Source organism: Ochlerotatus camptorhynchus, unplaced genomic scaffold (genome assembly GCF_037179485.1).
Source record: "Ochlerotatus camptorhynchus isolate MF236.1 unplaced genomic scaffold, CSIRO-AGI_Acam_v1.1 ptg000308l, whole genome shotgun sequence".
NCBI classification, from domain to species: Eukaryota; Metazoa; Arthropoda; class Insecta; order Diptera; family Culicidae; genus Ochlerotatus; species Ochlerotatus camptorhynchus.
In genome coordinates this window covers 786,060-1,013,592 of record NW_027040796.1, presented here as the reverse complement: position 1 = coordinate 1,013,592, position 227,533 = coordinate 786,060, and the positions used below count along the sequence as shown (strand labels likewise).

The 227,533-nt window shown below is 40.0% G+C and overlaps 7 protein-coding genes and 1 non-coding gene across 11 annotated transcripts; 2 read left to right on the top strand and 6 right to left on the bottom strand.

The window, feature by feature from the left end:
- Nucleotides 1-15,514: 15,514 nt before the first annotated feature.
- Nucleotides 15,515-27,290, bottom strand: LOC135707366 (E3 ubiquitin-protein ligase TRIM37-like). Its single transcript, XM_065229182.1, has 3 exons — nt 26,344-27,290; nt 26,171-26,272; nt 15,515-16,143 (listed from the first exon to the last, which is right to left on the bottom strand). The coding sequence occupies exons 1-3, from the start codon at nt 27,141-27,143 to the stop codon at nt 15,678-15,680; spliced, it is 1,368 nt and encodes a 455-aa protein (XP_065085254.1). The 5' UTR covers nt 27,144-27,290; the 3' UTR covers nt 15,515-15,677.
- Nucleotides 27,291-36,996: 9,706 nt separating this feature from the next.
- Uba1 (ubiquitin-like activating enzyme 1) lies at nt 36,997-69,981 on the bottom strand. Its single transcript, XM_065229138.1, has 7 exons — nt 69,916-69,981; nt 61,906-63,066; nt 46,905-47,954; nt 46,429-46,680; nt 46,064-46,372; nt 38,823-39,193; nt 36,997-38,749 (listed from the first exon to the last, which is right to left on the bottom strand). Exons 2-7 carry the CDS (start codon nt 62,767-62,769, stop codon nt 38,335-38,337), a joined length of 3,261 nt encoding a protein of 1,086 aa, XP_065085210.1. The 5' UTR covers nt 62,770-63,066; nt 69,916-69,981; the 3' UTR covers nt 36,997-38,334.
- Nucleotides 69,738-102,215, top strand: LOC135707333 (zinc finger protein 25-like). Of its 2 annotated transcripts, none has more exons than XM_065229144.1 (3): nt 69,738-69,827; nt 100,100-100,376; nt 100,442-102,215. In XM_065229144.1, the coding sequence occupies exons 2-3, from the start codon at nt 100,123-100,125 to the stop codon at nt 102,192-102,194; spliced, it is 2,007 nt and encodes a 668-aa protein (XP_065085216.1). In that variant the 5' UTR covers nt 69,738-69,827; nt 100,100-100,122; the 3' UTR covers nt 102,195-102,215. The 2 variants fall into 2 exon arrangements, with proteins under 2 accessions (XP_065085216.1, XP_065085217.1); XM_065229145.1 differs by lacking the exon at nt 69,738-69,827 and adding an exon at nt 99,966-99,987.
- Nucleotides 76,238-123,471, bottom strand: Klp54D (Kinesin-like protein at 54D). Of its 2 annotated transcripts, XM_065229141.1 has the most exons (12): nt 122,999-123,471; nt 91,961-92,141; nt 91,681-91,902; nt 91,480-91,620; nt 79,655-79,796; nt 79,340-79,576; nt 79,160-79,278; nt 78,635-79,098; nt 77,575-77,820; nt 76,898-77,050; nt 76,477-76,760; nt 76,238-76,270 (listed from the first exon to the last, which is right to left on the bottom strand). In XM_065229141.1, the coding sequence occupies exons 1-11, from the start codon at nt 123,469-123,471 to the stop codon at nt 76,499-76,501; spliced, it is 2,640 nt and encodes an 879-aa protein (XP_065085213.1). In that variant the 3' UTR covers nt 76,238-76,270; nt 76,477-76,498. The 2 variants fall into 2 exon arrangements, with proteins under 2 accessions (XP_065085213.1, XP_065085212.1); XM_065229140.1 differs by lacking the exon at nt 76,238-76,270 and having other exon boundaries at nt 76,363-76,760.
- A 24,997-nt stretch (nt 123,472-148,468) lies between these two features.
- Nucleotides 148,469-149,510, bottom strand: Nup62 (Nucleoporin 62kD). The gene has a single exon (XM_065229181.1). It carries the CDS (start codon nt 149,406-149,408, stop codon nt 148,470-148,472), a length of 939 nt encoding a protein of 312 aa, XP_065085253.1. The 5' UTR covers nt 149,409-149,510; the 3' UTR covers nt 148,469.
- Nucleotides 149,511-152,745: 3,235 nt separating this feature from the next.
- Nucleotides 152,746-178,462, top strand: LOC135707327 (zinc finger protein 845-like). 2 transcript variants are annotated; one of them, XM_065229137.1, is made up of 6 exons: nt 152,746-155,261; nt 164,666-165,393; nt 165,467-166,359; nt 166,425-166,559; nt 166,632-166,713; nt 177,226-178,462. In XM_065229137.1, exons 1-6 carry the CDS (start codon nt 152,973-152,975, stop codon nt 177,269-177,271), a joined length of 4,173 nt encoding a protein of 1,390 aa, XP_065085209.1. In that variant the 5' UTR covers nt 152,746-152,972; the 3' UTR covers nt 177,272-178,462. The 2 variants fall into 2 exon arrangements, with proteins under 2 accessions (XP_065085209.1, XP_065085208.1); XM_065229136.1 differs by having other exon boundaries at nt 152,747-155,261; nt 166,626-166,713.
- On the bottom strand, nt 159,350-159,544 carry LOC135707370 (U2 spliceosomal RNA). Its single transcript, XR_010518225.1, has one exon. It is a non-coding gene; the product is annotated as a U2 spliceosomal RNA (small nuclear RNA).
- A 7,834-nt stretch (nt 178,463-186,296) lies between the features above and the next one.
- LOC135707363 (organic cation transporter protein) lies at nt 186,297-202,751 on the bottom strand. The gene is made up of 10 exons (XM_065229180.1): nt 202,242-202,751; nt 202,006-202,160; nt 188,025-188,155; nt 187,847-187,959; nt 187,653-187,778; nt 187,418-187,586; nt 187,027-187,352; nt 186,834-186,968; nt 186,619-186,776; nt 186,297-186,545 (listed from the first exon to the last, which is right to left on the bottom strand). The coding sequence occupies exons 1-10, from the start codon at nt 202,378-202,380 to the stop codon at nt 186,315-186,317; spliced, it is 1,683 nt and encodes a 560-aa protein (XP_065085252.1). The 5' UTR covers nt 202,381-202,751; the 3' UTR covers nt 186,297-186,314.
- Between the last annotated feature and the right edge of the window lie 24,782 nt (nt 202,752-227,533).

The following is a 227,533-nucleotide window of genomic DNA, read 5'->3' as shown; positions in this document are numbered from 1 at the left end:
GATAAAATTGTTTTCCAGCTATGAGCAACGGCAATGATCGCGTGCTTCGTGTGTCACCAAACATCGATATCTCCCCCTTTCCCGTTTGGCTATGAAAAATGCTTACTACGTCAATTATTTTCCGTCTATCCATTGCAGCAAGACCCCTTCGAAAGCGATACGGAGAATCTCGCGTAACATTTGAATAGGGCCTATGATCAAAATGTAAACAAACCGATTTTTGATACCATTCTGTAGCACTGGTAATTAGCTACCAGTCGTATAGGAATGTTCCGCATTATCGATAAAAATCATTAAAAATAACTTGATTTTAAAAACGGCCGATCCACGAAATTTTTCCAATCATTCATGCTAAAACGGCCTAACCTCGGGCCTAACATATATTTTTTTCGTTCGATGAGGTTCCATTCATAAGCCTAGCGACGTAGAAGGGCCGATGATTGAAAAATTTCAAATCAAAGCTAGGCCCTACTGCTGAGGCAGGGCCGATGATTTATTTGACGTTAAGAAAAGGCTTAGCAAAGGGCCTACAATTTATGATGACAAGCACAACGGCTTAACAAAAAAGGCCTAACCAATTAAAGATTCACAAAAAGGCTTATTACTGTGATATTAAATTTTTATCGATTTTCATGTATTTTTGAAAACCTTTCGCATGTTTTGGATGTTGTGTACTGAGATATAGTTACTATTGTTATTGTGAACAATATAAATGCCTAAAATACTTCAATTTATTTATATAGGAATTAAATACTGGCGGAAAAATTTACAATTCATTTTCTGGATTGTTTACATTTTGGACATAGGCCCTTTTCAAATGTTACGCGAGAGATGATTGTTTACGTTACTACAATTTGAGCATGACCGTTAAATTTTATTTCTTTTGATTCATGCTTGGGTTCATGAGAATGATTGGTTAGACTGAAATCCAATGGTTCTATCTTCGCTTATCACAACAAAACTGAAAGTAGAGTAAGTTCGCCAGTTATGGCACAAAATACGCAATATGCGCCAGTGGTACCAATTTTTGGCCTTACCTATTTAAATCACGTAGGCTAGCACACTTCAAAATTGGGTTCTTTAATTTTCAAAAATATATCGATATCTGAGCACAACGATATTAATTTACGATCCCATTTACTTGCATCTCGATTTTTAAATCTAAATTTAAAGAAAAATAACCCCTTTACTGTTTGGCACAAAACTAACAAATTGGATTCCTTAATTTTGAAAAATTTATCAATTTTACACAATCTGAAAGATTTTCGTTTTCTGAGCACAACGAAATTTTTTTTTTCGAACCCATAGACTTTCATCTCGATTTTTAAATCAAGATTTAAAGCAAAATAATTATTTCACTGTTTGACACTAAACTATCACATTGACTGCTCGTTCCCATACAAAGTCCCACCGTAGAGGTCCCGAAGAAACGTGCCCCACTTTTTGGCTCAGCTCTGGTACTATCTGCGGTCCCAAGCTAATCGATGCACCTCTCGAAACATAGGAAAATCCACGAACCCCTCATTTTATCTGTCAAACTTTCATAGCGAATCAAAACAAACATAACGTAGTAATAGAATATCGACTAGAATGGGGTACGCTTATAGATGTACTTGGGACCAATAGGCTAGTCAAGTAGTGAGCCAGCTTCCACCCGTTGATCCCACCGAGCGGTGCTAAGATGGTGATATTTGTAAATGTAATCACACTTATGGGTCCACCACCTGTGGTCGATGTCACCGATTTGAGCCAAACTTGGCCAAAATGCTTATTTTGGAATTCTGAACAAATGCCTTTTTTGATTTTGCTCTAATGTGCCTAGATCCTTCTGGGCTACAACCCTGGATTTTCGAGATTTTTAAAAATTTCAACTTTCAGAAGAGATTACTCCACAACCAAATAAGCTATTCGTGATCTTAGAACGTCAACTTGAAGGTTTTTTTAATGTAGATTCTTATATGTGTAAAAACATTTTGTTTTTGTTATAGTACAAAACATGTCCCAATCCATTTTTTCAGGCTGGCGGGTATGAAAATCTTTGAATCGATTTATCTCCGTCAATACGGCTCTAATCGAGATTTGGAGCGTTTTCAGGAGTTAAAAAAAATTTCCTCAAAGCTATGTCCCAACCCATTTTTTAGGCTGGCGGGTATGAAATTTTTTAAATCGATTTATCTCCGTTAATACGGCTCTAATCAAGATTTGGAGCGTTTTCAGGAGTAAAAAAATTTTTTTCTCAAAAAAAATTTCCCAATCCATTTTTTCAGGCTGGCGGGTATGAAAATCTTTAAATCGATTTATCTCCGTTAATACTGCTCAAATCGAGATTTGGAGCGTTCTCAGGAGTAAAAAAAAATTCTCAAAAAAAATTTCCCAACCCATTTTTTCAGGCTGGCGAGTATGAAAATCTTTAAATCGATTTATCTCCGTTAATACTGCTCAAATCAAGATTTGGAGCGTTTCTAGGAGTAATAAAAAAATTCTCAAAAAAAATTCCCAACCCATTTTTCAGGCTGGCGGGTATGAAAATCGATTTATCTCCGTTAATACTCGAGATTTTGAGAGTTTTTAGGAGTAAAAAAATAATCGAGATTTTGAGAGTTTTTAGGAGTAAAAAAAAATTTCCTCTAAAAATATGTCCCAACCCATTGTTTTCAGGCTGGCGGGTATGAAAATCTTTAAATCGATTTATCTCCGTTAATACGGCTCAAATCAAGATTTGGAGCGTTTTTAGGAGTCAAAAAAAAATTCCTTAAAAAAAAATTTCCAACCCATTTTTTCAGGGTTGTAGCCCAGAAGGATCTAGGCACATTAGAGCAAAATCAAAAAAGGCGTTTGTTCAGAATTCCAAAATAAGCATTTTGGCCAAGTTTGGCTCAAATCGGTGACATCGACCACAACTTTTTTAAATTCTGTACCCACTTGAGTTGGAATGACCCTTATTTAAAATAGTTTAGCGGTTCCATACTAATTCGCCAATCCATTTATTCTTATATTTTTTAATTTGGATGAAAATTTGCCGAAACGTTCCTTTTGCCCAGAGTGATGTGGAGTCGATCACTTTCAATTATCAAGTTATTTTGCTTAAAACATATTAATTTCCTTGCCTTTGTTTGCATCCTCTCAAACCCGCTCACAATCCAGAGACTCGTTCGGTACTTTCTCATTATTTGTTTATCATTGCTTGCTTGAGCCAATATTTTTTAAAGTTCGGAATAAGCTTTAAAATGGTAATCAAGTAAGAAACTGATCAATATCAAGTCAAATGGTCGAATATGCTTGTGTTGATTTCCCTCAGACTCGTTTATTTTGATGTATAAGTTATCTTTGTTGAGGATGTTTACAATCATTAATTTAATTTAAGGACAACATTTTGAGCGTTGATCCTAATATTTTATCATTCGAACGAATCTAATTAAGGGACGTAAGCCTTGGTTTTGTTCTGATCGTTGATTATTTTTTTGCAGCTCCTGGATCTTTTTTTTTTTCGACCATATAGAAAACATTAAGCATATATTCGGAAAACTGTTACTCGAAAATGGTTTTTCCGATCGGTTTGGTGCCTTCAGAAATGAGGTAGGTAATAGCTGGGACTATTGAAAAATATGTACACTCAAAAAAAATTCGCCATATGTAAATAAAAGCTAAAAAATGATTTTTTTTCTCAAAAACATTTATTTTTTTAATTTTTTTTTATATGTTCTAGGTGATAATAAATGTAATTCAGTACAGATCGTGATGTAAAAATTATGAACAAAACAGTTACAATATTTGTTTCATTAAAAATGCTCATCGATATGATCAAAATAATCTAACCTATGTGTATGTTACTGAACAATCAGATTTCATTTCTTCCAAACCTCCACATCTCGAAAACGGTGCCACTTATAAATATTTTACACAGGTAGGGGAAATAGATGTAATGTCGGCCTAAATATCCCTAATTTGTGCGACCAAAAAAATCCATTAGTACCGTTCCAATGACGAGTTCATCTACATAAAATTTATAAATAGCAGAGTTTTAGCGATGGGCTCAATCTTAGATCCATTGGCCAACATTTGAGCCATATCCCCTACTTATTCATTGTAAATTTGATCTTCTTTCATTATACCAAGTCGTATAAGTTTTGTTCAACATTTTTCCATCATGACCTATAGTAAAAAAGTTGGCATTTTTTTATCCTCTAAAACATATCAAAAATAAGAAATATTCGTTTTAGAGAAACATAATTTTTAATCTTTTATTTTTATGTGTCGCGTTTTTGTTTCAGATTTTAAATTTTTTTAATAGGCCCTGCCATTACCTACAACATTGCCTAAGGCACCAAACCAATCAAACAAACCATTTTCTAGTAACAGTTCTATTTTTTTTTTAATTTTTATTGATTTTCTAAATATAACGAAGTTGTATATTTCTTAGAACTATAATGATTTATTTGGGTTCTACGCATATTTTTTGAGAAATTTGGTCATATAAACGTATTTCCCAAGTCCAACCGTTCTCAAGTTAATGCGAATTTAAAAAAATATTAATTACGAATTTTCAACATTTTATATCATTTTCAAATGTTATTCGCGATGTCCAGTAATGTTGCAATGTTCAGCAACAACGGGGGAGTTTGGTAAAGGAGATGATCAACTCAATTCGTGCCTTCCTCAAAATTGACCTTTGCTCGCTTTCTACTCTCTGTATAAAATTTTCACACTATAAAGAGAGAGAGAGAAGGATTAGTAATTTTCATTTAATTCCACTACCTTATTTGCTTATTCAACGGAACTATCAATTCTATACTTTCATCGCCTCATCTATCGTATAAAATTACCACTTTAAGTCAGATATTTGACGTTAAGCTCCTCTAACTAAACAAAATGTGTTTTCCATTAAACAATCATTCGCAGATATGGTGGCTGTCAGACATGCCTGTTTCCAGGGCCCAACAAAGTCACTTTCAATCGCAAATCGTCAAGCGACGACGAAGCTGTCAACCATCACTTTCAATTGAAAGTCATTCTGTCTTCTCTTCGAGCTGATCCCCTTCAACATCAACAGCACTACTTTCGATCAGTTTTCATGCTGCTTAGAAAATTTCCCGTAAGAATAGTTACAGAAATTTCCAATATTAGCTATATGGAGAAGACAATGTACAAAAAGTTTGGTTTTCCCATAGTAATTTCCATATAAACTTCCAACAGTTTGTGCCAAGTTTCTTACCAAATGAGTTTAAATTTTGGGAGGCTAATCAGGACCTGAATTTTAACCGTTTGAGCACTGTGGAGCGAAAATTTCAAATTTTGCATCAGTCTAATATCCACCAATATAGGTATTTTTGGAATTGGGATGACATCTGGAGGATTAAAATCGATTTTCGACGCCATTTTTAAATCCAAGGTGATTGCTTCCGATTTCTGAAAAGTGGGAAATACTGTAAAATACCCATCAATATTGACACTTTTTCTGAAGCCTGATGGTCACCACCTTGGACTCCAAAATGGTGTCGAATATCGATTTTTCATCTACGTGTCATCTACGTTCCGAAAATACCTTAGGGAAAAGTGGGAAATACTGTTAAATACTAGGTAAAATACCCAACCATATTGACACTTTTCTGAAACCTAATGGCCACCAACGCGTTGGTCCCGTTCCGCAAATACCCATATGTAAGATATGGGTATTTGACACTTTTTTTTCTGAAAACGGATATCCACCATATTGGATTAAAAAATGGCGTCGAATATCGATTTTCGGCATCTATGCGTCGTTCCCGTTGTGAAAATACCCATATCTTAGGGTATTTAACACTTTTCTCAAACCCGATGGCCACCATCTTGGTTTCCAAAATGGCGTCGAATATCGATTTTCAGCATCTAGGCGCCGTCTAGGTTCCAAAAATACCCATATCTTAGGGTATTTTAAACTTTTTTTTTCTGAAAATCGATGGCCTCGATCTCCTCCATCTATCGTATAAAAATTAACACTTTAGTCTTTTATGCGAAATTAGCATCTTCAACTATGTCCAATATCGATTATCGGCATCTCGCGTCGTCTACGTTCCGAAAATACACATATCTTAGGGTATTTGTCTCGTTTTATGAAAACCGATATCCACCATCTTGAATTCCAAAATGGCGTCGAATATCGATCTTCGACATCTACGCGTCGTTCACGTTCTGAAAATACCCATTTGAGACTTTTTCTGAGCCAGATTGTCGCCATCTTAGATTCCAAAATAGCGTCGGACCTCGATTTTCGGCACCTTCGCGTCGACCCCGTTCCAAAAATACCCATTGAGATTAATGGCCGCCATCTTGGACTTCAAAATGGCCTCGTTAATTTAATTTTCGTGTAATATAAAATAACAATTTATTACTACAGATAATCCGGATGCCATCCCTATCGGCAACCGATATTGTGCGGATACTATATGTTGATGCCTGACGACGTGACGCGCGACAGGTCGAATGAGTCCCGAATTGAAGTGAAAGTGGAAGAAACAAAGGGAGCACTTTTCGAGTTAGTTGAAACAAGTCTTTGCTTCAAATGAAATGAACTTATGATCTTGACGAAGGAAACTCGATAACAAGAAATACAGTGACTTACACGAAAATGATATTACTCGAAATGAAGCGATTCTGCGGAAAGTTCATTTTCTTTTCTTTGTTTCGAAAATGCAGAACCCTGCCTGTTTCTATCTAGGTGCATCGGAGGAGAAACAAGTTTATAAGTAAATACTCTCCGATTTACCCAAATAATCAATAAACCCGCAAATGTGCCTTTTTCAGGCCTCTATTAGCGATATACATGGATTCTCCCCTTGTATATGTATGTGTATATCATAAGGAAGGCAACAAACATAAACAGGAAACTTGTCAGATGGAGTTATCGGAAAACTGAAATGTTTCGGTTGTATACGTTTGGATAATTCATTGAAAATTAAATTAGTAAAACATGCCGTTTAACGTTTGCCATCAAACAAAACACCTTCGAATTATGGAATGCAGAAAAATGTAGAACAACCTTCTACCAATGGTGTACGGTCAAAATTACATTTTGTTATGTTTCTACGAAAGAATACAAAAAGGCCGACAAGGAATTCGATCCGATTTGTAAGAGCAACCGTACCAGTCGTTGCCATTTGCGGCACTATTTTACTTACGAACAGCGATTCCATTTTGGCTTAATCACTCCTCTCCACACCGGTCGTTGCTATCAGAGTCATAATTTAAGTTACCGTTTTCCACACCGGCAAAACAAATTTTTGACGTTTATTCAAAATAGCAACCTTCTGATGTGTTGCTACCGGGTTGCTGAATTTATGAACTCACTACTTCCCAAGGTGCGGTGATCCCCCCCTCCCCCTGAATAGCAACCCCCGGTACGCAAGTAACGTTATGGTAGAGGTAGGTAAATGTGCCTTATTTACTCATTGGTACGGTTGCTCTAAAAAAGTAACGAAAATTGATAAATCCGGAGTGATTTGGGATTTGGGCGTAATTGCATTTGTAAATAAACACGTTAATCGCAGGTTTCTTGCGAATAAAAGTTCAATTTCTAAAACTAATATCACTATCACGTAGAGGAATGGTTCCTTTATCAGTTGGTATAGTTTGTTTACGAGATTGAGCTTTAATGCACGAGAAATTGGCGATTGACGTTTTTGTTTACAAAAGTGATTACGCCCAAATATCAATTTTCTCTGGAAATTTTTGTTTGAATTGGGGAAATTAAAAAGGCCTGTTTCCAAAACACTAAGGGGCAAAATGCTCATGCCGATGTCACGCCAGTGATGCGTACATTTAGGCTTTATCTTTACATACACGCATCCTTCTACCCTTGTAGATTCACGAATTGCATCGCTCTTTAAACACCGACAAACCGACGTGAAACTGAAACTTAACTCTTGAACGAGAATCCATAACGGCCGATTCAAATCTAAGAGAAGAGGTGACAATACGGGGGTGAAAATGAACCAATTTTCTGTCAAACGTGAAGCAGCTCCTGATTGGCCGATTTCATGTTCGTAAGATAGAGATAGAGATAGATAAAGATAGAGATAGAGATAGAAATAAAAGGGGAAGAAGCCAATTGTCACCTCTTCCTCTTAGATTCAAATTTGCAACTATCCCATCTGTCAAAACCATTGAAATGTTTTATCTAGATATAAATAATTTGTCCGAAATAGATTATACACGATCCAACTCATACATTGTATACGCGTGTTTGTGGCTAGGATAAATATTTTCCGCGAACACGGTGGCAGATGTCAGTTTTGTGCTTTGATCAGAAATTTCTTTGTAATTTGTATTATGATTCATGTCGGTTTGTCGGTGGTTTAAATATATTTATACTCGAATCTTTTCACAAATGCGGCAAATGCAACCCAGTAGACCTGGCCGTTTTGATGTTTGTATCATATCGCAGATAAGCTGCAAACATGAATGTTGACAAGAAAAATGATTAGACGTTATCTAACCTAATCATTTTCCAGGTACTCGTACTGGCTGCGTTTGTATTAGATTAGATAAGATTAGATTAGATAGTTGGAAATTCATATTCTCGGGCAATAGCAACAACTGGTTCAATGACTTATGTAAGAAGTCAACAGTATATTAAATTACTTCATCTCACACATTTATACAACTTTAAAAGCAAAAAGCAAAATGTCTCTTAAAACGGCAAAAAATGCTTCATGAGGCCAAAATCCATTTGAATACGCAAAGTATCTTTAAAACGGCCAAAAACCTTCCAAATAACTTTTAAAATGCCAAAATATTTCTCTTCTTGGGTTCCATCACAATGTCCCAGGAAATGAGATAACATTGTTAATTCCCGGAATTCCCGGATTTGCCAGGAAATTTGTAATTATTTAATGATTACTTCTGCTTAATCGGAACTTTATTTGCTCCGCTGATATCAATCATGAATGTCAGGTATTGTTTGTGATTGACGTGACGTGACATATCGCATTATTCATCATCAGTCATCACCTGCACTGTCCCTGGGGACACTCTGAACTTGCCTGGATGTTATCAAAGGAGTCCAGGGCATTCAGTACATGAGTGCCATTGTTCTTGACTTTGAAATCTAATTGAAATGTGCCGCATGCTGAGTTTTATTTTACATGTTCCGGCGATATCTCAGGAACCAGTTGACCGATTCCAAAAATATTAAATAGTATATATATGGTACCATAGCGCTTTTCATTTGGAGGTTATTGCATCCAATTGGGTTCTTTTAGGGTATTGAGGTAAATGCATATTCGTAATCTGCATTAAAAATGGAACCGAAATAGAAAATTTATTATTTTGCTTTAAATTTTGATTTAAAAATCGGCTTTAATTTGGGTTCGAATAAAATATCCTTGTACTCAGAAAACGAAGCACTTTAAGATAATAGGGGAAATGGCTTTAATGTTGGCCTATGGATCTAAGATTGGGCCCATCGCTAAAAATGATATTTATCAATTTTATCTAGATGAACGCGTCATTGAGACGGTACTAATGGATATTTTTGGTCGCTATTGAAAATTTAGTCGATTGCTGATATTTATGTATTAGGGGCATTTAGGCTGACATTACATCCATTTCCCCTACATTATTTTGTTACACACACATATTTTCTCGGAAACCACTGAACCGAATTGAACGCAACATCCACCAAATGAAATTTTAAATAGTCCCATAGAATGGTTTTTGGAATCGGAAAACTAGTCCGGAGGTATGGCAGGAACATGTTCCGGTTTTTTTTGGTCATGGTCATGGGTCATGAGATCCGACGAATAAAACCCATCATGTGTCACACCATCCCATGAGAATTAAAAACCCAGTTCAATTGTAGTCATTTGGAGTACCCAGGACCACACTGGCCACATCCGGATATGTTCCGGGTACCCCAGGGGAAGTGGCCAGTTTCTCACTAGGGTCAAAACCCATCATGCCAATCCTCAAATCACATGAGAATTCAAAAACTAGTTCAATCGAAGTCAGTTGGAGTGCCCAGAACCTCCGGGAAAGTAGCCAGTTTCTAACTAGGGTCAAAATCCATCATGCGATATCTCAAATCACATGAGAATTCAAAACCCAGTTCAATGATAGCCATTTGGAGAGCTCAGGTTCAAGCTGGGCACATCCTGCCGTATTCCGGGTATCCTCGGAACGGTTGAAAGGTTGAGTCGATTGGTTGAGCTGCCAATGAAAGTTTCAGTGGATTTTTCTGACATCGACGAAGGAGGTTCGATTCCGTTAGAGATTTTCGATGCTGGAAACCGAGCTGGAACCTGCTCCGCCGAGAATGCAGAAAATCCACCGTTGGTAGCATCAACGAATCTTTCGTTGGCAGCATCGAAAACCTCCATTCTATTTGAACCTGCTCCATCGAGAATTGAGAAAAATCCATCGGAACATTCACAGTGGATTTTCTGAATCCTCGACGAAGCAGGTTCTAGTCGATTCTGGTGGAGATTTCTAATGCAGCCAACGGAAGAGGTTCAGTCAATTCCGGTGAAGATGTTCGATGCTGCCAACGAAAGTTTCAGTGGATTTTTTTCTAACATCGACCGGAATCGACTGCTTGTCCGCCTGTTCCGTCAAGAATGCAGAATGGCAGCATCGAATACCTCCACTGGAATCGATTAGAACCTGCTCCGTCGAGAATTGAGAAAAATCCACCGGAACTTTAACTAGCAGCATCGACAATCTTTACCGAAATTGAATGGAATCTCCTCCGTTCATATGGTTAGAAAACTCCACCGAAATCCATTGACTTTTGTAGGTAGTATGGGAACGCCAACATACTCCTCTACATTGTATGGAACGTTTGAATCTGGGTATGTTGATTAACTCTGATGTCGGCATCAAAGCAGCCGGACATTAGTGATCGGGATTTAATCCAAGGATAACACCGGTTGGAGCTTACCACGAGCTACGTTTTTGATAAGTCTCCGTTAGTTGGGCTGTAACCCACCTTATTTAAAGCCCTACAGTAAAAGTATGGACGTCTGTCCAAAGTTGTTCCAATCGAACCGTCAAAATGCACCGCTTTGCTCGATTGGAATAGCTTTTTCAGTTTTGTGGTGACATTCGCCCATACTTTAACTAGAGGGCTTTAACCTAAATCGAAGTCAAACGTCATTTCTGACAGTGCTGATTCCTTTTCGAGAGGCTCATGGATGAACAATTTGGTAGGGGAAATGACGGCTTCGGCATGACAGACTATTTTCGGAAACCCAAATTGAAACACTATTTTCACTGGATTTTCTTACGAAAACACTTCGCTGAATGCATGCAAACGATTCTTTATGCTTTCAGCTTCAATTTGACTATATTTTTACCACTGAGAAAAAGCAATCTAGCAAGGTTTTCTTGAAATGCAACACACGCACTACAAATTGTAGCTGATTTAGAGTTGCCGATAATAGAACAGCAGATTTAAAGGGTGATACGGTCAAAATTTGGTCAATATCAACTTGACGTATTTCTTTCAATTTTGCATTTAAAAAACCTGAACACCCCTCATTTTGAAGGTGTGTGTGTAGAATGTTGCTCCTATTTTGATTTTGGAATTCACTCTTCAGTTGTCAAAATGCCGTCCAAGCAAGAAGAGCAGCGTATCAAAATTTTGCTCGCGCTTCGCGAAAATCCGAGCTACTCGCACGCAAAGTTGGCAAAATCGCTAAAAGTTGCCAAATCAACCGTTACGAATGTAATTAAAGTGATTGGGGAACGTTTGTCGACAGCCAGGAAGTCTGGATCGGGGGGAAATCGAAAACCGGAAGCCGCTGAGACGACAAAGAGAGTTGCCGGTAGTTTCAAGCGAAACCCTAACCTCTCTCTCCGAGATGCCGCAAATAAGCTGGGTGTATCGTCTACAACCGTGCATCGAACCAAAAAACGAGCCGGACTATCGACTTACAAGAAGGTAGTGACTCCAAATCGCGATGATAAACAAAATACGACGGCCAAAGCGCGATCCCGGAGGCTGTACACGACTATGCTGACGAAGTTTGACTGCGTGGTAATGGACGACGAAACCTACGTCAAAGCCGACTACAAGCAGCTTCCGGGACAGGAGTTTTATACGGCAAAAGGAAGGGGAAAGGTAGCAGATGTTTTCAAGCACATGAAACTGTCAAAGTTCGCAAAGAAATATCTGGTCTGGCAAGCCATCTGTACCTGTGGCTTGAAAAGCAGCATTTTCATAGCTTCCGGGACTGTCAACCAAGAAATTTACGTGAAAGAGTGTTTGAATAAACGTCTGCTGCCTTTCCTGAAGAAACACGGTTGTTCCGTACTGTTTTGGCTGGATTTGGCATCTTGCCATTACGGTAAAAAGGCCATGGAGTGGTACGCCGCCAACAACGTGCAGGTGGTTCCCAAGGACAAGAACCCTCCCAACACGCCAGAGCTCCGCCCAATTGAGAAATACTGGGCTATTGTCAAGCGGAACTCAAAGAAGACCAAAAAAACTGCTAAGGGCGAGCAGCAGTTCAAGGCAAACTGGCTTTCTGCGGCGAAGAAGGTGGACAAGGTGGCTGTACAAAATCTGATGGCAGGGGTCAAGCGTAAGGCCCGGCAATTCGGATTTGGAAAAGCGGAAGCCTAACTAAATATTTTTCCTGAATTTTATACTAATTGAACTTGAAAAAGAAATTTAATTTGATTTTTTAAATAAACGATTTCACCGATTTACACACGTTTTCCCTTGACCAAATTTTGACCGTATCACCCTTTACATGCAGTTCAAATGGAACGATTGCCGAAGAAAAACTGGTTGCCGACAATACTCGCTCTCACTAGAGAAGATTGGAGCTTTAATGCTTTAATAATCAACTCTATGCTTTCATCTACTCCATCTATCGTATAAAAATTACCACTACAGTCTGTTATTTGAAATTAGCATCTTCAACTATGTAAATCGTTGACTTCACGTAGAAGTAATACTAAAAACATATAGTCAAAGTACATAACTCTGGATGGGAGCATACCATCAATTACTGTCAATGGTCGAAAGGTACAGTAGCAGCACCTACCCCACCCGTGTCCCCTCGAGATCGTCAAGTCGACGATGACAGGAGCACATATCGTGGTAGGGGTAAACAATAGTTGCAATTTCCAAACCTACGACTGGATGCCTTCCTTCAAATAACAACTGAAGTGCGGTAAAAAATCGGTAGAACTGTTTCAAACACACAGTTGGTACATGCGGGTCGGTTTTCATCTCTTTTTGCCAGTGGTGGCGGGGGGGACACCCCTCACCATTCCTCTCCAAAGGGGGAGTTTGGTAAAGAGAGATGAAAAAACCGATTTGTACCTTCCTTAAAAGTTGTCCTAGCTCGCTTGTCTAATATCTATATACAATCTTCACACTGCCGTACTCTAACGGAACTATCAACTCTATGCTTTCATCTACTCCATCTATCGTATAAAAATTACCACTACAGTCTGTTATTTGAAATTAGCATCTTCAACTAAATAATTCTGTATTCACCATTAATATTATTGTCAATAATTCCCCTTCACGTCAATATATTGATACGTATGGGGTTCGCTTAAGGGTTTAGCCCGTTTACCCCACAGGACTGCAACGCCTGTAATCTACGAACAACTCGAGTGAAGCCATATTCCTCTGGTGCTCTATAGTGCTAAGTTGACACCTCCTCCTTTGCCTCTACGATTAAGCTTGATACATGTCACACTGCGTTGCGCACAAAAAAAAGAAAAGTTTTCTAGATAACGTTATATAGGAAAGTAAGGCTATGAACCATTTGCCGAGTTAAACTTAGCTCGTGGTTAAAAGTGACATTTCGAAAGTTATTTTCTATGTTCGAAAATCCCTGTGCTGTCGATCGACCGGTTTTCGAGAAGAACTTAGCCAAGGTTGTAAAAATTTAACTTCTTGTATGTCAGAAGTAACCACGCTCGGATAGCAGGGTTAATCGATAACTTTTCATCTGTCAAATTTTAACCAAAAGTGAAAAAAATCCACCAAATGGTTCAGAGCCTAAATATGATTCACACAAATTGTGGTCGAAAAAATTGTTTTAAAAATAGGATTAAAAACATAGCATAAGTTAAACTAGTCTGTACGACACTGTCGAAGACGAAGAACAAATAAACAAATAAACAAAACAACTAAATCAATTTTTACTTGACCATTGCGGGAAACGGTGGGAGTAGATAGAAAGAAGATTGATGACGATTCAGAAGATATCCTGCAAAAATACGATGCGCAATGCAAGTAGATGTGAGAAACGAAAGAAAATTTTTCGAAGATTGATTGGCTAGTGTGAGATTTGTTGGGCATCTAGAATTGAAATTTAGATGTGTCGCCCCCCTCGAGGCAGAGTTAGCTTATAGCAAAATTCAGTAACAATTTTTCCGTGCCAGTTCTCAAAATCAAACAACATTATTTTGCTGATATTCCGTCGCACTTGATGTGTATGTGTGCGTAGAAAAAAAGTGTTTATCCAATTATAAGATAAGAAATTGCACACGGTTTAATGTATATCAATCATGCCGTCATATTGGCCGTTCTCTTCATTCGAAAAAACCCTGTTTTCACTCCTTCGTCACTTGCCCAAAAGAAGTGAATTGTGCTCTGAAACAAATTATATTCTGCAACATTCTCGAAACCTTAATTTCTATTGAAAAAATGTGCTACGCATTTTGGTTCAATTTTGGCACCGAAAATAATCGGCTTCACGTGACACTACACAGGCCACACCACTAATTTTTCTGGGGTAGCACGAGAATTTTCAATCACCTTCAACTATAGTTGGAATGATTATGATAAGATTTAAACTTCGAGTATTCCTTTGCTCTGTGAATTTGACACAAGTTCAACTCCATCCGGGTCACAGTAGCTAATTTTCGCACACGCCACTCACTCCTAGCCTGTGGCCAACGGGACCAACTGCCAGACCGATACTGATTAGTTATGGCAAGGCGAAGCAAAACAAAAAAAAAACGCTAAATTTGACCGAAGAAGCATATCTTATCACTCTGGTTTGCAGATCTGCCAGATTTCGGCAGCGGCCATTATCTTATCGTTCCGAGAGGGACTTACATTCTGGCATGTTTGCCTTAACCTATAGACACACTCATTGACAGCGGGGAATTAAAAGAGACATCACTTTGAACGCTCTCTATCTCCGTCCGATGGGAAAATCTGTGCCTTGTGTAAAGTTTATTAACGTGTACGATAATCTTCAGGCTGGAACCTTAGGCGAAGTGATTTGAACTAATTATGGCTCTAATTGTGTGTTTTTGAACGGCCAAATGAAATCGGTGGCAATCGTGATAAGGTTGCAACGGTAGGCATGTTGGGGCTTATCAAACGACAACAGCCGTAACACACGTCAATGTAGGCACTCTGTGAACTCCCAATTTGCGTTACAAGCACCTGATAGCGAACGACAAGTCATCGAAATTTACCACTCCTGAAAGCTTATCACAGTTCCAATGCAGACTGTGATTTCAATCAGACATCGCTGTTTACAATTCTGTTACATTTATTCGATTTAGATTGATGGTTAATCCTATCTTGATGAATATATAGTCTAGTACAAGTGATACATACAATCATTAAATAAAAATCACAACGGTTATTACAATAAAGATACACTCAAAACCGAATCATACGGCAAATGGTCACGACCAGCGCGAACGCCTTACCATTACTATTAGTGCATTTTATGCATTTCTTCAAGCACCTCCCGCTTAACGCCGGTCAGCTTCTTAATGTACCAATCCTTATGGGCACACTTATCGTAGTACGTAGCCCACAAACTAAACTTCATCTGCATATGCAGCTCATCGGAGCGTGCCTCCAGGAAGCCACCCATCGAAGGAAAGTCGGGAAACTCTAGCACCGTGTTGTCTTCGCCCTTCCTCAGGTCCATGCGCCTGACCAGCGGTTCGCCTCCCTTGGTCGGGTAGCAGATCACCTTGATGTCGTTCACGTCGTAACCGTCGACGATGCGCAGCGAAAGCTTGATCACGTCCTCTTCCGAATCGTGGTGACCCTTCAGTTGCAGTAAGAAACCCTCGATGCACTCCGGGAGGGAGAAAACCGAACAGGACTGCAGGATCCGTTTCGAAAAGCTGCGCATGGAGAAGTGCAACTCCAGCGGGGGAGGCGATATGGGACTGAAATTGGAACGAAAGGGTTATATTATTAATCAAGAAGATTCTTTAAGTTGACTTATTATTACTTTTGTATCACCCTGTTTACATTGATCTGGCTTTCCCCGAATTTATAATAACCTAGTAGTACCCAGAGAGTAAAAGAACAGACAGTCAAATAAAGCTCATGGAAATAACTAGACGTGCGTTTGCTTGTTCTCTGATCAGAAAGCAAAACATGGTGTCAGAAGTTCTCGCGGATTAAATTCGTAAAAAAGTTTCGGATCGTGAAATCGTTTATGTTGAACTTGTGAGAACTTTCCCTCTCCGGGCGCGTTACGAGTGTACGCGGAAGCCCCACGACGTCATTTTGTTTTTTGTCGGTTCACCCGTTCACAGAAATGTGAGCTCACACTAGCTAGGTTATCCAAGCAAAATGGTTAAAATACCAATGCAATTTAAAAATCAGAACAAGCTATTCAGCGAGCTTGTGAAACAGATGAAGCAGCAACAATTGTAGCCCGGTGAGAAAGTTGCCGCAGTAGCACCAGAAGGTCCCGAAGAAACGTGCTCAACTTTTGACGTAGAACTACGTCTTTGTCGACTATACTGGAGTGCAAATCAAAAAATATGGGTGGTGAAATAGTGTTAGGTTTTGAACGCTGAAAATAAAATCCAAATAGGCCAATCGATAGGATATTACATTACGAATATGCTGAAATATTTTTTTTTTTATTTTCCACAAAAAACATTCGAAAACTGTACAAATGATAATTTTATCTCTGTTTTCATGAAATAAACGATTTTCCCTAACCCATTAGTCATAATCGAGTACCATTTGGTTGTACATCGTTCTGCTTGAACCTGAAAAGATATAAAACAGCGCTGCTGTCATGCCTCTGCTCATACTACCACTCGAACTTTGAAATAAAACATTATTTTGAGATTTTTTCTTCTAGAACCACGAGAAAAGTAGCCAACATTTGTGCGTTTCATAAAAAAATAGTCCAGTTTTGTGAAATCCCTGGTAGAAAGTCACGCCAAAACTGCTTGACAAAGTGGTCAAATTGTTTTCGCAAACGGAGTTCCATCTCCTTGATCCTGCACGCAGAAAAACTATCGCAAAAACAAAAATATTTGAGGTAAATTTAAACGTAAACTCAGTTTGTTCTTGCCACAAAAATAAATTAGTTTGATTTCAAACGTTCCCATGTTTGAAGTCATGTGAAATCAATGTTTAAACTAAAAATAATATTACTTCTCATGTTTTAAATAAACATTCATATTTTGAAATTATTTTAGTAGTCTGCACTAAATCAAAATAAAACTTATTGCAATGAAATGAAAAACAAAAAGATCTTCGGGCAGAGCATCTACATTCTTGCTCTTTTTCAGGAGTGATTAAGGGTGACCTGTGGGTATTGAGGTCCTGGTCCGGGGTGGGTGTCCGGGGGTTTCAGTTCAGTGGAACCGGTGAAAAATTGTGATATCAGCGTCGGTTTGCCGTTTCTGCCACTGGTCCTCATACTGGTTTCTTTCTAAGTTCGGTATCGGAGGAGGATCCGGAATGGATTCAGAATCCATTTCGGATTTTCGTTGTTCGTAAACATTCATATTTTGAATGTGTGTGTTACGTGTGGATAGGGTTGCCATATGGTATCCTAAAGGAGGACATGTCCTCCTTTTTCAACAATTTTTCTACATCCTCCATTTGCCCGAAAATGTCCTCCTTTTTATTAATTGCATTTTATCCAGTAACATATTTATAAAATTCCTTGAGCGTTGTTTGCAGAGAATATTTGTTTAATTATGTCGCAACCTCATCTTATATAGCAAATGCCATTCAATGGTGGGATCAGGAATACACTACAGCTGTCAACCCCCTACATTTGCTGAATTTCCACTTAAATTTGACAGATGATTTTTTTTAAATAAACCTGCTATTCTACCAGATTTATTTTTAACAGACCAGGGATCAATTTTGACAAATAATTCCTCGAAATTCGGATGATCAACAACAGAGAGATCTTCTAACATTTATAATTTATTTTCGAAGTGTCAAAAATTCACCAAATCTCGATTACGTTTCCGAAAGGACGAATCAGCTTTTGTGAACAATGCATTTGATCATCGATTTGACGTAACTGGTAGCTCGCCCACGCATACTAACAGTACCATCGAATAGGGGAAAATATCCTCTACCTGATAGTGGTGTTAGAGCCTTACACTGTGTTCCAATTGGGGAATTTTCATCTAATGTTGAAATTTCGAAAATATATTATACTCTTCGAAAATCCCCCCCCCCCCTTTTTCAAGAAGGTGTTTGTGAAAATGGGTTGCTAGTTTGTCAGAAATAAGTCTGATGAAAAACCTGGGTAACGGCGCCGGTGGTGTAGTGGTAAGCGTGATTACCTCTCACCCCAGCAGGCCCGGGTTCAATCCCAGTCGGCGCCGCCGGGATGTTCTGAGGCATAACATCTCTGATCACGCCTTCCTTCGGATGGGAAGTAAAGCCGTTGGTCCCCGGTTCATGAGTTGATGGGTCGATAGGTAGGGTCCAGGTGTGGGAGCTGCCTTCCTGGCACGTCGGTAGCATTGGGGCTCAGCACGGAAAACAAGATCGACGGAAAAAACAAACCAAAGGTAAAAAAAAAAGAAATACCTTTGTTATTTGAAAATTTTCCTTCTTTATAATTTAAGTGAAAATTCACCAAATGGAACACAGCAATCCAACATGTGTTCGATTTTGACGTTTTGGTTCTATGGGATTTTAGGTGTTGGTTTAGAGTCGTTTGCTGAATCAATGGTAAAATTAACAGGTTGCTTAGATTTTCATATCGGTTTCAATCAGCGATGGCATGTATCCGGATTTGTGTACATGATAAAAGTTGGGATGGTTTTAAGGCTGTAAAGCTGTTGTTTTCATGCAAAACAGCTAGACTAGATCATTTGCTTGTATTTAAAATAAATTATGAAGGCTACTTTGATGCATTTTTCATAAATCGAGCATATGAATTAAATTGATAACGACTACAAGTTATGAACAATCTCAATTGAACCTTTGAAAATCATGAATTTTGTGATAGCGTACATATTATTAAAACGTTTGATAAAAACTCATTGTCCTCCTTTAATGTTAAGAAAAGGAAACATTGTCCTCCTTTATCTCCAAACCTCAAATGAAATGTCCTCCTTTTCAAGTTTTTGATATGGTAACCCTACGTGTGGAGTAGGGTTACCATATCAAAAACTTGAAAAGGAGGACATTGCATTTGAGGTTTGGAAATTAGGGAGGACAATGATTCCTTTTCTTAACATTAAAGCTTAACATTGAGTTTCTATCAAAGGTTTTATTAATATGATTTGCAAAGGTTTAATTGAGATTGTCATAACTTGTAGTCGTTACCAATACAATTCATCTACTCGTTATACTTCTGAAAAATGCATCAAACTAGCCTTCATAATTCATTTTTGATACTTGTAAATGATCTAGTCTAGCTGATATGCATGAAAACTACAGCTTTACAGCCTTAAAACTATCCCAAATTTTAGCATGTACATACATTAGGATACATGTCATCGCTGATGGAAACCAACATGGAAACCAACAAGGGCGCTGCCATAGTGGGAGCAAAGAGGCGTGCTTAGCGTTCTATACAAAATAATTCATTTTATTTATATTATTCCTTACATTCGATTTTACGCTTGGCGTGCCTCTTCGCTCTCAGTATGACAGCGGCCTAAACAAATCAAGCGTAACTATTCAAATCGACGTATCTACTTTTGTAAACAATCTCTTTAATCGACGATTTGTCTTAACTGCTAACGCTTCTTCTTTCTTCCTCGCATTTCAAGCTTATTGCGTATGGCATATTAGCTTATTGAGTGCTCTCAACTTAGTGTTCTAGATGCACTTCCACAGTTCTTAAGTGAGAGCTTTCGATGCCTGTACCATTTTTGCATTAGTATAATTGTGTGGCAAGTACAATCATACTCTATACCCAGGGAAGTCGAGAAATTTTCCAACCCGAAAAATTCCTAGACTGGACCGGGAATCGAACCCAGCCACCTCCAGCATTTTCTTGCTTTTGCTTTACCGACTGAGCTAAGGGAGGTCTGCTAACGCACCTACGCAAATAAACACCTTTCGAAACTTTCGCCTACTAGCTGGTGTTGTAAGTTTCTGTGAGTGAACTTGCAGTTTCCACAAATCGCCGATTGAAGTGATTGTTTACAAAATCAGATACGTTGATTTGAATAGGGATGCTTGAAATATCTAAAATTCTACAGAACCAGAACGTCAAAATCGAACACATGTTGATTTCAATATGTGTGGCTGTGTTCCATTTGGTGAATTTAAATTTAATTTTGACAGATAGAAAATTTTCAAATAAACCTGCTATTGTACCAGACTTTATTCTGACAGACCAGGAATCAATTTTGACAAAAACCTCCAAAATCACACGATCAACAACAAAGAGATTTTCGAACATTATAAATATGTTTTGATGAATTTCCACAGACACACAGTGGGACGAAATCAAAAAAAAAAGAGGGGCATCCCAAGTAACATTGCATTTGAGCAATATTTGGATTTTTGGTGAGCAAATGAAAAGGATCGTTCCGTTTACCATACAAAATTTAAAATTCTCCTGCAAATCGAGATTATAACCAAATTCGTTCAAATTTTTCCTAGTTGTTGGGGACCAGAATAAGCATTGAAAGAGCAGCGGGAAACCCACTCTAATGTAAACACTTAGAAAAATGGTCATGAAAACAGCAAAACGTAACAAAACATTGAGGTACTTTATTAGAAAATTCATTAGGTATCCCCTTGGATTCCCCTGTGAATTGTATATGTAACAGTAGGGTATAAGTTGCTGAACGAAATAACGTTGAGCTCAGCTGCTAATACCTGCTAACCTGCAAGATACACCCCTTGAAGTTAGTGTTGAAAAATTATAAATACGTATGTAAATCCTTTACATGAAGAGATAGCGATTTGCTTCAACTGTAGTATACTCCTAGTCCCACCATCGAATGGCATTTGCTAGATAAGATGAGGTTGTGACATAATTAAACAAATAAGCTCTGCAAACAACGCACTTTGAAAACAATTTAATGAATATGTTACTGGAAAAAAATGCAAGGATTAAAAAGGAGGACATTTTCTGGCAAAAGGAGGATAAAGAAAAATTATTGAAAAAGGAGGACATGTCCTCCATTAGGATACTATATGGTAACCCTAGTGTGGAGGAGGATGATATAGAGATCGGCTTCAGAAAAGACGGAGTGAAGTTGATACTGTGGGGTTCCACCGGTTTTGTCGAGCTGGTTTCCGGATCCATCTTCGGTTTTGCCACTTTCAGGTCGTTTTCTGTTAAGTTGAGCAAAGCTGCACAGCAAAAAAAAATGTAATATCGATCAACGTAATTCAAGCTGATGTATGAAATAATGATGTAATAGCAAAAAGCAGATACAATATTACATCAATGGATGTAATTTTGTTCGCAAAATCGATGTACATCGTACAATGTGATATTACTAAACCGATGGATTGACCTGGTTGCAGCAGTTTCGATGTAATATTCAACAACTTTTTTTGCTGTGTGGGGCAACTTTTTCCGGATAAGGCATTTTACGAGACAGATCGAGTCAGCTGATTTTATTCTGTTTACTAATTTTGACATTTACTGGCGGGCCGAATATCTTCATTCGCAATACACGGCCATCAAAAGTGACTCACGGAGTGTGTTTAGCTTGCTTACTTTTGGGTAAATCCGTGGCAAGCCCATACACTCGTGAGTTACTTTTGTTGGCCGTGTAGAGAATCAAAACAAAAATTATCAGACGTAAACAATAACAATGCCACGAGCGGCCCGCCAGGAACTGTCATCAAAACGTCTCGTAAAATGGCTTATGTAACAAGAAGGAAATAAAAAGGCATGACACGCTAAAAACCATTTACCCAAATCCTATATATATTGTTGAAATAAACATGTTTTTGAATTTAATTCAAACGTAAATATTTTAGTTTAAAACATGCTTTCAATTTACTTTGAATAATTCATATGTATATACCCTAAATTCATATATATGTATATACCGTAAATACATTTATACTTTTGGTTTGATTTACGGTTTAGTGACTTTGCAGTAAATTTAATTGTTTATGAGAAAGTTTGAACATACTGAGAGGTAAGCACATATCATCGGTAAGAGACGTGTGTGTGAGAAAATTTGCGAAAAAATCTAAGGGCACCGGTGGGATTCGAACCCACAATTCCCATTCAGTACACGGGTGCATTGCCAATTATACAACGGTGGATCTATGGATTGTGGGTTCGAATCCCACCGGTGCCCTTAGATTTTTTCGCAAATTTTCTCACACACACGTCTCTTACCGATGATATGTGCTTACCTCTCAGTATGTTCAAACTTTCACATAAACATTTATATTTTTGTTTTAAATGAACAAAATTCGTATCCATGTGATAACGACTATGATAATAATAAAATCAGTTTCCAGTTGTTCTAGCCTCGGGAAGAAGTGCATGGGAATAAACGCACCGTCATTGCAGCATTGTCGATGAAACACCGGATTTTGGCTCACGATCCCCGTTCCAATCAGCTCTAACTGCTCCACGCTCAGTTTCAAAAATTCCAATACGCAAAAACACATGTTCGCAAGAAACTTCACAATTTGTTAAACACGGGAGCAACATTCAAACACGTCACTTCTTCAGCGCGACCTACTTCGATCACCAAAAAAGAGAACTCTCACGTACTAATGGGAAAAATTCATCATGCGAAATTTTTCTATCATAAATCCCGCCTTGTTGTGCGCCCACCTTTGCGAGAGAGTCTGCCTTCTCATGGCCTGCACTCTGAAAAATATTCACGTTCAATTGACGTAAAAACATAGGTGGTTTTCGTCCACCCTACACATTTAAAAAAAAACATGTGAATTTAGGTGCTCTCAGACTGACATATACGAGCGTCATTTTTGACATAAAATTGAGTCGTAATAGACGCAAAACTCAGCTCAATCAAACGTACTTTTCGTCGAGTACCGAACTTTTCAGTCTCGGAGCACTTAATTTTGTATGACATGTTTGTTTACGTCTCATCCTTTATGTCAAAGATGGATTCCGTCACGTGTAAAATTAGGTATTTCTAAGTGTGTATTTTTCACGTAACTTTTACCGGAATTGCACGTAGCCGATCGAAATTCAGCTTCAATTATCTACGTGATTAGTCAGGTAAATAAGACCTGATTTCCACGTACTGCTTACGTGAAATCGGGGTGAAAACTACTGGATATCTGGTAAGTTTTACGTGACATTCCGTTTTGTTTAAAATGCTTTTCATGTAATTTGTACGTGAATTTTTAATGAGAATAATGGGAAGTATATATAGAGGCAGTCAATATTATGCAATTTTATCGGGAAGATATAAATTTCACGTGTTTAAATTTATACTTATTCTACTCATAAAATTGTAAAATATTGACTAACTGATTATTTTAAGGTAGAAACGTGTATGAGTTTTTTTTTATTTCTGACAAAATATTAACACCTGTTTGCATCAGACTCAAAATGCTGATGCCACCGTCTGAAATTATAAATCTAGAAAAAAGTTACACTTAATCACAGACAAACAGACGTAACTCTTTGAATAAAATTATCTTAAAATCGTAGTACCACTAAACATAGGACTGCAGTAACGACATCTCGCGGGCTTCTCGCGGGCTTCTCGCGGGCTTCTCGCGGGCTTCTCGCGGGGTCCCGCGGGCTTCTCGCGGGGTCCCGCGGGCTTCTCGCGGAAAACAAGCATGCTCGCTGATTTGCAAACAATGTTGCATGCAAGAAAAACCGAATATAGAAATGTCAAAGCGATCCGATGCCAGCGCTGCGGCAAACCAGTCGTTAAATGCGCAAACGATGATCCAGAATGAAGAGTTACGTCTGTTTGTCTGTGATATAATCATAAATAACTTAATGTAAAAGAATCTAATTACCGTTCAACTGCTGAGAAATTTTGAATCTTTGAGGAGTTCTTCCACCACGCTCGGTAACGCCATATTGATTTTTTTGCGTACCTGAAAATCACGTAAATCTCGTTTCGCGGAAATATCGAAGTCCCAAACACACAAACGGACGTGAAGATTTTTTAGACTGCAGTGTTATACTGCCTATAATCGCATATCAGTCCCATATGGATAGGAAATCAAGCAATATATATATTCGGTTTTTCTTGCATGCAACATTGTTTACGAATCAGCGAGCATGCTTGTTTTCCGCGAGAAGCCCACAAGATGTCGTTACTGCAGTCCTATGTTTAGTGGTACTATGATTTTAAGATAATTTTATTCAAAGAGTTACGTCTGTTTGTCTGTGGTTTTAGTGTTATAGCGAATTCTTTTATTATCGAGGTTAACACCAGTTCCAACCCAGTGCGAAACCGAACTTTTTGTCAGTGTGAACCTCAACCTGAGCTAGGTTTTAAAATCAAACGAGCAAACTGATGTTTGTCAGAAAACGAGCAGACCCAATCTTGATACCCGATCCAGGTTGGAACTGAATAACTCTTCCTCTAATGAAGTCGACGCCATATTGAATAATTTTTTCATACATGTAAATCACGTAAACCCATTTCACGTAAGCACTTTCATCATCAGCTCCAGTGAACATTACACGGTATGTTTGTCAATTTCACTACTATCATGTAAAGATGGAAGTTGAAGTAATCGAAATGGCTACTTGATTTTTCACGTAGGTTGAACGTGTATACTTTGTAGAGTGTACTTGCTAATCACATTCCTTTTTACGTGAAATTCCCGTAGTATCTACCGACATGAAAATCACGTAAGTTTTATCAAAATTCCATTTGACTTTGATCTGCGGCACGTGAAAATGATTGAAGTGGGGTGTTTGAGGGGTTACGTGATTTTTCACGTAGCATCAACGTGAAGATTTTTTGGAGTGTGGGATTGAGCAATGTTAGAGGACCCATACAAAGGTTATCATAATATGATATTATATGATCTTTCGACCAGCAAACTCATCTGCTCCCTTACCTTTTAAAAGGAAATAAGATGATTACTTCCTGTTTTCATCGACCGAATAGCCTCAATCGAACTGAGACTATCCGAGAAGATGAAGTAATGGTCTATGGGCATGTCGGAAATTATGCGAAGTTGATTGCTGCCAGCTCAGCAACATAAACGGAACAAGGTTCCTGAACTGTCCGAAAGGATAAAGGGTCACAATCAGCGATTTTATGATCGCCGAGTGAGTGAATGAAAATTTATAAAACCACTGATTGCTAAATTGACAGGTTTTATGTGTTAAATATAGGGAAATGTGGGACAAGATGGGTCAGCTAGTACATTTATTAATTTATTTGTTAATCGCAACCCCAATGATGGTTTGCTATTTCCAACCAGCATTGGGGCTACTTTGAGCCAGTTGATATTGACAATCTGAAATATAAATAATTCAAGTAGATGGCTCACCTTCTTGATGTATCTTGTAATCTTACAAATAAAAAATATGGTCATAATACCTAATGATCTCATAATTCCAAAAATCCTTTTAGGGGTCGTCCATTAATTATGTCACACTTTTAGGGGGGATGGGGGGTTTTGGAAACTGTGACGAGTCATACAAAAAAAAATTAAGTTCCATACAAAATATGTGACAAAGGGGGGAGAGGGGGTTGAAAATGGACTAAATTTGCGTGACATAATTAATGGACCTTCCCTTAGCTGAAATTAGTATTTGCAACGATTCTGCGGAACAACATGTTGCATTTCTGTTTTTGTTTTTAAATTTAGGTTCTGGTGGTCCAGCTTCAAAAGATGCGAGTGTTAATACAATTGTGATGAGTAACAGAAAAAATGTTTCATTTTTACTCTTATAACTTATTCTATAGTTGAATTCAAATTTTGGGACGCAATCAATCAGGACCCGATTTTGAGCCGTTTGAACCCTATGCACCAGAGTCAGGCCAAGAAATGTAATTGTAAAACATGACAAAACCGACTTACTTGACAAACTCGGTATCAGGAAGCTGAAGCACGGGAAGCGGCTCGCTATGCATCTTCTTGATGGCATCGACCATCTGTAAGGTCTTCATTACCACATCTGGGCTGGAAAGATAAACTCAACTTGAATAACTGCCACATTCTACCGAGCACCACTGACTGTATTCAAACATTACCTCGTCTCCTCTGAAGCCAGTTCGAATGTTTTCTGTATGACCAGCTCCACATCCTTCTGCTGTCGCATTGTAACGACCTTAACCGGTGCCAAATGCTGTTTTATCCGTTCATCCTTGTCCTCTTGTATCTTTTCGAACATCGTGTCGATAGCACCGGTCAGGTCGTTCAGTAATGTCCCATGATCTAAGTGCATATCACTTTCCCGGGACGCTATTCTCGCCCCGGCCCTGCTCAGTGCAGCTAATCTATCGACCAGAAAGGTGTTCTCTTTGGTGATCACGGCTTTCAGCTTCTCGCGAGCATCATCCAGTTCCATTACCTCGTCAATATGCATGCGGTGCTGAGCATGCAGAATGCATTTTAAGCAAACACACTTACTGCATTTCTGACAAAACAATAGCAGTTCTTTGTTGTGCTCTTCGCAGACGCTCACAGGCTTGGTCAGCAGCTGGATCAATTGTTCCAGATTTTCTTGCAGTCTTTCGATTAGCTCGCGTACCTCCTGATAGACGCGACAGTAGGTGAATTGAGTGAACGTTACCTTCGCCTGGCAGCATGGGCAGCCTTTCAAGTAGATCGATGCCCGCGATCCACCGGTATTGAACCACCGATCGATACAATCGGCACAGAATAGCTTCGAACACTGCGGACAATGGATTGGATGATCCACGTTGATTGCATTATGGCAGATGGCACAGGCAAATAGCACATCCATGTCAATCTGATCGTTGAGCCACGCTTTGGCAAGTATTTTTCGCTGCTCCGTCGTCGAAAGGCACAAACTATCGTTCGATGCCATGGCTCTTAATATGAACGTAATATACAAGTCAGGAAATTAATTTAAGTAACAATCATACAATTTCACTATTGATTTTAGCCCACCAGATGGATGATCTCTTACGCTGCACTGATCTAGCACAAAATGGTCACACAAACACCCAAGTGGTTTCTCAATAGCCCTTTTGTGGTACTCAAGCGTATGTTTGTCATCTAATGATCATTGTAACTTTAGCGGTCTACTGGTGGGGAGATTTTAGTGAAATAATATTTACTCGCGATACCGATATGATTTTTTCCCAGGACACATTATAAATACGGTTTTACTTTTATCCGGTTATGGTGACCAGTGAACGATGAATCGGAAAAAAAACGGGAAAAAGCCGGGAATTTAGAAGGAATACTTTGACCTCTCATCGGAAAAAAAATAAGATTCTGGTCCTTGGAATCTCTTTCAGACCTTGGACTGGAATGGATTTTCAGGATTTTGTCAATTTTCAAGAATAAGAAGCATTTAAAAGAAATTGTTCAAGAAAAAGAAGCATTTAAAATAAGTTCTTAAGCTAATATTATGGTATTTCGGAATTAGAACCAAGGGAGTTTCTACTAAAGATAGGGGATTTACGTATTCTCGTTTACAAAGCTGAATTAATTAGTTGAGAAAAGTGATTCATGTGCACTATTATAAAGCCTCTACTCAGCGATCTTGACAAACCTTTGCTTCTAACAATTTTACGGATTTCCAGTTTGTTTAAATTTTCCGCAAATTGTCAACGATTAAGGATCTTATTTAGCGGAATTTTGATTACAACTTGATTTCAAATGATTACAAGATTTCATAAACAACGCTGGTTTAATAAGTCTTATTATTAGAAAGACTTTCTGCTGAAGTTCATCACACAAAAAATAATCGTTACTAAAATTAAAAATACCATGGGTAGAATTAAAAGTTTTCGTTGGTTCTTTTTGGTAGAAAGTTCGAAGCATGCATCATAAAAATGTGTTAACTGTCAAATCAAAAGTTTAAGTCCTCGTTAAATTCAAAAGTTGAAGCTTTTGAATCAAATTGTAGAACTGTCAAAAGGAAAACCAATGTTTTTAAAATGAAGTACGAACTGTTTCAATTCAAAAGGAGTCGTTTTTATCATGACAATATATGTTTTTATCTCAAATTTGAAATATTATCAGATTAATAGTTTTCCAGATTTAAAAAAGTACCCAAACTCATATTTGAATGATTTTTTTTAAATAATGTTTATTGATATATTTTCGAGTATATTTTATAAAAAAAAAAAACAAAACAAAACAATACATAGTTAAAATTACCATTGCAAATTTTGTCCTGTCCAAGGAATCAAAGGAAGGTATTCGGTCCAACCTCGGGTCGACGGCAATTTCGGAACTTTCCTCTTGCTTGCATCGTTCAAAACGGCATTCTTTACGAGGTCTTCCTGCTGGAGCTACATTGTTCTCCATGATCTGACAATATAGAATCTACAAAAACAAAAATACAGCCTTTGAAATACAACCATTGCATACCACAAAATTGGGACACTCACCATAGAAATATCCAGCAGAATGATGAAGACAGAAAATCCTTGTCATCAGCAAAGGAACGCCACCCACCACGGGAATTGACCACCACCCGGGAATTGACCACGTACCTACGATGTAAAAACAAATTTAATCGATCCCTCGTTTCCTGTTGCAGTGGCAGAACCACCATCGATTGCCACTTATCGTCACTGGAGGCAGCTTTCGAACACCGATTCCACCGTAAACTGCTTTTTTTTACCTCCGTCTCGTCCACTCATATTCAATTTTGGCGGAAAATGAAGTGGGGTTGAGAGATCGGTTCAGTGCTGCCAAAAACTTTACTATTAAGAGGTATTTGTGACAGCTGAACAACTTTTATATAAACATAATACACTTTTAAAATAACAAGTCAGAAGTGAAAGAAAAACTTTCAAACCAAAGATATAACTTTCATTTTGAAAATTTTCCTGTTAAAACTACGAAATTTGAGAAACTTTCATTTTGAAAATGCATTATTTTATAGCAACAATTTTTGTTTTTTGTGTGTAGGAACTCCCTAAAGTTCGTAGAACTTCCCTGAAGCGTTAAGGTCTTTCCTGAAGGGTTCATTGAAGTTTGTATTGCCTGAATTTCATGGAACTTCCCCGAAGTTCGAAGGACTTTTTTTAAGATCTTAGGACTTCCCCGAAGTTCGGAGTTTATTGAAATTCATAGGAATTTCTTAAATATCGTAGAAGTACCACGAGGTTCGTAGAAATTCTCAGAAGTTCGTAAGACTTTCTTCAAGTTCGAAGAACCGAAGAACTTTCTCGAAGATCTGAGGATTTTCCTGAAGTTTAAAGGCTTAACTGAATATATGAGGACCCTAAATTTAGAAGAGCTTCCCTGAAGTTCATAAGGCTTTAAATATCGAAGGGTTTTCCAAAAGTTTGTGGGTCTTTCCTTAATTTCTTGGAAATTCCCTGAAGTTTGGAGAGCTCCATGAATTTCGTAAGACTACCTGTAATTCAATTAACTTCTCGGAAGTTCTAGGAACTTTTTTGAGCTTTGAGAACTATGTCAAGTTCAGAGGACTTCCCAAGAGTATTGAAGACTTCTGTGAAGCTCGGAAAAATCCATAAGTGTCATAGGATTATTTTTAATTTTTTTTTTTTTTTTATATCTTTATTAAGGAGACTTTCAGCCGTTGGTCATAGGATTATCCTTAAGTTTTAAGCAATGCCTAAATGTCGTAGAAGTTTCATTAAATCTGTAGAAAATTCTGTAAAAATTCGTAGTTATTCCCCAAAGATTAAAGGACTTCCCTGAAGTTCGTAAGACTTCTCTGAAATTTGTAGAACTTCTCTGAAGGTTCGGAGAGATTTCCTGACCGTCGTAGGTCATCACTGTAGTTCACAAGGTTTTCCTGAAACTTGTAAAACTTTCCCGAATTTTGTAGAACTTGCATGAAGTTCGAAGGCCTCATCTGAAGTTTTTTACAAATAGAACTTTTTTATTGAACAGTAGTTACGCGTCGGCACTGCTTGAGTCTGATATCAATCAAGCACAAATCTAATATTTACTAAATTCTCAGGGTAAATTTTGTTCATCAATGTTTAGTTGTGTGAAAGATTTAGCTTGAACAAAATGGTTAGTCTTGACCTGATTGTAAAAAGAAACTTTTACATACATAAAATTTAAAACCTATTTACATTATACAAACAAGATTATTTTCCTGGTGGACTTTTAAAACTCCTGGTTTTTTCCCGGTTTTTCCTGGTGAAAATAAATTCCCGACTTTTTCCCGGTTTTCCTGGTTCACTTGCCACCATGCCGACTTGAAAACACGCCCTAACACTCCGAATACGATGCCTCCGAAAAACGTGTAACGGCAAGTTTACAATAGCATAACTTAGCCATGTCTAGATTAATTTCAAAAATTGTGGTACTTCTAGAATTCCTAGAGCGTGTCATTATTTTGATTGTAAAAAATATTAAAAATAGGGTCGTCTACTTTGATGAAAATCGAAAAGAGTCTTATATCACAGTTCCACGTGTTTTCGAAAAAATCGCGGAGCTCTAGGATCAGTTTCATGAAAGGACCACTTTTACGGATGTTTTGGATTTTCCGGAGGATGGCCCCATAGCCATCTGGGACCATGTTTATGTTACGACCCCTAATTATTTCTTATATCACAGTAAAACGTGTTTTCGAAAAAAAAACCGTGGATCTCATGAATCAGTGTTATGGATCGACCATTTTACGGACGTTTCAGTTCTTCTAGACGTCGATCCCAGGACCATGCAGGTACATGTTTATGCCATGACCCCAAATTCTTATATCACAGTTCCTAATGTTTTTGAAAAAAAAAACTGCGGAGCTATAGGATCAGTTTCATTGGTTGACCTCTTTTCGGGATGTTACAAACCTACCAGAGGACGGCCCCATGACCATCCGGGTCCAGGTTTATGTCATGACCCCAAATTCTTTATTATATCACAGTTTCAAATGCTTTCGAAAGAAACGTAGAACTCTAGGATCAGTTTTGTGGATTGACCACTTTTACGGATGTTCCGGATCTTTCGGAGGACAGTCTCATAGCTATCAGGGTCCATGTTTGTCAGGACCCCAAATTCATTCTAACATCACAGCTATTAGTGTTTTTCTAAAACTTCGGAGCTCTAGGATCAGTTTCATGAATTGACCACTTTTACGGATGTTTCGGATCTTCCGGAGGACGGTCCTATGGCCATACAGGTCTATTTTTATGCCATGACCCCAAATTCTTTCTTATATCACAGGTCCTAATGCTTTCGAAAAAAAAACGCGGAGTTCTAGGATCAGTTTCATAGATTCACCATTTTTAAAGATGTTCCAGATCTTCCGCAGGACGGTCCCATGGCCTTCTAGGTACGTGTTTATGTCATGACCCCTAATTAATTTATATATAACATTTCCAACTGTTTTCGAAAAAACCGTGGAGCTCTAGGATCAGTTTCATAGATTGAACACTTTTACGGATGTTCCGGATCTTTCGGAGGACGGTAAGATGGCCATCCGGGTCCATGTTTATGTCATAAACCCAAATTATTTCTTATATCACAGTTCCTAATGTTTTCGAAAAAAAACCCCGAAGTTCTAGGATCAGGGGTTTATGAATAGGTCTAAATCTCAAGTTTAGATGCTCAACAAATCTCACACTAGCGAATCAATCTTCGAAATATCTTCTTTCATTTGTCGCATCTACTTGCAGCGCTCATCATATTTTTGCAGGAAATCTTCAGAATCGTCATCAATCTTCTTTCTATCTACTCAGTGTGCGCGCAGCTAGCCACAGCAAAACACAATCTTTTTTGCATTTTAGATAGAGTCGTCCCCCTCGGAATAGACCACTTTTACGAATGTTCCGGATCTTTCGAGGATCGTTCCGTTATCTCCAGGTTCCATATATAAGAACCATGACTGTACCATAGAGGTAACTCTAAGACTAGAAGGTCCCGAAATAACGTGCTCAACTTTTTGGCTCAGCTCTGGTACTCTCTTCGGTCCCAAGCTAATCGAATCACCCCTCGAAACATAGGAAAAACCAATAACCCCTCATTTTATCTGTCAAACTTTCATAGCGAATCAAAACAAACATTGCGTAGTACTAGAATTTCGACTAGAATAGGGTACGTTAATCGTTTGCTTGGGACCAAGAGGCTACTAAAGTGGTGAGCCAATTTAAAATCGTTAGTTTCGTATTGATTGTTGACTGTACCCTGGCTAATTATGAACATTTGTGACCATTAATCTAAATTATGGATCTTAACCCACTTGCAAAACCCATAAACTTCTTCTTCTTCTTCTTCTTCGCATTTCAAGCTTATTGCTTATCGCATATTAGCTTATTGCGTGCTCTCAACTTAAGGCCGGCGCACAATAGATACGTTTTCAAGTTTTTTGACAGTTAGCCCATGCATTATCTGTCAAAAAACCCGAAAACGTATGCATTGTGCGCCGGCTTTTAGTGTTCTAGATGCACTTCCACAGTTGTTAATTGAGAGTTTCGATGCCTGTACCATTTTTGCATTGATATGATTGTGTGGCAAGTCCGATCATACTTCTATGCCAGTCGAGAAATTTTCCAACCCGAAAAATTCCTAGACCGAACCGGGAATCGAACCCAGCCACCTCCAGCATGGTCTTGCTTTGTAGTTGCGCCTTTACCGATTGAGCTAAGGAAGGCCCCATGAACACACACCTTATATCCCGTTCACATTACTGCGTATATCACGTGATATACGCTGTCTTGCAATGAGCACTCATACATCTAGTTTTCACTGGAAATCCTATGTATGAGTGCTCATTGCAAGACAGCCTATATTACGTGATATAGGCTGTAATGTGAACGGGGTATTAAAAAAACGTGTAACGACCCTATTTTCTATCTTTCTGCAATTACAATAATCTACAGAGCCTAGGAATTCTAGAGGTACCACAATTTTTGAAATTCATCAAGAAATGGCTAGGTTATGTCATTGCAAACTTGCCGTTACACGTTTTTCGGAGGCTTCGCAGTCGGCGTAAAGTATTTTACCCACCGTATTTGGAGTGTTAATAAATCCTTTGATAAGCCCCCTGTGCCCTAGAGCTAAAAGAGAATGGTCGCATTACCTTGACAACTAGCCTTTCCGGTCACTCTGTAACTCTTAACTCCTATGGTAAAATCCCATTAGCAAACGTCAGTCTGTTCGAGAAACATGTTAGACATTACCTTACCCTTTCACTCCAGTGAAACATCTCATAAGATCCTGTTAATCTGTGCATGAAGAGACGGTGGCTCGCTGGTACCATGAAGAAATAATACAAAATCCGCTAGACTTTGGGATTTTCCATAGGAGCAAAGAGTTAAAAAGCCACCGTCAACGTCAATACTTACACGTTATTTAAAAACTACTCAAATTTGGGTAGAATCCTCCCAGATCGGTCACAACCAGCGAATCCAAACACATAAAGCAACCAACGATGCAGACAAAACGGTTGCTACGACTACCATGACAAACTCGCTCTGTAACATAGCTCGATCCGAGTGGTAGAAGAATAATGATATATTGCTTGCCTGCCTTGTTGCAATATACACGGATGAGGACATAGCTTGATATGAATCGAGAAAAGACATAACAAAAAAATTTCCATTAACACACGTATCTTCGGCTTTACTTCGTGAAGCGGCTTGTCAACAATTTGCTCGTTTTCTTCTACCGCCCCGAGTGAGTTGTGTCACATGGGCTGCTTGTCATGAAAAAGAAGGAAGATTATATCATTATTGCTTTCCACTTCTGACATAGCGTTATTATTCGGTTCGTTGATCGCTTGTCATTTGGAGATATTTTTGATTCCTTGGTCACAACTGAACACACTCAAAATGGGTAAGCTATGTTGGGAGTGACAAGCTGACACATGAGCAACATTGACATGGATCCGACCGACTTTGTTCAATTGTTAACCTGTCACTCCCAACATAGTTTACCCATTTTTTGATAGATTCAGCTTTGACCGATCAGGGTGTATTTTACTCAAATTTGGGTAGTTTTCAAATAGCGTGTATAAGGGCCAATGTCACAAACGTAAACACTGACTTTTCCACGAATTTCTTGAGAATGAAAACTCGCTCAAGTAAGCCACCACGATGTTTGTGTATAGGGAAAGTCCCCATAGCTGATAGAATTGCTGGGAAGCCGACACCGGTGGTGTAGTGGTAAGCGTGACTGCTTTCTAACACCCCAATGGGTCTGGGTTCAATCCCCAGCCGAGGTCGGTGGGATTTTTCTGAGGCATAAAAATCTCTGGTCTTCCTTCGGAAGGGAAGTAAAGCCGTTGGTCCCGGCCCATGTGTGTTGGGATGTGAATGGGTGCGATATCCTACGCAGGTGTGGAAGCTGCCTTCCTGCACATTCGGTTGCTGTCAATCGATGGCAATCGATGTCCGTCGGTGATTGGCACTAGATTGCGGAACAGAGACCGACGTTAAATAAAGGAAAGGATGGATGGATGAAGAATTGCTGGGTTACATGGATTGACTTTGAATTACAAGATATTTACGGAAGAAGCCATTGCTTAAGTTTCCGACATTGGCCCATATAAAGACTCAGTGTCGAATCACGAAAATTTAATTTTGACATATCGATGTCTAACTATACCAGTTATACCACTGAGGAAACACAAAAAGGAGTCAACTTTTAGTCAGCAGTTTTGCATGAAGTTCCACATATGTTATGTGCAGGAGTGAATCCATTGTGAATATCATCCCATTGGCTACGTCTCTGTATGTGTATGCCATGTACCACCGATTACGACCAAGAGGCTGAGAAGTGCGTGTTATCCTCAACAGAAAACCAAAGAAATCATATATGGGGTTAAGCGACACATATTCGACCTTTCGAAAGATGATGACCAAGGAATCCTCAACGCCAAGGCTAAGGATTACGATGAAGTGATGAGCCAACTGAAGGAAAAATGCGCGGATCCGGAATTCATTCATTGGTCTGTACAAACAATCATGGATGAATTCAGTGTCAACAGATATAGGTACTGTAGCACAGGTAAGATTTATACAATTTTAAACACCATAAAGGAAAAATTAAAAGTAATTCCCATTTTCTTTCTTCACAGGTGAAAGATTTGGTCGAAGAAGATGGAATATTATGTTCCCCTCGTTCCACCAAAGCAGGCATGGACTGAGAGCAGAGTTAGTAGATACACTGCAAATAAACTTCACGTAATATTCACTGGAAAAGTTACATAGATATTTTCCATCGTACCTTTCAGGTGAATATTACGTGTTTTGGAAATGAAATCCCATTTAAGTGATACATATAAAAATCAAGTGATTTTCACGTAAATTTTATACCTACAGATGATATTCAAATTGGCAACACTTAAAAGCTACGTGAACTTTCAAGTAAGGTTCACAGGGTTTTATAGTTATATTTAAGTGAGTTTGTGGTAAATTTCAATTTATTTTTTCATGAAGTATATGAAGCCATTTAATTTAGTGACACATTTGTTTTTCAAATGTTTTATTAAAACAAAATTTGTAATTAATTGGTGGGCCACCTATTTCACGATTCCACTCGATCTACTGCCTGTTTTTTCCTCATCCTGGGCTGGAACTGCTTCTATAAGGACTCACGTTTTTTACTTTAGGAAAGGGCTTCAGTTTCTGGGAGCTCGATATTTTCATTAAGATCGCTGATTTCTGTATAAAAGAATGAAAAGCGGAAATTGATCATCGTTCTATTTTTTCAATGTAAACAGTTGATTCTTACCATTTATTTTAGCCAGATACTGATGATCTGGGAGCTTTAAAAAATCCCCCATTTGCAGGAATAATCATATAGCTCGCCAATTGAAATTATAAGTAGCCCAAATAATCTGATCCTGCATTCGCTATTTTATTTCTGGATTAATAAAAATGAAGATTATTTTCTGAATTCCAATGAAAGTTAAAAACTGGGCTGTCTGGCAATCCCAGATCTTCCAACAATGGGGAATGCCTATACTTCCTCTGTCACCATCTTGAACTTCGAGGTTACGCACAGAACATTTTCACACCATGAGATAACGTAAAATGTATGTGAATTTCACATAACCTTCACCAGCATGACACATGGACTCGACCAGTGAATCCAGTAAATTTCATCACTAAGTCGTTGAATTTTACGTATAGCATGTAAATCCTATTATATTCTTGGTTTTAAGAAGTCACCTGCATTTTCAGGTAATAGGCATAGGTTCAGTGTACAGTTGTGAAATTCAACGAATATGACGATATAAGCAGAGTTATGCCGGGCCAAAGAGATTATCACCCCTATTCTGTATTTCGTTTCGAACGAAATTCTCATACAAAAAAATATTTTTTTGAATGAGAATTTCGTTCGAAACGAAATACAGAATAGGGGTGTATGTGTCTGTAGTGACGGGTGGTGTTTCATTTGTTTGCTGAGATTCAGCTAAGCATTATCCGAGACTCAGCAATCAAATGTCACTTTTGCTGAGATCTCAGTGAAACTTATTTTTGCCGAGATTTGCACAACCGTGCTCGTTTTTCTACCTTTTTCTACTAAGTGTGCAGCATGGCATGCATATTTTTTTATTGTCTACATGCTTATCACTTAATTTTTACGTGAAATTCCCGTAGTATCAACCGACATGAAAATCATGTAAATTTTATCAAAATTCCGTTTGACCTGCGGCACGTGGAAATTATTGAAGAAAGATGTATCAGGGGTTTCGTGATTTTTCAACTAGCATCAACGTGATGATTTTTTAGAGTGTAGGAATATGTCATCAAACTAATAATAAGAAGTTGTTGCAGTAAATTACTAATTTCATGATCATAATTTATTTCTCAAATACAATTACTTCTGTTTTCTGTTCTGTTCTGCTCTTGACTCAAGATGTTCAGAATCGATCTTTTTTTATTTTTTTACCTTCAATTAGAAACTCATATAGATTAAAAATCAATGATCCTCCACGTCACTTGACAAAGTTATCCGCATTACATATTGTATGTCTTCCCATGCACGGCTACTAAATCTCTGTACTTCTTCTTCGTTTTCTTACCAATATAAGTCAATTAACCTCAAACTTTTCCACAACTCAAGGTGCGATGGAAAAACCTTTCCTAACGTTGTTTAAATTCAAGACTGATTAGTTTTTTCACGTTCTACCAAATGATATAACCTAAGTAAGCAAACGGCATTTGAAATGCTTTCACTCAATTTTGCAATTTAACACCGATTTCCTATGCTTTTCCCTCTAAAATCATTAAGTTTGGGATTTTGTTTGCCTTCATCGACACTGAGCGTGCAGCAATGCAATCACGGGTGTCAGTCAGTGCAGGTAAATTCTAGTTTCAATATTATCTAAACGGAAAAAAAAATCACGAAACACTTTCTAGTAGTACGATACAAGATGTTATTGTTGTTGTCATATTCTACGACGAAATTGAAGATCATTTGAAAGTTTTATTAAAGGATAGTAGGACAACGACAGACGACAGCAGCGATTGCAGTGAACGATGGTCGCACTATTTTTTTTTTTTTGTCGATTTGACGCTCCTAGACAAGACGACAATAATTTAACATAGAAAATATTTGTTTAATGGGTGTAGTTAATTAGGTTTAAAGAGCAACTTTATATCACGCTGAAAACTGATCAACCTTCATTCAGTCAAACTTAAGCTGTTGATTCCTGGTTGCTACGGTGCCTGGGAGGAGATAGTAAAATCAAGATAAATACCTACGTTCCTGTTGGATTTCCCCCGGAGGCCGGCCAAGATTAACAACGGGTTACGGGAATTATTTAAATTTTAAATTCTCACATTTCTGAAGCACATAACGCACTCGAAAGCATGTCCAACTAGTGAACCCACGTTGATGTTTTGTTTTACTATCCACTTCTATTTTAAATAGCTGATTCAATTACCTTCAAAAGTCTCACAATGTTAATAATATGCTCATGTGTGTTAGGTGTACGCGTGTTTGTGTCAGTGTTAGTTTTGTTTAAACGCTTTCTCTCTCGCTCTCTCAAAAGTATGCGTGTGAGTGAAGAGGTGTACAAGTGTATGTGTGTATGTGTGTGTGTGTTTGTCTGTATTTATTTCTGTTATCATTTTTCCCTAAGAAGTAAAGCTAGTCTACGGCTCGCGGCTCTAGGGTAAAACGTAACGCACGTAGGGAATTTCCACATCGTTTCCGTCGTCGTCGTTGCAGCAAATTTCGAACACGAGCGCACGGACATGCGGTTCGATGTTCTTCTTCGAGACGCGCCTCACTACTTCGGTCATGGTGAGGGCCAACCGTTCTGTCTTCTTGTCCTTGGCCATGAAGAAAGCGTATAGCATGCAAACGCCCTGCGAGAGCATCGTAATCTGCAGCTTGTGCTCACGCTCAAAGTAGTCCAGGAACTCCTTCAGGGTCAGCTCGCCACGCACCTCGAAGCGATCCCACAGTGTCCAGTCCTTGTCGTAGTAGGTCTGCTTCTTGGCCGGGATCGGCTCCGAGAAGGTGAAGAACGGCAAGGCCAAGTTGAGGAAACCATTCTTAAAGCGATCCAATGTGTTGAATCTGTTGAATAAGAAAAATCGACGTTGTATTTCCTGCACTTTTAGATATGTATCAAGATGATCAACCAACTCACCCTTGAGCAAGCTTGTACAGCTCCAGCGAAACGCAGCCGGCAACCAGCGAGGTGGTGGTGGCAATGGCTGGCATGATCTTGCCGGCAATCAGCTTGGACTTATGGCGATCGGCCGGTGGAATCTTGTAGTTGGCAGCACGCAGATTCGAGGCAGCCACGATGAAGTCCATGTGCAGATTGGAATCGTCGTCCTTTTCGAACTCCAGCGGAGTGATGGTGAAGTCCAGACGGCCCAACGAGGCAAGCTCCTTCTGTAGCCTGGTGATGCGGTCCTGATCGAGCTCTTCGCCGGACGCTCCATTGGCTTCCGCCTGCATGGCGGCATCCGTGACGGCAATCTTGACACCCGACCGCGGAACGAACTTTGGGACCTGGAGAACAACAATGGCATTGTTAGATGGTTTGAAGGGGTATAAACGACTTGTTACCCATAAAAGCATATCAGTCCCACGAGAAAAAAACAGCAAGCCGAGAAAAACCCTAATGAAAAGGTATTTATCCGTAGACCCTTATTGATGCACGACCAATGAGATCAACCCAAATTTGGGTAAAGTTTACTCATAATCGCGAATTTACTCATGTTTTCCCAGGAAAAAAATCCCGAATGAGGGAAAAGTAAAGATTGGATTCTATCAGTCTATTGGTACTACTTCTCTGCCGGTAATCGCAAGTCAGTCATATCTGCATTTTTATCAATTTTGAGTTAGCATCATTATTCAGTTTATCGTTCTATGTTTTTTGAGATATGCTATTGAAAAAAGGTGGTTTGTTCAAGAAAAACGAAAAACAATACCAAGTCAGATAGTCCCACAGCGAAAAGTAACCGCAAGTCAGTCCCATTAGAAAAAAACATGTTATAAATGTTGGACAACACATCGCATCATGAGATTTGTCTCGAGACAGATTTTGTCCACTTCTCCTATGGTATCTGAAACATGTCCGGATGTGGCCAATATAGTTCTTACGATACTCAGTTTGACAGTTTCTCATGTGATTTGATGTATCGCTTGATGGATTTTGATTTAAAAAGGATTTACCACTTCCCCGGGGATACCCGGCACATGTCCGGGTGTGGCCAACATGGTGCTGGTTACTCATCATGACTCTTATTGATCTTATTTTTGAATTCTCATGTGAATTGATTTATGGCATGGTGAGTTTGGCCTGTTTATGAAAAGCTCTGGTCTGATGAAGACCCATACTCACCAGAATATGTTCCGGCCATCAAATTCAGAAACATTCAATAACGTTCTATGGGACCATGGTATCTTTCTACTATTCAATACTGTGCTAAACTAATGCAGCATCGTCATGGAATCGTGACTGACTTGCGGTTATTTTTCTCATTGACGTTACATGTAATCGCAAGTCAGTCTCACTCAGATTTTGGCCATAAAATAAAAATTTCAGTTTCGTGATTATGAGTAAACTGAACTCAATTTTGGGTTGATGGCATTGGCCGTGTGAGATGACCAAGTTTTGGTATTTTTCACCATATTTTTTGAACAAAACATGTGACTTTTAGTGTATAGTGTAAAATACAGGTAGTTTACAATCGATTCTAATGGATAACCATTCCTGTTATAAATCCATATGGGACTGTTATGTTTTTATGGGCAGTGTACAACTCAGTAAATGGACTTCAGTCATTGACCTTCAACACGATTGTACTGCCCATAAAAGCATAACTGTCCCATATGAATAGGAAATCAAGCAAAAATGGGACAATTATGCGAGTATCGGCAGTGTACTTCTTGCTCAAAAATAGTGATTTTAGTAACTACGTTGAAGAACTAAGTGACCAAAGGCTTGTTCGCGACAAAATCTGAACATCCCTAATCTTCTGAAATATCTCATCAACGAGTAAAATATTTCGCTGAGTGGTGGACGTATGTCTGTTCTTTTTGAAAATTCAAGCTTATTCGAAAATGGCATCGAAAGAAGAGTAAGTCCGAAAAACAATTGTGTGCAACCGCAATGAAAATCCAGATATCTCGATCAGATAACTTGCCAAAAAGCTTGGTTTTTCTGCAAGCACTGTTCCCAGTATTTTAAAATCGTTCGATACACGTTTGACAGCAGCTAGGAAGACGGGAATCGGTACAAAAATGGATTTGAGGAACCCCCAGAAGGCCGTGAAGGTGAAACAAATATTACGGAGCAGGCCAGGGGTCACATTGCGAATCTCGAAACAAAAGAACTTTTGTACGAACGCTTGTATGAAAAAGTTGATCGTTTGGAGATGCGCAATGTGGCCCCAGATCTTTCGGTACATACTGTTGCTCGTAAAATAAAAATGTCACTGACTTTCGTGAATATTCCGAAGCATCGACAGGGAATGAAGTCATTCAAGATAAAACTGTGCCGAACCGTGATAAGCAAAATGTGACGGCTAAAACACGTGCTCGTAAGTTGTATCGCAAATTTTTGAAGAAATTTATTATTTGACTTAATGAACCGAATGGAGTCCATGTTTTACCGAAGGAGGCGAATCCACCTAACTGCCCGGAGTTACGTCCTATCAATCGATATTGGGCTCTCGTGAAGAGAGAGAGCTCTCGCATTGCAAACAACAACCAACAACTATGGAAAAACTCGACAATCTTGAACAACAGCAGCAAAACCGGTTGCAGAAAGGTCTGCACTGACCAAGGGGTAATCAACTCTGCACATTGTGCCGAAACACATCGTGGTACACTGATCGGCGGGTCATGGCACACGATGACAAGTATGACACAAAATATAATATAAAATGGCATCACTGTTTTGTGTTGACATTTTGCCAATCGTTGCTAAGGTTTACTTCTTCGTTTACTTCAAAGTAAGGGGGAAAGGGATTTTTGCAGTGCCATTTTCCAGCGAAATTGTCCCCAATCATGATAAGAGATTACATATTTCTAGATAAACATTTCAAAAGGTCCTATCTGCTTTGATCGATTCTCTTCGTCGACTTTTTCTTTTTGAAAACCACGGCTATGCAAACTGATTTCGGCTATGCAAACTGGGTTGAACATTCAGATCAGTTTGCCTCAGGATTCCCTCGCAATCTGTCCTTCCTTGCAGGATATCGGCCACGGTTAGGGCTCTGCTTGTGTCTCTTCTAGTCCGGAGAAGTTCTAGGTCGATATGTTGACAACGGCTTTCGTAAGTGGGTAATCGAAACGGATCATTCCAAGGCAATCTACGCAACGCAAAACGAAGAAAGCGACGTTGAACAGATTCAATTCTCTCGGCACCGTTATTGTAGTTTGGGTTCCAAAGCATCGATCGAACAAGCGAACAATAGAGAGATTTTAGACAGTAGATATCGGTGAAGTTTTTAGCTATCCTAAAAAGGAACCCTAAAGTTCTTGACGCCTTATCGACAACATATGCAATGTGTTTCTTGAATGAAAGCTGCGAATCCAAGATCACACCCAAGTCTTTCACCTGATTCACGCGTTCGATTGTCGAGCCAAGCAGGTCATAGCTAAATATTATCGGTTGTTGTTTTCGTAAGAACGTAATAGCGGAGCATTTAGCTGGGTTCACTACCATTCTGTTTAAACTACACCAACTAGCGATGGCATTCAGCTGATGTTAAAGAAAGTGACAGTCAGCAATGGAGCGGATTCGTAGGAAGGTTTTGAGGTCATCTGCATATGATAACCGAGGAGCTTCGATGACCAGATGCACGTCGTTGAAGTACAGTATAAAAATCAACGGTCCCATGTGGCTTCCCTGAGGTATACCTGAGGTGGCGAAGAAGCTAGCTGATCTGAAATCTCCTATGGCAACCTTTAGTTGGCGACCGGTAAGATATGATCGAAACCAACTCAGAAGATTACCGCATACACCGAGCCTGCCGAGTTTAGCAATCGCAATAGCATGGTTAAAATTTTCGAATGCTGCGGATAGGTCTGAATAAATAACGTCCGTTTGAACCCGATCCGAAATGCTTTCGGTTATATACGATGTGAGACACAGCAGATTGATGGTTGTAGAGTGGCCGACAGTAAACCCATGTTGATCAGCACTCAAATACTGCTTGCAATGGGACAGCAATGGTTCCATAATCACTAGCTCGAATAGCTTCGAAACGGCACTTAACGATGTAATTCCTCGATAGTTATCCACAGCTCGTTTCCTTCCTTTTTTGTGGACGGGAAACATGTTCGCAAATTTCCAGCAAGATGGAAATATGCCACCTGAGAGAGACATTCGGAACAACCGAAGAAGCGGAATTAACAAGCTAGCAATATCTCTCTTCAAAAATACAGATGGAACTCCATCAAGTCCAGGATTGAAGGATGACTTGAGCAGAGTCGCGGCCTTAGATATCATTTCTGCATTAACATCAATTGTACCCAGCGTTTGATCTTTACTGGAACGTTCCTGGCAGCCAGGTTAATATGGTCGTCAGTTAGTATCTCATTAGTGAATACACTGGCAAACTTTTCGGAAAAAAGGTGGCATATAACGGTGGCAGCAACTTCTCCATTGAATTCCATAGACGATGGGAGGCCGGATTCCTTGCGTTGCTCGTTCACGTAGTTCCAAAAGGATTTCGGGTGTAGCTTAAGTTTGCCCTGGATGCCTCGTTGGAAACTCGAAAAAGCATTCACGACTCACTCGCTGGTACATGTAATTCAGCCTCACATAATGTAGTTTCAGAGGAAGCGTGCGATACTTCGTCATCTGGATCAAGGATGTTCTCCCATACCATGCTAGACAATACATGTATGATGCTACCGTGGTCAGCTTTACGGAAGTCATAAGAAACCGTAGCAGGATAGTCGTCGAAATCACGCACGAGTTTGTCCTCAACAGCGACAATTAGAGGAGGGTGCGGAAATTGATGGAGCCCTGTCCTGTGTGCTCACAAAGCAGAGGTCCAAACTGCGACCATTTTCGTTAACTACATGGTTAATTTGAGAAAGCGTCGCTGCGCTGTAGTTGTCGAGAAGGCTAACAGCTCCTGCGTGAAATGTAGAGCTATCAGAATCTGGGTACAGGAATCCGCTATGAGATGGACTCCACGAAACGCCTGGCAGATTGAAGTCACCAAAAATGAATATCTCATCAACTGGAGCAGATAATTGACCCCTGGAAAATGCGAATTGGCAGCAGACCCCGGGCTTTTGGATTGTATCACTTAAGTGGCTTATTATCCGTGAAAATGATCGTATCGCGAGCTTCAATTACGTCTTTGAAGTGTTTAAAGCCAAGATAAACAGCAAGCAGGTCCAAGGTTGAAAACCAATCATAGGTGTTCCTCATGCTTCTTCTCGGGTGATGAAACAATAATCTGGATATCTAGATGCGGCGTTGTGACTTGGAACTCTGTAAACCAAAACGTACTGCCTGTCGCATAATGGGAGACCTCGATTCACTCCATCCAGTCGCGTTGTTTCCCGCCATCAATGTCGTTCTATTTACTACCATCAGAGTTGTGCTGGCCCTGTTCGGTTCGGTAGAGTTCGGTGGTGGGGTCTCCCAACCATCGGCTTCAGGCAAGTATGCATAGTTCACAGTCATTTGACTGATCAGCTTCCGTGTTCCAGTCCAATTCCTCAAGGAACCGATTCCACATTCTTCAAAGATATGCGTCAACCATTATCGTCGCTTGTAGAGACACGTCATCACCGTGTTGTAGCATATGCCGGCTGTTTCCAGTTGAGAAGTACTTAAACTGATAATGTTCAACATCCGCTTTACTGTTCGAATCATCTTAATTCATCTCCGGGACGCACAATAGACCTGTTTCCTCCAGGTCTGCGCGCTGAATTCTGCCAGCGCTCAGCATAGTCGTCCTGGACCTGTGGCAGGATTTTGGATCAGGAGTCTTGCAGCTTGCTTCTACAGACAGTTATAATCAACATATTGACCATTCACTGCCCGAGGTCGATCAGTAATCCGGATTGTGATGATCCCTCTGTAACTCCTAATCATGGGAACCCGGAACGCGCCATAGAAAGCCAATCCTCAGTCCTGCAATCAGCAGCCTTCGTTTGTCATAGTTGTTCCGGATCTGCTTCGGATGTGGAGAGGGGGTCTTCCAACCCACTCTATGACGAGTTTTCAGTCGGACTAGATGATGGCCAGCTATTGCCTGATGTATCTGTGATTTCCAGGGAGAACAATTGATCGATTCCTTGCTGTAAGCTGGACGTCGTGATTTTCTAACAAAACGCCGTTGGAATGAATTCTGATGTTGAAGAGCACCGTCTAGCTGTATCGGATCGTGACTACGTGTAATTGTCCTGTACGAAACGTGGCTTGATTCTCAAACGCTTTCCTGTCAAGTCTTCGGACCTGACTACGAGGTCTTTCGTTGCGATCGGAATCCTTCTTCTTCGCATTTCAAGCTTATTGCATATCGCATATTAGCTTATTGCGTGCTCTCAATTTAGTGTTCTAAATGCACTTCCAAAGTTATTAATTGAGAGCTTTCGATGACTGTACCATTTTTACATTGGTATAATTGTGAGGCAAGTCGAATCATACTTCTTCTATGCCCAGGGAAGTCGAGAAATTTTCCAACCCGAAAAATTCCTAGACCGGACCGGGAATTGAACCCAGCCACCTCCAGCATGGTCTTGCTTTGTAGCTGCGCCTTTACCGACTGAGCTAAGGGAGGCGATCGGAATCCTAACAACAGCCGTAAATCTACTGGTGGAGGTGTCCTTGTAGCTGTCCGCAGCGGGTTGGAGGCAAAGGCCATCGAGAACGATTCATGGAACTATGTGGAGCAGGTTTGGACAGCCATCAGTCTGGGTGATCGCACACTATTTCTATGCGCTCTGATCGAGTCCGCGACAATTAACTCATCGATACTCACTGTCGGTCAGTTTTCACATTTATCGAAAGTGCCACTCCAGTTGACGAGATATTCATTTTGGCGACTTCAATCTGCCAGGCGTTGCGTGGGGTCCATCTCATAGCAAATTTCTCTATCCAGATCCTGATAGCCCTACATTTCACACAGGAGCTATCACACACGCAGGACGTCGTTTGCCGGGTCAGCTAGTTACAAATAAAATGTACATCCAGGAATATAAACTAACTAACCTACAAACCAGATTTCTCGAGAGACGAGGATCCTGATTTTGGATCTTTTTTGAGAAAACTGTATTTATCGAAAAAGTTTTTCGGGAAAACGGTACACATTCGGGAAAACAGTACATTCGGAATTGAACTAAACTTCCCAAAAACAAACATCAGAACCAAAGACCAAAGCACATTATTTCATGGAATCTTACCTGAACCTTCTTCACCAGCGCGGCGACAGCGGTGCGGTCGCGCAGCTGTGGGATACCATACACCTCGGCACGCAAGTTTGCCGTTGCAAAGACGTAGTCAAAATGCAGCGGATTTTCCGCATCGAATGGGATCGCCTCCGGGCAACGCTTGGGACCGGACCAGAAGGGCTGTCCGGTGGAGGTTTGCTGATCCGGCGGGAAGTTGAACAGCAGCTGGCTGATCTGGTTGGAATACTGCTCCTGGAAATGGATCCGAGCCCATTTGACACAGTCCTCGATGCACTTCGGTCTCTCGTCGATCAGTGCCGTCTGCGGAAAAATCAAATTGTAGCACAATTCTCCCAACCTAGCTGCACCGTATTTACCTTAACCGATTCCAATACCTCCAACGGTTGCACACCCGGCAACTTGAGCGTACGATCGATGAATGTCGGATCGGAGACGTACTGAGCGGCGTTGGCGGCCGACTGTTTGAAGATACCTTCGAACATGTCGCGAGCCCACTGCAGGGTGTGCTCGATTGCGTTCGGGAAGTTCTTCAGCGTGCAAATGGGAATCGACTTCTCCGGGGGATCCTGCGACGAGCTGTAGGATTCCGTGAGAAACGGTGCGACGATCTGGAATGATAATTTCAATCGTTGATATTGTGTACGCATTCATTCAAAGTTCAGTTGTACTACACAAAGTAATTGCCACCCAGTATTGGAAAGGGTACCATTTCACCATATGGTAGATTTGCTATTCCTGCCTCGTTAGTTGACAATGGCTCTCAGAGCACGTCCATCATCCCTTGGATAGACAGGAAGTGTCTCGAAAGAAGAAGCAGAAGTCGATCACTCACCTGAATATTACCCATCGTACCGAGTGTACCCGATTCCAGCAGAGGCTTCCGGTAGTACACGCAGCGACGGTCCATATAGATACGGGCATCAATATTATCCAGCGCATTAGCCACACCATCCAACCGTTCGAAGAACTTGTCATCGTAGACCTTTTCCGTTTCGGGACCGACGCGATTTTCATGAGCGGTTACATTGATGTCGGCGTTCATGTACTTGACAGCCTTGGCCGCGACGCTTGCTTTGGGCTGCTGGACGTCATGCGGCCGGAACAGGAACTGACGGTTCAGATTACTCTTCTCGATCAGATCCATATCGGTGACGATGATTTCTCCCTCCTTCTTGGCGGCCACACCCATCATGGCAAAGTTTTTCAACAGTTCACATCCGATTGCACCAGCTCCCACAATAAAGTACTTCAACTTGCCGAGAACATCCTGGAACTTACGTCCAAAGACGGCAATCTGAGCATCATAACGAGATCCAATTGGTTGGCATTCCTCCTCGGGAACGCCACCATCCGGCAAGCATTCAACGGCGTCGAAGCAGAAGTACTGATAGAGCGGCGTAAACTTGCCCGTGCAAGCCTTCATCACTTCCTGCGCGGAAATGCCACCAATGGCTCCATTCATCGGACAGAGATCACCGGCACAGACCTTGGCAAATGTGATCAACATGGTCTCGTTAACTTCTTCAATCTTCAGCTCCTTGGCACGTTCCTTGCACAGTTCCACAAACTCAGTAGCATCGTCCGCATTCCATGGACGTGGCAAACGGCCGTGCTTGTCCTGGTATCGGCTCAGCACAGTGAATGCCAGTTGCGTATTCTGCGGATGGTCCCACTTGGCGTAGTCTGCCATGATGAATTCCGGGGCATTTTCCGCTTCGGCCAGGGGCTTGAAGGTCATCTGCTTGGGCATCTTGACCTGGGTGACGATTCCACCGCGCACGTATGGACTGAACTTGGTGGTGTCGCCCACGCTGAACGTGTACGGTCCCAGGACCTTGATCTTGATAGGATCGGATCCGTTGAGCTCGGTCATACCCTCGATCTGGCGGTTGTGGAAAGATGGAAAGAAGCAGAAAGGGATGTTCATTAGTAGATGTGGAGAGAAATGCAGGTATGTAAAAAATCGATTGCAGTAGATGCAGGTCAGTCACAATAATGTTGGGTGTGTGTGTCGTGGTGAATGAGAAAGTCTTTCCATTGACGATGGATTGAAATAGTGGAATAATACCTAATATATTCATTCTGCAACTGGTTAAAATGGGCTGAACTTCAAACGTTTTTATTTGATATCCTACGAGAATGAGCTTCATACTTGGCTTCATATATGTTTTGCATAGGACATAAATATTCAAGCAATTTCTGAAAAGTTCAGATAACTTCAGTCAGAGAACTTCAAACAAGTAATATTTGGGCAAATACTAGAAAAGCCATGTGTTTCCGTTTCCTTGATCCCCGTTGGGTAAAGTTGGTTTCCATGGTGTAGATACGGTTTGTAAAATCGTGATGTCCTCCGTCGACAACCAACTAGCGATTCTTAACAACGGCTCCCCTACTCGCATCGACCCGGCAATCGACCTGACGTTCTGCTCCGAGTATCCGAGAAACGTAGGTTCACTTGGCGAACGCCTTCGGACACTTTCAACAGTGACCACTTTTCGATAACGGTGTCCTTTCCCGGGTGGTCGTATTCGCGAACCATGCGACAAAAATGGCTCTACGATTAAGCTGGCTTGTCGTTATATGAAAGCATCACACCTGAAAGTATTCGATCAGATGTCGAGTGGGACGTCAACAGCGGTCGTGTTGGACCAAAAGCGGTACCATGGTGGTGCCCCCAAGTAAAGGTGACAATTCGACGGCGAAGAAAATGTTTACGATCCCTGCGACGTCTACAACTTTCCGACCCAGACCAACACGAAGCATTGGCTAGAGATTCCAGGAAGCCAGAGCAGCGGCACGACAGGCAATCGACCACGCGAAAACGAAATCGTAGGAAAACTTCGTTGCGAAAATCTTACCGACTAACACACGACCACCGATTTGTGGAGAACCGTAATGCTTAAGCTAGCAGATGGATTCACGGACAATCCCAAAGAAGTAGCGGAGGAATTAGCGAAATGCTATAGTAGAAGATCAGTAACCTATAAGCTACTCTCCATCTTTCCAGATGGTTGAGACAGCAGCCGAACGAGAATCCATAGATCTCTCATCAAACACCGACGATGTCTACAACATCGATATCACCCTTAACGAACTCCTGTGGGCCCTCGACAAAGAACGAGGTGCCTCGACAGGTCCCGACTTAATTGGGTATCCGTTACTCCAACGTTTGCCACTGTCCGCGAAAATGACGCTTCTTGAGCTTGAGAATCTAGGATGAGGATGTGTTTACCGTTAGCTGGCGGAATGCTGTCGTCGTCCCCATTCCAAAACTGCACTGAGTCCGGACCTGATGCCTTTCATCCAATCTCGCTCACCAGTTGCATGGCGAAGCTGTTCGAGCGGATTCTCAATCGTCGATTGACCACCGAACTAGAGTCAAGTGGACGGCTTGACAAACGTCAGCACGCTTTTTTGCCGAGTTAGAAAGATCGCTGCCAACCCACGATGACCACTGTCTGATAGCCTTCTTGGGTCTTCGAAGGCATACGATAGCACCTGGCGACACGGAGTTCTAAGCACACTAAAATCATGGCGATTACGTGGTCGGATGATGAACATGCTGCAAAGTTTCCTTTCGGAAAGGACGTTCCAAGTGTCCGGGTTCTGTCCTATCCAGTGACTCTATTTTTCGTTGCGATGCAGCCTATCTTTCGGGTAAAACCGAGATGAGTCGACACTCTTTTGTACGCGGACGACATCCTTCTCGTCGTACGAGGGGTAAAAAATAAAGGCCTACATCGCAAACTGCAGGTCGCCGTCAAAGCTGTCGACAAGTGGACGAAAAGCGTTGAATTCACCATATCGGCTACAAAGTCGTACATCGTTTATTGCAGTTCGAATGCACGTCAAGAACCTGGGCGTAACATCGTGATAGACCGAGTATTCATCCCGAAGACAAACCGTTTAAATGTCCCTCGACCGAACTCTGAGCTTCAAACCTCACTGTCAAATGGTGAATAAAGCGTTCGAACCTCCTTCAGATGATCGGTGCCAAACTTTCGCGTGGTGATCGAAAATTGCTACTGCAGATTGTCTCGGTCCTAGTGACGGCAAAATTGAAGCACGGAATTGGAGTAGTTAACCGAGGAGGACCGGTAACCCTGCAGAACCACGCCCCAGCCTACACTAAAATGGTACGGTTTGCTTCCGGAGCCTTCGTCACTAGCCCGATACAATCGATCATGACTGAAGCGCTTCCCGCTGTCGATCAACTTGTGCGGCAGACCGATCGTCCGTGGCACACACGAAAATCATCGATCCTGTGGGACGCCAAAAAATGCACGAGCCGGCGATTCGCCAGAGAAAGTCCGCCCGTTAGTGCAACAACTTCTGTCGACCTGCTTCCAACAATCAACGGTCATCCAAACACGACAGCACTGTATGTGCCGCATTCCATAGTAATGGTTTAGCAGGAAAGTACAGCCTCCCGAAGGAATGTACACTGATAGGCAAAATAAAGTGCCCACCCCATCATTTTTGAAATTTCTCTCATTTATTTGGTTCAAATTCAAATAAACACACCGTAGTCTGTTTCGATGTCTTACCTTTATTATTCTTTTAAAGTTACACCTATGGAATACTGAAAATATAAAGTTTTACTTGAAGTAAAAGAAAATCAATTTGGATTGAAAAAGAAAACAGTGACAAAAAAAAGTGCCCACTTCAAAAATCGGTATGTTTTCGATAAGTTTCCATCGGAAAACCCCTCGATTGTTTTTGTTTTGAAAGTTTGACATGTATTGAAGCAAACGGGTGGAACTGGTGCATTTGTACACGTGATCGCATTTGAATCAGTTGAAAAAAATGGAGGACGTAGTGATTTCGAAAGCAATTCCCGTGTGTATCCGAAAATTGGTTGTTCGTGATGTGCAAAACGGTGAATCGCACCGGTCTGTCGCTAGGAAGTACAATATCAGCAAAACAGCGGTCGGGAAAATTCTGCAGAAAATGAAATCGTTCGGATCAGTGGTGGATCGCCCTGGCAGAGGCAGGATGCGCAAAACGGATGCGAGAACGGACACCAAGATCATGCGTGAAGTGAAGAAGAACCCGAAGGTAACTGTCCGCGAGATCCAGGAGGCTCTTCAGCTAACAGTTTCCAGTCGAACTGTTCGTCGCCGTCTCGTAGCACAGGGGTTGAACAGCAAAGTTGCTCGGAAGCGCCCATTTATCAGCAAGGCAAACAAAGTCAAACGGCTTAAGTTTGCTAAGGAGCATGCTGATAAGCCCCTAGAGTTCTGGAAAACGGTTCTCTGGACGGACGAATCAAAATTCGAACTGTTCAACCGGAAGCGACGGGTTCGTGTGTGGTGTAGATCGGGTGAGGAGCTTCAGGAGCGCCACATACAAGGCACGGTGAAGCATGGAGGAGGAAATGTGATGGTCTGGGGGTGCTTTTCGTGGGGTGGAGTGGGAAGCCTGGTGAAAATCGACGGGATAATGACGGCAGATTCCTACATCGACATCCTGCGGGAAAATCTGGAAGTTTCGCTGATCCAGACGGGCCTTGAGGAGAAATTCGTATTCCAGCAGGACAACGATCCGAAGCATACTGCCAAGAAGACTAAGTCTTTCTTCCGGTCATGTCGAATTAAACCACTGGAATGGCCTCCACAAAGCCCGGACCTCAACCCCATCGAGAATTTGTGGGCGATTCTCGATGCCAGGGTTGACAAAACTGGTGTTACCAATAAAAATAACTATTTTGAAGCCCTGGAGCGCGCCTGGGAAGAACTAGATCCACAGCACCTGAAGAATCTAGTGGAGAGCATGCCGAAGCGCCTGCAGCTGGTCCTGAAGGCCAAAGGAGGACACATTAACTATTAGGCTGGTATTCTTTTACTTTATTTTATGTTTTCTGGAGTTAAAATGCAGTGGGCACTTTTTTTTGTCACTGTTCTTTTTTACACCCATTTTGATTTTTTTTTCTTCGAGTCAGTCTCTTCTTTTTATCTGGTATTCTATAAGTGAAACTTAAAAAGAATATAAAGAATAAGATATAAAAAATACTACAGTGTATTTACTTTAATTTGAACCAAATAAATGAGAGAAATTCAAAAAATGATGGGGTGGGCACTTTATTTTGCCTATCAGTGTAGGCTTTTCTCTGCGGAGGAGTACGCCATTAAGATGACTGTTTCAATTCCGAACATATCGAACGAATTAGTAATTCTTACGGACTCTGCAAGCTGTCTCCAGACCTTACAAGCGGGAACATCTAAGTACCCATGGATTCAGGAAGTGGAGCAAATAGCGCGAAACAAATCCGTCTGGACACTCCGGCATCCACGGAAACAACGAAGCTGATCGGTTGGCAAACATGGCGAGAACACAACTCCCATCGATGTACCAATCCCAGGCGATGATGCGTTGAGAATGGTGATGCAAAGAATACGGCAACGATGGTTCACGTCCAGAGACTCCAAGCTGAGAGAGGTCAAATACGACACAAATGGACGGAACGGGGAAGCACTTTCAACCAGCGTGTGCCAACACGGCTAACCCATACGTTCTTATTGAAGAAGGAAGCCCCGCCCAGTTGTTGTGGAACGGCCTTAGATATGCGACACGTGATTCTGCAGTGTAAAAACTACTAGAGTCAACGACAAGAGAACGACATTATCACAGCAAGCTTACGAGTTTTCTACATCAATCTGGACTGTACCGAAAAATTTAAAGGATGCAGAGAAAAGAAGAAGAAGAAGAAGCCGAAACCTGCTGTAGCGGCAAGAAGGTTAAGTAGTTAACAGAGCAAGGCAGGAAGAATGTGAAGAAGGAAAGCATGTAACAGGATGAAGATCAAAGAAGGTGAACTAAGCTGGAGAAAATTGATACGGTCATGTAATGAAGAACACAAAGCGGATAGCGGATGAAAGAATAAGGAGAAACAACGTGAATTGTGCATTGAAGTAGTAGAAAAACAAGAAGAAGAAGAATAGACGATTTTGTATGAAACGAAGCGGAACGGAAAACGAAGCGGAAGAAGATCAAGAAGATAAAGCTTAAATAGCGAAATAAAGAAGACGACACTGAAGGAAAATTGGAGAAACCGTGAGGACGTAGAAGAGGAAAACAAGGTAATGGAAATAAAGAAGGATGAAGAAAGAAAATGACAAGAAAATAAAGAAAATAAACAGAAGTATGGAGAGAAGAATATAGATTAAAAAGTGAATGAAGAAGAATACCAACAAGCAACAAAAGATCAAATAGCAGAAGAAGTGAAGAAGATATAAGAAGACGAAGCAACCGATTCAACCAAACACGCAGACGAAGGAGATCCGATTGATCACGGGAAGTAAAGCCGTTGGTCCCCGGTTCATGAGTTGATGGGTCGATAGGTAGGGTCCAGGTGTGGAAGCTGTCTCCCTGGCGTCGGTAGCATTGGTGCTCAACAAATCAAAGGAAAAAAAAGAAGGAGATCCGAGGATGTCAATAGAAGTGAATTTGTCATGTACCCTACACCGTGTTGTCAGATCTGAGTTATCCACATCCCTCAGGGCCCGAGGAAAACAACCCGCGATACCCGTTAGAAGATGTCTTGGCTAGCCGAGATTTCGACATTTTGAATTTAATTTATGTGTTTTTAAAACAGAAAGATCTGAGGATTTAGTAGTTAGTGTCATCTTGTGTTCTCCCAAGTTGTTAGCTGCCCATCGGTGTACCCCCATGTTTGTCTTTTTTCATCAGAGTGTCACTTAGTTCGAGATCAAGAGCACATTGCTCTCCAAATCTTGTGTTCTCAATCCCTAGCCTGCCATCCATTTGTTACAATGTGTTATCCCTAACCTCCAGATAGCCGCGAATAATCGGTCCCCGCTTTACTAACGTTAGTTTTAAGTAATTTTGTTATCTAAACAATGAATATCGGCTCCGCCAAGCTACAGCAAATGAGCCTGGAAAAATAAACGCTTTATTAAAAATAAAAAAGCACTCAAATGTGACACTACCATATTCGTTTTTGAAAGCACAAAAATTTTAATTTACTTTAAAACATTCTAAAATAGCATTTCAGCAGTAGTGTGAAGCTCCGCGAACTTTTGGGATGTTCGAAGAACTACATGCTTAAAATAAGGTTTGCAAACTTCAAAAATGTTATGAAGGTTTTGAAGAAGTTCAGAGAACTTCGAAGGTGTCTAACGAGCACCGGTTATTGGTAATTGATTTACAGGTAATTGATAAGGTCGTTTAAGTTCCTTGAGTGTTAAGGGATCTCACACAAGCGAACACATTCTGGGTACGACAGGAACATTCTAAAAACTTTTAGAGACCTTCGGAATAGTTCATCAAAAACTGCGATCCAAACAAATCAGAGTGATTTCTTTAAAACTTACTTCTTCATTCGTTCCCAAAACGTCATCTAAATTCCTCTGAGTTCTCATCCTGGGTGAATAACAAAATATTCTAAGTGTCTTTAACAACAAACCCCAATTAGCAATTTTCCAAGTTTTTTTTTTCGGGGTTCCTGGTTGTGCGATATACATTTAAATTAGGTATAAAACCAAATACAATTGATCGCTGGGGATCACTGGGTTATATGGGACATTACTAAGACAGCAGAGTGCCTATGTTTTAACGTAAGTTGAACATTCGCTAAAAACTTTATTCATGATTTCATTGGAATGTCCTCAAAAACTTCCTTTAGAATAATTTCCCTTCTCCACTACCCCATCATCATCTCGCTAGGGGATAATCCTCCAGAGACCTTAAGGCGACCCAGGTGGCTCTACGGTCAGGTCAAGCTGACTGGAAAATCTTCAACGATAATGTGACGCAGGCATACATCGACAACCATCATCGGATCATCACTGAGGCCGCCAATATCGCCATTCCGAAGACCAGCTCCAACCCCGGCCGAAAACCCCTACACTGGACTGGTGGTTTCCCGAAGCGAAAGCTGCAATCAAGGCCAGAAGGAAAGCTCTTCGTGCCGCGAAGCGTTTCCCTAAAGGCCACCCAGGCAAGGAACGAGCCACCGAGCTTTACCGCTCCAAGCGAAACGAGTGCCGGCCACACCGGAGCAGTAACAGAGAGATTCTACTAAAAGTGGCCAAAGCCACCGTAAACAGTAGATTATTCTACGGGATCGAAATGTTCTGCCTTCCAACGACTCTCTTACCACACGACTAGCCCCAACGTATAACCAGGCAATCAGAATCGTCGCAGGGCATCTGGCTTAAACACCGGCTGAATCGGCATGCGTCGAACTCGGTGTACTACCGTTTCAATACCAATCGCCGAAACGCTGAGCTGCAGAACGACCAGCTACCTGGAAAAGACCACCGGGAACCACGAGGTCTTTCTCCTCACAGGGAGGGGAACAGAGCTCTCGGAAACTTGGTCCATCAGGAGCTCCCACCCGTGCCCAGGGTACACTGGAACGGAGCCAGAGGATGGACAGAACCAACCATACGCGTTGACCTTTCAATTGCCAGGTGCTTCAAGGCTCAACTATGTAACTAGGGAAGCCCCCTTCTGGGGCTCCCGGAGATGAACCATCCTGCGGCTGAAAATCTCCTAAATAAAGAAAAATAAATTCCCTTCACAGGGTTCTACCAACAATCAATACGAAACTAACGATTTTAAATTGGCTCACTACTTGACTAGCCTATTGGTCCCAACCAAATTGACTAACTTACCCAGGGTGTCGACTCAAAGTCGAAAATAAAATTCCCTGACATTCCCTGACTTTCCAGTCGGTTTACAGAAATATTCCAGTCATCATAACTTCGTTATTTTAACCTAAGAAGCTACAACGTGATGTGCTTTATTATACGACCGTAGTGTAGCAGCAGGGTAAGTTTTCGAAGATATCAAGAATAGCATACTCATGGCATGTACTACAGAACTTGATACTAATACAATTTTTACAGAACATATGACCGACTACCTACGAAGGATGTGAATCGGCCTAGGGCTGTAAATACATATTATAATATAATAATAAATAACTACTGCTCACAACTAGGCTCACTATGCATTACTAAGTAATAATAGGAATATTTAATCAATGTCACCAAGCTCTCAATTTGTGTTCATAATTTCACAGCCAAATAAAAATCAACCCGTAGACGATCCTTTCTCTTAACATATGAATTATAGTAAAATAGCAGAGCAGTGATTATTCTTGCTTTGGCAACCGAACCTGAGGATGCACTGCTCATGCATTAGTCAGTTTCGTACTCTCTGGAACTCCATATGACAACCACAGACATGGCAAAATAATTTAAGTTTAATTATCATTAACATTTTTTTCTCTCAGTGAGTTCACATTACAACGAGAAATTGCAAGTTGAATATGTGTTGATTTTCATTGTCGGATTACTTTTAAAAATGTTAATCATTTGAGCAGAACAATTTTCTCCTGCAAACTCTCGGCTTCTTTTTGAGCATCTTGAGTTTTCGGAATCGAGAGCTTCTTTCATACGACGATCCTTGTCTACATGGAAAGCGAGTGCGATTTTTCGAACTCGCTGAATAAGTTTACTCAAAATTTGTAAGTTTTCCAACCCGCCTGCATGAGTAACACCATCATAGATCTGACGTCGCGCTACGACTGAAGGTCCAAACGCAATGTGGGCGGAAGCGGAACGGAAACGGAAAGTTTGACAATTGTCACAAATGACATCAAGTTGCCTAACCGCATTCGATTTGATTCTAACTAGTTTTCAATCCGACAAATAGGCTTACGCTGTCATTGCGCTTGGGCCTTGACTCTTCCCTCATGTTTTCAAAAAGATATTCTGCATTTACCGAAAAACCTCTCTCTGCATTGGCGTTGCCATGCGATAAGCAGCAAATCATTTTCACAACCAACAATAGTTCTGAATACGCCGACCAATAACCTGTGCCAAAAAACGTCCAGTCGTTGCTTTTTGCGATCTTATTGATCAAATGTGCATTTACCTGTGCAATATTGTTCAGATGATCAATATTAATGAACCTTTCCATAATGCCTCTAACCATTTGAGACATCGCGTTGCACAAAAAAGACACCATAGGGTTGTCCGTCTGAAATTCGCATTGAAATGGCTCAACTTCGACACCAACTGATTTGAAGAAACCTAGCTTAATACCACGTTCAGACAACTACAGAGTTATAACATGTTATAACGGTTGTCAAATAATTGCAACACAGAAACCACCATCAAGATAGTGCTATAACATGTTATAAATCTGTAATCTGAACTTACTATTAGCCATCAGCAGCGAGTCATTCAAACCGTTTTTAACATCTTGTTAGGAGCTGACGTTTTGTCTTTCTGGACGCCTTAAATAAATTTTCGTATTTGCGGAGTAATTTTGATTGCGATCACTGCTGTCAGAAATAGTGATTTTAGTAACCATGTCGAATAAATAAGTGACCAAATAGTGACTTAAAGTTGTAAAAATAGTGACTAAAAAGTGACCTAAGAGAAGATACATCAAATAAATGTTTGATGTTTTAGACTTATTAAATTATTATCTCATAAACACTTATGTACGATATGAACCTTTAAAGCGACATATTCAATAGAAACTTTATAACCAAACCCACAGTATTAGTCACGGTGTCTATTAATTTCAAAAATCTGGAAAACCGGGAATCTTCAAGACATTTTTTGTTTCCCTAAAATACCTGGAAGTCTCAAAGAATTTAAAAAATTTCTTGTTAAGGAAAATTTAATGAAAATAATGAATTTTAAAATACAACCATTTATTTTTTCTCGATATTTTCATTCACACTTTGAACTTTTAAGATTCACAGTGGATTAATCTTCAGTATAAAATAAATTAAAAAAAATAAATATATATATTTTTTTTGGTTTCTGAAGATCACTGTCTTTCTGTAACGTTTCCGAAATTTTTATAAATTTATGGAACTTTTGTGCTCCCGAAATTTTCATGGAATTAGAACGAAATAATTAATATATTTCTATGATTTTCACTGAAGTTCTCAAGATTTTTCTGAAGTTCATAAAACTTCCCTTAAATTATCGGCACTAATTTAAAACTTCTTCAATAGTCTAGACTTTCTTGGTGTCTAAACGATTATTGAATTTCTTTAAAGTTATCTAGACTACCCTGAATTTATCAGTATTTTTTAAGAACCCGCAACTTTACTGAAATTAATTAATGTGCCTTGTAGTTTCGACAATGTTCCTTAAGTATTATAACCATTATTAACACTCGCTTTTCGCTGAACTTATCGATGCTTGCCTGAAGTTCTCTAAATTCGTTTAATAATCCACCAAATTTTCTGATACATATTTATAATTCCCTGACGTTTTAGGATCAATCATAGAATTCTTGGAATACCCTATAATTCCACGGAACTCCTTGTAAGTTGCTGCAAATTTGCTGAAGTTAATGGGATTATTCTGAAGCTATCTGATCATCCTCGAAGTACTCGGAACTTCGCTGAATATCATTTAAATATCTAGAAATATCTAAATTTAGTTCTCTGGAATTTCTAGAATATATCACTGCTTGCTAAAAGTTCTCGCTTTTTTATTAATGGAACTTCGTTTATGTTCTCTAACCAACTAAGCTAAATTTTCACATTTTTTAAGTTCTTGAAATCTCCATGATATAACACCCTTAAAATATTCTCACGTTTTCCGGATGTTCATAAAATTCCCAGGAATTCTCTCGAAGCCTTGCTGAAGTTTTCGGAAATTCACTGAGCTTCTCGAAACTTTTTTAAGGTTTCTAATATTTCCTTGAAATTATTTGAACGGCCCTTTGATTCTCTGATCTGTCTTGATGTTCTCGAAGCTTGAATTTTTTTTTTTCCTTTGATTTGTTTTTTCCGTCGATCTTGTTTTCCGTGCTGAGCACCAATGCTACCGACGTGCCAGGAAGGCAGCTCCCACAACTGGACCCTACCTATCGACCCATCAACTCATGAACCGGGGACCAACGGCTTTACTTCCCATCCGAAGGAAGGCGTGATCAGAGATGTTATGCCTCAGAACATCCCGGCGGCGCCGACTGGGATTGAACCCAGGCCTGCTGGGGTGAGAGGTAATCACGCTTACCACTACACCACCGGCACCGTTAACGCTAAAAAAGTTGAAAATAGTTACTTATTACAAGAAAAGGTGACTTTAGTGACTTGGCCTTAAAAAAAGAGACTTTTTAGTTACTGTCTTGAAAAAAGTGACCAAGTCACTAAAAAGTGACTCGCTACCAGCCCTGCCTCTGAACAGCAGCACTATTTTCCAACCATCGGTGACCGCAAAACTTTAACTGGAAAATGGTAGATCCAGAATACATCGTGATAAACGCTCGTCTTGCTGGTACAGCTTTGAAGATATTGTAGATACCACGCAAATATTGGACAACATCCCAACTGATACTGCGAACACTATCCTTGAATGCATTATGCAAAATAAACAGCCCACAGCTTCTCAGATCTATCAGCTTCTCGCCACATTTTTTTACCTCTAGCTTCAATTCACATTGGGCCCATCCATGGATACTTGCAGTAACTGGCAAGGGCGTCCATAAACGCAGCGAGTATGCCCGGGACATTGACGTCATGCATTGATAAAATTTCAAAGATTGTTTTTATGAGTTCCACACATGATTTTTTGCAATGTGATCAACATAATTTTTTTCCCTGACCTACACTAAAATTCCCTGACTTTCCAGATCATAAATAGAATTCCCTGACATTCCCTGACTTTCCAGGTTTTTCCAGGTAGTCGACACCCTGCGCCATTCTAGTCGAAATTCTAGTACTACACTATGTTTGTTTTGATTTGCTATGAAAGTTGACAGATAAAATGAGGGGTTAGTGGATATTCTTATGTTTCGAGGGGTGAATCGATAAGCTTGGGACCGAAGATAGTACCAGAGTTGAGTCAAAAAGTTGAGCTCGTTTCTTCGGGACCTTCTGGTCTTAGAGTTACCTCTATGGTTCTACCACAGACAAACAGACGTACCTCTTTGAATAACTTTTTCTTGAAAACACTGTACCTCAAAACATAGGACATCTGTAACGGCATCCCTCGAGCTTCTCGCGGAAAACAAGCTTGCTCACAGAGTCGCTAGCAATGTTGCATGCAAGGTAAACAGAATATATAGAAACGTCAAAGTAATTCGATGAGCACTTCGGTGAGCACTTCGCGCACATGTTAATATTCAAATCAATCGTTAAATGCGTGAACAATGATCCAGAATGAAGAACTACGTCTGTTTGTCTGTGGTTCTACTCAGAATTCCCGTAAAATTAATGTAAGATTCTCTCTGGGATTCCCTTGAAAAATGTTTAAAACAGTCTGGAAATTCTATACAAAACACTCCAACAAATTCATGGCATTCATCCTAAGATTATCTTTGAATTTTAAATGCATCTTCCAATAATTCATCAAGTTTCATTCACAATTCTGTCAACTCTCCTTAGAATTATCTAGAAAGTCTCCTTGAGCTTCCCTAGCAATTATACTCGGAATTACTATTAAACTTTTCTAAGAACTGCTTTGTACCCTAACAAATGGATTCACTTGATATTTTTCGCGGATGCTGGAAACGCTTTCCCATCATAGAACTTCTTAAAAATTCCACTCTGAAATGACAACTTTATTATAATTTTTCCCAACACTTCCTTGGCAATTGTCTATGAAATACCTTGGTGTTGTGCTTAGAATTCATTCACAATCATCAACATTCTCTTACTAGTTGTTCAAAATGACTGCATCCTAAAAATCTAGTCCAATCCAAGGGTCTTGTTTTTTTTTTTAAAGGTCCAGAATCTTATTTTTTCCGAGAAGAGAACAATTTGTCATCGAAATCCACTGGCTTTTGCCGCTTATTTCTAATACACAGTTTTTTTCGATTTCCCGGATTACTAGTCATCCTGCTGTCGAAAAAAGGATAAGGAGGGCAGTTAGGAAGGATAGTATCGGAACAGAACATATTAAAATGGACCGAAAAATTTATTATGAATTTATGTAATCGTTCAGATTCATCAGATATGTTCAATATGTTGCAAAGTAGACGTATTAATTAATTAAAAATAAAATGTCAGGATTACCGGACTGTCCAGTATTCGGTGCATTTCCCAACAACCTAAGGCGCTAGAGCAGACAAGAACTTGGACAGACAATATTTTAAATGTGTTCAATGTTTGTATAAAAATGATGTTAACCTCAGGGTGACGATCTGCCCCGTCCTACCCCAATAGTCTCCAGTGTTTTCTATCACATATCACTATCTCTGTAATTCAAAATTACAAAATAAATACCACATTTCAAGCAACACAGATCCCCAACCCGAAAATTGACGATAAGTCGTTTATCCCTTTCTAGGACTTACAAATCAAAAATATCCACACACACCCCGCTTAACAGCAGAGAGTGGAAAATTCCACTGGAAAATAGCTATAATTTCCTTTCGATTTGTAGCCATTTTCGTTGCTATTTTTACACCCACAGCAAGAGGAAAGAAAGAAAAGAAAAAACCGATGACCAATGCATAAGAAACAACAACAAAATACCCTCAGACTGAGGTGATGGTAGATAGGTCCTCTCTATGGTTGGTATGCACGATGGGCACACTTCACCATTGCAATGGATTGGATTGATTTTTGCCTCGTTTTCCCCGCCATCGGTCATTATTTATTTTTTCTTCTGTGACGTCACAAAATACCCTGTTAAAAAAAAAAAGTTATACCTCGCTGCTGCTGCAGTTCGCGCAATCAACATTTTTTTCTTCGTTTGTCTTCCTATTTCATCACTACCATCGTCGTCGTTTCTCATCGTCGTAATTGGTCTTTGCAGGCGCGTATGAGTCACAATGCGAAAAAAAAAATGCGTATTTCTGTGGAAATTAGCCAAATTTGCACTTACCTCGGTGAAGGTAACGTAATCGCCATCCTCGAATCCGTGACGGTTCTCATCCAAACAGGTCACAATACTGTCCACATCGCTGGTAATGCTAGCGACCATGGCCGAGCCTGGGTTGGCTCCGGTCGGGTCGTACACGGTGAAATCCTTTCCAAAGTCACAGAAAATTTGCGAAAACAAGCCCCGGGTATCGGCCGTAATCAGGGCAATGTTGTTCCGATGGGTTATCTCCGCAATCCGATGCTGTTCCGCGGGGGGTGTCAAAGTTAGTACCACCACCCGGAACTTGCGAAGAAAGTCCTCGGTGAGTTCTTCCGTATACGCAGTGGTAGGCACATAGTTGTTCAGCTCGGCCAATTGGCGGCAGCTAACCTCGGCACGGTTCCGTCCAACATCTTCCGCCGTAAGGTAGAACTGCGATGACAGATCCGCCAGCGAGCAAAGCGCTTTGTCATGCAAAGTGACAGATTTCACACCACCGAGGATTACGTTTTTCGCAATTTCCACGCCCAATCCGCCGAGGCCCGAGATCAGCACATCGGACCGTGCCATCCGACGCATCGCATCGTGTCCCAGAACGTAGAGCTGCCGCGAATACAGGCCTTCGTCAATATCCTGGCCCGCAGAACCTTCGAACGGTGCCGATCCATTGTTGTTTGCCGTCGCCATTACAACTGCTACTGCTGAGTCTTCTTCTTCTAGTTTGTGTTGTTGTTGCTGCTTCTGCTGTTCGGCTGCTACTGCGGCTGCTGCTGCAGTGAGGGGAGTCGACAACGACGACGAAGACGAAGGCGATGAAGGCAGTTTCCGCTTTTTGGCGGCTGGGGGATCGACGGCGGAACTGTCACGAAATTCACCACTAGACATTAAGCCGCACTAAAAACCGGTGCGCCTCCGTGACGACCAGAGACCAGAGCACCCGCCAGAGAAAACCAAAATCAATTCCAACACCAACACCGAAACGATCACCGACAGGCAATAATTTCACCAACTAAAAGCACTAATTTCCGCAAATTCACTGCAAAAAACACCAATTTTCTGTCCCGGCTTGCAACGCCAAACGTTCACTCGCAGAAAAGCGGCTTCTTTTGTCTGCTTGCTTGTTTCACTCGTCGGATGATGATGGAGATGATGCCCGGTTAGAATTCGCGAGTCGACATCAAACTGCAAGAAGAAAGGGTGCGTTCACAAAACCGTTCCACTGAACTGGAACTTGACAGCAGACGTCAGGAGGAAAAGTTGCGTTTTTCAGGATGACGCAAACTTCTACGGTACGGTTGCCAGAATGCTGAAAATGCTGTGCAATTATTTGTTTTTTTGTATCGTAGTCTTATTTGGTACAAAATAGAAAGTTTCCCGCATAAAGCCTACCCGTAAAAAAATCCAATTAAAATACAATTGTCATTGTAACCAGTCAAAACATTCGACATTTTTGTTCATTACCATAAAATCACAATGAAACTCATGGTATTTGAGAAATTTACTGTAAGAAGGGAGGTTGTTAAGCATCTTAACAATAAAAAAAGTGATTTTTCTCGAACAAATTTGATCTCATCACACTAATTTTCGTTGTTTGAGAATTGTATCGTTAAAAATCGATTTTTTTTTTCTCCCTTACAATAACTTAACAATAAATTTTAATGTACTCAAAATTCAACAGTAAAAATCATTGTAATTTCGTTGTTTTATTATATATTTTTTTTTGTAGTATGCAGATCGAAGCGAAACGAAATTTGAAGCACCTGAAAAATCGGAAAATTTCACTTTCGAAAAAGGTTGTAAAAAAATGTTTGGAACATTTTCCAGTTTCCTTTTTTCGCAGTTTACAGTTCATGTGAAACGAAATCTCGCGTCACTTTTTCAAAAAGACCAATGTAACATATCCACCATTTTGAGAAAATCGAAGTTGAAGTTTGACAGATTATTGTTTTAACTGTTTAGAAACTATACATTTTGCGACTCTATTTGTAATGTAGTCAGTGAATAATTACGTTGAAAATTCAGTAGAAACGGTAAAATCACAATTTTACTTTGAATTTCATGCTACAATACATAAAAACACATAGGGGAGTGCAGTTTCGAACGCCCTTGGATATGGTTCGCGTTCGCGTTCATAGTTTTCGGCTGCATTTGCCGGATTAGCGCTGGCGCTCTGCCTCCCGGACGTTTATACGTGTGTCATTGGTAGTTTTATCGCTTTCCGGGAAGTTGTAGAATAGAGAAAGAAAACGTGATTCAACATGTTTGCAAGCATCAGAAGAGATGTCGAAATCTGCGTTATTTGATTTTCTCACGGATAATTTTTAATTTCAGTTTATTTCACGCTGCAAGGTGCGTGAAAGAGTTTGGCACAATCGGTGTTTTCGAAAGAAATTGATCGAAAGTGTACCAAAAGTGCTTCGTGTTTCGCAGTTGGGAGTGGTGTAATTCGTAAATTCGCGGTTTATGTTCAGTGAAAATTCCGTATCACAAAATTGTTCACCGAGTTCCCTTTTTTTGCCGTTCGACGACGACGGTCATGCGAGAGAAAAATAAGCATCGGGAATGTGCTTCCGGATGTATTGATTTGGTGAGTACGTTCCAGTTGAAGATTGTTCTTATACATATCTCGATTGCATTTTCGAGGGGACGTCCAGAGAGCTTTGAGATTTAGGCGTTGTTGCTTTTGCGGGCAGACGAGTTGGTCGCCGGTAAGGGCCAGTAAGTGCTACCAGCACTGAATGAATCAAGAGGTATTCGAAACAAAATTGGTAAGAAATGTCCATTCAAATCGATTTAATACAGTTGAACACATTTCAAAACTATATACGTGCCAGATTTGGAAATAATATTTTTTTAATCTGGAAGTGTGTTTATGATACCATTATCCATTTGATAAAGGTAGAGTGAACATGCGGGGCTTATTGTAAGTAAAAGTGACCTCGGAGTGGTCGTGAATTACCAGGCATTCTGAAATGGGTCACTGGAGCTGCAATAGAGCTAACACCTTCTAACTCCCGGACTAAACCTGCTTTAATTTAAGGGTAATAAAAAGCAGTTTTCTTCCATAATAACACTGCCGGACAGTGGGGGTTAGATTGTACACACACACACACATACATAAAAACACATAGGGCGTTTTAACTACTCAAGTTGTACATCGGACATGTTACATTGGACGATTTTTCTCAATGACATAATCAATGACTGCTACATTGGACGTTTTGTTCTACATTCTAGATTCCCTTTCACAGATTTCAGAGTAGAGTACCTAACTTTAGATTGGCCGCTTTAGAAAATGAGCATCATCATTTCAAACTGTACATTGGACAATTTTTGACCTATGGTTATCTTAAATAAATTAAAATAAATTTGGATGGCTGTTTTTATATCACATACACTGATAGAAGAGCATAGTTTGTATCGCTTAACTCGATTTGTTGAAATGTGTTACTTAGGACCTTTTGAAAAGTGACGCGAGAAATCCAACTGATCACTTGACATCCAGTGAAGTGAAAATCTGACAGATACGCTCTTTCTGGAAACGTGAACTTTTCGCTTAGCTGCTGCTCTTTTCGCGAGCGCTGCATGCGTGAAAAAAGTAAACGTAATAGTACGTTCAGACTATAGCTGATATCATGTAATATAGGCTATATTGCAATGAGCACTCATACATATAGGATTTCCAGTGAAAGCTAGATGTATGAGTGCTCATTGCAAGAAAGCCTTTATTACATGATATAAGCCATAGTCTGTACGGGGTATAAGAGAATAAGATGCGATCCACAGAGATTGCACTCAAAAAATTCCACACGTCATCATCATCATGTGTCTCACATTTAATTTTGCGCTTATTGTTAAACACATCCATTGCATGTGTGAATCTTATGCTATGAACCATGCCTGAACACTATGGATTAGAATGGATCAATGAAAATGCTGAGGTTTTGACAGAACTATGCTGTGGCTACCACAGTATTTTACATTTGATCGTCCATATACAGTGGCGCCAAAAGCATGCTGTGGTGGGTTCAAAACTTGACCATCTAAAATGATCAATTATTGTGACACACTTGTATTCTATGTGCCTCATATGGTGAAATTAATAGCTCTGCACATCATAGTTCAATGTTCTACAATATTCTACCACAAACGAAGTGACAGACGGAGCGGCTCGAAAACTTTGGTGACTAACCTGCTATTTAAATTTTTCAGTGTACCACATGGCAACACAACTTCTACTGGATTGTACCAAATGGCAACACTACTATGGATTGTACTAGCATTTTCACCAAATGTATTAGAATGTTTTGGTTCTATCTCTTTCACTCTACTCAAAACTGAAATGCATAAAAAAATGACAAAATGATACACTCTTTGCACACTGTCAAATAATCATTGTACACAAAATCAACTTTGTTCAAATCATAACCAAAAAACTAACCCATCTGGTGGCCGATGGCTTCCAAGAAAATTCTATTACAGTGAACCACATTATTTTAATGGATTTCTTCGCCAGTTAGTCGTCTGTCACTTCGTTTGTGATTCTACTTTACCGACTCTAAAAATTAATCGACAAATATATAAACAAAACTGCCAGAGCTTCACATATATTTAAATGGGTCTGATTTGGGATTCGATCATGGACTGTTGGGTTTGCTGCTGCCGGAGTCTTCGTTCAATCTCACTGTGCCACGGTTGTTCTCATATATGAGGCGGGTTGATAGGATAAAGTCTCAACTCTTGTTTTTGATGTTTACCATCCTGAGCAAGCAATTCACATCGCATTGAAATGCAAAACACTTTAAATCCATCTGTTTTGAACAGTAGTGTGATTAAATGTGCAATACACTTGAATAGATAGTGAAAGATTTGCAACATTTCATAGTTTGAAACACTAGAAATTAACGTGTAGAACACATTGAACCAAGGTGAAATACACTTAAATGTGATTGTGTATTTAAAAAATCAAGTGTTAAACACTTCGATGAAACGTGTGGAATTTTTTGAGTGTACATAGACTTCTCTGACGTTTGTGAATAAGGCTGTCCACGAGACAGTTGCGATCAACTGACTTTTTTATTTACCAAGAACTTTTGACAGGTCACAGTAGAACTGGCCGTAGTTTATTCTCATATGAATTTCTGCTTTGTTTATGTTTACATTCAGCACCATTAACACCAGATCATTCACACACTCTAGATTTCTAGGTGTCAATTCCACTAAGAAACGTCTCTACAGTAACAATTTGAATTCAGCCTAAAGGGTGATACGGTCAAAATTTGGTCAATATCAACTTGACGTATTTCTTTCAATTTTGCATTTAAAAAACCTGAACACCCCTCATTTTGAAGGTGTGTGTGTGCAGAATGTTGCTCCTATTTTGATTTTGGAATTCACTCTTCAGTTGTCAAAATGCCGTCCAAGCAAGAAGAGCAGCGTATCAAAATTTTGCTCGCGCATCGCGAAAATCCGAGCTACTCGCACGCAAAGTTGGCAAAATCGCTAAAAGTTGCCAAATCAACCGTTACAAATGTAATTAAAGTGTTTGGGGAACGTTTGTCGACAGCCAGGAAGTCTGGATCGGGGGGAAATCGAAAACCGGAAGCCGCTGAGACGACAAAGAGAGTTGCCGGTAGTTTCAAGCGAAACCCTAACCTCTCTCTCCGAGATACCGCAAATAAGCTGGGTGTATCGTCTACAACCGTGTATCGAGCCAAAAAACGAGCCGGACTATCGACCTACAAGAAGGTACACTAATAAAATTTCAAAGATTGTTTTTATGTGTCCCACACATGATTTTTTGCAATGTGATCAACAAATGATATCTATGTGTCGGACACATACTTAATATGTGTACACATAAAAGTCATGTGTAACCACACATACTATTCATTTGACTCATAAATTTCATGTGTGCTTCTGGGTGGATTCTGTTTATGTGTGGTCACATGAAAATCATGTGGAATTTTACATGGAAATTCGTCAATAAAAATGTGTGGAATTTTATTAGTGTAGTGACTCCAAATCGCGATGATAAACAAAATACGACGGCCAAAGCGCGATCCCGGAGGCTGTACACGACGATGCTGACGAAGTTTGACTGCGTGGTAATGGACGACGAAACCTACGTCAAAGCCGACTACAAGCAGCTTCCGGGACAGGAGTTTTATACGGCAATAGGAAGGGGAAAGGTAGCAGATGTTTTCAAGCACATGAAACTGTCAAAGTTCGCAAAGAAATATCTGCACAAAAAAAAAAGTTTTTGAATATTACATCCAAACTGCTGCAACCAGGTCAATCCATCGGTTGTGTAAAATAACGTTGTACGATGTACATCGATTTTGTGAACAAAATTACATCTATTGATGTAATATTGTATCTGCTCTTTGCTATTACAACATTATTTCAAACATCAGCTTGAATTACATTGATCGATATTACATTTTTTTTTTTGCTGTGTGGTTTGGCAAGCCATCTGTACCTGTGGCTTGAAAAGCAGCATTTTCATAGCTTCCGGGACTGTCAACCAAGAAATTTACGTGAAAGAGTGTTTGAATAAACGTCTGCTGCCTTTCCTGAAGAAACACGGTTGTTCCGTACTGTTTTGGCTGGATTTGGCATCTTGCCATTACGGTAAAAAGGCCATGGAGTGGTACGCCGCCAACAACGTGCAGGTGGTTCCCAAGGACAAGAACCCTCCCAACACGCCAGAGCTCCACCCAATTGAGAAATACTGGGCTATTGTCAAGCGGAACCTAAAGAAGACCAAAAAAACTGCTAAGGGCGAGCAGCAGTTCAAGGCAAACTGGCTTTCTGCGGCGAAGAAGGTGAACAAGGTGGCTGTACAAAATCTGATGGCAGGGGTCAAGCGTAAGGCCCGGCAATTCGGATTTGGAAAAGCGGAAGCCTAACTGAATATTTTTCCTGAATTTTATACTAATTGAACTTGAAAAAGAAATTTAATTTAATTTTTTAAATAAACGATTTCACCGATTTACACGCGTTTTCCCTTGACCAAATTTTGACCGTATCACCCTTTATGTCCAAAACGTAAACAAATCGGGTTTTGATACCATTCTTTAGCACCGCTTGATAGCCACTAATCGTGTAGGAAAATTCCGCATAATCGAGAAAAATCATTAAAAATAACTTGATTTTCGAAACAACCGTTCAACGAAATTTTTCGATCCATTAATAGGCCCGCACACTAAAACGGCCAACCATTCGTTTATTTCATTTCATTGATAAGCTTACACGGGAAAAAAAAAGTTGAATATTACATCCAAATAATTGTGTTGTGTAATATAACGTTGTACGATGTACATCGATTTTGCGAACAAAATTGTATCTACTTTTTGCTATTACATCATTATTTCATACATCAGATTGAATTACATTGATCGATATTACATTCTTTTTTGCTGTGTATGAGCAAATTTCGTATGGAAAGAAAATGCTCTGAGTCAATTGAATTCAGCCGCTGAGTTATTGGTCATATTATCCATAAATAATCTGGATGATACCACGAACACGTCTTTAAGCACTTTTATAGTCGTGAAGCACTCAATAATCCTACATGATTGAATTTCGTATTGCACACGAAATTGAACTTCTGATGTTCATTTTACACCATACTCTCCTAGAACACAAAACAGCAAATCTGGCAACCGTGAACAAAATGTCAAACACAAAAAAAAACCCTTCCCTCCCGTACTTCAACCCCTTCTGAAGTTTCGAACGGAACAAGCGGTGTTGCAACAGGAATTTTCCGTCGCGAACTTGAAACAACACGTAGTGTTTTATCAAATTTGACGATTTTCTATCCTTTCGCCACACAAATTAACAATTTTTCACTCGAACTTGTGGAACAATTAACTGGTAGTGCACGAAGCCGGCTTTTCTATTTCTTCATTAACCAACGAGCAGGACAGATTGCAAATCAGGTAAGTCGCCCTTGCTATTTCCAGACGCGCTAGCCCTTCGGGTGATTACTTTACACCACCGATACCGAACCAATCTTCTGAATGTGACCTTATTCGGGAAGCACACGCGATGGGCAACGTAAATAATGCACTTAAGATTGTAGATAATACGGGAAATTCGTGAAATTTGCTGATACACGCCTAGCTCACTGGAAAAAGTCCGCACGAACGAAAACCGTGTACAGTCAGTCGGCCACGACCACGATAATAAAACGACCAAGAACAAGAAGGAACATATTGCAAGAGTCATCCGTTGGTGCGAAAGAGACGGGGCGTATGTTATGTCGACTTTTGTGCTTTGTTTACGTGCAGTCGAACCCTTTGCTTCTTGTAGAAATTCTTAGTGCAAGAATGTCGTTCAAGGGGCTAGCCAATTTGTCGCAATAATGCAATAATTAACTTCCTAATGTGAGGCGTAAAGTTTATTTTTATATGGATTGTTATTGTAAAAACAATTGTTAAGCAATAGTGAACTATTGAAAATTGGCCAAATCAACCAATAACCAAGGTTGCAAAGACTCATTTCAGCTAAAATTATGTTTTTCGGAATAATAAAACCAAAAGATGGTATGATGGCATGTTTTACTTGTAACTTACAAGAAGAGGTTACAAAGTATGCGTTGGAAACATAAAACCTGTAAATGTTGCTTTCTATGAGTCACAATCAGCGATTTGCTGATCGCTGAGTGAGTCAGTGAGTGAGTGAGTGAGTTTGTGAAAAATCGCTGATTGTGTCATTCTGTCAAACACATTCTTTGCAACCTCTTCTTGTATCCTACCAATTCAAAATTTGATCATGGCATCTAATTATTTCATAATTTAGAAAAACATTGTTTTAGCTGAAATGAGTCTTTGCAACCTTGCCAATAACAACAAGGATTTTTTTTTAATATTGGAATTGTTAGTTATTGAATAATTCTGCACTTGTTATCCTTTTTGGCAGCCAATGGTCGGAACAAATCATATTATTTTTTACTTTTGTTATAATCTATAGACCACCCGCCCGCATAAACGCGAACCATAACTTGACTTTACCAAAAACGGTTAAAAATTGTTTATAATCCCTGCTAAACTTTAACTGAAATGGTTATGGAACTTTACATGAACGTTTTTGTGATAAAGGTTTAACCTTAACTATTTTGAATGGTAATGGTTCTTAACAACCCATTATTTGTAAGGTTCACTTCCAAAAACCAATAATACATAAGGTTAAAACGTTATCACAAAAACGTTCATGTAAAGTTCCATAACCATTTCAGTTAAAGTTTAGCAGGAATTATAAATAATTTTAAACCATTTTTTGGTAAGGTCAAGATATGGTTCGCGTTTATGCGGGTGTACCGGTTCGTACGAACTTCGTTCCAATCCAGGCTGCTAGATTGACAACTTTTTTTTTTGACTTTAAATGATCTACACTCAAAAAATAAATCACATTTCCAATGGAAAATAACCATTAGAATTTCACATAACTTTCATGTGATCTCATAATTGGGAATCGCACTACAAAATCACATGAACCTTATGTGTCCAATGGAGTTTATGTGATTTATCACATAGAATTCATCTGATCATATGAATGTTATGTAAATTTCAGATACAAATCATTAATTTTTTTATTGGAAAAATATCATTTAAGTTCCCTATGGAAACTATATGACAACTTTTTTGGTGTATATTTCTTGAATTTGTACATATTTGTATAAACTCAGGCTCTTTAGTTTACATGTATTACTTATCAAGTGACAGATGCGTCTTTTCAACTTTAGTTTCTTTGAAATTTCAATTATTATTAATTACAGTTCCTAGTCCTATCAGGCCTGTTTTAAGAATGACCACATTGGTGGGATTGTTTCTTTTTTTAATTTGAAAAAGGAGACTACTTATCACCACTATTTACAACTACAACTAACCTACAAGCTACAACTACTATATACAAATTGCTTATCAAAGCATGTTCTGATAAAATACATTTTTGTGTAAATTTAGTGCTAATTTCGTTAATTTTGGAATCTATTTTGGCAATGCCTGCCTCTTCGTGTAAATTTGTTATTCTAGTGTCGAAAGGACGATCAAGAACCATCCTCAGCACTCTATTCTGAGTGACCTGAATTCTGTTCCTGTGAGTCTGTGCACATGATTCCCACACCGGAGCTGCGTAGAGGATCGCAGGTGCTATTATTTGTTTGTAGACAGCCAGTTGGTTCACCCTTGAGAGGTGGGATCTGCGGCAAATCAGCGAATACAGACACCTAACCAAGGCAGACACTTGACTACTGTTTTCTCTACATGCGAACGGAAGAGGAGCTTTTCATCGAACAACATCCCGAGATAGGTTACTTCGGCAGACCACTCAACCCTTGTGCTATCCATGATTGCAGTACAAAATGGAGCCGGTTTCAGCTTTGGCGATTGCCGATGGAGGAACATGATCGCTTGTGTTTTTGAGGCATTGATTTTGATTTTCCACATGGTGGCATAATCAGCGAAGGCGTTAAGGCATCGTTGAAGTTTGTTTGTTATTTCGCGAGGGATTCTTCCTTTGACAGCTATTGCGGTATCATCTGCGAACAGGAAAAACACGCAACCGTCACCGAGGGAAGGAATGTCGGAAGTATAAATGCTGTAAAGCAAGGGGCCCAGCAGACTGCCTTGCGGGACTCCTGCTGGGATGGAAAACGTGTCTGAAAGACAACCATTCAACGATACCTTAAACGACCTTTGCTGGAGGGTGATTTTAACCAGATATAATGGGAAGTTGAAGTTACAAAGCTTGTACACAAGTCCGTCATGCCAAACATTGTCAAACACCTTTTCAACGTCTAACAAGGCCATGGCTGTGGACTTGGATACAGCTTAGTTACTTCGGATGTTGTTCATCACCCGTACTAGCCCCTTTCTGAACCCAAACTGTTCCGGAAGGAGAATGTTATTTTCCTCGACAAATTTGAGCAAACGATTGTGAATGAGTTTTCGAACAATTTGCTCAGCGCTGAAAGGAGGCTGATTGGTCTGTAGCTTGAAGACAATGTTGGACCCTTACCGGGTTTGCGGATTGGTATGATTTTTGCTACTTTCCACATGCTTGGAAAGTAGTGCAGTTCCAAACATCTGTTGAAGATAGCGTTTAGATTTACAACTTTAGCCTTTGCTATTTTATACCCCGTACAGACTATAGAGGCTTTCACGCCTGGTTGTATTGGTGCACTGTGTAAAATTGTGTAGTAAAAATCCGAGGAAAATACATAACAAATCGCTGTCAAACTCATTTTAACAGATCGAATTACATACATTTTGAGTCTAGCCCGACGAAAATAATAAACAACTTTATATGGCGATACACCCAACCCTCTGCAAAGCGATCCAGTTCTTGAAACTGCCGAAAACATCAGCAGCGCTGGTGATCCATAACATATTTAAGCTCCAACCATGTAACAAGGGGCCTCCCTTAGCTCAGTCGGTAAAGGCGCAACTACAAAGCAAGACCATACTGGAGGTGGCTGGGTTCGATTCCCGGTTCGGTCTAGGAATTTTTCGGGTTGGAAAATTTCTCGACTTCCCTGGGCATAGGAAGTATGATTGGACTTGCCACACAATCATATCAATGCAAAAATGGTACAGGCATCGAAAGCTCTCAATTAATAACTGTGGAAGTGCATCTAGAACACTATGTTGAGAGCACGCAATAAGCTAATAATGCCATACGCAATAAGCTTGAAATGCGAAGAAGAAGAAGAAGATGTAACATTAAATGCGGCAAACTGGCAATAAATGTAATGCCTTCAAAATCATCCTTACTTTCCTGCAATGGACAATTAAGCAATGATTTATTTGTTTTCGAATTGACAAGCACAATTTGCGTGAATCTTTGTTTGCTATAATGTTATCTAGAAAACTCTATTTTCCGCAACGCGGTGCAACATGTACCAAGCTTAATCATAGAATTAAGTTGAATTAGGAGTTGTCAAATTAGCACCAGAGCACCAGATAAATTTGGCTTCACTCGAGTTGTTCGCAGATGACAGGCGTTGCAGCCCCGTTAGTTACACTTGTATGACAAACTACGAACATGAATATTATTTGTATAATAAATTATGAGCACATCCATGGTCACACTTGCATAGTTGTCGTATAGTGCTCATAATTATTATACAAATAATGCTCATGCTCATAGTAGGTCATACACACTTAATTTTTTTTTTTCGCCGAGATTCCAACAGCCGAGTGATTCTGCAAATTATTTTGCTGAGATTCAGTAAAACAATTGCCGAGACTCAGCTAACAAATAACATTTTGCTGAGATATCAGCTAACAAACAGATATTTTGCAGATATCAGGAAAAGTAAATGCCGAGGTAATCGACTGTTGGAGATTTTACCGAGCTAGATTAAGTGTGTACAAGCATAGAGGTAACTCTAAGACCAGAAGGTCCCGAAGAAACGAGCTCAACTTTTTGGCTCAGCTCTGGTACTATGTTCGGTCCCAAGCTAATCGATTCACCCCTCGAAACATAGGAAAATCCACTAACCCCTCATTTTATCTGTCAAACTTTCATAGCGAATCAAAACAAACATAGTACTGGAATTTATTCTAGAATGGGGTACGTTAGTCGATTTGCTTGGGACCAATAGGCTAGTCAAGTAGTGAGCCAATTTTAAATCGTTAGTTTCGTACTGATTGTTGGTATTACTTAGGACCTAATGCAATGTTCAGTTTGATATTACATGATATCTCGATTACTTTTTGCTATTACATACATCATCAGGGGGAGAATCTTCCAGGATTGTGTCATAGCTCAGCTCTTGATCCTACGTCGTTAACCGACTTGGAATTTGTTGACGGCACCTAAAACAGCGTTGTTTGTAGTCGTCGCACCAAAATAATAGGGAAATCCTTCGACCGTCGTAACCGTCTGCTAGCTACTGCTACTACTCACTCGAGACCGTGCAGGAATACATCCAATGCAACAGTAATCGGTTCCCAATCGCTTCCAGTGGAACCGTTTTCGTAGCCAAAATCTGCACTCTGGGCGATTGTTATCTTTCTCGAGCTTGATCTGCCAATAGCTTTTCCAATTTTGCAGAAAACACTCCTTTTTTAAATTGTAATCACTTTAACACTCTTGGGCCATTCGTGACTTGTCCGGGTTAGATTTGAACTCGTGAGTTTGGCGTGAAAGGTATGGATGTTAACCATTACTTCGGGGTCGCCACCTGAAACCACTCCAATACCGAGAGCAAAATAAAAACTTGTGCTTCACTCGTGTCAAAGTGGTATGAAACAGTGGTTTGCCTGGTCCAAAATAAGTCGAAATTAAACCGAGACTTATAGTACGTTCTCTCATACCCCGTTCACATTACAACCTATATCACGTAATATAGGCTGTCTTGCAATGAGCACTCATACATAGGATTTCCAGTGAAAAGTAGATGTATGAGTGCTCATTGCAAGACAGCCTATATTACATGATATAAGCCATAGTCTGTACAGGGAATAAAACAAAATTTAGAAAACCGGTAGGGTAAAGAACTACTTCGGCCTAATCGCCCATTTTGGGCCTATCGAGCAGAAAACTTCAAATTAATCCATGATTTCAGAGTTAACAAGTCAATTATACGTTTGGTACGATACTTTAGTTAATAAGCTACCGAACGAAATCGATGAGAACGCGTGGTATGGAAGTTTGCACCCATTATTCCCAAAAACAAAAGAAGCGCTCCGACTGCATTAATTTTTATCTTCATCCGATAGGCCGAAGTGAATTCATTGGCGTTTCAATGCGTTAGGCCGAGTTTAGAATCCGTAGGCCGAGTTTGGCTTCAAGAAGCAGTGTTAGGCTTTTGACAATATCTCAACGATTGGTGTATCTTTATCAAATATTATGGTACGTACGGAAAGGTAAATAAATTTGGAAGCTATCAGTGATAATAACATTCCGTTTGGTGCTAAACTGTGCTAGATTAAGAAAGACTAAGTGCGGGTTGTGCTTAATAGGCCGGAAATGGGGTAGTTAACCCTACCAGGGCTCGGTCTGGATCTGTTCCAAACAATTGGGCCGCCGCTAATGATGCCCTAAGTTTTGGTTTCCCCAGCGTGTGGATTGGTTATCACCGTTCTAGATGAAAACGAAATTCTCTCCATTGAATACCTATGTAATCATTCAGTTCCATTTATTGATTTTCATGCTTTTTACATTAAAATTGTTTATGTGCGCATTCTTGCTGCTCCATAACGATATAGTTTTCCTATCCAACTTTGCAAAACAAATTCACATCATTTACTCTATCAATAACAATACGATATCACACACACACAAACACACCTATTCCTGTCGGTATCCCTGTTCGTTGTCCTTGATTGCACATTCTTGTTACAGGTACGTCCTGTTTCCATTCTAACTGATCATGCTGAAAAAAAAACATTAAAATGATTATTCAATTGTATGAGAATACACCATTTTGAAGCTTAGTGTATGAAATTGACAGTATGATACAAAAGCATAAATCTAACAATAGTGAATACACGCTGACATGCATCTGACTTTTTTTTTAAATCAGCTGAGACGGACACGGTTTCAAGTCTACTTCTATTGCTACATAAAAATTCTACGTACAAAAAAAATACTTAAGTCGCGCTCAAAGGAACGTCTTAGCACCAACGTCATCCCCGTTGAGCGATACCAGACTGCCAAAGATGTTCCGTTTCATTGGCAGCAGGCCTTCGTCCGTGGAACGACTTTTGCTCAGAAAATTATTCTGCTTACGCAGCAGCAGAGAGGACTGCCGGCTAAACGTATTGCTACTGATACTACTGGCCGGTCGTCTGGCCATTGGAGACCATGACGAACCGATGGCGACGACCCCCTCCGGTGAGTAGGGATATGAGCGAGCTTTCAAGCTGTAGAGTATGGGCGGCGATGCACAAAATTCAAAATTCAGTGTCCCAGATTAGGAGGATAAATTAACGATGGTGTAGTTAATGAAGATGAAGAGGTGATATACACTGCACGACAAGTTGAAAGGAGATGAACTTACTCAATGATTCTGGTTTGTGAAGTTCTCCGTTGGGACTGATCGGAGTGTCTGCTGTCTGCAGAACTTTTTCGTGACGCCAGCTTCACACCGTTCAGCGAACGGTTGTTTTCCCACGAATTGTGCCTCTTCAAGTTGTTGGCGATAGTTTGGATGCTGTGAATGGAACCTTTATAAGTCATCGGTATTCTTGTAACTTAATTTATTTAAATGGTGCACACATGGTCCGACACGTCGTAGGACCAACCGGTGAAAACTAACGATTTTAAATTGGCTCACTACTTGACTAGCCTATTGGTCCCAAGCAAACGATTAACGTACCCCATTCTAGTCGAAATTCTAGTACTAAACTATGTTTGTTTTGATTTGCTAAGAAATTTTAACAGATAAAATGAGGGGTTCGTGGATTTTCCTATGTTTCGAGGGGTGCATCGATTAGCTTGGGACCGAAGATAGTACCAGAGCTGAGCCAAAAAGTTGAGCTCGTTTCTTCGGGACCTTCTGGTCTTAGAGTTACCTCTATGGTAAAACACTCTTTCCATAAAGGTATCCATTTCATCATCCCAAAAAATATGAGAGACTACCTACTGAGTATTACATATCTCTAAGAAGTCAAATATTTGATCTATCTCGACTTAGTCAAACTACAAATCAGACCATGGTAACCCGCAAACATCTACCTATCACCGATTCTCCGCTTGTCCAGCTCCTTCTGCAAAAGCTCCGGAATTTTATTCTCATTAGCGGAAACCCGACCGTCCAGAGAATCCTGCTTGAATCGGCTGACGCTTCCCATACTGTCGCTACTGACGCTCATGGCGTTCTGCCAAACGACGTTGGACATGTCATCGCCGCTAGCCGACAAATTGAGCATTTCCGCCGAAAACGTAGGTCTTGCCGGAATGATCGGCGATCGACAGCAAACGCTGAAATTTGTACCAATGATTAGTCGCATACTTAAACCACCTATAGGCTCCGAACCAGTTGGCGGATGTTTTTAAACTTTTGGTTAAAATTTGACAGATGGAAATTTAACGATTAAACCTTATTTTTGACAGACAAGAAGTAAGATTTTGACAACAGTGGATGAGTTCTGCTCGAAAAACAGTCGATCGATGATACAGGGATTTTCGAACATGCGAAACCGAACTTTTTGTCAGTGCGAATCTCAACCTGAGGTAGATTTTAAAAACAAACGATCAAACTGACGTTTTTCAGCAAACAAGCAGACCCAATCTTGATACCCGATCCATTTTGGAACTGAATAATAAACGAATTCGTTGTTCAGTCGGTGTATAAGAGTTACGCCAAGAGTGAAGCCAAGTCTGCATATTGAACTGTTAAACCGAATACTTATCGTGCAAAGTAAGCAAACATTACGATGCTACGGAAGCTTCACGAAAGGCATTGCACTAAAATATAATCGAAGATGCTAATGATCAGTATTGAGAATTTGTAATATTTCTTGTTAAGATAATTCAACAAAATATATGATATAATGATTTGCTGCAGCCGCTAATTTGCGTTCTCGCTAGAAGTAATTTGAAGTTGTTTTTCTCTTGACGTGGCTATTATACGCAGACAGCCGATTTTCAATTAGGTGTTTATCAAAATTGATTTCTTATCTGTCAGAAATAAGTCTGATGAATAGCAGGTTTATTTGTAAAAAAAAAAATCATCTGTCAAATTTAAGTGAAACATCACCAAATCACCACAGCCTAAGCCTTTCCTAATACGTACGAATTCACATCCTCCAGCTTCTTCAACAGTCTTTCGTTCTCTCGACAGACCACCTCCTGATCGCGCATGATCATCTCCCGCGTGCTGTAGAGTTCGGAGTTTTCCTGTCGCAGCGCTTGGTTCTCCAGCATATAGACCTTGACCAGTTCCTTGAGATCGTTGCTCTCCATATCGGGCAGTTTGTCAAGATCGACTTTCTGAGGCGTCCGTACGACCTGCCGCCGCTCGAGGAAGTCTACCTGACTGTTGATCTCTTGCGATTCAGACTGGAGATTCAACGCCGTCCGGAGATGTTCGTTCTCCACCTGTAGAGCTCCGATTTCTCGCTTCAGGCTAAGAATCAGAGCTTCTCGTGGATCCATCACAATGATCGGTTTGGTGCGTATCTTCTTCGCCCGGGCTGCATAGCGAAGTGTGTTCAGCGTTTCCGTTATGTTTGACCGGGCCGGCGAAATGCACGCAATCTAGAAGAATATCTTATGAAAATCAATAATTTCTTAATGTTTCTGAAAAACCGAATAATACCATCAAAGTAACGCCATTCCCAGCCAAACTATCCGCAAGCAACTTGGTCAGCTTGCTATCCCGATAGGGTATGTGTCCGCTCCGTTTCTTCAAATCGCTCAACGATGCAATACAATATCCTGCAATCGAGAACAGAGCTCGTAACTTCAAGATCACTAACAACCCTGTGTATCATCTCACCCAAAACCATCAAACTCTTGTTGATGTTGTTGGCCTCCTCCAGCGTTTTACCTTCGCTGTGGGTCTTCTTGGTCATCTCGCTGCCGGCCAGATCGACAAAGTTGATTTTGCCCTGTTTCGATATGAACACACCGCCTTCAGCTTGCTGCTCCGAGGTTATGTGCACGGTCAGGATCGTATGACTCCGCGACGAGTAGTCATTCATCGAGTGGCAGCCAACGGAACGATTTCGCATACCTGGTTTGAAAACAAACAAAAAATTGAATTTCAAGTTTCATGAAACAGTTCAGGAAATTTATCGAGTGACATCATTACCTTCTTCCAGTACGGCCAGCAGGTCGTCCAGTTCTTCGCAGTCAACGGTGAAGAGGTTCTCGACAAAGAAGCCTCTCGATTTTTTGGACCATCGTACAGCCAGAGGCTTGCGAGCGGTTCCCGGGTTGAGTAGATCGATGACCTGTGATTTATGGATGGAATATGGAAATTAAACTTTATTCCTAACAGTTCTGTACACACGGTTGGTGCCGTTGAGTCGCAATTTACACGATACGTTTGTAACGATTTCTCGATAACGATTATCCGTTTCGAGCCATAGGTAATCGGCATACTTTAAAAAAATCACAATTTTAAGTCTTATTTTCAATTTGATATACGATTATGAAGGACACTCTTAGCTTTGAAATGAAACTGTTTTTTTAAGCGCATGACATTTCACTTAGTAATCGGCTGTAACACAATTTTAAACACTAAGCAATAGGGTAAAATTGCTTAATTTTGCCTCAAACTACCCGAAAATTACGAAGGCATTCGATTTATAGTAAAAAAGCTGACTTTTGATGCATAAATATCTCATCATTTCCAGCGGCATTTTGTGGTATAATTCAAAGCCTTTTTTTTGAAAAAAAAAGTAGAAGGGTCTGTGCATAGGGGCTCGAACGGAAGCTTAGCGTAGGACCGCTAGTGGACGGAACAAATGTGAAGAGCATTTAGGCTGTGTTCCATTTGGTGAATTTTCACTTAAATTTGACAGATGGAAAATTTTCAAATAAACCTGCTATTGTACCAGACTTATTTCTGACAGACGACGAATAAATTTTGACAAACACCTTCTCGAAAATCAGACGATCATCAACAGAGGGATTTTCGAACATCTTAATTTATTTTCGAAGTGTCAAATTTAAGTGAAAATTTTCCAAATGGAACACAGCCTTAGTTGTTTCAATTGATCGATCATCTTAACTCTTTCCGTTTTTTAATTGTAGGCGTACCAAATTTGTAGTAATTTTTTTCAAGAGAAAGTTGATGAAGAGAATCGACTAAAATCACATGCACGCCTGCTTCCAAGTTTGGTTACAAGATTACAACTGTGTGGTCGTTCGGGGCATGTGGTTCTGAATATGGATAAACAGCACAACTCTTTACTGTAATAAGCTTGTTGACCCTGAAAAGTGTCGTTTTGTTGCCAAAGTTGGTGATGTTTTAACCTCCAAAACCGTACAATGGCTGCTTACGCTTGACGTGTTCAGTGTAGTTGACAGCATCACGGATCACACTTGCCAGGAACACTTTCAACACATCTCGTAGATCAGACCGGAGATACGTTTGACACCGCCAAGGCGATCCAGACGACGCACAGTGGGAAAAAATCGTCATAAAAGGAGCAAAATTCATTATCTCTGCTCAGCACTTATTTAACCTTTGCAAATATAATCATTCTTATGGGAAAAATGCTCAGGAATCCAGTGGGAATAGGTTCGTCCTGTGCAGAATAGGGCAAGTTGGGGTTTTTGGAGCATTTTACTTCTTAAAATTTTGTAAAAATGACTTAAAAATACCTCATTGTGGTTGATATACGTTCTGAAATATCGTCACTCTTGTAGAAAAACATCTGGAGAATCCATTGAAAATGGTTTTATACGTCACCAGTCTGTGCAGACTATGCATTTTAGACAATTTTACCCCTATTACGTGTGGACGAACAATTGGGTTCTTCATGGGTATTGAGGTAATTGCATATTCGTAATCTGCATTACAAATGGAATCGAAATCCAAAATTTCATCAATTTTGGAGCACTGGAACTATTTTAAGTAAGTGTGCTTACATTAGCAAAAATCACCATCTTAGCGGCCCTCGATGGTGCTTCGTATGGGAACGAGCTGTCAGTTTGTTAGTTTTGTGTCAAACAGTGAAGTAATTATTTTGCTTTAAATCTTGATTTAAAAATTGAGATGGAAGTAAATAGGATCGAAAAAAATATCGCTGTGCTCAGAAAATGACGCCCTTTCAGATCATGTATGAAAACTGACATATTTTTCAAAATTAAAGAACCCAATTAGGACCATCGTATTTTCACACCCGCTTAAATTGTGTGGAGTGGATGATTCGGACAGCGGCAAAAAAATCGGTCCCAGGACACCCGGCCCTCACACGGACGTGAAATCTAAAGCCAGACAGATGGCGAACAAACTCGAAGGGCATTTCAAGATGCACGTAAATTGCCCGAAAATTGGAGGTAGCGGAAGTTCCAATAATTAAAACATGGCCAGAAGGCTATTCTCTGAGCCAGAAAAGTTAGCAGAACCCAATAAACATTGAAAGCTGAATAAGAGCTTATTCATACCAAAATATGCTTCTTCAGCTAAAAATTGGCTTATTCAGCTCATAATCAGTTCATATTGTTTGTTAGGAAGTTCTTAATGCGGATGCTGATGTGATGAGAAACCTGCGTTTGATAAGCTGTTTGGCCTTGTCAAACCAATTTTTGAACAAGGACAAGTTAACAGAGTTGTACAACATCTTAGAAGAGCAGGTATACACTGAGTTTCCGTTTATAAGAAATCTACCTCCATACAAACATTTAGCAGAATACGTAGATAAGTTGGTAAGATCATTGGTTACTAATCTACGCATTATAAACAAATTAATTTTATTTATTTTAAAGCCATTTTCATTGCATTTTGTTGATAAATAAGCTGGTGAATCTTGCCACAAAAATTATAAATATATTCGTCCCCATCTTGCTCGCAAAACTTCTCCAGAGGCCAATTTGTCAGATTTGATAAAGTCTGCATTGGCTCGTTCAGACCCCAAGATCGAGTTTTATATCAACTTCTTGCATCCTTACCCTGTCACTGTAAAACAGATAAACCGTCACGTCTTAACCTTGAGTAAGTCATGAATATATGATTTCACGTTACACGCATCGTAAACAGAATCGATTTGATCAGCAGGGTTAATTTTTTCCATTATTTTTCATCAAATCCAATATTTTTGTCAGTGTCTGTTTTTATCATTTACCATCACACACAAGGAATAGCGCTTCAACCCAGTGTAGATTAAATGCGTTTATTTTGAAAATCATCGCTGTTACGTACGAGCGAAATGAACAAATGAGTTCATTATACATCAACGAATACGCGTTTGTTGATATTCACCAGTGCTTGATTATCCAACCCAAAATTGTTAGAATCAGAAATGATCCTCAAAAGCAAAATAATTAAATTCATTTTGGACAAAGTGATTATTTTGAATATTGTTGACTCCAGAGCCCAAAACCAGGATTTTATCATCAATTCAGCATGAGACAATAATTTGCCATCGGTTTGTGTGTAAAAACTTGCATGACACGTTCTTCAGCGCAATATTTGTTTAAAATAATCATTATGCATTTGATCCTCAAAATCATCCCCGCCAAGATGAAGACGAATAATAATATTGACATCAATGGAGGCGATAATGAACATCCAGCCATGAATGAAGAAAAACAAATGTTGACTACGATACTCTGAAGTTGCTTTGATAAAGAAAGCTGTTATGTCAAAATTCAGATTCATGCAAGTAGTTGGTTAAGGTTGTCTTCATTTTCAGCTATTTTGAGTGTAGAATAAATGATTTTTATCACCACTGATCTTTGTATTTTCTATTTACTGGTTCATAGAAATGATCGTTTGGAGGGATATAGATAAAAAGATAAGCGGTAAGGAACATACTCTGTAAGGAATTACCCACTAGAATCAGTTGAAACGGAACTGAATTGGAAAGAAGCTGATATTTGGAAAGTTGATTGATTGTTGTTTGTTTCCTTACACACGAAACACGGATTGTGCAATTTATGAAATAATTAATTTTATGTGATACATAAAGTTATTGAATGATATTTCTACGGTATGTGAGGTTCACTTAAGATGGGATTATCACCATTAGATGTTTTCAGCAGGACAGTGCTTGAGGGTTTAATATGAATGTGTTGTATAATCGTATAATTGTACATTTTTCTTCAATAAAAGGGGAGAATCGGGCAAACTGTTTAATTATCTAAATATTGCGCAAGATGAGACAAGCATTTTTTGATGCTTTAAACATATTTACAATGATATAATAAACGAGTATTCGATATAACATGCGTGAAAAATGGATCCATACATCAGCTTACATTTCGATGTAATCTAAAACGTAATTTTTTGATCCCTAAGGTGTTTTCCTTCAAGAAGGGCTATCATTGGACAGCTTTTCTTATCACTGACTACTGTCTTTTAAAAATATCTAAAATAAGGTAATAGGGGTAAAATTGACTAAAATGCATAGTCTGCACAGACTGGTGATGTTTAAAACCATTTTTAATGGATTTTCCAGATGTTTTTGTACAAGAATGTATATTAACCACAATGAGGTATTTTTAAGTCATTTTTACAAAATTTAAAAAAATTTGAGTAAAATGCTCCAAAAACCCCAACTTGCTCTATTCTGCACAGGACGAATCTATTCCCACCGGATTCCTGAGAATTTTTCCCATAAGAATGATTATATTTGCAAAGGTTAAATCAGCGCTGATCAGAGATAATGAATTTTGCTCCTTTTATGTCGATTTTTTCCCACTGTGCGATGGTTGGCGGTTATCACGAAGAACCTTTCGATGACGATTAGCGCCTTTCTTTACCAAGACCTTTTTCTCCTTTGCCACGACCAGTCATTGTTGCTTGTTATGTAGAAGAGTGGACTACTTAACCTGCCACCACCTTCCTACTGCTGCTATTGCTACTTCTGCTGTCTGTTCACCACGCCGTCCGAAGCGAAAATGAGTTGAGGCCAAGGTTGCAAATACTCATTTCAGCTAAAATAATGTTTTTCGGAATAATAAAACCAAAAGATGGTATGATGACATGTTTTACTTGTAACTTACAAGAAGAGGTTACTAAGTATGCGTTTGAAACAAAAAACCTGTAAATTTTGCTTTTGATTGTGACTCATAGAATCAGCGATTTGCTGATCACTGAGTGAGTGAGTGAGTGAGTGTGTGAAAAATCGCTGATTGTGACTCTCATGAAGTGAAATAAACAGGTTTAATATGTCAAACACATTCTTTGCAACCTCTTCTTGTATCTTACCAATTTAAAATATGATGATAGCATCTAATTATTTCATAATTAAAAAACAAACATTGTTTTAGCTGAAATGAGTATTTGCCACCTTGGTTGAGGCTAGACAGCAGCGCTCTTTTATATCTTTTCATGTTAAAGCAGAATGATGTGCAAACTCGATTATGACGACTGGGTTTGGGAAGAACGTTTATTTCATGAAAACAGTGATAAAATTATCACTTTTTATTTGTACATTGGACAATGCTTGGCATTACCACTTTTTCAAAAGTTTCTTGTTGAAAATCGTCAGTCGGAAGCAATGCTATTGATGCATAGAAATATTTCTGATCGATTGGTGATAAAATTATTGAAATTGGTCCAGGGGCAGCTGAGTTATTAATGTTCAAAATCTTTCATAATTTTGTTACATGTTCTATTTTCGGTTTTCACAAAGTGTACCCCATATAAAAATCACAGACGTAGTCCTACGTCCAAAAAAATCCCACTGGTCCAATATTTAATCACAGACAAACAGACGTAACACTTCATTGTGTATCTTCGTTCAAGTATTTAACGGTTGATTTGAATATTATCAGTTCCGCGAACTACTCGCCGCAGCGCTGGCATCTGATCACGCGAGCAAGCTTGTTTTCTGCGAGAAGCCAGAGAGATGTCGTTACTGAGGACCTATGTTTTGAGATACTATGTTTTCAAGAAAAACTTTTTCAAAGTGTTACGTCTGTTTGTCTGTGGTTTAATAGTTTTATCCTTAATCTAAATGTATATCGCACATAAGAGAAATTGCTAATCGGAAAGTGCTGGTCGCCATGTAATAAAGAAAAATTAATGTTAACTCGATGTCATCGCCACGGCAACGACATTATCGGATCCCACATTTCGTCTGCATTTTCCCCTTGAAAATCCGTATTTAATTTTAAAGGCCGTTTACTCTCTTTCCCGATTTAAGATATCAATGAATTTAATCTCATTTGGTAAGAAACTGACTTGGCACAAACTATTTGAATTTGAAGTTTATATGGAAATTACTATGGTCAGACCGAACGCTTTGTTCATTGTCTTCCAGCCTTTTCCATATTGCATAGTTAAATATTTCTGTAGCTATTTTTTGGGAAATTTTCTCAGCTACAACATTGCAGAAAATCGTATTGAGCCTAACGTCAATTTAAATAGTTATTAATTGTTTAAGAGATTCATAATCTTATGACATGATTAAGCAGTTGTTTTGTGGACAACACTGTATTCTGCAGTGTGATATAGTAGCCATGATTGTTGTGTTCTATTCATACGCTAGAAACAACAATGTTGTCTGCTGAACAGATGATTGAGCATAATGATAACACTTAAGTAACTTGAATCATTAATAACTTTTGTTCCTTAAATCGAAAAGTTGTCTTCAACAAAGTTGTAGCTGAGAAAATTTCCCCTAGCACAACTATCATTTTTTAAAGCACAGTGAAATGGTGAATTTCGAAATATAAATGAGCAATAAATTTGGTTTTTCCATAGTAATTTCCATATAAACTTTAAATGGTTTGTGTCAAGTCAGTTTCTTACCAAATGAGTTTAAATTTTGGGAGGCTAATCAAGACCCAAATTGGAACCGGTTGAGCACTAGGGAGCGAAAATTTCAAATATTGCATCAGTCTAGTGGCCATGCAAAGAGTCTGTCAACTTAGGGCCTAATCAGTCCGCATCGTGCTCTCTTGCCGTGCGGATCTATTTGCTTTTTGCTTAAGGAAGTGTTACTACTACCTAAAGCTACAACAAATTTAAACAGCACTTTTCAGTGCTCAACCTGTAAAAAATTTCTACCTTGTTCAACTCCTCTTATTCCTCTTCGATCCTTGTTTGGACCCTACCCGAGGTAATCCTTCTTGGATATCGATTTGGAAAATTCCTCTTCGATCCTTCAGATTCTTATAGTAATCTGCTTGGAAGTCGATTTGGATAAAAAATCTACTGCCGCCATGGCGCCTAAACGCAAAAGAAAGGGGCAAACTCTTGACCCCCCTTCTGAAGAAATTAATTTGAGTAATCAATTTGATTTGCTCACGGATGATGAGAATGATCCATCATCCAAGAAAAATTCTAGTAAACTTTCCCGGCTTAATGCCAAGAAGGAAAAGATTCCCCCTATTGTGATAACCACTACCGATTTCCATGCTCTTCGCATGGAACTTTTGAATTTCGTGAAAGTTAAGTTTTCACTACAAATTGGACGTCGGGGTGAATGCCGTGTATTGGCTGAAACCTTGGACGGATTTAAATGTCTTCTCAAGTATCTTACTGAGAAGAAGCACAAATTTTTTACTTACGACACCAAAACTGAACGTGTGTTCAAGGTTGTCATGAAAGGACTGCCCAGTGGTGAATCCCTGGATCAGATCAAAGATGAACTGGCAAAATTACTTGGAGTTGTGCCACTCCAAGTAATCAAAATGAAAATGAAATCCCGTCCTGGCGATTCGCGCAACGGGATTTCTAATGATTTTTATTTAGTTCACTTCAAGTCTAGTGAACTAAACAACCTTAAGGCCTTAGAAAAAGCTAGCCTTATGCTCCATGTCCGAGTGAAGTGGGAACACTTCAGGAAGACTGGAGGAAATTTCCAAAACCTCACTCAGTGCCGTAAGTGCCAGGGATGGGGTCACGGAACTAAAAATTGCTACATGCCAGCTAAATGCATGAATTGTGGTGATTCCTCTCACGCAAAGGACGACTGTCCTGTGAAGGAAGATCCTAAGAATTTTAAATGTTCAAATTGTGGTGAAAACCACAAATCCAATTTTTGGGAATGTAAGACTCGCAAAGCGATCCTACAATCTCGTTCTAACCGTCAGGTAGGAAACGCTCCACGTTTCCGACCAGGTACAAATTCCTCTGCTGTTAACAACGGTCAGCGAGGAACAAATTCTACATTCGTACCCGTAGGTACAAATATCTCCCCTGCTTCAAATGTTTCATCTGTACCTACTCCCCTCGCTGCTAACAATGTTCAGCGAGTTAATGGAGCTACCTATGCTGCTATTGCAGCGGGTAGAAATCAAAATACTAACCAACGTTCTAACGGAAATTTTGACAATTTTGACTTAGGAAGCATTACTGCCCCCAAAATGGAATTTTTACAGAATTCATTAATTGACATGATTTCTGATATGCTTAAATCTAACTCCATGTTTGATGCTATTCAAACTGGAGTAAAATTTGCAAATAATATTGTCATGACTTTAAAATTCAGTAATGGATTTTAAAGCATTAAATATTGTAAATTGGAATGCTCGATCTCTTAAAGATAATGAAGACGAGCTATTTAACTTTTTAAGAGTTCATAACGTGCATATTGCCGTTATAACTGAAACGTTCCTTAAACCTGCCCATAAGGTTAAGAAGGACGCAAATTACTTGATTTATAGAAATGATCGTCTTGATGGACCCTGTGGTGGCGTTGCCATCATTATTCATAGACGAATCAAACATAAAATTCTTTCTTCATTTGAAACCAAAGTTTTTGAAACTTTGGGAGTTTCTGTTGAAACAAACTTTGGACAACTTACGTTTATAGCTGCCTATTTGCCATTCCAATGCGTAGGCCAGCAAAAGAATTTTCTCAAGGGTGACCTCCAGAAACTTACCCGTCATAGGTCTAAATTCTTCATTATTGGTGATTTTAATGCAAAACACCGCTCATGGAATAATGCTCAAAGCAATTCCAATGGTAATATTCTGTTTGATGATTGTTCTGCAGGTTATTACACTATTCAATATCCAAACAGCCCAACATGCTTTTCTTCTGCAAGAAATCCCTCCACTATTGATTTGGTATTAACTGATTCATGTCAACTTTGTAGCCAATTGGTTACCCATGCTGACTTCGGTTCTGATCACCTTCCAGTAACTTTTGAAATATCCCAAGAAATAATTTGTAATCCCAACAGCTCTACTTTCAATTACCATAGAGCTGATTGGGACCAGTATCGAACATTTATGGAATATAACTTCGATCCAAACATTCCTTTGCAAACCAAAGATGAAATTAATTATGCTCTTGAATCTCTGACTACTTCTATAGTTGAAGCAAGAGCTGCCTCAGTACCAAAATGCGAGGTTAAATTCGATTCAATTATAATAGACGACGATCTTCAGCACTTGATCCGTCTTAAAAATGTCCATAGGAGACAATATCAAAGAACACGCGATCCTGCCATGAAAGTTATCTGGCGGGATTTGCAAAAACAAATTAAAAAGCGATTCTCTGCCCTGAGGAACAAAACTTTTGAAAATAATATTTCTAAATTAGACCCGAGTTCCAAACCCTTTTGGAAACTCACAAAAATTTTGAAAAAACCTCAAAAGCCTATTCCAGCGCTTAAAGAAGGTGGTAAAATTTTGATCACAAATTTGGAAAAAGCTCAGAAACTTGCTAAGCAATTCGAGAGTTCCCATAATTTCAGTTTGGGTCTTACTAGTCCTATTGAGAATCAGGTTGCTCGGGATTTTCTGAATATTTTCTCTCGGGAAAATATTTTTGATGATTCCTGGGGGACTGATTTGGACGAAGTAAGGTCTATAACTAAAAATTTTCAAAATATGAAAGCTCCAGGTGATGATGGAATTTTCTATATCCTCATCAAAAAACTCCCAGAGAGTACCTTGTCTTTCTTGGTAAAATTATTTAACAGATGTTTCCATTTGGCATACTTTCCTGATAAATGGAAAAATGCAAAAGTTGTTCCAATTTTGAAGCCGGATAAAAATCCAGCTGAAGCTTCTAGCTACCGCCCAATAAGTTTGCTTTCTTCAATAAGTAAACTTTTTGAAAAGATAATTTTGAATAGAATGATGCTTCACATCAATACGAACTCAATTTTTGCAGATGAGCAGTTTGGATTTCGCCATGGGCATTCAACTACTCATCAACTCTTAAGAGTTACCAATTTAATTCGTTCAAACAAATCTGAAGGCCACTCAACTGGAGTTGCTCTTCTAGACATAGAAAAAGCATTCGACAGTGTTTGGCATGAAGGTTTGATTGCTAAATTGAAAAAGTTTAATTTTCCACTTTACATTATGAAATTAGTTCAAAATTATTTAACTGACAGAACTCTGCAGGTAAATTATCAAAATTCCAAATCTAATCGACTACCTGTTAGAGCAGGAGTTCCTCAGGGTAGCATTCTTGGGCCTATATTGTATAACATTTTCACTTCGGACCTCCCTGATTTGCCTCAGGGTTGCCACAAATCTTTGTTCGCTGATGACACAGGCATTTCCGCTAAAGGAAGAAGTCTTCGTGTTATTTGCAGCAGACTGCAGAAAAGTTTAGATATTTTCTCTTCTTATTTACAAAAATGGAAGATTTCTCCCAACGCTTCCAAAACTCAACTTATAATATTTCCACATAAGCCCAGGGCTTCCTTTTTGAAACCTAGTAGTAGTCACATAGTCACTATGAACGGAGTTCCAATTTCCTGGTCAAACCAAGTGAAATATCTTGGATTAATACTTGACCAAAAATTAACTTTTAAAGATCACATTGAGGGCATTCAAGCCAAATGTAACAAATATATAAAATGTTTGTATCCTCTTATTAACAGGAAATCCAAACTTTGCCTGACGAATAAACTTCTAATATTTAAACAAGTTTTTAGACCGGCCATGCTTTACGCTGTGCCAATATGGTCTAGTTGTTGCACTACCAGGAAAAAAGCACTTCAAAGGATTCAGAACAAAATTCTGAAGATGATTTTGAAGTTGCCTCCCTGGTACAGTACTACCGAAGTACATAGAATTTCGAATGTTGAGACTTTAGCACAAATGTCCAACAAAATAATTAATAATTTCCGGCAAAAATCGTTACAATCCTCAATTGCAACGATTAATTCCCTTTATACTTAGATAAGATTTAGTTTTAGTTATTTAGTTTTAAGCTATCAATTGTTATACTGACATGCAGGTTTAAAAAACCTGTTTAAAATACTGAATTGCCAAGACAGGAACAATGTAAAAACACTTAGATATATATCATAACAATTAAGGCTGGTAAGTTACTGTAGTAACTGGAGCACCTAGGTTAAAAATGAAATGTAATTTATTTTGAATTTGGAACAAATAAAGAGTTAAAAAAAAAAAAAACAAAAAAAAACTTAGGGCCTAATCCATTGTTCGGTTTGATGTCCATCTGTTGTCAGTAGTTGTTTTCTGACGAAAGCGTAATAACGCTTGAGCATTTTAAATGCTTCAATTCGATGATTCACTGGAAACACTTCCAATTACATGACCGTTTAAATTATTAAACTCCAATTAATTCACATTGCATTCAAGCAGCGCTTCGATCTAATCTGCATTTCTCATACCCAACCGTCAGTGTAGAATCATTCAAAGCGAATGTTCTTCCTGGCCAATGCACGGCGAATACGCCATGGGCTAGGTTGGATTGATTCTCAATTTTTAATCACATCACCTCACTCACGGCCCGCTTCAATCGGTCACGACATACATTCACCTGTCAGGAGCAGGAACACGGCACTCTGACCTTCATTTCCATCATGCAGAGCCCAGGCATGTGTTGCATCATATTAGATAATCTTCCATTCAAAACGACGCAATATTTCCTGTCGCGTGTGACGTCAGTGCGCGGTACGGTTGAAATGACTTCCATGTGCTTCCGATTCGTGTTTACACGAAGGAAATGATTGCACTAGCTAATATGTTTAACAATTCATAAAATATCCTAGATCTACGATTGTCCTCAACCCACTTACCTTTTCGTTGTAAATTTCCAGGAAGGAAGCTTTCAGCACAAAGTTCGTATCCTTCCGTTCCTGGAGTAATTTGAATAGATAGAGAAATGATCGAAATACCAGCCCGTGGTTTTCGTGCTGCGGATCGGGTTTTCCGAAGAACTGTTTAAAAAAAATCAAATTAAAACTTCGATAATTATTCAACCAGAACTGACACGTTACCAATTCCGGTGGTCCCGTGAGGGTATGTGTCTTCCCGGAACCCGTCTGCCCATAGCAGAACGCCGTACAGCTGAATCCTTCGATTGCCATTTCGATCAGCCGTTTAATGCCGGAATACTCCAGCACATCATCCTGCGTTGAACCCGGCTCGAAGACTACGTTGTAGGAAAACAGTTTCGCCTTCTGGCCGGCACTACCCGGTGCAGCTGGGATACCATCGCACTGCCGGAAGAAACGTATTTAGAACACCCATCAAAGAGGGAATCAACTTTGCACTTACCAGGATTTGACCGTTTCCGGGAAACTGAACCACCATATCGTCGGCATTGCGGACATTCTTCACGTTCAGTGGCCGTACCCGCACCACGACGTTTATGTTGTCTTCCGGTGTGCCCGGAGCCGAACTGCCGCTGCCATTCGAAGACTGTGTGATGTTGTCCAAGTTATCGATACTGCCGCGGCTGGAATGCGGGAAATGGGATGATTCAGGTTCATGTTATTTCAATTTGCAGTGGATGGATTTCCATTTATGGACAGAATCAATGTTATTGAAATTATTCATGTTATGGGATTTCATAGCTAAATGATTCAAAACATGTGACTCTTAAAGCCGAGTACCGTTTCTAAATATCCTGGAAATAACGATAGTTGTTTGGATATTTTAACAGCACTCATTTGTTTTAAGGTAAGGGTATACTCAAGACGCTAAAAATAGCCAAAAGAAAGTATTTTTTGTTCCTAATTCGGACTTCCAATTCGAATCTAAAAGCATTTTCATTGCTAGGTACTGATGATATCTGAAATCTGTGATAGGGATTACCATACCATACCACTATTTTTTCATATTATTGAGAATAACCCTAACTCGATTTAGAAAATTTTCTCTTAATCGGTCAATTCAAGAGATACAAAAAAGTTCCTTTTTACAAAGTTGCATGAAATTAGCACAGCTGTAACTTTGCCAAAAAATGTATACATTAGTTTCTTCAAACAAAAAAGTTAAATTTTTGATTTCAATGATAGTAAGAACCACCCTAGAATTCATTGGCATAAAAATGAGGGCCTAACTATAAGGAACCACTTTGTAGAAAATAGATTTTGTCTAAAATTTCAATTTCAGGCTAAAAACTTATCGTTCCACCTAAATCTATATTCCGGACCACCACCGGGCCAAAACATCATTTTCGTTCCCTACCTTACAACGTGCACATTTTAGCAAGGAAAATGATATATTTACGACTGGAAATGGTTGACTGAAATTAATATCTCTTTTTTTATAATGCGTTTATTTTTCCAGGCTCATTTGCTGTAGCTTTGCGGAGCCTACATTCATTGTTTAGATAACAAAATTACTTAAAACTAACGTTAGTAAAGCAGGAGCCGATTGCTCGTGGCTAGCTCGAGATTAGAGGTAACAAATTGTAACAAAAGGATGGCTGGGTAGGCATTGAGAACACAAGGTTTGGAGAGCAATGTGCTCTTGATCTAAAACTAAGCGACATACTGATGAAAAAGACAAACATGGGGGTACACCGATGGGCAGCTAACAACTTGGGAGAACACAAGATGATACTAACTACTAAATCCTCAGATCTATCTGTTTTAAAAACACATACATTAAATTCAAACATTCGAAATCTCGGCTAGCCAAGACATATCTAACGGGTATTGCGGGTAGTTCTCCTCGGGCCCTGAGGGATGTGGATAACTCAGATCACGGTGTAGGATATATGACCAAACAACATGCTCGATATCATGATAACCACTGCCACACGCACATAAATTGCTTCCTGAGAGCCCAATTCGATAGAAGTGCAAGTCTAACGAACAGTGATTGGACATAAGCCTTGACATAACGCGTATAAAGTCACGGCTCATGTCCAACCCTTTGAGCCATGGTTTATTTATTTATTTATTTGCAAAGAAAAACCTATACTAGTGGGCGCAAAACCTCATCATTTCAGTACAAACAGATAACATGGAATCCTACAGATACATTTGTTTGAACTAAGTCCTAAACATATAAAAAGATATTAATGATAACATAATTAACTTAATTTAAATACAGAAAACAGAATCGTGAAGAAGTTAAAAGTGTATTATAAAACAGAAACTTAAGACCCAAGCGCAATGACAGCGGAAGCGGAACGGCAGCGGCAGCGGAAAAGCCCGGTCTGAATAATCCAACTTGTCGGATTAAAAACTAGTTAGAACCAAATCGACTTCGGTTAGGCATCTTGATGTCATTTGTGACAACTGTCAAACTTTCCGTTTCCGTTCCGCTTCCGCCCACATTGCGTTTAAGCCTTTAAGCCTTACACGGGAGAAATTAAAATCAAAGCAGTTATAACATTTGTTGAAAATCTTGCACATTGCTAGTTAACGGCTCATTAGCGCCGTAGTTTGTGCGAGAATCCGGGATGTTGAAAAAATAATAAGAACGTAAATTTACGCGCCTGATATTGACATTCAACTGCTGCAGAAGTGAACCGCAATTAATGTCCGATCGTAGGAGCTCAGCGATAAAGGTAGCCTTAGAGACGCCTCGGCGAACACTAAGTAATTGTAGGGACATCAAATTACAGCGACTTTCGGAACAGTACTCTAATGTGGAGCGGACTAGCGAACAATAGAGTGTTTTTAAACAGAAAATGTCCCTAAAGCCTTTGGCGAAACGAAAAATGAAACCAAGTTGAGAAGATGCCTTAGCGGAAACATAAGCTACATGGTCCTTGAAGGTGAGTTGTGAATCAAGTAGAACGCCTAAGTCTTTAATGGTAGATTCACGGCTTAATATTTGCTCCTGCAGGCTTGTAAGCATAACAGATAGGTGATTTTTTCCTGGGAAACGTTATAATGGCACATTTGGAAGCATTTATAACCATGCTGTTCTTGTCACACCAAACAGTAAAAACGTCCAGCTGCTGCTGAAGAAACAATGCATCAGTATAGTTTGAAATCGTCAGCATAAGACAGCTTCAGGCAACGGATCGAAAAGTGAACGTCATTCAGATGCAATAAAAATATGAACGGTTCCAGATGACTGCCTTGAGGTACACCAGAAGAAAACAGCGAACGGTTGAGAAAAATTATCTCCAATCTTCACTGACATATGTCGACCGGTGAGGTATGAGCGAAGCCAATCAAGAAGGGAACCGTGAAAACCAAGTCGCTCTAGTTTGGCCACAGCAATCTCATGATTAATTTTATCAACAGCAGCAGAAAGATCGGTGTAGATAGCATCCACTTGATGACCTCTTTCCATCTCGCGTATGATTGATGATGTGTATTGAACGAGATTTGTAGCGGACGACATCTTCGGCATAAATCCGTGTTGTTCAGTCGCGTGTGTGTTTTAAATAATCTAGCACCACTAGTTCAAAAAGTTTTGAGGCTGCACATAAAGCAGCGATACCACGGTAGTTGGACACCGACTGCTTATTGCCTTTTTTGAAGACAGGGAAAACAAAAGGATCCTTCCAGCAGTCGGGAAAGATGCCAGAATCCAAAGAGAGGTTGAAGATGGATGCTAAAGGTGCGGCCAGCACTCCAATACAGTTCTTAATGACCATGGAAGAGATTCCATCAGGGCCAGTGCTGAAAGAATTTTCCAAACAAAGGCCTGCTCTACGAACATCATTAGTCGAGATAGGCGGATGCGACCCAACAGCAGAAAGTACGGGAACATCACTACGATGTGCTCGTTAGGTAAATTTTCTTTGACGAAGACACTGCTGAATTGTGACATGAACAGGTCAGCGATTCCCGTACATTGTAGAAGGTAAGCCCGATTCCTTCCGTTGATCGTTCACATGATTCCTGAAGCTCTTAAGATTTGCTTTGAGTTTAGTTTGTAGATGGCGCTGATGGGCTTGATAAAGCTGTTTGTTGAGCCGCTTATACTGTTTGTTAACGAGGTTGTACTTCCTCTTCGATGCATCCGTCCGAAGTTTACAAAATGTCTTCAAGGCAGCTCGTTTGGATGACTTCAGTCGCTTGAGTCGGTGGTTGGTCCAAGGAGGGTTACTAGATATGGGTGGAGTTGTCATGGGTACAAACTGGTCGATCGCATATACGACAATATGCGAGAAAATAGAAGGGGCAGCATTCGCTTCACGATCTCGGAGTTCATCGTCCCAGCTGATGTTTTTGAAAAAGGTTGCCATCCCCTCGAAGTCAGTCCTACGGTAGTTATACGATACGCTGTCCACGGTAACCCGAAAAGTGCAAGCACAGACAAACAGACGTAACACTTCATTGTGTATCTTCGTTCACGCATTTAACGGTTGATTTGAATATTATAAGTTCCGCGAACTACTCGCCGCAGCGCTGGCATCGGATCACTTTGACGTTTCTTTACATTCTATAGAACTTTTATGCAATATTGTTTGCGAGTTAACGAGCAAGCTTGTTTTCCGCGAGAAGCCCGAGAGATGTCGTTACTGAGGTCCTATGTTTTGAGATACTATGTTTTCAAGAAAAACTTTTTCGAAGAGTTACGTCTGTTTGTCTGTGGTGCAAGCCTGATATAAGTGTAATGATAACTGCAGAGGTGAATGGTGTCTACAACGTTTAACTAGTGGTTCGGGTGCCTCTTGAACCGAGCAATTAGAAGCGAGTATACGGCTAAGGAAACATAGATCAAGCAGTCTATGATTTTCATTGGAGATCCCGTTCCGTTGCAGAAGATCAGCAGTATTGTAGCAATCTAGGAGAGATGCTACTAGACGTGTAATGTATGATCCATTAGAACCCTGTTTCATTCGATGACGAGTTTACTGAAGCAAGTTTGAAATCACCAACAACAAGGATTTCGTCAGTCGCATTCATCTTGGATACAACCCAAAAAAGTGAATCAATGTGTTGATCGATCAACTCAGAATCGCCAAGTCGATCCGGGGGTAAATACAACACGTAAATGAAGACCACTTTCAACGGTAGGGTAACAGCCACCCACACCTGTTCGACACCTGAGCTATTAGGTGGATGATATAACCGAGAGTTAAAAGTAGAACGAACTGCTAGCAAGACACCACCGCCGGAAGCTTAGGAGCTAGTAGCTCGAGAACGATCAGTGCGATAGACCGTAAAATCCGAACTAAATGTTTGCTTAGAAAGTGTGTTGCTGTTCAACCAAGTTTCGGTGAAGGCGTACATATCGTAACAAGCATCTGAAGCAGGCCAATTTGTACTCAGCTACAGTTGTATTCATGCCTCCAAAGTTTTGGTAATACAGCAATATTTCAGCTCCCTGAATCCTGGATGCGTTACGGTTGTCATTAGAGTCATCATGGTGGGGAATGACTGAAATTGTCGAGGGACTATGTACGGATGTGTAGTGATCATTTCCCGCTTCGACAGGACATATACAATTTGCGCAATTACCTGAGAAAACAATCTCAGTAGCTGATTGCTTCTTCCGAAGGCGAGGCTCGAATGGGAGAATAGACCTGTGGGACCGACACCTGTGGGAGAATAGAATGTAACCATCTTCCCAAATCACCATCATTCCATTTTGGTTGCCAACTGATGAGGACTTGCTGAGACGAGCAATGGAGAAAAACTCGTTAAAGGCAATTTGTCGCTAAAAAATATCGCCTTCCATAGCGCCCACCTTAGCCAACGAGTCCGCTTTCTCATTACCCGGAATTGAGCAATAAGATGCGACCCAAGCTAAGGTTATAGTATAGGAGCAGTTGGATAAAGCACTCAGTTTAGATCGTATTTCAGGCAGGAAATACGAGAAGTGCTTCATCGACCTCATTGAACGAATAGCCTTCAATGAGCTAAGACTATCCGTAAAAATTTAATAAGGGTCAGAATGTAGTGAAGCAATTCGCAATATAGCTGCGAGTTCCGCAACGTATACGGAGCATGGTTTTTGCAGTTTATAGAAGGCGCTATGAAATTGATTAAATACACCAAATCCAGTAGAAGCATTTATGGTTGACCCATCTGTAAAAAAAAAACTTTATCGTTACTTACATGGTGGTACTTGATTGCAAAAATTGAGGGAACAACCATCGACCGATGGTGATCTGATTTTCCATGGATTTCTTGCATCATGGTCAGATCAAAATTTACAGAGGAACTATAAAAGGCTTGAAAGCAATCACGATTGGAGATTAATGAAGAAGGACCAACCTCTAGCGTCATGTACTCATAGTACAAACTCATGAATCTTGTTTGAGGATTTCGGTCGAGCAGCTTCTCAATGTTTTCTATTACCAAAGGATTCATTACTTCACAACGGATGAGAAACCGGAAAGACAGCTCAGCGAAACGATCTGTGAGTGGGAGAACACCCGCGAGTACTTCGAGGCTCATCGTATGAGTCGAGTGCATACAGCCTAGCGCAATACGAAGGCAACGGTATTGAATCCGTTGCAGCTTAAGGATGTGTGTTTTTGCTGCGGATTGTAAGCACACGGCGAATGAGAACGACTCAAATTTGAGTTTAGTTCACTCATAATCGCCAAAAGTGCAGGAACTCAGCGATAAGTTAATTTGCCTCATGTTTTCCCAGGTTTTTCCAGGATTTTCAAGGGAAAAATTCCCGAATTTGAGAAAAGTAAAGATTGGATTCACTCAGTGTATTGGTACTACTCCGAGGCTGAATAAAATTTTCGTCAATTTCCTCATTTTCCGGCATTTCCACAGGAAACCATGAGACAAATTTTACTCATCGCTGAGTTCCTGCACTTTTGGCGATTATGAGTGAACTAAACTCAAATTTGAGTCGTTCTCATTCGTCGTGCAAAAGCTGCCGTAGTCTAAAACCGAAAGGACGGTTGTTCGGTACATCTTCCGGGTGGGCTCCCCACCAAGTTCCGGTAATTGTACAAAGAAAATTAATCCTTTGCTGGCATTTTTTGTTTCAGATACGCAATATATTTCCCCCCCTGTGCAATTGGAATCGAACCACACATCAAAATACCTAAAAGAAATACTTTGAGTGATTGTTTTACACATTAGCTGAAGCTGTAACTGTGCAGGATGATGCTTCCTAGAAAAAACAACCAACTCAGTTTTCTCCGGAGAGAATTCGATACCCAGCTTCATTGCCCAAGTAGACAAATTGTCTAAGGTATCTTGCAATGGTCCTTGCAGGTCCGGTGCACTCGGCCCTATAACGGACACAACGCCGTCATCTGCAAGCTGCCTTAACGAGCAATTTTCATCAAGACAACCATCAATGTATTTTACATAAAAATTATAAAGAAGGGGGCTTAAACATGAGCCCTGGGGGAGACCCATGTAACTAATTCGTGAAGTTGTCGAGTTTCCATGAGAAAAGCTCATATATTTCTCAGACAACAAGTTGCTCAAATAGTTGTTCATAGTTGGTGAAAGCCCACTATTGTGGAGTTTATCCGAAAGGTCATCGATACAAACAGAAGCAAAAGCCCCCTTAATGTCCAAGAAAACTGAACCCATTTGCTGTTTTTGCGCATAAGCCAGTTGAAAGCAACGCAATACAGTCGCTCGTTCCTTTGCCTCATCGAAATCCAAATTGCGTATCTGAAAGTAGACCATTCGACTCGACCCATTTGTCTAGACGAAAAAGGATAATTTTCTCCAACAATTTCCGTATACAAGACAGCATCGCGATGGGACAGTACGAGTTATAATCCGTCGCGAGTTTACCGGGTTTTCGAATAGCGATCACTCTTACCTGCCTCCAGTCATCCGGAACAATGTTGTGCTCCAGAAAATGATTGAATAAGAATTCCACCATCGAAAACGGGGAATCTATTGCGTTACTACCCGACGAACGATCACGGACGTTGGTTTGCACCGACACCGCGCGAAGCTGAATATCCAACTGTCTTAAATTGATATCTCATTTTACTACAATTAAATATAAAATAGGCCATTGTAAAACTTATGTGGCGTGACATTGGGCCAACAGATATCAATATATCAGTGCCAACATTTCAAAGGGGCGTAATTGTATATGTAAACAATGGCTTTAGCCGTCGATTTCACACAAAGCGTGAAAGTGTGGAAGCCTTATTTTTGATGGTTGGTTGGTGTCTTTATTAAGGAGATTTTCAGCCAGACGCTGGTTCATCTCCGGCTTATTTTTGATTATTCTCATTTACACCTAGCAATTTCAAGAGCACAAATATCAACTCTCACGAAACATACAGCAAATAAGGAGTTCCAATTTCATGAGCGGTGTCGCAACAGTGTCCGAGATTTGGGCTCTAGAAAACATGAAGGGATAGGTCTAATCAGCCATCTTTGGACTCTTCAAGGAATCACCTTAAGCCTAATAAATTTGTGAAATTCTAATCAATGCGGGTATTTCCCATTATAAGCTGTTTATATGAAGTCGGATTATTGTTTTTTTGTATGGAGACGCTTCATACGTCTTGGTTAAACTATATTTAAAGATAATCTCTATCACTTCCAGACCTGACCACCACGCATTCGAAGATGACCAGCTCACAACCGGTTCAGCGATGCATCGTCCCGGGCTGCAAGAACTTCCTGCAGGAATGGTACGCCCCGTTCCCCACCAACCTCCATCTGATATCTCGCTGGAAGGAGTGCATCGAAGTCGGCACCGGTCAACTGTTGCCTACAATAAGTCGCATCCGTAAGAATCGCTCCGTAGTATGTAGTATGCATTTTCTTGGCTATGATCCGGACGATCCGCCGTGCTACCGGCAACCAATGCTGTATTTCAGGTACTTTAGACTATGGACAAATCCCAAGATTTAAATAAACGAAAAACTATTTATTTTCTTTGCAGAGACGACTTAGTCGTGGAAGTCGAACGTTGCTGCATGTGCAATCGTATGGACATCAAGGAGAACATGACGGAAAAGGATGCATCCATATCCGAATCTTACACCTTCGAACAGATCGCTACGCAGTATTTTGGATCCGGCTCCTTCGACGAAAACGCAACGGAGGAATACCTCTGCGAAGAGTGTGTCGTCAAATTGGACATAATGTTTAAAATTCAGCAGAGCACGTCCATTGCGAGGAAGGAACGGGATGCCTTGCGAGCTCGGATGACTAGAGAGAGAATCCTGTTCAAACAGAATAAACTTCAGCAAGGTATCATTATCTCTCAGAAGGATTTAGATGCAGTAGTTAATAGTGAACGAACAACTTTCGTCGACGAAGATGATTACTCAAGTGACGATGCAGCTTTAGCGCCGCTACTATCGGAGATAGTTAAGCCCAGAGGAAGATATGCGCTCAATCCGGAGTTAAGGGAAAAGTGGGAAAAATCACGTCTTACATGCTACCTCTGCAAAACAATCTACGAAAGTACGGACTTGCTGTTGAGTCACCTGATGCTGACACACGTGGATCAAGAGTCTCTGCACTGCCAAGAATGTAATATTAGCTTCAAGCGCTCACCGGAACTGAATGCGCACCTGGCAAAGCATGACCCTGAAGGGCGACCATTCAAGTGTAGTCACTGTCCGCTGAGATTTGCCCAGTTGTCCGGAAAAACTAAACACGAATCCGACCATCACGATCCTACCAAGATCAGGAAAGCTGCCAAGCCCAGACCGAAGAAGTTCGTGTGCTCCACCTGCGGTAAATTATTCCGCGACCGAAATGACTTGGGTCGTCATGAACAGTTCCAACATAAGGGAGAACCTGTTGTTCACTGCGAAACCTGTAAAAAGCCTTTTGCTTCCAGACGAAATCTCAAACGACACTTGATGCTGGTGCACCGCGGGGAACGACCATACGAATGTAAATATTGTAAAGTTACTTTCAAACAGTCTCAGGGACTGCTAGACCATGTCAACGAAAAGCATCGAGAAGAGAAAATAAGGGATAGTGAAAAAAAAACCTACGCTCCAGACTATACTTGCAGTGTGTGTACCGAAACGTTCGTGTCTCGCCGTCTATTGGCTCTTCACAAGAAGAAACATCTGCTTATCGAAAGTAATGGGTCTAGTTCCCTCATTAGACGCAATGCAGGCGAATTAGGAAAAGAGCTCGTTTGCAACCTATGTGAAGGTATATTTCCCAAGGGTACGCACATCATCACACACTTTCAAACGGAACATCCCGGTACTAAGTTGGATTACTATCCATGCAGCGTATGTGGGGAAATTTACTTCAACAAACAGCAGCACCTTATTCATTCCTACACACATACCGACAAATACGCCTGTGATGTGTGTGGCAAGCAGCATGGTAGTAACGATCGACTTCAGCTGCACCGGCACACAAATCACGGAATTCCCCTGGCGGAAGAGTTTCTCCGCGAGTGCCCCCATTGCAATAAGAAGTTTTACAAGGGCAGCTACTATTTCCGACATGTCAAAACGCACTCGGAAAATCAATGGGCTTGTGAGATTTGCAATAAAAGCTACTTGCAGAAATTCCAACTGACAATCCATATGCGCACCCACACGGGCGAGAAGCCGCTGGTTTGTCCCGGTTGTTTGAAGAACTTTGCAGATCCCACTACTATATGCAAGCACAAGAAGCAGTGTGATCTATTTCAAGAGCTAACCCAACGAAAGGATTGATTGTTGTAAGAAATCTCGATAATAAAGATACAAAAGAACATTTTTAGCGGTAAGATTTGAACAAATTACGTTCGGTTGTGTGTTTTTTTTCATTCGATGACATCTCTGTTCTATGTATAATGTCCTTGAACTTAAGATCAAATGATCTATTAGAACAACCACAAATGAGACAAGCAATGTTATTATTAACGAAACATTTTTTCCCTTGATTTGTTTTCCGTCGATCTTGTTTTCCGTGCTGAGCACGAATGCTACCGACGCCAGGGAGGTAGCTCCCACCCTGCCTATCGACCCATCAACTCATGAACCGGAGACCAACGGCTTTACTTCCCTTCCGAAGGAAGGCGTGATCAGAGTTGTTATTCCCCAGAACATCCCGGTGGCTCCGACTGGGATTGAACCCAGGCCTGCTGGGGTGAGAGGTTATCACGCTTACCACTACACCACCGGCGCCGCTATTATTAACGAAACATGTCCAAGTAGATTCATACAGTTATGCGCATCATTTACGATTTGTTTATATGTAAATCAGATGTTCTAGATTCAATGTCCGTCGTAGTGAAAAATAATCCGAGCAGATTCATAGAGTATGCACAACAATTTATCAAATTATCCTGGACTTTAGGACCAGATGATTCTCTAGATAAATCACGACTGGTACAATGCCCTTAGCAAACAGATGTAAGCAAACTACACATAGGTATCGTTTATGATCAATTTCCATGTTTTTAAGATGTTCTAGGTTATTCAAATCATCCTGGAGCTCAGATCAAATGGTGTACTAGACTACCAAGGACTAGTACTCTGTCCATTCCCGATCTGAAGGGCAGATTGCTTCCAGAATGGACTCACTCCGAAATGAAAGTCCAGAAGCTTGACGACCGATCTAGACCATTCTGGAAGGTAGCCAAGGTCCTGAAAACTCATCCCAAACCCGTTCCACCTCTCAGAAACGAATATGATGACGAGCATGTTGCTTCATCCGCAAAGTCCGCTCAAAGATCAGGTTGCGCAATGTGTTCAAAACCTAGATGCATCCACTTGTGTCGTGCGTCCGGCGGATATGATTCCAGAACAAAAGATTTGCTCAGCGCTGCAATGCACCAAGAACACCCGGGTTTGACGGTATATTCAACTTAGTCTTGAAGAAACTCAGCATGAAAGCTTTTGTGACCGCTATCTCCAACAGATACTTGGAGCTGCACTACTTTCCAACTGTCTAAAAGGTTGCAAAAATCATACCAATTCACAAACCCGGTAAGGATCCAGCATTGCATTGTCTTCAAGTTATAAACCAATCAGCCTCCTTTCAGCGGTGAGCAAATTGTTCGAGAAACATTCGCCTTCCGGAACAGTTAGGGTTCAGTAAGGGGCACTCCACCAATCATCAGCTAGTACGGGTGATGAATAACATTCGAAGTAACGGAGCTATATCCAAGTCTACAGCCACGGCATTGTTAGACGTCGAGAAAGCGTTTGACAATGTCTGGCACGATGGGCTTGTATACAAGCTTTGTAACTTCAAAAGCTCCTTTTCCGCTCGCATGTAGAGAAAACCGTAGTGTTCTGCCCTGGTTAGGTGTCTGTATCCGCTGATTTGCCGCAGTCTCTTTTTTCCAATTTCAAACAGGTCTGTTAGGACTAGGAACTGTAAATAATAATTAAAATTTCAAAAGAACTAAAGTTGGAAAAGACGCACTGTCCATAGCAACGAAACAAGTCCAAGCATCTTCAGAGGTTTATGGGCATCATTTAACATCCATTTCATAGTAAATTAGATGTTCTAGGTAGTGAAGTTTAATTCACTCGATCCACTAGATCAACCACGACTGGGACAATGTTCTTAGCAGCGAAGCATATTCACACGATTCCCAGAAATATGTCGGTTGCTTTGAGATGCAAAAATGTCTCTTTGAAAAAATGCTAGAACAAAAGATGTTCCATACAACCTAAAATTATCGAAACCATCAAAAAAAGGTTCTGTTCAAAATCAATAGGATGCTAATTGTATTTTTTTTTTCAATAGTTCCTTAGTAATCTCAAGAATACGAGAGTAACACCAACCGGTGGAAACTAACGATTTTAAATTGGCTCACTACTTGACTAGCCTATTGGTTCCATGTATAAGCTTACCCCATTCTAGTCGAAATTCTAGTACTACACTATGTTTGTTTTGGTTCGCTATGAAAATTTGACAGATTAAATGCGGGGTTCGTTGATTTTCCTATGTTTCGAGGGGTGCACCGATTAGCTTGGGACCGAAGATAGTACCAGAGCTGAGCCAAAAAGTTGAGCACGTTTGTTCGGGACCTGCTGGCCTTAGAGTTACCTCTATGGTTATTTCTATGGTAACATATTGTAGTACTAGAATTTCAACTAGAATGGGGTAAGTTAATCGATTTGCTTTAGACCAATAGGAATGTGATACTTTAATCGATTTGCTTGGGACCAATAGGCTAGTCAAGTAGTGAGCCAATTTAAAATCGTTAGTTTCCACCCGTGGGTTGATCCTTTGTGCTTCCTTATGAATGGCAAGAGATGCTTTTTAAGGCACTCTTCCGTGTAAATCGCACCGTTGATTGTTCCACATCCGCAAATAGCCTGCCAGATCAGGAACTTCTTTGCAAATTTCGATAATTTCTTCTTTCGAATAACCTCCGGAACATCGAACTTAGACTTGGCAACGAAATATTGGCTTTGACGTAAGTTTCGTGATCCATCACGATGAAACACGATTTGGTGAGCAACTTCGTGTAAAGTTTCCGGTTGCGGGTTTTCGCAGTGATTTTTTGCTTTTCATTCCGATTTGGGGCTTTTTGCACCTTGTAAACATGTAACCCAGCTCGCTTTATGGTTTTCTGCCCAAAACCGACTGACTCCTTGGACTTTTGAGCGACATCTCGAATTTACATGTTTGAACGGTTTTTGAACTGTTGCACCTTTTTCCTGGCCATTTTACCACAAACGAAGCTACAGGCGACTAATACCATAGAGGTAACTCTAAGACCAGTGGGTCCCGAAGAAAATCATTATTATTTTTGGCTCACTCAGTACCAGAACAACGGTCCCAAGCAGTCCCAAGCTATTTCACTCACCCCTGCATGTTCTGCATGAATCCACACACCCCTGATGTTATCTGTCAAACTTTCATAGCGAATCAAAACAAACATAGTGTAGTAATAGAATTTCAATTAGAATAGGGTACGTTAATCGTTTGCTTGGGACCAATAGGCTACTAAAGTGGTGAGCCAATTTAAAATCGTTAGTTTCGTATTGATTGTTGCTAATACCATAGAGGTAACTCTAAGACCAGTGGGTCCCGAAGAAAATCATTATTATTTTTGGCTCACTCAGTACCAGAACAACGGTCCCAAGCAGTCCCAAGCTATTTCACTCACCCCTGCATGTTCTGCATGAATCCACACACCCCTGATGTTATCTGTCAAACTTTCATAGCGAATCAAAACAAACATAGTGTAGTAATAGAATTTCAATTAGAATAGGGTACGTTAATCGTTTGCTTGGGACCAATAGGCTACTAAAGTGGTGAGCCAATTTAAAATCGTTAGTTTCGTATTGATTGTTGCTAATACCATAGAGGTAACTCTAAGACCACTGGGTCCCGAAGAAAATCATTATTATTTTTGGCTCACTCAGTACCAGAACAACGGTCCCAAGCAGTCCCAAGCTATTTCACTCACCCCTGCATGTTCTGCATGAATCCACACACCCCTGATGTTATCTGTCAAACTTTCATAGCGAATCAAAACAAACATAGTGTAGTAATAGAATTTCAACTAGAATAGGGTACGTTAATCGTTTGCTTGGGACCAATAGGCTACTAAAGTGGTGAGCCAATTTAAAATCGTTAGTTTCGTATTGATTGTTGCTAATACCCCGTTCACATTACAGCCTATATCACGTAATATACACAGCAAAAAAAGTTGTTGAATATTACATCGAAACCGCTGCAACCAGGTCAATCCATCGGTTGTGTAATATCACATTGTACGATGTACATCGATTTTGCGAACAAAATTACATCCATTGATGTAATATTGTATCTGCGTTTTGCTATTACATCATTATTTCATACATCAGCTTGAATTACGTTGATCGATATTACATTTTTTTTTTGCTGTGTAGGTTGTCTTGCAATGAGCACTCATAAATAGGATTTCCAGTGAAAACTAGATGTATGAGTGCTCATCTTAGAGGTAACTCTAAGACTAGAAGGTCCCGAAAGAATGTGCTCAACTTTTTGACTCATCTCTGGTACTCTCTTCGGTCCCAAGCCAATCGATTCACATTAGCTCAAAACATAGAAAGATAAACTGAATAATGATGCTAACTTAAAATTGAAAAAAATGCAGATGGGATTACCGGCAAGGTCCCGAAGAAACGAGCTCAACTTTTTGGCTCAGCTCTAGTTCTACTATCTTCGGTCCCAAGCTAATCGATTCACCCCTCGAAACATAGGAAAATCCACTAACCCCTCATTCTATCTGTCAAACTTTCATAGCGAATCAAAACAAACATAGTGTAGTACTAGAATTTCGACTAGTCAAGGCTAGTCAAGTAGTGAGCCAATTTAAAATCATTAGTTTCGTATTGATTGATGATAGAACCAAAAGATTCTTGTACATTTGGTGAAATTATGGTACGTAGACGATCAGAAGTGATGTTTTTGTGCTACAATTTATTAAAAAATGTAAAGATGCCATTTTGAAAAAAAAAATTACCAGATCTAAAATGGCCGAATTTTTGCAAAAATGTGAATGATTACCCATAACACACAATTATGCAAAGTTTCATAAAAATCGGAGAAGGTCAAGTCATTTTTTTATCCTGAAAATTGTGAAGTTTGATCGGGAGAATACTAGCCTAAATATAAAGGTTGAACACGAAAAAAACCGGACACATTGAAAACGCTGCCATTAAGGCATTTTTGAGCAATTTTTTTTTTCAAAATTTCGCTGAATCAAGCTAAGAGTTTATAGAATCACAGTAGGCATTGGTTGTCAGAAAAAGTTCATTTGTTTACGTCATGGCTTCACCGGAGCAAGCACGTCGCGATTTGATCCTGCACGCTCGAATAAAAAATCCCGGTCTATCCGCTCCTGGCAGTTTTCGATCAAATTCCTGGGCAGGAATTTTATACCTCGGTTGACCGGAAGAATGTAAAATCAAATCGAAATCGAAACTCCCCAAAAAGTTCTTTGTCTGGCAAACAATCTGCAGTTGTAGCAACAATCAATTCGAAACTAACGATTTTAAATTGGCACACTGCTTGACTAGCCTATTGGTCCAAAGCAAATCGATTGACGTACTCCATTCTAGTCGAAATTCCAGTACTACACTATGTTTGTTTTGATTCGCTATGAAAGTTTGACAGATAAAATGAGGGTTTCGTGGATTTTCCTATATTTCGAGGGGTGCATCGATTAGCTTGGGACCGAAGATAGTACCAGAGCTGAGCCAAAAAGTTGAGCTCGTTTCTTCGGGACCTTCTGGCCTTAGAGTTACCTCTATGGTTGTAGGCTGAAAAGCGAAACTTTCGCGTTACTTCTGGGACCATGAACCAGCAAATTTACCAGGAGGAGTGCCTACAGAAGAGACTACTGCCATTTCTGGAGCATCATGAGGTGGATTGCCTATTCTGGCCGGACTTGGCAAGCTGCCACTACTCAAATTCCATCAAACAGTGGCACAGCGAAAATGGCATCACAGTGGTTCCCAAGGAGATAAATCCGGCCTATTGAGGAATACTGGTCAATTGTGAAGCACATACTGAAGAAAAAGGGTGGAACTGTAATTGACCTGAAGGATTTCAAGCGGAAAAGAAATTAGGCAGCCAAACTATGGTAAAAAGGAAGACTGAAACAATGGTCTTATAATAAGCTTAATACCTACTAATGTATAGCTGTTACATTGAACTATGAAAAATAAAACGTATTTTTAAACCCCAACAAGATTTTCGTATTCAACCTCTATCTTTTAAAAGATGGATTTACTAAAAACTTAATTTGACTTAACGTTAGTTTTCTATATTAAAAATAATGACCGATGCTCCAAAGAGCGATGCAATTGTTGCAAGGCAATATTGACGAGATTTCCACCATTATTGGCAAACGTTTCTTTGTTGCAAAATGGCGAATTGATGTATTAAAATACTTCTAGGTAGGTAGGTATCGGCATGAACATCCAATACTCATATATGGAATTACGCCTCCTTCCGGAACGAATCGCATAGTGTGCCTCGATAGACAACAATGCCAGACTTCATATTGTGTCGGATGCGGAACGCGATGCCTGGTGCAAGTCCTGAAGCTAATGTACCGATAATTATCCCCATGTCCGTCCGTGTGGTATCATGTCGACGCGACTACAACATACATCAATTCCGACTATTAGATATGTACCGACTCAGAATGATATTGAAATGTATAATGGAGGTTATCGATTTTCATTGATGTTTTGCTCGGCATATGTACGTCAGCATGTATTATTCTAGGCATTTTGCTCTTCCGTGAGGTGCAGTGGGAGTGGTAGTGATTTATCAGTTTAACTAGTAAAATAATCACTGCTTCAAATAAGAATTGAATTTTGTTTAGCAACCTATGCGACATTAACAATAATGAGCTTGTGGACAGTTTTTCGGAGATTTAAGACCCACCCCAACAAATTTTCAAAAATCATCACTCACCAATCCTATTATTCGTATCTTCCTTCAAGGGAACATGCATAAATGACGTAGTATTTGAGAGGTATGAGGGGTCTAAAATGTATCAAAAATATGCTACGTCATTTTTGGATGGTTCCTAATCAAATAGATCATTAAAGATTTTAGTGCGCCTATGTGAGTTCGTCGGCATCTACTTCCGTAAAATGGTAAAAAAAAACAATTTTCCAGAAAACAAATGTCAACTCAGTATCAAGATTAGTACAACAACAAAACACATCCCTTGTACCTAAACGCGAGGGTGCAAAGTTGACTCCCCTGCTTTTTGGTATTATCAACAATCAATACGAAACTAACGATTTTAAATTGGCTCACCACTTGAGTAGCCTATTGGTCCCAAGCAAACGATTAACTACCCTATTCTAGTTGAAATTCTATTACTACACTATGTTTGTTTTGATTCGCTATGAAAGTTTGACAGATAACATCAGGGGTGTGTAGATTCATGCAGAACATGCAGGGGTGAGTGAAATAGCTTGGGACTGCTTGGGACCGTTGTTCTGGTACTGAGTGAGCCAAAAATAATAATGATTTTCTTCGGGACCCAGTGGTCTTAGAGTTACCTCTATGGTATTATTAGATAGGAACGGATGTGATTTTGATAATGTGTTCCATGTCGTATTCAAACTAACATCAATTACCGTACTCGTTTCGTAAATGGGTCATTTAGGTCAAGCACGTTACTCTTAATGGCTCGACACATTCCACTTCGAAGCCGATGGGGGAATTAGGCGAATTAGGCCAGTCACTGCAACATATGTCAAGTCAGTGACTGAGAACTACTTTGTTCAGTCATTCTCTTAAAAAATATACTTGAGATGTTAGTATAGTGAAAATAAAACATGGGAAATTAATGTACCTATACTAACAAAACCAAATCAAGAGTAATCAAATAAAACGTACTTCAATTAATTTAAGCAATGATAATATGGACCTTTTGTACAAATTTTCCATTCAATAAATCACCGAGTTTTGACACGTGTCACATTAATTTAATTCGGCAATCAACTAGCCACACTTTATCGCGTAATCAATCGGTGACGGTGAGTAAACAAAACCTACAATCAATCAAGTGTATTTCAAATTACTTCAATTTAAATAATTAAACATTCCTTGCATTGGCAGTTAATTTTCCTCACATGGCACAGCAGCCATTTCCTTCCACGATGGAAATTGCTACTCGTCCACCCCACACGTTTGCAGCCCTATTGACGAGTGCACGGATGGATTTGAGTTCACTCACTCGACAAAAAGTGACACAACAGCGGGGCCCTGTTTACTAAAAATGAACACATATGTGTTCATTTTTAGTAAACAGGGCCCCGCTGTTGTGTCACTTTTTGTCGAGTGAGTGAACTCAAATCCATCCGTGCACTCGTCAATAGCCCCTATGGAACTCGGTTCGTAACCATCCGTATTAATCATAGCCCGGTTATACCCACATGAACAAAGGTCAACAACGCGCGTGTCGCACAACAACAAGGAGCCAGACCAACCACCGTTCAACTTCTTTTGCACGGGGTCAATATACGCAGTAAAGTGGTCAAGCATGCTTTGCTTCGTTCACATTTTAAATCGCATTGTTGGCCCATATCGACGATTACAACTAAACGAGCGAAGACCAAGGATATTTTCAGTTTGGTTTCCGTTAGAAATCGTGTATTTATCAAAGTCACTTTTATGAGAAAACCCTTATCGATTGAAATGATGTTTGCTAATGACGATGCGCAAAAGTATTCCGGACGAATTTTTGCCCTTTTGGGGTGGGGATGTGGATATACGTCATCAAACCATCGTCACACGAAGCACGTCACCTATAGCACGAAGAAAGCTGTTAACCTCTCCGGCTGATTAGCATAATATCGTCCTTTCGTGAGATTATTTTTAAACAGTAGGAGGTATGGGGTTGGTTATGATGGGTTGCGGGCGTGGCACTGTCTGACTCGAGATTGTGGTTTATTTGTGTTAATTTATGGCAATACGATACAAAATTACAAAACATATCCCCACTGGTCATTGTGTTATTACTTACGAACAATTTACGAACTAGGATCAGTCTAATGCCTTGATCAGAATATAGAGTTATAAAATGTTACAAGGGTGTTACAAAAATCAATAATACAAACGTCACGAAGATAGTGAACATGTAACGTGTTATAACTCCATAGTGCGAACATAGCATATGCAACAATTCCAAGGAAATGTTCACGAGAGTTCTGAGAAGAATTTAAGTCCCTCTTAAATCGAAAGGGTATATCAAATGATTTTTTAGGAACACTCCAAAGTAATTTTAAAGTGAATTATGGAAAAATGCTAATTCTCGTGAGGATTATTAAGAATGTGCGAAAAAGAAATCGAATGATTTGCAAACAAATACATCTGGAGTGAATTTTTAAAATGTCATTTTACCATGCAACATTGCGGGAATTGCTGTATACTTATTTTAAAATTTACAGAGTTTTGAAAAAAAAATCAGAGGTATTCAGACTCCGATGCTTATACCTTCCAATTTCGTTAATTGACTCAGAGAAATGTTGGGGAAAGTACACCATTTGTGCACGATCTGTTTGCGCTGTTCCGGAGAGTACTTCGCATTGTCACAGAAATGCAAAGAACCGACACTTGCGATACACGAAACTGTTGGTCGAAACGTAAACAATGATTCAGCATGATAACACTAGTTTACAAAACAACATAAAAAGTGTGAACTTTAGTGGTTGACCAACGTTTCTAATGCAAAATCCTACGCTGAATTCAATGCCGTGGTCAGAAAAAATTAAAGTAGAGCCATTTTTGAGATATACAAAAAATTTGATTTTTTTAATTTTGGACAAAAGTACGATTACTAAAATGTCAATATCTTTGGAACTAGTGCACCAATTTTAAATCTTTTTTTATGAAAGTGAAGCTAAATAAATTTGCTATCGTTCACTAGAATATTATGTCTTAATTAAAAATTTAATTTTGAAGTCATTTAAAAATTTACAGCATTTTTTTTTTTATTTTTCCTGCGAATTTTCCATAAAAATCTTGTTTTAATCAACATTTTTAATGGGATAAAAAGATTCAAAAAATCATTCCATAATTTATTCTTAAAGTCCATTAAAAATTGGAGAAAATGAGCCTTTAATGGATGAAATCGGTTGGAAATTGTCGAAGTTATGAAATTTTTTGTAAAATCATGGAAATTTAATGTTCCAAGTTTGGCCGTTGTCCCGCTCCTAGGTTCATGCACCACTTCCAGTAAGCCTTTCTGCGGACGTGTACGCATACGGTGCATTTCACTAACACTACCAGCTGTCACGCAAAATTAAATGGGATATTTTCAACAATATAATTTACGCTAGTGTTTGTGAGACCGCTCGGCGAGAACCTAACGCAACCAACACAATTTGACAGCTTTCTTTCTTTAACATTGCTTAACGATGTATACGACAAAACGTGAATTCAAGTGTAAAAATGATCCTCGAAAGTTTTGTTACGCGTGTGGCAACTATATATTTACAAAATCGGTCAATTTCACTGCTTCGTTGCAAACTGCATACAGGCTTTATTTTAAAATTGATCCTGGAGACTTTGACGAACCGTGGATTCCAAAAGTATTATGTAGTTCGTGCAAAACGTGCTTGGCTAGGTGGATGTCAGGCGCAAGGTAAATTGATTTTTTGAATAACTTTCATATAAACAATTTATGTACAGCATGGTAGTGCTTTGTTCTTTCCTGATCGACATTATCTTACTTCATCTATTTTTGATAAGTGTTAATGTCTTACTTACTAACTCACTTATTTGTTATCTGTCAGTCGCTATTTGTCCTTTGACATGCCCACCATATGGCGTCGACCGTTTTGTCATGCAACGGATTGTTATTTCTGCTTGACAAAAGTTAAGCAACAAGGACGTCACAAAACAGTTGAGTATCCACAAGTGGCTTCTATGACAAAACCTGTTCCACATTCCTGTTTATCCAAAGCGGAAACGAGCGCCCTCTGTTGAATCGACCATTACAAAAAGTGAGGAGGAATTCAAGGAGGAATGCGAGGAAGACTTCGAGGTGGAATTGGAAAGAAACCCAAAACTGTTTACACAATCCGAATTTAATGATTTGGTGCGAGATCTCGACTTATCGAAGGAGAAATCCGAATTGCTGGCATCACGCTTGAAAGAACACAACATGCTGAGCAAGGAGGTCAAATTTTCTTGTCACAGGAATCGTCACAAGAAATTTGACAAATATTATTCTACAAAGGACAAGGCATGTTTTTGCCATGACGTAAACGACTTGTTTGAAGAGTTTGGTGAGCCATATGATCGAGCTGAATGGCGTTTATTCATCGATAGCAGCAAGTTGAGCTTGAAAGCCGTTTTACTGCATCAAGGGAATGAGAAACCTTCTATTCCATTAGCTCATGCCGTTAATATGAAGGAAACGTATGAATCAATGGCTCTATTGCTCAATTTGATAAATTACAATCAACACAATTGGAAAATTTGTTCCGATCTTAAAGTGGTTGCCATGTTGACTGGATTGCAACAGGGATACACAAAATATATGTGTTTTTTGTGAAAATGGGACAGTCGAGCTCATAAGGAACACTACGTCCGAAAAGATTGGCCAAAACGGGATAATTTCACAATTGGTAAAGACAACGTTAAAAATGATCCTCTTGTGGTAAAAGAACGCATAATACTTCCACCACTACATATAAAACTTGGGCAATTCAAAAATTTCGTCAAAGCGTTGCAAAAAGAAAGGCCGGCATTCCAGTACTTGAAATCAGTATTTCCAAATTTATCTGACGCAAAGATAAAGGAAGGTGTATTTGTTGGCCCACAGATAAAAAAAAACTGCTCAATGATTCCGCATTCAATACAGTTTTGACACCAGATGAGGAAGAAGCGTGGAAATCGTTCCAGCGTGTTGTCACAACCTTTTTAGGAAATTTCAGAAGCCCAGATTATGAGGAAGCCGTCGATTAATTGCTCAAAAATTATGAGAAAATAGGTATAAATAAAAAATATTGTGTTTGTTACATATAATTAATTTCAAATCCTTTTATTTCACTGAACACAGGTGTGAATATGTCTTTGAAGATACATTTCCTACATTCTCACATGGATTTTTTCCCGGAAAATCTTGGTGACGAGAGTGATGAGCACGGCGAACGTTTTCACCAACAAATGAAGATGATGGAACGTCGTTACCAAGGGTTTTGGGATGAAGCAATGATGGGTGACTATTGTTGGTTTCTGATTCGAGAAACAAGTTCAAAACATCGAAGACAAAGTCATTCGATTCTCAATCATTTTTAATAAAACCTAAATAAATTTCTTTTGTATCAACTCGGTTTTAAATCCTGATATGCCTTAATCAAATTGATATGTAGGGAAAAGAATCTCCCATGAAAACTTTACATGCGATTTGGATGCTTACAACGACACCTAGAAAAAGAACTATAAAGCTGTTGTATTTCAGCAACATTTTTAAGTGTTTTACAAAAATGCTCATAACTTCGACAATTTCCAACCGATTTCATCCATTAAAGGCTCATTTTCTCCGGTTTTGAATAGACTTTAAGAATAAATTATGGAATGATTTTTTGAATCTTTTTATCCCATTAAAAATGTTGATTAAAACAAGATTTTTATGGAAAATTCGCAGGAAAAATAAAAAAAATGCTGTAAATTTTTAAATGACTTCAAAATTAAATTTTTAATTAAGACATAATATTCTAATGAACGATAGCAAATTTATTTAGCTTCATTTTCATAAAAAAAAGATTTAAAATTGGTGCACTAGTTCCAAAGATATTGACATTTTAGTAATCGTACTTTTGTCCAAAATTCAAAAAATCAAATTTTTTGTATATCTCAAAAATGGCTCTACTTTAATTTTTTCTGACCACGGCATTGAATTCAGCGTAGGATTTTGCATTGGAAATGATCATCACCTTACCGAGTTCAAAAATGCTGTAAACTAGTGTAATCAGCTGTTTAAACGTCTTCTGAAACAAGCAGGGATGTTCCAAAGTCGTGCTTAGACATTCTGGGACACCCTTTAAACTAATTTTCAAGATCGCAGCCACAGGAAAAACAATTCAATCTTTGAAACAAACATTGTTTTACACTATACTTAGCACAATTTTCTCTGTTTTAGATTCTGATTCTGAGATTTAAAAATTTTTGCGAGAGATTTATTTTTTTTTTTGGGATTTGGGGGTTTTGGATTCTGGGATATGAAATTTGGGCTGTGTTCTGAAACTAACAGGAATATTTTACAGGCCGGAGTTTTGTTTTGAGATTGTGAACTTAAAACGGAATCCAATTTTAGAATTAATTAGGAATAGTAGAACAGTCCGCATCGTGCTTTCTTGCCGTGCGGATCTATTTGTTTTTTTTGCTAAAGGAAGTGTTACTACTATCTAAAGCTACAACAAATTTAAACAGCACTTTTCAGTGCTCAACCTGTAAAATTTCCGAAAATGTCTACCTTGTTCAACTCTTATTTCTCTTCGATCCTTGTTTGGACCCTACCCGAGGTAATCCTTCTTGGATATCGATTTGGGAAATTTCTCTTCGATCCTTCAGATAAAAATTTACTGCCGCCATGGTGCCTAAGCGCAAAAGAAAAGGGCAAACTCTTGATCCCCCTTCTGATGAAATTAATTTGAGCAATCAATTTGATTTGCTCACGGATGATGAGAATGATCCATCATCCAAGTAAAAATTATAGTAAACTTTCCCGGCTTAATGCCAAGAAGGAAAAGATTCCCCCTATTGTGATAACCACTTCCGAATTCTATGCTCTTCGCATGGAATGTTTGAACTTCGTGAAAGTTAAGTTTTCACTACAAATTGGACGTCGAGGTGAATGCCGTGTATTGGCTGAAACCTTGGACGGATTATCTTACTGAGAAGCAGCACAATTTTTATACTTACGACAACAAAACTGAACGTGTGCTCAAGGTTATCATGAAGGACTGCCCAGTAGTGAATCCCTAGATCAGATAAAAGATGAACTGGCAAAATTACACTCCAAGTAATCAAAATGAAAATGAAATCCCGTCCTGGCGATTCGCGCAACGGAATTTCTAATGATTTTCATTTAGTTCACTTCAAGTCTAGTGAACTAAACAACCTTGAGGCCTTAGAAAAAGCTAGCCTTATGCTCCATGTCCGAGTGAAGTGGGAACCCTTCAGGAAGACTGGAGGAAATTTCCAAAACCTCACCCAGTGCCATAAGTGCCAGGAATGGGGTCACGGAACAAAAAATTGCTACATGGCAGCTAAATGCATGAATTGTGGTGATTCCTCTCACGGAAAGGACGACTGTCCTGTGAAGGAAGATCCTAAGAAATTTAAATGTTTAAATGGTGGTGAAAACCACAAATCCAATTTTTGGGAATGTAAGACTCGCAAAGCGATCCTACAATCTCGTTCTAAGCGACAGGTTCGCTCCACGTTCCCAAGCAGGTACAAATTCCCCTGCTGTTAACAACGGCCAGCGAGGAACAAATTCTACATTCGTACCCGTAGGTTCAAATATCACCCCTGCTTCATAATGTTTCATCTATACCTACTCCCCTCACTGCTAACAATGTTCAGCGAGTTAATGGAGCTACCTATGCTGCTATTGCAGTGGGTAGAAAAAATTGAATTTTTACAGAAATCATTAATTGAATTGATTTCTGATATGCTTAAATCTAACTCCATGTTTAATGCTATTCAAACTGGAATAAAATTTGCGAACAATATTGTTATGACTTTGAAATTCAGCAATGGATTTTAAATTATTAAATATTTTAAATTGGAATGCTCGATCTCTTAAATATAATGAAGATGAGCTATTTAAATTTTTGAGAGTTCATAACGTGCATATTGCCGTTATAACTGAAACGTTCCTTAAACCTGACCATAAGGTTAAGAAGGACGCAAATTATTTCATTTATAGAAATGATCGTCTTGATGGACCCTGTGGAGACGTTGCCATCATTGTTCATAGACGAATCAAACATAAAATTCTTTCTTCATTTAAAATCAAAGTTTTTGAAACTGGGAGTTTCTGTTAAAACAAAATTTGGACAACTTACGTTGCCTTACCTGCCTATTTGCCATTTCAATGCGTTGGCAAGCAAAAGAATTTCCTTAAGGGTGACCTTCAGAAACTTACCCGTCATAGGTCTAAATTATTCATTATTGGTGATTTTAATGCAAAACACCGCTCATGGAATAATGCTCAAAGCAATTTCAATGGTAATATTCTGTTTGATGATTGTTCTGCAGGTTATCACACTCTTCAATATCCAAACAGCCCAACATGCTTTTCATCAGCAAGAAATCCCTCAACTATTGATTGGGTCTTAACTGATTCATGTCAACTTTGTAGCCAATTGGTTACCCATGCTGACTTCGGTTCTGATCACCTTCCAGTAACTTTTGAAATATCTCAAGAAATAATTTCTAATCCCAACAGCTCTACTTTCAATTACCATAGAGCTGATTGGGAGCAATATCGAACATTTATGGAATATAACTTCGATCAAAACATTCCTTTGCAAACCAAAGATGAAATTAATTATGTTCTTGAATCCCTGACTACTTCTATAGTTGAAGCAAGAGCTGCCTCAGTACCAAAATGCGAGGTTAAATTCGATTCAATTATAATAGACGATGATCTTCAGCTCTTGATCCGTCTTAAAAATGTCCGTAGGAGACAATTTCAAAGAACACGCGATCCTGCCATGAAAGTTATCTGGCGGGATCTGCAAAAACAAATTAAAAAGCGATTCTCTGCCCTGAGGAACAAAACTTTTGAAAATAATGTTTCTAAATTAGACCCGAGTTCCAAACCCTTTTGGAAACTCACAACAATTTTGAAAAAAAAAAACGTCAAAAGCCTATTCCAGCGCTTAAAGAAGGTGGTAAAATTTTGATCACAAATTCGGAAAAAGCTCGAGAGTTCCCATAACATCAGTTTGGGTCTTACTAGCTCTATTGAGAATCAGGTTGCTCGGGATTATCTGAATATTTTCTGTCGGGAAAATATTTTGGATGATTCCTGGGGAACTGATTTGAACGAAGTAAGATCTATAGCTAAAAAGTTTCATAATATCAGGCATAACATTTGATAACGGCACAAAAGCATTTGTAAACAAACTTTCTAGGGCTCTTTACACGTGAACCAAAGTACGCCCACGCAAACCAACACCACTTTCGGAAAGGTGATAGTTGCCCCTATCCGATGGTGTTGTTGGTTTGTGTGGGCATATTTTGGTTCGTATGTAAAGGGCCTTAGAAAGTTTGTTTACAAATGCTTTTGTGCCGTTATCAAATGTTATGCCTGATATGAAAGCTCCAGGTGATGATGGAATTTTCTATATCCTCATAAAAAAAAAACTCCCAGAAAGTACCTTGTCTTTCTTGGTAAAATTATTTAACATGTGTTTCCATTTGGCATAAGTTCCTGATAAATGGAAAAATCCAAAAGTTGTTCCAATTTCGAAGCCGGATAAAAATATAACTGAAGCTTCTAGCTACCGTCCAATTAGTTTGCTTTCTTCAATAAGTAAACTTTTTGAAAGGATAATTTTAAGTAGAATGATGCTTCACATCAATACGAACTCAATTTTTGCAGATGAGCAGTTTGAATTTCGCCATGGGCATTCAACTATTCATCAACTCTTAAGAGTTACCAATTTAATTCGTTCGAACAAATCTGAAGGCTACTCAACTGGAGTTGCTCTTCTAGACATAGAAAAAGCATTTGACAGTGTTTGGCATGAAAGATTATTTAACTGGCAGATCAGAATTCATCAGAATTATCAGAATTCCAAATCTAATCGACTGTTCGATTGCCGGGAGTCGACGATTTTTATTAATGTAATACCCAACAAACATTTTGAGCTGCAGACTAGCTTATACAGGCAAATATTAGATGTATAAGCCAATTTTTGGCTGTATAAGCTAATCTGCAGCTTAAATTGTTAGTTGGGTATGCAATCATGACAAATGTATTTTGTAGCTGGACGTCGGGACTAACATTTGAAAAAGGTCATACATAATGGTAATACATATACAATTGCCTACTTTTAAAATTCGCATAACATAAGAACCACTGAATCTAGGAAAAAATATTATATGAGCTAATTCATAGAATTTTGGTATTATTTTACTTATAATTGCAAAATTTGATTATGTTATAACATTTATTAAATGCAACAAATAATTAAAACAATACTTTAAAGCATTTCACCATTTTACATTTTACAGCAATTTTTCTCTCAGTGTATATTTTGTTTGAAAATATAATATTATTGTTCCTCACTCACTCATGTATCCTGCACACCCCTAGTGGTGCATAGGGTCAACCAGAGCCGATGTTATAATAAGAGTCCCGTCAAGAGAAAATGTTGCGAACAAGCAGCACTGTTTGTGATTTATTTTTCATCAGAGTAAACGACAACCAGATTTTTTGCGTTAGCATCGGATGACTTTCATTCAATAGGGAAAAATTTCATGTCAATAACGAAGCTTCTGGGAGACAAAATCAATTATAGAACCGGGAAAATGTTCAAACAAGTGCTTGGTATAACTTATAAATACCAAAATATACTAAATACAGCGAAGAAATGTTATCAGTAATGAATGCAATACTTGTAGTTCACTGGCTGTGGGAACAATAATGTTTATTTACTTTGCTCGATTGGTATCCCGGTTGACAGTTCGATTGGTACTTCTGGCTTCACTCTTGGCGGGACTCTTATTATAACATCGACTCTGGGGTCAACTAGTTACCTTATATAGACCTTTTTGACTTTTAATTGTCTTTCTCTATCTAGCACACATGGAGAACGGACGGTTTGTTTTCCCACTAATTTGTTTCCCTCTTATTCGCGCTCATTCGATTTAAATGGTGCAATATTGTGCGCTGATTAAACATCAAAAAGCTCTATATAGAGATTCGCGGAACTGGCCATTTTGAGCCAATCGATTAGCGAGAACTGTCAAAATATGAGCCAAACTCAATGAGCTGGATTACCGAGGTCAAGCAGTCGGTTAAGTTGTGTGAGTAAAACCCCTGTACGATACATGCAATTAGTGACGTCACTAATTGCGTTTACGTTGATTTTTTGGATTAGTAACTCAACCATATTTCACGATCTGCTTCACCTCTTTCTGTAGTTCATTGAGCCAAACGAGCATGTTTATCGTTTTCCTGAATGCTTCAATTGAAGAGTATTGTAATCGGGGTGAAATAAATTAAAATAGAAAAGATATATACCAGGTAAGTAGTAAAAACAGTTTTTGATATTGCTGGTCAAAAGCGATGTAAAATCACATAATGGTTTTCACACAACATGCATTTGGTGCTGATGAAAATCGCTCCAGGCAGCTTCAGAAGTTTCCCACTTTCTTAAGCAAAATACAATTACGTGTGCTCGAAGCAGTACATTTTAACTAGGTACCACCAAATAATTATCATTGTAACATACACAAACGCATAGAATCAACTAGGGAAAAATCCGACGGTAGTCCGCAAAACTCCAGCCATTTTTCGAAGCTCAGTGTTTTTCGGAAACCGGTAAATTCTCACTTTGTTAAACTTCGTTGCACTTCCACGACCGCGATTAGGGCAAAACATGGCAATGCACTTTATATTCCATAAATGTTATTTGAAATTTAAGGAAACATAGTTGACCAGTTCACTGACAATTCAAACAACGTAAACAAACTCGTAGCGTAGAGAATGATAAAGTCGCGCAGAAAGCTGACACAGTTTGCTCCGCGGCAAGTGTTTGCAGCTTTTGTAAACAAAACAAATCACGTTGCCAAATCGTCTGATAATATTTCCGCTTATCTCTGTATAAAGGATTACTAGGGTCAACGTGATAGATTTACATCCTGGGCGGCTGCTCGCTTTTGCCACCTGGGCCCAGCTCAGAAAACTAAAATTTCTTCTCAGACGTCATTTTGATCAAAAATGTAACGTTTCAAAGCTATGATTTTTTGAACAAAAAACGCTTGTTTACATTCACCTTAATAACAAATTAGATCAAAAAAAAAAAGTGAAATACCGAAAAATGCCACTTTGGGAAGCTACCAACATAATATGTGCAAAGTTTGATTCAAATCTGGTAAATGGCCTTATTTTTAGAGTTTTGGTCTGTAAATGGACAGTTCCAAAGGCCAAATGACGAATCAGTAAACTTCGGCCTTCTTAGATTTGCATGAAACTTTGCGTAATTGTTTGTTATGGGCAATCATTCATATTTTTGCTAAAATGCGGCCATTTTAAATCTTGTAATTATTTTTTCAAAATCGCATCTTTGACATTTTTCAATAAATTTTAGCAAAAAAAGCAAAATACTCAAATATTGGGGGTTCAATTTTCATATGTTTTTAAAAAGCTTATGTAAAACGCAAACTTTTGAATTACTGAAAACCGTGGACACTTGATATTCGACAAAATCGTAGCACAAGAACTTTTGGTAAATTTCTTAAACTTTTAGTTAAAAATGCGTGCTAACAAGAGATAAAAATTTGACCCAAACTTTTTAATCTACGATTTTTGTCAATTTGTCCATTGTTTACAATACTCAAAAAATTTGCATTTTTCATGAGTTTAAAAAACAAAGTTTAAAATTGAACAAGGACATTTTGAAATATTTGAGTATTTAGATACTTTTTTTTTAATTATTACTCAAAATTATTAGAAAAAAAAACATTTACCGTGTAGGGTTTTTGATCTAATTTCCATCCTACTAAGCACAACCCGTGCTTTACCTCTCTTACCGGGTTTGAACAAAAAATGAGATATTTCTGTCAAATATGACTTCTAAATTGATTCACCTTTCCATACGAACCGTTGGATTTGATAAAGAACCACAAATTGATGATATATTGTTCAAAATCTAATATGTACTACTTCTTGATTCTAAATTTGATCGTTTGAGCAATTTGCATATTATGTGGCATTCTGCCCAGAAAACATAACCAATTAGATTTCTCACACGTCATGTTCGTGGTTAAATCGAAAATAGAACCCACCACTTCCTGTTCCAGTATGGTCTTGCTTTACTGGTTAGGCTAAGGGAGGCCCCAAAGTGTAAGTTACAGTATGTACTTGAATGAATATGTTTATGAATAATAGGACCTGGAGTTCTGTTTAGATTGATGTTTTTATATCAATATATGAAAAAAACAAAGATATCATGACCTTTCACACATTTGTTTACATTGATTGGTGTTACAACAACATGTTTCTTATCATAGATCCCCATTGCTTACCACTAGATAATTGGAAACCGTTTAATAATCGTTAGAGGTCATTACTGCAACGGAACAGACGTCTGAAACGTAGTTAGCAGGTGTTTCCTATGTAGCTATGTTCCCAGACCATTAATCAGCTAAGTACATCGAGTATGAATGCTCAGATATGAACAAAGATGTATTGATTTTGCTCGACTATTAGCATACACACAATGACTCGCCAAATGTTGAGGTTGTTAAAAATCTATCTAAGCCTTGGATTTGATTTGATTGGATTGGATTGAACTGAATTGGATGGGATTGGGCTGAATTGGATAACATATTGTATGGTAAGCACAATGGTATTATGTGCCCATGGAAGTTTAGAAAATTTTCTTTTTTGAAAGATCCCAGCCATCCGCCGTATTGTGTGCATCGATGTAATTAGTTGTATGTGACTTTTTTACTGCAAACAACCACATTGCATATGTTTTCATATGCAACTAATAGCTTGGCATGTTTTCTGTAAAAACAGTGTCTGTTTAGATAATTTAATAACGATCTAGAATACCTACTAATAACAAAAAGCTCCGGTGAACAAATGAATAACCTTTCCACCGGTTCCGACATGTGGCATGTGATTTCAAGGTCAAACCACCCATTTCAAATACACCCGAAGCACCATGCTTTTACTTAGATCCCTGCACAGATAAAAACCCTATACTTTGGAAACAAAATACCTGGCAAACTCTGTTTCGTGTTGTCATAAATATACATATAGCTTCCAGTACGTTAAACCAACTTTTCTACTTACTCATTTCCCCTGGACCGCACTAAGAACGGCTGATTTTTCCCATGCTGCTGTAGATTGGATGTCGAATTCCGTAGCGGACTCCGTCCACGGTAGATTTTCCCATTATTCATTCTCTCGACACTATTGGAACGGTTGCTGCTTTTGTTGTTCAAACTGTTCGATCGAACCATGCCGGAACCCGTCGTCCCGGCACCCTTCAGCAGATTGTTCACTTTCCTTCCGTTGTTGAAACTCTCCGTACTACCCCCAGAGCCACGCGTTCCCTGTTGCGGTCGGATTTGAATCCGACCACGTGAGTTATTGTTGTTGATATTGTTGTCTCGATAGTTGTTGAGATTTGTCACTGATTTCGAGTTGTATTTCTGGCCGCGAATCGAGCCACCGCCGCGGAACGACGTCGATGGTGACAGACCACGTGACGACGACGGTGGGCTCCTTAACGAAGAGGAGGTTCCTGGTGGTTTGTAAACCATGGTGGAGAGAGGCACAGAACAATAAATGAAACACTGTTATCGCCCGAATCGTAGGGAGTAGGACACTGTCAACTGTGGTTTTTCCCTTAGGGTGATGACGATACGGTGCTAGAAGCTTCAACACGAATAACAAAGCACAAGAATTTTGATTGTTTGCATTCACTCATTCAGTTCACAACATTGACAAACATTGCACCTTTTTATTTGTCTAATAACACCTGCTGGTTGTTTTTTGTTCGAATCAATGTTTGCACTTGGATAGACATAGGCTAATGAAGCTTTAATTCCGAGTTGAGGTTGGCCAATTGCGCACATAGGGGGACCTATAGGTGACATAGAGGAAGGGAAAATGGAATATGATTAATTTTGTCTTGGGAAATAGGAAATAGAAGCGAACATGAATGAAGTAGGGGAAATGGATGTATATTCGGCCTAAATGCCCCTAATTTGGGCCCATACATAAATTTAGCAATCGACTAAATTTTCAATAGCGGCCAAAAAAATCCATTAGTACCGTCCCAATGACGCGTTAATTTAGATAAAATTGATAAACAGCAGGCTTTTAGCGATGGGCCCAATCTTAGATCCATAGGCCAACATTAGAGCCATTTCCTCTACCTACCGGAAACATATTGAGAGGAATCTGTTTAACATTGTTTGTTTCTTTTACAAAACTAGGTATTCGTAATGAAATAAAATATGACAACATTTACATCACTAAATAAAATTATAAATTTATCTTATTGGAATTAGCTGCAGAAAATTGGTGGAGGTGACAAATCGAACCCATCAACACATGGGTCGGGACGAACGGTTTTACTTTTCTTCCTTGTTTCGCCTCTCAAAATTCCAACGACCTCGGCTGGGATTAAACCCAAGCCCACTGAGGTGAGAAAGCAGTCAAAACCTGACACTTGTTTTTTTTCAATTACAAAAGGAGCGTTATTTCCAAGGATTGTCAATGGCGCAGTAAACCCTCCTTACGTCGCTGGTATCGAGTACTTGGGAATGCTATACTGATTCAGTATTTTTCTGTAACTTGTATTGCACATTACATTCGTTGCAACTTTCAAATGGATGTGTGCATAATGTTACTTTAGAAAACTGACCAACGTGCGATTTCAGATAAGCCACAGCATTGACCAAGTTTACAAATCAAATTTGTAGCACGCTATATCACCGCAAAATATTAGGTTTAACTGGTGTCAGGCATTCGCTCCCAGATACCTATTTAGAGTAAGCGTGATGAAAACACTAATTATGTTACCTCAAGCTACCACATTGCAGCCTGAATCAATCCACCGGACATTGATGTCCTGTCTATTAACGTCGTCATTACTAAGTACTAGCTTTTATCCCTACAGCAATGTGCGGATCAATTTCGTTACCTTCAAGGTTTTGTGTGTTAACACGTTTGTCATTGATGTGCCGATGTACTACTAAATTGCTTTTTTATCGAATTGGAAATGTCAGGACTAAGTGCGGACGCAATAATTCTGACCCCTATTACTTTTGCGTCATGCATTTACTTGGTGATTTGGGCCACTTGATTAGAAAGAGTTAATTAAATTTGCTTTGTAATGACGACAGACAATTGTTTGAAGAACCTCTGGTTAGTTATTAGCTAGTACAACCAACAACGACGGAGTTGAGAAAGCGTTTAACCTGAATCACTAATAAATAATGTATGATCTCTCGTGACATTCAAAGTAAAGTTGTTGCTGACGGTGAGAAAGATCGCTATCTCTCTTCTTTGGCTTTATTACGTCCCTACTGGAACTTTACACCGGCTCTCAACTTAACATTGTTTGATCACTTCCACAGTTGTTAATTGGGTGCTTTCTAAGCAATAATTGTGTGGCAAGAACAAACATACTCTACGCTGAGGCAAAAGAACGTATGAATTCCATAAGAACCACTTTTGAATTTAAGCCACAAAAAAACGGGATGAATCTCATAATGTTGACAAAAAAAATAAAACTCAGCAGCCTGGAATTGAAGCATAGACGTTGAGATTAACGCGAACACTGGCGTGGTATCCAAAGTACGGTGATAGAGGAAATGCTTCACCAAACCCGACTGCGGCTCAAAACGGCGTATGTTCTCCATGTTAGCAGCGGCTGATAACCGTCCTAATGCCAGCGTGAGGTTCTAAACAGAGCTGTACACGATGGTCCCCCGGCGAGACAGGGGGTTGGGGCAGGCCCAACAAGCCGCCCTGAAAAAAAAACAAAGTTGCAAATATCGAAGAAAATAAATACGGATCGGAATAATCGGCACAGACCTACGCGACGAACTAAGGAAACTCGGAACATGGAACTGCAAATCGCTCGGCTTCCCGGGTTGCGATAAGTTAATCTATGACGAACTTCAACCACGCATCTTCGAAGTCATAGCACCGACAAACCGACATGAAACTTAAACTACTTAACTCTTGATCGAGAATCCATAACGGCCGATTCAAATGTGCAGCGATCCCATCTGCCAAAACCATTCTTTTTATCTAGATAAAAATAATTTGTCCGGAATAGATTAGACACTAACCAACACATAAATGTTGCACCCGTGTTCGTGGCTAGGATAAAGATTTTTCGCGAACATGGCGACAGATGTCAGTTTTGTGCTTTGATCAGAAATGTCATGCTAATTTGTATGGTCATTCACGTCGGTTTGTCAGTGGTCATAGCACTGCACTAACTTTGCTGGTTGGGACAAAAGGTATGGAAAAGCGGGCATCGAGCGGCTACTTTCTACCAGAGCTGTGGCACCATCAACGTGCTGGGAACCGGCTTTGTAGATGCGCCAACGCGTGATTGGTTGGCAGCCGATCAACGCGAGGATGTACAAGCTGAGGATTAAATAAGTGCCGTTTCTTCAACTACAGCATCATCAACGTGCACTCCCCTTCACCAAGGGAGACCCGACGACGAGAAAGAAGCGTTTTATGCGCAGCTGGAGCAGGTGTATGACGACTGTTCGCAACGGGACGTTAAAATCGCCATCAGCGACATGAACGCTCAGGTAGGACAAGAGGTAATGTACAGACCGGCAATCGGGCCAAACAGGCTGCATGCCGTTTCGCCCGCAAGGATATCCACAAATCCAACACACAGAAAACCAAATCGATCATGTTCTAATCGACGGGAAATTCTTCGCACGTACCGCAGTGCGAACATTGATTCGGACCACTACCTAGTTGCAGTATGCATGCGCTTGGGACAGCTACTCTTGAAAATGGCTGGAGGGACATCCGTTCCGCCATAGGTAATATTACTGCAGTGGCACTAGGTCCTGCGATCCCGGACCGAAGAAATAACTGGTTTTACGGCGAATGCATACTGTTAGTAGAGGAGAAGAATGCGGCACGGGCGAGAATGCTGCAAAACCGCATTATACCCCGTACAGACTATGGCTTATATCATGTAATATAGGCCAGCGGTGCCGGTGGTGTAGTGGTAAGCGTGATTACTTCTCACCCCAACAGGCCTATAACATCTCTGATCACGCCTATAACGGAAGTAAAGCCGTTGGTCCTCGGTTCATGAGTTGATGGGTCGAAAGGTAGGGTCCAGGTGTGGGAGCTGCCTCCCTGGCGTCGGTAGCATTGGTGCTCAGCACGGAAAACAAGATCGACGGAAAACAAATCAAAGAAAAAAAATGTAATATTGAGATTTTCACGTCTGGTTGTATTGGTGCGATATGTGAGAGCGTGTTAGTGAATATCCGAGGAAAATACATAACAAATCGATGTCAAACTCATTTTGACAGGTCTACCTTCATACATTTTTTAGGTTATCCAGAGGAAAATAATAAACAACTTTACACGGCGTTGCTTCCGCTAGTGTGCGTGCGGTAAACGTCACTAATCTCTATAGGCTGTCTTGCAATGAGCACTCATACATCTAGTTTTCACTGGAAATCCTATGTATGAGTGCTCATTACAAGACAGCCTATATTACATGATATAAGCCATAGTCTGTCCGGGTATTAGATTGCATGTCGAGCTGTACCGCGTAAACGACACACGGAAGTTGTACGAGAAGCTAAATAGTTCGCGCAAAGGCTACTTGCCGCAAGCCGATATGTGCAAGGACTTGGACGGTAACCTTCTCACGAACGAGTGTGTGGTGATTGAGAGGTGGAAGCAGTACTATGACGAGCACCTCAACGGTGATGCAGCAGAAAACGAATGTGGCACGGCAACAGATCTTGGAGCCCGCGCAGAAGACGACAGGCTACCGGCCTCTGATCTTCAAGAAGTTGAGGAGGAGATCAGTCGGCTGAAGAACAACAAAGCAACAGGTGTAGATCAACTACCAAGTGAGCTATTAAAATGCGGTGGTGAAGCACTGGCTAGAGCGCTGCAGTCGGTAATTGCCAAGATTTGGGAGGAGAGGATATTACCGGAGGAGTGGATGGAAGGTGTCGTATGCCCGAGCGTATGCCCAATCTACAAAAAGGGTGACAAGTTGGATTGCTGCAACTACCGCGCGATTATAGATACTATAGATTCCATAGATAAGCGGAGGCACAAAAAGTTGATTTGGCAACCATGAAAAGCTCGTTGTGCAGTTTTGTTTTGTCAATACGAAAGTAACGATTTTAAATTGGCTCACTACTTGACTAGCCTATTGGTCCCAAGCAAATCGATTAACGTATCCCATTCTAGTATAAATTCCAGTACTACACTATGTTTGTTTTGAATCGCTATGAAAGTTTGACAGATAAAATGAGGGGTTCGTGGATTTTCCAATGTTTCGAGGGGTGCATCGATTAGCTTGGGACCGAAGATAGTACCAGAGCTGAGCCAAAAAGTTTAGATCGTTTCTTCGGGACCTTCTGGTCTTAGAGTTACCTCTATGATATTACCACCAACAAACCGACATGACACTTAATTATGAGTTATGCCCGAAAATTGTAAACGGCCGATTTAAATGTGCAGTGATCCGAACTGTAAAGCCATAGGATTGTTTGATCTAATTAAAAACAATTTGTTCAGAATAGATCAGTCACGAGCCAATTCATAACTTTTGCATACGGGTTCATGGCTTAGCTAAATATTTCCCGCGAACACGGAGCCAGATGTCAGTAGTGTGCTTTGGTCAGAAATTTTAATGTTTTTGCTATGGTCATTCATGTCGGTTTGTCGGTGAAAGCGTTTTATACTCATAATATTACAATACTTCTCCCGCTAAAAACACCATGATGACGTCATGCTCGTTTGGTTACACTAATTGACAGCTCGTTTGGCTACATTCTACTTTGTATCTGTAGTATCTATACGCGCGATCACACTGCTGAACGCGTTAGAAGGTGTGATAAGAAGAGCTGGGATAGACACGAATAGCACAACCTTCTGGAAGTTCATCCAGCTTTTTGGCTTCACCGATGACATAGACATCATGGCACGAGCTTTGAGACGATGGCGGAAACGTACATCAGATTGAAGGCTGAAGCTAGGCGGATAGGACTTGCAGGGTGTCGACTCAATGATGAAAACCAAATTCCCTAATATTCCCTGATTTTCCAGTAATTTTAAAAAATGCAGGTACGGTGTCTACATGGTTTTGTCAACACGACCTCATCAGTTATTACTTTCCTCAGATATTTACTACCGAATAAGCAATTCTAGCTGCAGACCAGCCTATACAGGCACAAATTAGCTGCATGAGGATTTTTTTTGCTGTATTAGCTAGTCTGCAGCCACAATTTTTAGTTGGGTAGTGCTTTCTGGACATTTTTTCATTAAATACCACATGCACCTCTAACCCATGAAGAGTAGTCCAGTAAAATCTCTAATTAAATAAAGCGTTGGATACATTTTATAGCATGCAAAAAAGACATAAATCGCATGTTGCCCAATACGGGAAGGCACCGCATTTTTTCTAAATTAACTAATTGTATGCGCCAGGGAATCAGTTCAATTCATGATTAATAGTAATGAGTGAAGGAAACTGCAACCATCTCAATATCAATCTAAAAACAAGGCTTCCTTAATCGATTAAAGTTTGCAGCCAAAATACTCGATTAACTTCATGACATGAGAAGAGGTCCTTCACATGGCGATTTTCGCACCCTTAGAAGCAGTGTTGAAAATATTCACGAAAACTCCCAATGACTCGCGAACTTTTCCCTTGTTGAAGTTCGTGAAATTTCGTGAAATTTTAGCTAGGGGCAAAATTTACACAGTTCTCCTACAGCTTGCATATGAAACACTTGTCTTTAATCCCTTTATAATTTCTCCCTTGAGTACAATTTGAGACCTAGCTCCACAAGAAAATTATTCCGGATAGTACGCTTAACAAAACGCTAATTCACGGCCAGATTCCTAGGGTGGGAAATTGTAAAAACAACGCTTTCACCTCCAAAATTCAGTACCTTAATTTCATCGCAATTGCAATACTAAAACTTCATTGAGAAGATAATCTTCCAATGAAGATCTAGAATACTGTCGAGGCAATGTTAGTCTACGTTTCTTGAATCATTATTCAATCATAGCAGTGCTATTCCAAGGCTATTATCGTAAATACTCATTTAGTTTATTATCTGAGCTAGTCAGGCTGTTAAGAACACAATAAGGAACAAGAACTACAAGTGATCAGAAAAAAATCATCTTCTTCTCTTAACTCTTCACCATTGTTGAATTGGTTATAAAGCGCTCCAATGCGCCCAAAGGAACTACGTCAGGCGTAATCAGTCGTAACATCTATGAACAGACGCACATACCCATTTGGAGGATATATTTTGCAACAAATAACAACGTCTATTGTCTACAGTAGTAGATTTTTTATAAACCCTCAGGATCGCAGTTTAACTCAGGAATGTGTCAACACCCAGTATGAGCTGAATTTACATTAGGCGCAAAATAATTAAAATACCCTTTTATTTTAGTAATTCTTGCTCAACTTGCAAAAATGCCCCATCAAGCATTGAGCAACCACAAATTCACAACTCTATTTAAAAATTTAAACCATCCTCAAACTACACTGAGTAATTAAGTTGTTTGAACTAGCAAAGTTTGTCATACTTATGTGATTAATTAATATTTCCCTGAAATTCAATTAAATTCCCTGAGATTCCCTGATTTTCCAGGTCCAAAAATGAATTCCCCGGTTTCCAGATTTTTTTCAGGTAGTCGACACCCTGACTTGACATCAACGCATCGAAGACGAAACACATGAGAGGAAGAGGTTCTAGGGAAGACAATGTTAGTCTCCCACCCCGAGTTCAGATTGACGGTGACGAAATCGAGGCTCACTGGTGACCGCCGAAAATGACTATCTACAAGACGCTGATTAGACCGGTGGTCCTCTACGGCAACGAGATCTGGACTATGCTCGTGGATGACCAACGCGCCCTTGGTGTTTTCGAACGGAAGGTGTTGCGTACCATCTACGGTGGAGTACAGATGGATGACGGAACGTGGAGGAGGCGAATGAACCACGAATTGCTCCAGCTGCTAGGAGAACCATCTATCGTCCACATTGCAAAAATTTGGGTGACTACGAAGGGCTGGGCACGTCGTAAGAATGCCACACGACGACTCAGTGAAAATGGTTCTCAAAAGCGACCTAACAGGAACAAGAAGAAGAGGCGCGCAGCGGGCAAGGTTGATCGACCAAGTAGAAGACGACCTGCGGACCCTTCGCAGACTACGAAGCTGGTGACGTGTGGCCATGAATCGAGTAAAGTGGAGACGACTCTTCGGACAGCAGAGGACAACAAGGCCTGATTGGTAAGGCAAGTATGTTGAGATTATGGTATAGACCTGATGAAAAAAATTCAAACTTTGTTTGTTTTACGCCACCTTAAATCCGAATGAGCCCAAATTTTGCATCGGGTATTTTCAACCGATGGAAACTAACGATTTTAAATTGGCTCACTACTTGACAAGCCTATTGGTCCTATACAAACGATTAACGTACCCCATTCTAGTCGAAATTATAGTACTACACTATGTTTGTTTCGATTCACTATGAAAGTTTGACAGATAAAATGAGGGGTTCGTGGATTTTCCTATTTTTTGAAGGAGTGCATCGATTAGCTTGGGACCGAAGCTAGTACCAGAGCTGAGCCAAAAATTTGAGCATGTCTCTCCGGGACCTACTAGTCTTAGAGTTACCTCTATGGTAGTATTAACAACCGGTGCAAACTAACGATTTTAAATTGGCTCACACTGTACTAGCTTATCGGTCTCACGTACATCGATGAGCGTACCCCATTCAAGTCGAAATTCTAGTACTACACTATGATGTTTATTTTGATTCGCTATGAAAGTTTGACAGATAAAATGAGAGGTTTGTGGACCTTCTGGTCTTAGAGTTACCTCTATGTGGTATTAACATAGAGGTAACTCTAAGACCAGAAGGTCGAGAAGAACCGAGCTCAACTTTTTGGCTCAGCTCTGGTACTATCTTCGGCCCCAAGCTAATCGATGCACTCCTCGAAACATAGGAAAATCCACGAACCCTTTATTTTATCTGTCAAACTTTCATAGCGAATCAAAACAAACATAGTGTAGTACTGGAATTTATACTAGAATGGGGCACGTTAATCATTTGCTTGGGACCAATAGGCTAGTCAAGTAGTGAGCCAATTTAAAATCGTTAGTTTCGAATTGATTGTTGGTATTAATTCGTCGGTGGTATCAACCCATATATTTTTAGATCCTCGCGTCATAATAATTTATTCATTCTAGGACTGAAAATGGCTCGATAATGATGCCTGTCTGCGACGTATGTGTACATTTTCCTTTGTTCTATCAAATTGAGCTCAGATGTTTAATGAATGTGTTATTCTCTAAGGCTATTTACAAAGTTTTTGTGGAAATCTATGTCAGTCTTCAAAGACCTAAAACAAGGGGAAGATACCAACAAATGCCTCTCAAACCTGTACTAGCAACCCAAAAAACAATTGAGAGTCACAAATTTGTATATAGGGGAAATGGATGTAATGTCGGTCTAAATGCCCCTAATTTGGGCCCATACATTAATTCAGCAATCGAATAAATTTTCAATAGCGACCAAAAATATCCATTAGTACCGTCCCAATGACGCGTTCATCTAGATAAAATTGATAAATAGAGCCATTTCCCCTATATTTAATAAATTCTGTATTACAGTGTATAGTGCTGAATAATAATTTAATTTTCCACTCTATATTATGAAATTAGTTCAAAATTATTTAACTAGCAGAACTCAGTAGGTAATTCATCAAAATTCCAAATCTAAACGACTATAGTTATATGGGACCTCCCTTAGCTCAGTCGGTAAAGGCGCAGCTACAAAGCAAGACCATGCTGGAGGTGGCTGGGTTCGATTCCCGGTCCGGTCTAGGAATTTTTCAGGTTGGAAAATTTCTCGACTTCCCTGGGCATAGAAGTATGATTGGACTTGCCACACAATTATACCAATGCAAAAATGGTATGTATGGTATGGTAAAGAATATGTTATAGCAGGAGTTCCTCAGGGTATCATTATTTACATTTACACTTTGACGGGCGTAAAGTTTCAGTTGGGAAGTAATAGCCAATTGATAGCAATGCGTCAATGGATGTAGCAGGACTTTTGAATTATTGTTCTGTGAATTTTCTTCAATGACAATGACTACAATATCCAAAAACAGGTTTCGTCAAGCAATTTAGAACCACTATTAGTTCCATAATCAAGTAACAATGCAAGTTTTATAGAGGTTTTAAAGCGTTCGAGAAGTCTAAATCATGGTCAACAATACCCTAATAAATTCACCAAGCCTCTGTCCACCATAGGATGTTACTCAGACAGCAACAGACTATAGTACTTATATCAAAAGCTATACATAACTAATGACAGCCCCATCATGGTTGGATAACAGTTCAAAAGGTCAATCACCGAAATTTATCAAGAGAAAGAACATTGCTTAGCAAATTTTCAACAATATTTACAAACTAGTACACCATCACGTATCATACTAAACTACAATGATCGCTCGATGAATCGATAATAAAGGAACCACAACTGGAGTTGCTCTTCTAGACATAGAAAAAGCATTCGACAGTGTTTGGCATGAAGGTTTGATTGCTAAATTGAAAAAGTTTAATTTTCCACTTTATATTATGAAATTAGTTCAAAATTATTTAACTGACAGAACTCTTCAAGTAAATTATCAAAATTCCAAATCTAATCGACTACCTGTTAGGGCAGGAGTTCCTCAGGGTAGCATTCTTGGGCCTATATTGTATAACATTTTCACTTCGGACCTCCCTGATTTGCCTCAGGGTTGCCACAAATCTTTGTTCGCTGATGACACAGGCATTTCCGCTAAAGGAAGAAGTCTTCGTGTTATTTGCAGCAGACTTCAGAAAAGTTTAGATATTTTCTCTTCTTATTTACAAAAATGGAAGATTTCTCCCAACGCTTCCAAAACTCAACTTATAATATTTCCACATAAGCCTAGAGCTTCGTTTTTGAAACCTAGTAGTAGTCACATAGTCACTATGAACGGAGTTCCAATTTCCTGGTCAAACCAAGTGAAATATCTTGGATTAATACTTGACCAAAAATTAACTTTTAAAGATCACATTGAGGGCATTCAAGCCAAATGTAACAAATATATTAAATGTTTGTATCCTCTTATAAACAGGAAATCCAAACTTTGCCTGACGAATAAACTTCTAATATTTAAACAAGTTTTTAGACCGGCCATGCTTTACGCTGTACCAATATGGTCTAGTTGCTGCACTACCAGGAAAAAAGCACTTCAAAGGATTCAGAACAAAATTCTGAAAATGATTTTGAAGTTGCCTCCCTGGTACAGTACAACCGATTACATAGAATTTCGAATGTTGAGACTTTAGCACAAATGTCCAACAAAATAATTAATAATTTCAGGCAAAAATCGTTGCAATCCTCAATTGCAACGATTAATTCCCTTTATACTTAGATAAGATTTAGTTTTAGTTTTTAGTTTTAAGATATCAATTGTTATACTGACATGCAGGTTAAAAAACCTGTTTAAAATACTGAATTGCCAAGACATGAACAATGTAAAAACACTTAGATATATATCATAACAATTAAGGCTGGTACGTTACTGCAGTAACTGGAGCACCTAGGTTAAAATGAAATGTAATTTATTTTGAATTTGGAACAAATAAAGAGTTAAAAAAAAAAAAAAAAAAAAAAAAAAAAAAAAAAAAAAAAAAAAAAAGGAACCACAACACATAAAAATTTGAAGCAGGAAATCGATTGAAAACTATCTAATAAGACCATCGTAGAGAACTAGAAAAAAAAACAAGCTTTACTATGGTTCTACGGTTAACAGTATATCGACTCATGGAGGGTTCACTGTACTTGCACTCAATTTTCCCACTACAAAAATGCAGACAAAACACCACAAAAGGAAGCCAGGAAAGCCGTCCAATTAATTATGCAGCCAAAACTAGGAAAAGAGTCCAAATAACCTGTATAATTACATACTTGCAGGAGGCAAACACACTACACTGCTGTTCAGTTCGCGTTGAGACGGAGGAAGTTTTTGTTGATATTTAGGCCACCCGGTCGCACAACCGACAACAATCACAAAGCACACTCTCTTCCGCTTTCTTCCTCATTGATCGCCAGCCCTTGATTTGTTCGTAACACTTTCACGTGGGTTTACTGTCGTTAAAAATTTATCCAACACCACTTCCACGCATCGTTCCCCACCGGGAGTCAAGCGCCTATAACGCACCACTGCGGCAACCTTGATGGGTTCACTATCTACTGGCCACACCGATCGAAACTGAATATGAGTGCTGCAATTATCCGTACTTCATTCCTAAAAAAACAGTTTGTTCAACCACGCTACTCCATCAACCGTCGCTCGCAACGGAATGGTGGACTGACAGTGCACTACACTTTGCCGGAATCCATGACCACCCGACGATATGTGCCGTGTGCGAGAATGGCCGACCGTTCCACTAAGGACAAGGACACGCAAGCCTTCGCCGTCGCTGGACACACAATAACAAATCTGGAAAGACTGCGGCCTGGGGCTGAGGAGGCGAAGGCGAACCCCAAGCAAACGAACGAATAATTGCCCCCACCAGGTAGTGCGATGACGAGGGGGACACGAACCACTATCCACCTCACTTTACATGTAGATTTTAACCGGCAGGCTAACAGGTTACACTGCCACCCACTGCACTGGATAACGGAAGGAACTCGGGGAAAACGCGTCCGGTCAGTTCAACGGTCAGCACTCGTGTGATTTTCACTCGCTCGGAACTAGGAATCGGAGTCCATGCAAATGTCCTGAACCACTCAATCATTGTGCCTAATAAGTACAGTACTGCTGACTGTGTATGGATGTATGTTTACTAGTGCAAGTGACGGGGTGACTTTTAACGTGGTGAAGCAGCGGTTGGTGTTTGCGCACGAGAATTATTTAAATGAATATGGAAAAAGGAAAAAGCGAGGAAAAGTGTGAATGTGAAAAATTGCTCGATGCTTTGGACGAGCTTTGCCACCGCCGCCGGTCGTTTCGAGACCTCCCATGCGGTGGGCAACGTTTGGTTGTCTAGGTTGTGTACTGATGGGTGGTGGATTACACATGCTGCCGTATGGAATGCAGGATGATTAATTGATAATCTAATGTGTGATGTAATCTTGAAAATAGTTGCAATATTTGAATGTTTCAAAGGTGTTCAATGGGGTGACCGAAGCAAAAATTTTTGTCTTGGATTCAGTGTGCTATAGATTGCTTCGTTTTATATAAACAAATATATGTTATCATGACAGCTACCCTCCAGATGGATTCATAACCACAAAATATGAATATGAGCATAAAATGGATTAAGATCGATAAAGTTGGGTTTAGACAGGGCAAGTCAATTGATCAAGTCAGTTGAATTCAACTGACTTGAACGCGAATTGAACGTGTAAACCATGCCATTCAACTGACTTGATCAACTCACTTGAATTGAAAAAAGTTGAACCAGACTCAACTTTTCAAGCCAATTGAATTCAAGTTGATCATTTGACTTGCCTTGTCTAAACCCAGCTTAAAGGATTAAGTGTCGCGCAAATGGTTTAAGTTTGTCTGGAGATTTTGTTGAATTATTAATACTATAATAATATGAGAGATTTTTATATTTAACTATAAGTTTAAAAATTTTGAGTTGGTTACTCTAGATTTGAAGTTTTTCACCCAATCACATTAGATGAACTTAGAGTTATTTGTTTTTCATTAGGAAAATCGGCTGGAGTAGATAATGTTAATGCTAGAGTTATTCAAGATTGCTTTCATGTCATTGGCCACATCTTGCTGGACCTTATTAATGAATCATTACAAACTGGACATGTGCCACAAATTTGGAAGGAATCCTTAGTGGTCCCTATTCAAAAAGTTGCTGGAACGATTAAAGCCAAAGAGTTTCGTCCCATCAACATGTTGCACACATTAGAGAAAATTTTAGAACTTGTTGTTAAAGGCCAGCTGTTGGAGTATTTAAATATTAATAGCATAGAGGTAATAGTTTGTTGATACCAGAACAATCGGGATATCGGGAAGTGTGTAAACATACGATTGTTGCTGTTTTTTTCGATCTTAAACGCGCTTTTGAAACAATTTCTAGGCCCTTATTGTTAAGATCAATCAAGCGCTTTGGAATTACGAGTACTGCATATAAATGGTTTGAAAGCTATTTGTCTGACAGAACTCAACGGACTGTTTTTAATGATTCTGTTTCCAGTCCCGTGGGGAATACCCTTGGAGTGCCCCAGGGAAGTGTATTAGGGTCCCTGTTATTTATTATGTATATTAATGACTTGCGACGTGTTTTACGATTTTGTGATATTAATCTTTTTGCAGATGATACTGTGTTATTCATTGCAGCTAAGGATTTAGATGATGCCGTTTTACACTTGAATGAAGATTTGCGTTCTATAAGCAGTTAAAATTGAATACAAGTAAAACTAAATTTATGATAATTTCGCGGAATCGAGTAAATGAGAACGTCTCTGTTGTAATTCATGATGAGATTATTGATCGCGTTCGGGAGATTAAATATCTTGGCGTGATTATTGATGACACACTTAAGTTCAACTCTCACATTGACAATGTCATCAAGAAAATTGCCAAGAAGTATGGAATTCTAGGTCGACTGAAAAACGATCTTAACTGTTGCCAGTAAAATACAGCTATACAAATCAATCATCTCTCCTCATCTTGACTTTTGCCCTTCCATTTTATTTCTGGCCAATGCAACACAAATATCGAGATTACAGCGCTTGCACAGTAAAATAATGCGTTTGATTTTGAGATGTAATAGATTCACTTCCTCAACTTTGATGTTAGACGCCTTACAATGGTTGTCGGTGAAGCAAAGAATTGTATATTTGACTATGGTGTTCATTTTTAAAGCAGTTAACGGTTTGCTGCCTCGATATTTGTGTGATCGAATTGAAAGAGGAAGTGACTTTCATAGATATAATACTAGAAACGCGGTTGAAATAAGAACACCACATTTCTTGACTTGTGCTTCACAAAATTCATTATATTATAAAGGAATAAATGTTTTCAATTCGATGCCTAGACATATCAAACGTTTAGCAACACTTTCAGAATTTAAAAGATACTGCATTTCACACGTTAAAACTGTCTTTTGAACAGTTATCCAGTGATTTTTTTTATGAATTGACAAATTATGTATCTTGACGAAATTATCTCTAACGGATTATTTTATATGGATAGCTGTCATAACGACTTTTTAATAATTATTGTAGCACTGCAAAAACTATTTCTGTTCGCCACGAGGGTGATGATGGATTTTTAATATTTGATTTTATAGTAGATTAATTTAAAAAAAAAGTAGTCTACAAAGGTTTGAGCCTCGCGCGCGTATTACGGATATAGAGGACTGAATTTAACATTTGATAAAAAAATGCAATTTTGAAGCTTATTTGAAAGATACCTTGAGTTAGTAGTAAGTTTTCTGGCAAATGTTAGGGGTTCGTGAGCATTCCTGACATTGCTGAAAATTATGATAGCATCAGATTGCGGGGTTGCCAGTGTAATAGGATGCTTTGTTGATTGTTCATTAACTCTTGATTGCTTGTAATACTTATGAATATTTTAGGTAGACAAAAAGGCGAACTAAGAGGTGGACGCCTGAGCTTTTCCACATTTATATCGCTGTGAAGCAACTGTAAACTCTAGAGGGAATTTATATCTGTAACTGAAACCAGTTCGATTTTGTTTGCCAACCTGGTTAAAATGTCATATTCAATTATCTTAAAGATAAATCGTCCAGCTCAAACCTTTGTAGAGGTAAGAGGTGGGACCATCATCATCATCATCATCATCACTTCTATATATTTTAGAATTAACGGGTAATCTTGATTTTATTATTGCGATTTTCAGGTCTTAACTTGGATATTTTTCAATAATTAATGGACAATTTTCTATTGTTCATTGGACAAACATTTGTTTTACATTCCATCTTACTTTCCCATTTTATAACGTAGGAAGATATTTGTCAACGCTGGCGAATGCAAACGCAATCGGAAGCAGCGTTGCCAGATATACCGATTTATCGGTATTTATACCGATTTCCAAACTAGTTACCGAAATATAGATAGGGTTCCTCCTCGGGTTACCGATTTTTAAGATTGTATACCGATTTATACCTTTTTTTTAAATAATCATAATTATTATTGCCTGTCCGCGCTCGAATTTCGGAGAAATTTTTTGTGAGAGACTTGTATCTTTTTGAATACCTCATATTTTTTGAGCCTTCAAAATTCTAAACAATCATCTCTAAAGATGCCTTATGCTTGATAATCTATCGACTAATGTTTGCATTTCCTCACCGTTTTTGGCCACCTATCAATCGAGAAATAAGGTGATCCAAGAGACGTTTCTCAGTGGAAGTGACATCTAGAAATCAAGAGTGTGTGAGTGATCTGGTGTTAATGGTGCTGAATGTAAACATAAACAAAGCAGAAATTCATATGAGAGTGAACTGTCAGTTCTACTGTGATCTGTCAAAAGTTCTTGGTAAACAAAAAATTCAGCTGATCGCAACCTGTCTCGTGGACAGCCTTATAGTCGATGGCTCTTTCCGGTAATTCCTAGGGAATCGAGAAATATTTTTTAAACATTAACTTCCTGAAGTTTCATCCAACTTTCCCTGGAATTTTCTTCCACCTTACTTTGGAAGCTTCTTCAGCCTTCGCTCGAATGATTCTTTCATCTTCTCCCGCCAGTTTTTTCAACTTTCCCGGAACTTCAAGGATGATATCGGATTTTTATTGCGGATCCACACTAGCTGCAGGCACATTTAGGAAGTTCTTTAACTTCAGAAAAGTCCCGACTTTTGTGTAAGTTTCGATAAATTATATACATTTTGAAAACCCGAGAATTTCAGAAAAGTCCAGCGAACTCCAGTGAACTTTAGGAAACATCATACATATTTTGGAAACTTCACATGTCCAAAGAACTTCAGGGAAATTTAATGGTTTTCAGGAACTTTAGTGAAACTCAGAGAACATCAGGACAGATCAATTAATTAATGAAATTGCTGAAATTATAAAGGAGTTCCGAGAAACTCAGGCAATTTCCGAAAACTTCAGCAATGTCCTGAGGGGCTCATGCAAATTTAGGAAACGTAAGGGAAGTTGCATGAACATTAGAACATTTTATGGGAAGTTCTATGCTTCTTAATGGCAGAGTCGATAACTTTTAAAAATTAAAAAAAAAATCGAGAAGATCAGAGAACTTCAATGATGTTACAATAAATTCAAGAAAATTGTGAGAGCACTTACGAGATTTCATAATCTTCAAGAAAGTCCAGAGACCTTCAAAAATGATAAGAGATATTCCGGTAGTCTTATTATAATCAGGGAAGTTCCAAGCACTTCGAGGATGACCAGAGAACTCCTAAACAGCCCTTAATTTCAGGAAAATTACAAGAACTTTTAAGGAATTTCGAGGAATTATGGAATATTCATAAGTGCATTTCAGGAATGTTCCGAAAACTTCAGGAAAATTGCGGAGTCTTCAGGGATGTTTGACCAAGATTGAAACGGTGTTAAGCAAAATTTGACGACGATGAAATTAAAATCGTTTTAGCACAGACAAACAGACATAACACATTGAATATTTCTTTTGTAAAACATCGTCGCTAAATCATTACCGCCATCTGTTGAGTATACTGTGGTGGGCAGTACGTTGAACAGATGGTATAGGGTTTTGCCTTCTCAAACTTCTCGATCCCGCAGACAAAACTAATCCTTTCTTTCCCAGATAATTTCCAACTCCTTTCTCCCTCGCAGTCTTCTTCACTCTCCCATCCAATCAGCCCTCCATCACCAAGGATCCGTATTCGCAGGTATAGCGAGTTCAAGACTCTCACAAGATTAATGTATAAGGTGTACTTGCTTAAAATTATGAAGGTATTTCACCAAGAACCCTACACCCCACCCTTTCTTTAAATAGAATCGCATAAAACATCCTTATCAATAAGTTACATAGTCCTTTAAGAGCTTCGATTCTGTTCTAGCTCTCTTAGATCTTGTAGGTCCTTCCGTTTCATCAGTACTTACATCTTCACAATGGGTTTCTTTCTCCTTAATAGGTACAGTTTCTCCAATCGATGGGGCTGAATCTTCATCTGCATCAGAATGTAAAACAAGATAACTTGGAATGACTTTAAGATGCGCTGCGCTTCTTCTGATTTGTTTTCCACTGGAAGATGACAGCAATCTAACGTCGTTCCTTTTTTCTGGACTACCTCAAACTGCTCTGGTGAAAAATCAGTACTGAGTTTGTTTTTCTTTCTAGCCTGCTTCACTAAAACCTGATCACCAACTTGAATTTCACTTGGTTTTGCTTTCCTTCTGATGTCAGCGTATTGCTTTCCCTTCTCTTTCTCGACTCTGTCCCGATCCCTTATCTCTCCGTCTTCAATTTCCACTGATGGTACACTAGGAAGCTTTGTTCGTAGGCGACGCCCAAACATCAACTCGGATGGTGGCTTCCCAGTAGTTGTGTGGTTAGCGGCATGATACATAAGCAGGTACTGACGTAATTCTTTGCGCCAATCTTGACCAAGCTCCTGCGCTTTTTTCAGTCGTTTCAATATTGACCGGTTTTGTCGTTCAACTTCCCCGTTCATTTGAGGCCAATACGGGATTGTGTTTACCAGCTGGATTCCATATTCATCGCAGAACATTTTAAATTCATCCGAACACAGTTGTGGACCGTTATCTGCGCGCAATGATAGCGGTACTCCATACCGGAAGAAAACGATCAGAAGTTCATCGATGGTTGCTTTGGTTGAAATATCTGTCATCTCGACAATCTCCACGTATCTGCTGTAGTAGTCTACACAAACTAACAGATTTTCACCATCCGGCAGAGGGCCTAGAAAATCAATAGCAATTTGCTCCCATGGCCGTGATGGAAGTTCCTTTCTAGTCATTGGTTCTGGGGGATTCGGAGCTGCTACCAACGAGCACCCGCGACAATTTCGTACAAATTTCTCCACATGTTGGTCGATCTTAGGCCACCATCGCATGATCTCAAATATCCTTTTATTATCCTTACTCCTGGATGTCCTTCATGTGCGAGTTCAAGAACTCGTCTCTGGAGATTTTGAGGCACAATAATGCGGTCAATTCTCAACAGGACATTATTCACCTGGCAGAGCTCATTGTGAATCATTCGGAAAGATAACGGAAGTTCGTCAACTATTCCAGACTCAAGAGAGTCAACCACTTGCTGGATTTCTGGATCCAGCCTACTAGCTTCCGCAATCTCGTCCCATTTTAGAGCTGCTATCGTAACAGTAGCGATAGCGATCTCACTGATTGTTAACTCTTCCGCCTCATCAAACGGTCTTGCCACTTCTGTGGAAAGTCGGGAGAAAACATGGGCAAGATTCTCTTTACCAGAGATGAACATCACGGTATACCGAAAACCCTGCAAGCGCAGCACCCATCGTTCGATACGGGCACAAGGACGTGAGGTATGCGAGAACAGGAACGTCAGCGCCATACAGTCAGTAAGTAAATTGAACTCCCTTCCGATCAAGTAGGTTTGAAAACGTTCAACACTCCAAACAAGCGCTAATGCCTCTTTTTCCGTTTGGCAATATCTGCGCTCGGTATCTGTTAGCGATTTCGAGGCGAAACAAATAACCCGGGACTCTCCAAGTTTGTTTGTTTGTATAAGAACCGCTCCCAGTGCGTATGGGCTGGCATCTGCAACAACGGATGTATCTTCTTCAGGCTTATAAAATCCCAGACTACCTGCTTTGGAGAGATGCATTTTAATCTCTTCGAACGCTTTCTCTTCTTTCTCACCCCATTGAAACTTGATACCCTTCTGAGTTAAATTTCGAAGTGGCTCGTCCAGGGTAGCCAAGTTGGGTATAAACTTCCCCATGTAGTTAGCAAGACCTAAGAAGCTTCTTACTTCGCTATCATTAACGGGTCGGCGAAAATTTGAAAACGCATCCATCTTTGCAACAGAAGGTTGAATTCCTCGATGAGATATTCTGTATCCCAGAAAATCGAACTCAGTTACTCGAAATTTGCACTTGTTCCAATTTAATAAGACACCTCTATCTTCGAACCGTTGAAGTATCTACAATATTACAAATTATTAAAAAAAAAACACAAAAAATAACATGTTTAAACCTTAGTATCGTAGAAAATTTATTTAAATTCAATAAAAAAAATAAAATAAAGAAATCATCGAAAAATTTATACCTTGTTCAAACGGCAGTCATGCTCATCAATGGTACGTCCCTCGACACCCACGTCGTCAAGATACCAATATGCCCCATCGCAGTCAGCAAGAATCTCATCCATAGTCCGCTGGAAGATTTCCGGTGCAGAAACAAGGCCGAATGGCAAACGCTTGAATCTATATAGCCCTCGGTGTGATATAAAAGTCACGATGTCTCTGGAGGCTTCATCCAATTCCAATAAGAAAAAAGCATCTTTGACGTCAAGAGTACTCCATATACTACCTCTGCCAACTTTAGCCAATATGTCTTCTATTACTGGCATCGGATGTCGCTCGCGGATTACTGCTTGATTTACCCGACGGAGGTCAACACATAGCCTGATTTCACTATTAGCCTTGTTCGCCACGACCAAGGGGGAAACCCAAGTTGCCGGCCCGGTCTTCTTCTCAATGATGTCTTTTTCTAATAGATCATCCAATTTCTTATTCACGGCATCTTCAAGTGGAATAGGAATACGACGAAGTGGTTGGAAAATCGGAACAGCTTCCGGATCCATCTGAATATGAATCAGAACGTCCTTAATCTTTGGGAAAACTACAAAATTCAGGTGGTTTTCATAAGCAATACGGTTAATGTCCAACCCGACTTTGAGGACACCAAGTTCTTTCGACGTTGTATCTCCAAGAAGGTTTCGTTGGTCGTTAACAACGAAAAATTCGGCCTGAACCTTTCATCCACCAACGACAATGGTGGCAATGAAGATTCCCAGGATTTTCAATGGATTTTGGCTGCCATAAGCCTTCAATATTTTACTACTGCCCTTCTGGCTATGTTGCACGACAACATTTTTGGATTTCAACATTTTCCACGAATCTGCAGTGTCAGATTAACGTCGGACCCAGAATCGACGAACATTTTCATTTCTACGCCACCGATAGCACAGTCAATCACGTTGCAACTGTTTCCGAGATGAAACGTATAGTACACCTTCTTATCCTGTGTCTCCGATGACGGTTCAGTTTTATTGACAGCAATACTTTCTCCCTCCGGGACTGAGTCAATAGTTTGGACTTTACCAGTATGATTTGAAGATCTGTACTCTCTTGGACGTTTGCGGCACACTTTCTCAAAATGGCCAGGCCGCTCACAGCGGCGACACATTTTCCCTTTTGCCGGGCAAGACAAGTCCTTCGATATGTGTCCCCGCTGGCCACAGGAAAAACAGATCTTTGAATTACCTCCTTTAAAAATCGCGTTGTCGTGGAATCTACCGAGGATCCGTTCCTTGTTTCCAGCCAGTTTGTTTGAGTCAAATTTCTGAATTTTACGTACTTCAAATGATCCTGGTTCCAGGCGCGATGATCCGGCACTTATTTCCTTCTCTTGAGACCGAACACTCTCCAGCGATGCTCCCAAGGCTTCGATGTCGACGAGAGACTGATCCTTCTGTAAGATTCTACGTCGAAGCTCTTGCGACAAACACCCTTCCACGATGACATCAGTTAACATCATCTCTTCAACTGCTGCACGTACTTCTTGGGAAAACTTCTCCAGTCCACAATCGGCGAGCTGCTGACGTAAGCGTAGGATGAACTGTGAGAATCGTTCGTTAATGCCCTGCTTCATGTTTCGGAGTTTATGTCTCTCTAGAACGTCCTGTCTACGCGGCTTAAAAAACGCATCCAGTCGTTCCACTGCTTTACTGTACCACGGTTTTATGAACAAGACGACGGGAAAATCTTCAGTTCCTTCGAGACTCCTGAAAACTTTCTGCAACTGAGGTCCACCCAAATGAAGCATTTTAGCACGCATTAACTTTTGATCTGTGATTTGGTATGAATCAAAATAGCATTCTAAAGCGCCTTTCCACTCTTGCCATTCCTTAGCTAACCTTCCACTCTCGATCTGCTCGCATTTGAACATGGGCAAAGCACGAATTTCATCCATCTGCAAATATTAAAAAAAAAAAACGTCTACTGTATCTCTACTCGAAATTTCATCATCATTCCCGCTTCCCATGAACATTTTCTATTTTCCAACGGCCGCAACAAGTTTGCCATTTAGGCCTTCAACCGGCAACCCGCCACGGTCATAACACATTTAGCCAATCAGGTCTTCGACCGGCCACCCGCCACGGTCAAAACACATTTAGCCTCGACCGGCAACCCGCCACGGTCAGACACATCAAGCCATTCAGCCTTCGACCGGCAACCCGCCACGGTCAAAGCACATTTAACCTCGACCGGCAACCCGCCACGGTCAAACACATCAAGCCATTCTGGCTCTGACCATCGACCGGCAACCCGCCACGGTCAAAACATATTTAGCATCGACCGGCAACCCGCCACGGTCAAACACATCAAGCCATTCAGGCCTTCGACCGGCAACCCGCCACAGTCAAATCACATCCAGCCATTAAGGCCATCAACCGGCATCCCGTCACAGTCAAATCCTCTTCTCATGCCAGATGAACGCAGAAAAAATTTGTTTTTTTTTTCTTCTTGAACAGTCGTTCTAATGCACGTGTCCACCATCTTTTTTCAAAGAACAACTTTCCGCATGCGATCCAGCCTCAGCTCTCTTTCCATACTCAAATTTCGCAAAATAGAAGTATTTGAATTACTTTTTTTTTAATTATACTTACTTTCAATCATCCGCTTAATCCTCGTCGCCAGAATATAGGGTTTTGCCTTCTCAAACTCCTCGATCCCGCAGACAAAACTAATCCTTTCTTTTCCAGTTAATTTCCAACTCCTTTCTCCCTCGCAGTCTTCTTCACTCTCCCATCTGTAGTGACCGAGCACGATTTCAGAAACACGTGCAACCGTCTCAACAATTGCCAACAGAATACCGGTACATCCTCAGTCCAACTCTCTCCAGGCTAAATCCGTTTTAATATATCGTTCCGTTTTAATATATCGCGTGTACTGTTTATAGAGCTGTGCATCCACCGATAGAAAATCAACAATATGCACTGAACAACATTATTGCTTTCTTTTCACAATGTTATTTGCGTTAAATATTATTACGCATTGATCCACATCATTTGCAATCAATCAAGACAGTGAAAGCTGATCAATGATTCTAATCAGATGAGTTTTTCTTATAATCCTCATCCCATTCACTACACCATCCAATCAGCCCTCCATCACCAAGGATCCTCTCACAAGATTAATGTATAAGGTGTGCTTGCTTAAAATTATGAATGTATTTCACCAAGAACCCTACAGATGGCGGTAGTGTGTAAACGTCAAACGCAAGGGAATTGACTATGCGTGCCTCAGGTGGCGGTACTACCAACTACGATACTTTTAAATTGACGCATATTTGACTTGTTAAATCTGAAATCATGGATTTATTTAAAGCTTTCTGCTCGATAGGCCCAAAATGGGCGATTAGGCCTAAGTAGTTCTCTACCCTATATAGATATAGATAGAAAGAAGATTGATGAAGATTTTGAAAATTCCTTGCAAAAAGGTGGAGAGCGATGCTAGTGGATGGATTTAGATGCAAGAGATGAGATTTTCCAACAATCTTAAATTAAGATTTAAATGTGTCTCACCCCCAGTGAATTCCGAGGATAATTCCAAAGGGCATCACGAAACTAATTTGCAGATAATTTTATGGAAATTTGTACGCCAAATTGCAGCGAAAATAAAATAAAATCTAGTAGGGGAAGGAGGGGCATATTGAGCTACCTGTGATTTAGCCAAGGATTTTGTATGGTTCGAAATAAATGAATTGATCATTAATCATTGCAATGGTCATATTGGACCTACTACCAGTTAATTTGTTTCGAACAATCATACATTCTTATCCAGTCAGTATTTTTTACCTCGATTTTTAACGAGTTTTTGAATTGCGGAACTGTTCGGTAAAATTTAAAAAATATGTGATAAATTCAAAGTTAAGAAAATGTTTTGCGAAAATTTAAAGACTTACTTCTGTTCACCTTGTTTAACGATGAAAAATCAAATTTGTCGATTTCAACGAATCTTTACGAATAACGGTCATTTGAATTTTAACTGAGTTTTTCAGTAATTCAAAAACCCAGTAAAAAATACTGATTCCTGTAAAAAATCTAAGTGTGTAGGTTTGGGACTGGAGTGTGGGATGCTCATTATGCCCCTCTTACCCATAGGTACCTAAAATTAAAAAATGTTTCAACATTCTGTAGCCCTCATTTCTGATTTTATGAATATGAATTAAATAAATATACATATTGAAAGTTCTCTCCACACACCAACTTGAACAGATGCGGTCAAGACAGGAAGTATAGTCACTATATTTCAGGGTGACCAGTGAATCGGGAAATTGCGAAAACCAGGAAAAAGCCGATAATTCGAAGCCACCGAGATAAATCCCGTGAATTCCGACGATCTTTTTTTAACCATTAAAATTTTTTAAACTTTTTTACGAATAAATTTAGTTTTTTTTTTTTTTTTTTTTTTTTTTCTTTCCTTTATTTAACGTCGGTCTCTGTTCCGCAATCTAGTGCCAATCACCGACGGACATCGATTGCCATCCATTGACGGCAATCGAATGTGCAGGAAGGCAGCTTCCACACCTGCGCAGGATATCGCACCCATTCAACACACATGGGCCGGGACCAACGGCTTTACTTCCCTTCCGAAGGAAGACGTGACCAGAGATTTTTATGCCTCAGAAAAATCCCACCGACCTCGGCTGGGATTGAACCCAGACCCATCGGGGTGTTAGAAAGCAGTCACGCTTACCACTACACCACCGGCGCCGGCAAATAATAAATTTAGTGAAGATTTTAGAATTAATGTGAAACAAAAAAATCGAGAAAAAAATAGAATGGGATAACACCAAGGTATTGTGAAGAGGATCCCAGGATCCGTGAAAAATACCAAGGGAATCGAATTTAGAGGGTACAATTCCAACGGAATTCTGATAATTATTTTAATTGAATTCCGAGGATAATTCCAAATGGCATCACGAAACTAATTTGCTGAGAGCTTTATGAAAATTTCTGAGCCAAATATCACATTTTCAAATTTACACAACTGATTCTTTTCAAGTACGTCATTTGATAACTTTTCGCCAAAAATGGATAATGTGATAGGAATTAAGTCGTTAAGTTATAACTTATAACCGTTTTCGAGAAAGTCGTTTAATACGTACCACGTAAAAAGCGACTCCACCAGAACTCCTGGGATACTCGCAAAGGAAACTATGGAATGTAATGCAGCGACAAAAACCAAAAGAATTTAATTTTACATAATAACTTTTATTGATGAATATAACGACACAATAACATTCAATTGTCGTAGTAAGTCAACCGGAATGACCGCTCGTTATCCTTCCTTAATGCATCGTGCATTTTGCCAATTTCCTCCAACCGATTCGTGATCCCCGACGTCGAAGACTCAATCCACTGCAGTGAGTTCATGTGGGCATTCAGGATCTTTCCAATCTGTACCAGCGGATCGCTGGGATCCGTGTACTTGTTCGATTCATTCAAATGTTCGATCACTTCCTTGAGATCTTCGGACATCTGCTTCAGCTGGGAATCCAATGTTTCGGCCATTGAGTACGTTTGGCCACGCTCGATGTCGACCTGCACTATTTTCGACAGTTCCTCCTCCAGTGGGATGATGCATTCCTCCAGCTCGGTGTGCTGAGCGGTAATAAATTCAAGCTCCTGCTCCATCGAATCCTGTTCTGCCTTGACCTTCTCAACGGCTTCGTTCAGGGCAACAATCTTCTCACCATTACCCAGAAGAAGATTGTCCCACGCATTGACCTGTGTGGCTTGATTCGTGAATAGTTTTTCCTGCTCCTCCAGCTCCAGAGTCCACTTATTGATGAATTCTTCTAGTTGACAAAAGTTCAGCTGCTGTGCACCGGACACGGACGACGATTGTGTTGTTTGCGTGGTCGTCGTTAGGTTCACCGCCGGTTGGGTCTGCTCAGCTGGCTTAGAAGCCGTAAAACTTCCCATCGTTAGCTGACTGGTGGTGGTGGCCGCTGCCGGTGCTGGTGCTGCTACTGCTGTAGTAAGATTGATACCGAACGATGGCGTTGGGGCAGCGGAGGCAGCGGCGGAAGATACGGTGGTCGTTGCTGCCGCTGCCGCTGGAGTGGCTGCGAAAGTAGTTGCACCGAAACTGAAACCCGTGCTAGCCGTTGACGGTGCCGGTGCAGCGCCCAATGACGGGGCCGTGCTGGTAGGTGGAGCGCCGAACGTAAAGCTCATGTTATTGACAAAAGGCTGGGACCAAAGGTACTTTATATTTTGAACGAATTTTATTATTTTTTATGAACAAAAAGCAGCGCAAGGAAATGATGCGGATTCACGGATTTCAAGTTTTGGTTTGTTTGACAGTTGTTGTCAGACACATTGCTATGCAAACAGGGTGACACACAAGGGCAAAGTTGACGCCTCGGCTGACGCTTCGATTATTGAGCCTCGTTTCCAATGCTATAAACGGTAACTAGCGTACACACATAAATGAGTAAAAACTACACATATTTTATATTTATGCACCTATCAAAATATGTGTAAATTTAGAGATCCTAAAATGTGTGAAAAAATACCCATTTTAAGAATGTGGTACCAGTCAAAAAATGTGTATTTTTATATTTATTAAGGGTAAAAAAGAACTTCAAACTTTGCTGCATCCTGCTTTGTTGACGCACGCCATTTCTAAGCGTAAAATTTTCAGTGAAGAACAGCAGGGAAATGGAGGAACTACGGTCCAAACTGGACAGTGCAACCATAGAGGTAACTCCAAGACCAGAAGGTCCCGAAGAAACTAGCTCAACTTTTTGACGTAGGATTACGTCTGTGATTTCTATATGGGGGTACACTTTGTTAAAACCGGAATTGGAACATGTAACAAAATTATGAAAGATTTTGAACGTTTATAACTCAGCTGCCCCTGGACAAATTTCAATAATTTTATCACCAATTGATCAGAAATATGTCTACGCATCTGCTAAATTTAAGACTTTATCATGTTTCAAAATGTCACTATTGAAAATTTCACGAATGTGCAACGGTATCCATGATAATTAAAATGATCACCAATTGCTTGCAAAAAGCGATTTTCCTAACACAGATTTAAAAGTCGATACCATCCGGTATCACTAAACGGTGTTTAAAGGGCGAACACGAAATTATTGCGACACCGAAAATGTCATGCCAATTTTTTTTATAATGTTTAGAATCAAACCAAAATTTTAGGGTAGTTTTATACATATATTTACTTCAAAAATCAAAAGAAAAGTTAATCGATGGAGCCTTGAGTGTAAAATTGAATGCATTTTCGCTTGATGCCCTCCATCAAAGTCTTTACAGTGTCATCCAGTACCAGTTTCTCAGTTTTTTTTTTTTCCATTTTCTTAACATGTCCTTCTCGTCTTTGACTATCTTCTTGCTCTTCCGAAGTTCCCGCTTCATTATTGCCCACTACTGCTCCACCGGGCGCAGATCCGGACAGTTTGGCGGATTCATGTCCTTTGGAACAAAATGGACAGAATTGGCCTCATACCACTCCAGGACACTTTTAGAATAGTGGCATGATGCCAAATCTGGCCAAAATAGCGGAGCTTCGTCGTGCTGCTGCAAGAACGGCAAAAGGCGCTTCTCGAGGCACTCAGATTTGTAGATCTCGCCATTTACTGTGCCCTTTGTCACGAAAGGCTCACTCCTCAGTCCGCAAGAGCAGATGACCTGCTAAATGAGATATTTGGAGGCGAACTTCGACATTTTCTTCTTCTTAAATTTGTGGTCCACATCGAACTTGCTCTTGCCGGTGAAAAACTCCAACCCCGGAATTTGCTTAAAATCGGAATTTGCTTTATATACGTTTCGTCGTCCATCACACAGTAGCCATATTTTGTCAGCATCTTCTCGTAGAGCTTCCGTGCCCGAGTTTTAGCCGTCGATTGTTGCCGCTCATCACGGTTTGGGAAGTTCTGTACCTTGTATGTATGTAGTCCAGCTCTCTTCTTTGCATTCTGGACGTAGCTCTGCGACATGCCGATCTTTTTAGCCAAATCACGGCTTGAGACGTTGGGATTTGCTTTAATCATCCGCTTCACCTTTCCCTCCGTCTTTTTGTTCTCCGGTCCCGGTTTTCTTCCAGCTCCTTTGCCGTGGTCCAACGTCAACCGCTCCTGGAACCGCTTCAACACTCTGGAGACGGTTGAATGGTGAATGTTCAACATTTTTCCCAACTGCCGGTGCGACAGGTCAGGAAATTCCAGGTGTTTGGAATGAATTTGTTCTCTCAACTCGCGTTGGTTCACCTTCATTTTCGTTGAATCGAAAAACACGACTTCGAGTTTGACAGCATGTACACAATACACATCGATGAGAAAGTGTGCAAAATTTGGTTGATTTTTACACAGATTTTTTCAGAAGCAACAAATGCAGTTACTGTTCTTATCCATCGTCAAGCATTGTAATTAAAAAAAAAATATCCATACTTTTTCATAACACATTCTTAATAGCTCAAAGACAAAAACCAGCAGGCTCAGTGATGAAAGTACAAAAACCAGCATAGTTTTTATGACTCAGCTGACTATTCAATTGCAGTAAAACATACTTTGGCGAAACATGTATGTAAACAAACTTTGATAGAGTCATGAGGGCTCGAGCCCTCCTGGTTCAAACCTTTTGACGGGAATCAACCATAGAGGTAACTCTAAGACCAGAAGGTCCCGAAGATTGGTGTTCAAATTTTTGGCTCAGCTCTGGTACTATCTTCGGTCCCAAGCTAATCGATGCACCCCTCGAAACATAGGAAAATCCATGAACCCCTCATTGTATCTGTCAAACTTTCATAGCAAATCAAAACAAACATAGTGTAATACTATAATTTTGACTAGAATGGGATACGTTAATCGTTTGCTTGGGACCAATAGGCTAGTCAAGTAGTGAGCCAATTTAAAATCGTTAGTTTCGAATTGATTGTTGAATCAACTGAGAACGAGCAAAACCATTTTAAACTTAAGAAAATTTTCAAGCAGTTTTCCATTGGCTTGCAAAATGAAATCGAACGACTCCGCAGTACCCAGATATAGACTAAGCAATAAGCTTCAAATGCGAATAAGAAGAAGAAGTATAACAGTTCACTGAAAATTCAAACATTCACTTTCATTTGAGTATATAAAATTACTCTCTTTCTCTCTCTTTGAGTTAGTTTGAACGGCCGTGTTCGAGGCTCCGTTTCCAATGCAATCATCGAAAAGACGCTACTCCTGCTTTATCGACATCGAAAGCGCCGCTTGTTGGCCGTTTCCTTTTGATTTGACATTCGGTTTTTATTTTTTGCTTTCCCGCACCCGCAGCAGCATCGACTCTACCAGTGTGGCCGGTTATGTCGAATAATGCAAACATAATGTAAAATTTTTATTTTCCGCTGATTACACTTTATTTTTATTTTTTGGTAATGAAAAAATAGTCACAGTTTGGTCTCAATTATTTATTTCTCAGATTTGTTATTCAAGCCAGTAAAAATCAAAACCATTACCTCAATATCAAAATGCGAGCAGATTTACCACCCGGAATATTTTTCAATCCTGGCAACCGCAGTGGCGGTGATGGTGATCGACTGGCTCAAAAAGAAAACGAGAGGCCTTCGCACCAAGTGCCACCGCAAGTTTAATGGTTGTCATCGCCCCCGAAAGAATCGAAAATTGACCCGATTCCGTTAGTTTGTCGCGTCCGGTTCGGTTCCGTATCGATGCCCGCTAGCGGGAGTGTTTTTGCTCGGTGCTGAAAGTGAATTTTCTGGTGTTGGAATACGGAAAAATGATCGAAACTCAGGAAGCAACAACATCCGCCACCACCACCACCGCTACCAACAACATCAATAGCAGCAGCAGCAACATTGATACAACAAATAGAAGAGCGGGGGTTGGCGGCGGTGGAAGCACTAATGGACGGATTGAGACTCCCGGGCTTGTAGGGTCACACGCAGTGGGTGCCCTCTGTCGGATTTGTATGTGTGACTGCCGGCAGGAAGATGGCAGGCTGTTGGAATCTCTGTTTCGCACTACGGTGGAATCGAAATCGCTCTATGCGATGTTGGTAAGCGTTTGTTCTCCACTGGCTCAGGCGAACAACGATGGGATGCCGGATAAAATATGCACGGGGTGCAAGGGCAAGTTGGTCCAGGCGTACAAGCTGTATGAAACATGCATAAAAAGTGATGAAAGAATTCGAAAACTTCTACAAACCCAATCGTTTGGTGGTGTGCAGGTTAAGCAGGAAGTGATAGAGGATGAAGAGGACGATGTCGAAATGGCCAATGCAGAACTGTATTACGATGGGCATGTCAAGAGAGAAGATTCGTACGATCAAGATTACACGTTTGATGGCCAGTTCTATGGTGCGGCATTGGCTCAAACAATACACAGTACGCCGAATTTGCGAATCCAGTCGGTGCGCAATGGACCGGAAGTGTTGGTCCAACTACAGGAACACAGCTTTCCTCTGGTAACTCCTCCGAAACCAGTTTTCCAGTGTGAAAAGTATGTAAAGGTGACTCCAAAGGGGCATCACTGCATTTTGTGTGGCAAAGATTTTAAGTATTTCAGCTACTTCAAGCAGCACGCCCTCGCGCAGCACGATCCAGAAAAGCCCTTCAAATGCGAACAATGCAACTATACATTCAAAACTGAGCAGCGGTTGTTCATCCACATGAGGACACACATCGAGCCGGAATTGCCGCTTGTCATTGAACAAGCCGAACTCCCGGACCCGGAAACGGAAAACGATCCGGAATTCGAGCAAGATCAGTCGGAAGACACATTGGATGATGAGGATAAAAAGGATCTGAGCATTTCCGTTAACGCGGACACCGGAGAAAAGATCTACAATTGTCTCATTTGTCAGAAACAACTGACTACATTGCCACTCTACAGGCGGCACCGTACGGTTCATACCGTCCGCGGTCGTCCATTCGAATGCGACATTTGTCACTACCGGTTCGCCATGAAATTCAGCTACAATGCTCACATGCAACGTCACGAGGAAGGGAAAGATCCGGCTCAGCCAGCAACCTACAAGTGTAACGAGTGCGATGAAATCTTCCCCAAGCGGAAGCTCCTGAACATCCACATTGCTGCAGAACACGAACCAGAAGAGCCCCTAAGCAGAACCGCCCCGGCCGCACTGTTCACAAGCAGCCTCACCGAAGGACGCCACGGTCATGCCTGTCCCATATGTTCGGAAACCTTCAACCGCGAATCGGTTCTCAACAATCACATGAAGACCCACGAACTCGAAGCTGCCCAGCTGAAACATTCGGAAATTTGTTACGCCTGCACCGTCTGTGGAGTGGAATGCGAATCTCGCGAGATTTTCAACGATCACATCAAAACTCACAGCGATGTCCAATTCCCTAAGGATAGCAACACATCTGCTACCGTCGATCTCAGTGACGACGAGCAAACTCCACAGAATGGAAGCGAAGATCCCCTTAGCATCACCCCAAAACCGGAAGGAAAGCCAATCGTCAAATGCGAGCTCTGCCACAAGACATTCCCCTATGCTTGCAACCTTAAGCAGCACAAAATCATCCACCATTCGGAACTGAAACCTCACGAGTGCAAAGTGTGCCACTATCGATTCGAGTACGAGGGCACTCTGCTGCGGCATATGCAGAAACATTCCAAATCGGAACAAAATGCAGCTTCAACACCGACCGCCAGCGCACCTGCCATGACCACGGCAGAAGACTCTGCAATCGTTGCCCCACCGGGGGCCACTTTGATCTACAAGTGCAAACTTTGCTCCGCCCGCTTCCAGAAGCAAAAATCGATGACCTGGCATTTGAAAACCCACCGGTCGATCGTGGCCAACGAGGGCAGCACCGTCCAGGAGCTGGAACAAAGCTTGCAGTCACCGACACCGAAAGGGATCCACACAGGAGGACCACAGGCGGCGTCTTCACCGATTCCATCGGCCGATACACCATCGCAGTCTCGCAACTCCTCCAGTACGTCCTCCACTACCAATGCATTTGTCGGCAAGGTGGAATTCAAACCATCGATCGGGAAGGGTGGTGCGATGTACAAGTGTGGCTACTGTCCGCAGGTGAGTTATTTTTCTTTTTCCTATGTTCATTCATTTGGCCAAATGCCGTACACTTCGTTGGAAGTGGTGCGTTTAGAAGCGTAAAATTTTGCAGCGTTCGTAGAACTAGGGGAAAGTAGGGTAAGATGGTCAGGTAGGGCAAGACGACCATCGTCTCTAAACCACAACATTTGACAGTTAATTTGGTAGAAATTTGGGTAAACCACTTCGCTAGTAAGTTCTCATGCTGTTAACACAGTGTGTGATTTTTTTTTTTCTTTATTAGAGAGATTTTTAGCCATAGGCTAGTTCATCTCTTAGACACAGTGTGTGAGATTTTTGGTTGTTTTGGTATAACTAGCAAAAATATATAATATGTTGATGGTAAAAAATATGGTTTAATATTTTATTTTCTGACCTAAACAATACCACAATGTTACCCTTGTTCAATATTGTGTGGAGGTGCCATATTCAAATTTGCTTTGAATAAATTGAGGGCGTTAGAAGGAAAGGGGTGTAAGTGACTTTGATCGATTCTCTTCATCGACTTTCTCTTTCGTTGATTCGTGTGCCATTCTGGATGCTAGATGAGAACCTCCTTTATCAAACTATGTGGCAGAAATAGCGCAAAATCTGTTTATAAAGCTGTTGCTATCAAAAGAGAAAGTCGTAGAAGAGAATCGATCAAAGTCACTTACACCCCTTTCCTTCTAACCCTCTCAATTATATTATGAAAATTCTAAAATCGGCACCATCGGGGCACCATCAATGTATATGGGTGACAGTGCCTAAAATTCATTTTATACACAACAATACAACGAAATTGATAAAGTCGTGATAGTTTAAAATAAAGCACAGCTAAGACTAATTTATGTTGAAAGTTAAAAAACTTTGGACATAATTCTAGCTTCAAGTAAAATTTTATGAAACTTATTGAAAGATGGTGCAATTTTGATGAACCTTGAAAATAATAACTTGACCTATAGGTACTTTATAGTAGTTACCTAATTTTTGACAAAAAGGCTATTTATGCCTAAGATTATGCTGGTTCTATTTTTGCCCTGTAGGACTGACCCAATGAGCTGGATTACCGAGGTGAAGTAGTATGTTAAGTTGTGTGAGTAAAACCCCTGTACGATACATGCAATTAGTAACGTCACTAATTGCGTTTACGTTGATTTTTTTGATTACTAATACAGCCATATTTCACGATCTGCTTCACCTCTCTCTGTACCTCATTGGGACCGACCATCTTGCCCCTGAAAACTGGAATTTTGTTTTGCTTTATTTTTAAACTAGTTTGTATGAAAGTTCTACAAGCATAGGATTATAGGTCAGCCCTTGAAGCTTCAGTAAGGTTATACAGGGTGTCGACTACCTGAAAAAAAAAAAACTGGAAAATCGGGGAATTCAATTTTGGACCTGTAAAATCTGGAAATCTCAGAGAATTCAGTCAGGGGAAAAAGCTCGAGAAAAAGTTACCTGTGTCCCCGGCCTATGTCGAGTATAGGCCGTGCGATTGGCCCCGGACATGTACCAATCGACTTAGCGAGCCATCCGCTAACCTTCTCCTCAGACATTACTACATCCAGCGGCAGATACCATTTCCCCTACCCGACCCCGACCCCGAGCACAAGACGACCACGGTGGTGGTTGCGATGGTGGTGGTACTAGCTTACATAAGCTGTAAACACCGCCATCGCAACCACCACCGTGGTCGTCTTGTGCTCGGGGTCGGGTAGGGGAAATGTGTAGCAAATGTGTAGCATGTCAAGTCAAACGATACATTGTCGGGGCGAATCGCACGGCCTATACTCGACGAAGCTGGTGGTGCTTTGTTTATGCGTTAAAGTCGAATCGAACAATAACTTCCCCATACCGATCATATAGCTATCAGTACAAGCGAGTTAGTGTTCGATTTGACTTTAACGCATAAACAAAGCATGGACAATAGTGTGGTCGAAGATACAGTAGTTGAATGGAGCTTTGCAACCGCTGCATTTAGCTATGAGGTATTGTTCGGTTCAGCGAGCAATTAACACACACTGCCACTGCTATTATAGAATAGCAGTGGTAGTGTGTGTTCGCTGATCGTAGCAACCCTCTTTTTTGCTCCTGTCAGCCAAGTAGCCAATCAGTGATGAGTGTAAACATGCCGACGACACGATCGCAGTGGAAAGAACGGGGCCCGTCCCCGGTGCCAAAACGCAAAAAGGAACGTTCCCCGGTGCCGCGACGCAAGAAAAGCTCCCCATCACCGAAACGCAGGAAATGTTCCCCATCACCACAGCCAGGTCCATCGCGCCAGCTAGATCCGTCACCACAGCCAGATCCGTCGCGCCAGCTAGATCCGTCACCCCAGCCAGGTCCGCCGCGCCAGCTAGATCCGTCACCCCAGCCAGGTACGTCGCGCAGGTTGCCCCAGTCAGGTCCGTGCTCGCCTGGGCCAGCTATCCAGTCACCGTCGCCAACTCCGTCACGGCTTGCAATGAAGCAAGACATGGCGGCGATGGCTCTGCGCCTGGATACGCTGTCCAGGTAGTACAAGGATGACGTGGGTTGAAGCGCTTTCTAACCAGCTGAACGCTGTTGTCGTGGAAGTTGCCAGGCTGACGGAGCGGCTGGACGCGCGCCCGCCACCGCAATAATCAGCTGAACCCGAAACTAATGTAAGTATCTAAACCTAATCCTAAAACTAATCCTAAAACTAATTAATTATAACTTACAGTGATACCGGCAGCCGGCGGAGCCTTTCGACGAGTTCGTACGTGCGTCAATTACATCGAGAGACTGGATGCCCAGTAGAGTGATGCAAAATTTGAAATTTTCGCTCCACAATACTTAATCGATTCCAAATCGGATCCTGACTAACCTCTCAAAATTTGAACCCATTTGGTGAGAAACTGAGATGGCACAAACCATTTGAAGTTTGTATGGGAATTACTATGGTAAAACCAAGATTTTTGTTCATGTCTATCTAATAACACCATATCGGTCTGCTTCAAAAGCTTTCAACTTTACTTGTAGGAAATTTTCTCAGCTACAACTTTGCTGAAGATCATTTTTTGATTAAATGCAAGAATCGAAAGTTATTAATGGTTCAATGCACTGATGCCTTATGATCATGCTCAATCAACTGCTCAGCAGGCAACATTGGTGTTTCTGGGGCGTTGAATAGGACACAAAAATCATGGCTACTATGTAACACTGCAAAATTCAGTGTTGCCTACAGAGCAGCTGCTTGATCATGTCATAAGTTTACCAATCTCTTAAATAATTAATAACTATTTCCAGTCTCGTTTTACATAGAAATGATCTTGAGCAAAGTTGTAGCTGAGAAAATTTTCTATAAGAATAGCTATCGAGCTGTTTTGCAGCTCAATGTGGAAAAAAGACTAGAAGGCAATGAACAAAAAGTTGAGATTTCCCATAGTAATTTACATGTAAACTTCAAATGGTTTGTGCGAAGTCTGTTTCTAACCAAATGAGTTGTAACTTTTGGAGGCTAATCACGACCCGATTGGAAACCATTTAAGCACTGTGGAGCGAAAAAGTCAAATTTTGCATCAGTCTAATGCCCAGCTACATGACCGAGCACTTCGATGCTATCCTTAGCAGATGCGCATACCACGACATGCTGCCGACCTTTATCCGGAAGGTGGTAGTTTCTATGTTTCCAAAAACATACAAAATGAAGTCGTTGAGCGACATATCGCACTCCGATCGGCTGCTGTTGGCGCACTCGGTGGCCTGGTGGCTAACAGCAGTGCCGGATTACGCTACACCCGTTTCGTGGAATTGGCTAAATTCTAGGTGTTCGTATACACTATCGGCCGCTACGATCAAAACCCAATTCGGAAGAGAACGTCTTCCGCACGGGATACATCGAGGGAATACAGCGCCCGACCCCAATAGGGCAATATCGGCAGAGACCCGACGATAGTGGTATGGAGTTGTAAATGTAAATGTTCGTCAATAAATTGTTTGTTTGTGAAAAAAATACTTATCTTATTTACCTGAAGAAAATACTTACCTTATTTACCTGAAAAAAATACCTGAAACAACATACTTGTTGCTCGCAGTCCTTCGGATCGAGCATAGAAAACAATTTTACAAAGTATGCTCTCGGCGATAATGCAGTACCGGGCCAACCCGTGGCGGAAGTGGAGCAAGCCCCTAACCGTTCCGCCCTTTTCCAAAAATCAGTTTAACATTTGTTGTCTCCCTATGGGAGATCTATCAGATGTTAAGCTGATAAGAACAGATACTATACTTTGATCTTAGCCTTTAGGCCGAGAAGCGATACTTTGTAAAAAAATTTTCTATGCTCGATCCGAAGGACTGCGAGCCAGAGTTGAAAAAATCATGAAAAAATCACCAGCATTCACTATGAAATGAATTTTTCATCCATAGTGAACTTTGATGAATTTCAGTGATTTTTTCAGCCCTGCTGCGAGCAACATTCTCAAAATTAAGTTTTCCTCAATATAACTACTACCAGTCTCACTGCCAACACTCCTATACTCGGTTTTGAGGACGGTAAGTAGCACAAAATATCATGAACGAGCAAACCTAATATCGACCAACAATCAGCTGACGAAATAAAATTGACTTCACACTTATTTTGCTAATTAACTACAAGTGGACAGACATATTCACTTCACTAAATTACAAGATGAGAATTTCACCATCTCGTTTCGATCTTCAGTGTCAACAATAACAAATTGCGATGGCTGATCCCACTGCGCGATCAGCTGCATGCGCATGTATGTGTGCCATTCATTTTGGTCATCTTCATCAGCCGTCGAGAACTGTCAGTGGACGGGCGTTCACGGTATTCGCCCATTCGCAACTGGGTGTTCACTTTCACCGACCGCAACCCTTTCGCAACCGGGTGCTCGTTTTTACCAACGGTAACATTCCCCCACCCGTAAACCCTGTCGCTGATTCACTCGGGAACAGTACGGGGCTTACTATTTTCCACCTCAATCTCCAAAACGGCTAACTTCGATACTGGTCGCAGCTTCTCACCCCGGCTGGTCTGCACGGACGCTGAGCGGATTCTCCCATCACTGCCAACGAACACTTGCGTCACCAGGCCTCGCTTCCAGGTATTCCGTTTTTCGCCATCAGCCACAAACACCAGATCTCCTATCGCCACTTTTCGATGGTCCAAGTACCACTTCGACCGTCTGTTCAGGGTCGGCAGATACTCCCGCTGCCAACGATCCCAAAATCCATCCGCTAACTGCTGCGCTCGACTATAGCTGCTCCGCAACGTATCAGCCAAATCCACCGGAATCCTCGACGGTAGACATTCGGCCGACGATCGACCACGCAGGAAGTGATTTGGTGTTAGCGCTTCTTTGTCTTCCTTCACGTTGGTTGACACGTACGTAAGTGGACGTGAGTTGACCAGGTTCTCAGCCTCGATAAGTGCAGTCTGCAGGATCTCATCCGTCAGCTTCCGACCATCCGTGAAGACATGCAGTGCCTCTTTCACCGAGCGTACCATTCTCTCCCAAGCGCCCCCCATATGTGGCGCTGAAGGTGGGTTAAACGTCCAACGGGTCCTTGCACCAGTGAACGTGTCCGCACAGGCAACGTTGATCTCCTTCACCAGATCTCGATTGGCACCGACGAAATTCGTACCGTTGTCCGAGAAGATCTCAATCGGACTGCCACGTCGCCTCACAAACCTCCTAATCGCCATTTTGCACGACTCCGTCGTCAGGCTGTACGCCACCTCCAAGTGGCATCTTTTTGATCCGACGACGACAGTTGGACACAAAACGGAACACTACTGCTACCGTTCGCACCATCACCGTCCACCGAGAAATATGCTGCATCCTCTCCATCAACCCCTCAGGCAAAAGAATATGATGCAGCAGCACGCTTGCGCGTAGTTCTTCTTGAACCTCCACCACCGGACGTTTCTGCTTCTGCCACTCTGACACGTCTTTATACAGGAACTCCGGACCTCGATACCAACGACTCTCCGACTTGATTTCCGTTCCTTTTCCCCATTTCGTTAGGTCGTCTGCTGGATTGTCCTTCGTACCTACCCAGCGCCAATCTTCAGGGTTTGTGATGCTGAGAATCTCTCCGATTCGGTGGGCAACGAAAGGTTTGTACCTTCGTTGGTCGGACTTCACCCACGACACAACAGTATACGAATCGCACCACAGGAACCACTTCAACGTATTCACGGTATTCGCCCATTCGCAACTGGGTGTTCACTTTCACCGACCGCAACCCTTTCGCAACCGGGTGCTCGTTTTTACCAACGGTAACAATACTTACCAATATTTCTTCCAGCGATTCGTCGGTGTCCCCGGCTTACATTGGTGGTTGCGATGGCGGTGTAATCGGCCTATGGCAAGTATAGGCTGAGCGACTAGTCCCGGCTATGTACCAGTTGACTTGGCATGCCATTTTCTACATTTCTCCTCGAACATTACTGCATCCTGCGGCAGATACCTTTTCCCCTACCCGACCAGGTTCCCCTCATACACCATCACTTAGCTGTGTTAGCAAAGTTAGCTGTGTCCCCGGCCTATGCCGAGTATAGGCCGTGCGATTGGCCCCGGACATGTACCAATCGACTTGGCGAGCCATCCGCTAACCTTCTCCTCAGACATTACTGCGCATACACACATATTTTCCCAACACATTTCTCGGGTGCACATGGATGGCTCGAGAAAAAGTTAGCTATGTCCCCGGTTTCTTAATCACAAAACTCTTTGATAAGTATGGCTGACTTCGCTAGTTTCAGACCACTTAGTTACTCGGTGAAGTTTAATGATGGTTGTTCATTTCAAATTCAAAAGCCACATGTGAAAAGGGCATACAAGCTTTTTGTAAACAAACCTTTGTAGGCCCTTTTCTTGCCAACCGAGGGTCGCCCACGCAAACCAGCAATATCATCGGAAAGGGGAAAGTTTCCCTTACCCGGTGATGTTAAAGGTTTGCGTGGGTGTCATATGGGTGGCGAGAAAAAGGCATAATAAGGTTTGTTTACAAAAAGCTTGTATGCCCTTTTCGCATGTTGTTCTTGAATTGTAAATAGAGTTGTGGATTTGGTGTTGCTCAATGCTCGATGTTGCATTTTTGTAAGTTTAGCAAAAATTTTTGCAAGTTCACAGAAATCTTAGCATTCATTGATTTTTCAGAAACAAGAAGAAGACACAACCGCAACTGTCAAACATTCCAAACACTGACACAAAAACATACTATTAAATGAATTGTAGATTCCGAACTTTTATAAAATCCAGATCTAATCTAAATAAATTTTTCTGAGACGCGTTCTGGCACAGGTTCGTGCATATTTTACACTAATATGTAATCACAACCGGATCATTTAAAACTCATTTTCTTTCAAGGGAGGTTCTGCGGATATCAAAGAAATCAGTTGGTCCCGAATATCAAGCATTTGACGATGAAATATATTTCGGAAGTTTGAGAGTAATTCATAGCGTTTATTGCCCGTTTAAGGACAAAATGAACTGTTTTCCGCTGACCCGCTAGATGGCTTGGTTGACGGCTTCGAACGTGTTGATTATAGCTGGATCATTCAAGGATCACTATAAAAACTTGAATATTGGACCTAGATTGCAGACTAGAATGCAGGATGAATTCCGGAGTGATTTGAGATTTGGGCGAAATTGCTTTTGTAAACAAACACGTCAATTACTGATTTATCTTGAATAAAAGCTCAATCTCACAAACAAACTATACCAAATGATAGAGGAATCATTCCTCTACCTCATAATGTTATTACTTTTCGAGATTGAGCTTTTATTCGTGAGAAATCGGTGATTGACGTGTTTGTTTACAAATGCAATTACGCCCAAATCTCAAATCACTCCGGATTTTCGTTATTTGTTATTCGTCATTTATCTTTTCGCGTTTTTATGAGAACATAGCCTTCTGCGAATAGTTTTGGTTCAGTGCTTCAAAGTTTCATTGGCATTGGCTGTCAGTGACGATTGTCATTTTCGGTTGGGACTCCCAAACATCTAATTGTTCGTAACAAATTAATTGGTAGCAGGTTCAATATCTAGATAGAGCTGGAATTAGGGCGTAACAGTTTGTATAAACAATGACTTCTCTCGATGATTTCTCGGAAGCCATGGCTCTCCCTGGCAAATCGACATCACCATCAAGTAGAGGAAGTCTTCCCCTACCCGATGGATGTGTTGCGTTGTGTAGGCGTGCCTTGAATTCCGATAAATCAACGAGAGAAGTCATTGTATTCAAAGGCTGTTACGCCATAATTCCAGCTCTATCTAGATAGCACAATTCCAATGATTATTGACCAACTAATTTGTTTTGAACCACAAGAAATCCAAGGCAGGAAACTCAGCACGCTCCATCTGTTCACTATGCCCTTCCTACCCTTATTTATAAAAATGCAGTGCCTTCCCGTTTTTTGGCAACACGCGATTGTCTGTTTTGCATTCTATAAATTGTATCGAACGCTTTATTTAATTTGAAATTGTACTGGACTAGTTTGCATGGGTTAGAGGTCCATGGTGTATTTCATGAGAAACTGTCCAGAAAGCACTATTATATCTAGATAGAGCTGGAATTAGGGTGTAACAGCTTTAGTAAACAATGACTTCTTTTGATGATTTCTAGAAAGTTAAGGCTTGCCAACGCAAATCATCAACACCGTGGTTTGCGTGGGCGTGCCTTGAGTTCCTAGAAATCATCGATTGAAGTCATTGTTTGCAAAGGCTGTTATGCCCTAATTCCAGCTCTATTTAGATATATCGGAGGAAAGTACAGTACTTGTTCGCTAACTGGGCTAAAAGCGCAGCCCAGTTAGCGTTCCACTCGCATACTATTCAACATCATTCGAAGACCGCGCAAATAATTGTATTTATTTAGATTTCAGAGGCTGGAATTAATATCATAACTCTAAATAAGACAGCGCAAACAGATATTGCATCACAATGGTCCTGATCAATAAAAATCACGGAACGTAAACGTAATATAAACAAAAAATGTCAATAAATAACATTTAAAAATCACGTAAACATTGCGTGAAAATCTATTCCAAGTTAAGTGGAAATCACGTAAAATTTACCGTAATGTTCACGTTGACCACTAAAAGGGAATATTTTTGGCTACATGACATTAACGTAAATGTTACGTGAAAAGTAGTATGGACGAAAGCTACCTATGTTTTCACGTAGATCGGACGTGCATATTTTTTGGAGTAGTTCACTAGCTCCACCAGCTCCGCCAACTAGCGCGAATTTCAGTTGTTCCTGAAATCCCATGCCGGTAGATGCTGACGCCCTGTTTACATTGAGCGGGTTACTTTTTGGTACAGTTCTAGTACACTAGCGCTAGTGAATCAGCGTATATGTAAACACCACATAAACACCCCTCTCTCCTTTCTTGTTTCATTCGACCAGAACCTCGACTCGGAGGAAGCATACTACCACCATTTGAAGGGACATCGCGTACGGTCGAATACCTCTGATGGGATGCAAAATGACAGCGACAGTCCACCGCTGAAGAAGAAACGCTCCTGGGTCCGATCCGGAGATCATCACAAATGTAACCTCTGTCAGAAGGTGTTCACCTTCCGCAGCCAGTTGCAGCAGCATACCGCGCTGCACCATCAACCCGGCAAGCCATACGAATGCGGCAAATGCCACTACAGTTTCGTACACAAGCTAAATCTCAAACGGCACGAACTGACTCATTTGGAAGAGGAACGGTTGGCCAACGAAGAGGAAGAAGATCAGATCAAACTGCTGGAGGACGAAAACTTTAACGCCACTCTGGAAGAACTGGTTGAACCGGTGCTTGATGAAGGACTTGCCAATCGCAGCAGTCAGCAAGAGGGAAGCGAAACCCAGTCTTCGAGCGGCGATGGACCTCCTGTGAAACGAAACAAGTGCGTGGTTTGTTCGGCTCTGTTCCTACGAGAGGATCAACTTATCGAGCACCTCAAGACACACATCGAGCGAATCAAAGTCAACAAGCAGGAAACACAGTCCGCTAAAAAAATGCTCAACGAAGACAGCGACCGGAAGTGCAAACTGTGTTTGAAGGTGTTCAAGTTTTCCTGCCAACTGAAGCAACACGTCCAGATGCATCACTCCAAAGATAAACCGTTTGAGTGCAACATTTGCAAGTAAGTAACTACTGATAAAGTGCTCGCAAGTCGCAAGGTTCCGAATTGTAGGTTAATTCATTTCGCTTTACAGGTATCGATTCGAATTTAAGGGTCACATGATTCGTCACAAGGCAAACAACCACGCCGATGAAGTAGCTGCTGAGGAGGCAGAATCGGACGAACTGCCGGCAAAAATCACCACACCCGTCGTCAATCCGGATGGGTCCGAGGTGTTCCAGTGTCCTGCTTGTCCGATGAATTTTGTCAAGCAACGATCTCTGACATGGCATCTGAAGACTCACGGCGGCAGGAAAGCCAAACAAGAAGATGGATATCCATCGACATCGTCGGGAGAGGTTATGCAGTGCCGTTTCTGCTCCCGAACGTTCCGCGATGCTTACGAGCTGAAGGCTCACATGGTGACTCACATCGGTGGTGCGCAAAATGCCCCCATTGTCGATTCCGAACACTCCCTTTTCGGTTCTGGGCTGGAAATGATGTTGCAAGATTTCCCAGACACCATGGAAAATCACAGCGGCGATCCATTGTTTGACGCATCCAACCTGGAACTGGTGCTGGAGGATGGGTTCGGTAGTGATGATCTCGATTTCAATATGCGCTATCATGATACACCTCCCCTTCCACCCGCCAAGCGGAGTCTTCCGATTAACGAGAGTTCCAGCTCGGTGTACGATGTTGCCGAACCGGGAGCATCGACCACACCTGCCAAGGGGAAAATTGTTTGCGATTTGTGCAAAAAAGATTTCCTCTATGCATGCAATCTGAAGCAGCACATGCAGCTACATCACGCCAAGGAGAAACCATTCGAATGTAAGATCTGCTTCTATCGGTTCGAGTACAGCGGGCACTTGGTGCGACATATTCGTCAGAATCATGACAGCCAGGCCGAAAGCGCCGTCGGTGATTTGGCCACCGATCGGAGCTTCGTGTGCACCTTCTGCTCGGAACTGTTTGAACAGAAGAGTGAGTTTATTTGGACTTGTTACTTGAGCAAAATATTTTACTCGAATTTGTTTTTCCATTTTCAGGTCACCTGAATGCCCACATCCAAACCTACCACAGAGGTGAAAAGCAGTTCAAGTGTGAAATGTGCCCGGCATCTTTCACCTACAAAAAATCATACGACACCCATAGGGAAGAACACCACTCAAACAAACGACCAGGTATGGTGAATAGTTTTTTTTTTATATATATTGGAACCTGTGCTCATCATTCAATCGTATGTTTAGTTGCAGATTCAGATTCAATGGTAATAGCTTCCACTTCTGCCGGAAATACCACTGCGTCTAGTTTCTCCTGCAACTTCTGCAAAAAAACGTAAGTATCGCTTATTAAATGTTGTACCGGGTGGAAGGGGATTCAAAAAAGGAACAATACAGGTAGGTAAATGTCGATATGGATTAGCTGCCGTCCAAGGAATAAGAAAAAAAAGGCCTAGTGGATGGTTCAATGTTTCATAGCACTTCTAGGGGCTTAAAAGAATCTTGTGCTTGGCGTTATAGCCCTCTGGAGCTTCAAGGGGTATTTTTCTTTTTGCTGTTCACGAGTCCTAAGAAACTCCTGCTTTCTTGGTACTGTTATGTACTGCCGGTGGAAGCATATTTGTCATCATATGTGTATTTAAAGTTAATAGCACAATTATGCGTCCACCGGCAGTGTATGGATACCGCGAAAATGGTTTACCGTCAAATCTTATAGATTTGGTTTAGGTTTTTCTTCCTCGAATTTCAAGCTTATTGCTTATCGCATATTGGCTTATTGCGTGCTCTCAACTTAGTGTTCTATATGCACTTCCACAGCTATTAAGTGAGAGCTTTCGAGGCCTGTACCATTTTTGTATTAGTTTAATTGTGTGGCAAGTACAATCATTCTCTATGTCCAGGGAAGTCGAGCAATTTTCCATCCCGAAACATTCCTAGACCGGACCGGGAATCGAACCCAGCCACCTCCACCTGTGGTTGGGAGGAAATTCTATACTAATATCAACTTGAAGCTTTAGTGTGATAATTTTCTAGCTAGAGAAAGTTCTGAAGAGGATAGGTTGGTAGTTCCCGTTAGAGTACGGTAGTGTTAAAATTTGAATAGAAGTTGATATTAAACGAAGGGCCATTAATGCGACAGTACTAGTAAAACTCTCCTTTACCTACCTCTTACGTTAAAGGATGTGGGGACTTGAGGTATTTCCTTAAATCCACAGGCAAAACTGTGCGCGTTAGACTTGCGCCACGTTACCGAAAGCATTTCCAGGCGATGGTGTGTTTATAATGCAATTCTTCTTTATCCAAGTATTGTGTTGCTTCTCTCGTCATGACCAACGTAGTCATTTCAAAGAACAGCACTAGGGTGGTGTTGCATGCTGTACCTTTCATTTGATATTTTGATCTTTGAAATCATTATTTTTTTGTTTCAATAAGCGTGAAGCAATTGTGAATGCATATGAAAGAATGTAAGATAGAAGATTTGTGCAAGGCAAGCGAAGGGAGACAGAGAGAAACTAATTCAGCAAAAGAAACCAGACAGCGCCAGCGAAGGAAGCTATGAGAGTAGGACTTTCAAGTAAAATGGCATAATCTGGTTCATCTTAATTCGTTAGACCTTAGATCACAACAAGTAAGGATATAGATATTTGCTGTGAGCACACCTCCCCCAGCAGACGGTCGTGGACGGACAAGTTTACCACCATTTTAAAGCTCTTTTAATGTAGTTTTAGATGCATTTGACCTCATCTGCACCTATGTGCATCAGTGAAAGATACACAAGTCCAAAGTATGAGGAAAATTGAAGAAAATTTCTCAATAAATCATCGTATTCAAATAATGCAGACATAGGATGTTCTAGTAAGTTGTGAATTTTAGTTTGACAAACAACTTTGTAGAACATAGTGAAAACCCAAAATGAAAGAAAATATATGTTTTGATAAAAAAAGGTTTTTGGAGGTCCGTCCTCAAACAAGACGCTCTATCTCGATTTTGGTGAAACATACCACTTTTATGTCTTTAGTTAATCACAAAATTCAAAGATGAAGCATACCCATCAACTTTGCCGAAGCTGTCATTACTCTAAATCCACTCCACGGTGCTATCAATTACAAGCGTCAAAATGAACTTTTAAAACACTGTGCCAGTGGCTCGGTATGCATTTTTGTGTACCACTATATCGTTTTGCTGTATTACCAAACTGGCTCGTTTTTTTTAACAGAGTAGTTTACTTCAACCGAAAATTGGTTCCTGGCTCGATCGTACATTTATACCATTGACAGACATACAAAGCAGTACCGTTGTACCAACAATCAATTCGAAACTAACGATTTTAAATTGGTTCACTACTTGACTAGCCTATTTCTCCCAAACAAATCGATTAGCGTACCCCATTCTAGTATAAATTCCAGTACTACACTATGTTTGTTTTGATTCGCTATGAAAGTTTGACAGATAAAATGAGGGGTCGTGGATTTTCCTATGTTTCGAGGGGTGCATCGATTAGCTTGGGACCAAAGATAGTACCAGAGCTGAGCCAAAAAGTTGAGCTCGTTTCTTCGGGACCTACTAGTCTTAGAGTTACCTCTATGGATGGTTGTACTCCTTTAATCGAGTACCTCAAAAGGTACAATTTGAGGTACTAGCTTAAAGAAGTACAACGGTAGTACAACAGTGTACTTGTATGTCTGTACAAGGTATTACACAACATATTAAAGACACAACATTAAGATCTGAATAAGACAGAGCTTCACACCGGGGGAACCGGGAGGGCCCCCACCAGGCAAAGATGTCCCAACAGCCGAAAGGAATTCAAACAGACTAAACTTTAAAATACAATGCAGCATCCTTTAAAAAACGCATCACTGCTGCCAGTGTGGAGGGATCATCACCCAGCATGTCGCGTATGCTATTGATTGATTGATTGATTTATCTTTATTTAGGAGGCTTTCAGCCTGAGGCTGGTTCGCCTTCAATCGTATGCTATTTGGAAGCCCGTGGAATTCCCGCAGGTTCTGATACTGAGGGCATACGCATAGAATGTGCTCGATTGAGGCTGGAGCTCTACAACCGACGCAAGTCCTGTGGAACGACGTTCCACCGAAATTGTGCGAGATCTTGGTGTTACCGGTCCGCGACGCTATCTTCTGATGGTATAGTGAGGGGCAGATGGTCCTGCCCCAGCCAGAAAGTCAGCTTCAAATTTGCCTGGTATTCCGCAGTGCCCCGGAACCCAGCAGAATACCGTGTTTGGTGGCGCGGACTTCATCGTCGCCTGTACCCAGGGATGAGTCGGGGCCTCGGATGTCAGGGCTTGTATGACGCTGTGCGAATCCGTGAGGACCAGGATCGGTTGGTCGGAGAGCGTTGTAGCAGCGATGAAGATGGAAGCAGCTTCAGTAGAGAAGACAGAACATTACGGCATTCGTCTCCATGCCAGTGGCGCCTGGCCACTGTGGGGAGATCTTCGTTGGCAGCCGTGCGGAGGAGTCTGTTCCCATCGTCGAGGAGGAAGATCCCTTGATTTCCGGATGTCTTCGAGATGAATGCAGCGGCTTTGGTTGCGATAGCTGCGGTTATACGGAAGTGGATGCCTGCGTCGATGCATGCAGCATCAGCGGGCGTGGATGGCAGCAGGCCAGAGAAAATCCGGACGTAGGTGTTATAAATTGGTGCTAACGTAGCTAAAAGCTTATCCGTTGCGATGCAGGTCATCTCCAACCCGTATACAAGGCGACTGTCGATAATTGCACTCGCCACGTGAAAACGGATGCTAGATGTGGTATCTTTTAATGATTTCCCGGATCTTCCGAAATGCCAGTTTGTGGTCATTTCATGATCCATAATTAGTAAAAAATCATTAATTAGTGCATTTATCACGAGCCAGTTTCGGTAGTTGGCCACGAGGGACAGGGTAATGGCGATAACCGATCCTTGTGGGACACCCGGGATTTGGTGTTGCCGACTGCGACTCGGAATGAGCGGCTGGACAAGAAGTTCTGGATGAAGTGAACGATGTGTCCGTTAAGACCCCAGTCGATTAGTTGCTTAAGGACGAGGGGCGTCCACGTTCTGTTGAAGGCCTTCGATATGTCGAGCGATACTATCTCGGTGTGCAGACCACTGTCGTAGGCGTTCTTGAGAACTTCCCCTAGGGTTGCGAAATAGGTGGACGTTCCGAAACCTTGTCGGAAAGCGTACTGTCGGTGATCAAGGAAATTTCCAGCTTCTTCCAAAAAACATATATGTGTTCGTCTACGCCAACGACATCCTCATCGTCACCACCGGACCCACGCCAGTACGTACAAGGATGAGAGTCCAAGCGGCAGTCTCCGCCGTCGCCAGGTGGGCCAACTCAGTAGGCTTTGAATTATCAGCCTCTAAAAGCATCAGGTGCCATGTTTGCCCTTCTCAACACAGAATTAGTGGACCACCGATCAAAATCGACGACCATTCCGGACAAAATAGATCGAACAACCGCAGCATCCGTTTTTACGTGGCGAGTGCAATTATCGACAGTCGCCTTCTATACGGGTTGGAGATGACCTGCATCGCAACGGATAAGCTTTTAGCTACGTTAGCACCAATTTATAACACCTACGTCCAGATTGTCTCTGGCCTTCTGCCATCCACGCCCGCTGATACTGCATACATCGACGCAGGCATCCGCTTCCGTATAACCGCAGCTATCGCAACCAAAACCACTGCTTTCATCTCGAAGACATCCGGAAATCAAGGGATCTTCCTCCTCGACGAGGGGAACAGACTCCTCCACACGGCTGCCAACGAAGATCTCGCCCCAGTGGCCGCTCCCTCTTCATCAGACGGATCAAAGGGACGACGAGGAAATGGACAAAACAGTTGAACCAGCGGGATCAGAAGATAGCGTCGCGTTTGAGGTCCGGTCATACCAAGATCTCGCACAATTTCGGTGGAACGCCGTTCCACAGGACTTGCGTCTGTTGTAGTACTCCAGCCTCAATCGAGCACATTCTATGCGTATGCCCTCAGTATCAGAACCTGCGGGAATTCCACGGGCTTCCAAATAGCATACGCGACATGCTCATTGTATTTTAAAGTTTAGTCTTTTTTTAATTCCTTTCTTCTGTTGGGACATCTCTGCCTGGTGGGGGCCCTCCCGGTTCCCCCGGTGTGGAGCTCTGTCTTATTCAGATTTTAATGTTGTGCAAATGTACGATCGAGCCAGGAACCAATTTTTGGTTGAAGTAAACACTGTAAAAAACTACTCTGTTGTGGGTCCTCCTTCTGAGGCCCCACCTTTCATCGGCGAGATGAACTAGCCTACGGCTAAAAATTTCAAGAATAAAGTCTAAAAAAACGATTACGTTAAAGACCTTGGTGTCATGTTGGATGAAAAGGTCACGTGCATTCACCACTTCTCAACCACGATCGACAAAGCAAGTCGTCAGCTTAAATTCAGGTTCAAGATCTCTTCCGTGATCCTCCTGTATTTTAAAGCCCTATACTGTTCATTGGTACGCTCACTACTGGAATTCGCGTGTGTTGTCTGGAATCCCTACCAAGCAGTATGGAGATCGTCCGAGAGCCTTGCTACATGAAGTAGTACATGCAACCAACTATGCTGCAAACAGTTCCTTTGTCGCCATGATTCATCAACTCAACGAAGTATCTGATCTATTTGAATTTGACATCAATGCCTCCAGATTTCGTCATCGTTTGCTATCGGCCAATTTTTAATTTTTAATGAGTGACTACATTTAGATTTAAGTGTTTCATTGAGACTACCAAGTCAGATGGACTATAATTAAAAATAATAAATAAATGAACAAATAAATAAGCTAAGTTTTTTTTTTTAACTAAAAATTGTTCCGTCACATTTGACAGTCTTAATGGAGTTTGATGGGGAAAAGCCTGAATGACTCGGCTACAAAAATTAGCCGTTTAATCAAGGATAACTCCTTAATCCCGTACTTGATAAACACGCTCAAGAGGCTGCTGGGCGATGTTGTAGTCATGAATGATTAGCTTCTGTTTTCTGTGGAACGAGATAACGTTGCATTTGTGAATGCTTAGCGTAAGGCTATTTCTAGAGCACCACTCAGCGAAACGGTCTATTAATTGCTGTAATGAGACACAGTCCTGAAGACATTTCACCACCATGTAAATTTTGACGTCATCAGCATAGGATAAGCGGCAACCAGGGGGCATGAAAATTGAAAACAGCAGGGGACCCAGATTGCTCCCCTGTGGCACACCTGATATGTTGGTGAACGGTGCAGAACATTCACGTCTAATCTTCACAATGAGTCTCCGGTCCGTAAGATATGATCTAAACCAGCAGGTCAAGTTTGAAGAAACACCAAGTCTTTCAAGTCGTTCAAGCAAAATCTCATGATCAACTCGGTCAAAAGCAGATTTTAGGTCGGTGTACACTGCATCAACTTGTGTGCCAAGATCCATTTTACGTAAGCAAAATGAAGTGAACTGGACGAGGTTCGTAGATGCCGATCTCTTGGGATAGAATCCGTGGTGATTTGAAGAAATATAATTCCTGCAGGAGGTGAACAGCATGTCGTTGATTATGATCTCAAAAATCTTCGAGCAGGTGCACAGTGAAGTTATTCCACGATAGTTCTCAATGTTACGCTTATTGCCCTTTTTGTGAACTGGAAACATAATGGAAGTTTTCCAGCTGGAGGGAAATTTACGCTCACGCAAGGAATTTCCAAAAATTCCTTGGGTTTCTCCTAAGATTGTCTTGCATACGTAGAGTGTAGCGTTTGTACAAGAAGCAATTGTATGTCCAATATCTGTTACTAACTCGATTGTATACCTGCTTAGCGAATGGACAACGAGATCTGCAGTATTTCCGAAGTGCTTCAAATGTCGCAGATGTGCATTTCCCCAAGCTGGCTTCGGGCTAGGCCTACGCAAAAGAACATGATCAGCAATGATGTTATGCATAATCCGAGTGAAGCGATCAACAGCATCGTCCACATCTCCGGAAGTATCCAAATGTGCCCAGTTTGTATGGAAAAGTGCATCCACCTTTCCTTCGAAATCTGCCCTGCAAAAATCATAACCTGGATCTTCGGGAAAGTCCTCAAAATCGAAACCTCTAGAAATGTTGACTTCGACTGTTAACGGAGGGTGATCAGCATCGAGAATAGATAAAGGTTCCGTAGCCGCTGATAACGAGCATCTTTCAAGTGTCGTATCATTCACCAGAGCTAGATCCAAGAGGCGACCATTTCGGTTGTCGATTGTATTGATTTGTGTTAGGCCATGCAGACTAAATCCGTCGAGTAATGCAGCACAAGCGACAGAGATGTTGGATTGCAAAACATCTACTGTTGGTTGACCGTTTCTTGAAGAGTCCCAAACTAAACCAGATTGATTGTAATCTCCTAGTAGAAGTGCGTGGTCGTTTGCACCAACACGCTCCAATGGATTCGACATGATTCGTTATGCTACTCAAATCAGCCTTACGATCCGGTGGTAGGTAAATGACTCCAATGCTAACGGAACAGTTAGGTAATTTAAGCTTTACCCAAAGATGTTCAAGCGACGCATCGACAGATCAGATGAAATAGCGATCAGTACCCCACCGCCACGAGATTTTCGGCTATTCATTTGACTACGGTCGTTTCTGAAAACGGTGTATGAGTTTCCAAATAGTTGTGACGAGAAGATTTGCTCATTTAGTCACGTTTCGGTAAAAACGATATCATAACGCGATTCCGTAGCAGCGAGAAAGACGTAGTCGATTTTCGTCCGTAAACCTCGTACGTTCTGGTAATATATCTGCAAATTGTCACTAGCCGTAGCTGACCGGATTGTTTCAACAGTACAATTTAAATCCATGGATGAATCATTGCTCCTATTTGAAGGTAGCTTGTAGGGGGTCCTGGGGTCATTCGTTGAGTTTCGGTGTGAAGCAGAACCATCTTCTCTATGGACGGTGAGCCCATCGTTCGTCGGATCCGCGCGCATGTCAGACGTGGTAGCATTAGTAACGTTTCATTCAGGCTCTTTGGAACAACATGTGGTGAAATATGAAACGCACCTCTTAAAGTGAAATGCACATAACAATGACCAGTGTCATCACTTATTCACACATGAAAGCTGCCTCAGCAGAACGCGCCCTAACCTACACTGAATCAAAGGGCAGGGCACCAATTTTGAAAAATTGGTTAACTAAATGAGTTTCACTATCTCTCCGTAGATATGGATATTTTGAGATTTTGTTACGTTTTGAGAGTTGGTGCCAGGCATGGAAAATCATTTGCATTCATTTCGTGCATTCATTTACATGCATTTGCCTCTTTTTTCTTCAACAGCATTCCGCAAAATGATGTAAATAGCTTTTGTAGGTTTTGTTATTAGCTACAACTTTTGTTAACAAGTCAAATCCGTATCTCTAATGCATGAGGAACCAGAGCGAACAGAAGCCACTACTGTTTTTCAGTGAATGTATTTTACATTCACTGAAAAACAGTAACAATTTCTGCCCGCTCTAGTTCGTGATGCATTAGAGATACAAATTTTAATTATGAGCAAAAGTTGTAGCTAATAACAAAACCTACAAAAGCTCTACACTGTACACAAACATCATCCTCTGATCGAATGAAACCTTAGACCATTCAAAACAAAACACCGAAATCGCTTTTTCGAATGATAGCTGCAACCGGATGACGGTTGTTTTGAAATCAGATGATTTTCCTCTAAAATTCAGGATGAAACTTGTTATGAGAAGGGATAGGACCTTCAGTTGAAATGCGTAATGCTCTCTGCAGAATGACTGTCATACTAAATGGAAATGCATATGGTATTGGTTCAGCCCCATAACGCAAATCATTCAAAACGATGATGTAAACAATTCTATCGAACGTCATTTGCTGATCTGAGCTGACAAGCGAGGTGGAGGCATATGCATCGCTATCAGAGCTGTTACGAACAAAGGTAAAGGATGAAAGCCAATGTTTGGTTAATTCGTGGTGGAGGAGGTTTTCTCCACCACGAAAATTTTTTGTATCTATAATAAAATGGCTTATTATGGCTATTCAGTATGGAATGGTAGATAATCAAATTATAAATCTAATTAAAAGCACTTGCATGTCACACTATTCTTAAATGTTTTTCCTCTGAGTGCCGTATGTTTTATAGCTAATTTTCAAACAAAAATCATCCTGTATTTGGATGACAGTCATGTGGATGTTCATCATCTGACGACGAATTCAACCATAAGAAAATCATCCGAAATTCGAATGCATATTGTTAAAGGGCTCGAGCAATGCAATAATCATTCGAAGTATTGCGGATGTTTTGGTTCAGTGTGTACATCATTTTGCGGAATGCTGTTGATGAAAAAAGTTAGAGCCAAATGAATGTATATGATTTTCCATGCCTGGTTGGTGCACAGTAGACTGATGCAAAATTTGAAATTTTTGCTCCACAGTGCTCAAACGGTTTCAAATCTTGTCCTGATTAGCCTCCCAATATTTAAACTCATTTCGTAAAAAACTGACATGGCACAAACCATTCGAAGTTTATAAGGAAATTACTATGGGAAAACTAAACTTGTTGTTCATTGTCTTCTACCCATTTTCCATATTGCTTTTTTGAAAAGTTCTATAACTATTCTTACGGAAAATTTTCTAACCTACAACTTTGCGAAATATCGTTTTTCAGTCAAATGTCAAATTAAATAGTTATTAATTGTTTAAGAGATTGATAATCTTATGGCATGATCAAGCAGCTGTTCTGTGAGCAACACTGTATTCTGCAGTGTGACATAGTAGCCATGATATTTGTCCTCTATTCTTCGCACCAGAAACACCAATGTTGCCTGCTGAACAGTTGAATGAGCATAATCATAAGACATCAGTGACTTGAATCATAAACAACTTTTGTTCCTTACATTTGACTGAAAAGTGGTTTTGAACAAAGATGTAGCTGAGAAAATTTGCTACAATCACTGCTATCATTTTTAAAAGCATAATGATGTGGTGAATTGTTAGACCGATATCAACAAAAACATAAGTTTTCCCATAGTAATTCCCATATAAACTTGAAATGGTTTGTGCCAAGTCAGTTTCTTACTAAAGTAGTTCAAATTTTGGGAGGTTAATCAGGACCCAATTTGGAACCGTTTGAGCACTGTGGAGTGAAAATTTCAAATTTTGCATCAGTCTAGTGCACAGGTTGATTGAGTTTATGGCGATGGCACTGATTGACGGATTTCTGTTTCTGGACCATATCTTGACGACGTTTAAAAATTTATTCGACAAAGAACAGCGTGGAAACAAAGCGAGTAATGGCGCTATAGCCATAAGCCATAAAAGGCTAGGACAAGAGTTAGTGCTCATACCCCAACCGTCAGAAGAAAATGAAGCATCACTTAACCTATCTAGCTTTGATGCTTCCAACGATCAACTAATCATATAATTACCAAAATCGGAACGTACTGTACGAGATGTACACGCTTCATCCTTTTATTGGATTCTGAAGCATCGTGCCCGATGTTTTCTGAATCATCTTCCCTTTAAATGCTGCACAGTAGGCCTGGCCGTTTTGATATGTGTGACGCATCTTTGATGTGAAACATATATCAAATAGACAAGAAAAATGATGTAGGTATATATATATCATTTTCCAGGATGCTTTCAAGAACTGGCTGTGTTGGTGTTAGGTTAGATTAGATTAGACATCTTGACGACGTTTAAAAAAAATATTATGTCCAGATAATGTTTCGTTGATTAAGTGAAATTTCTCGCCATAGTCAATTTTGGAAAAGTAAAGAAACATTAATTTTAACACATTATTAAACCTATCCTAATATAGCAAACTTTGACAATGTCCTCAATTACAGATTCAGCTCGGCGCAAAAGGTGGACAACCACGTATGCTTTCAATAGGAGCAGGCCCCGCGCAGATGAATGCAGGATTTAGTCCTCCCCATGTCCCAGAGATTAGTTCGATAGAAATTCGCAGTAGAATGAAACAAATGCACTTGGATCAGTATCACCGATTTGCTTAATTTTTTTTACCGAACTCCGCTGCTAGCACCAGGGCATGAAAAGGATATTGCAACAGGACTGAGAACTTGAAGAAGGCTGTTGAAGTGCGTCGGTAAAATTTAACCAAAGTCGGTGATGGCGTCCAAGTGTGAACACACAACATGATATAAGCTGCAACTAATTATTCATGTAGAACTTCCCCTCACTTGCTAGTTAACGCGCACTAGGGCGATAGAAATCAAACATGTGTTTTTTTAGAATGATAGTCGACATTTGAAACAAATAGAAAACGATACGCGATATAAATCAAAGGATTTCCTCAGTAAGATGTCTAGTACACAATTGAAAACGTCGAATGAGCGCAGTGAAAGCAGAACAAAGCAAAGAATAACCATGTTCTTTTTTACTAGTAGAAACCCTAGGACATAAGCCATATTAGTGTTTATCAGTACGAAGTTTTTTTTTTACACTGTTTTGCATTAACTTTATCCACTTTCATTTGTCACGTTCCACCTTGTTCCACCTAGCCTGTTTTCTTGGACGTTTCTGTTTAGGCAATACTTCGACGTACTAAGCGCAGAACAAAATTTTCCCGTTTTCCATTTCGCTGCTTTCGGTTTTAGGAGATAGATTTATTTATATTTTCATGTTCACATTCGTCATGCGAAAGTATTTGTAAGTTACTTTGAATAAGCAAGATTTTTTTTAAGTAATACCACTTTTGTGATGTGTTTTCCCTTCTCAACCCTTTTATGACCTGAGTTTGCAACTTGTGAGTCGTCGTCGCCTTTGTATTGTCGAAGTGCTTATGTTGAATCACAGGAAGCAAGTAAAACAAATCCATTTACAGTTGGAAAAGTTCGTCTTTTAGTCGGTATATTGCGTTTGTGTTGTGTTTTAAAACATTTGGTTCGCGATGTGGATAGCCGAAATTGAAACTGCTAGGATTAAGGACATACAAATATTACTACTACATTACTGAACATAGCACTAACCGTTACGATTACAAACATTGACAGCAAGATTATTATGATCAACAAGTAAGCCCAATATATATAATAATATATTATTAAATCACTGTAAGAGGAAGTGTACGATTTTTTTCGATCCGAAACGTGTCCGGTGAAATTTGCGCGGGAATAAAGTTGTCCTTGGGTAAGTTGATGGAGATGTGATCCGAAATTCTCGTCGGGCTTATAAACTTGTGTGGCTTAGTTGCTACTCGTCTCCCAAAATGGTCAAGCGCATTATATCCAGGGTGACCAGTAAACCAGGAAAATGCAGAGGCATTTTAAATCAACGTGGAAAAACCGGGAAAACCCATGAATTGCGAACGCCCTGCACAGTGATGCAAAATATCATGACACTCACGTGACACTTGTCTACGCATCAGCCGACTTTCGCTGAGAGAACGTTTTGTCATGCAGTGAGAGGTAGAGCCATGACAAACAACAATCACCAGTAATGGTCGCTGCTCACAAGCAAAACGTTACACTCGCTGCTGATGATGAAAAGCACAACGAAAACAGTGAAGACTTCTGCAGTACGATCATGAGAAAAAGCGAAACGACAGAAGAAAATGAAAACAATGTCTACGCATTTTCAAGTTCGTCTCGGCAGGCGCGACTGTGTGAGTTCCAAACAAAGCAGGCAAACTTAAACGGAAGCTGTTGGGCTCACTCACCAACACACTCACATAAGTAAGCAAAGCAGTAGCTGCTTCAAAATGAGCACAGATGTCGTGTTTGTCGGGAACAGCGTTGCCAAATATACCGATTTATCGGTATTTATACCGATTCCCGAACTAGATACCGATATACAGATAAGGTTCCTCAGAATACCGATTTTTGAGATTTTACACCGATTTATACATATTTTTTTTTTAAATAATCAAAATTATTATTGCCTGTCGAATTTCGGAGAATTTTTTTGTGAGAGACTTGTATCTTTTTGAATATCTCATATTTTTTGAGCCTACAAAATTCTAAACAATCGAAATACTCTTTCGACTAATGTTTACATTTCCTTACCGTTTTTTTTTGGCTGCCCATCAATCGAGAAATAGTCTGGTAATTCCTAGGATATCTAGAAATATTTTTTAAACATTATTTAACTTCCGGAAGTTTTTATTCATTTTTAAACTTCCTGAAGTTTCATCCAACTTTCCCTGATACGTTCTTCCACCTTATCTTGGAAGCTTCTTCAGCCTTCGCTCGAATGATTCTTTCATTATCTCCTGCCAGTTTTTTCAACTTTCCCGGAACTTCAAGGATGCTATCAGATTTTTATTGCGGATCCACACTAGCTGCAGGAACATTTAAGATGTTCTGAAACTTCAGAAAAGTCCAGAATCAAAGACAGTTTCATTAACTTTTGTTAAAATTCGATAACCCGGAAGTTTCAGAAAAGTCCAGCAAACTCCAGTGAACTTAAGGAAACATCATAAATATTTTCGAAACTTCACAAGTCCAAAGAACTTAAGGGAAATTTAATGTTTTTCAGGAACTTTAGTGATGCTCAGAGAACATCAGGATCAATTAATTTCAATGAGGCAATTTCCGGAAACTTTAGCAATGTACTGAGGGGCTCATGCAAATTTAGGAAACGTAAGGGAAGTTACATGAACATTAGAACTTTGTGAGAACATTTTATGGGAAGTTTTATGCTTTTTAATGGCAGTGTCGATAACTTTAAAAAATAAAAAAATAAATCGGGAAGATCAGAGAACTTCAATGCTGATGTTACAATAAATTCAAGAAAATTGTGAGAGCACTGAAGAGATTTCGTAATCTTCAAGAAAGTCCAGATACCTTCAAAGATGATTAGAGATATTCCGGTATTCTCATTATAATCAGGGAAATTCCGAGCGCTTCGAGGATGACCAGAGAACTCCAAAACAGCCCCTAATTTCAGGAAAATTACAAGAACTTTTAAGGAATTTGGAGAAATTATGGAATATGCCTAAGTGCATTTCAGGAATGTTCCGAAAACATCAGGGAAACTACGGAGTCTTCAGGGATGTTTTATGAATTATGTCCTTGTTTCTTTCGACTGTTCCGTAAGCGCTCTGGCTTCCCACTTCCGTCAGATGTTTCTTCCAACGTCTCCAGGAAATTTCTTTCATCTTCCCCAGAAAGTTCAATTAATTCTTCCAGAAATTTCATTCGTCTTCTTCTGGAAGTTTGACCATAAACCAAAGGTTTTTTTTTCGACTTCTATTGGATGGTTTTTCCGAGCTTCTTCTGGCTTTCCCTGGAAATGGCTACTTCTGGAAATTAACTTCCGATTTCCGAAACTTTTCTGGCTTCCTTTTGATGTAACATCCGATTTTTTTTCGATAGTTTATTTAAATTTTCGCCACAAGTTTCTCAGTTCGTGTCTTGGAAGTTTCCCGGATGTCATGCTTGGCATACACAGTTTCGGTCACAAACTGCTCATTTGCTAATAACTTTACACAGAGTTGACGAAACATAGTGCTTTTTGAAGCAGTAGATAGAATAGAGTTTAAGCTTGTTATAGATACAAAAAAACAAAGAAGATTTTAATTCTAGTCATAAACTGTATTTGTTTTTGCGTTGTAAAAATGAAGTTGATGGAGTGATGGAGAAATGCTCGCTCCACATCATGGACTTTAAGAGTAAAAATTCATTGGTGTTTATGCAAATGTTAAGATGTATCTACTTTTTGCATGTCTATGATCCTAAACTATCAATTACTTTGAAGAAAAACAGATTTCAACAACTGAGTAAAAAGTTATTAACAAATGAGCAGTTGGTGTGTACAACTGTGTATGCCAAGCATGCGGCCATGCCGGATATTTTTCGACCTTTTTTCTTAGAACTTTCCTCGAACTTCATCCAGGGGAGCTTCTTTCGTCTTTCTCTGGATGTTTTTTCAGCTTGTTCTGAAGCTAATTCAAACATTCTCCGGAGTTTTCTTCCGGAATTTTCCGATCATAGTTCAAAAGCTAAACTTATGCTTTAATTAACGGGTTTCTCAGTCTTAAAACACTGCAACGACTACGATGTAATCTGCCCGACATTTCGGCCATCGGTTGTGGTCTTCTTCAAGGGAAAATATATTGTTTGTCGTTATTGTCAAAAGTTTAGTCGTTGTTGTGGCTGATTTGCCATATTTTGGTTTCATTTAATGATATCTAATTGAAAAAACTACTTGGTCACAATTTTGATCACCACTTGAGAAAAAAAAAGATTGTTTTAAGACTAAAAAAGCCGTAAAACAAAGCAATTCCCCTCAAGTCGTTAAAATTTTCGCTTTCAAAAACGGCAAAAATATAAAATTAATTAAATAGTAAATACCGATAAATACCGATTTTTTAATACCTTTGATACCGATAAGCTTTACAACAATCTGGCAACGCTGGTCGGGAATAACCAGATCGGTGATGGATCACAACCGAAGACGACATTCACCAGTTTCTTTTCACTTCTTTCGTCTACTTGATGGAAATAATCTACACGTTGAAGCTACGTGAAAAATCACGTAGGTTCTCACTTTTTCCTCTCCTCTCAGTTTTACATGGTTTTACGTTGCTCACGTAGAATGTAAGTGATGTCCCTTGAATTTCACAGGGAGTTCCTGTTTGACACACCTACATAATCAATGAAATGTACGTGATTTTCACATAACAATGAGTCTATGTGCGTTTCACGTAAAGCTTATGAGATGTCCACATGTAAACAAAAGAGTGGTACGTTCACTCAGAGCGGTGCAAATCGTGGTAGCATTATAATTGGCTTCGGTATTTTTTAAAGAATGTGGCAATGTGTAATGAAAGTACAAAATTATGGATTATTTGATTCTGCTTGACAAAAACAAACTGACTATTTCATCGTACTCAACAGAATGATGTCAAGCTGTCCAGCCGTTTCTTCATCAAGGGAGAAAAGCATCTAGGCCCATCTCCATGATCGTCCAGATTTGTGCTGCGTTTCGAATATAAAAAAAATGCTGATGTAGTTTATTAAGTAAATTTTAATAAATTAAAGGAATATTACTATTATTAATATTAATACCGTAAAGATTTTATCTACATATTAGAGAAATATTTCTATAAACAGATATTGATACTAGAATCCTCCAATGAATGTCACCGACCAAATCACGTAACTTCTATGTGATAATCCTACACTCAAAAAATTTATCACATATCTAATGGATGAAAACCATGTGAATTTCACATAGCTTTCATGTGATCACATAGCTAAAAATCCCACCACAAAATCACATGAATATTATGAGGCCGATGAAATTCATATGAAAATCATATAAAAATTAACGTGATCATTTGCGTTTCCAATGGAAGCTACATGAACACTATTTTCGGTGTATGGCGGTTAAGTTTCATAAAATGAGTACCCCTACATGAGAATCACATAGCTCTTATGTGAAAAGTACGATGGAAAAAATCTTCGCATGTTTTCACGTAAAAATTATTCTGGGTGTAGGAATGTACAAAGCGTTACTACCATCAGCTATTTGACGATCGTGATTGTGAAAGGTTACAACTCTGATTGCGATGGCAAATCGGAATAAAAATATACTTGTCTCTCAGGCAAAAAAAAATAAATAAAAATAAAACTCTAAATAATGATTAAGCACCTTGTCAAAGGTGGGAGAGCTTACCCGAGCAATGTTAGTTAACAAAATGAAAGCAAATCGATGTTAAAGTTTGTAGTTCCTATCATAATGAAAACTCATTTTGATTTCAATTGTCACGGCATTAAGTGGACCCAACACGATTACTTTTATTGACAATAATCGTATTGTCAATACATTCTATATTGACGTCAATATATCGAGATTGACAATATTTCTGAATTCACATCATCAATATTATTGTCAATAATTCCCCTTCGCGTCAATATATTGATGCGTGTGGGGTTTGCTTTAGTCTGATATCATATTGTGCTTTCATTATGCAGTCAAAACTTTTTAAATGAAAGCGACTTAACTTGAAGTTCTGCTGTTAACGTCTTGTTTAAAATTTAATTTAAGCTCATCTGTCGTTGAACTAACTATTATTGTTTATTTGTTTTGTTTAACACATTTTAGATCATTCGTTACTTGCCCGGGATGAGATTTGAGCTCAAATTTTTCAGCGTGAGAAGCATGGATGGTAACGATTTACGCCAGGCCCGTACTGAGTTAAATATTATGAATGCAAAAAATCAGAAATCAAATTGATTTCATTGAAAGCAAGATTATTTTTCCGTTTGATTCAACAGTGTAAAAGTTTGCTCTCATTTTTGCTGTGTTAACCGTTAAGTCAACCAAAATGAGGTCAACTGGAGTATTCAAAATAAGTTATTTCATAACAGCAAATTTTGATTTCAATTTGATCTTCAGCTTTACTCGGGTAATCTCATAGTGTAGGTCTGCATGGGAGACCAAGACAGTGGCCCGAACTGATGGTGTCACATATGCTTATTGTTTATTGTTGCTTTACATCAACAGACTGGATGAAGCCCCAATGATGTTAACCTTATCAACTATTGTAGTATACTTATTAGTATTATAAGAAAGACTAGACAATACATCTATGATGCTACGGTGATCAGCTTTACAGAATTCATAAGAAACCGCAGCAGGATAATCATCGAAATCACGCACGAGTTTGTCCTCAACAGTGACAATTATACGAGCGTGATGCGGAACTAGCTTAGTGCAAAGGAGCGAGCCTGTGCTAACGAAGCAGAGGTCCAAACTATTATCGTTAACTAGGTTGGTTAATTTGAGAAAGCGTTGCTACGCTGTAGTTGTGGAGAAGACTAATAGCTCCTGCGTGAAATGTCCGACAGTGGGTATCGATGAGTTCATTGTCCCAGACTTGATCAGCTGGAATGTACAGAGCGCATAGAAATAGTGTGCGATGATGACTGTCCAAACCTGCTCCACATTGTTCCATGAATCGTTCTCGATGGCCTTTGCCTCCAACTCGCCATGGTCAGCTACAAAGACACCTCCACAATTTCTTAGCCACGTCGTAGTAAATACGTTAATATAAAGGCTCTGACATCAGGTGTGGTACCGGCATCTTGTGGAATCGTGTTACAGCAAAAAACTAGAGGCAAGGCTTCTTTCTCGATTTGGTCATGGTTCTGCTTTGCAGCTGTCAGTGATCTTGATATTTACATGCGTGATAGCCTTCACTGATCCATTAGAGAAGCGATGCATAATAACTGCGCCAAATCCATCGTCACCTGCTACAATGATGTCCTTGTTCGGTCAAAGTGTGTTAGCAACAAGTCAGAAGTGAGTAGAGCATTGAACATCTCGAATGACTTTTGGCAGCTGGCAGTCCATTCCCACGTCAGGTTTTTTTTTCAGCAAGTTATCCATGGGTGCCCTAAGCTCCTTCATTTGCTTGACAAAATGTCCATAATAATTGATAGCCCCAAGATACGATCGAAGTTGAGACACATTCTTGGGGGGGGGGGGGAATCTACGATATTGCAGTTGTCTTGGCTGGATCTGGTCGTAAACCATCTTTGTCGATGACGTGGCATAGGAACTTAATTTGCGAGAGATCAAAACGGCACTTGTTGAATCTCAGTTGGAAACCGTACGCCTTGTATCCTTCAAGGACTTCATTGAGGCTTCGGTCACGTTATTCCTTCGTCCTAACGGAAACCATGATATCGTCGAGATATGGTTTAACTCCAGGAATTCCTCCAACCATGCTATCAATAATCCTTTGTAACGCACAAGGGGCCGACTTGATTCCAGGTGGCAGACGGTTGTATTTAACCAATCCTCGATGCGTGTTAATTGTAAGGTACATCAGTAATTCATTGTCAACCTCGACTAGCAGGTAGGCATCAGACAGGTCGAGTCAGGATCCTTCTTTATCTTGAGAGGCTTAATTGAAACGGCGTTAACGAAGGATTTCTCTGAAACGAGTTTCTCTATAATTTTGGTGTCCTGCTTCAAGTTGTGGAACCGATGGCACCCTTCGACTTTCCAAGGTGAGCTTCGAACCTTCAGTCGGCGGAGTATACTCTTCAGCTTCCAACTTACCGATTAATCGGGTGCGGATGTCTGCGTCTCGCGGCGATTGTAGACCACAAACAAAACGTAATGCCTTGAACTGGTCGTCGGATAACACAGGAGCCGATGACTTGAATCGTCTAAACCCAGCTTAAAAGTATGGACGTCTGTCAAAAGTTGTTCCAATCGAACCGTCAAAATGCACCGCTTTGCTCGATTGCAACAGCTTTTTTCAGTTTTGTGGTGACAATCGTCCACACTTTAACTAGAGGGCTTTAGCTATACCTTGCAGACAAAATAACTTAGATGGCCGTGCAACAAGATTTACGCGCGGAGAGGTCATCTCTTATAAAATATCGTGTCTGGTTGAGGACTGTTTCCTCTCGCAAAAGGGATGATCGCCGATTCGCTCATGTAGGAGAAAGTACCTATGTAAAGACGGACACCTTAAGCTTAAGTTGGAAAATCTATTCATATATTTACGCAAATATTTGGCAGGCAGGTTAACAGCTTCACAATGAACAGTGCTTCCAGCTATGTTTGTTAAGCATTTATTCAATTATTGTAAAGTCACATAATCAATTTTGATGATGTTGTTGTTTAATGACTTATAAAATCCTTTAAATTTGTCGAACCTCTAACGGAATCTCTTTATGAAGAGCTTTGAGTGGTGTTGAGTGCTTGTCTAACCCAGCAATTTAATTTAATTTCAGCAGTCGACTGCTTCAGCGTCACGGTAAAACGAATACTTTTTTGACCGTATCGGTAGTCATTATTTGGAAAATTCCATTGAAATGCGAAGTAATTCACGAATGAGCCATTTGTATGCAAAATTGCGTTCATGTCAAATATGCTCCCACTTTCCCCCACAGGCTACAATGTGGAATTTTCGGAAACATAATTGGACTAAATATATACCAGTCGATAGTTGTTATTGCTTCAGATCATTTGTTCCTAGCGGTTTTGGCGACAGCCAGTTGGCAGATGTGCAGATTGTTTCCGGATAGACTGTGTTCCGCTTCACCACTGGGTGTGTTCGCTCCCCGTTAATACTTCCTACGATAATTCCACCAAGAATGGTCAGCGAGCCAAATGCCGTTTGGGGCACCAACTGACCAAATATGACCGTGGCTCCCACAAACGGAGCACCTATTAGCCAAAACTGGGAAATGAAAGGAAGATGCTTTCAGTTGTGGATTTTGCTAGAAATATTGTATATTCTATAAGCTACTCACCCTCGCCCACACAATAGTTGAATAGACGAGCCCGTTCTTTTTGCTCGCACCTACCAATTCAGCCGTACAAGTCGTCAGTATAGCCAAACAGGAAGAAATGCTAGTCTTTGAGATCATTGCCGTTAGCATTAAAAGAGCAACTCGCTTGTTCCCTGTAACTGTAATATGGAAATATGAACGATCAATCCAGTCCTGCTGCAAACTTTCCTGCTTACCTTCTGGTGGTATCAACCATGCAACGTACGCCACTAAACCACCGATGATATTGAACAAACCGGTCCAAAACCATTTGTTCTTTGTGAACATGATCAGATAGAATCCGATAAACGTTCCAATCATTTCCGATATCCCTGTATGGGTAAACAAGGATTAGCATCTGATAAACTATTTATAAAAACGTTACCTTACCTGCAATTACCGTGTTGATCTGCAGGTTTTCTCTGCCGAATGCTCTGATGTTCAGCAGCATTCCATAGTACACGACGATAAATATGGACCAGGCCAGATGGACGCAGATGAGGTTCTTCGTAGAAGCTTTCTCGCTCCATATCGAAAACCAGGGATCGGGATCTGGTTGCTCTACAGCCGCCTCGGAAAACGACTTCAGTTGCTGATCGAAATCACTCGGAATGCGTTCAGTACTGCCATTACACCTAGCAGATTCCATCAGGTACATTTTGGCCTCTCGAACCCTTCCCCGTTTGAGCAGCCACCTTGGAGAATCCGGTATCCACCTGGAATCGAACCGAAGTTGTAATGAACCAGATTGACCTACCCAACCAACCAACCCCTCAAATACCTGTGTAAGATTATCAACAAAAACGTTGGCAGAGAGATGGCCAGGTACAACTGGGACCAGCTACTCCAAAAGCTGGCGATTCCAGGCAACATAATCACGCCGATCGACCAAAATTGTTCGAACAAGCATATAGTGGCGGTTTTAAATTTGCCCCCCGTTATGTCAGTCACTGAAATTTAAGGAAATCATACATAATATCAAATTTGAACGTTTCTCTCCCCCATTCGATTCTTACTGATAACACCTCCTGCTGTGTACATGAAACCACAGCAAATTGCACTCAAACACCGGAAGAGCATGTGCAATTCGAATACGTTTATCAAACCGGTGATGCACCCGCTAATAATTTGCGTATACATTCCTGTGGACGGTTATACCAACAAGGTAAGATTTGAAAATTGATCGATAATCGCGGTACTGTTGACCTACCAAGCAGCATGATGTTCCTCGGACTGATCGTCTGCAGCAATTGGGTTGTTATAATGCCACCAAGCAAAACGCCGAATAGATGGAAAGACTGCGTAGTTGCTACCAGTATGTCCCTAGAAGTTTGAATTCGTTTCGGTTACTTCGGTTAGTTTCTACTGGAAATTATGCTCATCCATACCTCGAACACACCAAATCGAACTGGGTGATTATAGAGTTGTACTCCACGTGATGCTCGAATGTTTCACACGGTATGACCTTGGTGTTGTTGGTAGGCTCTATCCATGGTTTGATCGATGGATCGTTGTAGTACTGGAAAGAGTAAAACAGGAGGTACGAAATTGGTTTCGTCAGTCCGTGCCGGTTTTGATTAAAACAGGTTCTAATCAATCAGGAACTTATTATAGTATTGAAACGTGTTTCATTTAAAAAATATTTTAGTAACTCATGGGATGCAAAAAAAAAAAATTAACGCCACGTTCAAAAGTATGTAGAGGCTGTTCATGAACCACGTAGACACCTTGGCAAATGTCTGTGGTTCATAAAAATTTCCAAAAAGTTGAATGGACGATTGTCTACACACTTAACCTAGCTCAGTAAAATCTCCAACAGCCGATTACCTTGACATTTACTTTTGCTGATAATCTCTTCAAAATTGTTTGTTTGTTTGTTAGCTGATATCTCAGCAAAATGTTATTTGTTAGCTGAGTCTCGGCAACTTTTTTACTGAACCTCAACAAAATATATTGCAGAACTGCTCGGCTGTTGGAATCTCGGCGAAAAAAGGTAAGTGTGTACCGAGGGGTTGTGGTCTAAAACATCTCAAAAATCGTCTACGTAGTTTAATAACTTTTAGCAAGTTCGGGAAATGTATGTTATTGTATATTATCTACACTGCCGTTCTACGCATATATGACCTATGTTCTAAAAGTAACATCTGAGAAAATCACGATTAATGTTTTGAATCATTTCTGCTCGTTGGAAGAAATACAAGTTAAAATAAGTTAGTGCACATGTTCACATTTCAACAGAATCAATTTGTTTTAGTGAAAACTACAGAAATTAGCTTCAATTAAATCAGTTAAGCCTATTTTTATACGAAAACTATTCAGTGGGACTGTTATGCCGAGAAATTTGCTATGAAGATGGAAATTCTACGCATATCAGTCATACTAGGAACTATTACCATAGAGGTAACTCTAAGACCAGAAGGTCCCGAAGAAATGAGCTCAACTTTTTGACTTAGCTCTTGTACTATCTTCGGTCCCAAGCTAATCGATGCACCCCTCGAAACATAGGAAAATCCACGAGCCCCTCATTTTATCTGTCAAACTTTCATAGCGAATCAAAACAAACATAGTGTAGTACTGGAATTATTCTAGAATGGGGTACGTTAAACGATTTGCTTGGGACCAATAGGCTACTCAAGTAGTGAGCCAATTTAAAATCGTTAGTTTCGTATTGATTGTTGCTATTACTTTTCATGTTGCTTTGATGACCACGTTGCATTTGACATCTCTTGTGGGTTGTGTTTACATGAACGAGCTTGCGTTCTCCGCGAAGTTGTGAAAGTGGATTCTTTTCATAGGTTTGCATCAATAACTGAAACCAACAATAAGTGCGTTGACATTGCTGCAATCGTCGGTTGCTACAGCTATAAAGCATGGCCGTCTCGTGAAACTAATGATGAATGCTCTGTGTAGAACAAACATTTCTTAGCATTTTGTTTTACTACTTAGCATGATGAGTGTAGGACCCTGCGCTTTGGTCAGATAGCGTTGTAGGGTGTCGTTGTGCCAATTTAGACGTGGCACATTTCGACTATGAGCGAGTGATTGCAGTTTGCTCAAAAGTGCCTGAGTAAAATGCAAGTACTTTTGATGATTACCCGTAGTTGTTACAGTGAAGATATGCACCCATATTCTCGTTTATGTCTAGGCGTGTTTGCCATACAGAAAGATTTTTATTTTATTTTGTGTGGTGGATGGGTTTCGGGCGTGGACGGGAATATGGGTGATAATATTAAGTTTACGTTAGGATAACGTTGAAAAATTGAGAAATGTATCGTTTCAGTTTGAGAAGCACTTAACTTCGCAACCGATGAACCATTCTGATGGCCCACATTACCGCGCAGGTGCCGTGTGTTGGCAGGGTCCAATATAGGACAGTTTCATGTTTATAAAGTACCATCAGTTAAAACTGTATTTATGAGCTTTATCTCTATACATTCTTAGATGTTTCTTAGCAGATTATCAGAGCAAAGAGTAAATGGTATTAACATTGAGCTGTCCATAGTTGGGCGTTGAACTTGTGGTACTTGCACAACATTTCATGTGAGTACCAAAGTAACCATATAATCATAAAATAGCTTTAAATGTAGGTTCAGAGCGAGACAAAGTCACTGAGACATGGTTAGTTGGGTATTCAGATGAAACTAAACTAATCCTAGTTGAATCTCTTTTTCGTTTGCATGTAACACTATTTGATATTACTAACCGCACCGAGCGAAAATGACTATACCAGGATGAGTGGTACCATGAGCCCCTTCTCGGAACGAGTGTATTGTTAATGGACCTGGTCTACGATTCAAAGTTGGATTCTGTGATGATAAGCATCACATAAGAGGTAAAATAGGTAGCATCAAATTTATCGAAATGTAAGTACTATTGACAATAATCATAACTAGATGATCAGTTGTCCCACAGGTGTCCACAGCAGCAGTCGATTTTTTATTTCGTTGTGAACCACGCGATAGCCTGTTTTCGAGACTCGCTATTATATAGTTGCTCTTTGTTCGTTGCTAGCAGTTCGGTGCCTTTTGTTGCTACGGTGCAAGATGTGTGAAGTAAAAAATACCATCAAGTTTAGCTTCAGCCATTGTGATGCTAAACCAAACATCGGAGAGATAGTAAATTTATAGATAGCAGTAGGTACGTATGCTGGTGTAGTGGTGGAAGGTGAATCGTCAGTCAGTAGCGAACGGGAAACGGACACGGGGATGGAGATGCTGCTTGAAAATAACGTAATGGACGTGACGACCCGCACGACCGACGAGAGTAGCGGATAGCATGCAACGGGAAACGACGTTCAGAAGCAGCAGCAGCGATCACGATTCGGGTTCAATGAAAATCAGGAACAAATTCGGGAAAGAAAGAAGTTGCGTGCACGGGAGAAAATCGCTTTGTCGCCACTTCGATCGCCACCCAGAAAACTCATATGATAAAATACATTTTTATATAGGGTAAATGATGGCTTCGGCAGCCATGGACTGTTTTCGGCAACCACAATTTAAACGTTAATTTCGCTGTATTTTCTCACTAAAATAATTTGCTGAATGTATTTAAACGATTCCTCAGTCTTTCAGGTTCAATCATAATACATTTTTACGACTGATTAAATCTGTTATGTCAGGTGTTTCTTCAAATGAAACATAAGCACATGAAAATACGACTGATTTCGAGTTGCCGATAATAGAACAACTGGTTAACACACAGTTTAAACGGAAAGGTTGCCGAAGTAAAAGAGACTGCCGACAATAGTCACACTCACCTGAGAAGTTTGGAGCGCCTTAAAAACGTTTTCAAACCGTTTTGGACAGTTCTGTCGATTGGAATGGATACAGTAGCTAGCAGCAGATAAATATAAGTCTGCTTAGATTGCCGAGAATACGTAAATTCCCCTATTTTTTTGTATATTGAGTACCAAAATTGGTATTCTATGTTACTCGGCTCCGCTAAGTTATTTTCATAACATTTGAGCCTGCCAAATAAACGAAATGAAAAAAAAAACAAAATAACTAGATGATATGCAAATTTATACGATAGGTACCTGGATCAACGTTATTCAAACATGCGCATTCAACCTCGACGAAATCTAATTCTGCATTTCAACACCTTTGCCTCTCCTTTCTCTTATCCTTCACCTATGCATCTACGCTTCTATGTTAAGAATCAACTTAACCCTTATTTAATATTCGGTTGATTTCAATCGACTCGCATAAGTCATTATCTAAGAGCCATCTCATCTTTATCTATTTGATTGCTGCATGGAAGGTGTATAATTGGTCATCAACATTACACTGACGACCAGGCTCAATACCCCCTCCAGCATGGCACAATAACAATAACTACTTAGCAAGATGAGTGTAGGGTTGGTTGGAAATGCTAATATGACGCTTTAGTGTGATGATTTATTAGCTAGAGAATGATCTTTAGAAGAGGGTAGGTGGATAGTTCCGTTAGAGTACGGCAGTATGAAAATTGAATAGAAGTTGAAAATGAGCGAAGGGCCATTAATGCGACAGTTTTTAAAGATAGACGCACATTTTTGCCTAACCCGTACGATGTACGCGGGGACTTGAAGTATGTCTCCAAGTCCACAGGCAAAAATGTGCGTCCCTCTTTTTGCTCATAAACTGACTGCGGCTGTGGAATAGTTCTAGCGACGTTTTCATCACTACCTAAAGCCCCACGTTGCGAGAGCATTTCCAGTCGATGGTGTATTATAATGCAGTTCTTCTTTACCCAACTATTGTGTTGCTCCTCTCGTCATGACCAACGTGATCATCTCAGAGAGAAACCAGTAGGGTGGTTGTTGCGTGCTGTACCATCATCAGCATTGTTGACGGCTACTCCCGCCTTGAGTTGTTACATTCAAAGTGTTTTTTATGTTACTTCATACGCGAAGTTAACGATTTTCAGAGTTGGTTGGAAATGCTAATACAGGTCGGACTCGATTATCCGGAGACTTGATTATCCGGAGTTTTGATTATCCGGGGTTCGATTATCCGGAATTTTAGACTCGATTATCCGGAGTATTTTTTTTTCATGCCAATATTGGAGCTGTTTATACATCGTTGCTACATACTATTGCATTTTAAAATGTTATTTTGTCATTGGTTTTGAAATCTGAACTCTGAAATCTGAAAAAGTGAAAAACGTCCAAAAGTTACATGGGATAGATATGCGTAGAATGTTATACATTTTCGAACAAAGTTTGTTTCTCTAACTGCACTGTGGCTCATCATCATCTCATATCATTAGGTCATTAGGTCCTAAGTAACATTGATCGATTCACTTCTTCGACTTTCTCTTTCGTTAATAACTTGGGTATAGAAACGTTTCTTGTAATGTTTGTCGTATTAGAAGATATATGATAGCTTCTTTCGTCGATCTGTGAGCTGAAAATAGCTGGGAATGTCTTAACATGGCCGTGACGATGCAAAGAGAAAGTCGACGAAGATAATCTGTCAGTGTTACTTAGGACCTAATCAATGTTCAGCTTGATATTCATTCTGCATAAAGTTGCTGATACCGTGGACCCCCGGTAATCTGACCGTTCCTAATCAGAACACTGTCTAGTTTGAACCTCGCTAATCTGCACGCCGTGCAAACTGAAAATTGCTCAAACGTCATCTAGCACATGGAATAGAGTAAACCGAAAAGGAACGATGCGAAACCGAACGCAGAATCAACAAAAAAAACAGCGAAGAAGGCTACCAGAAACTCATTTTTCTGATGGTCGTTTGACCTCTGTCGGAACCTAACACCACTGCGACCAGTTATTTGATCTATTGTAGTATATCCCGTGTCCTGAGTTTAGTGCATGTCGTATTACTCCATCACTATTGAGAAATGATGAAGTATCCTATTTTTGTTTAGAGTTGTCATTCTTGCATTCATTGCAAGGATCCAACTCTAATTGAAAGGTCCCGCTATTTATCCCCTTCGGAGTGTTTAAACACCCTCCAAAGGCGCACCCCTTTGTCAGTAAAAATTGGATTCCTTAGCAACAAAATTAAACAATGACACCGATAATGACCATGCATCAGAACCCTAGTCTTAACCACTTCAAACTAGGGAACAACGAATAGAAGATTAGGAATCACATAGATGAAGACAACTAACTCATTTTTTTTCCTTGTTTCAAGATCATCCCGTAATAAGTCGAAAAGGTGATCTACCCACGTCACGGGGCTTGATGGTCGTTACTAGAAGTTCAAATTAAAAATGAAACCCGTTAATATGCACGAAGTGTCGTAAAAATTAAGGGGGTACGCTACAGTCTATCTTAAGAACAGCCATTACATTTGTTAAATACCATTTACTTAAATTACCACACATAGGGTGACCCAGAAAGTATAAGCACACTTTCAACTCGCCGCCATTTCTACCCCGATGAAGTTTATCAGCTGTTCATCGATGTGTGTTGTTGTCAGGGCTGCATCAACGTAAAGAGAGCAAAGTCAATGATGAAAAATATTGTATTACTATCTTCGTCGCACTGTCAATAAATGAGAAATTGGCTAATATGCATATTCTGGCATAGAAAAATATAGTTATGAACATTTCAAAAGTTAATTTTATCTAGTAAACCTTATTCAACCAACAAAAATGTTAAAGTTGCATTTTTCTCAATTTCGTGTTTCAGGCACATTAGGCAGCGCACTCCAAACAGAGCATGACAAATTCCTCTTTCATTTACGTCGTGAAAAAAAACTATCTCAGTTCGTTATCTCTCTCTTAGATCTGTCGGTTACTCGGAGAGGAATAAATACTGCACGTTTTAGTCAACCGTTCCGTATTCTTTGACAAAAAAAAAAGATTATCGTTGGAAGCAATACATGTTTTAAAAAAATCTTAAAATGGTTACAAAAAGGGATTCGAACCACCAATTTTGTGATTATCAGCTTATCAGGCTAGCCGGCGCCGGTGGTGTAGTGGTTAGCGTGACTGCTTTCTCACACCCAAATGGGTCTGGGTTCAATCCCAGCCGAGGTCGGTGGGATTTTTCTGAGGCATAAAAATCTCTGGTCACGTCTTTCTTCGGAAGGGAAGTAAAGCCGTTGGTCCCTGCCCATGTGTGTTTGAATGGGTGCGATATCCTACGCAGGTGTGGAAGCTGCCTTCCTGCACATTCGATTGCCGTCAATGGATTGCAATCGATGTCCGTCGGTGATTGGCACTAAATTGCGGAACAGAGACCGACGTTAAATAAAGGAATGAAGAAGAAGCTTATCAGGCTTGTTTCTTCACTACTGGCTAAAGGAAAACAAGAAGCGCTCATAGTGTGGCAACTAGTCTGCTAACATGCACGTTCGACGGTATCTGCTTTTTCTTGTCCATATAAAAAAGAGAAGTGAAGGTAAAAGATGCGATAGGATTTCAAGCTGAACATTGCATTAGGTCCTGAATAACATTGACAGATTCTCTTCGTCGACTTTCTCTTTGCATCCCCACGGTCATGTGAAAACATTCCCAGGTATTTTTAGCACACAGATCGATAAAAGAATCTTTTATCTAGCATAGACAAACACATCAAGAAGCGGTTCTGTGCTCAAGTTATTAACGAAAGAGAAAGTCGACGAAGAGAACCGATCAATGAGAACCGATACTAATGCAATGTTCAGCTTGATTTGTTCAAAGGGATTACTGTCGGCCTCTCTTCGTCAATGACGAAGGATGTATGGAAATGATAGTTTTTGTAACGCGACAATTTATTTTTTGGTTTTCGTCAAGCCGTTACCAACTCTGGTTGATGTTTACTTATTGCTCAACAAGTGTGTGTGCGCAAAGTGCATTTTTTTTACCAATTCATCAAAATGCAAGGCATTTCCCCGAAAAGCGCAAACAAATCGCAAACAACCTATGATGATGATGATGATGATGATGATGATGGTCCCACCTCTTACCCCTACAAAGGTTTGAGTTGGACGAGTTATCTTTAAGATAATTAAATATAAACATTTTAACCATGTTTGCAAACAAAATCGAGCTGGTTACAATTACAGATATAAATGTCCTGTTAAATATGTTATAGGCATCAACCAAAAACATTCAAAGGTATAACTAGTTATCAAAAGTCCAAGTATAGTCCTCGACAATACTTCCATTTACACGTGACCTGGGATTTACACGTTTAAGCTTCCGCAGTGCCAGGACTATATCCAAGGAAACGACTTCCAGCCAATCCTTTACTAATTCAAGGCTTTTGCCACAATTTCCACGTATTAGTCATTTATACCTGTATTCCGCGCGCGAGGCTCAAACCATTGTAGACTACTCAAAGCTATTTTTACTATTACTACTACAAAATCAAAAAACTAAAAATCCATCATCACCATCGAGGCAAACAATGTAGTTTTTTGTATATGCTACACAAATTACTAAAATGTCTTGATGACAGTCTCCATACAAAATAATCCGTTAGTGACAACTTTGTCAAGATACATGATTTATCCATTCATAAAAATTTAACTGCTCAATAAACAGCTTTTACATGTGAAATGCAGCGTCTCTTGAATTCTGTAAGTGTAGTTGCACGCCTGATGTGTCTAGGCATCGAATTGAAAACATTTATACCTTTGAAAAATAATGAATTTTGTGAAGCATTATTCAAAAGATGTGGTGTTCTTACTTCATCCGCGTTTCTAGTGTTATATCTATGAAAATCACTTCCTCTTTCAATCCGATCACACAAATATCGAGGCAGCAAACCGTTAACTACTTTAAAAATGAACACCATAGTCAAAAACACAATTCTTTGCTTCACTGACAGCCATTGCAAAGCGTCCAGCATAAAAGTTGAGGAAGTGAATCTATTACATCTTAAAATCAAACGCATTACTTTATTCTGCAAACGCTGTAATCTCGATATTTGTGTTTCATTGGCCAAAGATAAAATGGAAGGGCAAAAGTCTAGATGAGGGGAGATGATTGATTTGTATAACTGGATTTTACTACCAATAGTTAAATCGTTTTTCAAGCGACATAGGATTCCATACTTCTTGGCAATTTTCTTGATGACATTGTCAATATGAGAATTGAACTTGAGTTTGTCATCAATAATCACGCCAAGATATTTAATTTCCTGAACGCGATCAAGTGTCTCATCATCAATAACAACAGAGACATCATCATCTACACAGCGGGGCCGGTGGTGTAGTGGTAAGCGTGATTACCTCTCACCCCAGCAGGCCTGGGTTCAATCCCAGTCGGCGCCGCCGGGATGTTCTGAGGCATAACATCTCTGATCACGCCTTCCTTCGGAAGGGAAGTAAAGCCGTTGGTCCCCGGTTCATGAGTTGATGGGTCGATAGGTAGGGTCCAGGTGTGGGAGCTGCCTTCCTGGCGTCGGTAGCATTGGTGCTCAGCACGGAAAACAAGATCGACGGAAAACAAATCAAAGGAAAAAAAAAAAAAAAAAATCATCATCTACACGATTCCGCGAAATTACCATGAATTTAGTTTTACTTATATTCAATTTCAATTGTTTATACTTCAACCATCTACTTAGAGAACGCAAATCTTCATTCAAGCGTGAAACGGCTTCTTCTAAATCCTTAGCTGCAATGAATAACACAGTATCGTCAGCAAAAAGATTAATATCACAAAACCGTAAAACTCGTCGCATGTCATTAATATACATAATAAATAAATCATCAGTATCAGTATCAGTATCAGTAAGGAAGTTGGCGAAAATGTAGGAAGTAAGTATCGGAGCAGTCCAAACCACCATCCGGAAGTTCGGTGTAGAAGTTAACTTCGAGGACACATCTAAATGTGGCCGTAAACCGGGACCGGTGGACCAAAAAGTGGACCAGAAGATCACCAAGCTTTCGTCAATAAGGGAGTGTTTGAATCGGTGTCTGCGGCCCATGATCCGTCAACATGATGGCCCAGTACTATTTTGGTCCGATTTGGTGTCAATGCACTACTCGAAAGACACGGTAGCTTGGTACAGAGCAAACAATGTGCAATACGTGCCAAAAGAGATTAATTCTCTGAATTGTCCGGGCCAATCGAAACTTTTTGGGCCCTTTCCTAGAGATATCTACGGAAACACTTTAAGGCAGCGAATTCAATCGAAATTTTTTAAAAGGACTGGTCAAAATGATTGCCAATGAATCTGTGCTCAGCTCATGGGCAGCGTCAGATCAAAAGTTCGCTCCTTGGCATACGATTAAAGGAACTGCGTATTACCAATTGAAAGAGAATATTATAGAGAACATATATATGAAATGAAAATTTGAGTTCATTAGCATGATTTTCTGGGACACCCTATAAATATATACACCAATTTAGGGCCCATGCATTAATTATGTCACGCAAAACCGAGGAAAAATTTACCCCCCTCGTGACGTTTTTCGTATACCTAATGCATTGCTTGTCACAAAATCTTAGACTCCCCCTCCCCCCTTAAAGCGTGACATAATATATGCATCAACCCTTATTCAGAGTTATTAATGTAGACCTAGTTGGAAAGTTCAATGTGCATAGCAAAACGGGGATAAGCAAACATGTTTATGATCCGTCATTAGAATATGTCAAGAGCAAATATTCATTATGTCGAAAGTAACATTCGCATCGATCCGAGAAAAATAAAATTTTGTTTTGATGACCGAAAAGTTATTCCTATTTCCAATTAAACACATATAATCTCATAGTGATAGCAATGTTTAACATATTAAGCAGGGCTTAAATTATACAAAGCAGATCGCTAGCATTCATACTAAAAATATACTGGGTTTCGAGTCAAAAGCTATTATATGTCGTTTGATGGCTCCTAATGTTACTTAAGTCAAAGTGTATTTACCAGGATATTCGGAAGAATTATCAATCACGTCTCCTTATGTGCAGCCCATTCATCATTTAAGGACCACCAAAATCATCTTAGCAACAAACAGTTCGATTTATTCACTTTAATAACGAGAAAGCGAAACGACGAACGTACACTTTTCACAGTTTTCTCTGCGCTGTTACTTAAGACAAACGGCATCTCCATAGAAATCGGGTGACTTCAGTAACATCGAAAAATATTTTGATCGGAAGGTGATTACGTCAAAAAGGAATTTGACTGATAAATAAATTTAAAAATGGGTTATTCCAGCTCAAGTGGGTACAGAATTTAAAAAAGTTGTGGTCGATGTCACCGATTTGAGCCAAACTTGGCCAAAACGCTTATTTTGGAATTCTGAACAAACGGCTTTTTTTTTGATTTTGCTCTAAAGTGCCTAGATCCTTCTGGGCTACAACACTGGACTTTCGAGATTTTTAAAAATTTCAACTTTCAGAAGAGATTACTTCATAACCAAATAAGCTATTCGTGATCTTAGAACGTCAACTTGAAGGTTTTTTAATGTAGATTCTTAAATGTGTACAAACATTTCGTTTTTGTTATAGTAACTACAGTAAACAGACTGATTACCGGCAGGTGTCCAAATTGTAAAAATGGCCTATTTTCACCATGGGCGGGATTTTTGTTTCTTAATATTTTGGGCTCAAATTTTCACCACACTTTGGAAAACTCTTCTACTTTATGTGTTTACAAGGGCAAATGATTTGGACAAATAGTTTTTGAGATATGGCCAGATGAGTGAGAGGTAGTTTTGAAAAATCAAGGCTATTTAATATATTTTTATTTTTTCTTGAATTCCAATTTCTATTCCAGGTGGTGTACCCACTTGAGCCGGAATGACCCAAACGTGATGTGATCTTATATTATGACAGTTTATAGTGTAATAGTAGGAGTATCGATTGACACTGATAGCTCGACTTTGTTTACCTTTCGATACTTTCGACGTAATTAAAATTTGCTCTTGATGTAAAAAATGAAAAATATATTCAAATGAGCTTTCATAAAAATGCCTACTGTTGCCTATTGTTCTATGTCCATTGAAATATCTAACTAGATCTACACTAACCAATATATGAAATGAAAATTTGAGTTCATTAGCATGACTTTCCGGGACACCCTATAAATATATACACCAATTTAGGGCCCATGCATTAATTATGTCACGCAAAACCGAGGAAAAATTTACCCCCCTCGTGACGTTTTTCGTATACCTAATGCATTGCTTGTCACAAAATCTTAGACTCCCCCTCCCCCCTTAAAGCGTGACATAATATATGCATCAACCCTTATTCAGAGTTATTAATGTAGACCTAGTTGGAAAGTTCAATGTGCATAGCAAAACGGGGATAAGCAAACATGTTTATGATCCGTCATTAGAATATGTCAAGAGCAAATATTCATTATGTCGAAAGTAACATTCGCATCGATCCGAGAAAAATAAAATTTTGTTTTGATGACCGAAAAGTTATTCCTATTTCCAATTAAACACATATAATCTCATAGTGATAGCAATGTTTAACATATTAAGCAGGGCTTAAATTATACAAAGCAGATCGCTAGCATTCATACTAAAAATATACTGGGTTTCGAGTCAAAAGTTACTATATGTCGTTTGATGGCTCCTAATGTTACTTAAGTCAAAGTGTATTTACCAGGATATTCGGGAGAATTATCAATCACGTCTCCTTATGTGCAGCCCATTCATCATTTAAGGACCACCAAAATCATATTAGCAGCAAACAGTTCGATTTATTCACTTTAATAACGAGAAAGCGAAACGACGAACGTACACTTTTCACAGTTTTCTCTGCGCTGTTACTTAAGACAAACGGCATCTCCATAGAAATCGGGTGACTTCAGTAACATCAAAAAATATTTTGATCGGAAGGTGATTACGTCAAAAAGGAATTTGACTGATAAATAAATTTAAAAATGGGTTATTCCAGCTCAAGTGGGTACAGAATTTAAAAAAGTTGTGGTCGATGTCACCGATTTGAGCCAAACTTGGCCAAAACGCTTATTTTGGAATTCTGAACAAACGGCTTTTTTTTTGATTTTGCTCTAAAGTGCCTAGATCCTTCTGGGCTACAACACTGGACTTTCGAGATTTTTAAAAATTTCAACTTTCAGAAGAGATTACTTCATAACCAAATAAGCTATTCGTGATCTTAGAACGTCAACTTGAAGGTTTTTTAATGTAGATTCTTAAATGTGTACAAACATTTCGTTTTTGTTATAGTAACTACAGTAAACAGACTGATTACCGGCAGGTGTCCAAATTGTAAAAATGGCCTATTTTCACCATGGGCGGGATTTTTGTTTCTTAATATTTTGGGCTCAAATTTTCACCACACTTTGGAAAACTCTTCTACTTTATGTGTTTACAAGGGCAAATGATTTGGACAAATAGTTTTTGAGATATGGCCAGATGAGTGAGAGGTAGTTTTGAAAAATCAAGGCTATTTAATATATTTTTATTTTTTCTTGAATTCCAATTTCTATTCCAGGTGGTGTACCCACTTGAGCCGGAATGACCCAAACGTGATGTGATCTTATATTATGACAGTTTATAGTGTAATAGTAGGAGTATCGATTGACACTGATAGCTCGACTTTGTTTACCTTTCGATACTTTCGACGTAATTAAAATTTGCTCTTGATGTAAAAAATGAAAAATATATTCAAATGAGCTTTCATAAAAATGCCTACTGTTGCCTATTGTTCTATGTCCATTGAAATATCTAACTAGATCTACACTAACCAGTGCCGGAGTTAGGATTTTGAATATCCGTTTCTTCCTTTTACAGAGATTAGTGACGTTTAACGCACGCACACTAGCGGGAGCAATGCCATGTCAAGTTGTTTATTATTTTCCTCTGACAAAACTAAAAAAAAATATGAAAGTAGATCTGTCAAAATGAGTTTGACATCGACTTATTATGTATTTTCCTCAGATATTCACTAACAAGCTCTCACATATCGCATCAATATAAAATGGTCATAGTTCAAGTTAGTAAACAACTAACACCTACTTCCACTTTGTGTGTCACCTTTATATAAAGCGCCTAGATCGAAGGATAAAATTTCGCTATTGGTCAACATCCGAACTTGATGTTTACAGCCGAGAATAAACTTTATCTTTCAATAATTGCACATACCCGTAATTCCAAATCTTTCTCATTCATCTTCAAGATGAATGCTGTATTTTGGTGCAATAAGACCACTGAAAAAGCGCATGGATATCGTATAAAACATTAGAAATTTTTTCAAAAAGAGTGCTGACAAAATCGGGTCATTACTGTATTTCCTTGTTATGTGCGGTGTGTCTATTACCTATGCTAAGGAGACATGTATATATTTAAGGACCAAGCTTCTCCATCGATCCATCACTTTAGTGTTCCTGTTAATGTTAACTGATATTTGAAACGATCCTACATTGTTTATAGCTCATAGGTACTAAGCCACAAAGTACTACACAGATCTCTAACAGCTGAGGTTAGCTTAAATCTCGGTACCACTTCATCTCACCTGCAGACTATGTTCCATGGCATCTTCGAAAACGTTGCAATAGTCGATGGTGAACTCTTCATCGTGCACTTCCTCCTTCAACGGATGGGAAACCTTGATCCATTCGGTCGCGTTGATGTGATTGATGGGAACGGGAGGTTTGCAAAAGAATTCACCTGCAACCAGACCAGATTGCATCAGTTCAGGACTTTGAGTAAATCATTCCGGAACGGATATTCCTCTAACCACAAACTCACCATGCTTAGGGACAGGGGCCGTATAAATTAAACACGCCATAAACCACGACGATGGTATTTTGCACAAGTATATCAGTAATATCGCCCTGAATTGCCATGATCCAAAATCTTTCATAATCGACGATAGAAAATCGGCCATTTTGATTAAATTTTGCTATTACAAAGCGATCGGGTGCGTGTGTGCAATTTTCTTTGGTCAGTTTAACCTGATTGTGTGACTTAGGTGACTAGAGGACCTTTCCAATAAATTTTCACTGTAATTTCGCTGCGCTGACTTAGGGTACTTCTTCCGGGTTAAATCCGAAGTCTATCCGAACGGCCAGTGTGACAAAAATGGATTTTTCATGCTTGGTAAAGATCTCTTCCAGACAGATGAATTTCACGATATCAATGTTTCTGATAATCTAACTAATGAGAAGCACAACAACGTAACAACCAAATTCACCGACTATTCACTAGTCTTGGCTTCGGGAAATTGCTCTTCGCACTTCGACACATGGTCCCGCGAAATACGCGAAATAAACTAAGATATTGTGGATTATGGATTACGATTAAATAGGTCCACCAAGCAAACGATCCTATGGGGAAGCGTAAATATCCAGTCCAAACAATGATTGGCGTCAGAGGTAGGGACTTTGGAATATACTTGTTATTTTTTTTAAATGAAACTCTCAACTGGTCGTTTTTGTAAGTGTATCCATTTTGAATGAAGAGGTTCTTTAAAGGAAAGCGAAAGTCTCAGGAACAAAGCCTCCCAGCTTAACGGTAATGAAAATTTACATCCATATGCTAACTGGAGTAAACCGCCAACGTTTTCATTAAGAATTATATGCCCCCGTATTTGCCAATCGGGTGGCACCAGTGAAAGGTGGCGTTCAATAAGATAAGAATCAAGTTTAAACATAACAACCCATTTTGGCCAATCTGTTTAATTGAACTGTGTATTTACCATTTAACCTGCAATCTGCAGATTATTTGCAGATCAAATAATCTATGGCTTGGGTTACTGCTAGTGCATTGTAATTTTACCTGCATTTCTGTTTATGAGGGGGCCATTCTGGCTCTTGCGTCACTAAGTAGTAAACAGAATACCGAGCTGGACAAACAAGATTAAATGCAATAAAGTCATGAAAACTTCAAATGAGTCACGATTGAAAGCACCCTACACCAGCACGTGAAAATGCTACCAAATTGAGTCGTGCAAAATGTCACGAAAATAACCACTTTTGATGAGTAATTTCAAAAGTTCTATGCTAATAGTCACACGTAGCTTCTAAAAGTATATTTTCGTGTTGACAAATGATGACTAAATAAATGTTTGTGCTACTATTTAAGTTTCATTAACATGATTTAAAATTACTCGAGCGGTTGTGGAGTCGGACAAATTTTTGGTCAAATAGAGATTTTCACGTCCGGTTGTATTGGTGCGATATGTGAGAGTGTGTTACATTATTAAAGGTAGTTGAACTCAAATCAAAACTGACCACAAAATGATTATTATAGGGATTTTACTGAACAAAAATAATAGTAACAAAATTCAAAAATAACAGTAACAATATTCATAAAGATCAAGGTTACAAAAATTAACAGAGAAATATTGAAGATACAGGAAATTAAGAGAAGGCATCAAGAACTCTAAGAATCTCTAAGAAACCTAGCACTCCAGAAAGGAAAAAAATAGATAGCCTAAACTGCCGCTCTTCGCATGTCGGTCCCATAGCAGTTTTTGTCAAAACTGAGTTTTACAATGCAAATGGTAGCTGATCACTCATATTTTCTTAATACTGGATGAACTCAATAACTTGGTTCTGAAAATTTTGGAAAGACAGCCAAATTGGTTGTCTCATCACATAAGAAGCAATGGTACGAATCAAGCTAAAAATGCGATTTCCTCGGCTTGCTGATTTTTGCCATTGGACCGACATGCGAAGAGCGGCAGTAAAGGTAGTAATTAAGAATTAAAATAAGCATCAAAAAATGATGAATAATATATACCGGTTAGTAGGCAGGAATACAGTCAAGCTGTCAAGGAGCATGAGGAAAAGGAAATAATGATCCTCTTTAAAACAATGTAACGACTTTGATGTAGGACAAAGGCTAAGAGAAAAACATATAATTATTTGAAAGGATTTGTAAAGCATAAAAGGAGAAAGGTTGCAAAGATAACTGCAAACTTACTTACTTAACGACCCTGCGCACCTCCAGGGGTGCAAAGGGCCTTTGTGAAAGGTTTCCATCCTGGGCGATTACTAGCTTTGGCCTTGACCTGTGCCCAAGTCAAATTTCGGTCAACGTTCTTAATTTCACTGTTTAAGGTCCGCCGCCACAAGCCTCTGGGTCTGCCTCTGCTGCGATGTCTTGCTGGATTCCAGTCCAGTGCTTGCTTGCAGATTTCGTTTCCGACCCATCTCCACTTCCGTTCACGAATTTCTGTCTATCGGCTTCTGATGGCACAAACGATGAAGTTCGGAATTTGAGATCCAATTGTGGGGCCACCAGGCACGAATTAGGTACCGCAGGCATCGGTTGATAAACACCTGCAGCTTCTGAGTGTTCTCCGCTGATACACACCATGTTTCACTGGCGTATAACAGCACAGACTTCACGTTCGAGTTAAAAATTCGGATTTTGGTGAGTCGACTGATCTGATTCGCTCTCCATCCGTGCGCCTATGTTGCTCTTGGTGCCGCCGTCCGACGCTATCGGGCTGCCAAGATATTGGAAGCTTTCGACTTTCTCCTCACCACTGCCTGCCCAGCTATCGTGAAATTGGAACGGTTTTCCGTGTTGACATCCAAAACGATTTGGTCTTGTTGACGTTGATGGTTAGACCTGCTTCAGAGGAGCGTTCCACAAGGTCGTCGAGCTTACTCTGCATGTCAGAGCGCCGTTGTGCTAATAACGCAACATCATCAGCCAAATCGAAGTCGTTGAGATGCTCCATAGTAATAGCATAGAGGTAACTCTAAGACCAGAAGGTTCCGAAGAAACGAGCTCAACTTTTTGGCTCAGCTCTGGTACTTCGGTCCCAAGCTAATCGATTCACCCCTCGAAACATAGGAAAAACCAATAACCCCTCATTTTATCTGTCAAACTTTCATAGCGAATCAAAACAAACATTGCGTAGTACTAGAATTTCGACTAGAATGGGATACGTTAATCGATTTGCTTGGGACCAATAGGCTAGTCAAGTAGTGAGCCAATTTAAAATCGTTAGTTTCGTATTGATTGTTGGTAATAGGCTGCCACAGCAACCCACGGTTCGGTACACGGTCAACGGCTCCAACCATGATCTCGTCGATTACGATGATAATATACATCCTTGCCTCACACCCGCGATTACCCGAATCGGGTCAGACAAAGCTCTGTTGTGCAACACTCTGTATGAGAAAGCCTCGTACACAGCAAAAAAAAATGTAATATGGTCCAACGTAACTCAAGCTTATGTATGAAATAATGATGTAATAGCAAAAAGCAGATACAATATTACATCAATGGATGTAATTTTGTTCGCAAAATCGATGTACATCGTACAATGTGATATTACACAACCGATGGATTGACCTGGTTGCAGCAGTTTCGATGTAATATTTAACAACTTTTTTTGCTGTGTAAGGCTTGTACTCGAAAAAAATGCACAATTTTTATCCGTGTGTAATTTTTTTATCCGTGGGTAAAAATTGATGAAAATCTGGGTATAACTAGTTTGGAGTGAATTGTTTACATGTGCAAAATTTCATAACAATCGGTTCAGTGGTTATTGAGATGTCATCGAAACAAGAAGAAAATCGCCGGAGAATTTTGCGCGCCGTTATGGAAAATCCGACTGCGACCATGAGATGGATCGAAAGACAACTGTGTCTCGGGTGGTAAAATCGTTTAAGGAGTCCCAGACGACCGAGCGGCGGGCTGGAAGTGGAAGAAAATCGAAGACAGCTGACCCTGTGATGGCCCGGAAGGTGTTGGATTATTTCAAGTGTAATCCGAACCTTTCGATTCGCGACGTGGCTCTGAAGGCAAAGTGTTACGCCTGGTTCGTTCAGCAAACAATGAAACGAGCTGGGCTTCGTGTATTCAAGGTCCGGAAGGCACCGAACCGGCGTGATCAACAAAACACGGCGGCCAAATCCCGCGCACCGGGGCTGGAGTTCTACGTTGCCAAATCACGGTTTGATGTTCCGGAAGACATAAGGAAGAAGAAAGTGGACAAATTCGCCAAAAAATACTTGCTCTGGCAGGCCATATGCCAATGCGGTAAACTGAGTAAACCGTACATCACAATGGGTACCATCAATAGCGAAATTTACCGCACCGAGTGCCTCCAGAAGCGTCTGTTGCCCTTCCTGCGGTCCCACGGAGGCGATACATTATTTTGGCCGGACCTGGCATCATGCCATTACGCGCGATCGACGTTGGATTGGTACAGAGACAATAACGTTGTTTTTGTACCAAAAACCGCCAACCCCCCAAATTCACTAGAGATTCGTCCGATGGAAAGATTTTGGGCCATAATGAAGGCCAAAGTTCGAAAATCATCCAAGGTGTTTAAGAACGAGCTGGAGTTGAAGAAATAATGGATGAAAGTGACCAAAAAGGTCGGCTCCACCATTGCACAAAATGTAATGAGGGGTCTTAAGGGAAAGGTGCGGGCTTTCAGCGATGGAAAGGAAATTGAATAAAGTAGTTATGCCGAAACATAATCCATATGTATTAGTTCATTCCCTGAATGTTTCAAGAAAATCCGACTTAAAATAAATTTTTGGCGAACACTTTTGTCTGGTGCATTTTTTTTTCGAGTACAGGCCTTACTGCGCTTCGATGAGGTTGACGATCTTATCAGGGACTCCCTTGCGTCTCAGAGCGCCCCACAAGTTTTCGTGGTTTAGTCGGTCGAAAGCTTTTTCGTAGTCAATGAATACTAAGTGCAGGGACTCTTGGAACTCATTGACCTGCTCGAAGATGATGCGGAGCGTGACAATATGGTCCACACAGGATCTTCCAGCACGGAATCCTGCCTGCTGTCGTCGGAGAGTCGCGTCGATCTTCTCCTGTATCCGATTGAAGATAACTTTACACAGAACTTTGAGAGCAATACACAGTAACATGATGCCTCGCCAGTTGTCGCATACAGTTGGATCCCCCTACTTGGGGACTTTTACCAAGACGCCCTGCATTCAGTCGGCCGGAAAAGTTGCGGTGTCCCAGATATTGACGAATAGTTGATGTAACATTTGTGAGGATTGCATGGGGTCAGCTTTGAGCATCTCTGGTGATATGCGATGGACCCCGGGGCTTCTTTGTTGGACTTCATACTTCGGATGGCTGCTTCTATCTCCTGCAATGATGGAGCTTCAGTGTTGACGCGAGTAACGCGCCTCACCCTTGGCAGATCATGTTGATGGTTGGTTGACCATTGAAAGTTGTTCAAAGTGCTCAAACCAACGTTTCAACTGGTCAGTGGGGCTGGGTTCATCCTTGCCCCGCTCAGGAGTCGTGAAACATCATAGAGGAGGCGGATATCGCCAGTTGCTGCGACTTTCTCCCCTTCATCGCTCGCTTGTCCCTTATACAGGAACGCTTAACTTCCCTCTCTACAGCCGAATACCGCTGACGGGCCTCGTTCTTGGCTCCTCGGGTCCTTGCTCGCTCTATCGCGGCTTTTGCTTCTCTCTGCTCCTCGATCTTCCTCCCGGTTTCATCGGTGATCCACTCCTTCCTCTGAGTGCCCAGCTCTCCCAGGTTGTTTTCGCTTGTTTCAATAAAGGCATTCCTGGTGCTCGTCCACTGTTCTTCTACGCTGCCACCTTCCGGAATATTAGCTGCGCGAGCCTCGAGTTCTTGGACGAACGATCTCTTCACTGCTGGGTCTTCCAGTCGGCGTGTGTTGAAACGCCGCCCGAGTCTCTCCTCCCGCCGTTGAACCCACGCAATGCGGATCTACCGACCAGGAGATGATGGTCAGAGGCGATGTCAGCGCTGCGTTTATTCCAAACATCAAGAAGGCTCCGTCTCCATTTTCGGCTGATGCAGATGTGGTCAATTTGGTTCTCTGCATATCCATCACGGGAAACCCATGTGACTTTATGCACTGGGCGATGGGGGAAGAACGAACCCCCGATCACCATGTCGTTGTTGCCAAAAAACTCTGCAAGCAGCTCGCCGTTCTCGCTCATATCTCCGAGACCATGGCGTCCCATAAGGCGCTCATAGTCCGAGTTGTCGGAGCCGATCTTCGCATTGAAGTCGCCTGTGTAGATCTTGATATCACCTCTTGGAGTCTTATCCACGACAGCATTCAGTTGACTGTAAAAGTTCTCTTTGTCCTGCAATTCGGCAGCATCGGTTGGCGCATAACATTGGAAGGTTTCGGACCCGTGTTCTGAATCTGGCAACGATTATTCTCGTCAGGTTCCCACGTGATGAGCGCAGCCTGTGCTTGGGCGCTAAGCAGAAAACCAGCTCCACGATGTCGCATACCAGAATATAAAAGTACCTGTCCCGAAGGCAGCTTGTGTTCTCCAAAGTTCGGCCAGCGAACTTCACTAAGTCCCAGGATTTCTAGCTTCATACGGTGGGCCTCACTGGTGAGTTGTGCCAGTTTACCCTGTTGGGCTAGCGTCAGTACATTCCATGTTCCAATTCTTGTCCGTTGCTTAGCGCCATAAAATCAGTTCGTAATCTTTCACTATAGGCTTCTGTAACAATTTGAAGGTTTCGGAGACAGTAGGTGCAACCGGTGGATACTAACGTTTTTAAATTGGCTCACTACTTGACTAGCCTATTGGTCCCAAGCAAACGATTAACGTATCCCATACTTGTCGGAATTCTAGTACTACACTATGTTTGTTTTGATTCGCTATGAAAGTTTGACAGATAAAATGAGGGGTTATTGGATTTTCCTATGTTTCGAGGGGTGAATTAATTAGCTTGGGACCGAAGATAGTACCAGAGCTGAGCCAAACAGTTGAGCACATTTCTTCGGGACCTACTAGTCTTAGAGTTACCTCTATGGTAGGTGGTTGGCCTCGAGGGGGGCGACACATCTAAATCTCAAGTTTAGATGCTCAACAAATCTTACACTAGCGAATCAATCTTCGAAAAATCTTCTTTCATTTGGCGCATCTACTTGCATCGTGCATCATCTTTTTGCAGGAAATCTTCAGAATCGTCATCAATCTTCTTTCTGTCTACTCAGCGTGCGCGCAGCTAGCCACAGTAAAACACAATCTTTTCTGCATCGTAGATAGAGTCGTCCCCCTCGGTTGGACCTAAGGTCTCCTATCAGCCGTGATGGGACTGCCATCTTGGGTATAGCTTTCGGGGAGAAGCGTTTCGTATTCAGCCGCTGGATGCCAGTCAGACGCTGTTTGAGCCGCCCCTAACATGGAGAACAGACGCTCGGGTTTTGTAAGCCACATCCTCCGAAAAGGATGCAGCTCCCCCTTCCCTGTCAGCATACGACCAAAGTTCCCTAAGGTTACTCGTACCCCAGCCGGCGCCGCGGGGATGAAGGGATAGGAGTTACTGGGCTAGAGGCTAAGGACCACTTTCACTATTTTATAACCTTCAAGTACGCGTACCACCGGTACGGTACGCATTATCCCAGTCATTTGCCAGCCGATAACAGCAAAGACTTGGGAAAATATGTATATTGAAAGAAAGTGAAGGTCCAGAGATAGAACCATAGAGGTAACTCTAAGACTAGAAGGTCCCGAAGAAACGTGCTCAACTTTTTGGCTCAACTCTGGTACTATCTTCGGTCCCAAGCTAATCGATCCATCCCTCGAGGAAAATCCACTTACCCCTCATTTTATCTGTCAAAATTTCATAGCGAATCAAAACAAACATTGTGTAGTACTAGAATTTCGACTAGAATGGGATACGTTAGATACATTAGAAACACTTGTGAAGTTAATGCAGAAGGTATACATATAAAATTAAATACCTCAAGAATGGTATAAGGCAACCGAAATACCTATACCAAAGAAAGCAGGAGCAACTAAGGCAGATCATTTCAGAAGAATATCCTTGTGTAATGCTACATTACACAAGGATATTCTCTTCATTGCTACAAATTTATGCACAATGGATTGATAATCAACTCAAAAAATTTGCCGGAGAGCCAGAACTGCATCAAGCTGCCTTTACAACGAGATATAAGAAAATCTTTTGATACATTTAGGGTACAGAGTATCAAGGATATTCTTCTGAGACTCCATCAAGGTTAGTGGATTGAATTCTGATGTGCGTTAAGGATGAGGATTTAAATATTCAAAGGAATTTAAACGTGGTGAAGGCATAAAACAAGGATGCCTGGAGGCTGCCCTCCTTCACCATAACTATTTAATTATTTGATGCAAAAAGTGTTGACCAATATTTTGATTGAAATTCCAGAATTAACACTTCTTGACTTTGACTTTGACTCACCACACGTGGTGATTTAATAAACACCGTTCGGTGAGACCAGATGGAATTCGATTTTAGAATCTGTGTTAGGGAAAGCAGGCCGTCGGTAAAAATTTTAATTATCATAGCAACAGTTGCACATTCGTGCAATTTTAAATATTGACCTTTTGAAAATTGATAAAGTATCAACAGATTCGTAGAAACATTTCCCATCGATTGGCACATTAAGAATTAAAATCCATCATCTCAGGATCAAAATCAGACCACTTTCATGCCGCGACCGACTTTGGTTTTTGGAATTGCACCCCCAATGTTGCCTTAAAAATACATGGTATGTTAGATTCAAATTTATGGGAACTGACACCCGATTGGTGACCTTGACAAATTTCTAGAAAATACTCTTTAACAAATTTATGTGGTCTTGAAAAGGACCGTTTTGTCGTGATCGTTGAGTAATGCTGAGCTATTAGGGTGTTCAACACAGATGAAGCTGGTGAGCTGTATGTTGTTTGGAACGAGGGTGACACGCTTGATATAGATGGCCCACAGAGACTCACGAAGAGCTACTGAAGCGGTGCGGCTTCTTCCTCCTTCTTCGGTGAATGTACGCTCATGTGGCCTGCAGCTCGCTGTTTGCAGGCAGCACTGCTGCTGCTGCTGCTGATTATAACCGACCGGACAGCACCACATACGGTGATTGAATAAGCACCGTTCGACAAGACCGGATGGAATTCGAATTTGAAATCTGTGTTAGGGAACGCGCTTTTGGCAGGCAATCGGTGATAATGTTGAGCACCATTGCAACAGTTGGACATTTGTGTTCATTTAAGCAGATTTGTAGAAAAATTTCCAATCGATTGGCTTGCTTAGAATTAAAATCCATCCGCTATTGACGGAGTTATAAGTGGTCAGAACCTTACCACTTTTCGTAACGCGGTTTGGTTTTGGTTTTTTGAAATTGCACCCCCAATATGTTGCCAAAAGACGTAGTCCTGCGTCAAAATCGCTTTCGGAGAAGTGTTACAGTAGATTGTTCGATTCGGAGGCCTCATCAAAATGCCGGAAGAAGGTGTAAGGCTGATAAGGCAGCAGATTCAAATTTTCGTATTCTGGGCGGAAAGAATGGGATTTTTTTAGAGCACCATTCCAAACCAAGCTTCACCTTCATACATAGCCTAACAATCAGTGCCACTACCACAGACAAACAGACATAACACTCACAAATTGTTCATCGCACAAGCATTTAACGGTCAATTTAAAAGTATCTCAGTTGGTAGTACTGCCACATGTGGCGCGCATAGTCAATTCCCTTGCGTTTGGCGTTTACACACTACCGCCATCTGTTCAGCGTACTACCCACCACAGTGTATTCAACAGATGGCGGTAATGTTTTAGTGACGATGTTTTACAATGAGAAATATTCAATGTGTTACGTCTGTTTGTCTGTGCCACTACCATCACTATTATGCTTGAAAGGAGAAAATTTTAATTTCTCGAATCCAAATATTATTTCAACTTTGAGCTCAGTGATCAGCAAAACGAAACTCCGGAAACACTTTTGGCAGCAATTAAAACGAAGGTGTTTCCAGTACGAAAAGTCATCGTTGACAGTATGGAATTTTCCTCCGCAGTTTAGGTCACAACTGATGAATACGTTAGACGTTTGAAGATACTTGGAAAATCGTGTCGTTTTAGAACTTTGAGGAAATGATGGTGTTAAAGATAGATACGTCCAAAATCTTCTTGATTTCTTTATTTATCCCAGCCGAAGTCGAGTCGCAGCTACCTCCCTGATCATTCCATTGTCGTCAATGGATGACAATCAATGTCCGTCGGTGATTGAAACTAGATTGTGGAACAGAGACCGACGTTAAATAAAGGAATTAAGAATAAGAAGATTCATTTATTTACGGGGTGTTTACATCTCGATTTACTCTCGCTAGTGTTCTCGTCAACTAGCACGAATTTCAGTTGCTCCTGAAATTTCATGCTGTTAGACGCTGATGCCCTGTTTACATTATGCTGGTGAGCGTTTTTGCTAGCAGCGAGCTCATTAGCGCTAGTGAACTAGCCTAAGTGTAAACACCACATTAACACTGGTTTCTGTTCTGCAATCGAATGCCAATTATAGTCACTATCAAGGTGACTACAAATAGGTGTTCTAATGTGTCAAATTCATGATTCAGTCATGTTGGATTTTTGTATGGGACAGCGACCGAGTTTGTTTACAATTTGCTCTAAAACCGCACTTTTCCCCCCCGCGACCTCCTCGCCTATATAGTGACAAAGCTGTATCACCATTTATATACCGACCATGGTCACTATATTCATTGTCTCGTGGAGACAATGACGGAAGCCAAGTTGACCTGTCGCTTGCGAGAGCCAATCGAGCATTACTGTTTCTTTTAAAACCAATATGGTCGAAGTATTGTGATCGTGACAATAATGAAATCAATTCAGGTGATAATGGATCAATGCGTTTCTGGATGCTACACACTTAATTTTTTTTGCCGAGATGGGCACCACCGAGCAGCTCGGCATTTTATTTTGCTGGATCTCAGTGAAAAATTTGCTGAGGTTCAGCTATCAAACGGGAATTTTCCCGAGATCTCAGCTAACAAACATAAATTATGCTGAATCTCGGCAAGTTTTTCACGGATATCCAGCAAACTAAAATACCGAGCTGCTCGGTGGTGCCCACCTCGGCAACAAAAATCTAAGTGTTCGCGACGCGAAGACTTTGAAAAACTTTGTTCAGCACTTATTGAACAAATGAACGCGAAGGATAGACGTTCGCGGCGAACGGTTTTTTAATGGTGCGCTCAATCCGTCAGGATTGCTTAGACACAACTTTCAATTCTCAATTATATTAAAGTTCTTTTAAACTTATAGGATAGTTGCTCTACCAAAGTGAGAGCTTATTCCTATATCTGAATAATTAGAAACTTTAACAAACTGAAAAAAGTATCTTAGCATCAAGATCAACCTTCAATTCAACTCAAAGGCTAAGACCTCACTAAAACGTAGGCTTGTGCTTCTTCGACGAATGAATTGAAACGATACCTGATGAAAATACTTACGAAAGGGATTGTTCGGACTTCACAAATGGACCGATTGAGCCTTACCAACGAACTAACTTTATTTAACAATTCATTTTCCTTATATAGCTAATCTTAAACCTAAAAAGTTTAACAGGTAAAATCTAATGGGTGATCTAGTCCTTCGTATAATGTGTCGTAGGTAAATTCTCTGCTATCTTTTTCTATGGCACATTTCCATCTTCTGGGGTTTTTCCAACAATCTTTATTTACGACACATTTCCTTCTTCTAGGCAGGTAATCACTTCATTCTTTAAAAGTTACCAGGTAATGCGCATAGAGAAATATTTATTGCTTGCGCTTTTGTTGCCTGCGCCTAGCTGGTGATATGTTTATTATTTTTATTTCAAAGAGAGGTGAAAACAATAATCATTATTTTGAATAGAACTAATTAATTCGTCGCGTTCCCAACATTGATCTGTTGGCCGAAAAATTTGAATATCTACAAGGGCTACCAATTAAAAGTCATGGTAGTGTTCAACCACATATTTTGATTGGATTGAACCACAGTCATCTTATACTTCCTTTCGAGAATAGGACTGGAGGAGAAGACAAGCCCATAGCTATAAAGACTAAATTAGGATGGCTGTTATTCGGAAACCATTTGACGGAGTCAGTCCAAGCAGATCATGTATGCGTAATCCAGCATCAAGAAGAAATGTGTACAATGATGGACAGATACTTTTCACTGGAGGACTTTGGTGTAAAGATTCCTCAAAATCTTCCGCAGTCCAAGGAGGTAATAAAAGCACAAGAGATAGTTGATCAGTCTTGGACGTGCAGACGACATGGAAGTAATAAAACAGAGTCTAACCCTGCGGATGAAGGAACAAAGGAAACATCAGGAGAATCCAAATGGCTGACAGGACCAACCTTTTTGAAGAGACCTGAACAAAATTGGCCACAATCCAGGTTCATGAGAAATACCGAGGAAGAGATTAAAAATTCAGTTATGTTTCATGGATATGATGATCCAGAGTTTGAATTTATTCAAGAGCATCGTTATTCGAATTGGAACAAATTGGTACATCACATAAGCATTCTAAAAAAGTTCGCAGACTGGATAAAAAATAAGAATAATTTCAACGCACACATCAACTACGGCGATAGAAAAGCAGCCGAACGAGCGATTATACGAAAAGCACAATGGGACGACTTTACCGAGGAAATGGAGGACTTAACAAAAAATGGGCATGTGTATTTTTTTGTTTTTCATGGAGAACATCAATGCGGCTCATGCGTAGACGACAAATAATATACTTGTTGGAAGATTTATTACGGATGAAAATGGTAATTTAGCTGGTATGCGTTGAAAAGTGTAAGTTGATCGATAATCTTTTAAACACATTTCCTCCTATGCCGTAGACAGTTGTAAATCGCGATTACTTTTTCCAAGGGACGTATCAACTTTTGTAAACAATGCATTTGATCGTCAATTTGGCGTAACATAACACCACTATCAGGTAGGGGGAAATTACCCCTATCTGATGGTAGTGTCAGCATGCGTGGACGAGCTACCAGTAATGTCAAAACGATGATCCAATGCTAAACAATGTATTTGATACGTCCCTTCGAAAAAGCTATCGAGAAATATTGATTTTGATAATGCACCGATAAAAATGTTTATGCTGCGTAAAACGAAAACGTTATGTGAAAGCATGAGCATTTTTACGGGGTGCCAGATTATTATTGAAGATTTCAAAGTTGCCAGTTTGCAGGATTTTGTATTCGCAAGACTCTGAATTCAGTGACGGTCATCGAATTCCAGGTAGGTGACTTCTACGCCTGTAGTCTTATCTAACCCATCAACACATGCGCTGGTACCAACGGCTTTACCTTCCCTTCCGAAGGAAGATGTGACCAGACATTGTTTCGCCTCAGAAAAATCCCAAAGATCCTAGCTGAGATTGAACCCAGCCTCACTGGGGTGAGAAGCAGTCACGCTTACCACTACACCACCGGCGAGGTAATTGAGATCCAAAACATACGGATTAGAATCGTTAGCTGTTCGAAGCGAGCTTAATTAGTTTGTCACGATTGTCACTTCGCCATAGATTGTTATTGGTTTTGATTCGATTGTACTCGAATTTATTTTTCTGTGTTGTTTTTCGTTCAAACACTCACGGAAGAAATTCGACAGGCAGACGGATCAATGATGATATTTTTCTCTGCTTCCCGGCTAAAATGAAGTTGTTTGTTCGATAATTTATTTAACTAACAAATTAAGCTTACTTAGCAGTGCGTGATTCGTAAACAACATCAGCTGCAATGTACACGCTCTACATGATGCTATGGATGACTAAATTTTGCGACGATGCAAATCAATTGCGCAATGTGTCGAAAATATGTTAATTCGAGAAAAATAAAGTGGACCTTCCCTTAGCTCAGTGGATAAAGTCGCAGCTATAAAGAAAAAAACCATGCCGGAGACGGCTGGGTTCGAGTCCCAGTCCGGTCTAGTAATTATTCCTGGCTGAAAAAGTTCTCAAAATTTCGATTGTCCTTCCCACACAATATATAGGGTAGGACGGTTTAAAAAGCCCCTCCCCCTCCCCGGGCAATACACCACCTTTGCATTTCTGACACTTCGAAAATAAATTAAGATGTTCGAAAATCCCTATATTGATGATCGTCTGATTTTCGAGAAGGTGTTTATCAAAGTTGATTCCTTGTCTGTCAGAAATAGGTCTGGTGGAATAGCAGTGTTATCTAAAAAAAAATCCATTGTTTGGATTTAAGTGAAAATGAGCCAAATGGATCATAGCCTACGTCATAATATGAATCGTAATTACTTTATCTTACTCATTCGTTAGGTTTTCAAACAAAAGTTATAAACTCGCTCAGGTGTCCTGCTGTGTTGATGTTACCGCTGGTGAAAATTTCCGTGTTAAGCCCTGACCTAGAAACAGTATTTATTTATTTATTTATTTCCATTTCGTCAAGCCAGTGTAGACTACATACAATGATTATTACAATGTTTACTTACATACTATGCATTAATTCTATTCTGTTTTAGCTTCGTTTGTATTTGCTGCTTGGACATAGTGATGTCAATAGTTCCGCAATGCAAATGATATAGGCCCATCATTCGATTGATTGGGCTATTTTTTGCATAGTTTGTTCTGTACGATGTTTCTGAAAATAAATTCCGTGTTCTAAGATATCGACAAGGTGTGTAAAAATTTAATTGTGCGAGAATTTCTGCCGAATCTATGCGCATTGAAATAATGTCGTTGATGAAGAAAAGCATTGCAAATTGGCGGCGCTCCTTAAGTGTTTGTATATTGATGAGCATGCAGTGCGCTTCATAAGATGGTAATGGAAATGCAGTCCAATTCAATTTACGTAAAGCATATAAAAGGAATTGTTTTTGGACAGATTCTATGCGTTCTTCGTGTATGGAAATGTATGGATTCCATACTAGGTGGCAGTATTCCAGAATTGGCCTTACATATGTGGTATATAAAAGCTTAATAGTGTATGGTTAATTGAACTATCATATAAGAAATTTATCACACTTTCCAAATCTGCCAAAATATTTGAGGGTTACTTTTCATGTTCTTCAGTTACAGTACAAAAAATGTCAAAAAATCAAGCAAAATCGTACATACACGGTTAATGAGATCTACCCAAATATAAGTTCACTTTACTAATAAATCGCTAAAAGTGTAGGAACTCAGCGATGAGTAAATTTGCCTCATGTTTTCCTGTGGAAAACCTCAAAACTCTGCCGAAAAATAAGGAAAATTGACGAAAATTTTACTCAGTCTAGAAGTAGTACTAATAGCAGTGTTCGGAAAAAACTGGAAAACTCAAGTCTCATGTGTGGGAGTGCAGTTTCGGCAGTTTCAAACGCCTTTGGATACGGTTGTTTGTTCTCTGTTTTGTGCGTGAGTTCGCGTTCATAGTTTTCGGCTGCATTTGCCGGATTAGCGCTGGCGCTCTGCCTCCCGGACGTTTATACGTGTGTGATTGGTAGTTTTCTCGCTTTCCGGGAAGTTTTAGAATAGAGAAAGAAAACGTGATTCAACATGTTTGCAAGCATCAGAAGAGATGTCGCAATCTGCGTTATTTGATTTTCTCCCGGATCAGAAATTAGTGGCATCGCGAGTGATAATTTTTAATTTCAGTTTATTTACGCGCTGTAAGGTGCGTGAAAGAGTTCGGCACAATCGGTGTTGATGTTGGCTCGCTGCTTGCAACTTTTTTTTTGTGTTTTCGAAAGAAATTGATCGAAAGTGTACCAAAAGTGCTTTAACGTGTTTCGCAGTTGGGAGTGGTGAAATTCGTAAATTCGCGGTTTATGTTCAGTGAAAATTCCGTATCACGAAATTGCTCACCGAGTTCCCTTTTTTCTTTTTTTTTTGCCGTTCGACGACGGGCATGCGAGAGAAAAATAAGCATCGGGAATGTGCTCCCGGATGTATTGATTTGGTGAGTACGTTCCAGTTGAAGATTGTTCTTATACATATCTCGATTGCATTTTCGAGGGGACGTCCGGAGAGCTTTGAGATTTAGGCGTTGTTGCTTTTGCGGGCAGACGAGTTGGTCGCCGGTAAGGGCCAGTAAGTGCTGCCAGCAGATGAATCAAGAGGTATTCGAAACAAAATTGGTAAGAAATGTCCATTCAAATCGATTTAATACAGTTGAACAAATTTCAAAACTATATACGTGCCAGATTTGGAAATAATATTTTTTGAATCTGGAAGTGTGTTTATGATACTATTATCCATTTGATAAAGGTAGAGTGAACATGCGGGGCTTATTGTAAGTAAAAGTGACCTCGGAATGGTCGTGAATTACCAGGCATTCTGAAATGGGTCACTGGAGCTGCAATAGAGCTAACACCTTCTAACTCCCGGACTAAACCTGCTTTAATTGAAAGGTAATAAAAAGCAGTTTTCTTCCATAATAACACTGCCGGACAGTGGGGGTTAGATTGTACACACACACACACACACACACACAAAACTCAAGTCTCATGTGTGAGTTTATTAGCCTATGAGTTTTGCCTTGCAAATTTCATTGTTCTCTATTGTTGCGTTATTCATTGGGGGTTATTCCGAGAGTCGAAGTGACTTTAATCACTTGTGAAGTGAGAAAAGTCACGTCGTGGTGACGTGATTCTCTGTGCAAATCAAATGGAGAGTCACGTCACTACGACGTTACTTTTCTCACTTCACTAGTGACAAAAGTCACTTCGACTCTCGGAATATCCCCCATTCTTATTACTGTAGTATTTGCATCAGTGGATGGAAAACTAACACAACATTCATGAGCATGCTGTCAAACTACCCACCGGCCAATACAGTTCCAGAGAGGTGAGATTGTCAATCCATCTGATAGTGAATTACCACGGCCTACGCCTGGCTCGCAGCCCAACTGGATGCCTACCGGATGCTCTTCATGTGAGGCGTGCTGTGTTCCACATACGTGTTTTCGTCCAACTTGACGCACTATTCAGAGGCAGAGCATGACGAACCGGATGCGGCTGGTAATGAATCCATAGTTTTAAATAATATTATCGAATATGATGATCTTCCAAAAATTTCCTCTGAAACACATTCTACTGAAATTCTGGTTTATTGTAAGAATTTCAATCGCATGAAGAGCGCATCAAACATGAATGAAAATTTATAAGAATATATTTATTGAGCTCTTCTTTTTCGGTTATAATGGGAACTGAAACAAGTGGGAATGATTCCATTAAAAGTGATGAAATTTTTGGCAGTGATTATAGTGTTTTCAGAGATGACCGCGATTTAGTTTTAACTCAAAGAATGTCAGGTGGTGGAGTTCTTATCGCAATCTCATACAAAAATTTAATTCGGAAGTCATTGTGTCATTGAAATCTAAAGAATTTTAGCATGTGTGGGTGAAAACAAATATAGCTGGTGAAACTCATATTTTCGCCACTTTTTACCAGATTATGCTTGTAAGACTTCTTATGAAATATTTTTCCAAATAGCCGAAGAAATAGTATCTCAATTTCCTCCTGAATTTAAAACTCATATCTATGGCGATTTCAATCAACGGAATGCTGATTCAGAAAATGAGAGTATTATGCTCCCAGTCGTTGGTGAAAATGAGACATTGAAATTTATTTTTGAGAAAATTGCTTTCTTAGGCCTAAGCCAAATAAATCATGTAAAAAATCAGCAGAACTGCTTCCTGGATTTTTTACTAACAAATACGCATGAAGATTTCTGTGTAAGTGAATCTGTTTCTCCATTATGGAAAAATGAAGCGTTTCACACAGCAGTCGAGCATTCTATATTTGTGCATGAAAACCATCCTACCGACTGTGACTACGAAGATGTCTTTGACTACGATAATGCTAATTATGACAATATGAAGTATAAATTGAGTAAAAATAATTGGCAATCAGTTTTGAGAAATCAAGAGAATGTCGATTGTGCAGTAGACGTTTTTTATAAAATGTTAATGGAAATTACACAAGAGGAAATACCTTTTAGAAAAAGACGACGTAGTTATCGCTTCAAAAATCCGGTTTGGTTCAATAAGCAAATCATAAATTTGAAGAATCGAAAACAAAAGGCTCACAAAATATATAGAAAACAGAATAATCAGGATAATTTGGAAAAGTATTTGAGTATTTCTGACCAGCTTTGCTTTGCTGTTTTTATTTATTTATTTTTATTTATTTATTTCGTCAACCAACGTAGACTAGTACATATTAGAATACAGTTTTGTTTTCTTAAATTTATTTATTTATTTCGTCAACTTTGGACAAAAGGTTAAAAAGTATAATTTTTCTTTAATAAAAATTAAGCAGTGTCAGCTTTCCTATTTTTTATGAGTTATAATGCCTTATGGAGTAAAAATATTGTTTTAGTTTATGCCGAGACATTGTAAAGTCAATGGTTTCGCAGTATTGATTGTAAGAGGCCATCATGCGGTTTAATGGCCCATATTTTGCATAATTTGTACGAGGATGTTTTATGGCCAATAAATTTCGATTTCGGAGTTGCCGAGTAGGTGCATGGAAATTTAATTTTGATAAAAGTTCTGGGGAGTCAATACGATATCGTTTACAAATGAAACCATTGCATATTCACGACGCTCTTTTAATGTTTGTATGTTTATAAGCATGCAGCGTGCTTCATATGATGGAAGAGGAAATCATGTCCAACCTAATTTACGAAGAGCGTATAATAGAAATTGCTTTTGTACGGATTCTAATCTTTCTTCGTGCGTGATTGAAAAAAGAGACCATACAATGCTGCAATATTCCAGTATTGACCTCACATAGGCGATATATAGTGTTTTAATTGTGTATGGGTCCTGAAAGTTATAGCAAAAGCGCTTGATAAAGCCTAGCATGTTATTTGCCCTGTGAATAATTGTGTTGTAATGGTCTATGAAAGTTAGTTTAGAGTCTAAGATAATTCCTAAATCCCTAACTCTTTCACATTTTTCTACATTTTGATTTCCTAGTGCAATTGAAATATTTGAAGTTGTTCTTTTCCTGCTAAATGATATTAAGTTACATTTTTTTACATTCAATTCTAGTAGACTTTTTTTGCACCATATGTAGAATATGTGTATTTCATTCCGGAATATATTGATGTCTTCTTCATTTCTTATTTCTAAAAAGAGCTTCATGTCGTCGGCATAAATAAGCAATTTAAGTTTTTTGAGAATGAAAGAAATGTCGTTTACGTATAGAATAAAAAGAAGAGGTCCCAAATGAGAGCCTTGGGGGACGCCTGAAGTGACTTGAATTGGACTCGATTTCTTTCCGTTGAATTTAATTATTTGCTGGCGGTTAGTTAAATATGATTCAAGCCATTTTAGGAGCCCTGACTCAATTCCAATTTTTTGCAATTTAAAAAGTAGCATTGGTATGTCTATGCGGTCAAATGCCTTGCTAAAGTCTGTATAGAGAGCTTCTACGTGGTTTCCATTATCCATTGCATTCAATGAATAGTCTATAAATTCAAGTAAATTTGTCGAGGTCGAGCGACCCTTGAAAAAGCCGTGTTGCATGTCAGTAATTCTATTTTTGATTTGGAGAAATAATTTTTCGTTGACAATTGCCTCGAAAAGTTTAGGAATGCAAGAGATAATGGCTATACCACGATAATTACGTACGTCAGATTTTCGGCCAGATTTAAAGATAGGCACTAGGAATGAGCTTTTCCAAGTTTTTGGGAAGGTTCCAGATTCCAGGGACATATTAAAAATCCAGAACAATGGAGCAGTGAGTTCCATTGCTAGACATTTAATAAAAACTGGAGGAATTCCGTCAGGTCCAGGACCTTTTGAGGCGTCTAAATTTTTTAAAGCCTGCAAAATATCCTGCACTTGAAGTTGATTGAGGCCAATGTCCCTTGAAAATTCTGGGAAAAATGCAAAATAATCGCGGTCGCGATCTTCTTCAGAAAATGTCGTATAGATTTCTTGAAAAAATTTTGCAAATAGATTGCAGTTTTTTTCCGAGCTATCACCGACATTTTCGTCGAGTTGCATTATTGAAGGAAAATTGTCAGATTTTAATTTGGTTTTTACGTAATTAAAGAAGTTCTTTGGACAGGACTTTATTTCATGTTCTGTTTTTGCATTATATTCTTCAAATGCAGTACTGATAGCTAAATTCAGTTGATCGCATAGATCCAAATAAATTAATAAATTATTACTACTATTGTGTTTTTTATAAATTTTATGTGCTTTTTGCTTCCGATTTTTCAAGTTTTTTATTTGTCTGTTATACCAGACTGGATTTTGTGTGTTTCTGTTGCGTCTTTTTTTTTCTTCAAAGGAATTTCTTCCGAAATTATTTCAGTTAAAATTTTGTAGAACACGTCAATACCAATTTCGACATTTCCTACATTCCTTAAAATTAATTGCCAATTGACACTGTTTAATTTAAATTTTATTTTTTCGTAGTCTGCTAATTTGTATTCAAAGACTTCTTCGTATTCGCAGTCGTTGGGTCTTTGGTTTTCATGCACAAATAAAGAATATTCAATTGCTGTGTGAAACGCTTCATTTTTCCACAGTGGATTTAGTGATTCGGTCACACAGAAATCTTCATAAATATTCGTAAGTAAAAAGTCCAAATAGCAATTTTGTTGGTTTTTGATGTGGTTAATTTGGTTCAGTCCTAAATTAGCAGTTTTGTCAAAAATGAACTGCAATGTTTCATTATCCCCAACGACTGGGAGTAAGATACATTCATTTTCAGAGTCCAGAGTCTGCTGCACTTAATGAGTACAACATAAAAACTGAAAATAAAATTAAATCATCTCCAAGAAACTTCTTCAATTACGTTAAAACTAAAATTAATTCGTGCAACTTTCCATCAAAAATTACTTTAGACGAAAAAGTAGGAAATAATTCAGAAGATATAGGGGAAATGCTGGTAATGTCGGCCTAAGTGTCCCTAATTTGGGCCCATACATAAATTCAGCAATCGACTAAATTTTCAATAGCAACCAAAAATATCCATTAGTAACGTCCCAATAACGCGTTCATCTAGATGCAATTGATAAATAGCAGATTTTTAGCGATGGACCCAATCTTAGATCCTTAGGCCAACATTAGATACATTTCCCCTATGTAATCTTTTTGCAACAATTTTTCAAGAGACTTACTCCAATTTCTTTGTCATTGCAAGAGCGTCGAGATTATGCTATGGTCTCTTCCGTGAACAATATTGCTTCGCAACGCATTGACTCAGCTTATTTATTATTGTAATTTGTCATTTTTAATTTATCAGCACACACCCTGGTCGACCACTGTAAACCAATCTGCCGTTAAGCGAGTGTGTTCCTACTGAAACCTGGCCGTAGGCCTATGCTAGACCGTATAGCATAAAGACCTTCTTCCACTAGCAGGCCTGTTTCTGTTTGCACAGACAGCCCCCCAAATAGGAGATTAAAAGAATGGAGAAGAGTTATAGAGGTTTTTTGTTGTTGTTTTGCTGAAAAGAGAGAAACAGAACTAAACGAAATTACACCTGCTGAAAAATTACACCTGCTGAAAAAAAAAGATAAGTCTATTATTTTGGTTAGTGATCGTTTGGATTTGTGTCACGTTGTGTTTAGGTTAGTATAAATAAATAATACTATATAGTCATATAAATCACCACAGCTAAATATAAATATATAATAAAGTATATAATTAATAATAAGTAATGTGAGTATTATTGTACAAATTACAATACAGTGTAGTAGTTACCTCATTATCTTCAGCGCCATCGGTTTTTGTTTCTGGATCTTTAGTTGCCTCTATGATATACTTTCTTGCGGCATACTATTTTGGGAGTGTATATGAGCGTGTACCACGTACAGTAGCTCATCTCTCATCATGATGGTGGGACATAGTAGACAAATTAGAGAGAAAACAAGGAGGTATTAGTATTAGTTATATGTAAACAAACAAAACAAAAGAAGAGAAGAGGAAAGAAGAGCACAAAAATGAAAAAGGGGATAAAGTAGATAACAAAGAAAAGAAACGTAGACAGATTATTAGAAAAGGCATTATCCGAGACTCAGCAATCAAATGTCACTCCCGCCGAGATCTCAGCGAAACCCTCCCCGCCGAGACCCGCACAGCCGTGCTCGGTAGAAAAAACTAAGTGTGTAGATAGATTAGTAGGAAAATAAATAAAACTACTTTATGTCTCAAAGTGCAATGAATGAGCGGGATCATTTCAGTGTTATAGTTATGTTAGTTTTGATCCGTAATCAGCCCTGCCGGCCCCTTCAATTATAATTACAATTATATGCAAATGCAAAATGAAACTTGACAAATCATCATCAATCCCCTTATTCCAGGGCAGGGCCAGACGATTTGAATCTAATTTTGATCAGTGTACGGGCACCATATGGTACATTTTCTCACCATGAATCTATAATTTCCAGCCTATCTGAACTATTTAATAAATGGAAGCCATAACATGGGTTCAGGGGTTGAAACAGTTGACGTTTTTTACTACACTCGCTTCGTTGTCGTGCGCGACAGTCTGTTTGTATTCGAACACTCATGCTCTACCGTCGTCTCTCTCACGCAACACGAGCGGTAGAATAACATTCGAGCTAAAAGAAAATTATCAAAATAGCTATCATATGACATGTGTGATTTCGTTGTAATTCCTTAATTTGGTGTAAATCAAACCATTTCTGATCAGAAATATTATTACTAGGACATCACTACTTGCTATTTTCAGAATTCACACAAGTACAACATCAGCAGCTCTTAATATGAGAAAAACTAAAATACATACATACGTGACGGTCTTCGGCGACCGTGTCGTATGACAGAGCCTGTCATATGACATTTTAGTTTGGTACTGTACTATGATAGCTTGTTTTGCAAGTGTCGGAGGCAAAGGCAGTCAATTATCACAGAAAATGTGTCGACTACCGTGACCGCTTACAAGACTGCATGGGTTACGCTCCCCCTAAGTGGGCCCTCCGCATCCTATCTCTGTCTTATCTCAAATACAAAATGCCAATGGTATGAATGTATCTATATATAACTTGGAAATGACGTACAATCAAATAAACCCGTAACCCACTCACTTGGCCAGGTTTCAGAATCGTCCAGTGGGCAGTGCGCTCTACACTCCAAGTTCCCTTTTTTTCAAATTTACCGCAAATTTGATATTTACCCATTGAGTGTTGATTAATCACAATGAAACATTGTGACAGAGGTTGAGGTTACTAGTGTATTAAATAATCGAGGTCCTATTTAGGATTATATCTGAAAAATCCAAATCTGGTTAACGCCCACCCTTAACCTAAACCTGCACACTTAGATTTTTTTGCCGAGATGGGCACCACCGAGCAGCTCGGCATTTTATTTTGCTGGAAATTCAGCAAAAAATATGTTTGTTAGCTGAATCTCGGCAAGTTTATCACTGAGATCCAGCAAAATAAAATGCCGACCTGCTCGGTGGTGCCCATCTCGGCGAAAAAATCTAAGTGTGTGTTCTAATCCACCTGAAATGACTAACGAATGGAAGACTTTGACTACCCAGCCATGCAATAGTCTCATTCCGTGCCTTATGGCAACTTGATGATTCTATTGCGCTCATCTTCTGGCACCACCCAGGGGAGACTTGGTCCTGTACCTAATGCTTAACTTATCTCCATTCCACTCAGCTACTCGCAATTTCTTGTGATATAGTGGGTGGAATATTATTATATGAGACAATTCAATGCAGACATCTTTCCAAATTTGGCAGATCGACAGGTAATCGGTGAGTTACCACGTTAGTTGCTATTCAACAACTCGAGAACGTCCCATCGTCAACGCCTGCTATGAGAATTTCCCATTGCAGACGCCAACGAAATGACGTCATCGAGCTATCGACCAACTACCCTGGTACCTTATAGCACGATGCTAGGAGGCGAACCGGAAGAATCGATGAGCTACCTCCCCCATTGACTCAGCTTATTTATTATCAAGACTTAATTTGTGTGTACCTTCTCGTCAATTGCGTAATCGACCTTTGTTCGCGGTAGATCGTCACCGCACTAACTACGAGAAATATGGACCGATAAATCGGATGATGTCTGTTTATAATCTACACTGTGAAATGATAGACCTAAATATGTCGCCCCTAAAACTGAAAAAATATTTCCAAATACTGCGAAATCATAGATCATAAGTTATAATGTTATTATGTAGTCTACGTTTTTGATTGACGAATAAATAAATAAATAAATAGATTAACGTTTGAGCGGTTTTGAAGAGTTTTAAGCTGAAACGATTTTTTTGCGTTGTGAATGTGAGTGCGTGAAAATGTATGAGCATCTCCAGCGTGAGATTTTTTTTGCCAGATTCGCACGCGTGTTTATTATCTCAGAATGGATCAATTGGGCCTATTCTGCGCGACGTGTGAGGTGAAGTGACAGTGAAGTGACAATTTTCACCTCGGGTGATGTGACTCTCCATGTAAATCAAATGGAGAGTCACCTCACCCGAGGTGACAATTGTCACTTCACCATCACTTCACTGTCACCTCACCTCACACGCCGCGCAGAATAGGCCCAAATGAATGAGATTTGAGAATGATTTACCGGACACTGACCAATAGACTGAGAGAATGCAATCTTTACTTTTCTCATATTCGGGAATTTTTTCTTCGAAAAACATGAGGCGAATTTACTCATCGCTGAGTTCCTGTACTTTTTGCGATTTATAAGTAAACTGAACCAGTGCTGAGGTTTGTCGTTATTGACAGCCTTTCGCACGATATTGACAAAATTGTTTGTCACATAGTCACTGATAGCGAAGTCAACAAATCAAGATGACTGGCAACTCTGCCATTATCTCATACGTTATCTGCCGCTCAAAGGTAAATGCTTCGAACGAATTTTATAGCCGAAGGGTTTGTGTATTTGCTCATTTTTCTATGCGTTGCTTCCACCTTCACTCAAGCGCAGCGCTACTGTATCTGTCGCTTGGATTCTAGCAAAGTTGCTAGTCTTCTTGATTTGTTGTCTTCGCTGATCCTTAAAAAACCTTTCGTCAAAATCTCACTCATTTTTTTCGTCATTGACAAAGATTCACCTAGTAACAAAAACTGTAATTTCGAGCATTCTGCATCACATTATTGTTATTCAAGTTGCCCGGAGCAATGTTCTACTGTGGCCTCCCATACCTCAGACCAAAAGCTGCTGACCGATTTCCAGAAGACCCATCGCTGAGTCGGGCTTTTCGTGGCTGATGTGCTCGTAGAACGCTTTCTTGTTATCACTGCATATCTGGTTATGTTGATGACGTTTCACGGAATCAGTGTAACGCCTCTCCCTC

Coding starts and splice junctions, on each gene's coding strand:
- LOC135707366 (XM_065229182.1), bottom strand. CDS start 27,143: ATGGCATCGAACGATAGTTTGTGCCTTTCGACGACGGAGCAGCGAAAA. Junction 26,273..26,343: donor CTGGCTTCAGAGGAGACGAG/GTAATGTTTGAA, acceptor TTATCTTTCCAG/CCCAGATGTGGTAATGAAGA. Junction 16,144..26,170: donor CCTGATACCGAGTTTGTCAA/GTAAGTCGGTTT, acceptor TTCCAATTTCAG/TCCCATATCGCCTCCCCCGC.
- Nup62 (XM_065229181.1), bottom strand. CDS start 149,408: ATGAGCTTTACGTTCGGCGCTCCACCTACCAGCACGGCCCCGTCATTG.
- LOC135707363 (XM_065229180.1), bottom strand. CDS start 202,380: ATGGCCGATTTTCTATCGTCGATTATGAAAGATTTTGGATCATGGCAA. Junction 187,779..187,846: donor GAGGAACATCATGCTGCTTG/GTAGGTCAACAG, acceptor AACCGTCCACAG/GAATGTATACGCAAATTATT. Junction 187,353..187,417: donor TTGTTGATAATCTTACACAG/GTATTTGAGGGG, acceptor GTTCGATTCCAG/GTGGATACCGGATTCTCCAA.
- LOC135707327 (XM_065229136.1), top strand. CDS start 152,973: ATGATCGAAACTCAGGAAGCAACAACATCCGCCACCACCACCACCGCT. Junction 166,360..166,424: donor GGAACTGTTTGAACAGAAGA/GTGAGTTTATTT, acceptor TTCCATTTTCAG/GTCACCTGAATGCCCACATC. Junction 166,560..166,625: donor CCACTCAAACAAACGACCAG/GTATGGTGAATA, acceptor TCGTATGTTTAG/TTGCAGATTCAGATTCAATG.
- Uba1 (XM_065229138.1), bottom strand. CDS start 62,769: ATGTCTAGTGGTGAATTTCGTGACAGTTCCGCCGTCGATCCCCCAGCC. Junction 46,373..46,428: donor AGGTATTGGAATCGGTTAAG/GTAAATACGGTG, acceptor ATTTTTCCGCAG/ACGGCACTGATCGACGAGAG. Junction 39,194..46,063: donor CGCTGGTGAAGAAGGTTCAG/GTAAGATTCCAT, acceptor GTTGTTCTCCAG/GTCCCAAAGTTCGTTCCGCG.
- LOC135707333 (XM_065229144.1), top strand. CDS start 100,123: ATGACCAGCTCACAACCGGTTCAGCGATGCATCGTCCCGGGCTGCAAG. Junction 100,377..100,441: donor CAACCAATGCTGTATTTCAG/GTACTTTAGACT, acceptor TTTTCTTTGCAG/AGACGACTTAGTCGTGGAAG.
- Klp54D (XM_065229141.1), bottom strand. CDS start 123,471: ATGGTTTACAAACCACCAGGAACCTCCTCTTCGTTAAGGAGCCCACCG. Junction 79,797..91,479: donor TGGAAATTTACAACGAAAAG/GTAAGTGGGTTG, acceptor CATAAATCACAG/GTCATCGATCTACTCAACCC. Junction 79,577..79,654: donor GCTGGCCGTACTGGAAGAAG/GTAATGATGTCA, acceptor TTTTCAAACCAG/GTATGCGAAATCGTTCCGTT.